Genomic DNA, 288,358 nt, shown 5'->3' on the forward strand with positions numbered 1-288,358 from the left:
ACATATATACAGGTGCTGTGGGGAGGGGAAGGAGGTAAGGCGGGGAGGATGGGGAGTGGAAGGAGGGGGCTCAGTCTGGGAAGGCCTCCTGGAGGAGGTGAGCTCTCAGTAGGGCTTTGAAGGGACCTCAGTTCCCTCATCTGTAAACTGGGGATGAAGACTGGGAGCCCCCCCATGTGACCACCTGATCACCTTGGAACCTCCCCAGCGCTTAGAACAGTGTACATAGTAAGCGCTTAATAAATGCCATTTTTTAAAAAAGTCACCACTTCTCTGGGCCTCAGTGACCTCGTCTGTAAAATGGGGATGAAGACTGGGAGCCCCCTGTGGGGCTACCTAATTACCTTATAACCTCCCCAGCGCTTAGAACAGTGTACATAATAAGCGCTTAAAAATTGCCATTTTTTTAAAAAAGTCACCACTTCTCTGGGCCTCAGTGACCTCATCTGTAAAATGGGGATGAAGACTGGGAGGCCCCCCGTGGGACTACCTAATTACCTTATAACCTCCCCAGCACTTAGAACAGTGTACATAGTAAGCGCTTAATAAATGTCATTTAAAAGAAAGTCACCACTTCTCTGGGCCTCAGTGACCTCATCTGTAAAATGGGGATGAAGACTGGGAGCCCCCTGTGGGGCTACCTAATTACCTTATAACCCCCCCAGCGCTTTGAACAGTGTACATAGTAAGCGCTTAATAAATGCCATTTTTTAAAAAAGTCACCACTTCTCTGGGCCTCAGTGACCTCATCTGTAAAATGGGGATGAAGACTGGGAGCCCCCCGTGGGACTACCTGATTACCTTGTAACCTCCCCAGCGCTTAGAACAGTGTACAGAGTAAGCGATTAATAAATGCCATTTTTTAAAAAAATCACCACTTCTCTGGGCCTCAGTGACCTCATCTGTAAAATGGGGATGGAGACTGGGGGACTGTGTCCCTGTGGGACTACCTGATTACCTTGGAACCTCCCAAGCGCTTAGAGCAGTGTACATAGTAAGAGCTTAATAAATATTATTATTATTATTATTATCATTATTATTATTTTATTGTTATAGGAGGGCCTCCGCCTGTCGCGGCGCAAGTGCGCAGGCGCGCCGCCGCCTCAGCCCGCGCGTCGCGCGCCAACTGGGCCTGCCAACTGCGCCTGCGCGCGGGCCGAGCAGGCCGCCCCCAGCGGCGCCACAGCGCCCCCAGCTGGGCCTCCAGCGCGCGGTTTCGCGCCTCCCTCCGGCGCGCCTGCGCAGGAGCTCGGCCGACCCACCGTCAGGGCCCCAGCCCCCAGGTAATAGTAATAATAATAGTAATAATGATAATAATAATAATAATAACAGCATTTATTAAGCGCTTACTACGTGTAAAACACTGTTGTAAGCGCTGGGGAGGTTCCAAGCTGCTTTGGAGTCAGAGTTCATGGCTTCAAATCCCGGCTCCGCCGCTTGTCAGCTGTGTGACTTTGGGCCAGTCACTTCACTCCTCTGGGCCTCAGTGACCTCATCTGGAAAATGGGGGTGAAGACTGGGAGCCCCCGCCGTGGGACAACCTGATTCATTCATTCAACCTTGAGTCTGAATTCAGACTCAGACTTTTAGACTGTGAGCCCACTGTTGGGTAGGGACTGTCTCTATATGTTGCCAATTTGTACCTCCCAAGCGCTTAGTACAGTGCTCTGCACACAGTAAGCGCTCAATAAATACGATTGATGATGATTGATGATGAATTCAAAGGCCCTACTGAGAGCTCACCTCCTCCAGGAGGCCTTCCCAGACTGAGCCCCCTCCTTCCTCTCCCCCTTCCCCCCCTCTCCATCCCCCTCGCCTTCAATGGATGAATGAATGCTCTGCACACAGTAAGCGCTCAATAAATACGATTGAGTGAATGAATGAATGCTCTGCACATAGTAAGCGCTCAATAAAAATGGTTGAGTGAATGAATGAATGCTCTGCACACAGTAAGCGCTCAATAAATACAGTTGAGTGAATGAATGAATGCTCTGCACACAGTAAGCGCTCAATAAATACGGTTGAGTGAATGGATGAATGAATGCTCTGCACACAGTGAGCGCTCAATAAAAACGATTGAGTGAATGAATGAATGCTGTGCACAAAGTAAGCGCTCAATAAATACGATTGAGTGAGTGAATGAATGTTGCCAACTTGGACTCAATCACTACGATGGAATGAATCGTAGAAGCAGAATCAGAGAAGCAACAGGGCTCAATGGAAAGAGCACAGGCTTTGGAGTCAGAGGTCATGGGTTCAGATCCCGGCTTTGCCAAGTGTCAGCTGTGTGACTTTGGGCAAGTTACTTCACTACTCTGGGCCTCAGTTCCCTCATCTGTAAAATGGGGATGAAGACTGGGACACCCCCACCTCCCGTGGGACAACCTGATCACCTTGTAACCTCCCCAGCGCTTAGAACAGTGCTTTGCACATAGTAAGCGCTCAATAAATGCCATTGTTATAATAATATATTATATTATAATATAATGTATAATTATAATATAATATTAAAATATAATAATAATAATAACTGTGAACCCACTGTTGGGTAGGGACTGTCTCTATATGTTGCCAACTTGTACTTCCCAAGCACTTGGTACAGTGCTCTGCACACAGTAAGCGCTCAATAAATACAATTGATTGATTGATTAATTAATCAATCAATTGACTGATTAATTGATTGTTTGATTCCCCTCTCCATCCCCCATCTTACCTCCTTCCCTTCCCCACAGCACCTGTATATATGTATATATGTTTGTACATATTTATTACTCTATTTATTTATTCATTTTACTTGTACATATCTATTCTATTTATTTTATTTTGTTAGTATGTTTGGTTTTGTTCTGTCTCCCCCTTTTAGACTGTGAGCCCACTGTTGGGTAGGGACTGTCTCTAGATGTTGCCAACTTGTACTTCCCAAGCGCTTAGTACAGTGCTCTGCACACAGTCAGGGCTCAATAAATACGATCGATTGATTGATTGTCCAAATCTATTCTATTTATTTTATTTTGTCAGTATGTTTGGTTTTGTTCTCTGTCTCCCCCTTTTAGACCGTGAGCCCACTGTTGGGTAGGGACTGTCTCTAGATGTTGCCAACTTGGACTTCCCAAGCGCTTAGTCCAGTGCTCTGCACACAGTCAGTGCTCAATAAATACGATTGATTGATGTATCATGTATATAATATATTATTATATATTATATTATTATGTCATAATATAATATAATATAACATAAAATAATATAATAAAATATAAAATATAATATAATGTAAAATATATAAAAATATAATAATAATAACTGTGAACCCACTGTTGGGTAGGGACTGTCTCTAGATGTTGCCAACTTGGACTTCCCAAGTGCTTAGTCCAGTGCTGTGCACACAGTCAGTGCTCAATAAATACGATTGATTGATTGATGTATCATATATATAATATATTATTATATATTATATTATTATGTTTTAATATAATATAATATAACATAATACATGCTCATAAGATAATATTAAAATATAATAATAATAATAATAACTGTGAACTCACTGTTGGGTATGGACTGTCTCTAGATGTTGCCAACTTGGACTTCCCAAGCGCTTAGTCCAGTGCTCTGCACACAGTCAGCGCTCAATAAATACGATTGATTGATTGATGTATCATCTATATAATATATTATTATATATTATATTATTATGTTTTAATATAATATAATTGTCATAATATAATATAATATAAAGCACAATATAATATACTATAATGTAATATTATATTATATTAATATTAAGATAATATTATATTATCTTAAAACATAATAATATATAATATAATAATATAATTATAATAATAATATAATATAATAATAATATAATATAATAATATATTAAGATAATATAATTATGGCATAATATAATATAATATAATATAATATAATATAATATAATATAATATAATAATATAATATAATAATATTAAAATATACTACTACTACTACTACTACTACTACTACTACTACTACTAATAATAATAAACTGTGAACACACTGTTGGGTAGGGACTGTCTCTATATGTTGCCAACTGGTACTTTCCAAGCGCTTAGTCCAGTGCTCTGCACACAGTAAGCACTCAATAAATACGATTGATTGATTGATTATTATTATTATTATTATTATTATTATTGTGAATGAATGAATGAATGCGGGGCAGGACAAAGAGGCGCCTGGGGGCGGGAGCGTGGCGACAGGCTCCTGTCCCGCAACTTAGGGGTGGAGGGAAAAGTCGGAGCGGCGCCCGAGGCGAAGACAAGCGCCCGCGCCGGGGACAAGAGGGCGGCCGCTCTGCGGCGCTGTTGAGCACGGGAATTTCGCCTGGTCCCTAGGCTCGGCTCGGTGGGCGGGGCCTAGGGAGGGAGGGGGCGTGGCCTGTGGGAGGAGGGCGAAGCGGATTGGCGGACGGGGCGCGGGGAGGGGCGCTGATTGGTGGGAGGGGAAGGGGGCGTGGCCGGCGGGGCCGGGGATGGGGCGGGAGGCAGCGCTGCGGCAGTTGCGCGCTGGCGTCGCTGGGGAGCGGAGGGAGCGGTGAGTGCGCCACGCATTCATTCATTCATTCTTCATTCATTCAATCAATCGTATTTATTGAGCGCTTACTGTGTGCAGAGCACTGTACTAAGCGCTTGGGAAGTCCAAGTTGGAAAGCCCCCTCCTGCCTGCTCCTTCTCCCCCTACCCTGGGACCCCCCCCCCTTCCTCTTCATCCCCCTCCATTCCTTTCATTCATCCGTCGTACTTATAATAATAATAATAATAATGATGGCATTTATTAAGCGCTTACTATGTGCAAAGCACCGTTCTAAGCGCTGGGGAGGTTGCAAGGTCATCAGGACGTCCCACGGGGGGGGGGGGGGCTCACAGTATTAATCCCCATTTGACAGATGAGGGAACTGAGGCACAGAGAAGCGAAGTGACTTTTTTTTTTCATAATGGCATTTATTAAGCGCTTACTATGTGCAAAGCACTGTTCTGAGCGCTGGGGAGGTTACAAGGTGATCAGGTTGTCCCACGTGGGGCTCACAGTCTCAATCCCCATTTTACAGATGAGGGAACTGAGGCCCAGAGAAGTGAAGTGACTTGCCCAAAGTCACACAGCTAGCAGTTGGCGGAGCCGGGGTTTGAACCCATGACCTGTGACTCCAAAGCCCGGGCTCTTCTCCACTGAGCCACGCTGCTTCTCCAAGTCACCCAGCTGACAAGTGGCGGAGCCGGGATTTGAACCCATGACCTCTGACTCCAAAGCCCGGGCTCTTTTCACTGAGCCGCGCTGCTTTATTGAGCGCTTACTGTGTGCAGAGCACTGGACTGAGCGCTTGGGAAGTTCATTCATTCATTCAATCGTATATATTGAGCGCTTACTATGTGCAGAGCACTGGACTAAGCGCTTGGGAAGTCCAAGTTGGCAACATCTAGAGACGGTCCCTACCCGACAGTGGGCTCACAGTCTAGAAGGGGGAGAAGTCCAAGATCATTCATTCATTCAGTCGTACTTACTGAGCGCTTACTGTGTGCAGAGCACTGGACTAAGCGCTTGGGAAGTACAAGTTGGCAACATATAGAGATGGTCCCTACCCAACAGTGGGCTCACAGTCTAGAAGGGGGAGACAGAGAACAAAACTTATTAACAAAATAAAATAAGTAGAATAGATATGTACAAGATATGTATGTGTACTACTACTACTACTACTACTACTACTAATAATAATGATGGCACTTATTAAGCACCTACTATGTGCAAAGCACTGTCCATTCATTCATCCATTCATTCAATCGTATTTATTGAGCGCTTACTGTGTGCAGAGCACTGGACTGAGCGCTTGGGAAGTCCAAGTTGGCAACACATAGAGACAGTCCCTACCCAACAGTGGGCTCACAGTCTAGAAGGGGGAGACAGAGAACAAAACATAGTAACGAAAAGCACTGGGGGAGACACAAGGTGATCAGGCTGTCCCATGGGGGGCCCACAGTATTAATCCCCATTTTACAGATGAGGGAACTGAGGCACAGAGAAGTTAAGTGACTTGCCCCAAGTCACCCAGCTGACAAGTGATGGAGCCGAGATTTGAACCCATGACCTCTGACACCAAAGCCTGTGCTCTTTCCACTGAGCCACGCTGCTTCTCTTACTGTGTGCAGAACACTGTACTAAGCGCTTGGGAAGTCCAAGTTGGCAACATATAGAGACGGTCCCTACCCAACAGTGGGCTCACAGTTTCGAAGACTGGCACTTGTCACCCGGGTGACTTTGGGCAAGTCTGGGCCTCAGTGACCTCATCTGTCAAATGGGGATGAAGACTGTACTTGTACATGTTTCTTATTATATTTATTTTATTTTGTTAATACGTTTTGTTTTGTTGTCTGTCTCCCCCTTCTAGACTGTGAGCCCGCTGTAGGGGAGGGACCGTCTCCATATGTTGCCAACTTGTACTTCCCAAGCGCTTAGTACAGTGCTGTGCACACAGTAAGCGCTCAATAAATACAATTGAATTAATGAATGAAGGTCATGGGTTCAAATCCCGGCTCCGCCACTTGTCACCCGGGTGACTTTGGGCAAGTCTGGGCCTCAGTGACCTCATCTGTCAAATGGGGATTAAGACGGTTTGTTTTACTTGTACGTATTTACTATTCTATTTATTTTATTTTGTTAATATGTTTGGTTTTGTTGTCTGTCTCCCCCTTCTAGACTGCGAGCCCGCTGTTGGGTAGGGACCGTCTCTATATGTTGCCAACTTGTACTTCCCAAGCGCTTAGTACAGTGCTCTGCACACAGTAAGCGCTCAATAAATATGATTGAATGAATGGATGAATGAACTGGGAGCCCCCTGTGGGACAATCTGATCACCTTGTATCCTCCCCAGCGCTTAGAATGGTGCTTTGCACATAGTAAGCGCTTAACAAATGCCATCATCATCATCACTTCTCTGGGCCTCAGTGACCTCATCTGTCAAATGGGGATTAATAATAATAATGGCATTTGTTAAGCACTTACTGTGTGCAAAGCGCTGTTCTAAGCGCTGTTGGGGGGGGACACAGGGTGATCAGGTTGTCCCACGTGGGGCTCAGCCTTCATCCCCACTTTACAGATGAGGTCACTGAGGCTCAGAGAAGTTAAGTGACTTGCCCAAGGTCACACAGCAGATATGTGCCCACAGCACCTGTATATATGTTTGTACATATTTATTACTCTATTTATTTATTTGTACATATCTATTCTATTTATTTTATTTTGTTAATACCTTTGGTTTTGTTCTCTGTCTCCCCCTTTTAGACTGTGAGCCCACTGTTGGGTAGGGAGTGTCTCTCTGTGTTGCCAACTTGTACTTCCCAAGCGCTTAGTACAGTGCTCTGCACACAGTAAGCGCTCAATAAATACGATTGATGATGATGATGATGTGGCAGAGCCATGACCTCTGACTCCCAAGCCCGGGCTCGTTCCACTGAGCCACGCTGCTGTGAGCCCCACGTGGGACAGCCTGATTACCCTGTATCTACCCCAGCGCTTAGAAGAGTGCTTGGCACATAGTAAGCGCTTAACAAATGCCATCATTATTATTATTATTATCTTCTGGTCAGCGAGGCCTCGTCTTCGCCCAGTTCACTCCTTCCCCGATGGCAGGGGGACGGGAACCCACAGGTCCCATCTGGGACAGGGAAACAGGACATTTATTCTCTGGGCACGGATGGGATGGGCCCCTCAACCCCCCGTAAGGTATTTTGGCAGTTAGCAAGTTAAAATTTACGCAGGAATTGGCAACTCTATCCATTTCCTGCGAGCTCCGGGTTGCATTACCCTAGCTTCCTTTCCTTCTCCAGAAAGGACAGCCCGTGACTTTGTTGTTGTCGTTGTCGACTTCTGCGGTTCTGCCTCAAGCACTTAGCACGGTGCTCTGCACACAGTAAGTGCTCAATAAATACGATTGAATGAATGATACAGACGTCACGATAGTCGTCAGATGGCCGTTTATTCCCCTCCTCTCTCCCTCCCCGGACCTCCAGAACCTGTGAAGGTTGAGGAAGAGAGGCGTAGGTGATTATAATGATGCAACTGCCTTGGCATCATCCCAGGCACAGATCCTCTCCGTCCACACCGGCTTCTAGCTTTGAAACAGTAGGAGGTAGAGGTGAATCAATTGATCAGTCGTATTTATTGAGCGCTTTCTGTGTGCAGAGCACTGTACTAAGCGCTTGGGAAGTACAAGTTGGCAACATATAGAGACAGTCCCTACCCAACAGTGGGCCCACAGTCTAAACTAACCTTATCGCTGTGCTTTTGTTGAACAGTTTCGGCCGGCTTGATGTTTGCAAGTGTCTTTCTTTACGAGACTGAAATTCTCATAATTGCTAGGTCTCGGTCCCCATTGCAGAAGTTGGGCCACATTTACTTCACACCGTCCCTGGACTCATTGTGTATTTCAGGGCAGCCGAAGCCAGTGTTGCTAATGTAGAAGAGAACGTGTTGAAACAGTAGGACTAATGCACGGTGGGAACTTCAAAAGATGTTAATTATAGCTTTATTATGATAGGTTTTTAAGTAGTGCACTGAAGCCTGGCCCCGCAACGAGGTATCAGCCTGGAATTAAGTTTTACAACAGTGGCTGCCATCATCCAGGCACAGGAGCAATTATTTCATTACATTTTGACAGTCATCGTCAGTGTTAGGGGTTTCTGCCACGAAACCACAGACTCTCAAGCGCACCTTTTTTTCCATTTCAGGATTCGGTTGCTGTTTAAAAATTACTTTTGACCCGAATGTTGCCCAGAGGTTTTTAAGGGTGCGAATGGGCGTGTGTTGAATGGTAAAAAGTACCCAGAAGCCTGGTAAAACACAGCAGTCGGCTTGTTCGTGGCAGCTAGTCATCTTGAGGCATCAGTCACAGTGGAGTTTGTGTTTCCTAAGAAACCACGGTGGGCTGTTCCTAAATTCCCATCTATTCTCAATGCCACCAACCTTCTGATCTCACTCCTGTCCCAGTTCTCCCCCTAAGGGGTATACTCATTGGACAGTACATTGAACCTTGTCAGCCCAGGTTAGCTTATAATATGATCTGTCTTATGAACTCTGCACCAACGAGAGATCACACTGGAGAGATAAGTAGTCACGGTTCATCCTTGAGAAGGTTCTTTAGGAAAAGGTTGGATCAGAAAGACACATTCTTCATTAGAAAACAAAGGCAAAGTCCACACCCAACAGTCTTCCAGGGTCTGGCAGTCTTTAAAAACAGGTGGATCTATCGGTTGAAATCCTCCTGAGTTAAGTAATGATCGAAAGCTCCAAATTTGAAGCGGTCGTGGGATTCCTGTGAGAAACAGACTCAGCCGCAGAGTTGCTAGCGAATGGGTCTCAAAGCGCAACTGCCGTCTTTTTAAACTCGCTCGGCGGAAACCCGAGAGACTGAACAGCCTTGCAGAGAGAGCTACTCTTTCATCGCTCCTAAGTGGCCGCTCTGAAACTGGGGAGGTTTGCCAGGGTGAGAGATAAGAAACCTGCCCGAGCAAGGTCTGGCTTGGGAGCAGAAGATTGAGGTACCGGCGACGGAAATCTGATGCCCTTCCTCAGCAGTGAGCCTCCCTGCTATTGACAGTGTCCTAAATTGCAGATGCTTAAGATAATAGGTTTTTAAGTCGTGCTTCTGGCCCAGTTTATGTACGCTTTGCATTGACAGCCTCCTCTAGCTCTGTTGTCATCAGCGTGGACGATGATTCTCAGCACCTGTGGGCAGAGTCGTCTTTCTCTTCTAGGGGTTACAAAGAGGGTACTTGGATCACTTGGGCTTGTAGTAGCACAGTGATGGAGACGTTTTGGAAGCGCCTATAAAATGTCTAGGCCCTGTATTTGGTTTAGACGAAGGTTTTTTGTTTTGTCTTTAGTCTTAATTGAAGACTTGACCCAGTCAGTCTTGTGCATTGCAAACATGTCAGAAGCAGGGAAGGTTCACGCGTTGGGCAAATTTTCAAATACGTAAATCATGACTAGGCATGAAAAAGTAGAGAAATATGTGAATGTGGATCTCTTTGGGGTCCTACAGCTATGAGAAACCTGCTGGAGGAGAGAACAGTGAGTGGGGAGGGAAAGTTCAGAGTTCATTCATGGCCGCACCTTAACATTTTGAAGATTTGAAAGCTATTTCTCCTAAAGTTTAGCTGTCAAGTTTAAATACTATAATAATTTTGCAAGTCAAGGGTTTTTCAAGAGGTAAAAGCGTCTCTTGGAAGTACCTCAGAGTAGTGAAGGGGGAACAGTCGCTATGATAGCGACTAGATTAGACTGTGTTAGATTAGAAACTCACTGAGGTCAAGGATCTTGTTATTTGCATCTTTTGGATGATTCTCCAAGGGCCTCCTCTGTAATTTCTAGACTGTAAGCTCGCTCTGGGCAGGGAACATGCTCACTGAATCTGTTGTACTCTCCCAAGCACTTAGAATAATGCTCTGCACATAGTAAGTGCTCCATAAATATAACTGATTGATTAATTAGTACACACTTACACTCCCAAGACTACTCGATATTGCTACTGCTTCTTGCCTGACTAGGGCAGAACTCCAGGGAGCCCAGCAAAAAACCAGAGTGGCAGCATCTGGAGCAGGTGAGTTGAGGAACCGTCCCCTGTTTCTGCCCTGGCTGCCTTTGCTTTATACCTTGGCAATGCCTTTGGAGAGAGGGAGGGAGGGAGAGGGGGAGAGAGAGGGAAAAAAAAGAGAGAAAGCCTGACCCTGGGTGGGCATTGGAGGCTGGGACGGCTGCTTGTGACCGAAGCGTACTTCAGGGGAAGCCATGAGACCAGAGGGTTCCGTTTTGAATAATCTGAACCAACTGGGTTTAGAAAAGTAGGGCATGGACATATTGTACAAATTTTAAGTCAATAAAGAACAGTTTTAGTCTTCTTGGGCACTTGACTCAATTTCTAGTTGTGGCATTATTTTAGCGTGTATTATGATCCACAAATGTCCCTCATCCCAGTTGTAATAATTCTACTGTAGATGTGACAGCTTTAATTCATTCATTCAATCGTATTTATTGAGCGCTTACTGTGTGCGGAGCACTGTACTAAGCGCCTGGGAAGTACAAGTTGGCAACATATAGGGACGGTCCCTACCCAACGACAGGCTCACAGTCTATTCTTTAACGCCCATAAGTATGTGCATTGTTGCCTCTCCGCCATCTTCAATGCCTTATTAAAGTCCTATCTCCCTCAATAAATTTTCCCTAACTTAATATTTCCCCATTCTATTCTCCCTCCCTTCTGCATCTCCGATGCATTTGTGTCTGTACCCCTTAAGCACTTTGATACTCACTCCACCTTCACCCCACAGCGTTTATGTACGTATCCTTATACTCTGCAGATTCGCCCATCTATAATTTATTTGACCTTCTGTCTCCTCCACTAGATTGTAACTCTTTCGGGTGGAATCGTGTATTCCAACTTGCGTTGTACTCTCCCAAGTGCTTAGTACAGTGCCCTGCACACAGTAAGCACTCAATAAACACCACTGATTGATGATAATTAGACACAGCGTGAGAAGTGGAGCAATTGTAAAGAATTGTATATTTGCAGCATTTGAGGGGCCATTATAGTGTGACAGTCATTTCTTTTGTTTTCTGTTACTGTCTCTCCCGACTTTAGTCAAAAAGGGTGAAAACCACAAAAACAAGAATGAACTGGGCAGGACAGGGCTGAATTGATCAAATGACCAGCTCAGCTCCTGTGGGAAGAAGGAACACAGTAATTCCACCCCCCCGCTGCCTCGCCTGGGGCAAAATAGAAATGAAGTACACGTCCGGCCTGCTAACATAAAGTACTTGAGTCATTTTTGAAAAAGTTTATTGTACTGAGTGAAAGCCAAAGAATATGGTTGCAACTGCACATAATTAGTTCTATTGTGCACCTCTGTAGCTTGGATAGGCCTTGCGTGTCATTATGAAAGAACTGTTGTACTACTCATAGTTTCTAGTTCTGGGCCCTATTATTGAACTTGATTTCTTTTCTTTGAGCTATCATTTATGTATATCAATGGCTGAGAATGCGTAAGCCTTACCTAAAGGCTCCCAGGGGGAAAATAATGGCAGATTTTGGGTGGCATGTTGGGGCTGATAATACCTGACTCATTAGGGGTGGCTCAATGGAAAGAGCACAGTCTTGGGAGTCAGAGGTCATGGGTTCAAATCCCAGCTCTACCAATTGTCAGCTGTGTGGCTTTGGACAAGTGACTTCACTTCTCTGTGCCCCAGTTCCCTCATCTGTAAAATGGGGATTAATACTGCAAGCCCCATGTGGGACAACGTGATCACTTGTATCCTCCCCAGTGCTTTGCACATAGTAAGCGCTTAAAAAGTGCCATCATTATTATAAAGAGGACGGAATGCTTTGTTCTTTTTGTGGCATTTTAGTATCAATCGATCAATCAATCGTATTTATTGAGCGCTTACTGTGTGCAGAGCACTGTACTAAGCGCTTGGGAAGTACAAGTTGGCAACATATAGAGACAGTCCATACCCAACAGTGGGCTCACAGTCAAGCAACCCATGGTAATAAATCAATCAGTCATATTTATTGAGTGCTTACTGTGTGCAGAGCACTGTACTAAGCGCTTGGGAAGTCCAAGTTGGCAACATCTAGAGACAGTCCCTACCCAACAGTGGGCTCACAGTCTAAAAGGGGGAGGCAGAGAACAAAACCAAACATACTTACAAAATAAAATGAATAGACTAGATATGTGCAAGTAAAATAAATAAATTATTTATTTTATTTATGGTATTAGGAAGACCTAATTAGATGCTGCTCTGAGTAGGCCTCCATATCTGTGGCACCTTGACTTCTCCTGGATAAACTAGAATGGCAGGGTTTCAGGAGCCTGCTTTGGGCCACAGGCTTGTTGGGCGGGATCTGAGCTGGCTAATCATGGGCTAATCATGATCCTTTCAGGATCAGGGCAGTTCTGGACATTCCCTCTCCCTGGCCCACCGATGGCCTCCAAGTGTGGGACCCCAGGATTTTGAAAAGGTTTATTGTATTGAGTGAAAGCCAAAGAATATGGTTGCAACTGCACACAATTCTGTTGTGCACCTTCCTAGCTTGGATGGTCCTTTCTGGGATTCTTCCAGCCCATTTGAAACCTGTATATATGTATATGTGTTTGTACATATTTATTACTCTATTTATTTATTTTATTTGTACATATCTATTCTATTTTATTTTGTTAGTATGTTTGGCTTTGTTCTCTGTCTCCCCCTTTTAGACTGTGAGCCCACTGTTGGGTAGGGACCGTCTCTATATGTTGCCAATTTGTACTTCCCAAGCGCTTAGTCCAGTGCTCTGCACATAGTAAGCGCTCAATAAATACGATTGATGATGATGATGATGGTGGCTTTCCCATATTGGCCCAGCCCTGGGGGAGAGGAGGTGTTCCTTGAATGGGGAGCTAGTCTGTCTCTGGCCAGGGTGCCCCTGGCTTCCAAGTAGTCCCTTATCCCGAAAACCCATCCCTGACACTGCCGTCACAGGCCAGTGCGGTGGCTCAGAAGCTGGTTGAATCCTCTCCTCCTGGGAATCCGTAGTGGCAGAGTAGTTAAATGAAATGTCATCTCGGCATTTCATCACGTTTCCAACTGGGGAGAATGCTGTCTTTATCTTCCTCCAAGCATGCTGTTGCCACTGGACCTTTGTCCTGACCTGGGAATGACGTTGCTTACGTTAATAATAGCCTGGGTCTTTTGATACTCCCGGAAGTCCATTTGATTGATTGGCGTGGAAGTTTATCTGATTGACATTAGACGTGCTATCCCCCCAGTCTGTCTGAACTCTGGAGAGTTATCCCAAGGTCACCCCACCCCGACCTTTGATTGTAATGGGGTGCAGGGAGGGAGATAGGCTCCCAAGTCTTTGATAAGTGAGTGAACCCATGTTGAGTGCCCAAAGCAGGCCTAAAAATGAGACTAACAGTTCAAGCTCCAGAAATGTTGGTCCTGTTGGCGTAGCTCGGGTTTTCTTCAAAATTCGGTTTTCCCCTTTCAAATTAAGGCAAAACCCAGAATTCTCTATAGGCGTGTGTTTCTGAAACTAACCAGCACCATCGAGGTTCTGCCGATTATCCTATTGCTAAACATGTCTGAAGTGCCCGGTTAGAGTGCATCTGTTCAATGTAATGTCATTGGCAGGATTACACAACCTTTTCTGTGACGCTTTAGAACTGTAGGGACAGGCAGAAGAGTTAAAAAACAAAGATTGCCAGTCATCTGTTGCAACTTCAGACTAGTTAAGTGCATGTTGACTCTTCAAATGGAACAAGGAATTGCCAAGGCAACAGGTCCAGAGTTTCTCATTCGGCAAGATCTCCCCTCAACTATGTTGTTTTTCTTGAGAGAACAAGAAGCCTTTTGTTCCGTGGCTTGATGTTGAAATATTCACAAAATAGTATCAGTCCTTTGATTAATCAAGTCTAGAATCTTATGCTTCACTGTTCATAAGTATCACTAAGAAAAATATTCTAAAGCACTAGAAGATTGGGCAATACATTTGCATTTCCAAGACTACGTGATCCGAATTTTTGATCTGGCCAGTGAGAAAATGCCAGGTGCAAAGATCTTCTGCTCCAGTCACCCTCAGCTGACTGTGATGTGTAAACACAGTGTAAGTTGGAGCAAGTGAAAACTTTACTGTGCATGAACAGTGAAATAAAACCTTGCAGTACAACAAGCAGAGATCAGCTGACTGTCTAAAAAGAAGCTGTCTAAGGGTTAGAAATAACGCAAGCAGTTCAGCTGAGTTTAAACATTTCCCTTCTCCGGAAATATTGAAGCACCCCAGTTCAACTTTCAGTACCAGAAACTCTTTTTTGAGGCATTTTCCCCCCCTCAAGTAAACATTTATTTTTAAAAATGTTTCTTTCTCCTCTTTCTTTGTTAATTTATATTAGACTGGTGTGGTTTGAGCAGAGGCCAGCCAGCCATGGTCTTCCAAATGCCTGCTTCCCGTCATGTATGTTTTTCTTCCCTGGCAGCCTGCTCCAGGGAAGATGTGTGCTTAAGGCCATGGGGATTCGTGCAGCTGCCGAAGCATAGCCACATTGACTCTCTGAGGGTGGCAGTGATGATGACCGCGTGAAAAAATTGTTCATCGTCCCTCTAAAAAGTTTAGCCACTCGTTTTTCGTGGAATAGGGCTGAATGCATTTAGGCTAATTTTTTTTCAATTGCGCTTAATTTGGGGGCATTATTTTCAGGTATGTCTAAAACCCCCTTCTCAAAAAAACAACTCGAGAAATGACAAATGTTTGTATCCGATTGCCACCTGGTAGCATTTTTGACTTAAAAGCAATCATTGCCCCATCAGCCGTGAATGCTTTGAAAAATGTGCACCGTATCTCATTCACAGCGCTAGGTGTTAAATACTTTGCCCGTTACCCCCGTGCATCTGTGTTTCGTGTCATTGAACTGAAATGTTTTCGACTTGGTTCCAAGTGAGTTACTGGTGATGCTTGGCCTGAAATAGAAGTTTCAGGGGGACCCTTTCCTCGTTTTGAAGAGCTGTTGCCAAGGTTACAGTCCACCAGCATCATACTTTCTCTGTAGAGGTCGTTCAGAACAGATTCAAAGATGAGTTGTTCCCAGGGTCGGGGGAAGGACACTAGCCGTTCATGTAATCAGTGAGGTATCACGTAGAGAGTCCTTGGTTCAGTTATGGAAGCGCTATAACTGGTAGCTCATGGTCTGACTAGACTGTAAGCTCCCTGTGGGTAGGGAATGTGTCTACCGACTCTGGTGTATTGTACTCTCCCAAGCGCTTAGTACAGTACTGTGCTCGCGGTAAGTGCTCAGTAAATATGATTGACCACCTGTCGCTCCAATCAATCGTATTTATTGAGCGCTTACTGTGTGTAGAGCACTGTACTAAGCGCTTGGGAAGTACAAGTTGGCAACCTATAGAGATGGTCCCTACCCGACAGTGGGCTCACAGTCTAGAAGGGGGAGACAGAGAACAAAACCAAACATATTAACAAAATAAAATAGATATGTACAAGTAAGATAAAGAAATAGAGTAATAAAGCTATAGGAGCTATCTAGGCTACTCTTTGAGGGGCAGGAAGACAATCGAGAAGCAGCGTGGCCTAGGAGAAGGAGCATGCGTCTGGGAGTCAAAAGGACCTGGGTTCGAATCCCAGCTCCACCGCTTGGCTGTTAAGGGACCCTGGGCAGGTCACTTAACATCTCTGTGCCTCAGTTACCTCATATGACTTTGAGCCCTGTGTGGGATATGGACGGCATCCAACCTGATGATCTTGTACCTTCCCCAGGACTTAGGACATTGCCTGCCTCGTAGTAAGTGCTTAACAAATACCATTAAAAAAAAATCAATTAGAGGTATTTATTGAGCACATACTGGGTGTGGAGCACTATACTGCATGCTTTTATTACTACTATTATTAAGTGCTTTTGAGTCATATCCAATTCATAGTGACTCCACGGATATACTTTCCCCAGAACATTTTGTCTGTCACGAAAGCAGCGTGGCTCAGTGGAAAGAGCACGGGCTTTGGAGTCAGAGGTCATGGGTTCAAATCCTGGCTCTGTGTGACTTTGGGCAAATCACTTAACTTCCCTGGGCCTCAGTTCCCTCATCTGTAAAATGGGGATGAAGACTGTGAGCTCCACATGGGACAACCTGATTACCTTGTGTCTACCCCAGCGCTTAGAACAGTGCTTGGCACATAGTAAGCGCTTAACAAATACCAACATTAGTATTATTCTGCCCTCTGCCATAATCCGCAACCTTTCTAATGGTTCTTCCATTATCATTGTTATGGTCTTTATCCATCTAGCTGTTGGTCTGCCTCTTCCACGTTTTCCCTGGACTTTGCCTAGCATTAGTGTTTTCTCCAGATAATTAGCCCTCCTGATTGTGTCCAAAATATGCTGATCCAAGTCGAGTCATTTGGCCTTCCTAAGACCACTTTGGTTTAATTTGCTCTATAATTCATTTGTTTGTCTTTCGGGCAGTCCATGATATCCGCAAAAATCTTCTCCAACACCACATTTCAAAAGAATCGATGTTCTTTCTTTCCTGTTTTTTCACTGTCCAGCTTTCAGATCCGTACATTTGTTTAAGATCGTACAATACAACGGAGTTGGTAGATGTCATCTCTGCCCACAGCGATCTTGCTGTATTCAGAGAAACAGTAGAATCTGGTGTGATATCATCAGGGTTTCAACAGAATGTGATTGAAATTTAGGCCCCTCCACCTTCTACTCCTTGAAAATCACAGGGATTCCCTTCCAAGATGTTACATTTTTATGTTCATTGCTCGTCCCTTCCCCTTTCCCGCATCCCATAGGAAGCTATTGCTCTCCCCTGGGAGCTAGCAAAAGTTTTTATTAATTGAATTGTTCCTGCAGTCAGAGCAGCACTGGAGGCCAGAAGACATTGACTATTTCTTGCTGCCGTTAGTAACAGTCAGAGAAAGTCAGGCCAGACAGATAAAGCTAAGAAATCGTGTCTGGTCTGATTATCTTGTGTCTATCCCAGTGCTTAGCACAGTGCTTGGTGCTTCTTCCTCCCATTAGAAGCAGTCAAAGTCACACCAAATAAAGCTAAGGAACTGTCTCTGGTCAGATTATGCCTATATATCTATAATTCTGTATATTTCTATTGATGCCTGTTTACTTGTTTTGATGTCTGTCTCCCCCTTTCTAGACTGTAAGCCCATTGTGGGCAGGGATTTTCTCTCTATTGCTGAATTGTACTTTCCAAGCGCTTAGTACAGTGTTCTGCACACAGTAAGTGCTCAATAAATACGATTGAATGAATGATCTTGTGTCTACCACAGCGCTTAGTCTAGTGCATGGCACAAAGCGTGCATTTAACAGGCACCACAGTCTTAATCCCCATTTTACAGATGAGGTAACTGAGGCCCGGAGAAGTTAAGTGACACGCCCAAGGTCGCCTAGCAGAAAAGTGGCAGAGCCTGGATTAGAACCTGTACTGTTGCCACTTGGCCAGGTTGGGTGCAAGGAGATCAGTGAGGAGGCTAAACTAGTAATCTAATTGGGAGATGAAAAGAGCCTGAACCAGGTGGGGGTTTGGATGGAAATGGTATTTACTGAGCACTTAATGGAATGCCGAGCACTGTACTAAGAACTTGGGAGAGCACAGTATAGTATTCCAGTGTCTACTGTATGCAGAACACTGTACGAAGAATTTGGGAGATTACAGCGGAGGTAAAAGGCAATCCCTGACCCTGAGGAGATTGCTGGTCTAACGGGAGAAACCCACAAAATAATTTACAGACTGGAGGAAAAAGAGAATGGAAACGGGTGGGAGAATAAACAAGTGCCTGAATAGCAAGTACATAAATTGATATGTAAAGTGCCATGGTCAGGGCAAAAATGCTGAGATTAAGGTTGGGCGATGTCATCAGGGAAGGCCTCCACAAGGAGGAGGGATTTCAGGAGGACTTTGAAGCCGGGGAGCGTTGTGCCTTGTTACCTCATCTGTAAAATGGGGATTAAGACTGTGAGCCCCATGTGGGACAGGGACTGATTAGCTTGTATCTACCCCAGTGCTTAGTACAGTGCCTGGCACATAGGGAGTGCTTAACAAATACCGCAGTTATTATTACTCCTTCAAAGACTCTTGAATTCCCGGACTTACCTTCCTGGGTTGTGGCTTTATCTTCACATACAAAGGTCAACCATATATGTACGAGAGAAAAGCTTGGACCTTGGGGTATTAATAATAATTGTGGTTTTTCTTATGAACTTTCTATGTGCTAAGGACTGTACTACAGTGGCTCAGTGGAAAGAGCATGGGCTTTGGAGTCAGAGGTCATGGGTTCAAATCCCGGCTCTGCCAACTGTCAGCTGTGTGACGTTGGGCAAGTCACTTCACTTCTCTGGGCCTCGGTTCCCTCGTGTAAAATGGGGAATAAGATTGTGAGCCCCACATGGGACAACCTGATCACCTTGTATCCCCCCCAACGCTTAGAACAATGCTTTGCACATAGTAAGCACTTAACAAATACCATCATTATTATTATTATTACTAAGGTCTGGGGTAGATGCAAGATAATTAGTTCCCATATGGGGCTCACAGTAGGACGGAAAACAGATTTTTGAATCCCCATTTTGCAGATGAGAGAACTGAGGCACAGAGAAGTTAAATGACTTACCCAAGGTCACACAGCAGAGCCAGGATTTAGGACCCAGTCCTCTGACTCCCAGGCTCTGTTGCTCTTTCCACTAGGCCACGCTGCCTCTCAGTGGAAAGAGCACGGGCTTGGGAATCGGAGGTCGTGGGTTCTAATCCCGGCTCTACTACTTATCAGCAGTATGACTCTGGACAAGTCACTTAACGTCTCTGTGCCTCAGTTACCTCATCTGTAAAATGGGAATAATGACTGTGAGCCCCACGTGGGACACCCTGATTACCTTGTATCTAGAACAGTGCTTTGCATATTATAAGTGCTTAACAAATACCATCATTATTCCAGCACTTAGAACAGTGCTTTGCACATAGTAAGCTCTTAATAAAAACCATTATTATTATTATTCATTCATTCAGTTGTATTTATTGAGCACTTACTGCGTGCAGAGCACTGTACTAAGCTCTTGGGAAGTACAACTTGGCAACATATAGAGATGGTCCCTACCCAGCAACGGGCTTACAGTCTAGAAGGGGGAGACAGGCAACAAAACAAAACACGTGGACAGGTGTCAAGCCGTCAGAACAAATAGAATTAAAGCTAATGCACCTCATTAACAAAATAAATAGAATAGTAAATATGTGCAAGTAAAATAGAGTAATAAATCTGCACAAACATATATATATATATACAGGTGCTGTGGGGAGGGGAAGGAGGTAGGGCCGGGGGGGTGGGGGGGAGGAGGAGAGGAAAAAGGGGGCTTAGTCTGGGAAGGCCTCCTGAAGGAGGTGAGCTCTCAGTAGTATTATTATTAGTAAGTAGATCCCTAGTGCTTGAGAGATAATCGAAATGGTCAACCATCACCATTTCTGCCCTTCTAAGAAGAGTGGCTAGTTGAGCTCTGTTTTTTTTTAACAATGCAGCTGTCCTAGCCCACGATTGTCTGAGCTTGGGGCAGGCCGAAAGTTTAACATCTCCAGCAGTCCCCTAGATTTTAAGCCCTTTTAGGAAGCCCCCTTCTCTCTCCGGAGACTAGTCCTCAGTTCTTTTTTTTTTTCTTCTCCTTTTTTCGCTTTTCTAGGTTACGAAAAATCCGCAACCTTAAGATTCCAGCCTCCTATTTTCTGCTGAGTCGACTCATTTACCCACCGACTTGTAAAACTGCAAATCCATTGTTATTTGAGATTTTACTGTGTTCATTTCAGTTTGCCGCTCATCCCCATCCTCCAGTTTCAGTTGCTCGGCTTCCTGTTGCAACAGAACTATTGTGGCTCATAACTTCCTTTTTCAGGGTAGATAAAGCAACTCCCCTTTGTAGCGACTCTGGAGAAGTACGTCGGACATTTAGGCCTGAAACCTGTTATACAATCAAAAGCCCCTGAGATTTTTCCGTTTCAGTTGTTTACTGAAGGTGAGACTCTATAGGCTAGATACATTTTATACACGGAAACAAAGCCTTTTATTATCCTAGGGGATGAATCAATTTTGTATTAGTCACTTGTTTGGTCGTATAAAACAGAATTATAATTAAGCCTGTGAATATAAGTAGGTTGGCAAATGTTATTTGTAACCCCTTCCGTCCCTTTGTGTGAAACTCAGTTGCATTAGGTACGCCGGTTAGAGGAGTTCAATGGATTTAGTAAGAAGTTTAAAATCCCTGAAATTAAAATTAATTTGGCCTTCCCTAATTCACCTGAACCCAAGACCCAAGCCTCTTTGGAATCTGAAGAAGACTTCAATTTCTTTTTCTGAAGATGTGCCCGGCAAAGGGGATGAAGTTCATATGTACCCCACACTCCTGCTGGGGACTACTTCCCATGGGAGAATTCAGCCCATCCTGCAAGACCTCAACTAGGGTGGCCACTGCCAAGTCTTGTGACTACCGGTCTCGGAGACGTATGCGGCATCAGATAGCAGTGACACTGTATGGGCCGTTTTGCAGAAATCGATCCGAGCCTACGCCAATGTAAAGAATTTGTCCTGGGGGCCCCCTGGACTCCCCACTTGTTTCAGGGCCTTTGTGGGTTCTAGCGATTTTCTGGAGCCACGTCTGAGCCACATAACTCAATGGCAGGAACCGAAATATAGGGAGCTTCGGCCGTTGTATTGGGTAGAAAGATGTCCAGTGACCTGTCCATACCGAGTAGGGGACAGATCAGCTGAAAACTGGACTGTCAAATAAACCAGATAGAAGACTATCCTAATTTCAATTCTTTGGTGAATTGAAATTGAAAACTAAGGGGGAAGCAAGGGTGCTGAGGCTCATCTGAGGTCACTTGAACTTGGCCACACTTTGTGGGAAGGCCCAGCCTGCCCTGAAACTTGGGTTCCTTACACCAGGACCTGCAGGCAGAGCCAGAAGTGCTAAGTCTAAGCTTTCTGGAGCTAGAGGGACAGGCCTAAGGGCAGGGGTCAGCAGGAACACAGGCCATGGGGAAAATGAGCACTGTTTGTTCCTTGGCATTCTTCTTGAATGTACATGATTTTCCTCCACTTAACTCTTCCCGTTTCATAGTTCTCTTAACCCAGGATAATTTTGGGGCCTTGATCTCATCTGTCTTGCTGACGTCCCTTTGCTCACATCCTCCCTGTAGCCTGGAACTCCCTCCCTCTTTGTGCCTATCTTCAAAGCCATGCTAAAACCACACCTCCTCTAAAAGAGCTTCCCTTATTTATCCTTCATTTTTCTACCTATTGGCCTCCCTTCTGTGTCATCTATGCACTGGGGTTTGTGCTCCTTAGGCACTTGGATTTTCGCCTCACCCCAACCCTCAAGGACTTTGATACTCACCCCACCCCAGCCTACATCCTAATTCTCTGCCATTTCCCCATCTGTAGTTTATTTTAATGTCTGCCTCCCCCACTTCACTGTAAGCTCCTCCAGGGCAGGAATCCTGTCTGCTGACACTTAGCACTTAGTACAGTGCTCTGCAAACAATAAGCACTCAATCATCAACATCAATCGTATTTATTGAGCGCTTACTATGTCCCGTTTACTATGTCCATAATCAATAAACACCGTTGATTGATTATGGAAGAGCCCAGTTTTGGCCAGAGATCCAGAGTCCAGCTTCACCCATCCCAGTCCACCGAGCAAGAGATTCCCGGCCTTCCTTGGTCTTTTCCCTAGCCAGTCCAAGGCCAGCCCCCTAAAAGGTGTTGCTTCATGACAGAGCCACCACGACCATCTTTGGAGCTACTTCTATTTCAACTCTAGAGACTTGCCAAAAAAGGCAAGCAAATTAAGCAGAGTTTTTTTTCCTAATATAATTTTGGCTTATCAAACCACCTTATCAAGGCAGGCCCATGGTTTCTGATATAAACTTCAAAAATATAAACCACCCCCCCATTGAATTCAAATCCTCTGAAGCAGTGCTAGATAAAGTTTCATCTTCTAAGTTTTGATGACTTTTTGTCCCATTGAATTCAAATCCTCCGAAGCAGTGCTAGATAAAGTTTCATCTTCTAAGCTTTGTCAACTTTTTGTTTGCACTTCGAAAGGGATTTAATTTTACAGTGTACTTTTTTGGCGGGTAGGGGAGAGACGCTGAAAGTGGAACAAGGAATTACTTTGAAGTCTTCTTACTGGAAAATCAAATGGTTTTAAAATAAGGCTGCAGATTAAAAAATCAGTTTTTTATAGTAGACCATAAATTGTTTTAGGACATTGCCAGATATTTGCGCTAGCATTTAGACATTCTTTATATACTTTGCTTTTTGAGAGGCTGATTAAATTCCACTGGAGAAATGTTTCTGATTGGATTTCAGAAAAAAAAAGAATGAAAAAATAAGATTAGGATGCTTTGTAATTGTCTCCTAAAGCTTGTATTAAAGACTTGAAACAAATGGAAATAGGAGTTGAACTTCAAATCACCCAAGCAGCAAAATATAATTAAACCAGAATTCAATGTCTTATTCATTTTCATTTTTTTCTAATACTCAGTGTTATTTGAGTTTTCCTGCATTACAAAGGCTCATCTGCAATGAAATTCATAATTACATTTCCTAGTAAAATGATATTTCTGGAACTGTTTTTGGTTTGAGATGGGGGAAATTTTTGGTTTTGGTGAAATCAGTCATTTAGAGGATGCACGGCACAGTGGATAGAACACAGGCCTGGAAGGTCATGGGTTCTAATTCTGACTCAGCCACTTGTCTGCTGTGTGACCTGAGGCAAGTCACTTCTTCTCTCTGCCTGTTACCTCATCTGGAAAATGGGGATTGAGACTGTGGGCCCCACATGGGACAGGGACTGTGTCCAACTTGATTTGCTTGTATTCACCCCAGTGCTTAGTACATTGCCTGGCACATACATACTAAGTTTTTAACAAATGCCATCATCATCAGGATGAAGTTCTAGGGGAGACCTGCTTGGCCAGAGTAGTTGTAGCTCAGTCAATGGTGGTTGGTGGTGATTGTGACTGTGTAGTTCTCCTTCACCGTTGAAGCGGTAGCTTAGCTCTGCTCACCAGAAATATTCAGGAATACCCCCTGTCTTTGTGTCCTTTTTTTTTTCCATCCAACGGAAAAGCTCCCACAATTTTTTTTAGTGACATGGATCAGACCGGCAAATACCAGTTCCGTCTCCTAGAATTCCACTTCTCAACCAGGATGTTTAGAAGTCTTGATTCCTGAAAAGTTGTGCTTGACTTTATTTAAAATGTTGTCTTAAGTAGCCAGATGTGTTCCTAGGCCAAGAATCTGGTACACTCAGGTTGGAGGAGAGTTATGCATACAATGTTGTTTGCTGCTCTCGAAATCGGGGACGGTAATGGAAACATGAATCAGAGTAGCCTTAGCAAAGGCACTATTTCTGTAAATCGTTCTGGTATGTTTCTGAAGTCTCCGTGCAAGTTTTTCATATTTAAGGCTATTTACAGATGATAACCTCAAAATAGAATTGTAACTAAAGAACAGAGCATTGCATTACAGGTACTTACAATTAAGAATCTCAGCTGCCCAACTAGTTAGTTGTGTATCCTGGTTACTTACAAATGCATAGGATGCTTTAGTCCATCTCTCTTTATAGTCTGTAGTTTTTAACATGTGTTGTATTTATAGACAAATTGGAAGCAAGTTGTGTTTATCATTCACAAATCTACTCCTAGTTTGTCTTCCCAATGTGGAAGAGTTAAAGCTGCCTTTAATGAGCTCCATGTATAGTCTCCCATATTTTCAAGGGAATAAGATTTTAGGTTTATGGGATTGTTTGGAACAAAGCTGTCTCAAAGAAAAATTCGGTGGTGATTTTTTTTTTTTGGTGTGAGTGTGTGTGTGTTAACACTACGCCTTGCAGTTCCACAGAGCTGTATTTATATGTTCAAAGTATGGAAAAATTTAGTTCATAAACTAAGGGTTAATGCAGGTTAATGTCATGCGTACAGAATTCTCAGTAGGTTGCCTTATCTTTTGATTTGAAATGAGTAATTGTCAACATGTGGTTTTATACGTTGTTTTGGTATCTCAGCCTTAAAAACTTGAAACCTAGATTAACTTTAACCTCCAAAACGTTTTTCAGGATGTCTAGCAAATCATTACCTGTATGAAAGTGTTGCCACATTTACTTCCACAGTTGGCACACTTTTTTTGCGTAATTCTTGTAAATTTAAAACAGAAGTGGGCCTATTTCACTGTATTATATAATAATTAAGTCTAACAATAAAGACAGGAAAAGAAGGAAGATGAAATGAGGATGGGAAAGGGAGAGGAAGGTAAGAGGGCACTGAGATTAGGTCTCTTATTTCTACTGCGCTTTTGCCACAGTAGCCACTCAGTGAATTATGGCAATCCCCTTATTCCCTTCTCTTTCTACCGCAGAGCGGATGGTAGTACTTCATTCTCCTCTAGAAGTACTCCTCTTCCTATGCTCCTCCTCTTCCTATGCTTGCACCACTATTTCAGCTTGCAATGATGTGGCACAAGAAATAATCTTTTATTTCCGCGTCGAAAATCAGGTGGGAAAGCAATGCGGTGGAGGCAGTTATAGGAGTAAATATGGCATTTCCTGCAGATGCATTTGCTACGGACAATTCCCCAGGCACCCTTAATCAGCTATTGTTGAACAGTTATACGGCTCTCTTGTCAGGGTATTTTAAACTAATTATATCCTTCTCCTTGCCTTTCCCAGAATTTGAGGGTGCATTAGCAAAACCTAAGGATGACGACTTCTTGGAGTGATCGGTTACAGAATGCAGCCGATATGCCTGCTAATATGGACAGACATGCCCTGAAAAAGTATCGTCGGGAAGCCTATCACCGGTGAGTCTGTGGACAGGGGTTGAGAAGGAAGGGTTCTGCTGCTTTAAAAAAACAAAAACACTTCAACACGATCATTAAAATCTTAAAGCCTTAAAGTCTTTCCAGCTGATGCCTCAGGCATCTTATCCAGTGTGCCTAGTCCTTTTTATGTTGCAGGGTATCTTTTCCATTGGCTCCACCTGAAAGTTAGAATACCTGCCTCTCTCTTTGTAAACACTTGAAGTAGAAATGATTTCCTTCTTCCCAGGGAGCAGAGACAAGAACAATTTCATTTATAGCTTTCTTCTCCCTCATCATGAGAGAGCTATAATTGGAGGTGGGAGGTGCATTTTGGGGTCTGTTTTCATAAGGACTATATAGAATGAGAAGGCTTTGAGTTCTGCCATCAGCTTTCCCATCCCTTTGCTCCGGTCCCAGAGGTAGAAGGGTGGAAGGTGATCAGGGACAACAATGAGGTGCATGGACTCAAAGAAAGCCACCCACTGTTCTCCAGTCGCTGTCGGTCCACCTCTGATCTAGGCCTTTGTGTCCTCTGTAGTTGTCACAAAGCCACACCACTTTAGGCAGGGGTAGATGATTAATTTTTAAGTGGAGAAAAATGAGCCTATTTCCAGCGAGGTGGCGTGTCGTGAGTACGTCTTGGTAAAACGTGGATTAAAAATGAGTGTTAAAACCCGTAAAGTTACTATAGCTTAATAAGCATTTTCAATTAAAATCTGCCGTAATTGAAGCAGTGTGGCTTAGTGGATAGAGCTTGGGCCTTGGGAGTCAGAGGACCTGGGTTCTAATGCCGGCTCCACCACATGTCTGCTGTATGACCTTGGGCAAGTCACTTAACTTCTCTGTACCTCAGTTGTCTCATCTGTAAAACGGGGACAAGAGTGTGAGCCCCATGTGGGGCAGGGACTGTGTCCCAACTGATTAACTTGTATCTACCCCAGTACTTAGAACAGTGCTCGGTGCATAGTAAGCACTTAACAAGTACCGTAATAATAATATTTTTAAAAATAAGGGCGCTTTCGAAATTACTAATCCTAGCGAATGAGATGTGGTTTAACAGATTCAAGATTCTTTCAATTATCTGGCTGAGGCGGACTAGAAAACCAAAAAGGGGCAAATGGAAAAATTCCAGACCACGCTGCATCTATGTTGTGTACCCCGTCCTATCCGGCTCTCCCTATCACACCCCCATCCAACTCCTCGTAGTTTCATGTTTTTGACTCGTATCTTTCAGACAGCAGGGGAAGGGAGGGGAGGGAAGAGTTTGTCTAGGGTGACACCACCCATGGCGTAGTGCAGTTGTTTTGCTTAGTGATATTTTCCTTTGTGTCACACCCACCTTCCTTTTTCCTCTTCTCCACCCTTGCCAGTCTACTCTTTTCTCTGACTTCCTTGAACCCATAGCTGCCCCTGGATTAATGAGAGCCCTGACTCTTTCCTTTTGCTTCTTTTAAGAATTTCTGCCTGAAAATGGGAGGTAGGTAGGTACCCTAGTGAACTGAAGGTAAATGGAGTTTGCCCGGGGTGCCAACCTGCTCAGGTACCTTAATTTGGATTTACAAAGTAATACAGAGATGAATGGCAGATGTTGCTGTGCAGAGGACGTTTACCACGTTTGGGGGTGTTGGCTCATTCTTCATCATTTGTTCCTTTGGCATCTGTCAGAGCATTTTGGCTATTAAGTGTTGGAATGGGACCCCGCAAAGAAAAAAAACTGGTAAGCGTCAAGTTTTCTGATTTGTTTTTTTGCCTTTCGGTGCCTTAATGGGCTCGTGACTCAGGCAGGGTGGTGTTTCCCAAGAGGCGTAATTCAGGTTAGGCATCTTTAATTCTTTAAATAGTTAAGGCACGGGTGGGCGGAACACCAGGAAAACTCGCGGGCTGTGACATGTAAAAACAAGACCAGATGAGCATTGAGGTAGATACGGTACATTCTATTACGTGGGATGATAATTAGTTGGCTTTATGACCCAGGGGCACGGTGAGGACTCATATGGATGAGCACCGTTTAGAGGTGAACAAAGGGTGAGAAAATCCACTCGTAAATACCCAGAACTACTATCACAAAATTCCAAATAGTCATCCTCATCAGTCGTATTTATTGAATGCGGAGCACTGTCCTAAGCGCATGGGAGAGTATCTATCAATCAGTCGATCGTATTGAGGACTCACCGTGTGCAGAGCACTGTACAGAGTGCTTGGGAGAGTACAATATAAGCCCACAGTGAGCTTAAAGTCTAGAGGGGGGAGACGGTCATTATTTATTTTGATTTTTTTAATGGTATTTGTTAAGCACTTACTGTGTGCCAGGAACTGTTCTAAGCACCGGGGAGGATACAAGATAATCAGGTTGGACATAGTCTCTGTCCCACAGGGGCTCAAATCTTAATCCCCATTTTACAGGTGAGGTAACTGAGGCACAGAGAAGAGGCCTGTCCAGTATCACACAGCAGGCAAGAGGTGGAGTGGGATTAGAACCCAGGTCCTTCTGAATCGCAGGCCCATGCTCTGTACAGCAGACCACACTGTTTTTCATGTTTATTAATATAATTGAATATAATTAATATTAATATAATTAATATAATTAAATTATGGCTAAGTAAATAAGTGCTCTGGGGATGGAGTCGGGGGGGATTAAAGGGAGCAAATCAGGGTGACGCAGAAGGGAGTGGGAAAGGAGGAAATGAGAACTTAATCAGGGAAGTACAGTACAACAGAGTTGGCAGGCACATTCCCTTCCCACGACCAGTTTATTCAGTCAGTCGTATTTATTGAGCACTTGCTGTGTGCAGAGCACTGTACTATAAGAGCTTGGAAAGTACAGTTTGGCAACAGAGACAATCCCTACCCAGTATCGGGTTCACAGTCTAGAAAGGGGAGACAGACAACAAAACAAGTAGACAGGCATCAAGAGCATCAAAATTGAACGGGTTACAATAGTCCTAAGGGATTTTGATATATTAGGCATAGACTTCAGGCTTATTGACATCCTTATTCTAGTCAACTCTAAAGAAGGCCATTTTAGAGTTGATTTGTGGGTGTGAATTTTCCAAGGGAGCGATTGATAGTCCTGTAGAATGTCAGTCAAAACAGCTTCATTCTCTGTGACTTTTGAAGGGCAGTGTCATTTATTTCCAAAAGGTCGAAGTCATGGTATTGGACGCAATTCACTGTTTTAAGGACTTAGAAAAGCACAACAAACAGAAGCGACACAGTCCCTGCCCACTGTTTGCACTCAAATAGGGGAGACAAAAATAAAAATATTTACAAATAGTGATGTTTATTCTGCCAAAGATTCCTTGGCTGGCGGGAGGAGGGAGGGGAGGAGAGTGTTACATACCCCACTGGACTGAGGTCAAATGGAGTTCTCTAGGTTTTAAACTCTTCAGATATCTTAATTTTAGATTTACCGAAGACTATTCAGGGAATGAGAGTTGGTGTTTCGTAGCAGATGTTTTGTGAAATTTGCTATTGGTTGCTCATTTTTCAATAGGTCATCTATTCCCGTAATATGAGGTGAGGCTCAAGTTCATGGTGGTTCCGGGCAATCTCTCAAAAGGACTCAAGGGTGGCCTTAGAAGTCCTAATTAGGAAATCTACTTGGGCACGGTCTGTGAGGCTAAAATCAGAAATATATGCAGATGTATTTATATCGTCCTTTTATTTTAAAACGGCACAATATTTGGAGATTATCAATGACAGTGAGCTATGATAGTCCTCTAAATTAGCTGACAGCTAAAGGTATTACACATTTGATAAGCCCTACTGAAGGCTCACCTCTTCCAAGAGGCCTTCCCAGACTAAGCTCCCCTTTTCCTCAGCTCACCTCGACTCGCTCCCTTTGTCCTTCCCCCCTCCCCGCCTCAAAGCAATTATATATATATGTATATATATGCATATATATATATATATGTATATGCCTATAATTATTTTACTTGTTTACTTATTTTGATGTCTGTCTCCCCCCTTCTAGACTGTAAGCCCGGTGTGGGCAGGGATTGTCTCTATCGCTGAACTGTACTTTCCAAGCACTCAGTACAGTGCCCTGCATACAGTAAGTACTCAATAAATACGATCGAATGAATGAATGCTTTAGACTTCACATGTTTCAGTTAAATTTACTTACTGTGTGCAGAACACTGTACTGAATGAATATTTGGGAGAGTTCTCCAAGTAGAGAAGCAGCGTGGCTCAGTGGAAAGAGCAAGGGCTTTGGAGTCAGAGGTCATGGGTTTGAATCCCGGCTCTGCCAATTGTCAGCTGTGTGACTTTGGGCAAGTCACTTCACTTCTCTGGGCCTCAGTTACCTCATCTGTCAAATGGGGATTAAGATTGTGAGCCCCCCGTGGGACAACCTGATCACCTGGTAATCTCCCCAACGCTTAGAACAGTGCTTTGCACATAGTAAGCACTTAAGAAATGCCATTATTATTATTATTATTACTATTATTACAAGGTAACACAGTTGGTAGACATTCCCTGCCCACAAGGAGCTTATGTCTAGTGGGTAAGGATTAAATTTTTCATCATTATAAAAAAATGTCATTTTGACACTGGAGTAACTGGTGATGTGAAAGCTTGATGAGACACTGCAAGGGTCTGCTTTGCCAAAAGGAGACGTCAGAATTTTTAAAATTATTTTTTAAACAATAATTGTTGATATAATCATATAAAGAATCTGCCCAAGGGCTCTCCTGTATAATTTTTATTGTATCAAGTGAGTCTCCAAATCAATACTTTGATTCCACCTTCAGGACTACAGGTGAATCAAATTTATAGAAACTAAATTGATAATTTACTGGATTTTTGTATTCAGAGTTCGTGTTAAGTTCATCAGGGTCTAATGACTGTGTGATGTGAGGTAAACAGTCTATAAGCTGTTGAGTACTAGTCATTCATTCATTCAATCGTATTTATTGAGCGCTTACTGTGTGCAGAGCACTGTACTAAGGGCTTGGGAAGTACAAGTTGGCAACATATAGAGATGGTCCCTACCCAACAGTGGGCTCACAGTCTAGAAGGGGGAGACAGAGAACAAAACAAAACATATTAACAAAATAAAATAAATAGAATAAATATATACAAATAAAATAAATAAATAGAGTAATAAATACGTATAAACATATATACATATATACAGGTGCTGTGGGGAGGGGAGAGATTTAGGTATCATAAGAGATGCCTAAAAATTAGCACGTTAAATGAAATAAATCTCGCTTCTGACTGATGTCATCAGGAAGAAGATACTGCTTTTCTCCCGGTCAGTTCCGGCCTTGAAATCTGTAAATGTGGAAATGAAATTGACGTGTCATTATTAAGAAATTGTCCTTCCGTGTGGCAAGTATGTCTCCGCCTCTTACCTGATGCCTGATGAGTTTTCTGGATTGGAATAATCACTAGGCCAAACCCACTTCAGGAATATGTTTTGTTAAATGGGCAGGAAGGAGGCTGAACTCTTCAGGTGCTCGGTTGTCAGCTCGGGAGGCAAGTAGACAGGACTCCTCTTTTAGAGTCCGCCAAATCAGAGATTGCAGTGTAGGTGAAGCCCAAGAATGAAGAAAGGTGCCTTTTCATCCACTGTCAACACTGACTGTGCCCAGGAATCCGAAACCAGGTATTTAGTTTTCACTTCGTAACTAATGGTGGTGGTTGACTGGGATAGCCATGTCCCCATATTTCCGCTGGTGTTGGGGGTTGGCGTTAACTTTGGCATCTCTTCTAGCTGAAGTTTTCCATGAGGACTCCATCTTCAGTACACAGGTTTTTACTTATTAGATTAAGGTTCCTTTTACCTGTTTTAACAGTTTTAATGATTAGAACTCAAAACGTGCCATTTAGATGCCTCCAAAACATTCAGTTCTGGAAATCCAATTCCGGGCCAAAGAGAGTTTAGGCCCTGGTGGTCATGGAGTTGTTTGGGAAGCAGCTAGCACAACTGGAAGTCCTATGCAGCTTCTTTAGCTAGAAGTACAGTAAACATGTTCAAGGTCAAAAGCTGGAGCTATGAATTTGAACATGTGGGGATAAAGCCAGATATTTTGTATGTTTCCTGCAAAGTGCCCTTTGTTTGGCAGTGAGAAAGAATCCCAGGTAACCATGGTTCTTAAGTACAGTATGTATATTTAGCTCAAGTTCAAAGAACAGAAAGGCAGATTAATGGGCCCAACAGCCAAATTTTTTTTTTAAGAATTGAAGTCTTCAGTTTTGTAATTATGGCTCTCATATTAGCATTAATAAGTGGATGTTATTTTGGATAGAATCTACACATTAGCCGGGCAGCTTCTTTTTGCTTAACGGAATGAGAAGTTTTTAATAGTAAGACTGGCAATTGAGCATGGCTCCTGTAAAAGCTTGTTGGGTTCAAAAGCAACAAAGATACGGGTCTTAGTTAAGTATGCCAAGAAAATAAATGGTTGCTTAATAAATATTTTTAAGTTAAGTGTTGGTGGAATATGATATGCCAAATTAACTTGGGTTAACAGGAGTCAGGAGAGCTCTCTGATGTTAGGTGTTTTTCTTTATGTATTTTTATCGCTTATAAAAGCCTTCCATAATTTTAGAGGCACCCAAAGGTGGGAATGCCAAACTCTAAACAAAAATCATTTTGTCTTCTTTCTCTCCCCTTCTAAAAAAGCCCTGTCAACACTCTGAAGTAATTTCACAGTGTACCAACATTTTTGAGAATGTCCTTTGCTGTAACATTGTTTCATAATGTTGCACATTGCCAAATTGACGTCTACAAATTACTACAGATTTTTAGGCCGGCCTCGACATCCCCCATGCCCTTACCAAGGGGTGCCACACCAAGCAGCTACCTCGCAAGCCAGTTTCTGGCCATGCCTTGGACGCCGCTGCTACTTGCCCCGTGTTGCAGGGGTTTTGTGCCGTTTCTCTTCCAACAAAGTAGCCCCTTATAAATCCGTACTTGGCCCCGGCACCACTGACGTCACTGGAAGGGTAACACCTGGAGTGGCTCAGCGGAGGCTGGAGAATGGGATGCGTGGCTCTAAAAGCAGCATGGAACCCCAGAGTGGACCGACAAGGGACAGGTAGAGCCATCAGTGTGATCTGGCATCCTGGACCTTTTTTTAATTTTTTTTTTGGCATTGTTATGGCACTTACTATGTGCCAGGCATTGCACTGGGGTAGATACAAGATAGGTTGGACCCAGTCCATGTCCCCTATGGGGCTCTCGGTCTTAATCCCGATTTTACAGATGAGGTAATCGAGGTTCAGATAAGTTAAGTGACTTATCCAAGGTGAAACAGCATACAAGGGGCAGAGCCAGGATTAGAAACCAGGTCCTTATGGCTCCGAGACCTTTGCTCTACCCACTCCGCTTCTCTTGGCAGTAAGATAGGTTGGTGGCTACCCTAACCTACCCAATTAAAATTAATGAACTATATATGCCTTAGAACATTCTTTAACTTTGGTGGAAGCTGTCATCCAGTGTTATTGAGTGTGTATTCTCATTCATTCATTCAATCATATTTATTGAGCGCTTACTGTGTGCAGAGTACTGTACTAAGCTCTTGGGAAGTACAAATCGGCAGCATATAGAGACGGTCCCTACCCAACAACGGGTTCACAGTCTAGAAGGGGGAGACAGACAGCAAAACAAAACAAGGAGATAGGTGTCAATACCATCAGAATAAATAGAATTATAGCTATGCACACATCATTAATAAAATAGTAATAAATATGTACAAAGAAAATAGAGTAATAAATATGTACAAATATATACAAATGTTGTGGGGAGGGGGGAGGGCGGGGGGCAATGTGGGGGAGGAGGAAGAGAGGAAAAACCGGGGGAGAGCACTGTACTAAGCACTTGATTAACACATGCTTTATGGTTTAAACTTGGGTTGGTCTTTAAAGAAAGCCCCAACTGTCTATTGTCAGGGGAATACCTGAAAAACTGGGCTGAAATACACTTTTTCACAGGTGGGCATTTTGTGTTCAACTTGGAGTGGAGTTGCACTCATATGCGGTCTGATGTTGGGAAGTTTCTACTTTGGTACCTGAAGTTTGACACCTAAAATGGCCGAAGCTTTTTTCCCCCCACAGACTAGTATTTAATAATTATCACACATGTAGGTCTAGAAGCAGAGGTGGATTATAAGGTCCTTTGGTCTTTGTCCCTCCTTTTTCTCCCCTCCCTTTTTTCCTCCCCCTATCCTCCTCCCACCTTCAGTGAAGGCTCAGTTCTGATCAGAAGAGATCATTGGATCTCAAAACAAAACACGAAATGAAAGGTGTCAGATCGAAGGTCTTGTTCAACTCACCAATCTGTAGCATGTTTCATCTCAGTGAACCCCAGGGGGGTTTTCAAATCACGTGGGCTCTGCAGTCTGTCGACTCCAGGGTGGGGACCTGACTGTAGGGCAGACCAACAGTGCAAACGTTACTACTCTACCCATGGCACTTTTGAGGGGATGCTGTCTTCTCCTGGAAAAATAAAATCCATAATTTTTCATCATCATCAATCGTATTTATTGAGCGCTTGCTATGTGCAGAGCACTGTACTAAGCGCTTGGGAAGTACAAATTGGCAACATATAGAGACAGTCCCTACCCAACAGTGGGCTCACAGTCTAATTTTCATTCACTCCAGGGGCCAGCATGAAGCAAAATCCAAGAAACTTCATTTGAAACCTTAAAAATGAAGAAGGGAATCAAATATTTGGTTTCAGGGAATAATTTCAAACCTGGCTTTTAGATTCCAGTGTTCTCTCTTCCTCAAAGTGGTTTAAGTTCATCCATTCACTCGATAGTATTTATTGAGCACTTACTGTGTGCAAAGCACTATGCTAAGCCTTTGGGAAAGTACAGTACAACTATAGACACATTCCTTGCCCACAATGAGCTCACAGTACAGAGTGGGAGAAGTGCCTCGCTGTCCCAGAAGACTATCTACATATAAAGATTATCTCCTGGGGAAATTTAAATGTATTAGAAAAAAGGAGCAAAACTCATTTTGGTAAATTTTTGGGTCTTATGTCTTAATTGAAAATCTTTGGACCTGAACATGCTGGAGGATTAAGTTAAGCTTTGGGTGTTTATTTAAAAAAACAAATGGACAAACAAACAATTTTGGAGGTATCTCAACTTTATGACACTCTGGAAATGTGATTTGTTAAATCAATCAATCTTATTTGTTGAGCGCTTACTGTGTGCAGAGCACTGTACTAAGCACTTGGGAAGTACAGGTTGGCAACATATAGAGACAGTCCCTACCCAACAGTGGGCTCACAGTCTAGAAGGGGGAGACAGAGAACAAAACCAAACATATTAACAAAATAAAATAAATAGAATAGATATTTACAAGGAAAATAAATAAATAAATGCTAACCAGATGAGTGTAAGGGGCTAATGCACCTCCCAAAATGCCCAACATTCCCCGAAGGAACAGCTTCCCAGCAAGGATCTGCCCTTTTTATGTTTAATGAGAATTTAGTGACCTCCCCCCCCAAGTTCTAGCTGCTTGTTTTGAACAGTCTAGTCATAATCCAAGTAGCACATTCATTTCCATGGCAACACAGGTCGTGATGCCACAAGCCCAGGCCCAGCATGGGAAGACATGGGAACTTGGTCTTCCACAGGAATACAGGGCAGGGACATACGGTGAAAACATCTCTTTCCAGCCTGTTTCGGCATGAGACCGCTTCTTTAGGCCGCGTTCCCATTCTCATTATGTATGGAACCTGGTTTGAAGTCAGTGGGAGTCCTGCACGTGCAGGCGTGGTAGGGTATGAGATTTGGGCCCCAAAGTCCATTTCCTGAAGCAAACTATGTAGCTAGAGGTTAGGCTTGCAGGCAAAGCTGATCAAAAACATATGGAATGGATTGACTATATTTTCTTTTTAAAATTAATTTGCTAAAAAAACATCAGATTTTTACAGAATGGTTCGCATACTGTGATTTGGAAAAAAGCAGATTTTACTGGGAAGGTAAATATCTTGAGTTTCACGTTTCCTGTTGCCTGCAGGACATCTCCATCCATATGGATGTCCTGCTGGTACCCCAAGATGAATATATCAATTTGAACCCCGCATTTTCTCTCCCCAGTCTTCTCTCCCATCTAATTTTTCCAATATGGTTGATAACGGTGCCTCCTCCCTCCTATTGAAGCCTGTCTTCTTGCTATATTATTGTTGACTCATTACTCTTGTTCACCTCTCACATCCATACTGTTGCTAAATCCTGTTGGTTTTTCCCCTCCATGACATTTCCCAGATCTGCTTCTTCCTCCCCACCCAAACGCTCACCGCCACGGTCCAGACATTTGTCGTAATGCAGCTTGACTATTGTCGTTAGCTCCTCGTCGGCCTCTCTGCTCCAGTGTACACATCACGCTGCTGTTTGGATGATCTTTTGAAAGCATCACTCCACCCAGGTCTCTCCTCTTCTCAAACACCTCCAATCATTACCCATTCATCTCCAAATCAAAAGACCCTCTTGACCATTAGCTTTAAAACACTCCATCAGTTAGAAGCAGCGTGGCCTAGTAGCAAGAGTACGGGCTTGGGAGTCTGAGGAGGATGTGGGCTCTGAGCCCAGCTCTACCACGAGTCTGCCGTGTGACCTTGGGCAAGTCACTTAACTTCTCTGAGCGTGTTACCTCATCTGTAAAATGGGGCTCAAGACTGTGAGCTCCTTGTGGGACAGGGACTGTGTCCAACTTAACTACCTTGTATCTACCCAAGTACTTAGTACAGCGCTTGGCACATAGTAAGCGCTTAACCAATACCATGATGATGCTAGTGATTATTCCTCTTGCTATTCATTTGCTTTTCCTTCCATATCCCAGCTTGCACTCTCCTTCCCTCCCAGTTTCACCTCACGGTGCCTCATTCTCTTCTCTCCCACCTCTGACCCCTGGCCCTTGCCTCTCCTGTATTTTTATGTTTGTCCTCCACTGATAGATGGTGAGCTCCTTTTGGGCAGGGAACATATCACTTCTTTATTCTCCTCTTTCCCAGAATAGTGCACCACACCAAGAGGATGCTCAGTAAATGCTGCTATTACTCCTTGTCCCTTCAAGGCTGCCAGAAAACTGCTCTCCCCATTTTCAGAGACCTTCTGAAATCCCCTCCCACTCCAGAGGCATTTCCCAATTAATTTTTCTTCTCCCCTGGTCACATCCTTTCCACTCTTACAGTAGCACTTTAATACCCACAGCCTCTCACCACACTTTGCACAAATCAATCAATCAATTTTTCGTTACTGAGCACCTTCTATATGGCGAGCACTGTCCTCGGGGAAGGTACAATATGACACGGTTGGTAGGCGTCATCCCTGCCCGCAGCGATATCCATTCACATCCTCCTTTATCCCTTTTGTAAATTGCTTTATGTCTACCTCCCACTATAGGTTGTTAATTCCATGTGGGCAGAAATTGTCACCTTCTTTCACTGAACTCTCTTAATACAGTGCTCTGAACTCGGGCTCTTAATAAATGTGATTGATTGAAATGCTTTTTAAGATATTTAAATGCTTCAGTTATTTTCTAAAAGACTTAAAATTCAATTTTTAATGAACTCATAACTTTTAAAAGATATTTATCTTGATTTTATTTCAAAGCTCTACCAGAAAGAGTTGTTTGTTGGGGGGTTTTTTGTTGTTGTTTTTTTCAATCTAGGGGGCCTAGGTATTCGATTTTTGATTAAGTCCCACCTTAGTTGTGTAATGCCCGTGAGTTGTGTTGGTCATAATGCGAATGTTTATTTTATGGGAGCTGCATAGTGTGTCAGATGTGGGGTGAAACCCACTTCAAATATATTTTAGCATGTAGACATTTCTAATTTGGGGGAAATGAAGAGTTCTCCTTTCCTATAAAGCAGAATTTCTCAGTTAGTCTGGTACAAGGCTTGTAAGCCAGATGTTTTCCCCAAAAGCAATTCCTGAAATCGGTAAAGAAAATGACACATCTTTCCTGCAGTGCAGAAACCAGATTCCTCCTAGAACTTGACCTGCACGTAGTGTAAAATTCTTCCCTGTACCCTCTGCCTTAATATCACTTACTTTTTTAGTTGTCTTGTTAAGGAAATGTTTACCTAAATGCCTTCAGTTACCGTTATGGTAAGTTAACAAACTGTTTTTTCCTAAAGCTAAAAAATGCAGTGCAGGCTGTATCTGGGGCATTCTGCTCCCGCAACAGGCGCATTGTTGGATTACTGTCGGAGGGCCTGTTAGGGGATAATTTGCTTTTTCTGTGCGTTTGCCAGTAAGGAGTCCTGACTCATATGGGAACCTGCAGTTTAGTTTGTCTTCCTCAAACAGGGACGTCTCTCTTGGGTTTGAACGTCAGTCTCCTGCTCTTCCACCTCTCTCCAGCTGCTTCTGCAGCTCTTTTATAGACGTTTGAAGCTCATGATATTGGGAGCCCAGATAGTGCCTGGTTGCGGGGTGGGGGCACGAGGGTGGTCAGGCTCGGTGCCAAAATTTGTGGGACTCCCAGGGCCTGAGTTTTGTGGGCTGTAACAAATGAGCTACAGTTCTCAAGGGGATCTGAGCGCTTTGTGGATCCAAGGCTCTGATCCAGGGGAAGTAAATCTTGGAAGATGTCTACAGAAGGGTAAGCAAGTTGGTTTGCTTTATCCCCTTTTCTTTCTAATGAAGCCAAGAGGTACCCTAATTATCCAAATGGGAGAGGTACTTATGTAATCCTCAATTCTGAGGCACATGATGTTTGAAGGAAACTCAGGTTGTTAGTGTGTTTGTTCCTTCCCTGCCATTTTGAAAGAAAACGTTGAAGAAGGAGAGGCAGGAGTTGAGAGACCCACCCACTCCACAATTTTGTTCGGGTTCCAAAGCCAAGGGCATAAATATTTGAAGTAGGCATGGTGAGACCTCCTTTGGTTTTAACAGTTGCAGTATCACTTGGAAAATTTGCTACTGAATGAAAAAGATGGAGTGGACGACTCTGAGCGTGTACAGTTTTTGATTCCTTCTGGAAACTTCAAACTAGGTGTGTGTAGTGGAAGCTGGAATTCCAGTTCCTTTTGTAGAGGAATAGAAAGTATTTCTGGTGGTCTTAACACTTTTTGGGGGGGTTATGTGTCTAAATATTGTTGAGTATTCCGTATTTCTATTCTGTAAAGATGCTAATTAAAAGTAGCATGGATATACCTCTGTGTCTTGTTGGTTTTGCATCATTTTCTGCTGTCAGATTTACCCAGACCTGGTTAGCCAGGCTGTACCTTGCAGTTAATTTGTCTGGGCAGGTGGTCCTCTATTCCTTTTTATCTAAAAGTAAAAAGATTTAGAGGTGGGCTCTATGATTTTTTTAAATTTTAGTCCTGAATATAAGAGGCTTCAGAATGGTTCAATATTTTGCTTTTAGTTCTGTTTTAATAATTAATAGATCATGATCAATGTTCATTCTCTGAAATCCTAAACCTGGGCAGATTTGTTAATGAACATATTAACAAATAACATTGTTAAATCTGATTCGGGATGCCAGAGAATGCTCCTGTTTAATGTTAGGAGTATTTTATATTATTTTTGCATCTCCCCTAACAAACCTAGGAGTGATTTTTGAAGGGTTTTTGAATGCCTGTTCATATTGGTTTGTGATTTCTGTCTGTGGGTGGGCTTATGCATTTAATTAACAGACCTAATTTTAAAATCTGTTTATCGAAGTTGGTGGCTTACCCAGTGCACTTAGTGGGGCCAAGTTAAATTGTTACATATGCTTAAGGATAGTTATATTTGTCCTATAGTGCAAATACTAGGAAGAAAAATATTTGTGGGGTAGAGAACAAAGTCAATTTTGTTCGGGGTGGAGGTTGGAGAGGAGGAGGAAGAATCTAACTTTTTTGCCCACTTAGGGAAGGAAGGAGGTAACCCAAAAACTGCAGGCTTAATTGAAAGAGATGTTTACATATTGTGTGCGATCCCATGGATGAAGGGGTAACTTTTTGTTTCAGGATTTTGAACAACTTCACAAATTCATTCATTCATTCATTCAATCGTATTTATTGAGCGCTTACTGTGTGCAGAGCACTGTACTAAGCGCTTGGGAAGTAGAAGTTGGCAACATATAGAGACGGTCCCTACCTTAATAGAAGTGGTAGTTTCTGGTTTGGGGATCCAAAGTCCGACTTGAAATGATTTATAGTTGGGTTTGGACTTTGGTGTTTTGCTTCATTTTAAACCTGATTTTTAGGGCCCCAAATCACTTACAAAATTAAGACCACCCTAGAAAAAAAAATTCATTAAAATCTTACATTCATTTTGGCCCCGCGCATCTTAAGTAAAGCTGAAGTTGATTTCTGAACCATCACAATTCTCACCCAATTGACTGAAGTAAATGTATCATATTCATACGCTGAGGACCAGCAACTGCACTGTTAATAGAATCAATGTTTCTTCGAGAAAATTCATCTTGAAGTGTGGTATCTTTTAGAAAGACAACATAAATATGTTTTAGAGGAATTCTTTCCTCGTCCTCCAGTAAAATGTCTGGAGTTTCCGTGGCTCACTGGCTCCCATTGGACTCTGTGATCAGTTCTTGATTGTCGTGAGTGCTTAGGTCCCTTCCTGTATTGTACAGATGGATGTGCCGCAGCTGCATCTTGAATTGCATATGGACAATTGTGGAGTGAGGTCAGCTTTTGGTCTCCATTCCTTTCTTTTGCCATCAGCTAATAACTTTCGCATTTTGGGGTAAGAGAACTGTTGGTTTGACATCAGCCCATCTTCCGAATATAAGATATATTGAGAAGCAGCAGGGCCTAGTGGAAAGAGCCTCGACTTGGGAGTCAGAGGACCTGGGTTCTAATCCTGGTTCTGCCACTTGGCCGCTGTGTGACCCTGGGCAAGTCACTTCACTACTCTGTGTCTGTTCCTCATCTGTAAAATGGGAATTAAGACTATGAGCCCCATGTGGGACAGGGACTGTCCAATTCAGTTATCTCTACTGCTTGGTACAATGCCTGCCACATAGTAAGCACTTAACAACTATCACAATTATCGTTCAAGCTTTACGTAGCTATCACGACTTGAAATCTTAAAAGGATATTTTTTAATGTTAATCGGGAGCTAGCATCTTTTCAAGTCAGGGCAGCGAAAATGAGATTCCCCTCTAGCCACCCCACCTCAGACTGTTGTCTCTAATCTATTAAGATAAAATTTGGCTTTGATCAGCATCCAAACCGGAGATCTTTTGGAAAAGTCAAGAGCTTTAGGAAACTGAATCAGCTATTTAGAGGTCAATGCTCTTTGTTAGGGATTAGTCTCCTAGAGTTGTTTGGTGGTGTTATTTTACTAGAGATGCTCTCTTTAAGATAACACATAAAATGCATTTCATGACTATTTCCCTTTGGTGGCATTATTTTATTCCAGGTAAGCTTTTTCGGAGAGCAGAAAAATCGGTTTCATGTATCCATTTGCCTTATTGTCCCCTTTGATGCCTTTCTGCACCAGCTTGTCCTGGTCAAAGTCCTACTTAGGTAGTTATGTTCATTCATTCAGTCGTATTTATTGAGCCATTACAGTGTGCAGAACACTATACTAAGTGCTTGGGAGAGTATAGTACAATAATAAACAGACACATTCCTTGCCCACAACTAAATTTACAGTCTGGGGGTGGGAGACAGACATTAACATAAATAAATAAATTACAGATATGTGCCCAACTGCTATGAGGCTGGGGGAGGGATGGGGGGGATGAACGAAGGGAGCAAGTAAGGTGACCCAGATGGGAGTGGGAGAAGAGGAAAGCCGGGGCCGGGGGGAGGTTTAGTCAGGGAAGGCCTCTTGGAGGAGATGTGCCCTCAATAAGACTTTGAAAAGGTGGAAGAGAGTAATGTTCTGGTGGCCTACTTTTAAAAGTACAGTTTCGAGTGAAATCATGAAGAACGTGCTGCATTTTAGAAATTGACCGCACAAACTTCACCTCCCGACCCCTGCTCCTAAAAAGGAGGCAAGAGCTTAGACAGGGAGAAATGGAGCAGGTCAGACACTGAAGAAATTTCTGTTTGGATGTAGGATGATTTGTAAGAATTGGATATTTGAAGTAAGAAACAGAAGTAATAATAATAATGATGGTATTTGTTAAGTGCTTACTATGTGCCAAGCACTGTTCTAAGTACTGGGTTTGGTTCCTCTTTCACTTCCAACACTTGACCGTTCAAGTCACCTAATGTCCTCTCCCATTCCTCAGTTTATGTCTTTGAAAATTAGAGATAATGACAATATTTGTGACTTAAAAAGACTCCATGAAGATTCCTTAAAATGTGCCTTGAATTCCTTGGTGGTGATGAGGGGGGAGGTTCTACACAAATGAATAGTATTGTTAGTAACATTAAACATATTTTCCCCTTCGCTTTCCTCTTCTTTTTTTCTTCTCTCTCAAATAAGCAGGATATAGACAAATAGAATTTTTTGATGACCCAGGCCGTCATTTTGAATAAAACAAAAATTGGAAACGTGTCATGCTGTTAACATGTTAATGTACTGTGATGTTTTCATGCAATATGGAGAATGCTGAGGTAGCTTAGTATGGCTGCTGCATAATAATGACGGTATTAAGCGCTTACTAGGTGCAAAGCACTGTTCTAAGCGCTGGGGAGGTTACAAGGTGATCAGGTTGGCCCACAGGGGGCTCACAGTCTTAATCCCCATTTTACAGATGAGGTAACTGAGGCCCAGGGAAGTTAAGTGACTTGCCCAAAATCACACAGCTGACAAGTGGCGGAGCTGGGATTTGATCCCGTGACCTCTGACTCCAAAGCCTGTGCTCTTTCCACTGAGCCACGCTGCTGTATATCTCCTGGGTTTAATTCCCTTGAAAAAAATTTTAAAGCAAATGTATAACATCTGTTGACTGGAACGTATGAAATGTAGGATAGTTGTTCAACTTTAGTCTACTGAAAAAAAGTCATCATTTTGATAGCTTGGTCCTGAACCCTTGCATTGTCCATTCGGGAAGATAGTGTATTTTTCTGCAAGTAATATAGCACTTTCAATAATTAGAAGTTTATTGCCTGCATGTGACATATTTGTTCTCTCAATGTCTTAACAGTACTTCCTAGCAAAGGAGCAGACCCATAACATTCCTTTAGACTGCGAGGTCTCAGGAATTTTCTTGGAAAATTCTGACGTGAGGGCCAAAAAAATGAACTTCAGATCATTTGCTCTCCCCTCTCCTCTCCATTCTAACTTCATATTGCCATCCCTCCCCGTTCCCTAGTAACCTGACATGAAGGTTGAAACTCCTGGTTTGTCATTCGAAAAGTTGGGTCATTCTGTTTATTCGTATATTATTCTCTAAATTCACCCTTGCCCAAATCCTTCAGCTGCTACAGTGAAGGTTTTTTTTTTTTTAACTTTTAGTCTTATTTGTTATTGCATCTTTCATTGGGCTGATTGCCAGGAAACTATGACTCCTGGGACAGAAGGGGAGGGGTTAGGAGTAAAGTACACCATTGCCAAAGAAATTCTATTCCAAATGGATTTGTGTGGAGCACAGTGATATCCAGTGACGAGTTAAATTAGCCACAGAGGTGTTTTCTCTAACGCTGCCCTGCCGCAGAAGATAGGCGCAATCGAGCAGCCTGGTTTAGACCGAACAGTTCACTGAAGTTCGATCAAAACCCAGCGGAGCTGTCTAACTTCTCCGTGCAGTATTTTTTAAGGAACTTGGAAATGTGACTTTAAAACTTGAGTCAGACAACTTCAGTCTTTGCAAGAGGACGACTAGTGACAGATGAGGTAATGCTTTTGGGAATAATGAGTTTGATCTTGGCACTCTGAAGCATTTGCTCCTTAAATTTCATACGTAATGAATTGCAGGCTAATGTTCCTTATAGGAAAGAATTTCTTGTCTCCTATTTTATAAATAGGCCGTGTGGATGGTCTCGTTCCCTTTTGTAGTTGATGCTTACATTACTTTGGGCACCAGTTGGTTCTCCAACCTGCAGTGCCTCATTGTACTGGAATATGACGTTCAAGAGAGCTGCTGTACCATCTTCTTCTTGGGATCGGTGTGTATGTGTATGGTGCATTACTGCATTCAAGCATTTGTAGCACCTCTGCGGGTCTAAACGCTTCACAGGGACTTCTTTGTAAGTACTCAGTATCCCGTGAATTCCTGAATCTGAGCTCTGACATAGAACTAGGATTCTTTGACTAAGATCATTTGGATTTTCAAGTTCACCTCCGTGAATTACAGAAGCTGGTCTATTCGCTTCAGCAGAACAGAGACTGCTTAAATCCAAGTTACTCAGTTATCCAAAAAGCAAGCATCAGAGTACATGCCAGCAAGAGACTAAATCAGAACAGCTTAGTAAATGTGTATCCATCAGCAGGAAAGTAGCTTGTTGACCATTGGGGCCAAGGGTCTTTTGGATTCCTCATGTGGGTGTGGTTGGTGGTCCTTTTGTTTCAAATGCCGCGTGAAGCGGGAGCCGACATTTGCTGTGATGAAATGGGCATTTCTGAAGCACCTACTGTCTTGGGATGTCTCCTGGTAAAGCAGAGGAATTGGTTCAAATCAAGGTGTGAGTCGTCTTGAATTTGGTTAGTGTAGTTTGGTTCCCTTGCTCTTACATCTGCGGGTTTTGGATGCCTTAGCTGGGGTGTATGTGGTGTGTGTATTTGTGTGTTTTTGATAGGTGTTTTCCTGTGGCAAAGTCTTTCGGGACACTGCCTTGGGGTCACGCTCTCGAGGCGAGGGGTGATCGGGAAGGCATAAGTGTATTCCTTTCTCTCTCTCTCTCTCTCTCTCTCTCTCTCTCTCTCTCTCCATTTCTTAGAGATGGGAGCAAAAATAGCACTCTCCTCTTTAGATTTAACAGCCGCTCCTGTGGGGAATAAGGGCTCATCACGAATAATAATAATAATAATGATGGCATTTGTTAAGCGCTTATTATGTTCGAAGCACTGTTCTAAGCGCTGGTGGGGGGGTACAAGGTGATTAGTTTGTCCCACGTGGGTCTCGCAGTCTTAATCCCCGTTTTACAGATGAGGGAACAGAGAAGTGAAGTGACTTACCCAAAGTCACACAGCTGACAAGTGGCCGAGCCGGGATTAGAACCCATGACCTCTGACTCCCAAGCCCGGGCTCTTTCCACTGAGCTTCTGGAATAAGAAGCTGTCCTGATTGAGGGGAGGGTGCTGCCTCTCCGTTTGCCACCGGTGAGATCCAGATGCATCTTCTACATTGTACGGGATGCAGCAACAGAAGTACCAGCGGCCTCAGTATCACAAAGAGGAAGACACATGTGGAGAAGGACGGGGTGGAGGAGTCAATCACAGTGGTGGAACCAGAAGGTTGAAAACCTTGGAACAATCACTCTTAAAGCTCTGTGGTTTAATCTTATAATGAAGACGGCACCAGCAACAGACTTGCTGGTTTTGCCTCAACTAGCTTTCCTTTACCCTCAGTTTTTCAGTAAGGTAGTGCTACTTTTGGCGGCGTGCTGGGCTAGGGACTTGTGTCCTGTTTCTAGGAGATTCCGGATTTCCTTGCTGGGATGCAAGTGTATCTGCAATCTTAAATGGCCCAGGCCAGGCCACAAGCGATCCCAACCAGGTCTGAGTCAGGCTTAGAAACGGGGAGACCCTGCAAGCCAGTTTGTGTTTTCTCTGTTTTGGAGAGTTGAAAAACTCTTTCGTCATTTTATTGCTTCAAGCATCCCCCGACCCCGCACCCCCCTGCCTCCTGCCAGACTCTTCTACGAGGAGAAGAGGTTCCTTCAACTCCCGTCCTGGCACTCGTTGCCTGCCGTGATCTCCTAATATTTTAGGCATGTCAGCTGTTTAGGCTCAGATGATGGATTTGGTCCAGTTGGCCCCTCAGCCTGGGTAGAAGAATCTTAATGCTTTAGTGCTGAGAATTCAGAGTTTCAAGGGTCAGGACTTGCTGCTTTGTGTCTGATGCCTCTTGTTTGTACATCAAGGTCCCAAGGGAATTTAAGCGTTTGGGATTAGGGAATACTAGCAGCAGGATTGCTCATTAGAGCCGGCTGAATGAGATTTCATGAGCCAAAGGAGTCATGAAGTGTCACATCTCCATAGAGAGTTAGGGAGAGGCCGCAGCCTTGGAAGGACTGGAGCCTTTGGCTTTTCTCTGGAGAATTATTCAGGCCATTTATTTGCTAGCGAGGTTAATCTCCCGAAGAAGGATAATGACTTTTTAGTCCCTTGGTTTCTTTCAGCCTGTTCTCCTCCATCTTCTAGTGTGGGAAAGAGCCCCTCCCCAAACCAGTTTCCTTTAGGATCTTGCTCCAGTGAGTTAACTGTTGTATAGCTTGAATTTTGTGAATATTCTCAACATTCCTGAGAAGAGGAGCATCATGGCTTCTTCAGTTCACAGAGGCACAGATAATTCGGCCAGCCAAAAAGACCGGTATTTAACAGCAATGTTGATTGGAGTTTGAGTATATGCAGGTTATGTTCTCCAACTTGAATTTAAAGAATTTAAATTCCAGGACCTTCACATGCCTACATGCTATTTGTGTCGGTGCTCTGAGGTGGGCTGTAATAGGTTATGGTGGTGATAATTTAACACAGGGATAGTTCAAAATTTACTCACTTCTTCCATTGCCCTTTCACTTGGCAATCTAGATCAACAGGAGGAGGCTTAGAGTACAGAGAGTCAAAGCCTTAACTCAGTACTCTCCTCCTTCAAAAATGGCCACGAGGCTAGAAGATGTGCAGGAATTTGTTTTGGGGTGTGGTGGGGTGCACTTTGGGAAAGGCAGCACCTGCCAGGGAGGGGAGGCAATGTGGTATAGTGAAAGAGTGCCGGTGTGGAAACCCATTGATCTTGGTTCGAGCCTGCGCTCTGCTCCCAGCCTGCTGTGTGACCTTAGGCAAGTCACTTAACCTCTCTGTCTCAATTTCTTCAACTGCATAATGGGGGAAATAATGCTCGCTTTTCTACCGACCTCACAGCTGCGAGAGCAAAAATGAGATGAGTAATGTGAGAGCGCTTGGGAAATTAAAGTGCGTGCCTTTTAAACAACGTTTCAGGGTCTCCGGAGCGTAGGCAGTAGCGCAAATCCTTCTTCATAATGGACCTTGGGGTTGGGTGGGAGAGAATCTGCTGTGTGATCCTGAGGTATCTTCCCAGGCAGAAGTTGTTTCTTATGTTTAATTAAAAATTTGTAAATTGTGTTACTCAGTGTTTCTATGTTTGTCCACTCCCATAGATTGTTCGTGCCTTGAGGGCAGGTCTCTGTCTAATTTTCTCCGTACCATTCTCTAAGCATCCAGCTCAGTGTTCCATGCAAAGGAGTTGCTCAGGAATCTATCGTATTTATTGAGCACCTACCATGTGCAGAGCAGTGTACTAAGCGTTTGGGAGAGTACAACAAGAGTTGGTAGACATATTCCTTGCCCACAACAGGCTTGCAGTCTAGAAGGGGGAGGCAGTCAGGATTATAAATAAACTATGGCTACGTGGGGAAATACTTTGATCAAGAAGGACCAGTTTGCAGTAGGATGGTTGGTTTTCTCTCGTCCTTCAGAGTTGCCAAGGCAGGCCGAGGAGCCCAGAAATTAACATGTCTTAGGGTTTGTGTTTGGGAAGAAAAGGGAAGTCTATTCACTAATGCCACGGGACACGACTGATTGAATCTGGATGCATCAAACTCTCCATTTATTTTCAGGGACTGTAAAGTCCTTGAGAGCAGGAATCATGTCTACACTATTGCACTCTCCCAAGTGCTTAGTACAGTGCTCTGCTTGGAGTAAGTGCTCAGTAAATACTGTCGATTGCTCCTTGTGGGTAGGAATCCGTCCACCAACTCTGTTGAATTGTACATTCCCAAGCACGTGGTACAGTGTGCTGCACACAGTAGGTACTCATTAAATTTTTTTGGTTGATTGATTGCTTATTTGCTTCACTCTGTAAAAAAAAGAACTGGACCCTCCGCTTCTCTGCCGCGAACCTCCTCACTGTACCTCGTTCTCACCTGTCCCGCCGTCGACCCCCGGCCCACGTCCTTCCCCCTTGGCCTGGAATGCTCTCCCTCCACAAATCCGCCAAGCAACTCTCTTCCTCCCTTCAAAGCCCTACTGAGAGCTCACCTCCTCCAGGAGGCCTTTCCAAAGTATAAACTAGAGAGTAGTAGGGCAGATGAGCAGATCTGTAGGAAGGAGAAAACTGATAGAGAGGCTGAAGGCCAATGATCAGTGGTTTCCGCTCGAGGCCGTAAAAATATGAAGTCACTGGTCTGTATGGCAAAAGAGTCTCCACAATTCCTTACAGAGCTATTTTTTTCAAAGGATGAAGGAGGGTCCAGAAGTAGAAAAATTCTTTAATGAAGTAAGGAAAGAAAATGGAAAATTAGAAATTGAAATCCGTGGTAAAAGAACCACCAGAAATGAAGGAAGAAGAGGTTGCATAGGAATGAAAGTCTACTCTTCTTGTAAAGACTTGTACTTACCAAGTGCTTAGTACAGTGCTCTGCACACAGTAAGCGCTCAATAAATACGATTGAATGAATTTCCAGACTGAGCCCTCTTTTTCCTCTCCTCTTCCCCATCCCCCCTGCCCTACCTCCTTCCCCTCCCCACAGTATATATATTTGTGCAGATTTATTACTCTGTTTTACTTGTACATATTTACTATTCTATTTATTTTGTTAATGATGTGCATATGGCTTTAATTCTATTTGTTTTGACACCTGTCTACATGTTTTGTTCTGTTGTCTGTCTCCCCCTTCTAGCCTGTGAGCCCGTTGCTGGGTAGGGACCGTCTCTATATGTTGCCAACTTGTACTTCCCAAGCATTTAGTACAGTGCTCTGCACACAGTAAGCGCTCAATAAGTGCAATTGAATGAATGAATGAATAGTTGGTCATATTTCCTTAAAGGGCAGATTGGGAAAGTGAGCATTTTTTTAATGGTATTCAAGTGCTTACTACGTGCCAGGCACTGTACTAAGCATCAGGGTAGTTACAAACATTTCTGTACCCCAAAAAACCTTTGGTGCAGATCTAAGTGACGTAGGCCTTGTTCCTTATCTTCCTCTAGGGTGTTTGTGAATCGGAGTTTAGCCATGGAGAAGATAAAATGCTTTGGTTTTGATATGGATTACACTCTTGCTGGTGAGTATCTTTTATATTTTTTATTCCCTTATTGCTTGGTAACTTGAAAGAGGACTTTTGACAATAACTTAGCTGGCTCACAAGACTGTGAGCTCCACGTGGAACAACCTTGATTACCTTGTATCCCCCCCACCAGCACTTAGAACAGTGCTTGGCACATAGCGCTTAACAAATACCAACATTATTATAATTATTATTATTATAATTATTAGTAGTAGTAGTGGAGGGAGCATGGATCGCGGGGTTCTAACCCCGGCTCTGCCACTTTCCTGCTGTGTGACCATAGGGATGTCACTAACTTATGTGTGTCTCAATTTCCTTATCTGTAAAATGGAAATTAACTACCTGTTCCCTCTCCTACTTAGATTGTGAACCCCCAGTGGGACAGGGACTTTGACTGAATTATCTCATATCTGCCCCACGCTTAGCATTGTGCTTTATGCTTAGTACGTGCTTAAATGCCACTGTTATCGTTAATAATAATGTCCTTACAATTTTGTAAAATTCTTTTAGCAGTTATGAGTGGAAATATTGACATTTATCCTAAAAATGAGATATTCCTCTGGACCGTAAGCTTGATGTGGGTGGGGGACGTGTCTGCCAACTCTGTTTTGTGATAGTCTCCCACGCTCCTAGTATAATGCTCTGCACGTAGTAAGCACTCAATAAATACCAGTGATTGATATGAGAAGCTAACAGATAACTAATCTTTTCATGGCGGTGAATGCTGTCATGTTTTATATGAGTGATTTCTAATGTTTTGTGGGAGGCTCTGTGATGTAGCAGAAGGACCCTGGAAGTGAAGAGAGCTCGGTGTTCTAGTTCCAGCTCTGGGGGCTTCGCCCAGACCCGAAATCCTCAGCTTGGTCTGAGTCTGCACAGGCCCCCGTTTAGCTGACCAAGCTGAACCGCAGAGCAGAGCCGAGCTTTTTTCCTGGTCCATTTCAGCCGACATTCCACTGCTCCACCGGGAGGCCCGGGCCTCTATTCCGGGTTGGCTTGGCTGTGAACAACTCCAAAATGTCGCTCTGCCGCAACTATCCCAGCCGTTGGAGGGCTAAGTGAGGGCAGGACGCAGGGTTTCCAGTCCCGTCATACCTAGTCGGGATCGCTTTTGACCTGGCCTGTGCCATGGAAGAACACAGATATAGTTGCATCACAGCAAGGAAGTCCAGAACACACAGGAACAGAACCCAAATCCCACCAAACTAATTTGATGCTTCGCGGAAATGGATTGTTCCTCTCCTCCTCCCTGCCTCTTCTTGTAGTCTGTTTAGATTTCCTCATTTCTTTCCCCCCCCGTGAATTCCAAACTCTCCTGCAATTTCCTAATTGCAAGCGGAGGCTGGTGGAAGTTCACAGAAGCCCGAGGCCGGTCTGATTCTCCAAAGTCAGGCCTGTCTGCAGAGGAAGCATCGGCGAAGGCCTTCCTTTGCCTGTCAGAATTCCAACCCTGCTATTAATCAATCAATCATACTTATTGAGCACTTACTGTGTGCTGAGCACTGTACTAAGCGCTTGGGAAGTACAAGTCGGCAACATATAGAGACAGTCCCTACCCAACAGTGGGCTCACAGTCTAGAAGGAGAGGAATAGCAAGAAACTGGAGTTCCTTGCACAGTGTGAACACATTAAGATTGCCCTTTGCCATGCTGATGTTTGCTGTTTCTAAATCTTTTGTGTCCGGGGCTTCTCGAAGCCTTCAGCAACGGACCTGTAGAAACTGCTAAGAAATCCAGATGTCCCTGTTGTGGCAGGACCGGTTGGAGATCACCATAATATCACAGAACTTTAGTTTGGTGTGAAGCCAAATGCCCCAGGTTTACCAGACTCTGTCCATCCTTCTCCCAAAAGAGGCGTTGACCTCCCTTTTTCAGTTTTCTTCTTTTTGTCATGCATATATTGTTGTATAGCATACACCTGAGGAGGAGAATTTGGTGACCGTATTAAGCCTAGTGTTGTCAAAGGACATTATTTTTGATGATTATTATTAGAATTAGGACCCTTGGAAAAGGTGTATGGCCAAAGGAGTTGAAAAAAATCGGTGCTTTTGAATCCAGTGTCATAGCGGAATAGGCAGCTTGTTAATAATTCTGGTTTAATCACTGAAATTAAGAAATATCGACTAGTTAATGGAACAAGTCACCATTTTCCTATCCCCACCACCCTCCAACCCAGCCTCTGATTATTAATGATAAAGTTTCATTTTGTTTCAGAAGAGTGAAGTAACCAACAGAGTTTTTCCCTTACGGCTTTGAGTTCCTAGTCTCATATGCCAGCGTTAGTGAAAGGAGAAAAGCAATTTCAAAACTCTTAAGGTTTGTTCCCAGCTCAATGATACCTTTTTTTTTAAAATCTGAGAAAAGGAAGGGGCCGCACTTATTAAAGGTACAATGCTGTATATAAAAGATATGAAATTTAGGCTTTTAATTTCATAGTTTATGGTAGTCTATAACAGTTTGAAGAGGAAAATTGCAGAATTACATAGTGGGGAAATTCCCAGGTGCAGGCAGTTAATGTGCTTAGCCCAGAGATGGTAAGTCCCAGCGGCAAAGAACTCAGAGGCGGGAGCTTTGAGTTTTCACATCAAAGCCAATGCCTTTCAAACATCAGTATCGCTCCTCTTCAGTACCTGTGTCCCCAGTATGAGTCAGTATTTTAAAGTGCATCAGAGACAAATTACGACCTTGGTGGTAGGCCACATGTAGAACAGAGTGATTTGCCACATTGTTATTAATTTCCTCTGTTCTTTTCCCTTTTTCTTAAAGAATATGCATGCGCACACACACACAAATTTGGACCCCAAACTACCTACATTATAAAGACCACAACTTAAATACCCCAAAGTTGAGGGCCATGTAACATTTATTACTCGGGATTTTAGCCAGTGCATTAAAAAGCTATTTTCAAAGTTGACCACTTGACAAAACTGGGACTGGAGCCCAATCTTCCAATTAGTCCAACCCGCGGGGCTAGGTTTCTTCTTGTTTCAACCCAAAAAACAAGAGAGGCCTCCGTGACCAGCCTGTAAAGGAAGTCCCTTCCATTCCCAGCTTTCCTTTTATGTAAGAGATCCTGACAGAAGAGAGTTCTGACTATTATCTTCAGTAACCTCACTGGATATCTAAGTAAGTCTGTTCTCTGGAGATTTATAGCCATAGAGGAATAACGGGGTAAAATATCCCCCTGCATTTCCCTTATTTTTTCATTTATTGTTGAATTTTTTTTTAAATTCGATACGGATCATTTTTCCTGAAGGCAGTTAAGTGCTTTTTTTTAGCAAGGAGCCTCATCAACTGACTTCTGTGTTCAGGAGGAATTAATAGTTATAACCTTTTGAATTTATGTGAACAAATTCCAGGTGTGGGCATCAACTGTAGAGAGAAGTTTCTCTCTCTGCTTATCCTGAGAACTTTCTCTTGAAACTTCAGTGGACCATCCCTCTTTATGATGTGGTGGGATTTGGTGAGCGGTGATGCAGTGTTTGCCCTGTCCAGGGTCTGACAGCAGCCGAGTGCCCATCGTCCTCCTAAGGGAGAAGGGGAGAGGCTTCCGAGGGCTTGGTACCCTGTTCCTTTTGTCACTGCCCTTTTAGCCAGATTTCCTGGTAAATTCATAGCTTCTGCCTTAGGAACTAATTTCTTCGTTTTGGTCTGGAGCGTAGGTGGTTCTCCCCTGACCCAGGGCCATTTTCATGTGCTTTCTCCAGCACAGCTCTGCTTCACACCATCCCCTCCCCTTCCAGTTCATACTCCCGACTGGAAGGCAGGGCATGAGGTCCTGGGGGAATTACTTCTTCCCTATCATTATTTGCCAGCATTAGGGCAGTGACTGTAAGTTCACTGTGGGCAGGAAATGGGTCTGTTATATTGTACTCTCCCAAGCGCACAGTACCATAATCAAATCAAATCGCAGTAAGTGCTCAGTAAATACAGTTGGTTGGTGGTGGAAATTCTCCAACCTCAGGCTAGGAGTCATCCCAGGAGTTATATATGTATATGTATATATGTTTGTACATATTTATTACTCTATTTATTTTACTTGTACATATGTATTCTATTTATTTTATTTTGTTAATATGTTTGGTTTTGTTCTCTGTCTCCCCCTTCTAGACTGTGAGCCCACTGTTGGGTAGGGACTGTCTCTATATGTTGCCAACTTGTACTTCCCAAGCGCTTAGTACAGTGCTCTGCACACAGTAAGCGCTCAATAAATGCGATTGATTGATTGATTGATTGAGTTGCCGTTTTCCGGTGATAGGGCTTGGGCAGCACACACACACAGACACACACACAATAATGAGCCGCTTCACCGACTGAATTCCGTGCTAAGGCCAGAAAATGAGCCTGGAGAAAACTGAAGTGCCTGCTTACCACTGCAGGTACTAATTGGTAATGTTGAGCGAGAAGTTGTCCCCGAAATACTTTACCCTCTTTTTTAAAAAAAAAATGGTATTGTTAAGTGCTTACTATGTGCCATGCCTTCCCACCCAGTGATTAGACTCAAATATGAATGATTGCCTACAATTTATTTGCTCTATTGTTTTAAGAAGGTGCTGTACGTGTACAATTTTTTTCTTGTTTCTTTTATACCGGTACTAAAGGATAGTAAAAATAACTAGTTTGCTGAGTATGTATTACTGTCGGCCCCCTGGTGTATACTTACAATGAAAAACTAATTGAGAATTGACACCTGCTTGATTTGCGTTTTTGGAGTGCATTTTTAATTTTCGGTAGTTGATAGCCAACCACATACTGCTTCCAAGCATTGTTATGCGTTCTGCTATTTAAAGCTTTGCAATGTACCTAGACATCTGTCACTGTTTCAACGGATAAATTCTCTTCTGATGAAGCAAATGACACAGTCAGAGAACTTATGTCACCAGCACATCATAATAAATCACCTTCTGACAAACCGCTAATCTGCAGAAAGTGGTTTCTTTAAGAAGCTGAATATTCGCCAACAGCTGTTGAGAGAGTGAGAACAAATCTATTTGTCCAAGGTGATTTAACCTCATGCTTCCAGAGGGCCCCAGGGGTAGTAAGTGACATCTTTCTAGCCAAAGCTTTGACCACACATCACCCTCTGGTAATAGGCTAAAACCTTTGCATCCAGCTCCCCATCTTGCGGGGGGCCTGGCTAGCAACGGTAAAAATGTGAGCTGGTTAGATTCTCATTTTATATTTCAAAAAACAGCCTGCCTTTGGTCAGCTATTTGTTTTTTAAGGATTGCTGTCTAGCATGAACTTCCCTGAGTAGTCATTTCATCTTTCTGCTTAGCTCTTTCCGGAAGAGATAAGCCCGTATTTTGGCCTCACAGCCGGTTTCCATAGAAATGAAGTAATGCCTCTAGTGCGGGATTAGTATTCGTGGAATCAAACTGGAGCAAGGAAGAGGTCCATGGTTAAATGCAGAACTTTCCATTCTGTCAAAGAAACTCTGACCAGGTGCAGGGAGATGACTTATCTCCTTCGATGAAAAAGAAAGCACTCAAAAATTGTTTCAGTTGAAAGAAAATCCAATGCTATGCTCTGCATCCATTCATTCAGTAAATCGTATTTGAGTGCTTTACTATGTGCAGAGCTCTGAACTAAGCGCTCGGAAGAGTTCAATTCAACAATAAACAGGCATATTCCCTGCCCACAGCAGGCTTACAGTCTGCACACAATAACTGGAGAAATACCATTGACTGACTGACTTTGTTGCCTGGATCAGAGTAAATACCATAGGGAATCAGCCTTATAGTTATTTCATATACATTTATAATAATAAATGTGGTATTTGTTAAGTGTTTATTTTGCATCAAGCACTGTACTAAGTGCTGGGGTCACAAGATCATCACTTCCCACATGGGGCTCACTGTCAAGTAGGAAGGAGAACAGGTCTTGAATCCCCGTTTTTCAGGTGAGGGAACTAAGAAAAGTGAAATGACTTGTCCAAGGTCACACAACAAGAAAGTGATGGAGCTGGGGGTTCTAACCTAGGTCTTCTGACTCCCAGGGCTGTGCTCTTTCCATTAAGCTACATTGCTTCTCAAGCCAACGCTGCTTCTCTGAGACGTTCAAAGCCTTTTGGATAACATCCTTAAGAGCCTGAGAGGACTAGGGGAGGGAAGCAAGAAAGCTGTGTGACTTTGGGCAAGTCACTTAACTTCTCTGTGCCTCAGTTCCCTCATCTGTAAAATGGGGATTAAGGCTGTGAGCCCCACATGGGACAACCTGATCACCTTGTTTCCTCCCCAGCGCTTAGAGCAGTGCTTTCCACATAGTAAGCGCTTAACAAATACCAAAATTATTAGTATTACTATTATTAATTATTAAAAATCAGGGCAGAAGGATCAAGGCCAGTGGCTAGTGGAAGGGCACATGAGTGTCAGATCCAAGAGTCCTCCTGTTCCCCCAGGATTGGCCGCTCTGGCTAGTGCTGCTTGGCCTCCCTCACATGAGCTGCCCTCACAAACCTTGCTTAACTATTGTTTGACTTGGCAAAAGTCACTTGGCCTTTAAATAAACATTTTTCCACATGGTGAGCTAACTTGGAGGCTTGGACCCTGAGATAACGTGTCTGTTGTCCAGTTTAAATCCTAACTAAAAATGGCCACATCAAAGACTCTTCCATAAATCACAGGGAAGAAGGGGATCTAAGGAAGGATTGTGGCACACTCAGTGCCCTGTAGGTATCTGAAGTGCACCGAAGAACTTTACAGTCACAGATAAACTCATTTGGGGGCAGAATCCATCTCTGTGCCCAGGCATCTCCTGCTGCTTAAAGAAGGTCAGGGATTGAGGTATAATAATGTTGGTATTTGTTAGGTGCTTACTATGTGCCAAGCACTGAGTTGCTCTGAGTTCAGTAACAAGCTGGTGAAGTGAACTCATGGCAATCAGAGATCAGGCCGTTGATAGATAAAAATGCATGCATTCCACTATAAGAAGAAAATGGACACAATCCGTTAAAAATATTCAACATGCCTCTCCCTCCTTAACTTTGCGATTCAGTTATTAACATAAAGAAGAAATTTGGAACTATTTTCATTAAAAGAAAAACATTGACCCCATGTTTGAGCAAAGAAACTTGATGAAACCATGATTTAAAAACCAGTCAAAAATGCCTCAATCAGTCATATTTACTGAGTGTTTACTGTGTGCAGAGCACTGTTCTAACAGCTCGAGGGAGTACAGTACAACAGAGTTGGTTGACATGTTCCCTGCCCACAAGAAACCTACAGTCTAGAGGGGATACAGACATTAATATAAATAAATTACAGCTATATGGGGCTGAGGAAGGGGTGGGAAAAAATGGTGCAAATCCAAGTGCGAGGGCGAAGACTAGGGAAGAAATAGTGGTGCAGTGCTTGCTAAAATGTTTTAGAAGCCAACTTCTTGTGCTCTTCTCCCTCTTGCAACCCCCTGCCCGCCCCCCATGTCCTCTCCCCTCCCATCCTAGCATCCGTCCCTAACTGATCATTGTCATTTATCCCTCCACGACTGATAAAGCTGAAATGCCCATGGTCCAATTTGAAACTACCCTGAGTGGCCAACAGAATGATTTTGAAATGCAAACCTTGAAACCGGTTTCTAGTTTCTGTTGTTTTGGAGTCGTCCTGCTAGGCACAGCCTTCATGTTTTGAGATGCACTGAATGAGGTGACTTATGATTTCTTTCAGTGTTCTTGACTTTTCTAAGTCATTATCTGGTGATAATTGATCTTAGTGTTATTGGGCCTATTTAGAGGATCAACTCAAGTGAATGATGTAATTCTGGAGATTAAATTGCTCACTCAGGTATACTCTTCATATTCTCAATATTTTCCGGTTTTGCTGGCCTGAACTTATGGTGAGGAGGGGCCTTTCATTTCATTAAGCTTCTTAGTAAATCAGAGAAATAAATATGCCATAATGTAGGAGAAACCTGATGCATTTATCTGACTGGCTTTGACATTGGGACTTCAGAAAAAAATTGGGTGGGTGTGGTTAAAATATTTCACAGCAGCACTTCAGTGTGAAACTTGTTACAAGTTTCTGCTGAATGAAAGGTTGCTCTGGTCTCTTATGGCTTTATAAAATATGGTATCTGCTGCCTGGCAGTAGTTTGGGTCTCTGAGGGGGATATGCTGTTCGTATGTGAAGGAAGGAAGGGGATCTTTTTGTGTCTAAATTATACAGGCAACCAAGCGGTACCAAAAATATGGACAGCCATTGTGGAAAACCAAGATGGGTAATCTGTCCCAGACTTTCTAAACGAAAGGCCAGACTTACAGGAACAAGAGACTTTAAGAAAAATTAGACAAAACAACTACTTAAAGGCAAACCGGCACATGCAACCCAGTTGAAAACCTTAACCCCTAAACTCTCCAGCCACAAAGGTGGAAAGGGCCATCCAGTTAAATGTGTGTATTCGAGCTTCTCCCTCCTGGTGTGTTTTCAGCTGCTTTGCTCTCCAGACTCTGCTCCTGCTCTCCCACATGCCTCCAATTAATCCTCCTACTCTTGTCCTTTGATAATGCATCTTACATCATCCCTGTAGTCTCTTCTAAATCCCGTGCCATATTCGCTTCTTGTTCTTAGAGCATCAATTCCTCTGTTCCTATTGATCCTTTTCAGATTTCAGGGTGGTTGTTTTTTCATGCTTTCTTAGACTCCTGGAGGCTTCACAACTGACTGAACATGATCTTTGATCCTTTGGAGGTGAATTCCCCAGGCACCTGGGATTGGATTGATATATATCTCTAGAATCCCACCCCATCTCTCCCCATGGGTTGGGAATGATACGTACCATATGGGACTGCCTTTCTCATTCTTCCGCTAAACAGCTGTGACTTTGGGTCTAAAAATAAATCCTTTGGGGTGTAGACCTCTTTTAATGATATGCTGTCTCAGAACATGTTTCTTCCCTGTTTCTAAATGTCTTGACTCCTTGCATCATTTCAGTATACTGATTAAGGACTTCAATACCTTTTATTCAGTACTTTTTAGGGTGTTTAATTCTAAGAGACGGGTGTGTTCAGATACCCTTTATATCTCTGGTCATCTTTCAATTCTGACAGTTGGGTACATCTTTGACTTTGCAAAGTAAAACAACCTGCTTTAAATATAGAGCAGTGCAAATTTCCTTTATACCTCAGCTCCAAGATAGAGAAGGCAATAACCAGAATATTCCAGTTTCCTGCTTTGCTGTTCAGCCTCCCAAGTACAAGCCCCACATTCTTGTTCCCTGAAAGTAAAAGACAAGTAGTGTATTGTCCATTGATTTGGGATCATTTTAGTTCCTCTGGGGTCTCTTTCCCACTCCGAGGACACAGCTTTTTGAACACTTGGCTATGCCCACACCGGAGGAGATGGGTCTCGGCAAAACTGGCTCTGTTCATTTTTCACTGGTCAAATCTGGCTACCGGATTTCCAAATGCATCTTCTTTGATAATTTCTTTCCTCTATGCTTCCCAAAAACTTGAAAAAGAGTTTGGCAGCGGCCTGCCATCTAAGTGTGCCCCAACTAAACTTCGGTGGATAGGAGGCAGGGGAAATTAACTGGTGATTCGTTTTTGGAACTGGATTTCTTTTTGCTGGAGCAGAGAGATGACCAGATGAAATGAGGGTATTCTACCTTGCCCTGATATCAATTTCCACAGTCTTTGTTTTCCTAAATTAAATCTTTCTTACAGTCTCTAGGCTAGAGCCAAGCTAGCCTGTGAAAGAAAATGTCCCTTTGTATCCTCATCCTGGCAAAATCCTAAAAATGCAGGGTGAGCCTGAGAAGACTGATGAGATTTTGCCTTCTATTTCTGGGCAATCTGCCTTGCCATTCCAGGCCCCGGCTTGGCATGTGCCCCAGATTCAAGGTGCATGGACAGAAAGAGGCACCTACATTTTCTCTTCCCATCCTGAATTTTGGAAACAATGATAAGGCCAACTCAGATGATCTCAGACCGAGTCTGGTGGGCATTTGGGCAGCAGCCGTTGCTGCTCCAGAATCACACCACCTCCGGGTGGTCCTTCGCTGAGCCAGCCCGTCGCAACCGTTTTAAAACCAGCTTGGTTTTTTGTGTTTTTGTTTTTTAACAGGAGAGCCAGTGTAACTCCTTCAAGACTGGAGTGACACTCTGCACCTGCATCTGCCTCATGTGAGTTAAAGCTTTGGCAGGAGCACTGGGCATAGGCTGGAACCTCTGAGGAGGGTTTTCTTTCCATTTTCACGAAGGCTTTGAAATTGCTCCAGAATGTCTTGGTAGCAAAGGTAAAAACAAACAAAAACTAGATGAAAAAGCACAAGAGCTTCAGACATCCCCCTTCGGTTTCCCGCTCACACCGTCGTGGCTTCCGGGCCGAATCAGGTCCCTCACGAGCCGGGGTTCAACAGAACCCAGGGCTTTCCCTTCCACGATGCCCCTAGTCGAATATCCAAATAATTTTGTTTCCCTCCATATCCTAGCATAAAGGCTACCTTTCAACACCATCACCGGCTTCAGTTTTCAAAGCTTTGGCTGTTCTCTTTATAGAGTAGTTAAGTAACCAGAGAGCCCTGCGTGCTGCCCCGGTGGCTGAGGTATTTCATCTGTTTTGGAACCCAGGCCTTTAAAATAACTCCCCTCTTTGTCTTTGGGTCATGGGCCCACTTGGGAAGCCTGGAGGATCCTGTTAAAAGAAAAACCAATAGCCAAGATAAAATGGTTAGGTCCCCCCAGCCCCTTGCATTTTGGGTTTTGAGGTACAAAGCCCGCGTTGACGGTTGTGCTTTAGGCCCTGCCTCGTTCGTTTGCCTCAGCCGTGCGTGGGAGCAGTTGAAATCAGAGACCCCACAGCTGTGCCGGAGACAGGCCGTTCCACAGCCTGAGCAGAACAAGCCTTGAATTGGTAGCATTCACCGTGACCTATACTTGCGAAAGGCCGTCTTTGCTGTGATCGGGATGGGAGGACTCGAACAAGAGTTTGTTGGCGGGGGGCGGGTTTCTGCTGAACTGCCGAAAGAGTGCTTGTTTTCCATTGGCAAATTCCTGCAGATGTGACAGTAGTGCCCCTCTTCATCCAACAGTGTAAGAGGGGGAAAAAAGCCAGACCCTTTCTGGCGGAGACAAGGTATTTTCAGCATCTCGGTTCTCCCTGCGCTGTGTATTTTTTTTTAAGAAGAGGCCCAGTAAATGGGGTGATCGGGTTACCGAAATGACGGTCTGTAGAGCTTATGAGAAAATGTCAATAGCCCGTAGCTCATTCTGGTTAATATAGAGCTAGCTGCATCGTGGGGTGTTGTCAGAATGGAACTTGAACTCTAAATCTATTCCCACCGGTGACTAAAGGCGAGTTTATTTTGGACAATGTCAGGGTAATCGGAGAGAAATGTGTTTCCACCACCAAGAATCTGATCCGGCATCTCCACTGTAGAACCTTGCAGGCCTGGACTCCAGGCCTCAGTCTGACCCGATAAAAAAAAAAAAAGGCTAGGTGGGTTCGGACCAGCGAACAGTAAGCCCACGCGCCCTTCCTTCTTCCTCTTCCTCATTTTCCGCAGAGCTCTTTAGTGATCTGGCTGAAGGACCAGAGTGATGGAGAACCAGGTCCCAATCAGGTGATGCGGTTGGGTTCTTCTGCATAGAGGCCAGGCGTTGAATGTCTCGTGGGCGCTGAGGTTTATATATCCCTGTTAGGACTCTGGATTCCAGTAATCCAGGGACATCTATGTGTTTAGTCTTCCCCACTCTGCACTCCTTCCCAACCTCCAACCCCCTGGTCACCAGCCTCAGCTGGGTCTTGGATCCAACCTCTCTCTAATGCAGAACAAATCTTCCCCTTTTCTGCTTGCTGCATGTGCGGTTTCGGTCTTTACTTTTGATATGAGGAATTTTAAATTTAAAAAAAAAAATTTTTTTTTTAAATTAAAATTTTTTTTTTAATTTTAAATTTAAATCTTCACTTTTGATATGAGGAATTTTAAATCAATCGCTTCCTTTCTCCCAGCGTTCCTGTGAAACATTTTTGAGGCAGTAGAAGCAGCCTGGCCTAGTGGAAAAAGCACGGACCTGGGCATCAGAGGACCCGGGTTCTAATCCCGGCTCTGCCACTTGTCTGCTGTGTGATCTTGGGCAAGTCACTTAACTTCTCCGGGCCTCAGTTTACCTCATCTGTAAAATGGGGATTAAAGTTATGAGCCCCTTGTGGGACGTGGATTTGTCCAATCTGCTTATCTTGTATCTACCCCAGCACCTAGTGCAGTGCCCAGCATGTAATAAGTGCTTAGAATACCATAAAAAATAGAAGCGCCATTTTATATAAGCACTGGGTATTTCCTAATTTATTAGACAACCTCCCTCAGGACATCTTCTAGGCAATTAAGGATCTGAAAATGAGCCCGTTCTTCATCTAAATGGTGGGGGTTTGTTGTCTTATGGGCCCTGGGCCCAGGATTTGAGTAAAATGAGTGGTGATTTGATTTTATTCCTGAATTTTTTAGTTCTTGAGAATTTCTCTTGCTCCGGATTGCCTCCCACTAGCTTACAATTTGGGTCAGATAGCCATACGGAGAGGGACCAACCATTATATACGTGGGCGATGGAGGTGGGCAAAGTGGACCATGTGTTTATTTTCCTTGGGATTCTATAAACAATCCATTAGTGGTATTTTGTGGGTGCCTGCTGTGTATAGAGGACTGTACTAAGCACTTGGGAAAGTCTAATAGATGTGATCCCTACCCACAAGGAGCTAGGCAGTGACGGACGTTAAAGGAAATTACAGATAGGAGAAATGGTAGGGTATAAGGATGTGTACATTAGGGTGGCGGGAACTCCAGGGAGGCCATTGGACGTACCTGGAACAGGTTTGGAAGGGGCAAGCTAACTCTGGGTCCAAATCCTCATGCCCCTTGCCCCCTAGGAGCACGGTCTATGCAGCTCAGCATGTCCTGGTTTTGTTTCAGTGCCCCAGGAGCTGGGGCCAAGGATCCCACAGGTCCAGCCTGAGCACACACTAAGGCTGCCCACAGGCAGCTCCTTCAGCTTTCAGCATTTGTGGGCTTGGCTTCTCCCGCGTACCTCCCAAACTCTCTAAACACCCATCAGTCAGTGGGATCTGTTGAGTGCGACTTTGTGCAGAGCACTGGGCTGAGCATTTGGGAGAGCACAGTGTAACAGGGACCTATCAAAGGGGTGTCTCACCAGGTTAAAAAAATATATGAATTGCAATGAAATAACCTATTAGAAGGCAGTGAAGTATTTGGTTGGGGGGGAAGGGAGTAAGTGGCCATCGAGAGGACCCCAGTGTTCATTCAATCGTATTTATTGAGCTCTACTGTGCGCAGCACACTAAACATTGGTCAGGATGTTAAGGGGATGTGCTGCTGCTCTCAGGCAGTGTGCAGCATAGTCAGTCAGTTGTATTTATTGAGCTCTTGGGAGAATACAATACAACAATAAACAGACACATTCCCTGCCCACAGTGTGCTTACGGCCTAGAGGGCGAGCTTAGTCGAGCCGTTGTCATGAGGTGGGACTAAAGGGAGAGCTTTCTTTCAAGTCCTTTAGGACTGAAAATGATTTCTTTGATACTGCCATCAGCACCAATTGTTCCGATTTAGGTTTTCCCCAACTTCGACATGCCACCATTTTTCCCGGGCCGAAAATCAGTCCGTGCTGCATTGGATGCGGTGATTTCATGTCCAGTAATGGTTCAGTTTATAACTTGGTAGTCGTACCCAGACTCCATACAAATAAGAGTACCGACTCTTAGACACCGTCTAATAAGGCCCGGTTAAACAAATCCAGTTCGGAGAAAGCCAATTTCTAGGCAAACTGGTTTGGATAACCAACTACAGTGATAATGGTTTTTAAATGTATTTTACACGTCTGATCATTTTATCATCAATCGTATTTATTGAGCGCTTACTATGTGCAGATCACTGTACTATGTGGATTGCCGATCGAAAAAGGCTTTAACTTGCCAAATGCAAAGGACAGGCTGATAGGATCAGACTGTAAAACAGATGTGAGGGAAGTTTAAAGTCTGTTAAAATGATCTGGTTTCAACTGAGGAACTCCTAAATAATGCACAAAAAGGTTCCCTCAGTCTTATGAGGACTATTGTTTTCAGTGTGATTCTAGGGGAGAGGGAGAAGAGAAGCTAAGTAAAGTCGATGTTCGCAGTAAGTTTCTCTAATGTAAAGAGCTGAGCTGAATGTCTGCTGCAATTCCACATTTACTAACCGAATTCCTTCCACCCAGTAAATATTAAATCAGTGGAAGGTGGGGTGGAAGAAGAAAAATGATGAACTCGGAGAAGGATTATAGTGAGAGAGGAGCCAGTAATTTTAATTTGCCTTGTGCTTTCTTCAGTGTTGACTAATCAAAAACTCTTCTCTTGCAGTGTATAAATCCCCCGAATATGAATCTCTTGGCTTCGACCTGACCGTTGAAAGATTGGTTTCTATCGGCTATCCTCAGGAGCTGCTCAGTTTTGTCTATGATCCTGCTTTCCCTACCAGGTAACCCAAGATGGAATTTTGGTGGGGTTTTCCTATTAATTTGACAGTTTTACAGCCCCGAAAGAAAAGTATCTTTTTTTCCTTTTTGCAATGTTGACTGTGTCTTACCATGGGATTTGCAGGTTTCCAACTAAAATATTCTCTCTGTCATGTAATAATAATAATTGTGGTATTTGTTAAATGCTTACTCTGTGCTAAGCACTGTCCTAAGCCCTGGACTAGATACAAGATAATTTGATCGACTCAGCCCGTTTCCCACATAGGGTTCACAGTCTTAATCCCCATTTTACAGATGAGGTAACTGAGGTCCAGAGAAATTAAAGTGACTCGCCCAGGGTCACGCAGCAGACTTGTGGCAGAGGCGGGATTAGAACCCATGCCCTCTGACTCACAAGCCATGAAACTTAAAATTAAATGAAACCTAAAAGGGTTTCATTTAATTTCTGTCTCCAAATGGAGAAATAAACTTACTAGACAAATACAAATTCAGTGCAAAAAGAAGGAAACAAACTGAAAGCAAACCGAGCCATGTTTGGGGCAGCAGATGGAAAGAGCTTATTCTGAACGGATGAAAGACTCAAGTATGACAGTCTGCTGGAAACAGGTTTGGTGTCCAGTGGTCAGAAGGGCCACCTCATTCATGATAGTAAATCAGTTAATGGTATTGATTGAATGCTTACTGTGTGCAGAGCACTGTACTAAGTATTTGAGTGTACAATACAGAACACTGTGGTAAGGTATTGGTGATGATGATGGTAAAATATTGCAGGCCTAGCGGAAAAAGTTCAGGCCTCGGACTCGGAGGACCTGGGTTTAGGTCCCAGGTCTACCATTTCTTTGCTGTGTGACCTTTACTGCTTTGTGCCTCAGTTTCCTCATCTGTAAAATAGGGATTCAGTACCTGTTCTCCCTCTTCCTTTGACTACAAGCTCCAGGTGGATTACAGGGAATGTGTCCGACCTGACTATATCTTGTATCTGCCCCAGTGCTTAGTACAGCGCTTGATACATAGCGGCGCTTAACAAAAACCACAATTATTATTCATTCACTTGTATTTATTGAGCGCTTACTGTGTGCACAGCCCTGTACTAAATGCTTGCTAAATGTTCCTCTCCATCCCCCCATCTTACCTCCTTCCCTTCCCCACAGCACCTGTATATATGTATATATGTGTGTACATATTTATTACTCTATTTATTTATTTATTTATTTCGCTTGTACATATCTATTCTATTTATTTTATTTTGTTAGTATGTTTGGTTTTGTTCTCTGTCTCCCCCTTTTAGACTGTGAGCCCACTGTTGGGTAGGGACTGTCTCTATATGTTGCCAATTTGTACTTCCCAAGCGCTTAGTACAGTGCTCTGCACATAGTAAGCGCTCAATAGATACGATTGATGATGATGATGATGATGCTTGGGATTGTACAGTGTAATAGACTTTACAGTCTAGAGGGGGAGAAAGACATTAATATAAATAAGTATTGGATATATACATAAGGTCTGTGGGTTTGCTAAAGGATGCAAATCCAAGTATCGTTATTATCATTATTATTATTGGTCTGATGGTACAAATCCTTTTTGGGTGCTGTGGAATCAAATCTGAAGATTCTGGCTACCCAGTCTTTTTTTTTTTAAACTGGGCTTCTTTCAGGTTTAGATGTAACTGAGTTTCTTTTGACAGCTGTCCTATTTTAATACCCCTATGCCATGGGATGGGGGGCATTGATGGTCTGTGACGTTGTGAGTAGGTCTCATTTTTCCTCTCTCTGTCATTTAAAGTCTTCATTGCCTTCATTTTTATTTAGGGGGCTGGTGTTTGACACACTGTATGGAAACCTGTTGAAAGTCGACGCATATGGAAACCTGTTGGTCTGTGCACACGGATTTAACTTCATACGAGGGTAAGTCCTAAAGCCCTAATGTTAGTTCTGTCATCTTTAGAGAGCCAGTCAAGAATGGAGCAACGTGTACGTGACATCACTTACAACCAATTGTTCTTTTGACTTCCGTGGGCTTGGCCCTGAGGCCCCGGGTTCATCACTCGTATTATACCTCCTCAAGCACCGGGACCACGTTCAGCAAAAAGTAGGTGCCCAGGCTAACTTCCTGATCAGAATAGGTGCTCAAAGATACCACTGATTATTCCTCTGGGCAAAATATAACATAGAACGAAGCAGAACATCTGTTCTCAATTCATTTCCCAGGAATGATAATTAGGGAATTCAGCTGCCATTGAGAGTAAATTTTGCGTGTTTAATTTTGTATCTTGGTTAACGATCCAGTTTGTGTTTGAAGACACCACCTTAAATTGACAGTAAACAAGGAGTATTTTTGCCCATCTTCTAAAGCATCCATTCATTCATTCAGTCGTATATGTTGAGCGCTTACCGTGTGCAGAGCACTGTACTAAGCACTTGGGAAGTACAAGTTGGCACAGAGATGTTTTGACATTATGCAGTAGTGCGATGTAGGAGGATTGTTAGTAGGGTACCAGACTGTAAACTCATTGTGGGCAGGGAATACGCCTGTTAAATTGTAATATTGTACTCTCCCAACTGCTTAGCACAGTGCTCTGCACACAGTAAGCACTCAATAAATATGATTGGACTGATTGACCTTTTGAGAGCAGTCTGATGTGTTTTGTTTTTGATGACGTTTCCACATTCTATTGTGCGTGGCAATGATTTGGTTCTGCAGTGGACTCACCGTCTAGAAATCAATAGCATTTCGAAGTTTACGGAGCATTCCCTCAGATTTGAAGCAGATTTAGCTTACAGATGGGCTAGTATTTGAATTACGTTAGCTTTGCTTTTGGGAGAACAGTGTTGTCTAGAGGGAGGGTAACTGGATTTGGACTCAGGAACCCTGAATTCTAGTGCCGCTAACTATGACTCCCTAGGAAACAACCAAGTCCCTTGGTGCTTGAGCCTTCTCTCTCTGTAAAATGGCAACAGTAACTCCTCCCTGCTGTCCTGAGAAAATGCACCGTGAAGTGCTTTGGACTGGTAAGAGGAAAGGTGGGGTTGGGGATTTTTCTGGATTTATTCCGTAAAAGAGATTTAAGTAGTGTCTTCTTGTCACCCGACCTACAGAAGTCCTTGAGTTTTCAGTGATTCGTTTTTCTTAAAAAGCAGTGTACGAGTTGGTGACTGCCGTGGGTTTCAAGGGCCTCCATGCAAATGGCCTTTTTGACTCTGCCTGCACATACTCCCGGATAGAAGCCTCTAAAAGGAGCCCCCAAATAACTATTTTATGTGCCTTGGCAGAGCACGAGAGACACTAAAAGGAACCCCAAAATAACTATTTTGTGTGCCTTGGCAGGGCACGAGGGACCTTTAAAGGGTCAGCAGTTGTGCCAGTAGGCAAAAGCCAAGGGAAATGCTAGGCAGCATTAGGAAGAGGATAGCAAATGAACCAAAACAAAAATGTAGTTCAGTCGTTATTTGCCAACACCTGGAACCCTGTGGCTATTTCTGTTCACCGCATCACGCCGGAGCTGAAGAAGGATAGTAGAAAAGGGCATCGGGTGTGGAACTGTTTCTGCCTGACGCCCGTCTGTAAAGACAAGGATTCTTCAGTTTGGAAAGATGCAGGGTGAGTGGGGACGTGGTGGAAGTTTACAAAAATCACGAAGGTGGTCCTAGTGGATAGAGCACAGGTCTGGGTTCTTTTCCTGTCTCTGCTGTGTGACTTTGGTCAAGTCACCTAACTTCTCTGTGCATCACTTACTTCATCTGTGAAATGGAGATTAAGACCGTGAGCCCTACGTGGAACAGGGATTGTGTTCAACCTGACTAAATTGTATCTACCCCAGCATTTAGTACAGTGCCTGGGACGTGGTAAGCACTTAACAAATGCCATAAAAAAAAAAGGTTGAGGCCAGAGTAAACCTAGAATTGTTCACCAGATCCCAAGGAGTCACCCATTGCAGCTTGAAGGTTTAAATCAAAAGATTGAAGAAGCTTTCACACACAGAGCGTGGTAAGACAGGAAATTTGCTTCCCCAGAAAATCGTGCAGGCAGAAAAGACCAGGAAATTCAAGGAGGAGTTGGATAAATTTGTGGATAAGATGCCTCTAATAGAGTATTAGAGGGGAAAAGTCAAAGTGCTAAGCAGGTCCGTTCCCTGGTCATGCAGTCGGATGTCTGTTACCACTGCCGAAGACAGTATTCCGGGATGGGTTAAGCATTGATCTAGCACAGAACAACTGGGTTTATTTGCTTATTATTTTATTTTATTTTAATGACTCTCTCCCCCTGTAGATTGTGAACTCCTTGTAGGCAGGGAATGTGTCTACAAACTCTGTTGTACTGTGCTCACCCATTTGCTTAGTACAGTGCTCTGCACACAATAAGTGCTGGATAAATGCCATTGATTTTAATTTAATCTGGAATTCATGTGAATTCAATGCAGCTGTTTGGTCTCATACACATTGGGTCGGCTTTTCTCCTTTATCCTCTGAGAATTCCCTTGAGATGGTTTTCCAGGCTCTTGGCTCCTCCCCATTCATAGTGCACACACCCATTTCTCCTACTACACAAGAGTTTACTTTCTTCAGAAGGAACCTCGTGATAAGGAAGACTCACCCTGTTCCAATTTTCCATACCGTGTCCAACTCCATGCCCCAGCTCCCTTCTGAACCACATCACGCTGTGCCTGGACGGATGCACGTTGTCAGAAAAACATTCCTTGAGCCTGACATCTGATTTTAGCCCAAACGCATAATGGAGACATTTTGTTCTAGCAGAACTGGGGGTGTGGTAGTGAAAACGCTACAGAGGTTGCCCAAATGCTCTCAAAGGTGTACTTTGAGAAAATCGTGCAGGCAGAAAAGACCAGGAAATTCAAGGAGGAGTTGGATAAATTTGTGGACAAGATGCCTCTAATAGAGTATTAGAGGGGAAAGGTCTATCAATCAATCAATCAATAGATATAATAAAAAATAAATAAATAAATAAATTCGATTGAATGAATGAATGAATAAAATAGTAACATTTTGTCTCCAGGTGTTGGAAACATATTAGGGAGGCAGTGTCCACAGTTTTCTATCTCTTGTCCCCCCACCTAAACTTCTTGAATCTGGCATTTCTCAGGTAGGAGTTGGCCCTCTTATTGTGTGGTTGGGGAGAACAAGATATTGGTAATGTTCTCTTACGAGGATTTCAGAAACATAAAGGTTTTTTAACATGTAGTGCCCATATGTGGCCCAAGAGACCGTAACTTAGAACTGATGCCGTACTGTAGCTTCATAACCCAACAGGTAGTGGCCGTAGAAGCCACTGATCAATCAATCAGTGGTATTTACTGAGCGCTTACTGTGGTGCAGAGCCCTCTACTAAGCACTTGGGAGAGTACAATTAACAGAGTTGGTAGACACTTCCCTTGCTACAGGTCTTTGCTGCCCCTATTAACCAGCTATTTTTCAGAATTCTTACTAGGCTTATAGGTGTGTCTTCTGTCAGAAACCTTCACCACTGATCGCATAGCCTCAGCTGGCCTTCATTCCTGCAAAATGCCAGAGCTGGGGCCAGAATCCAGGTGGTCTGATTCCCAGAGTTATGCCGAAGCCATCAGCCTTCCGTGTTACGCAAGGGGAAAATGTGGAAAGGTGCAAACACCACTGTAGGTGCTTCCAGATATATCAATTTGGGGCTGTGTCATTCACTCTACTCTTACTATGGAAATCTGAGCATTGTTGGACATAGTGTTAATGCAGCTGAAGTATCTGGTGTCAGAGACTTCAATTCCAACTGTTGCACTGTCTGGAATCAGACTCAAAGGAGTTTGTGATGTCAGAATGGAGTCTGATATATATTTTAAAAAAAAGGCATTGCCACCGAAACTGTTTCAGAGAAGCTGGTGAAGTTTTTCTACTTAGTTTCAGTTGAAATAAATATGAAATGTATTTATGATATATTAAATAAATAACAGATATGAGAGAAATGTTAAAGACTAGATAGACAATAAACTGCCTAATTTGGCTTCCAGAACTACTTCAGTTTTTCATGCAGCATCAATAAGGACTCGGGAGGAATTGAATAATTGTAACAGAAAATATAAAAGTGCTTAGTACAGTGCTCTGCACACAGTAAGCGCTCAATAAATACGGTTGAATGAATGAATGAATAAAGTAGTAACATTTTGTCTCTGGGTGTTGGAAACATATTAGGGAGGCGGTGTCCACAGAATAAAAAGAATTTTGGGTAAACTGGATTATATCCCCATTTTTGTCAGTTGGTAAGGGATACTGACCTGAGAAACCAAACTTCACTAAATTGTGGTTTCATACGTTATCACTTCTAGGACATCCACAAATCTTTAATAATAATAATTATCATTATTATTACGGTACTTGTTAAGTGCTTGCTATGTGCCAAGCACTGTTCTAAACACTGGACTAGATACAAGTTAATCAGGTTGGACAAAGTCCTTGTTCCACATGGGGCTCCCAGTCTTAATTCCCATTTTATGGATGAGGTAACTAAGGCACAGAGAAGTTAAGTGATTTGCCCAAGGTCACACAGCAGAGAAGAGGCAGAGTTGGGATTAGAACACAGGTCCTTCGGACTCGTAGGCCCATGCTTTATACATTATCACGCTGCTCCTGTAATTTTTTCTTTTTGGTTCTGGCATTCCAACAATCAGATATTCTGTGGCTGAAAATGTTTCTAAAAAATAGGAACAAGGAAAAGTGACTTCGGACTTCATGAATAAAATTCGGTGCTCTGGAGACAGGCTACTACTGTGTGTGGTTTCAAGATTAGCTTTGCTGCTTGGAACAAATAGGTGCCTTCTGATTGAGTGGGACAGTCACTCACATCACAGAGGCCCGTACACAGTCCTCATCACAAACCAGTAGAGAAGGGGGGGGCCAGGGGAGCTAGGTTTTTCTGAGAGGAAATCTTCTTTCCATAGAAGACCCATAAGAATGAAAATGGATTTCAATTCCCAAATTGGGTTTGGGCCCCCCTGTAGCGTCCAACCCAGAATACCAAATATTTTCACTGAGGGTTCTTGAGCACAAATATGGACAAGGATCGCAGTTATTTTGATTCACTCTGGAGAGAGCGGCTGCATTTTTCCCCATCTTGGGCGGGAGGGGGGAAGTATATTTTTGCTACAGCCCCACCAAACTACTTCCATGCCAAGGCATATTCTGGCAAATCGGCCCATGTTATTTCAGTGCTTGTTTGTTTTCTCTCAGGCCAGAAACCCGGGAGCAGTACCCAAACAAATTTATTCAGCGAGATGACACCGATCGTTTTTACATTCTAAACACCCTGTTCAACCTACCAGGTAGGCTTCTGCTCAGATTCCATTCCCTGGCACGTTGCCTCATTCTCCTGCGCATCTCCATGCCCCGCTAGCGAGCTCAAGCATTTGAATCTCATCTTGTACTCGCTCCCTAACCGAATGTTTGCTCTTCACTTTTAGAGACCTACCTCTTGGCCTGCCTGGTAGACTTTTTTACTCACTGTGACAGGTACACCAGGTATGCTCTCTGGTTTCTCTCCGTTGACTTTTCTAATTGACGTCCAGGGTTTCCGAGGACTGGCCATTGTAGGTTTTCTCTGCTTTTCTGAAGCTAATGTAGTGCTAGTGAAAGATGCCAGATTGCCCGCCTGAGAGATGGGACGGCACCAGCAGCTCCTTGCAGGCTTTCGCCTACCACGGGGCTCCCTCTCCTTGCCAGTGTGCTGCAGTCATGTTCGGAAGGGACCACTTCTATTTGGCTTCTCCCGGGAATGAAGACGGCCAGCAGAGGTGCTAATTGTGCCAACCGAGTGGGAGGTTTGTGTGATGTGGTTATCCGTCTGAGCCGAATTGCACTGAAACCCCCAACTCGTTTCAAACCAGCTACCCGACAGCCAGCCGGTGGCGGGAATTTGCTCTCATTCCCAGGGGGGGCAAGATTTGAGCCAGAACCCAGCACTGCTCCCCCCCTGTGCCGAGAAGTAGAAGAAAAAAGAAACTTTTTCCATCCTCGTAGCGCTCTTGGCCAGGGTGGGCTGTGCCATTTCATTACCCAGCTAGTCAACTGCAAACTCCCTAAGCCATTGCGAGGTCAGGAAGGAAGCAACGCTTCGCGGGGCTGAGTTCTTATCGGTGGTGGGCAGGAGGGTGGCAGTGAACAAGGGGACCGGGCCAGAGGCGCATCAGTGAAAGGAGCCTAGGAAAAGTGGAGATTATCAGTTTTCAAAGCCCCAGATGTCTGTAATGGTACCCAGGCTTGAGGTTGAGAGTCCTTTTCCTCAAAGGGCCAAATGAATGTTTCTGACATGTCTGGAAAAATTTGGTGTTCGTAGTGCCCTCCTTAACCCACTTCTCCGGTTGGCCTGTTGATGAAAATAACGAGTGCTGTTGAATTTTGGTGGTCGGTTAATCAGTGGTATTTATTGAGCGCCTACAGTGTGCAGAGCACTTTAGAGAGCGCTTGGGAAGGACGTATTAGGGAGAACTGTTTTCAAGTTTTCAACAGCCTTTAGCTGCATGACATTTCAACCTTTGGGTCTCCCCAGACTGAACTGTGACATGTATTTCGCTTAAGTCTTCTTCGTGCTCCCTGTCACATCTCTTTCCGTTTCCAACAGCTGTGACACCGGCTTCAAAGATGGTGACCTCTTTATGTCCTTCCGGAGTATGTTCCAGGACGTGCGAGATGCTGTTGATTGGGTTCACTACAAGGTATCTTTGGCAGTCCCTCTTATCCCTTCCGGGAGACAAACTTCAGGCCTCAAGAGGCCAACAAAGCAGAATTCTTTTCTTGTGTAAAGACCTGGATTTGCCATCCGTTGTCCCCACAGTAAACTGCGTTTTTTTCAGAATGGCTTAACCTCAAATCTGGAAATGTGCTTTCCCTAGTGTCTACTGTTATCTCAGTTTTCCTTGCAATTGCTTTCCAAGGAGGGTGGGTTTGGGATTCTGACTTGCTCTTAAAAAAGTTATTCCCCCCCTACACTTCTGTTGGTGAATTTGGTACATTAATGGGGAACAAGGGGCTTCCTTGGGTTTCCTGCCATGAAGCAAGTTTAGAAAGGAATATGCAATTTGCATTTGTCACAGACTACTTCTTTGGATAAAGTGTGATGTGCATTTTGATTTCCTGGTAAAGTAGAAATAAAGGTGAATGTTATTTTATAAGGGAAGTGGGGTTTGGGGGGTTTTTTTTGTAATTCTTGCAGTGTCTGGCTTCTAAATAATTATGGTATTTAAGTGTTTCCTCTGCGTTGAGCACAGTTCTAAGTGCTGGCGTCGATTCAAGTTATTCAAGTTTCCCGTCCTTCATGGGGCTCACAGTCTAAGTACTGGTCTCCCTTCCCTGTGGTTCAGCTACTTTCCTGGCTTGTAAATGCCTAAACTATCAATTTGGGGTGGTTGGTGGAAGAACCTTTCCTCAGAAATCCCACTCTTAATAAGGAGTTATATATAGCCATACTCTCAGTCTTCCTACTGTTTCTCTTTCAGGGATCCCTCAAGGAAAAGACAGTTGAGAATCTGGAGAAATACGTGGTGAAAGACGTAAGTGCAAACCTAATTAGCAGTACTGTGCAGCGTCATGCAATTACCATAAACCCCCTTTTAGACTGTGAGCCCACTGTTGGGTAGGGAATGTCTCTATATGTTGCCAACTTGGACTTCCCAAGCACTTAGTTCAGTGCTTTGCACACAGTAAGTGCTCAATAAATACGATTAATTGATTGATTGATAAACCAACAAGCAGGAGGATCGCTCTCCTTGAATGAGAAGGTCCTGAGCCAGCCAGTTAGAATGCAGTAACCAGGGAAAAAGGTTTCTTAGTCTTAGCTGTAAAAATTCATGCGGTACAGTATTTATACCGAGAGTCTCCAAACTTATTGTACACTTGAGAAAGGAAAATCAGTCACCATTTGCTTTCTCAGCATCAGCTGCTGCGCATGAATGGAAGACTGTCATTAAACTTGACCCGTTATCCAAGTGATAATGTTTCCGATCGTCGCTCTTCCCTGCAGGGAAAGCTGCCCTTGCTGCTGAGCCGAATGAAGGAAGTCGGAAAGGTGTTTCTCGCCACAAACAGTGACTACAAATACACTGATGTAAGTGCTGCCTGGACTGTCGGTCGGCCTGTGTGTTCACAGAAGGAAGGTAGACGTCATAAGTGTGTTGTGAGAATTGTGAAAGTAGATAGTGGTCATTTGGTTTTCCCTAAGTCCCAAAAGCAGCTGCTAACTTGGAGAAGCAGCGTGGCCTACTGGAAAGAGCGTGGGCCTGGGAATCAGAGGACCAGGGTTCGAATCCCAGCTCGGCCATTTGTCAGCTGGGTGACCTTGAGTAAGTCACTTCTTTGTGCTTCGGTTCATTCAGCTGCAAAATGGGGGATTCAGAACCTGTTCTCCCTCCTACTGTGTCTACCCCAGCGTTCGGTATCACGCTTGACAGAGTGAGCGCTTAACAAACACTCCAATCATTATTACCGAGAGGGCAGCTTGTTGCCTTTTCACTTGAAGAGGAGAAGGGAATGGTATAGATTAAGGTCAGGTTTTGTGCCAGACCACCCTGAAATTTGAAGTTTGGTTGGAGAAACGCTAGGCAGTGGCTCTGTCTGTTCAAAATCTGTCCGAGTTGATGTGGATGGATTCTTCAACACCGACTGTGGAGCCCCGCAGAGCTATTCACTTTCCAGGTTTAAGGGAGGGTCTTTTAAGCCCTCTCCCACAGAACTTGTTTGAGATTCTAGATCTGGATGTGATTCAGTGAGGTTTAGCCCATTAAGGCCTCCACACAGACTCTAGCTTCAAATTCCCTTCTTCTCTAGGGAATTTCTGACTAACAGGAAGACTCTTTTTAGGATTCTGATGGCCACTTTCCAATCCCTCCCCTTTCACCCTTATGATGGGCCTTTAGATACCAGTGACTTAGACATTTAGTACTGTGGAATGCATTTTCCCTTATTACCCAATTTTGGTTCTATCCACAGCCACCACTGTATTCACCAACCGTTTTTTGCAAGCCAGTAGTGGTGATGTTTGCATACAGAGCCTACTAATAATAATCGGGGTATTTGTTAAGCTCTTACTATGTACCAGGCACTGTACTAAGCACTGGGATGCATACAAGCAAATCAGGTTGGACACAGCCCCTGCCCCATATAGGGCTCACAGTCTCAATCCCCGTTTTATAGATGAGGTAACTGAAGCCCAGCGAGGTGATATGACTCGCCCAAGGTCACACAGCAGATAAGTAGCAGAGCGAGGATTAGAACCCACGACCTTCCAACTCCCAGGCCTGTGCTCTATCTGTTAGGCCATGCTGCTTCCCCAGAAATACATCATATGACTTTGAAAAAAGATCGTATGACCTGTCTTTTGTTGTTTTTTTTTTCTCTTTCCCAGAAAATTATGACTTATTTGTTCGATTTCCCACACGGCCCCAAGGTACAGTATATGACTTCTATTCACTGCTGCTAAAATTAATGACTTGCTTTTCCCCAGATTTGGAAGTAAAGCAGGGGGATAGCCAGGCTTCTCCCTGGGCCCAGTCTGGCCCAACCCGAGAAAGGCATTGGATCTAAGAAGATCCTTTCATCTGAGTCTGAGCCCTGAGTCCCACAGCAACCCTGGTGCCAGACTGACACTGGCACCAGTATTAAGATAGATATTAAAGTGGTATTAAAGCTGGTATCTGAAACCCAAACCTGGACATCACTTCCAAATAAAACTGGAGACGTTTTATGGAGGACAGAATCCCCTTTCAAGTGAAGGGGACATTAGATCTGTTGACAGAAATGAGGAAATTTCCCATGGTATATTGAAACTGCTTAATTGTTTCTGGGATCTGCCTCCCGACACACTGCTCAGCCGCTGAGTTTCAGGCCGGGAAGCATTTGGCATTCATACTTAGCACAGGACACCTCATGCCTGACATTTATCTGGACTTAGTTTTAAAAAAAATTCAGGCCCGAGTGTTGATTAGGTGGACATTCCTAATCTTTCAAACCACTCTGCCTAGGCCTAGAGAGAAATGCCTCGGCCCTTCCCCTATGTCACGGTAGGGGTGAATCAGTAATTTACTGGCTTTCCATTCACAGTCTAGCTTGGGAGAGTGACAACTTGGTACGCCCTGTTCTCCTATAGCGTGTGTTTTCATTGCCCAACTTGGATCTAACACGATGGAAAAATCAGGGAGCGTGCTTCCCACAGCACGAGTCTGTTCCGATATAACCCAATCCACAAGTTGGTGTGGGGGTGATTCAGCGTAGGAAGAAATGGTTGTGCACCTATGCACCCGTTCCTGACATGGGTCAAGCTGCTTAATACTGTGCTCTGCACGCAGAGCTAAGTAAATACTACTGATGAAGGAAGAAGTGACTGCTTGATTTCCTTGCCTCTGCTTCAGCTTTACAGGCCTGTACCTGATAGGCCTTGGCCCTTCTCGGTGATTTTGCAACTTAATATTTAATACAGTAAAATAAGGGTGGAAGCATTCCAGTAGCGGTAGAGACCGTAATGTAGAATTTAGTCTCGCTAAAGTCAGTCCTGGTGGTGTCTTTTAGACTGTGAGCCCACTGTTGGGTAGGGACTGTCTCTATATGTTGCCAACTTGTACTTCCCAAGCACTTAGTACAGTGCTCTGCACACACAGTAAGCGCTCAATAAATACGATTGATGATGATGATTGGCTGTTTAGACCCAAAAATTTCCAGTGATTCGATGATTACTCTTCAGTGAGTTTCCCCTCAGCTGAGGTTCTCTGATGTCACAACTTCTGCAATCTTGATGTCCCTGGGTCGTCACCCCCACCCCAAACTGCTGCTAACCGCAGTGATGGGTGCTGGATTCAGATTGCGTGCAAGGCGAGCTGCAGCTTCTGGGTCCCAGGGGTGCTTTGTTTCTCCAATACAGCGGCCAGAATTTTCCACCGCATCTGTTCATTCTAATGTTATTTTGCCTTCCCAAGTCAACCCTGCAGTTCTGCCTCCCACAGACACATTTCTGCAGTTGTTTGTGTCCTGTTCTAAACCACTGGGGACTGGGATAGCAATCAATCAATCAATCAATCGTATTTATTGAGCGCTTACTGTGTGCAGAGCACTGTACTAAGCGCTTGGGCAGTACAAGTTGGCAACATATAGAGACAGTCCCTACCCAACAGTGGGCTCACAGTCTAGAAGGGGGAGCACTGAGAGATTGGTCAGACCCTCTCCTTAGGGGCCCTAATTCAGGTGGAGCACTTTCCAATTGCTCTGAGAGAGCAATGTGGACGACTGTGCTCGCCCCCCACCCCGCTCCCCCACCGCCTGTTGGTTCAAGGGCTCCAGGTTTCAACAGATGCCATTTTGGGTTCACTTGTTGGTTTTTCTTCCTCCGCCAGCCGGGGAGCCTGCATCGCCCGTGGCAGTCCTATTTCGACTTGATCCTAGTGGACGCAAGGAAACCACTCTTCTTTGGGGAAGGCACGGTACTGCGACAGGTAGACACTGTAAGTGGGAAAGGCCGTGAATCCAATGACAAAAGCTCTACCATCCAAAGGAATGCCCTGTCAGAGGAATCTGGGAGATTTCTTAAATCCAGCTCTGCGTGCCCAGAGGGGAGACTTGCCATCAGGTGGGCTGACTGACTAGGCATGCAGGCAGAAGTGTTTGGATTGGGAGAATAAAGATGGTTGAGACAGGTACCTGGAGAGGAGACTGAGGGATTTGGTAGACCGTGTTCCCTGCCCTCTACATGTAAGTCTACCAACTCTGTTGAATTGTACTCTCCCAAGTCCCTTAGTACAGTGCCCCATACACAGTGCTCAGTAAATGCCATTGATGATGATGATGATGGGGAATCAGAGTGACTTCCATTCATCACTGTCGTGTCTTACCTCTTTCTGCAGAAAACAGGAAAATTAAAAATTGGCACCTATACAGGCCCCCTGCAGCATGGCATAGTCTACTCGGGAGGTAAGTCACAAGTTTGTCCTGTTAGTCTTTGCAAAGAGCATAAACGGAAATTTCGGACTCCTGAACTCAAGTTTCCTGTCCCTCGCTTGAGGTCCACTGACCTTCCCCTCCCCTCCGGCCCCACGTTTCCCCTGTGATCCGTTGCTCCTGCTGCTGCAGCACATTTCTGGAAGAGCTCCCGAGTCCGGGCCAACTTCTCATTAAAAAAGTCACCTAGACTATGGACCCAGTCCTCTCTTCTGCTCCACACCGCAGCTCCGCCTCTCTCGCCCATAGTCCCCGTCAATTATTCCAGACCTTTAACTGCCTTCCTCTTCGTCCCCCCTGTGACCCTTCATTGCCCCGCCGATTCTTCTACTGGTAAAATAGAAACCATCAGGTGGAAACTTCCCTAAGTGGCTCCCCAGTGCTCTCCTATCCCTTCATTCATGTTGGTTCAGCCTTGCCAACCTTTTCTCCACTTTATTTCCTGGCTCTTCTCTTTTTCTCTCCACTCAAATGACCCTGATCTCTCTCTCTCTCTTCCCCTGCACCCAGCTGCAGTCTACACTACCCTCTGTTTCCATCTTTCTAAAATATTTTTTGGCCCAAATCTCTCCACTCCTCAAAAACCTCCAAGGCTACCCATTTCCCTGATGTCCCTCAAGGCTCAATTCTAAGCCCGCTTCTATTCTCCATCTACCTCCACTCCCTTGGAGAACTTATTTGCTTCAACGGCTTCCCAAAATCTACCTCTCCAGCCCCGACCTCTCTCCTTCTCTGCAGTCCCCCATTTCCTCCTGCCTTCAGAACATTTCTGCTTGGACGTCCAGCCGACACCTCAAACTTCACGTGCCCAAAACAGATCTCCTCTTCCCACCTTCTCTGATCTTCACTATTTTCCCTGAGCCTTTCCTGTCACTATAGACGATACCACCATCCTCCCCATCTCAAAAGTCCATAACCTTGGCATTATCTTCAACTTATCTCTTTCAACTGTCACACTGTCTGTCCCCAACTCTGTCAATTCCAACTTCACATCTCTAGACTACACTTAAGGGCCCTACGCCCGCGGTGATCTGACCCGTTTGCTCCCTGGTGGGTGCGTTTGCGGCTGTTAATGCAATCACAGGTTTGACGTGTGAAGCACATTATATTTTAATCCAAATTGTTCTTTCCTTACATTTCCGTCCCTCCTCAGGTTCATCCGATACCATCTGTGACCTTCTGGGTGCCAAAGGCAAGGATATATTGTATATCGGAGACCACATTTTCGGCGATATCTTAAAATCTAAGAAAAGGCAGGGCTGGAGAACCTTCCTGGTGATCCCTGAACTTGCCCAGGAGCTGCATGTCTGGACTGACAAAAGCTGTAAGGAGCAATTGCTCAGATTTCATTTTTCCTCCTTTTCACGGGTCTTGTTAGTGCCCCTCCGGGATCGATGCGGAGCTAGTCCCCTATTCCAGGATGACCCTGGGTGCCGTGCTGCATTTCAGAGTGGACCCTGCTGTTTCTGCCTCCTCTTCCTGTTCGACAAACTAGCAGCTAAGCTATTAGCAGCGTGGGTTTGTGTCCAGAGGGAGGCAGGGGAAATAGAGGGCAGGTGGGGAGGAGGTGAAGAAAAGAGCAGTTCTGATTATGGAATATGTCCTGCTTTCAAGCTCAGATTCCAACCCAACTCTCCCCCTTGTTCCTTCTCAGTCCTCACCTGCCATGCCTCCTGTAGCCAGCCGCTAGCCCAGGATCTCTTTGAGTCCGGGACTATGGCACTGACAGTAAACTATCTAAATACATCCTTTCCTCATGGGAGTCGCTGGCCCCTTTGAGGCAGGCCAGGTGAGAGGAGGTGATCATTTTCTCCACACCATGGGAGGGGAGGTGAAGGCGGTTGCCTGTCTGGCAGACAGATGCACTCCTGAGCCAGCCCTCCCAGGTGGTGGCATTGCCTTTCCCTGGGCATTCATTCCCCTCGGGGAAAGGACCAATCAATCAATCAATCAATTGTATTGAGCGCTTACTGGTGCAGAGCACTGTACTAAGCGCTTGGGAAGTCCCAGAGAGGAGAGCTTATGTCGTCACCTTTCCCTGGGCATGTTATTTTCCAGCTGGACTGCCATGCCATTCCGAATCGGTCAAATTTAAGAAACCAAGTTGATCGCCTTTAAATTTTCACTCGTGCTCTATGTCCAGGCTGGTGCGGGGGGTGAGTGGAAGGGGGGGGGACAGTGGCCTAGGCACCCCCAACCATGGTGGACTGGTGTGGGGGTTGTTGTCTGCCCAGGGCCCCAATTTTGGGGGGGGCTGCCAATTTGAGGGAGAAGTTGGGTGGAACCGCAAGAAGTCATTGGCCTCGGAGGACTGTATTAGCTCCAGTTTCACCCACGTACAGCAGGAAGGATGAAATCCAATGGGGTGTCTGCTACCCATTGAAACTAAACTCGGAGGAATTAGAGTGAGCTTTGCAAAGAGGGGTAGTGCCCTCTGGCTCCTTCCGGCAGGGTGAGTGGGCCATTTCGTCCCCTTGCCCCGCCACACTGGCTTCAGACCAGTGCTCTTTGGGATAGCCGCTGGAGCTCCAAGGCCTCTCACTTTTCCATTCTTAACCCTATCCATTTTTCTCTTGGCTTTTCCAACACATTCTCAGCCCTTTTTGAAGAGCTCCAGAGCCTGGACATCTTCTTGGCAGAACTGTACAAGTGAGTCCCAGGGGTTTGTTTGGGGAAGGTTGTTTTGGGGCGACAATATCCATTCATTCATTCAATCGTATTTATTGAGTGCTTACTATGTGCAGAGCACTGTACTAAGCGCCTGGGAAGTACAAGTTGGCTGTCCTTTAGCCCTAAACCCCACGAAGCTCCTGGGCTGTGGGGGGGGGGGGGTGAGGCTAGGGGCAAAGCTACTGACCGAGACGCCGTGCAGGAAGGAAAAGCCCAGAAATGGGAATAACCGGGCCCTGCCCCACAAACCAGGGGTTCAATCCATGTTAGCCAGTCTCTACCCCAGGAGCCTGAGACTTCTCCCCCACCCCAAAGCAGCGTGGCTCAGTGGAAAGAGCCCGGGCTTTGGAGTCAGAGGTCGTGGGTTCGAATCCCGGCTCCACCAATTGTCAGCTGTGTGACTTTGGGCAAGTCACTTCTCTGTGCCTCATTCGCCTCATCTGCAAAATGGGGATTAAGACTGTGAGCCCCACGCGGGACAACCTGATCACCTTGTAACCTCCCCAGCGCTTAGAACAGTGCCCTGCACCTAGTAAGCGCTTAATAAATGTCATCATCACCAGAGTGCGAGAACAGCGGGGCCAGGAGGGGAGGAGTGCCAGGGCCTTTCATCTGGCTTTCCTTTGGCTCCCAGGCATTTGGACAGCAGCAGCAACGAACGGCCCGACATCAGTTCCATCCAGAGGCGCATTAAGGTATAGTTCCCGCGGTGCTGAGTTTGAGAGGGAAAGGTTGTAAAGCCCGGTTTCGACACTTGACATTTCTAAGGAGTTTTTGGTTTATTTTTAATAGTCCAAGGGATTGATGGCTAATCTTGCAGCAGCACAGCGTATCTCCTCCTGTCTCCTCCCATCTTTAGAAAGTGACGCACGACATGGACATGTGCTACGGGATGATGGGAAGCCTGTTCCGTAGCGGGTCCCGCCAGACGCTTTTTGCCAGTCAGGTGATGCGCTACGCAGACCTCTACGCGGCCTCGTTCATCAACCTCCTCTACTACCCCTTCAGCTACCTCTTCAGGGCTGCCCACGTCCTGGTAAGTCCTTAGTCATTCGCAACTTTTGGTCACGCTAAATGCCGGGGCAGAGCCAGGAAAATTAGGTAAAGATAAGGTCTTTGGCTCCCAATACTAATAACAGTAATAATAGTGGTACTTCTTAAGCGCTTACTATATGCCAAGCGCTGTTCTAAGCGCTCTGAGGTGGAAAGGGCAGAGGCTTCTAATGAGCAGAACAGACTACAATGAGAGCGAGCTACAACTTTTAATGGTGACCCTTTTTTGCCGGGTGGAATTTTTAAGTTAATAGTCCGGCGGGGTAATTCTTAGATCCCTCTCAAAGGGGCTGGGAATTTATTTTATTTTGTTAGTCTGGTTTTGTTCTCTGTCTCCCCCTTCGAGACTGTGAGCCCACTGTTGGGTAGGGACTGTCTCTATGTGTTGCCGACTTGTACTTCCCAAGCGCTTAGTACAGTGCTGTGCACACAGTCAGCGCTCAATAAATACGATTGATTGATTGATTGATTGGCTCAGAGCTCCGGCCTCCTTCAAGGTCCTGTTTTCCCTTCGGACACGCTGGCTCTCATTGGCAGCGTGGCTCGGTGGAAAGAGCACAGGCTTTGGAGTCAGAGGTCGTGGGTTCAAATCCCGGCCCCACCAACTGTCAGCTGTGTGACTTTGGGCAAGTCACTTAACTTCTCTGGGCCTCAGTTACCTCATCTGTAAAATAGGGTTTAAGACTGTGAGCCCCCTGTGGGATAACCTGATCACCTTGTACCCTCTCCGGAGCTTAGAACAGTGCTTTGCACATAGTAAGCGCTTAACAAATACCATCGTTATTATTATTATTATTATTGGCCAACTGAGGAAAACCACCAAGCCTGAGGAGGGGTGGTACAGTGCACATCCGACCCAGAATGGTGGTCATTGGGAAATTCCCCAGGCCTGGAGGCGCAGACAGTGGGCTCCTCGCCGAGGCTACTTGCGAAAGTAGTCTGCGGCAAGGCAATATGGACATTTTCTCTGTGCGTTTCGGGTAAAACGCACCGAGGCCCTTCCGACAACAGCGGCAGCGCGGTGTCGGACCCGACAACAACCGCCGCCTTGTAGGAAAACTGTAAAGGAGGACCTGAGTTCCGATTCTGACTCTGCCACTCGTCTGCTGTGCGACTGTGGGCAAGTCACTTCACTTCTCTGAACTTCAGTTCCCGCATCTGTGAAACGGGTATTAAGACTGTAACCAACATGATCTGCTGGTCTCCAGCCCACCACTTAGCACAGGGAGAAGCAGCGTGGCACGGGCTTTGGAGTCAGAGGTCATGGGTTCAAATCCCGGCTCCACCATGTTTGCTGTGTGACCTCGGGCAAGTCACTTAACTTCTCTGAGCCTCAGTTGCCTCATCTGTAAAATGGGGATTAAGACTGTGAGCCCCACATGGGACAACCTGATCACTTTGTATAATAATAATAATAATGGCATTTATTAAGCGCTTACTATGTGCAAAGCACTGTTCTAAGCGCTGGGGAGGTTACAAGGTGATCAGGTTGTCCCATGTGGGGCTCACAGTCTTAATCCCCATTTTCCAGAAGAGGTAACTGAGGCACAGAGAAGTTAAGTGACTTGCCCAAGTCACACAGCTGACGATTGGCAGCTGTATTTGTATCCCCCCCCCCCAAGCGCTTAGAACAGTGCTTTGCACATAGTAAGCGCTTAACAAATGCCGACATTACACGGTGCCTGCAACATAGTAAGCACGTAACAGATGTTATTGAGGAGACGCATCGGTGAGGTGCGGCTGGGGCTCCTCAGCTGAAGGTTCTTCCTCAGTGGCGCCCGTGGCAGGGGAGGGGAGGGTTGAGGGCCGCCTGCGAGTCCGTGCCCCTCTCCCTTTGCGATTTAGATGCCTCACGAGTCAACAGTGGAGCACACGCACGTCGACATCAATGAGATGGAATCGCCCCTGGCCACCCGCAACCGCTCGTCGGTGGATTTTAAGGACACCGACTATAAACGGCACCAGTTGACCCGCTCTATCAGTGAGATTAAACCTCCCAACCTCTTCGCCCTGGCGCCCCAGGAAATCACACACTGCCACGATGAAGATGATGACGAGGAGGAGGAAGAGGAGGAGGAGTAAGGAACAAGCGCTCTGAAGCACATCTTCCACTTGACCCGATCTGGCCGTGCGGAGGAGAGAAGGGAGGATCCCTGTTTGGGGAAGGGGGTGGGGAGGGTGACTCCGGGAGAGGCCCGCTGGCAAAATTGGGAAAGATTGTAATCCAAGATCCTCCTTTTAGTTGTATCTAACTGCCTGTTTTGTAGATGGTTCCCACATGCAATGGAGGCTGCAAGGGAAGAAACTGAGGCTGAAGTCAGAGTGAACTAGTGGCATGCAGGGGGGGGGCCAGCGCTCTGGCCTCCTGTCCTCGGTTTGTACGTTGGGGGCTGCACTGCAGGGGGGCAGAGAAGGAAGGGAGGGAGACTGTCAGAAAAGGCTCTAGCTGACATTTTGTCCTTCCCCCCAGCACTGTGTTTCGATAAGGAAAACTTATTTTTCTAGGATTCGGTTTGCTCTTACCCTTTCCCTGTCTTAGATGACAGGTAAGGCCCGCTGCTCTGTCAGATGGGGAGAGCCGAGGCATTCGGCTTGAACTTTTAGCCCCAACAGAAAGCTGCGGGGATCTGCAGGCGCCATACTGCAAGAGCCCCCTCTGTCTCGCTTTCACACTTGCCAGCAGCGGTTTACTCCGTCTCAAAGGAAACGTGATTTCCATTTCTGTGGTCCAGTCCCCGCGGAGTTCCACTATTCCAAAAGATGGGGGAGAGGGGCGGAGGAGAGGAACAAACTATAGCGGTTACAGTTGGGAAGTGGGGAAAGAACTTTGGCCCAAAAAGAAAATTTGATCCACACCAAGAAGGAACGACTGGAGTCAACATCCTTGGCTTTCCAATGCGTGCTCCCTCCGTCCCTTCCTCTCTCTCTCTCCAAAACACGAGAGCCTAGCTCTGAAAACTGAGCGCTGCATGCTAGGGACCTGGGTTCCACAGGCCCAAGATCATCAATCGTATTTATTGAGCGCTTACTGTGTGCAGAGCACTGTACTAAGCGCTTAATCAGCGTTCAAGTGTAGGGCACCATCAGTTAGGCTGAAAATATCCAAGTGGTTTTGTAATCTGAGTATTTGGCCAGCGGGCAGCCGTGGGGCATCTTCTACCTGGGGACGTGTCCGATCCTAACCTGGAGTGGTGTAGCGAAACTTGTCAGTGATGCCATTGTGTTAAACAGAGGGTAGACAGTCTTTTCGTTTTACTCTATTGCATTTCTTTTTTTTCCATTTTAGTATTATTGAAGCGTCAGCAGGAGATGGGAATGGTGGGTTAGCAGCTCTGTATGTCAATAAAATGTAATCTTTCTAGTAAAGGGCGGCTCAGCCTTCCTTGTTAAATAGTTTACATCAACTCTGACCCTCTTCGTGCCAGCCAACTTGTTACGCTCAGGGTACTTCCTCCTCCATCCCTACACCTCCTCAAGTGGGACAGAACCACCCTTCTCCTACACTAATGAACATCTTGAATTTATTCCAAAGACGGGGAGGAGACAGATTTCATTCTAATGTGCCGTCTGTGTCCAACAGCTGCTGTGAACCACTGTTTTTAAAAACAGGGGTTAGGGTGAGACCAAGAGGAACTCTTTTGCTGAGGCTCCTTCTTTTTAGTGGCTTGTCCTCTGTGACCCCCCCCAGAAAGTCGCAGATATTAAATATTATTATTAGAATAATAATGATAATTAGATAACAAATATCATCAGTGTTAGTAGAAGGTGCTTGTCCTTGGAACTGTTTGAGTTACACAGAAATGCCAAGAGCAAGCTAAAATAATCTCATTTGTGCCATCATAGACAGGTTAGTGCTAAGGTATATAAAGGGGAAGAGAAGTGGTACTACGACCTGAATCAAGTCCTTAAATGAACTGAACAAGGTTAGGAGCCCATTTGTGGAAACTACAGCCAGTTTACTCATGGGTCAACTAAAAATAGTTGACCCATGTTCAGGTACTTTCAGATCAGGGGTACCTGTGAGGGTTTTTTTTCCCCCCCTTAATAGACTAGAGGGAAAGACAGAATTTAAAAAAATTCTCAAATAGTCCTTCACTGACTTACTTATAGGACAGCAACCCAATTCAGAATTTGAAGGGAGAAAAGCGGTGCGAGTAGCCCAGAAAGTAAGCAGCTTTTGTATAGGTTAGAGTTCAAGTCCCTGATGGAAGGAGGAGGAGAAAGTTGGGATCTATCTTATCTCGCCACTTGGAAAGAAAACATTAATAAGATTTGGAACTCCTTGGGGAGCAGCGAGGGTGCCCCCAGAACCAGAAATAATCGGGGTATTTGTTAAGCACTTACTCTGAGCTGGGGTAATCAGTTCGGTCCACGAGCGGCAGACAGCTCTCCAACTTCACTTCCCCTTCAACAGCCCGAGGTGTTTCCTGATTCTGATCTTCCCTGATTCCGCTCTTCCCTCGCAGATGGGACTGGTAATAATAGTGGCATTTGTTAAGCGCTTACTATGTGCCATGCCCTGTTCACTGCTTGGGGACGAACGGTGCGAAAACATACGCTAAACCGGGGAGTCGGGAGTGGGGTGGGAGCGTATAATCGTAACGAACTGACTTGGAAATCAAACTCCCGAGGAAAACCAGGCAGCAGGAGCATTCGTCTTGCCGTCCAACCGTGGATGGTGGCAGAACATTAGAACAACTGCATCTATGCAGTCAGCAGGAGCGACTTTGCTCAGCATTTAATCTGGGCGCCAGAAAAAGGTCTGCAAGTAAAGGACACAGCAAGTTCTCCAAGCACTTTCCCCCATTTTTGGCCGTTACAGTTAACTAACTTGGAGTTTAAAGACCCACCTACCTTCGTATGTCAAGTCCCCGTTCAGAGGCTGTGAAAACAATAAATCTACTTCAAGAATCTGTGCACACTTTTCAGAGAGGGGCTTAAGAGTAAAAAAAAAGTGACTTCATCTCACCCCCAGCATAATACCGGGTTGAGGATGACCGGTGTTCTCCAAAGTCGTCAAATTTCTTGGACCAAAACCCACCTTGTGCAGAACTGTGAGCCCCGATTCTCTTACACTTCTATCCCCAGAGCTCAAGAGCGGTTACTTTGCCTCGGGCTCTTCATTACCCTCCCAAGCTGGCAGGAGAAAGCAAGAACAGATTAGAAGAAAGGTCCTCAAAACGGTGGGAGAGGGGGAAATGATCAAACGGTACAAAGAAAGCAAAAGAGTTTATTAGCCATTCAATATAATTCAACTTTTTTTTTCAGCTTTAATTAGGAATCATCTCTTTAATAAAGTCATCGCCTTTCAAAAAGTATAAAATGACAGTTTCCAGAAACCAGTCCAGGCCGTAAAAAGTCAGTCTGTTTACTCCAGTCACTTTCTCCACAAGAACCTCTCGATTGAGTTTGATACCATCAAATATAAATGCTGAGAGTGGGGGGGACAAGGAGCGCGTTTGAGATGCCGAACAGAAGCCCAAAGGAGCACTTTCCCAATGAAGCGTAAAAACCGACAACTTTATGTGGTCGCGCGTGTGCAAAGCGAAAAATCACAGGTCACAGTTTAAGCCAACTGAGTCTTTCCTTGACTTCCCTTGAGACAGTTCCTGAGTCAAGCTGGAAACTAGGCAAATTTGGGAAGTGGGAAAGCACTAGCCAAGACGACAGAGAGGGAGAGTCCGGCTGAGGGAAACGAACGCTTCCCATTCTAACTTCCAACACGAAGGCAGGCCTTGGTTAGGCGGGGAGGGTGCGTTAAGACGGTTTGACTTTCCGTCATTCGGCAGGAGTCCCAGAGGGTTAGGAGGGCTGCTGCCCTTCCCCTTTCCCGGGACGGCAATCACCTCCCGGGAAGCAGAGCTTTTGACCCAAGCGGGGGCTCGGCCCGGACCGTGCGACGGGAAAGAGGAAACGAACTGGATCCCCGACGCGGAGTTGGGGCAGGGAGCTGAAACAGACCCCGGCGATACCTCTTCCTCTCTCTCTCTCGCCGAGGGCCGGCTCTCCGCTAAATAAAAGCGGCCGGTCGGCGGTCTTCAACGGAGAACCGGGACGAATGCGAGTGAACTGCAGCTCAGGACGGATGCGAGTGAACTGCAGCTCAGGCAGATGCACGCGACACGGGGGTTAAATAAATAAAACGGCAAGAGAGGCGTCCAAGCGAAGGAAGGCCTGCCTCTCGAGAAGGGCCAGAAAACCAAAGAGCTGCAGCCCAAGGGTGTGAACAGCTCGGGGTACCTGAAAGTCTGGTCAGGTCAACCTCTAGCCGCCTTCTATCCCACTGACAGAGGAGCGGGGAAGGGGGAAAAAGGAAGGTCGGACAGACGTGAGCCGAGGGGGTGACGAAGACTACGGAAGACGCGTAGACACGGGAGAGTTTCTGCTGTAAAGGAGAACAGACTTTGCTCCGCCTTCCATCTGCCGACCGTACTCGACCCCTCGCTGCTTTTAATTCCCCAAGTGGGGTTCCAGGGACGTCCCCCCAACCTGGGCTCCGGTCCCCACCGCCGGCCAAGCTTTACGATCGGCAGGGATCGGAGGTCGCAACCACACACCCCCCGTCAGCCCGCACAGGGTGGGAGAAAAGGGCCGGTCGCCTCTTGGAGGGGGGCCGCTCTCCGCGAAGGGCAGAACCGCTGAGTTTCGGGGGGGCCGATCAAGACACTCCGCAGGAGAGGAGCCGGGGAGGGGCGGCTAATTACTGACCTGCAAGAGGAACTCACCCCAAGTCCAATCGGTCCGGTCAACAAGCCAAGTCTGCTCCCTCCGGCCCAGAGCCGGGGGAAACCGGGGCAGGGTCGAGAAGCAGCTGGGGTTTTAAGAGTTAAGCCCAGCCGTGCAGATGGTTAAGTGGGCCGGGGGGCCGGGAGGTGAGAATGAGCAGCGTAATACAAACGGAGGTGGAACAGAAAAACCACGGCAGCTGGAAGACTGAACAGAAAAATCATCATTTATCTAAAAAGAATAATAGAAACAAAAAAAAAAAAACCTTTTAACCAATCACAAAATATACAGATAAATCAGGTACAAAATAAATAAAAGAGATTGCAAATCTACATCATTTATATTATAAAATGCGTTCATTACGACAGCTCGTGAAATGTGTACACTTTCCATCCGTTTCACTTGTGCTTCTTCGGGTTTATGTACATAGTTCGGAATTCCGGGTTTGGAACGCTGCGGCGGGGAAATACCAATGTACAATATGATACAACTGGCGAAGACCGAAGAGGATGGAAAGTAAGCCGGACGGTGGGAATTCTTTCTGGATGGAAGGGCGGGCTGTAGGCTGCTGCTCCGGTCCAGCATGGATATCTCCAAGGTGAGTCGGGGAGCACGGGCATTAAAAATAAAAGGCGTAAGACCAGTTCAGGAAGCAGAGGAGCGGTCAGTCGGTTTACACGGCCCAAAGGCAGCTCTTACCACGGTCGAGCGGCGACTTTACATATAGATGGGGGAAAAGGAGAGGGCACGTTCCCCCGCCCCACCTCACGGATCAGGCCCGTCATCATCATCAATCGTATTTATTGAGCGCTTACTACGTGCAGAGCACTGTACTAAGCGCTTGGGAAGTACAAATTGGCACCAAACAGGGCCACCCAGGGTTTCAGGCCACCCAGAAACAGGGCGGCCAAGCCTGGCCACACCAGGGCCTCACCAGGTTTGGTGGTTGGAGCTCGGGCTGGCTACCGGAGCCCTGAAAACTCTCTGCAACCGGGCTTTGGGATTTCAGAACGAGAGGAGGCTCTTCCAGCTTCCTGGCAAAGCCGGAGCCACACTTCCATCTGAGCGGCTTGCCGGAGAAGGCTCTCCCGTCGCCAGCACCTTTTCCCAGCCACCTTGAATTTTCCCTACAAGTCCCTCCACAAAGCAACGGGCTCCAACCCCCTTCCAGCTGCTCTGGAAACAGAGAGGCCTCTCCTTGCTCACTAAGGGAGAATCTGGAAGTCCTCCCTCAAAGTCCCCGCTCATTAGGAGAGATCCTCACTTCAGCCACCCTCCCGCAGGCCGTCCCTCTCCGCCACCCCCTACGTCCCCCAAATCTAGGCCGCCAACACAGCTTCTCATCACGGTTTTGACATTTCAAGGCAGCAAAACGCTGGCAGCCCCTGGTCCACTTACGGACTCCGGACCCGAGGGGAAGGGGGAAGCTGGGACAGTGAAAATCCTTCTCCTCCAAAGCCTTAAAATAACCTTTCCTTCCCCGTGGAAACATCGAACCCTTACATATTCATGGTTCAACAGGCTGAAGAACCCCAGGTTCTCTTACGCTGACCGAGTGCTGGGTGACGTGAGACGAGACGTATTTACAGGATAATAAATAATAACATAAAATAACAGGTGAGGGAGTTACACGATTCAGGCATGAAGTGAAACCAGCACGGTGACGACAATCCAGGAAGCGCATATCAAGGAATAGAAGGTTCGGCTCCCTCGGGGAAGCCCCAGGGCCACCCTCTCCCCACCCAAGATACTGCAGGGAAAGGACAGGACGGAACATGGGCTGGAGAGTTTAAAATCTCCAGGTGAGTTTAATCACGATAATGGAAGAGGATAATCATCTATCACTCTGAGGAAAGCGAATTTGGTCTTTGCCAACCCATAGGGCAAGAGGCTACTTTTCCACCACCTAAGAGAAGTCAAGCCTTAACCTTAACCCTGGCACTGACCACTGCTAATCACCTGCTTTGCCTAGTGACAAGTTCTCCAGTTTGGGTCTGCAAAACCTACACTTTGGGAGAAACAACCCCTGCCACTCGCATGTCTTACAAACAAACCCATTTGCGCATCTTCTCTCCTTCTTCCTCCTCCCCAGACACCTTGGATGTCCCGTTGGCATTCCTCGAGTTGGAAAGAATGGGGCCTCGAGGTGGAACCCAGATTAAAGGAACGTGAATCTGGTCCCAGAGCGTGAAGGTACCAATGACTGGGGGGATCATGAAATCATTCATCTTTACTACTGGGAACAGTAAGAGTGCTGAGTTGGACCCGTGAGTCCATTCAACTACACAGAAACTCGGATGTGTCGTGCCTCTGATGCATATAAAGTCTCTCAATCTATCCGCTTTGGGCGGGAAGGCTGGTTTCCATTCCAGGCCTGTAACGCTGGGCCTCAATCTCCAGCCCAGGACATCCAAAAATGAATATAGGTGAAGTCTTTAGGACTCACTGCCTGCCCGCAATTCTGCTGAGCCAAACGCTCTGGAGATCACAAGTACGAAGATCCCGGGATCCGTTCCCTAAGAGCCGGCAGTCCCATCCCCATCTCCTGCCTTGCTCTCTTTTACGGATTTGCCAACTGCTAGTCCTCGCAACCAATCCATTCCAATATACCGGCCTCCTCGAGGGTTCTCTGGGAAACATTCGGGAAGGTGGGGATGGAAGAAATGCTAAAGTGGAGGGGGTGGGGGAAAGGAGGAAGAAGGGTCCAAACAAACGGGCAACTTAAATAGAAAATAACCAACCCCCAACTAAATGAGGCGGGTCCACCGTTCTCCCAGCATGGAGGCGACACCAAACACCCGAGTAAACTGCAACAATAAGATGCAGGGGAAGGTGGTGGATTAATCCAAAGGAGGAGAGGGACGGGAAATGCCGGGGCCAGGGCGAAAGCTCGAGCGTTTCTTTGTGAGGGCAACCCGGTCGAGGCTGGCCTGGCTCCCTCAGCAGCGGGACAGAGACACCCCTCCCAGTTAGTCCGACGTCAACTTACAAATCACCTTGCACAAATAGGACGGAAAATTATTTGACATCATTAAGAGAGATACACCCTGAGGTACACAGAATCCACTAATCAGTATATAAAGCCTTCGTGTTCAAAACAAACAAAAAAACCTCAAAAAACACAAAAAGAAAAAAAAAAAAACCCTCTCTCGACTCCGGAAAACCTGTATTTGTTTTGCTTCACCAAATTGGACTACTACTTCCGTTGTCCAAATCAGAGTCTCTTCACTCTGGCCTCCAAAATCACCAGCGATTGGAATATTTGAAAAACCACCTACTCGCAGATGCAAATTCCTGGGCATCCGGGCCTGTTTCAAGCCCTGGAAGGGGTCGCTGATTAAACTTTCCTAGAAAAGGCGACTATCCCACCCAGAGGTTAGCAAGTTCTGGTTCATCTTGGGTTGTCAACCTTCCTCCTCCTCAGGCTCCAAGCTCCTGCTCAGCTGAAGCCCCCCAGAAACAACAGCCCAGCCGGGCATTCATCCTCTCACCGTTCACCCAGGAGCCTTTTGATGGGAAGGTGGATTAGTCGGTCAATCAGATTCAGATTCCCCGGGGCAAAAAAAAACAAATACCAAGTTTGCTGAGAGAAATACTCGGAAGATTCGCTCCCAAGCAGGGTCTCGGTGCAATTTATCATCTCCAGACCAGCACCATACAAGTTGGGACGGAGAACCACTCTCTCCTCGTACCTCAAAAACGGCAAAGTCACAGTACCAACATCCCGATGGCAACCCAGGAGCCTATTTTCCAATCCAGAGATTTGACGAAGGTCAAAATGCATTTACAGGTGCGGCGCTTTGAGACCGTTGAAGGCCCTCGTTCCCTTCAAAAAAACTTCACGTGAATGCCGGTAGCAGAAATGCTGGTTCTCTCCCCACAGCACTCTTGCGTCAGACATTGTCCCCTGACTTTAGTACTAAGCTGAACACCGATCGTAGGCAGTAGCAACCTTGCCCACAAATCCAAACCACATTCGGGGAGAAAACTGAACTCTGAAGAATCCTCCACTTCCGAGGAATAAACAATGCACCCGGTTTCACGAAAAGTCGGAAATTCGAAGTGGGCCTTGCCTCCCGAAAACTTGGGCAAGGCTGTGGGTGAGTGAAGAACCAGAACACAATCTGGACTCGAAATTTCGATAGTCACCAAGAGGGATGAGAGTCTCGATCTGGAAAGAGTGAGTCCCAGCAATTATTCGGGATCAGAGAGAGCAAGGGCACTTTGTCCAAGTTTGGAACGACACTGGGGGCCCCCGTTGGTACTTTTCACTCCCTCTTGACCTCTGACAACGGTGTGATAGACAATTAATCAGTCGATCAATGGTATTTATTGAGCACTATGTGCAGAGCACTGAACTAAGCACTTGGGAGAGGACAATACAGCAGAAATAGCAAACACATTTCCTGCCCTTAACAAGCTTCCAGTCTAGAGGATTAGGGGGCCGTTCGATTAGTGGATCACTGGGACTAAACCCTTCCAGATTTCAGTGGCAAAAGCTCCAAGTAGGTTTGAAATAGTAAAAGTTTCTTGTTCAAGAGATTTTCCCCGCGAGCTCACCTTTCAGGAGAGCAAAAACCCACCGAGCTATTAATGGGGCCTCAGGTCAGCGGTACTGATCAGAAGCTCAAGTGAATAGGAGTTTAGTACGGCACTACAAAGTTTAGTACAATGCTCTGCACACAGTAAGGGCTTAATAAATATTATTACTCCTACTGGGAGGATTCCTGGCTCTCGCCTGAGGGCCAAGTCTTTCACCAAGATGCAGCCTAGGTATGACTCAGTTTGGTCTATTTTAAGAAGGAGAAAACAAATGAGTTGCAAAAATACATGAGATTATCTCTCTCCCGAGACTGCTGGGCTGTGAGTCTGGGGTGGGTGGGTGGGAGACGGATGACAACAACCCGGGACTTTATTTTGTGGCTGCCATCGCTGGTGTCTTTACAAGACAACTCTCCAGAGGCCATATCATGGAACTGAACACAAATTCCCTGGCAGAATGTAGTTCTCACCTTCCTGCCTCCTTTAACCCAAAACCAAGAGTGGTACCTACGGTCTGCTTCCCTCTCCTGTTTGGGGAGTTTGGTACCCACGATTCTGCCCTCCAGGGATTCTGTTTTATGAGGCTCAGTACTTTCGCTCAGGGCTGGGGCCCAGATAAAACGGAGACCTCGATCGGGAGGTCTCTGATAGGAGTTGGGAAGTGCCTCACATTCACCTCCCTGATGATGGTCTTGGGAAGCCAGGAAGGGAGCACTCGGCTTCCCAACTTGCGGCCGATGGCTCTGGGGCCTCAGGATCGACTCCTTCAGGGCTGCTGCCACCCTCACAGAGGCCAACGCCAGCGAGGTGGTGCTTCGGGGGAGCTGCAGGGGAAATAATACTGCAAGATCCTGGCCTCCTTGGAGCAAAGGGAAGCCCCAGGGCTCCACGAACAAAACTGGGGCAAAAAGGAAAATGACAGCTTCAAGTTGACTAACGCGGAGGTGGGTCTGAACATCCGATTGCCCCCCACCGCTATGCGTCCTAGTCCATGGAGTGGACCTGGGCCGAGTTCATCAATGGACCACTGAACCATCTCCACTGCAGAGATGCCCCCTGGGAGGCGAAAAAGTCAAAAGGGGACACCTTTGCTTAGGTGTTGCTCACGTAACAGAGATACACCTTTCAACTGAGAGCAAAATAAATTCTCCCAAAGGCCGGGACCTCCATCTCGTCCTCCCTCCCCGGCTCGGCCCACGGAGCCTGTGACAGACTGGGAGCTGCAACTAGAATATTGCACTCTCTCAGAAACCACCCATCGGGCCTGGCATCAAAGCAATAATCGGGGAAATGGTATCAGCAGAATGGACAGGTGTCCTTTCCTGGAGCATGAAGGTGGGGTGGGGGGGAGGGAGAAGGAGAAGGAGAAGTGGGGGAAGAGAGAGAGAGAGAAGAATGAGAGAGAAAGAAAAACAAGAGGGAGAGAGAGAGGATGGAGGAGCTGATCGTGGGAGCCAGAGCTGGAATGAGGTCGAAGCCCACGGGGCAATGCTACATGATCTGCTAGTGTCCATTTGGAACACGGACCCACGTCACAATCAACTTTTATCTCGAAACATTAATACTGCCATCACAAATCACACTGCCTTTAAGATAGCACTCAAAAGGAGAATAAGCTGAGGATTCAGTCATCCAAAAATGCACGCTGGCTAGATTCTACTACCCGACATGGAGTTTGGCTTGAAGAGAAGACAAAATTAAGACCCAGGCAATTCCCTGCAAGCACGTTCTGCTTCTGGCCTCCTGGTTGGGAGCGAGCTATCTTGTGGCCGGTGGGGGATCAGTGGGGGGCCAGGGCGAGGGTCGTCTCTTTGGTCATCAGGCCAAAGAGGATGGGGAGCAGTGGAAGGTGTCAGACAGCGATCTTTAATCGGGCCGCCAGCAGGGAGAGGGGAATGTAACACTGGAGACCTCCCTGGATCTTGAAACCTTGGAACGCCAAAGATCGGATGGCTGCCGGTAGGCACGGGGCACTGGACGTTACTTTCGGAATTTTTTTTTTTTTTTGGGCCTATATATCCCACCCGGGCCACAGGAGAGGAGTCTTTTGGGGACAGGTGCCGCCCCTCCCGAGCCCACCCCGTGACACGTTTCGTCAGCCGTCCTTGGGGCGTCCGGTCAGGCCTACGTCCAGGCCAGGCGCAAGGCCCGGGTTTGGCAGTTAGACCCGTGGGAGGGAGGATGTGGAGCCCAGGTCCCTGAAAGGAGCAGTGGGCGGAAAGAGAAGAGGAAAGCCCTTTTGGGAAATCCCACCACCGGCCCGAGGGCCGAGTTGCAAAGGGAAATCTCTTTAAAGAGCCCAGGGCGGTTTCAGCGAGGAAGGGAGCAGGGTTCTAGGCCGTATAATCTTTCTACTTCAAAGCCACAGAGGGGATTTCCTTTTGGCATCATCTTAGCAGCATCTGGAGTCGACAACATTCGAGGATGAAGGGAGAGGGGAGGGGACGAACAGAATCGTAGCCCACCAGACTATTCAGAGCTTCGGTGAGGATGGGGAGAGGATGGGGGGCTTCGCTTTGGAGACTCCGTCCTCTGGTGAACACGCATACTGACCAAGGTGGGGAGAGGGGCTGGATTTCACCTGAGATCTCCACAACGCCAACGCGGGCCCCGCTGTTCTGGGGTCACCTGGTGCGTTGCTCTGGTAAATGTGACTGCTCCCCCCTCCCCACTTCCCCCCCCGCCCTGGTTGAAAATGCAGTAAAGCTCGCTTGGCTGAGGAAATAATACTTTAGTGTGAGAGCCAAGGAACGTTCCCCACCGAAATTCCCATCTTCCTTTAGGGCACGAGGTTCCGGAGCCACTCGACGTCTCCTCCCCGGGCCCACGGTCCGATATGGGGATGCCGGGAACCCAGGTTTTCTTGGCTTTTGCTCGGACGAGGCGCGGGCCCAAGCCAGTGTTAGTGGCAGAGAGGGCCCGGAAAGGCTGGGGGGAAAAAACCTGGAAGGAGAAGTCCACTGTAAGCGGGCGGTGGGGGTGGAGGGAAGCGGGGATCCATTCCCCATGGTATAGTGGCCGAGCTTGGGAGGAAGGGCAGCAACTTAAAATGCCGCCGGATGTTTCTGAAAAACCTGATCGCTTGAAAAAAAAAAATAAATTGCAATGATCGGAGCTTCCTCATGCATAATTAGGAAGGAGGCCAGCAAACGAGGATGAAAGCTGCAGCTGAGAAAATGACCCGATCCCCCTTCCGTCAGGAGGACATTCACCGTTTCCACCATCTCGCCTTCCGCTTCCCGGGAGTCTGTCTCAGTCATCTCCCCAACCCGCTTCCACCCCGTCGCATCTCTTCCGCTTTCGCTCCCCAAAAGGGCACGCAGTCTCTGGTCTCGGGATGCCGCAGAACGCAGTCCGGCACCCAAGTCCTTACTGATGGGGAGTTGCGGTCGGAGGGGAGGCGCGCGGAGACGGTGGGGTGGCCGTGGGCGGGTGAGGGAGAAGAGAGGGCGGGAGGGAGGACGTGGGGCCCAGGTGGTTTTAGATGGCGCCTTCACTGTGCAGACTGTGATTGGCCGCTTTGTGAGTGACGCAGTTCTGTTCATTGAGCAGGTTTGCCGTCTCGTCCGGCAAGCCGTCATGCAGCTCCGTGAGAGTCAGTTCGATTTTTGTGTTTTCGCTGTCCGACGACTGCGGGGTTTTGTCCATCCGGGAAGCCATCAGGGCATTTTGGTACTGCTGTCTGGTGATCTGAGGCCAACACATAAGAAGGGACAGACCCCCCCCACCCCCCGAGCCCCCAAAAGGCAATGAAAACTCTCCTCCCTTCAGCTCTCCGCTTCTCTCCAGAATGGATCATTTAGCCCACGCCTACCCCACTCCGAGGGCCGGGCTCTAGTCTCCCCATAGTGGTTCCCACCCTGCCACTTGCTGTTCGTCTGAGGGGTGGGAGGCATAATAATGCTAAGCGCTTACTACGGGCAAAGCACTGTTCTAAGCGCTGGGGAAGTTACAAGGTGATGAGGTTGCCCCACGGGGGGCTCACAGTCTTAATCCCCATTTTCCAGAGGAGGGAACTGAGGCCCAGAGAAGTGACGTGGCTTGCCCAAAGTCACACAGCTGACAGTCGGCAGAGCCGGGATCCGAACCCATGACCTCTGACTCCAAAGCCCGGGCTCTTTCCACTGAGCCACGCTGCTTCCCCTTTTTAGACTGTGAGCCCACTGTTGGGTAGGGACTGTATATGTTGCCAACTTGTACTTCCCAAGTGCTTAGTACAGTGCTCTGCACAAAGTAAGCGCTCAATAAATATGATTGATTGATTGATTGATTGACTGATTGTTTCCCCGGGCACTAAGATTCAAGGCAGCGTCGGGGTGCCGGGGCCACAACAATCAGGCTTCCTCGGCCCGACCGGCGGTCGTCACGGGACAGGCCTCGGCCTCCACGCGGCCAACGGGACGTCTGTGTGCTAACTTATGTTCTGTCTGCTGAAGCGGGACAGAACACTAGGCCACGGGCTCTGCTTTCATCATCAATCGTATTTATTGAGCGCTTACTGTGTGCAGAGCACTGTACTAAGCGCTTTGGAAGTACAAATTGGTACGTTTTGTACATTGGGAAGTACAAATTGCTTTCCAACCCGTAACATACACCAGTTGAAGGTGACGGGTGAACGGTTTTAGAGGCTTCTCTGGAACATACACGGAGACCCCGTTCGACTCCTAGTTCAAAAACCCGACACCGCAATGCAAAGCCAGAGAACTACGGTCAACTGGATAGCCGTCATTCGTCGAAAACAGGGAACGGCCCAGAATTGGGTTCGGTTAAAAGCCCTTCCCTGTCTGGGTTATCGCTCTACTTATCGTTAGCAGAGAATTCTGAGCGGACCAGTGGAGGATCTGCACCTGAGACTTCACCTACCTTGACAAACTGAATGTCTGAGAGGGCTCTCACTGAGTAGTCCGGGATGTACACTTGGAGGAAAGAAGAATTGAGCTGGTTGTTACTGCTCCCCAGTGTCGGGGTCACCGCATCAATCCTGTCGCTGCGATTCAGAGAGTCCGAATGGTTCAAGCCACAGGGACGGGGAGGGGACTTGTTTTCCACTATAAAAAGGAGGAAAAGCAGACGACTGTAAAACTAATTGTGGCAACAGATGACAAGGTAATTAGATTTTCGGAAACATAACCAATCGTACATCTGACTACTGAGTCCCTTTTGTCATCGCGGGAGGGATTCACCAATGGGAACGTGGGGGACTGAAAAGCAGAATGAACTGAATTTCCCATCCCTTCAGTGAGTTAGTGCATTTGCTAGTTTTAGTTTTTAATTTATATTAATTAGATACCAATAATCCTAAATCTCCAATAGCCGAGATAGTTTGTAACACGACTCCCTGTTGGGCTTGGGTCACCTGAGGGCAGCAATTGTGTCCCCACACGTCAATGTTGAGCTTGAAATAAGTCACTAAACAAAAACAATGAGTTCTCCATTTTAAATGCCTGATGCACTTCAACTGAGCATACACAACTGCTAGTTACTGGGAGTCACCATCAGGAAACTACAATAGGGCAAATCACTAATCTTGTCACATCTGGTGCTGTAGAGTTTTGTGGACCAAGGCAAGAGTGGAAAAAGACTTTTTTTTTTAAAAAAAAGTATTTGTTAAGTGCTTACTACGTGTCAGGCACTGTACTAGGGGCTGGGGTAGATAAAAGATAAACAGGGTTTATCAGGGGACATTCCCTGTCCCACATAGGGCTCACGGTCTAAATCCCCATTTTACAAATGAGGTAACTGCGGCACAGAGAAGTGAAGTGACTTGCCCTAAGTCACACAGCAGACAAGTGGAGGAACCAGGGCGAGAACCCAGGTCCTCTGACTCCCGGGCCTGTGCTCTTTCCACTACGTCACGCTGCTTCTTTCCTGCTGGCTTTCCACACGGCCTCAAGCCAAGAAAAACAAACATCCATCCTGTCTAAATAATAATAATAATGGCATTTATTAAGCGCTTACTATGTGCAAAGCACTGTTCTAAGCGCTGGGGAGGTTACAAGGTGATCAGGTTGTCCCACGTGAGGCTCACAGTCTTAATCCCCATTTTACAGATGAGGTCATTTAGGCTCAGAGAAATGGAGTGACTTGCCCAAGGTCACACAGCAGACATGTGGTGGAGTCGGGATTCGAACCCATGACCTCTGACTCCAGAGCCCGTGCTCTTTCCACTGAGCCATGCTGCTTCTCTAAATGTTGCTTCTAAATGTTATAACGGCACTGCATAAGGAGGGTGCCTGATAAATGCGGTCACTGATGATGGTGATGAGAATGATGATGCTCGTACCAAGCCTGCCCTTCAACAACAAAGCACTTTGGCCATTTCACAACATGGAAGCAGCTCACACATGGGCTCTGCACACAGTAAGCGCTCAATAAATACGATTGATTGATTGATTTTCCAGAATTATTTGTCTGACCCAGACAATGATCACAGGGGATATACACCCAGCTCCAGGCAATCTCTCAAAGAAGAGCCCTAATGGGTTTCCCCGGGCGGTAAAGCAGGGTCGCCCTTCCACGTTCTACCAAACCCCGCTCCTGCAGCGTTATTTCACCCTCACGCATCGACCAGAGTTTGTTGTACCAGAAACACATAGTTACACTGTGTGCCTTGGGTAGAAAGAGGAGAGCAGAATCAGGAGATCTTCCGACAGCACGTGTCTATCGGGACGCAGGGTGATGGGGCATCAGAAGGAACGGTCGGGGGCCCGTGGTACAGGGATAGAAGTGGAGTGAGTTTTCCTTACTGTGGGATTCTGCCAGTGCAGCCCCAGATTCAAGGGGGGCTAAGGTATATATCTGAGGCATCAGTTAATAATAATAATAATAATGATGGCATTTGTTAAGCACTTACTATGTGCAAAGCACTGTTCTAAGCGCTGGGGGGGGGGGGATACAAGGTGATCAAGTTGTCCCACATGGGGCTCGCAGTCTTAATCCCCATCTTACAGACGAGGTAACTGAGGTTCAGAGAAGTTCAGTGACTTGCCCAAGGTCACACAGCAGACATATGGCAGAGCCGGGATTCGAACCCATGACCTCTGACTCCAAAGCCCGTGCTCTTTCCACTGAGCCACGCTGCTTCAGTTCTCACCTCTACCGTGGATAGAGGCCTGGCTAATCCTGATATTAAGCTCTGATTCGGGCAAGCTCCCCCCCCCGAAACTGTCCTCAGCACCTGCTCTTATAATCCTTCCTACTGGCTCATGCTTAACACTTGCTGGGAAGAGCAGAAGCTTTGAGAAGCTTTTCTTGCTAGCAGAAGAAGAGGCGCATATCTCCCGAAAGCAGATTTATCCTTAGACGTTTTTCATTTCACCAGAGCAAAAAAAGAAAAAAAAAAAAAAGATTCAATTTTTTCTACATGCTATTAAGGTTACTGGGATGGTGAGATGACCTGGAGAGCCTCCCTGTCATTTATGCCAGTGTCTGTCTCCCCTGCTAGACTGTAAACTCCCTGAGGGCAGGGATCATTTCTGCTAAATCTAATTTTACTCCTCCCAAAATTTAGTACTGCTTTACCCAAGTAGGCATTCAAAGAATAGAACTGACTGACACTGACCGGGAGATTTACAAAAGCCAACTCCTCAAGATTACTGCCTTCCATTCTTGTTTGGATAATCAAAACAATATAATCATAATAATTGTGGTACTTCTTAAGCACTTAAGTGCCAAGCATTGTACAAATCAGGTTCCATATGGGGCTCATATTCTAAGTAGGAGAGAGAAGAGGTATTGAAATTTGCAGATGAGGGAACTGAGTCACAGAGAAGCTGACTTGCCCAAGGTGCCAGAGTAGGTAAATGGCAGAGCCAGGATTAGAACCCAGGTTCTCTGACTCCAAGGGCCCTGGATCTTTCCACTAGGCCTCACTGCTTCCCAATCCACTGTCCCTGAACATTCCCATCACTTAGAACAGTGCCTGGCACATAGTAAGCACTTAACAAATGCCATTATTATTATTATTATTTCCAAAGGACCCAAGTGATATAACGTGAAGCAAATCTACCCCTGAATTTCCTTCACCAATGTTTTACGTTGAACTAGAATCCTGCCTCAAAACCTCAAGCTGACACAAGGGCGCAATCGAGCTGTGAAAATACAATTTGGATTTTAGGTCTACTGACATGGAACATTTCTTACGCTCAGACTAGTGCAGAATACGGAGCTCTCCACCCACGGACACTAATAATTACTGGCGATTGCCTTAACACACATTAAAATGCTGAAAAATTTAGGGTGTCTGGCAGGTTTGTGAGAGGACCCGATGGAAGCTACTATTTAGCTGGAGGAATCCTTTTCTCGTACATCAGAACACCACATCTGTTTAATACAACAGCTGTTCAAATCAATCAAGCCCCTATGTATTTACGGGGCATATATTCTGGGCAAAGCACCATACCTGATGCTCGGAAGAGCAAAACAGGGTTAGTAACAATAATAATAATAATGATTGCATTTCTTAAGCGCTTACTATGAGCAAAGCACTGTTCTAAACGCTGTGGAGGTTGCAAGGTGAGCAGGTTGTCCCACAGGGGGCTCACAGTCTTAGTCCCCATTCTACAGATGAGGTAACTGAGGCCCAAAGAAGTTAAGTGACTTGCCCAAAGTCACACAGCTGACAATTGGCGGAGATGGGATTTGAACCCATGACCTCTGACTCCAAAGCCCGGGCTCTGGCCACCGCAGTAGACAGGATCCCTGCCCTGAAGAAGCTCACCATCGAGCTGCGGGGAGACAGGAGCTAAAATAAATTACCAGTAGAAGGAATCAACTTAACAGAAAGACAGGTGCAAAAGTGCCACACAGTCGCTCACACACAGAACTCGTTATTTTTATTTTTAGGAAACTGATCCTGAAAATGTGAGGTGATGTTGACTTAAAACAGGAGAAAGGGAGAAGGGCTAAGGGCCCTCCAAGGTCCCCAGAAAGATCTGTCCAGTATTATGGGGGTCTCTGATGAGATTGCCTCAGGGCAGGATTTTCCATTCTACATAGCTCCCTTCCCAAGGATTCCCCCAATGAGACTCCCAACCATTTGAGTTAAAATATCCAAGTCTTCTTTTATTTTGGAGCACAGTATTTCTGTTCCTTTAGCTAAGCAACGAACATTCCAGAAAAGCACCATTATTTGTTGCCATACCTACTCCTGGCACTCCATATTTTAAGTGATATCTCCTCTTTCCTGCCCCCACCGTTTCACTTTGGAGCTTAAAAAAATACGGGGGAAAATGCCTGGTGTTTATTCCGTGAATAATCTGTAGATGCCCAATTTAATTCAAAGTGAAAAGAGAAGACCCTGTATTGGAACTAGTGGGGCATAACAGATAATAAAAAACGCCAGAGAACCACAGAGGCCAACCACATCATTTTAATTAAAGAAAGATTAAAACGTTCCCCCACCCACCCTTTTTAGCAGCTGGAGACTTTACGCAGGCGTTAAAAAAAGAAAGTCCCCTGCAGGGCAAGAACCGGCCGTTTGTTAGGAATGTGCCGCACACTAATTTCAGAACTGAGAGCGAATTGCAAGAAAAATGGGGGCGGGGAGACCTTGGAAAATGCAAGGGACCCTGGACATATGACTTCTTGATGACAAAAAGACGTCCACGATTTGTTCTGCTCATTTGAAAAGCTAAGACTGTGAGGTGAAACTGCAGACATCCAGGAGGCAACTTTCTGAGACGGAGCCCGTTTTTTTCCACCCAATTCAGTTAACCTTCTCAGCAACTGATTTCCTCTTTTCCCCCTTGGCTGAAGGAGTGATTTTTAAGGGGTTTGGAAAAGTTAACTGTTCGGTAAATATGCTTAGGTTTGCGGTACGTAAGGCTACTGCAGAACTGTACATTTTGTTCTGCTTCTGAAGCCAAGCCCAGTCGGACTCCATCTCGCAACCCTCCCTGTGCTGCCTGAGAAACCAAATGAAGTCTGAAGGCCCCGTTTCAGACAAAACGTGCTTTCTGATGAAATAATATTGTCTCATCACAATCGTGTCTCTCCCCCCTCCCACCCTCTAAAGACCACTCCCCTCCTCTCTTCCACCGGGGCTCCCAAACCTAATGATTTAACTTAGGTCACCTACCCGGCGGCACAGTTCTTTTCCCAGATAGCTCATTAGTAAGTCAACGGGTCTTCTACATTTTACTGCTCCCAAGCATCTAGTTCAGTGCTCTGCACACAGTGGGCACCCAATTAATACTGGTGAGGGTGATGGCGATGAAGATGAAGATGATTGGTGACGCTCAGACTGGCACAGTTTGCAACTGACTGTTTTAGGGGGTGAAACTGGTCGCAAGCACCACGAAAAGGAAGGCATGCGAAATTACCTGGAGAACCTGCGGCTAACAACTCTGTTCTGCTGACAACAAAGGTACGAGACAGGGACAGAGGAACTGGAAAAGGGAGAGAGAAAAAGGATGAGACCATATCAGGGACACAAGAGGAGGCGGATTTTTGTAGTCCAAAGAAAAGCAGCCACCTGCTCTTCATTCGGAAGGCAAAGGGAGGGGTCCACTAAGTCAAAATTAATAAACTGCTCTCTAGAAAGAGGGAGGAGGGAAATCAGGAGGGGAAATACCACTCTTGCTCCTCGTTACTAACTCAGGAATCTCGTAAGTCTTTCAGGGCAGAATCCAGCCTCACACTTCAAAACGTGCCGTTCTGAAGGATTAAAAACCTTCACACAAATCATGGTGTTGGGAGGTAACTCGGTCAAACGGGAGACTGTCAAGAGGAAATGTCTCAGGCCATGGCGGGAGGTCCTTTAACCGGGGAATTGCAAAACGGAAATTGGCCCCAAAGCTTCGCTGCCTTCAAGCTCTAATTTGATTTTCCGTTATGAGTTTGTTAAAATTCCACCTTGTTTGTTTTTTTAACCCCCAAAGGGCTACTGGGTCGTAACAGTTATCACGGCAGTACAGTAGGACAGCCCCAAATAATTTCAAGTGTGCCTCAGCCATAAAGCCTTACAATAACTGCCCTGGTACACTTTAAAGTCCCCATTAGTAATCTGTCCTTGGTAAAATGGAATCGGTTCGACCTTTGCTTTTGTGTTAAGCATCTTTTCTTTGGACCTCTTTCACTTAATGGGTCATTAGCCCCCCTTTTCCTCAGCTCCCCCTTCCCTCCCCATCTCCCCAACTCACTCCCTTTGCTCTAACCCTTCTCCCCACCCCTCAGCACGTGGGTATATGTACATATCTATAATTCTATCTATATTGATGCTATTGATGCCTGTTTACTTGTTTTGATGTCTGTCTCCCCCCTTCTAGACTGCAAGCCCACTGTGGGCAGGGATTGTCTAACTGTCTACACTACACACTAATTGTCTACAATTCAGCATTGTCTAATGCTGAATTGTACTTTCCAAGCGTTTAGTACAGTGCTCTGCACACAGTAAGCGCTCAATAAATGGGATTGAATGAAAGAATTGAATAAAGCCATTTTCCAACTTGAACCCTCACAGTATAACTGATCATTCAAGCTAAAGCATCAAATTCCCTGCTTATCCAATGTTTTCACACCCTGCTCTGAAAAAGAAAAATGGTCACACAAGTAAACTTTTGAAATTTCTCCTTTCCTGCACAGTTTCCTGGTTTCAGTACGAACTACATTAATGTTTTTGATTTCAAGGGTCATGAAAATCATTACTATCTCCAAGTGGATGGTGTTTCCCCTGATTTGCTTGATTTTGTTTTCTATGCAAATTCATAAAGCTGAATCCATTCATTTGGGCTTATTTAGGTGGAATGTATATATGCAGGGAATTAAAGAAAGTAATCTTTAGGTAAAGATGAAAGTCAGAAAGAATTAACAATGTCTTTAGGACACCAGAGGCTGAGAATTGAAGGGCATCTGAGATTCATGAGTTTCCAACAGGAACACATTTCCACTGATCAGATGAATAATGTCAGTAATACTTTAGATAAAAAATGGCTTCTTCCTAAGAGCTCAAAGGAACTGCACATTTCATTTTCTCCTCAAATCACCACCACAATGGATTAACTGTTACCTCCACTTCACAGACTGAGAAACTGATACAGTGAACCAAGATAGGTAGCTCGCTCAGGGATTGCCATTTAGGCAGCGGCAGGCAGGCCTTCAACTTCCTAGCCAAGGCCTTTTTTCATAAAACTGGGCTAGACAAAGGGGGCTCTGAGCAGACTCTAGTACTGCAATGAGTTGGAAGTGAATAATAATAATAATAATTATAATGACATTTGTTAAGTGCTTACTATGGCAAGGCACTGTTCTAAGCGCAGAGGGGGATACAAGGTGATCAGGTTGTCCCAAGTGGGGCTACACAGCCTTAATCACCATTTTACAGATGAGGTAACTGAGGCTCAGAGAAGTGACTTGCCCAAGGTCACACAGCAGACATGTGGCGGAGCCGGGATTCGAACCCATGACCTCTGACTTCAAAGCCTGTGCTCTTTCCACTGACCCACACTGCTTCTCTGAAGAGAACAGAAAGCCGCCAAGGGGGACTTAGGTTCCTCCTATTATGCCGTGGGTGAAAAAGGGGTTTGGAGGCTTAATTTCAGGTGGCGCATCACACTTCCGATAGTCATCTGGTTGGTTAAAACTGCCTTTTTCCTCTAACAACCGGAAACACGTCGACGGTTTGTGAGTAAGGCAACACTAGAACTGTTCCCAAAGTTGGTGATTGGGTCACATTGTTTTTGGGGGTTTTGAGGGGGGTGTTTTTCGGCCAAGGAAACTCGACTTGGAACCATTAAGGCTCTCCATCTGAGAAAGTCCCGGCTCAGAAATCCCATCCCCGTTGAATAAGCAGCGCGGCTCCATGGAAAGAGCACGGGCTTGGGAGTCAGAGGCTGTGGGTTCAAATCCCAGCTCCACCGACTGTCGGCTGGGCGACCTTGGGAAAGTCGCTTAACTTCTCTGGGCCTCAGTTCCCTCATCTGTAAAATGGGGATTAAGACCGTGAGGCCCACGTGGGACAACCTGATCATTTTGTATCCCCCTCCAGCGCTTAGAACAGTGCTTGGCACATAGCAAGTGCTTAACAAATGCCATTATTATTATTACTATTATTAATAATATTAATATTAATAATAAGCTTTTGGGTCTTGACCGCTAGGTGTCACTACAGCCCAGGAGTTTAGACAGCAGGCATCTGCAGCCCTCCCCAGTGATATGCACATAGCAAGCTATTATTATTATTATTATTATTAATAATAATAGTAATAATAAGCTTTTGGGTCTTGACTGCTAGGTGTCACTACAGCACAGGAGTTTAGACAGCAGGCATCTGTGGCCCTCCCCAGTGCTATCGGATGTCAAAGTGCTGCCACTCAACATGGAAGGGAGTAACCCAACGGTTCGGTAATTCCGGGCAGGGTTATTTTGGGCATAAAATCCACAAACTGGCAAGCACAAGGCAGCTAATCAAGGTCAGTGAGTTAGCACCAAAGGGGAGGGCTGGGAGGCGAGGAAGTCTTAGTTCAAAATCCGATCAGTCACTGAACAGACCAGATGGGAAGTGGGCTGTTCCCTAACTACACATTCTGGACATGAGAAGGAAGGGCACTGCTGCTGGAGATGTTATCCTCTCTCCAGTTCCCTTCGCGTCCTGCTGGATTCAAATTTAAAACAGGAGTGGGAAACGCTTTCGGTAAAACTGGAAGGAAAAGTCAACATACCTGGAGACGCTGTGAGGGCCATCACCCCATAGTATGAAAAAGCACTAGCTTCAAACTTCATACCTTCTTTCCCAGCCTCTACTTCCACTTTCCCCTAGTGAGAAAATCAGAAAGGAGTACTTGGATTTTGCTTGCAGCCAAGGACATTCAAAACAACATTTACCCTGGAGATGTCCAAACTCCTCAGTAAAAATTCTTCCTCCTCAACAGGTTATATTTTCCTTCCCAACAGTTGAACCTGAAATTTCCACCAAAATCCCCTTAACAAAATGCTTGACACTTAGTATTTTCCCTCTTAACAAGGGAAGGGGTTAAGTGATTAAAGAAAGAAAACGAGATTTGCCGAACGGGTAGTTCCGTCATCCCCACACATGTTCAGGAGAGGAGTGGAGGGTCCATTTCTTGGCCTGCTCCCTAGGGCTTTCCACTGGTTTATGGTTCAACTTGGGCAGACCATAAAACCCACTCATGTCTTATCTTACCTATCTTTACAAAAGGTATCAAATTCCCAATTTTCCACTGTGTGTTGGAACTTTAAATACCACTAAGCAACGGAACTGCTTCTTGGAATCTGGGAATCAGTGTAAGTTTGCATGCCTTTCCCATCCAGTTTCCCTTTCCTGCTTCTTCAAAAGGCAGAAGTCCCACTTGCTCCCCAAAACCTTTCCTAGCTGAGGGAAGCCACCCCCTGCCACCTGTCCCACTCCCTTTTCTTTTGTTCCATTTGCTTCACATACCAGGATCACTTAACTCTGCCCATGATCACTCCTGCCTTGATTTCATTCATCCGTTCAAGTGTTTAGCTCTGCACTAGCATTGTCTCTTTATTTTCCCCCCAGTCCCTGTGAATGTGGGTGTCAACTTTTCATTTTGTGCAAGAGGGCAAACAGCCGGGGAGAAGAGGAACAAAAACTAGGGGGATGGGGCTAATTGAGGTTGGGCTATTCTTTTCTAAGGTCGGGGAAAGCCAGAGTTCTTAGTCCGGTTCAGCTGGCCATCCCCTGTGACAGAAAAACATCACCACCAGCAAAGCACAACCAAGACAAGGCTTAAAAGAAATCAGGCTGCAGGAAAGAAAGAAAAACAAAAAGTAAAGCAGGGCCCCGTAACCGGTTCAGTGCTCCTTTGCCCTATTCCAGCTCCGTGTCCATTACAGGCATATCTTGATTAGAAGGCTAACGAAGCGTGGGGTAGTGGCTACAGTTTTGCAGTTCTGATAGGATTTTATAACCTAGCCACAATGCTTTATAAGCCAACAAGAAAGTCCTACTCCAAGGAAGGCCCCCAAGTTAATCATCCCCAATTTGTACCCAAGTTTATTAATCTTTGTTTCCAACTCAAATGCTCCCCAAGTGAAGGTGCTTGAACTTCCCTCATTTAGGACACGCCGATCGAAATCACATGGAAAGAGCACGGGACTGGGAGTCAGGAGACCCGAAGCCTAGGGTCTGGCTCCGCCACTTGGCTGCTGGGTGACTGTGAGCAAATTAACCTCCCTGTGCCTCAGTTTCCTCATCTGTAAAACAGAGATAAAATACCTGTTCTCCCCCGACTCGGAATGTGAGACCAAGGTAGGAAAGGGACTATGTCCCGTCTGATTATCTTGTATCTACTCTAGTGCTTGTCTGCTACCTTAGCACCTAGGAGGCATTTAATAAATTCCACCCCCGTTATTCTATCCTTTCCAGATTGTACTCTTGGCTTTGGCCTTTATCTTAAACCCAGCATCCCTTCTGAGATGAGGAGACACGGCCTGTTCGGAACTAGCACAGGGTTACCATTCTCCACGGCACGGAGCTCACCTCAGCAATGGGACCCGTGATGATGAACACTCTACTCTTTCTTGCCTCCTTCAGCAGGCTCCCTGTTTATTATGGTACTTGTTCAGCACTTACTATGTGTTAAGCACTCTTCTAAGTGCCGGGCAGATTCAAGCTGATCAGGTTGGCCGAGCTCCCTGTCCCACATGGGGCTGAAAGCCTTCGTAGGAGGGCGGAGGACTTAATCCCCATTTTACAGATGCAGAAACTGAGGCACACACAGAAGTGAAGTGTCTTGCCCTTAGTCCTAGGTCTTCTGACTCCTAGGCTTCTGCTCTTTCCACTAGGTCACTCTGCTTCCGTTTAACGTGAGAGCCATGTGGCTATGGTCTGGTACCTTCTAAGATGAACACCAGTGTTTTGCTTTGGTTTCCCACTTCTCAGCATTTCTAGAGGGAGAGGCTTTCTTCCACACAGACCCAAGAAAGTCTATCATTGTTGACAGGGGTATTTATTGAGCGCTACTGAGTGCGGAGCACTGTACTAAGAACTTGGAGGAGTACAATACAACAAAGTTGGTTAACCTGTCCCCCACCCACAGTGAGTTTACAGTTTACAGGGGGAGATAGATGCTGATATAATTTACAAAATATTTACAGATATATAGATACGGCGAAACAGCGTGGCTCTGTGGAAAGAGCCCAGGCTTGGGAGTCAGAGGTCATGGGTTCTAATCCCAGCTCCGCCACTTGTCTGCTGTGCGACTTTGGGCAAGTCACTTCATTTCTCCGTGCCTCAGTTACCTCATCTGTAAAATGGGGACTAAGACTGTGAGCCCCAGGTGGGACAACCTAATCACTTCGTATCCCCCCCAGCGCTTAGAACAGTGCTTCACACATAGTAAGCGCTTAACAAATATCATTATTATTATTACATAAGTGCGGCAGGGCTGAGGCGATTACCAAATGCCCAAAGGTGACAGATCCAAGTGCACTGATGAAACAGAGGGGAGAGGGAAAAGAGGACTTAATCGGGGAAGGCCTCTTGGAAGAGATTTGCTTTTTAATAAGGCTTTGAAGTTGGGGAGAGTGGTGGTCTGGTGCGTCTAAGGAGGAATCTGCTGATTTCCAGATAGGCAGGGGGATATCTCACACACTCAGTACACCACTCCTGCCCATGGAACCTATGCAGATGCTGCTTGCTTGTGTGTCTGTCTCTCCCCTTCCCTGTCTCTCTCTGTCTCTCTCCTTTCCCCTCTACAACCCCCTCTCTCAGCTAGGAAGTGATGCCCAGATTCAGGGGCCCCTTTCCTTGGTGGGGAGAGGTAGGGCTCGGGGTGTGACCCAGGCTCGTCCAAATTGGCAACATTCACTTTTTTTTTCTCATGGTATTTGTTAAGCACTCACTGTGGGTTGCTGGGGTAGATCTGAGCTAATCGGGTTGGATACAGTTCACGTCCCATTGTCTTAAACAGTGCTCGGCACATAATAAGCGCTTGACAAATACCATCATTTTTATTATTATTATTATTATTATCATTAATCTCCATTTTACAGACGATACAACTGAGGCCCCAAGAAGTGACGTGACTTGCCCAAGGTCACATAGCCGGCAAGTAGCAGAGCTGAGATTAGAACCCAAGTCCTTCTGACTCTTGAACCCGTGCTCTGCCCACCAGGCCACGCTGCTTCTCAAGTCCAGAAGAACTCCACGATCCACCAGGTTCACTTTCAACAAGGAAAGCTGCCCCCTGGAAGATGCAGAATTTACTGGTTTCTTGCTTCTACAGCCCCCTCTTTCCCAAAGTCACTTGTTTTTGGGTACCCCAGCAGGAAACAATAATAATAATAATAATAACAATAATAATATTGGCATTTATTAAGCGCTTACTATGTGCCAAGCACTGTTCTAAGCGCTGGGGAGGTTACAAGGTGATCCCCTTCTTACCTCCTTCCCTTCCCCACAGCACCTGTATATATGTATATATGTTTGTACAGATTTATTACTCTATTTATTTTACTTGTACATAGCTATTCTATTTATTTTATTTTGTTAGTACGTTCGGTTTTGTTCTCCGTCTCCCCCTTTTAGACTGTGAGCCCACTGCTGGGTAGGGACCGTCTCTATATGTTGCCAATTTGTACTTCCCAAGCGCTTAGTACAGTGCTCTGCACGTAGTAAGCGCTCAATAAATACGATTGATGATGATATGTTTGTACATATTTATTACTCTATATATTTTACTTGTACATATCTATCCTATTTATTTTGTTAGTACGTTTGGTTTTGTTCTCCGTCTCCCCCTTTTAGACTGTGAGCCCACTGCTGGGTAGGGACTGTCTCTATATGTTGCCAATTTGTACTTCCCAAGCGCTTAGTACAGTGCTCTGCACATAGTAAGCGCTCAATAAATACGATTGATGATGATGATGATGAAACCACCCTTACGATGGCTAGCCCTCCCCAGGGGGGCAATCTCTGGAGGCTCCTTGGAGTGGCGACTCTGTTTCGAACGACTATATTTCAAACTGCTGGTAAAACATTCCCCATGGGGCAGCTGCATGCTCGGCTTTAGTATTATTTGAGAATCATGGTTATTGTAGTTGGGTTATTTTTCCTATGAGAAACAACAGCAGTGTGCGGGAATCTCCCTAAATTATCTTCAGAAAATGCTAAACCTAAGGTTTGCCAAGCCTTTTGATCATGTGCATCTAGCTTTATTTCTGTTTATTGTGATGATTTGACACCTGTCCACATGTTTTGTTTTGTTGTCTGTCTCCCCCTTCTAGACTGTGAGCCCGTTGTTGGATAGGGGCCGTCTCTATATGTTGCCAACTTGTACTTCCCAAGCGCTTAGTACAGTGCTCTGCACACAGTACGCGCTCAATAAATACGATCGAATGAATGAATGAATCCCGACTCCCTCTCCAGCTTCTTGAATAATCTTTCATTATTCTTAGCTTTAGTGTCCCTTGCAAACTGCACTTCAAAATTTCCTGTTTGGCCGACCCAATTCTCTGTTTATTTATGGATTTTCCCAAGCTTTCTCAATTTCATTAAGGATGGCTTCCCTCCCAACCCACTAAAGAACTGGTTTATATATTACTAATGTTGACCGGTTCAGATCCTTCTTCCTGCATCAGGACCTATCACTGTTTCCGATGATGACGATCAGGATAAAGTTCAGCATAATAATAATAATAATGATAGCATTTATTAAGCGCTTACTTTGTGCAAATCACTGTTCTAAGCGCTGGGGAGGTTACAAAGTGATGAGGTTGTCCCACGGGGGGCTCACAGTCTTCATCCCCATTTTACAGATGAGGGAACTGAGGCCCAGAGAAGCTAAGTGACTTGCCCAAAGTCACACAGCTGACAAGTGGCGGAGCCGGGATTTGAACCCATGACCTCTGACTCCAAAGCCCGGGCTCTTTCCACTGAGCCACCCTGCTTCTCTTACTGTGCTCCTTGAGAATTCTGGGTCTACTTGTTCTAGGAACTAGTTATTTTATCAAAAAATAATCTGCACTTCTCATACTGATACTACTTCTACTCCCTCATCTGGCTGAAAGCTCCAGGTGGGACAGGGACTGCGTCTGACCTGATTAACTTGTGTGTATCCCAAGACTTAGAACAGTTCTTGACGAATAGTAAACCACACAATAATAATAATAATAATAATAATTGATTTCAAAGGGATTCTATTTCCTCTAATTTCTACTATTTTAAGGAGTGGGAAATGGATCATTTTGACCTTTCTGAATCTAAAAGCATGTGACTCTACATCTACACACAAAAAAGATTTTCTAAGCAGGATTATGCAAGGGAGCAGAGAGTAACGGATGAGAGAGGAATATTAAATGAGAAATGAAGAACTTATAAATAATCAATTCAGCTGACCTGTAAAATGAGAACGAAGTAGTCTACGGGTTTGTTTCGCTGGTAGAGGTAGTACTCCGGGGCTTTCTTGTTCTTCTCGTCATACTTGAGCTCCTGGATGACATTGGGATGCTTTAGCAGCCTTAGAAGGATCTTCTCGGACATCTGGGATGGGCTAAATGCTTCTACTTCTACAGACACAAACACAACTCGACATTACACTTCACATGATGGGCAGAAGTGAAGTGAAGGCTGGAAAGGCTTGGATAAGAAAGACACACGGATGCAAATGATACATTGTCCTCCAACACGATTTCTGCCTGCCTGGTGGTCCACTGGTGCAGATCGCCTGAGAGAATCGGAAAATACTGAATTCTCGCATTCGTTTGCACTTCATTCTTTCTTCCCAACCTGGAGCAGTAACGTAATTTCCAAGTTTCCCAAATTACCTGTTTACTTAGAGGAGAGTAATGCCAGGCTCCCTGATAGCCGCCCCCGGCCCGTCCCCCCAATCAGCCATAGGCCAGGCTGCTGATAATGGTCCAAACAGGGAGCACGGGAAGAGTCAGAGGGTAGTATGGGATTAACGCCTCCGATACACGTATGTAACTTGGAACCACATTTTCACGAGTCACCATTTGGCCTAATGGTAAACTAGAAACGAAAGCTCATAGATTCATATGAAAATAAAGTTAAGGCTAAATTCCGATATGCACTTAAGATGCCTTTTTTTCATACCACAACAAATTTGATGGCTGGAAAGCTGTGAATATTTTTTAATAGTATCTGTAATACGCTTACTGTATGCCAGGCACTATATTAAGCGCTGGGGTAGATACAAGCTGGTCAGGCTGAACACAGTCAATGTCCCACATGGGGCTCCCAGTCTTCATCCCCATTTTACAGATGAGGTAACTGAGGTGCAGAGTAGTGAAGTGACTTGCCCAAGGTCACACGGCAGACAAGCAGCAGAGCCAGAATTAGAACCCAGGTCCTCTGACTCCCAGGACCGAGTTCTCCCAACTAGGCCACGCAGCTTCTCAACTGAACAAAATGAACCGCACGATTGCCCTAGCAGAACCGAACTCAAGTAGGATTCTGTGGCCACTTTAAAATCGATTCCTAGATGACAACAAACCGGTGTAAGAATTAGCAAAGGGAGAAATAGATAAGTTAGTCAAAGCAGTTTGGGTTTTGGTTTTTGGGTTGTGTTTGTTTCACAGACCAAAACCAGAGTAAGCAAAACCATTTCAAAGCTGAAAATGTAAAGCCCACTACCACTTCTTTCTTTCCACAATTCTTGGTTTTAAATTAAACGTGTCAACTGTCGAAAGGTGCTGTATTGACCGTCCTGGAGATGGAAGTCTTCTTGTTAGCCACGGGACAGGTCAGGATTTCCTTAGCATTCCCCTTTCCCAACTAGTCCATCCTTCATCTAAAACGGACCGCTTCTTGGAAGTAAGGATGATTTATTTCTTCGACTCTTCGCGGACTGTCAGCTCTATGGGGGGCTCGGGTCACGCAGGCACGTGCCTCTTGGAAATGAACCCCAATCACCCGGCCGACTGCAAAAAGCTTGAAAGTAGTCAAATTTAAAATCTTTGAGAGTCCCGTTGGCACTTGAATTCACATGAGTCAAACTGTTCATTTTGAAGCCAACCACCGCTGAGACTGGCTCCGGCTGCTCTCTGACCTTGAAGGGCTTTCGGGCTTGGGCCCCGGGAGGACGATCGCTCGCAGAATAAGCATGAGCTCTAATCGCCTATTGAGAACTCACCGCAAGCAACCGCCCTCTTCTCTGTGAGTCAGTAAGGCACCTGGGAACAATGTTACTTCGCCGCCGAGTTCCAAAAGCTCTTCTCAGACAAGCCGACAGACAGGAGACCGATTAGTCAACGGTCTGCTTTCCCAGACCGGTTGAGACTCATTTCTCACTACGTCGTCCCCCGCTTCCACGGGTCTGTTCTAGGAGGGGCGTATCCGCTAGCAGTTTAACCTCGCATACTGTACACATGCAGTGTGGCACTAACATTCATCCTTACCTTTCAGACCAATTTAAAGTTACTGGTCCACCCCTGGTATATGTCTCAGAGGGTTCATGCCGACACTGAACATAGGAGAGGAGAGAATTTAAAAAGAAAAAAACAAAAAACAAACACAAAAGTGGCATTATTTGTCACCCCATTTCCCAACCTCCGCCCCCAACCCACCCCTGTCAATGTCCACTGAGAAACAGGCTGCTGAGTTGTTCGTGATTTCAAACTGTGATAAGCCGCACTTGCCTGTTGCTAGGAAACGGTGCATTGCCAGGAGAAGCTGTGGTGATATTTTAACCTTCATCTCGCTGTCTGTCTGCTTGAAGGCAGAAAAATCTTGTTTCCTCTCCCGATGGGCTACTTTCTTTTTAGTCCTATTATCGGCTAGGAGAAGGGATGGGGAAAAAATGGGGGTAGGGGGAAAAGTTTAATCCCATTAGGTTAAGGTGTTTTGGGTTGTTGTTTTTCTATTAAAAAAAATAGCATTTGTATTTTGGTTTTTTTTTTAAATGGTATTTGTTAAGCGCTTACTATTTTGCCAGGCACTGTACTAACTGCTGGAGTAAATACAAGCTAATCAGGTTGGACACAGTCCTTGTCCCACATGGGGCTCACGGTCTTCATCCCCATTTTACGAATGAGGTAACTGGGGTGCAGAGAAGTTGAGTGACTTGCCCGAGGTCGCAAAAGAGACAAGTGGAAGAGCCGGGATGAGAACCCAGGTCCTTCTGACTCCCAGAGCGTGCTCTATCCACTAGGCCAGGCTACTACTTTTTTTCATGAGTTTTCACGAGTGAGGCTTTGTGGAAAAAAGCTAATAACAAATCAGAAGGGAAAGGCAACAAAATTCCTCTCTCGGTTCCTGTACCTTTATTACATCATGACTGTATTCCAATCCACAATAAATACAGAGCTCTATTTGGCCATTCATCTATTTTCCTAGACCACTTACGGAAATCCCTGTAGTAAATTTACCTCTGGCACCAACAGGCAAATTGGGTAATAAACTTGTAAACAACACAGAAATGAACTACTTAACACTGTTCCCATGATTTATTCGTTTTGGAACCCCCTTGGGCTAGTTACAGCTATTAGGAGAAAAATACTAATTTTCATTCTCTGCCACAAAATAAACACTCACATGCACCCACAGAAATGTTTCAACTCAGAGAATTAGGGTTTAAGAAATGCAGGCACAGTAAGTAGAGACTTCCTGCCTTCAGGTATTCTCTCTTGAAACCAAATGGATTAAGTCACACCAACCACAGGGGGCTGGGGGGACCCTTGACCATTCAATCAATCGTATTTATTGAGCGCTTACTGTATGCAGGGCACTGTACTAAGCGTTTCGGAAAGTACAACACAATACTATAACAGATGCAATGTGCTGCGTACGAATTCACAACAAACGGTAGTGACAAGCAGAGGGAGAAGGAAGGAGGCAGACAAGGCTGGGCCTCTCCTCCTCTTCTCCTTCTTCACTAACAACTACAGCTGTGCCTGCCATGATCACATCAGTGGCTACAATGTCCTCTTTTGGGGTCATACCTGCATAAGCTCTTTCCAAGTAGCCGAAACTACGTATTTCCAGCCATGCCAGAAATTCCCATCCACTTAAGGCTCCAGCCGGGGCTGGTACGGGGAAAGAAACTTTTGGAGCCACCAAAGCTTCTGACCAGGTTACAACGACGGCGGCCCTGGGTAATCAGTCCTGTTCTGGGTTGGGCCTCCACCACTTTGGCCCAGTAGCCCAGACAGCAACCAGACCAGTTTAATAATAGTTTATTAATAATAATAATGGTATTTGTTAAGCACTTACTACGTGCACAGCACTGTTCTAAGCGCTGGGGGGGTGATGCAAGGTGATCAGGTTGTCCCACTTGTGGCTCACAGACTCAATCTCCATTTTACAGAAGAGGTAACTGAGGCCCAGAGAAGTGACTTGCCCAAAGTCACACAGCTGACCAGCGGCGGAGCCGGGATTCGAACCCTTGATCTCTGACTCCCAAGCCCGGGCTCTTGCCACTGAGCCACGCTGCTTCTGTTTAACCAAGGTTGACATCGGCAGAACCACCATAACCCAGGCAAAAGTCACAACAGGGGCCTCAGTAACCCTCGTCTGCATTGGGCCTTGACACCACTAGGTAAAAGTGGCAGCAATAAATATTGCCTTTTCTTACGATAATGGTATTTATTATGGCATTCTTGTGGTATTTGTATAGTGCTTACTATGTGCCAGGCACTGTACTAAGCGCAGGGGTAGATACGAGCTAATCAGGTTGGGCACAGTCCATGTCCCACATGGGGCTCACAGTCTTAATCCCCATTTTAAGATGAGGTAACTGAGTCCCAGAGAACTATGTGCCAAACACTGTGCTAAGTGCTGAGGTGAACCCAAGAAATCAGAGGGGGTGCAGTCTCTGAGCCTCATGGGGTCCACAGTCTAAGGTAGAAGTAGCGTGGCCTAGTCAAAAGAGCACAGGCCTGGGAGCAAGAGGACCTGGGTTCTAACCCTGGCTATGTCAAGTGCTTACTGTGTGACCTTGGGCAAGTCACAACTTCTTCCCTGTGACTCGGTTTCCTCAACTGTAAAATGGGGATTCAATACCTGTGCGCCCTCCTACTTAAGTCTGTGAGCCCCAAGCAGGACAGAGACTATGTCTGACCTAACTGACCTGTACCTACTTCAGTGCTTAGAACAGTGGCAGACACATAGTAAGTGCTCACCAAGTTCCATAAAACAAAACAAAAAAATAGGAGGGAGGGAAGGAGAGATTTTACCCCTAACTGTACGAATGAAGAAACTGAGGATCAGAAAAGGAAGTGACTTGCCTAAGATCACCAATAGGCAAGCAACACGACTGGTGCTGGCATCCGAGTCTCCCAACTCCCAAACCTGTGCTCTTTACACTATCAATCATCATCATCAATCGTATTTATTGAGCGCTGTGTGCAGAGCACAGTTCTAAGTGCTTGGGAAGTACAAGTTGGCAACATACAGAAACAGTCCCTACCGAACAGTGGGCTCACAGTCTAAAAGGGGGAGACAGGGAACAAAACCAAACATACTAACAAAATAAAAGAAATAGAATAGATATGTACAGGTAAAATAGAGTAATAAATATGTACAAACATATATACAGGTGCTGTGGGGAAGGGAAGGAGGTAAGATGGGGGGATGGAGAGGGGGATGAGGGGGAGAGGAAGGAATGGGCTCAGATCTGGGAAGGCCTCCTGGAGGAGGTGAGCTCTCAGTAGGGCCTTGAAGGAAGGAAGAGAGCTAGCTTGGCGGATGGGCAGAGGGAGGGCATTCCAGGCCCGGGGGATGATGTGGGCCGGGGGTCGATGGCGGGACAGGCGAGAACGAGGCACGGTGAGGAGATTAGCCGCGAAGGAGCGGAGGGTGCGGACTGGGCTGGAGAAGGAGAGAAGGGAGGTGAGGTAGGAGGGGGTGAGGTGATGGACAGCCTTGAAGCCCAGGGTGAGGAGTTTCTGCCTGATGCGCAGATTGATTGGTAGCCACTGGAGATTTTTGAGGAGGGGAGTAACATGCTCAGAGCATTTCTGGACAACAGCATCCAGGCAGCAGCATGAAGTATGGATTGAAGTGGGGAGAGACACGAGGATGGGAGATCAGAGAGAAGGCTGATGCAGAAGTTCAGACGGGATAGGATGAGAGCTTGAACAAGCAGGGTAGTGGTATGGATGGGGAGGAAAAGGCGGATCTTGGCAATGTTGCGGAGCTGAGACCGGCAGGTTTTGGTGACACTAGGCCTCACTACCTCTCTGTCACTTCTTTTTGCCCTTTTCCCACTTCTCTTACCACCCTTCCTCCTTTGCCCTTTTCCTCCACTTCCCTTTACCCCTTCCTCTCTCCTTTGTTCTCTTCTTTCTTTTCCTACTCCTCCCCTACACCCCCGCCCTCTAACCCCACCCTCTTTTTCTGGCCCTGTTCCATAGATGCCCCACCCCTATCCCACAGGAGTGGACTAGATTTCTCATCATCCATAACAATGTCTTCAAAGATACATCGTAAGACTATTCCTGGACACTAGCAGCTGTGACCGAAAATTCCTATTTCTGCCAAACGAGATGAATGTCTACGGAACTATAAGCTTCCTTTTACTTTGCTAAGGGATCATATTACTTGGATACTTGAGCCCACTGTTGGGTAGGGACTGTCTCTATATGTTGCCAATTTGTACTTCCCAAGCGCTTAGTACAGTGCTCTGCACATAGTGAGCGCTCAATAAATACGATTGATGATGATGATACTATTTGGAAAACAGCTTCTTGTGGGCAGGGAATGTGTCTGTTTATTGCTCAACAAGTTCCATAAAACAAAACAAAAAAATAGGAGGGAGGGAAGGAGAGATTTTACCCCTAACTAACGAATGAAGAAACTGAGGCTCTCAGTTGTACTCTCCCAAGCGCTCGGTACAGTGCTCTGCAAACAGTAAGCACTCAATAAATTCGACTGAATGAGCTAATGTGCATATGTGGGGATGTCTGTCCTAAAACTTTCCTCTTACTAGGAAAAAAAGTGTGTATTATTGGGGGGACGTTGTAGAGCAGGAGGGTCAAACTGCAGTTTGCGAGGCCCCGGAAGGTCCTCATTCATTCATTCGATCGTATTTATTGACAGCTTACTGTGTGCAGAGCACTGTACTAAGCGCTTGGGAAGTACAAGTTGGCAACATATAGAAACAGTCCCTACCCAACAACGGGCTCACAGTCTTTCTCTTGTGGTGAAAACCCTGGTGACATGGGCCTTGTGGCCGGCTTTTCACCCAGGTCAGGCTGCAGCGGGCCACTGTTTGAGGCCTGTCAGCTCAAACGGTCCTAGGCCGGGGACCCCCAACAAGGAGTACCTTGTTCCAAATCTCTTTTAATTGAGGCAGTCCTAACTCCTATGCATTGATGAATGAAAGCCATTTCATGGGATTTTGACTTATGTCTGGCATGATTGTCTCTTCTTGGGATTTTCGTGTTGGGTTTTTTATTCAAATTAGAAGAAAAAAAGCAAAAAAAAAAAAAAGAAAAACTGGGTTCAGACAAAGGCTCAGTTTCCAAGTACCTTCCCTCATCTATGTCACCTGAATGAGTCAGATCCTCAACTTCTCTATCAAAAGAGCAAACGCACTTGAAACGCGTCAATGTGAATGAATATAATACATGGGCACATGGAGTACAGATATTTATATATACTTCACTTAAAAGGAAGTGAGCAATTGTAAGAGGCAAGATTAAAAGAAGGTAAATATGCGCTTTCTTCACTACCTGGAAAGTCCGAACACTACCTGAATTAGTCTAATCCTCTAAATCCCAGTTAGTGCTCCTAATGGAATCCATGAAAATAGAGTGTTATTAATGTACGACTACACTGAAAGCTCCTTGAGAACAGGGATCACGACCACTCCTTCTGTTGGACTTTCCCAAGCACTTAGTGCAGCACAGTAAGCGTTCAATAAATACCACTGATTGCTAAATGGACTATATTTTCCCAAAGGAAAGATCATGTACAGTTGATTAGCATGCACCCAAGATTCAAAACATTAACTAAAACAATACAGAAGTATTAAAAATCAGGGATTGAAAAAGCACAATATTTTAAATGAATAAATGATAAGGTAAATAGGTACTAACAAAACTTTTTAATTTGATTTTGAGTTGGGTGTGTGCCTACTTAAAAGCAGTACTTCATTTCCAAAGTGCTACCTTTCACATTCCAGTCAACAAAAAGGCACTTTGTCCTACTGTCGATGCTGAATAGGTGCCAGTACCGCATTTTCATTTGAGATGGGCTAATAGCTAGAAGGTAGAGGAAGGGAAATGGTTAGGCAGTGCTGTTGGATCACAGCAGCATTAGCTCCAAGCGAGTGCTTTTTCATGGCAGTGTTATTGAATTTTAAATCGATCCAGCAGTGCAGTGTATTGAGCTCTTCCTGTGTGCAGAGCACTGTACTAGGTGCTTGGGAGAGCACAGTACAACAGAGTTGGTAGAACCCACTCCCTGCCCACAAAGAGCTTAAAGCTGGCAATCTTCCTGATACTCTCGATTATTGCCACGTACGTGCTCTAGACGGCTGCTGGGCTTAGCCCTGAACTTTTGTTACCTTTCAAGTATAGTACATCATGACCTCAAAGCAAATCTCAAATAATAGTAGCTTTCTTTAGCAAAGCAACGTGACTTTATAACCTGCTTGCAGCAACCAAGTGGCTTGTAGAGCATGGTTAGATGTGGCAACCATCTTGCAAACAACAACAGAATTTAAGATACACCATTAGAATTTAAGTTTGGCGGTAAAATTCTATGTTCAAAAGTATCTAGACTCGGGTGAGCAACAAATTAATGTGGGCAAAGCTTTTGGGGAGGTCAATTTCTACACAGATTAACAAATAAATATCTAAAATCATATTTTTAATGGCATGGTTGCTATTTGATAATAATAATATTAATGTTGGTCTTTGTTAAGCGTTTATTATGTGCCAAGCACTGTTTTAAGCACTGGGGTAGATACGAGGTTTTCAGGGTGTCCCACATGGGGCTCACAGTCTTAATTCCCATTTTACAGATGAGGTAACTGAGGTACAGAGAATGACTTGCCCAAGGTCACATGGCTGACAAGTGGCAGAGGCGGGATTAGAACCCACAACCTCTGACTCCCAAGCCCGTGCTCTTTCCATAAGCCACGCTGCTTCATTGGTTGAGTACGTTAATTATATTGTGCTTTTTAATCACTTTATATTTTGGGAACACATTAATGCCCTTTACATTATTTCCTGCAGCAAACTATACTTTCCTTAGTGTTCTTTCGCTTAACCTGCTTTATTTCATGAAACTACTAAAGTGTGCAAACTAGGTTTTTTTAAGTAAGCACCAACAAGGAGGTGGTCATTTTTAGGGTGATGAAAGGGCATATGCAATAACTGGATGGAATGAAAGGGAAAAAAAAAAACAAAGGCAACTCTAACCTTTACCAGATTTTTTTTTGTTTTGGGGGAATTTTTGAAGAAGTGGGAATATGGATCCCAGAGATTCCTTCACAGCATCAGACTATCATTTTCCAATCAAAGCTCTCTCTTCTCACCATGAGATGGTGAATAGTTCACTCAATCAATGGTACCTATTGAGCATTTACTGTGTGCAGAGCACAGTGCTAAGCACTTGGGGAAATACAATGCAGAAGAGTTGGGAGATGTGATTCCTGCTCACAAGGAGCTTGGGGAAACAGAAAAGATACGGTAGGGACCAACCTGGAAATTAAAAAATAGTCTGAATGAAAACCTTCCTGGAGGTGCAAAATGAAAATTTAGACTCCATCTGTCCAGTCCTAATGGATCGAAGTGCCTAGTTCAGTGTTTTGCTTGGGAAGCAGAGTGGCCAGTGGAAAGAGCACGGGAGTCAGAGTACTTGGGTTCTAATCTGGTTCTGCCACTTGCTTAATATGTGTGACCTTGGGCAAGTCCCCTCGCTTCCTCTGGGCCTCGGATTCTTCATCTGGAAAGTGGGGATTAAATTCTATCAATAAATAAAATTGACTGATAACTCCCTCCTACTTGGATTGTGACCTCCATGTGAGGCAGAGACTGTGTTCAACCCCATTATCTTGTAACCACCACAGTGCTTAGTACAGTGCTTGTGCTTATTATTATTAATTATTATTTCCACTCTCTGGGCACTCAAATACTTGTTGGCGGCAACGATACTCAATCCACCTTGGCGATATCAAGTGAACTGTTTTGGCTATGACAAGGTAGTTTCTTGGTGTTATTAAGGTCCAGACGATGGAAATCAGGATCTTGGGGGCCATTATGCTACTCCAGAAATTGTCTGGGATGGGAAGTCCCCGAGTAACGAGAATTTACTTCCACCTCTGATTCACCTTCAGAAAGGCCCCATCGGATCATCGAGGACGCTAACGACCAGGTAAAAGGAGACTGAACGCTCATTGTGAGCAGGGAACATGTCTCCCAACCCAACTCAGTTATACTGCACTCTACCAAGCGCATAGCACAGTGTTCTACAAACAGTAAGCGCTCAATAAATACCATTAATCGACTGATTGATATACCAGTGGAATTTTTCTTCTGACCTGGAGTGGTTAAGGGTTGTTTTTGAACAGTCTACAGTTACATTTTACAGACTGTGGAATGGAGAAATAAAGCAACCCTGATACCGAAGAGCTGAAAGAGCAATTCTAGTGGTAGTTAGTAAGGAAAATAGTCTACTCACTGTACAGATCTGTTTCATCTAGTATCTCGGACTTGATGATTTCTTCAATCACATCTTCTAGAGTGACGATTCCCAGAACTTCATAAAATGGATCCCCTTCTCCCTCATTGTTTACCCGCTGCACTATTGCCAGGTGAGATTTACCTTCAAAAAAGGAAAAAGTAATACAGTTTTTAAAAAGGAAACTAAATTTACCTTTTATCAGAGATATTCATTTCTGTAGGAAACGACATTTTCATAATGAAACACACGGACCACATTATCAGTCCAAGAAAGTAGAGGCATTCTGCATTCTCAAGTGGAATGGGTGCTCTCAAATGCAAACATCCATGCAATCCGTCCACAGAGAGCAAGACGAAAAGGTCAAGAGCCATCTTCTACAGAAGTGACCATTTCATCCAAGTTGTCTCTTTCTCAGTGAGTTCAACTGTTGTCACTCATGTCTCTCAACAGACCAGATGCACAGAAATTCTCTTCTACCACCAATTCTTCTACCAGTCTGATAAATCCAGCTCCTTAAATAACCCCAAACACTCTTACTGGCATCTTCCCATAAAGCACGATAGAACACATCTCTGAAATATGGTGCAGGTTAGTTTTACAGCTACTTTTATCAAGGAAAAACAAAGTCTCTCCCCCTTCAAATGTGTATTAAAACTACAGGTTCAGTGAGTTCCACCCCCCACCAACTTAAAAATTTTCAGAGACCCAAGACTTGTTGATCTCACTGCAGATGAAATTAGGCTGGATAATATAGATTTCATTCCTTTGCTGCCTGCACTCTTCTCAATCTTGAGCCCCCAAATTTGCCTCAGCATCCCTTAGACATTACCAAAATAGTTGGGTTTTTTTGGCTTAAACCCCTTTACAGACATTAATGGCTGGAAGCTTAAAAGTTCAGATTATTAGACTAACAGGCATCTGAACAATTTCCATCCCAGACCCACTTCATGCTCAAAGAATGAAAATATTTTGAACAAATTAGACTAGGGAGGGAAACTTATCAACAATTGATATAAACACTGCATCAGGTCAAGTCAATTCAGTGCGGTAAATTTTTCACATCTGTTTTCCCAGGGACCCAACATAAGCAGTTAAAAAATTCTTGGTGAATGCTGTCTATCGAAAGTTGAATTCTTTTGCTATTCCCAGCTTGTGATCATTTAAAAGGAATTTTCCAAAGCAAGGTCTAATATTAGACTCAAAATGAAGTTTCCATTCCACTGAGGCGATATTCTCACCAAAGTAACTACCACATAATCTGATTGTCTTGGAGCTATTCGTTTAAATGCAGATGGACATACTTTAAATACCAACTCCGGAGACCAATGGATCTCACTCTGAAGGGGCCATACTATATGTGGACTTATTAATATGAGTCCAACTTTGAAGAGTGAAGTTATTAGAGATCTTGGCACAACCTTCAAAAGCCTTTTCCTTCATTTTCTTTCCTTACCCCCTTCCAATTCACTAGCTTCCTTGGCTTCGAAAGGTAAATTCTTCTGGTACCTGTACGATTCCCGGTAAGACGTCTTGCTTTCCCAATCTTTCCTTTTCCCTGATCACAGTGAAAGAGGTACTCTTCCTATTCACAAATTATTTCTGAGATGGTCAATGCACTATAGACTTGGCTCTCTTTAGAAGTGTCCTGCTAGCAACTCTATGTACTGACCAAACAAGGCACGTGGAATGACATGCAAAGGAAATGTAAAAGAGGTTTAGAAGGTAGTGGGGTCAGTTTTCTGTCCTGAGAGTAAAACCACTGCTGACCAACATCTTTCTTGATATAAATGTCTGTAAATATGGGCAAGGTAACTCGAGATCTCCAGTCAGTCAGCATCAACAACATTTTTGTAACCACTAGCTTGGCTACTGCTTTGCACTAAACATTAGAGGAGATTATTGTAGACAGAAAAGGCAAGGTCAGTCAATAGCTCATATTGAACGCTCCCTGCATGCAAAGCACTTGGTTAGGCTTTCTGGGCAAACCGGACGAACGGAAATATACATCCAAAGAGAAGAAAACAAAAAAGTGGCAGAAGTCTCTGAATGCACTGTTCTGCTCAAGTTATAAAAACGCTCCAAGAACCTGGAAATCCATGTTGTCCGGAGACTCGTATAAAGCAAAGTGTATGTTCTATACCTCTTCAGGGTCTCCAGGTGTAAGGATTGGAAGTTTTATGAGGCTGATCTAGATGAGTGGCTGAGGGAGCTGAGTGAGCGTTTCAGCAGGTCAGCTTGAAAAAACCCAAAGGGATCCTAGAGGCCTCTCCTGAGGCTAGATTCTAGCGATAGTTGCCATTAAAATTGAAAATGAAAGGTGTGAGCACTTCCCAAACTCCTCCTCACCTCCCCAGCTCCTTCACCCTTCTCAATTATCTCTTAAAAGGAGGTGGCTTCCCTGCTTTCAAAAATTTACCCCTTCTTTCACCTTCTAACTCATCCCTTCTTTCTAAAATGACTTGTGTGCACTTCTTCACTCAACTGCCACCTTCGACTGCTCACTCTGATGACTCCTTTCCCCTCTGCCTTCAGACATGCCCTCATCTCCTCGATGCTAAGGAGAAAAACAAAAACTCAACTGTCTGGATCCCACCACCCAGCTATTACCGCATTCCCCTTCTCCCAGTCCTGCCCAAACACCTCCATCCACTCCACTTCCTCTACTCCACTTCCTCTAGTCCAATTCCCTTCTTGACCCTTGACCCTCTATAATGTTCTTTACCCTCTTCACTCCAATGGACTGCTCTCTCCAAAGTCACCTCTTTCTTGCCAAATCTGATGGACTCCATCCTGTCCTAATCCTTCTCCTTCTCTCCCCTACTTCTGATGCTGTCTTGTCTTATGCTGAGTCGTTTCCGACCCACAGCGACACCACGGACACATCTCACCTGGAACGCCCTGCTCTCCATCTGCAATTGTTCTGGTAGTGTATTCATAGAGTTTTCTTGGTAAAATATGTAAGTGGTTTACCATTGCCGCCTCCTGAGCAATAAATTTGAGTCTCCACCCTTGACTCTCTTCCGTGCCGTTGCTGCCCAGCATAGGTGAGTTTTGACTTGTAGCAGATTGCCTTCCATTTGCTAGCCACTGCCCAAACTAGGAATGGAATGGGTAGGCCTCCGCTTGACTCTCCCTCCCATAGCCGAGACTGGTAGAGTACTGGAAACTCTCCAGGTGCGACCCTGAGAGGGGTTTTGATGCTGTGGACCATGCCTATTCCTGGAAACACTACCTATGGCTTTTCTGAGAGTTCTCTCCTGGCCCTCCACCCTTCTCAGCCTTTTCATTGGCTCTTCCTCTACCTCCCATCCTCTAATTGCGTGTTTTACAGTCCTGTTCTGGCTCCTTTTTTCTTCTTGAGTTGGTCTCCCCTCCAGGAGTTTGTCCACTCCCAGCTTCACCTTCCACTTCACTAGCCCTAACTTTGCTCCTTCTTTGAATTTTTTCCTGCCTTCAGAACATCTCCATTTGGATGTCATGCTGGCACCTCAAACTCGATATGTTCAGAAATGGAACTCAGCTTTTCACCCAAACCCTCTCCACCTAACTTTCCCAACACAATTGACAACACTGCCATCTTCCCCATGGCTCAGGTCACCTTGGCAATATTCCTGACTCCTCTCTCTTTCAGCCCCCAAATTCAGTCTGTTGCCAAATCCTGTCAGTTCTTTCTCCAGAATCTTCCAGAAACTGCCCCTTCTTCTCCACCCAAACATCCACCACACTGGTCTGGAAACTTGTCAAATGCCAGCCTGACAGCTATTTCCATTCTGGGCTCTCCCTTCTCCAATCCGTACCTGACTTTCTTGCCTGATTCATTTTTTTAAACATCATTCTCCTCTTCTCTAAAACCTCCAATGGTTGACCATACTCACAAACAGAAAAACACGTGGCAACCGAATTTAAGTCACTTAATCAGCTTTCTCCCTTTTTCTTTTCCAATATCTTCTCCCACTAAACCCTAGTTCGCACTCTTTGTTCTTCTCAAGCCAACCTGTTCACTCTTTCTTTTCCTCATCTCTCCTGCTGCTGACCACCTTGCTCTTGACCTTTCCTCCTGTGCATCCTGCAGACCAGCGATCTCCCCATCTCCAAAGCCCTTCTGAAATCACATATCCTCCAGGAGGTCTTCCCCAATTAATTTATAATCTCACTTTATAATTCCGCAACTCCCACGTCAGCACTTTCGTACCACCTAATTACCAGGAGGCCTTCCCTAATTAATATATAATCTCCTCACTTTATAGCGCCCAACTCCCATGTCAGCACTTTCACCCCACCAAATTAAATACTCACAATCCCCCGAGCACTTAGGCACATACCTTAAATATACTCTGTTACCTCCTTTGATCTCTAATTTACTTGTGGGTGTGCCTCCCCATGACTACTGATTCCATCGACCTCTTCCAAGTGTTTAGCACAGTCCTCTGCACACAGTAGGTCTACTGATTGATGAAAGTGGAAGTGTGCTTCCCATACCTGCAAGCACCTCAGAGTTTGGTCCTAAAGTTTTGCTTATAACTTAGGTGAGAATGATTCTTTAGCACCGACTGATATTAACAAAAAATAGCAGAAATTTTTAGAGGGAACTCACTGGGGCTGATCCAGGTGACATAGTACAACATAAATGACCTCTAAGGGGAAAACATTTTAACGCAAATTAAGCTCGTGAATTTCCTATAAGAAATCTGCCCTTCAGTAAAATTGGGTTAAATTGTCCTCACTTTAGATTTCAGTCAGCCTAGTTTGAAATGAGCCACACAACTTGTGCCCAGTGAATTCCATACTACTCCCTCTCCCTTCCTTGTCACTCTTGCACTTGAATCTATATCATTTATTCATCATCATCAATCGTATTTATTGAGCGCTTACTATGTGCAGAGCACTGTACTAAGCGCTTTCCCACCCTCAGCCTCACGGCATCCCACCCTCAGCCTCACGGCACATATACGTATCCATAATTTCTTTTCATGTCTGTTTCCCCCTCTTAAAAAAAATAACAATGGTATTTGTTAAGTGCTTACTACGGGCCAGGCACTGTTCTAAGCGCTGAGGTAGGTACAAGATAATCGGGTTGGACACAGTCCCGTCGGACACAGTCTTCACCCCCATTTTACAGATGAGGGAACTGAGGCACAGAAAAGCACAGTGACTTGCCCAAGGTCACACAGCAGACAAGTGGAGGAGCTGGGATGAGAACCCATGACCTTCTGACTGTCAGGCCCGTGCTCTATCATCATCATCATCATCATCAATTGTATTTATTGAGCGCTTACTGTGTGCAGAGCACAGTACTAAGCGCTTGGGAAGTACAAGTTGGCAACATATAGAGACAGTCCCTACCCACCAGTGGGCTCACAGTCTATCCACTAAGGCCATGCTGCTTCTCATCTGTAAAATGGGGATTAAGATTGTGAGCCCCCGTGGGACCACCTGATCACCTTGTAACCTCCCCAGCGCTTAGAACAGTGCTTTGCACATAGTGCTTAATAAATGCCATCATTATTATTATTACAGTAAGCTCCTTTTGGGCAGGGAAAGTGTTTACCAACTCTGCTATACTGTACTCACCCAAGTGCTTAGTACCATGCTGTACACACGGTAAGTGCTCAATAAATCCAACTGATTGAGGTAACTGCCTTTTTCTGTTGATTGACAACCTGGATTTGCGTCTACAACATCTCCTCCCACTGATTCTGTCTACAGCCCTGCTCCATGCTCCAGACTGGGAGTGCTCTTGCTTCCCCCAGCAGGACCTGTTCTCCAGGGTTCCCGATGGCCACGTTTCCAAGACCCCCAAGGCCCTGCCCCCCCGGGACACAGACCTGCACCACGTATGGGGATGAGGTCTTGTGTCCTGCCCAATTTCCTTGTATCCTCCCCAGCTCTTGGTACCGTGTCTGACTCATACTAAGTGCTTAACAAATGCCATTATTGTTATCATTATTATTATTGAGACTTTTTCCACACACCCCACCAGCCCAATTGCAGTCTTGAAACCATCGGCAAATCAATCGGGATCTCTTGTTGTCATCTTTCCCTACCTTTCTCCTTTAATTATAGAGGTGGGGCATGGGGGAGGTGCATGACTGCGCATGTCTGTATGCTCTAAAAATATTCCTATTCACTACGTGCCATGAAATCCATCAACATTAGATGCTTAAAATACGCCCATTTACATAACATAAAAAAATTGGACATAATTCTACAGTGATTATATAAAACAGAACGGAACTGTATGGCAGTAATTATACACAACAAATGGAGAGAAACACTTCAAAAAGCTAAAAAGACCTCAAGATTATATTACTGTTAAGTATTGAGCTTAAGAATGGGAACATCTATTCATAGAACGGAATCAGTGTATGTGCTCAGGCAAATGACCGGAAATCTCAATAAATAATTCTCAAGTTATTGAAATAAAAAAATAAGATCTCAAGAATAGCCTACTGCAAAGTGTTTTAAGATCCTCAATGAAGTCTACAAAAATATAAAATATCATCAAGCAAGCATTACTAGACTACCAGTTTAGAAAACCAGTCAAAATACTTCAGACAGGTAAAATGCCAACTGCTAAGCAAAGCAGCAAACAGAAACTTTGGTCAGAAGGAGATCTGAGGAGAAAATGCTTGCTGTTTTTCATTGGGATTATTGACACAAACTTTAAGAACAAAAAAAAAATGCAAAGTTAGTTATGACCACTTCCAGGCTATTTAAATTTTTTTCTATTTTTCACTTACCTCTAGTTCAAGTTTTATAACAAATATAAGCTACATTATAAATCATTATCAAAAAGTTTTTATTCAGAGAAATAAACTTCTTAAATTGCATTGAATGTTGAAATTAATTTCGCTCCTCATATTTCTTTATAAGCATCCTGGCTACTAAACTCTATGAACAAACTTGTGAATAAACTACTATTGGAAGGATAATTTAAAACATTTTTCTTAATGAGTTATTGTTGAAGCCCAGGTTTTTTTTTTAAAAAAAGGTATTTTTTAAAAGTCTCAGCAAAGTGTGGTTTAGAGAAGCCTTTCTAGCTGTTGACTAGATGCAAGCTTGTATTCAACTCTTTGTGCTCTGCAAATAGGAAGTGCTCAATAAATAAGAATTGAATGAACTCTTTCATAATTGACCAATTGCCAATAATTCAGTCCCTCCAGAGACAAGAACCATGTCTAATTCGCACCTCTGTATCCTTTCCCAGAGCTTAGTACAGTGCTCTGCACACTGTAAGCACTTAAAAGGTACTTATTCATGACTTATTGGAAAGAGCACGGGCTGGGAGACAGGAGACCTGGGATCTAGCACTGCCATTGGCCTCCTGTATGATCTTGGGCAAGTCGCTCAGCATCTCCGGCCTCAGCTTTCTCATCTGTAAAATGGGGATAAAATTAGATTGCGACCCTGTGTAGGTGGCCAGGAACTACGTCTGATCTGATAGTCTTGTATTTACCTCAGTGCTTACCACAGAGTAAGTGCTTCATAAGTGCCACACTTACGGTTACAATTATCTAACCGCATCTATTTTCTCTCAACATATACTGCATGACAACCAGCACAGTTATGTGGGCTGTGTCAATGACCCAAAATATAGTTTTTGAGGAGAATAGTGAGTTCTGGCCATTTTCACTTTGGGGTTCAGTCATGTGACTTCACACATTTGGGAAAATTAATGAGACAAATATGAGGGTAAATCAGAACCCAGAGTGATTCCACAGTCCAACTCTGAATACACAGAAATGTCACCAAATTTCAAAAAGGCAACCCAATAATGGCCATGGATGGAGCTTAGTACAGTGCTCTGCACACAGTAAGTGCTCAATAAATACGATTGATGATGGAGGGCAAAAAGGATGACGAAAGTAGGTAACGAAGAACTGTGTCACTGGGCTCTCTTCCTCATCCTACTTTCAACATTGAATATTTCTGTAAATTACATATTTGCTTTGTCAGGACCTCATGAGCCACCTCTACATTATTTGGCAAGACAGGATTAACGAAAATGCTGGAAGAAGTCATTTTATCAGCACTGAAACAATACTCATTGCAACTCAGTTTCATTACATGGGACAAGCGAGAAGAAGGGACTGAAAACAGCATAGCCAAGCAGTTTCTTGGGAGGAAATGGAAAAGACTCATTTGGGAAAGTAAGGAGGGCAAAACCAACATTTAAAATACGGGGGGCCACGGTCACAATCAGTCAGTGTACTACCTGCAACAGACAAACTAGCTGGGCACGTGGTAATCAAAGAGCGGGCTCGCTCTCCCTGAGTGAGTGGGAAGACTGTGATACCAATAAGCAGGTTTGAAAGCAAAAGTAGGTGCTTGAAGGTGGTAAACACAATGGAGCATCAAAGGATCGTCTCTATAACACATCACATGGAATGGACTCTCAGAGGGGTATAAATCTTTTCTGCTACACTTCCATCTATATCATCATCACTGAATATGAAGAATAGTTCTATGTATATTAGGTTTTTGGCATTTCCTAAAGAACTCTTACAAACAAGCAGACCTTCCACCTCAATATTGGGGTGGGATATTGAGGAACATGATGGTAAATGGGAAAACGGGTTTGGGGGTGAAAGAAAGTAGCCAGTTAATATATCCCTTTGGGAAATGTTCTGCCCTTTTTCGTTTCACAATACAAGAGAGTAAACAAAGGGCAAAAAAAGGTCGTACGCTCTGTACAGGAACACTGAAAAGAACAGGGGAAAAACATCCTTATTTATTGTGTCCAAAGCACCTGAATAGGGTCTGTGGGCAACCTTCTTCCTAGTCTTCTTGGTCCCAGACCTAAAACTATACACAGTCCTAGGCTGCTATTCTTAAAAGGGCCAAACAGGCCAACCAGACTCTCCTAAAAGGAAATGTATTGCAAGTTCACGTCAGGGGCTATCATTTGGCTATTTCTAGCTAGCAGCTAAAAAAAAAAAAGCTACTGCACAAAAGCAGCTATTTTACCTTACCATCTCACAAGGACCATGTACATTTTTTCCGATTGCATTTTCCCACCCTAAAATACACTAGGAAATGTGAGATGGACCTTTAAATAGGCCTATAAAAACAATACATGTTGTATATATAGAAACAGTTACTGTATACAGACATCTCTGGCTTCAGTTTATAAATAATTCTGTTCTGGGAGACAAAAGACCCCTCTTACCAAAAGTTTGTTTTTTTTCCAAATATATCACCAAATAGAAAATTTGATGAAATCCTAACAACTTAAGCACCCTTAGGAGGCCAAGAGCAATACTTTCCCAGACAATTTTTATGTGAGCTATATCAAAGCCCTAATTATGCACAGAATTCTGATTTCAAGTCAATGGGACTTTTTCCACACCTATGACAGGGCACAACACAACTGTAGTGAGAAAACAGAATCATTCCTGTTTAAGAGACTCAGGAAAGCCTTGGGGAGTCGTAGAGGAGGACAAAGTGAGAGTAAAAGGGGACGTGGTCGGAGAGTTAGGTTAGGGACTTACAGGGGAAAATGCTGTAGGAAAACCTATGGGAGACTTACCCAAGGAGAGCTTGTCTCTCCCAAGCCCTTCCCATTTCTTTTGTTGAGACAGGCAGACTCTGATTCTTCTGCTACTCCTATGGGGAATGGCTGGATGTGCCCACTAACTAGTCCAACACCCAACACATGTCATAATTTCTAATCATCAAACAACATGTTTGGAGCAGTAATAGAACAGGCAGGGAATGACTGAAGTTTGTGATGGAAAATACCTCATTAATAATAATAATAATATTATGGTAATTGTTAAGCGCTATGTGCCAAGCACTGCTCTAAGCACTGGGGTAGATACAAGGTAATCAGGTTTGCATTGAAGGAACAATTTAAGATTGTTTCAGAAGCATTTTATAGCTCTCAGAAGATCTGTGATGGTCTTGGCCTTACAGGCACCCAAAGAGAAAGAATTGCCAAATGACCAAGGCCTTTCCTCTCTGCACATGCAGTCACAGCATCCACAGAAAAGGAGCAGCAGAATCATCCCCTGGGCATTTTGATCCTTTCCAAGTCCATGTCCCACATGGGGCTCACAATCCCCATTTTACGAATGAGGTAACTGAGGCATGCAGAAGTTAAGTGACTTGCCCAAGGTCATGCAGAAGACAAATGGCAGAGCCAGAATTAGAACCCAGATCCTCTGACACCACTCCCTAGGCCTATACTCTTTCCACTAGGCCATGTTGCTTCTCTAGTTCCAATGTCGAGCCCCATGGCTAGACCTTCACCAAGAAGCCTTCACGGGCTCGCCTCCTCAGACATCCCCGTTTGGAGAACTGGGATTATACTGCAAGTCTCCTGATGCCCAAAGATATGTACTTGCCAATGGACCAACAGCAGGGTGATTTAGTAAGTACATTCAGATAAATATATATCACCTTCTTCTGACTGCATTCTATTCAGCATTGGTAGAGTCCATGCATTATGGATATACTTTTCATACTTTAAGATACATTCAATTTCCTAAAGTTCCCCAAAGGAAGAGAAGCTTCATTTTACAAATATGGAAGCTAGTGACTTGCTTTTCAGCCCAAGGCTTCCAAGTCCCAGATACAGTGGGCCACCCACTAATCACGGCCTAGTGGAAAGAGTCCAAGCCTGGGAATCAGGGGATCTGAGTTCTAATCCCAGCTCGGCCACTTACCTGCTGCTTAATTTCTCCAGACTCTATTTCCTCAGCTGTAAAATGGCGATTATGTACCTTTTCTCCGTTCCCCTTAGACTGAGTCCCATGTGGGACAGACGTTGCATCCGAACCAATTATCTTGCATCCACCCCCAGTGCTTAGTATAGAGTTTGGCACTTGTCATATCCTGCCTTGACTTGCTGTGTTTAGGAAAGCACAACACAACAGAGTTTGTATGCACATTCCCTGCCCACAAGCATACAGTCTAGAGGGAAACCAAATAATATGGTTATGCAATAACTCAGAAGTCCTAGCTCAAGATGTGTATTACCCTTTCACAAGTTAAACACTCTCCCTCATTCAAAAAGGGCACTGAGAACGGCTTTAATAAAATTGTACTGGAGGGTCTGAGACCAGCATGATAATGGATCTTAAGGCAAACAGCCTTCGATTCACAGGCCAGCAGGCTTTGGGGCTCTGTAAAGGTAGTGTGTTACATTTCTGTAAGAGACAGAGAAACACAAAGAGAGAGATATTCTTCATGTTCAGAAGATGGTGACAGTAGGCAGCTGTGTTCAACAATAAAAACTGCCTCTTCCCCCTGGAATGCACTTAAAAATGTTTACACTTTTACTAATCCCTTGTCCAAAGGAGGTGAGCAGTGCATTTCTAATTAGCAATTGTAAGACTTTGCCCTATGGTTCAAAGGCTCAGTTGACAGTGAGATTATACTCTTGAATGTGACTGCCACTGACAGAAAAATCTCATACGCCCGCATTCTTTGCCCACGAAAGTACAGGCCAGGCATACCCTGGGTTACAAGTAACACACAATATAATCATCCTGAGGATTCAATATAGTTTTGTACCTTATCCCAAACCTATGCCCAACGAAACCCGAAGAACTAGCAGAGAGCTACAGATAATCAATCCATCAATGGTATTTACTGTGTGCTTACTATGTGCAGAGTACTATACTAAGCACTTAGGAGAGTACAGTACAACAGAGTTGGCATACATGTTCCTTGCCCATGGTAGCTTACAGTCTAGAGGGGAAGACAGATATTACGGTAAATTACAGATATGTACATAAGTGCCATGGGGCTGAGCGTAGGATGAATAACAAGTGCTTAAAAAGGAAAGAACCAAGTGCATAGGTGATGGAGAAGGGAAAGGGAGAAGGGGAAAAGAGGGCTTAATTAGGAAAGCCCTCATGGAGGAGATGCGATTTTAATAAGGATTTGAAGGTAGGGAGAGTGGTGGCCTGTTGCTTAAGGAGAGGGAGGGAGTTCCAAACCAGAGGATGTGGGAAAGGATTCGGAGGCAAGAGAGATGAGTTCAAGGTAGAGTAAGTAGGTTGGCATTGGGGGAGTGAAGTGTGCGGGCCAGATTGTAGTAGGAGATTAGCGAGGTAAAGCGAGCTGACTGAGGGCTTTAAAACTCATGAGGAGGTGGATGAGCAACCACTGAGGGTTCTTGAGGTGTGGGGAGACGAGGACTGGATTTTTTTTCTTTAGAAAAATCACCTGGGGAACAGAGAGAAGCATGGATTGGAGTAGGGAGAGACAGGAAAGTCAGTGAGGAGGCTGATGCAGTAGTCAAGGTGGGACATAGTAAGGGCTTAGATGGACATGGAAACAGTTTAGGGGGAGAGGAAATGCAGATATTAGTTTTGTCATGAAGATCAAACTGACAGGATTTGGTGACAGACTGAATATGTGGGTTGAAGGAGCATGATGAGTTCAGCAGCCAGTCAACTGTATTTACTGAGCATTTACTGTGTGCGGAGAACTGTACTAAATACTTGGGAGAGTACAATACAACAGAGTTGGTAGATATGTTCCCTACCCACAATGAGCTAACAGTCTAGAGGGGGAGACAGATATTAATATAAATGTGGATGTGGGCATCTTCTCCACATTTCCCTAAGCCCAACTTTCCTTTTCTCCCCCCTCCCCTGGCCCCTTTATTCATCCTCCATCCCAGCCTCAGAACACTTATAATAATAATAATGGTATTCGTTAAGTGCTTACTATGTGAAAAGCACTGTTCTAAGCGCTGGGGAGGTTACAAGGTGATCAGGTTGTCCCACGAGGGCGCTCACAGTTTTAATCCCCACTTTACAGATGAGGCAACTGAGACACAGAGAAGTTAAGTGACTTGCCCAAAGTCACACAGCTGACAGTTGGCGGAGTTGGGATTTGAACCCATGACGTCTGACTCCAAAGCCCATGCTCTTTCCACTGAGCCAACCTGCTTATGTACATATCTGTAATTTACTGATTTATATGAACGTCTGTCTCCCCCTCAAGACTATAAGCTCGTCATAGGCAGGGAATATGTCTGTTTATTGTTATATTGTATTCTCCCAAGGGCTTAGTGCGGTGCTCTGCGCGCAGTAATAGCTCAGTAAATACAACTGAATGAACATACGTGCTGTGGAGATGAGGGAGGGGTGAATAAAGGGTGCAAATCCAAATGCAAGGGAGACACAGAAGGGAGTGGGAGAAGTGGAAAGGAGGGCTTAGTCGGGGAAGGCTTCTTGGAGGAAATGCGCTTTTGGAGAGTGACCGTCTGTTGGATATGAAGAGGGAGGGAGTTCCAGGCCAGAGGCAGGATGTGGGCGGCGAAGATGATCCACAACGCAGTCCTCTAGGTCTTTCTGCCCCGTATACCCTCAAGGAAAGGTAATGGCTAAGATGTTAATATTACAATAACTACAGTTTGAAATCTCAACAGGAGAGTAGGCATTGTAATACAGAACAGATAGCATAACTATGTGGGAACTATGACAAAGTTCCTGAAAAACATGGCGAGGAAGAAGACTTGCATTGTACTGCTCACACTTTCACCGGTGTCAAATGCATAAGCTCTCAAATTGCATTTTCCACAACCACACTGCATTCCAACCAGACAGATCTTTGTTATAGGAAGTGTTCCCTAATTTCTCATTAGTGTTCTACCCAAACCACGAATTGAGAATATGTGTTCGTTCAATCGTATTTACTGAGCACTTACTGTGTAATGGCAGATCTGATGGCATGCGGGAACACTCAGTGTGAAGAATACTTTGGAGAACATAAAAAAAAAAATCACGCATTGATCTCCAGAATGTAGTTTATGAAAATCACACAAGAATTCAAAGCCCGGAGGGCAAGAAACACATTCACTAACAAAGAAAAACTAGAATAAATGTTATTAAAAAGAGAAGCGGTACGGCCATTTATTTGTCTCAGTACACCCAAGTTATTTTCTCTAAGAGTAGAACATCTAACTAGAGATGGGTCCTTTAGGATCCCGGCTCCAATATTAGACTTCTGTGGAGAAAACAACAGATCAACTTACATTCCCACCCCATCATTAATTCTCTTCACTCAAGTTCTTAACTGCCAGATAGGTTAGCCAGAAGCTGAGTGGAGGCAATTAATAGGAAACTTCAGTCATAATAGTGACTTGCTTAATGGCCCCTCCAAATGATTTGTGAGAAAGTCTCATGAACCCTGTGCAAAGCAAGTGCAGAATTTTTTCCATCCATCCCAGTGTATTTAAAGATTTGGATTTTTCCATCTTTTTTTGGTACTGTTTTCTTATAAATAGTGAGGCATGTAGGGCATTGCCTCTTCATCTTTTTTGGTGGTCTATAACATCTTACACACACTGGAATGTTTTTCCAGTAGATGATGTGATGGGAAACATGTCTAAGACAAAAGAGGAGAGACCACGAGATCTCAGTGAGGCTGGAAAGATGGAAAGCTTCTAAATCTCTCCCAAGAGGCAGGTGTCTTTTCTAGAAATCCAGAGTTTTATTTTGGAAACCAATGCATCTATTTCTGTAATGTCCTTCAGACTTTTAGTCTTCATAGGGATGATAGATGAGGATTGACTACAATGGTTAAGAATGATAAAAGCTCAACCCATCCAATAAAAATAGGAGATTTTCCAAAGCCTATGGATATTTCTGTGGCTAAATCCCTGTATTGCTGAACTAGTTTTATGGTTTGCTGATGGCTCCCAGGGTTTCAGCTTTAATCTAGGGATCGATAATCAAGTTAGCATTTTGTTCAGAGGCCCAAATTTCTAGATTTCAACAATCCAAGTTTCCCAGTTCCCCATCTGCTTCCTTCACTCCATGACATACACAGTCATTCCTCTCCAAGTCAGTGAGAGAGAGATTCCTCACGGGATACTTCTTTTTGGGTCTGTGTACTTCAGGATGAAAAAGATCTACTCCATTAGCAAGAGCTTGCCAAGAGTAAATTGGCAGTACCCAAGATTTCTGGGACGTACCAGGGACATTGACTGGCATACCTGGTGTACAGCTACTCTGCTCAATTACAGCCCCGTATGGTGGCAAGCCCCACTCATTAGGACAACGGTTCAATCAATGGGATTTGAGTGCTTACTGTGTGCAGAGCACTGTACAAAGTGCTTGGGAGAGTAGGATGTAATACAAGTGGTAGACACAGTCCCTACCCACAGGGAGCTTACAGTCTTGAAGGTTCCTGCTTAGAAAGGGACAATGAAGAAGAGCTGAAAGGGACCAAATAAATGAAAATGGTGGGAGCGAGGAAATGGTGTCTTGGACCACAGGGACTGTGGAGAAGTCAGCTCCATGGGCTCACCTGTTGGGAGGGAGGGCTTCCCTGGTCATTGGGCTAGCCAGTCCCCAAAGCTATTTCTGTAATGTCCTTCAGACTTTTAGTCTTCATAGGGATGATAGATGAGGATTGACTACAATGGTTAAGAATGATAAAAGCTTAACCCATCCAATAAAAATAGGAGATTTTTCAAAGCCTATGGATATTTCTGGAAGGTAGGTTTTTCTGTTTGTCACCCGTCCTGGTAGGAGCCAGGCTGGTCACCACAGTTAGAACGTCTCTGAAAAGGGAGATCCCCAGAGACCACCACCCTCCCTGACTCACAAAAGCCCATAAACTTGGCATCATCCTCGACTCATCTCTCCCATTCAACCTGCAACCAAATCCCGTCAGTTCTACCTACGCACCATCTCTAGAATCCGCCCCTTCCCCTTCATCTATTGTGCTGCCACGCTGACATTTATATCCTGCCTTAACTACTGCATCAGTCTCATCTCCTGTCTCTCCCCACTCCAGTCTATACTACACTTTGCTGCCTGTATCTTTAAAACAAAATATCCAGCCCATATCTACCCATTTCTCAAAAACCTCCCATGTTTGACCATCTCACTCCCACATCAAGGTCCCCGAAAGTGACAGCATAGTCAGGTGTTAATTCTAGCATATTTGTTTTGGTCATGAATGTATAAGAATGTGGTTCATTGATTCAGTTGATTTGAAGCAGCTCGGCCTAGTGGATAGAGCATGGGCCTGGGGAGTCGGAAAGACTTGGGCTCCAATCCGAACTCTGCCACTTGTTTGCGATGCGACTTTGGGCAAGTCACTTCACTTCTCTGGGCCTCCGTTTCCTCATCTGTAAAATGGGGATTAAGACTGTGGGCCCCATGTGGGACACGGACTGTATCCAACCTGATTACCATGTACCTACCCCTGAGTTTATAACAATGCCTTGCACACAGTAATCGCTTAATGAATACTATTTTAAAAAACCCCCAAACTGTCCATTCCTGTCAGTTTCTTCCTCACGGTGAGGCCATTAAAAGTTCACCCAGTTCTTAACCACTTTGAGAGAGAAACACATTTTAAAATGTGCGACAAGTACCTCCAACGTCAATTACCTGGGAGGCTTTGTGCAAAGGCATGCTAAGTGTGCATGCTCCTGTGAGTGGATGTGCATTAGGGATGTGAATATAGCCATGACACCCAGGATTTCAGCAACAGCACATCACCAATTCAGTAATTCTCCTGCAGAAACAAATCCAGAAAACCCCAAAAACCCCGGGGCTGTCCTCCCCTTCATGGAAGTGGTTACATCTCCTGGATCTAAGAGAGAGGTGGGCTCTTTATTATTTTCTCGTGGTATTTATTTATTTTACTTGTACATATCCTATTTATTTTATTTTGTTAATACATTTTGTTTTCTTCTCTGTCTCCCCTTCCTTGATTGTGAGCCCACCCACTGTTGGGTAGGGACCGTCTCTATATGTTGCCAACTTGTACTTCCCAAGCGCTTAGTACAGTGCTCTGCACACAGTAAGCGCTCAATAAATACGATTGATTGATTGATTGGGGGGGGGGGGAACGGACTAAAGCCTACTTTCTAAACTGATAAAAACATTTAGATGTTTTTAAAGTGAAAACACTTGCAATGCTTTTCAATAGAGAAAGGAGAGCCCTCACAGAACCCATTATGAATACCGTGTAGTTCCAGTGCCCACTGTATTTCCAGAGAACAATGATCTAAACTAATCAAAGCAGTGGCTCATTTGAATAGCTGAAAGTTCAGGAAATGAATGAGTGGGCACATACCTGTCAGTCAAACGGGTTGAAAGAAAATCCCTCTTGCCTACTGAACTGCGAAGAACCTGCCCCTTCCCCATTTGATGCAGACAACAGGTTGCTTTGACTGATGTTCAATTAAATCAGTTTTCTACTTTACTGACGGTGAGGTCTATCTACCTGGGAACCTTTACAGTAGGGCATGTGGCAAATTTTGTCAAAATGCCCACATCAACTGAAAGGACACGTTTATATAAATTAGCTCCAAATTAAAATGGAAGCAGTGTGCCTAGTGGATACAGCACAGCCCTGGGAGCCAGAAGGGCCTAGGTTCTAACCCGCTTGACGTCTGGGTGATCCTGAGCAAGTCTCAACTTCTCTGTGCCTCAGTTATCTCATTTGCAAAATGGGGATTGACTGTGTACCTCAAGTGGGACATGGGCTGTTTCCAACCTAATCAGCATGTATCTACCCTTAGCGCTTAGTACAGTGCCTGCCACAAAGTGCTTAAAGACCATTTTTTTTTAAAAATGGAATAAAGAGCATTTATTCAGTGTCCATGGAAAATGTGGGCAACAACCTCATTGCCTTCACTCTCCCTCAATCATCATCATCATCAATTGTATTTATTGAGCGCTTACTGTGTGCAGAGCACTGTACTAAGCACTTGGGAAGTACAAATTGGCAACATATAGAGACAGTCCCTACCCAACAGTGGGCTCCCAGTCTAAAAGGGGGAGACAGAGAACAAAACCATACTAAGAAAATAAAATAGAATAGATATGTACAAGTAAAATAGAGTAATAAATATGTACAAACATATATACATATATACAGGTGCTGTGGGGAAGGGAAGGAGGTAAGATGGGGGGATGGAGAGGGGGACGAGGGGGAGAGAAAGGAAGGGGCTCAGTCTGGGAAGGCCTCCTGGAGGAGGTGAGCTCTCAGTAGGGCAAAGCACTGTCCTAAGCGCTGGTGGTGGGAGTGAGGAAATGGTGTCTTGGACCACAGGGACTGTGGAGAAGTCGGCTCCATGGGCTCATGTGTTGGGAGGGAGGGCTTCCCTGCTCATTCAGTCGTATTTATTGAGTGCTTACTGTGTGCAACGCACTGTACTAAGCACTTGGGAGAGTACAATAAAACAGTAGACACATTCCCTGGCCACAACAGGCTGTTCCCCAGGGAACCACTGAGTTCCTGAAGACATTCCCTCACCTCAGCCTCCCACTTCACCCACTCACTCTGGCTATACAGCTGGTTCATAGCTGGAACCTGACACTTTGGACTTCACATAACTCAACCGACAACCCCAAGTTTCTGGTCAACTCAAGGCCCCAGGCCCAAGAACCCTGCGGGTTGTGTTGTTCACTGGTCAACACAAGCCCCAAGCTCAAGAATCCTGAGATTATGTTACACCCCTTTGGGAGTTAAAATGGTATATGTTAACTTCAGTTTCTACACTAGTTATAATCCTCAACTGGTGAAATGCCCGAGGACCACTCCTCCAACATATTTTAGGGTTTTTTTTATGGTATTTAGTGCTTACTATGTGTCAGGCACTAAACTAAGCAGGTGAGCCACATGGGGCTCTCAGTCTTAAGTAGGAGGGAGTAGGATTTAACCACTATCATCCAGATGAGGAAACTGAGGCAAAGAAACACATTCACTAACAAAGAAAAACTAGAATAAATGTTATTAAAAAGAGAAGCGGTACGGCCATTTATTTGTCTCAGTACACCCAAGTTATTTTCTCTAAGAGTAGAACATCTAACTAGAGATGGGTCCTTTTGGATCCCTGCTCCAATATTAGACTTCTGTGGAGAAAACAACAGATCAACTTACATTCCCACCCCATCATTAATTCTCTTCACTCAAGTTCTTAACTGCCAGATAGGTTAGCCAGCAGCTGAGTGGAGGCAATTAATAGGAAACTTCAGTCATAATAGTGACTTGCTTAATGGCCCCTCCAAATGATTTGTGAGAAAATCTCATGAACCCTGTGCAAAGCAAGTGCAGAATTTTTTCCATCCATCCCAGTGTATTTAAAGATTTGGACTAAACTAAGCACTGGGGTAGATATAAGATAAGCAGATGAGCCACATGGGGCTCTCAGTCTTAAGTAGGAGGGAGTAGGATTTAACCACTATCATCCAGATGAGGAAACTGAGGCAAAGAAAAGTGAAGTAACTTGCCCAAGGTCACACAGCAGACATTCCACTGGAGGCCATGCTGCTTCCCTTCTGTTGACAGCTTTGAATTGGAGAATTTTAATTTGCTTTTCTTCTAAAATTATATTTTTAGAGTTCGATGGGTCGGTCCTCCACAAAAAAGGGATGGGGCAATTTAGGGCTATTTTAAGGTCTGTATACACATATTAGGAGCATAGGAAATAAATAAGACCAGGGCTATGATGTAATGGGATAACGCTTGACTCAAGTAGATGGGTAGTGGCTGTTAAATATAGAAAGGCACAGAAAAACAGGAGATGGTTTTATTTTTGTGCCAATATCATGGGTTGATTAAAGAAGGCCAGAAAGAAGAGACTGTTTAAGCTAAAGTGTCAGGAGAAAAGAAGGGCAACATTATGGTAAGAGATTATGATCTAAATCCAAACCAGGAAGCACAGCTAGGTAAGGACTTCCTTGGTCAGCTCACCAAAGTGGTTTGGGGTCAAGATCTATTGGAAATTACTAGAGAAACAATTCATTAGACCACAGATCATAATTAGCAATGGTATTGAGCGCTTGGTATGTGCAGAGCACTGTACTAAGCATTTGGGAGAGCACAATATAGAGTTGGAAGACTGTGAGCCTGTTGTTGGGTAGGGACCATCTCTATTTTCTGTCAACCTGTACTTCCCAAGATCTTAGTACAGTGCTCTGCACACAGTAAGCGCTCAATAAATACGATTGAATGAATGAATTAATGAATGTTCCCTGCTTACAATGAGGGTGGAGTCTCCACAGGCTTTTGGGTTGCATTGGGGACAACTTTCTAAAGCAGAAACTAGATGAATCTACTCAGGTAAATGCCCTACAGTAATGCAAGATCCTATAAACTGAGGATTTATAGATGGTTAGAAGCTGTGGTGAAAGTAATAAAATGATAACATTCAAGATTTTAAGGGGTTGGCAGGGGAGTCAGGAAAATAAAATTAATATTAGGGAAACAAATTTGAAAGACTTAGGTTGTTAGGAGGATGGACACAATATACAGAAAACCTAAGACAGCCAAGAACTTGAAAGCTGAACGTCAAGTTGAATGTTGACTGTTGTTTAAAAAAAATTTTTTTTTTTCAGTAAATTCAGAAACTATACATACCAATGTGTAGGAAGGCTAAGGAAAGAAACAAAATGCTAAATTAGGTTAAACCCAGACCCCTGCAGAGACTGGAAAGGTAAATAGGAAAGTGACAAAAAGAGAAATTAGGCCAAACCACAAAAAAAATATAAGGAAATATCACAGACAAAATGAGTAGTTAAATCTGGAAAGGAGATACAACTAGCACCAGAATATAATGTACCCCTGAAAAAAAAACAACCAAAAAAACCCTGCTTCCAATTATATGACTCCAAAGAGGAGAAACAGGGAATAACGTCACTCATCAATGAGAGAAAAGTGATAACTAATGTCTTTAAAAACAGGAGCCTCTACTTGCCCGCCAGCTCTGTTGTACTGAACTCTCCCAAGCACTTAGCGCAGTGCTCTGCACATCAATATCCAAGTTCCATCAATACTACTGATGATTTATTTTTTTATTTCACTTATAAAATTAATCAAATGTGAATGCCTGATTCGCTTGAGAAGGAAAGCTCGCAAGTCCAACTAATGCAATGAAACAATTTACTTTTTTTAAAACTAGATTTAATAATCAGGGATCAACTGCATGCATTGTAAAAAGTATTTAGGGATTTGGTTAACTTTACACCAAAGACACTAGCTATTATCTCTGAGAGTAAGAACAAGCCTGGTAATTACAAAAGAGTCAGCTGGAAACAACCCAGAACAAACCATGTGACAAAGTGACAGACCTTGTAGAAAAATGGAAAAGCAATAGAAGAAAACTTTGGTGATGCTTTTGATTCTGCCCCAGATGATATTACCACTGACCTGCTAGCTAAGTTTCGACCTGACTAAAGAATTTTCAGAAGAGTTGTGCTCAAGAAGAAAAACAAGATCGTATTAGGATCTATCAACCAGAGTAAAAAGAGGGGTTGAGAAGTTCCTTATCTACTCGCAAATTGTCTCCAATGAATGATTCCCCCTTCCACCCCTGAGTTTTGAGGAAATAAAATATAGTTTTTGTAAGCAGAGACAGCAACACAGGCACGGGCAAGAGGACGACGGGGGTCAGAATGCCACAGAAATAGGTTCGGGCTGCAAAGTTTTCTCTTTCGAAATGTGCCCTCGCCAGGATAGAAAGAAGCGGAAGGGGGTGGGGTGGTACGATAATTTCTTGAATGTCTATTTCCTGCAGCACTTGGAAGACAGCAATAGACAATCAATAGCATTGATCGAAAACTTATTGTGTACAGAGTGCTGTACGAAGCATCCGGGAAAGTATAATTCAATAGAGTTGGAAGATACAATCCTTGCCCACAAGGATCTCAGTCTAGAGTGGGAGAGAGACATGAAAACAGATTATGGCTAGGGGAAATGCCCTTTTACTTTTCTCTTCCTTCTCCCCCCCTTTTCCTTCTTTTTTCCTCCTCCTCCCCTTACTGCAAGACCTAATTCCCTCCTAATAGCCCCGGGTTCCCAAAATGATGGTAAAAGAGCGGGCAATTATGTGAGGAAATACGGTATTCCTTCTATACTTCGCTGTGAGGAAAGGTTAAAGAAATTGGTTTTGTTTTTTCAGGCAAGGGAAGAGAAAGCTAAGGAATGAATTAATAACAGTCTTCCCATATGAGGGATGCTGGCCAGCTGCTCCCCATGTCTGCACTGGGTGGAACAAGAAGTACTTAAAGCAGAAGAGATTTCAGTAGGGTGTAAAAGGAGAAATTCATTCTTTATTATCAGGGCCATAACACTATACAGGCCACCAAGAGAGGTTGTGAAGCTTGGAAAAAGAAAAGACATCCAGGATGGCTGAGTGATTTACTTGCCTGGAAGCAAGGAGTTGCCAGATGATTTCTCAAGGTCCTTTCGGGCTCTATTATTCTATGACTCTGCAATACTTAGAGGCCACTGTTTTGACAGCTTGATTATCTGAAAATGTTGACACTAACAGAATTCACCTGAAGGTATATTCCACTATTACTCCAAATATGTAATTGCATCCATCTCCATTATTCCTCTACAAATTGCCCTGCAGCTAAAAAAAAACAAACCACCACCAACCTCTTTTCCTGTTCACTTTAATAAATCACTTCATCATCATCATCATCAATCGTATTTATTGAGCGCTTACTGTGTGCAGAGCACTGTACTAAGCGCTTGGGAAGTACAAGTTGGCAACTTCACAAACACTGTCCTAAATGGCATAAAGAGCCTAAAGCTCCTGTTAGGAAATATTAGCAAAACCATAATTTTGAATGAAGCAGCTCTCAGAATTTTAGAGAATTCTTTTCCTTAAACGTTACTAAACGCATGAAATCCTTCGACTTCGGAGAAATATATAATTACTTTTACTTCTTCAATAACTGGACCTCTCAACCCATGCAATACGGAATGACCTTTTCTGTTTCCATTGCTCGTGCGATTTTCCAGCAGTTTAATCTCATTTGTGGTAATTACTCAACGTGGAGTTTGGAGATGGAAAATGTTACTTACTAGTTGTTCCATTTACAGCATCTAGATCTGCCCTGCTTGCATCTGGCTGTTTTTTTTTTTTTCCTTGGGTAAAAGGGTTTGTCACCCTGAACCCCTATTTTCTCCGGCTTTTGTGCAGTCACACACTACTGACTACACATTTGCCTTTTCCAGTGACCTTTCGACTGTAATGCCACTCCAGGTTCACGGGGTTTGCCTATTTACCCTTTCTTCACAAATGAACGCGTCTGTGGGTAAGCTGACAAACACCTCACCACCCACAGCAGGTCTATTCTGTAAAGAACGGATTTCTCATTTTATACATATCTTCATTTTCGAGGAGTATGACAGAATTTGTTCAGAATTTGATCTTCTCTACATGCTCTCCTGTTTTCTTTTCCTTACTGGAGCAGGGTTATGTTAATGTGTTCATGGACCATGGCAAAGTGTAAACTTTAGGGCTTCCCTTGTTTATTCTTGCTTTAAAAAGCAGGGGTTCCCAGGAACAAGGATTTGGGAACAGAGTGGGAAGTAAATTACTTTCAATGTCCTCAGCATCCTCTACTTGGGACATGTTGTTGAGCCACTCTCAGTCCTTTTTGAAAAATGATGGGGGCAGGAAGTTGCCTCCTCTGTCCCCTATAGTCCCTCTACCACCAATTCCATACTGGTTCTGCCCCCTATAGTCAGTGCTATCCCTACATCACTAATTCCATACTACTAATGATGGTATTTGTTAAGCGCTTACTATATGCCATGCACTGTTCTAAGCGCTGGGGTAGATACAGGGTAATCGGGTTGTCCCACGTGGGGCTCACGGTCTTAATCCCCATTTTACAGATAACAGGCACAGAGAAGTGAAGTGACTTGCCCAAAGTCACACAGCTGACAAGTGGCAGAGCCGGGATTAGAACCCATGACCTCTGACTCCCAAGCCCAGGCTCTTTCCATTAAGCCACGCTGCTTCTCAATAATAATAACGTTGGTATTCATTAAGCGCTTACTATGTGCCAAGCACTGGGATAGATCCAAGGTAATCAGATTGTCCCACGTGGGGCTCACAGTCTTCATCCCCATTTTACAGACGAGGGAACTGAGGCCCAGGGAAGGTAAGTGACACAGCGGATAAGCAGCGGAGTCGGCATTCGAACACATGACCTCAAGTTAAGTGACACAGCGGATAAGCAGCGGGGTTGGGATTCGAACCCATGACCTCTGACTCCCAAGCCTGGGCTCTTGCCACTAAGCCGTGCTGTTTCCCATACTAGCAGTTTTCAAGTCAACAGTAGGACCATTCTACAGTGAACTCGGGGTAGAGGATAGAGCCCAGGATTGGGAGTTAGAAGGACCTGGTTTCTAATCTCGACTCCACCAACTTGTCTGCCCTGTGACTTTGGGCAAGTCACCTTCTTTCGATGGGCCTCAGTTACCTCATCTGTAACACGGGGCTTACGATTCTGAGACCGATGTGGGACAGGGACTGTGTCCAATCTGATTAGTTTGTATCTACCCCAGCGCTTAGTACAGTGGCGGACAAATAATACGCACTTCCTGAACACTACTGAAAAAACAAGCCACAAAACAGTCCATTTTCATCCAAAGGTCAAAGCAGCCTGAAAAGACAAACTTAGAGAAGAATGGCTGGGTTCAGTCACTTGTCTTAGCAGTTCCAGGACAAGGTCCACAAATAGATGATTTAATCCCATGTTATATTAACAACTCACCTCCCTTCTCTCCTTCTCCAACCCAGCCCACACAATCCGCTCCTCTGCCGCCGCTCACCTCCTCACTGGGCCTCATTCTTGCCCGTCCCGCCGTCGACCCCCGGCCCACATCCTCCCCCTGGCCTGGAATGCCCTCCCTCCACACATCCACCAAAATAGCTCTCTTCCTCCCTTTAAAGCCCTACTGAGAGCTCACCTCCTCCAGGAGGCCTTCCCAGACTGAGCCCCCTCCTTCCTCTCCTCCTCCCCATCCCCCCGCCCTACCTCCTTCCCCTCCCCACATCACTTGTATATATATATTTGTACATATTACTCTATTTTACTTGTACATATTTACTATTCTCTTTTGTTAATGATGTGCATCTAGGTTTAATTCTATTTGTTCTGATGACTTTGACACCTGTCTACATGTTTTGTTTTGTTGTGTCTCCCCCTTCCAGACTGTGAGCCCGTTGTTGGGTAGGGACCATCTCTATCTGTTGCCGACTTGTACTTCCCAAGCGCTTAGTACAGTGCTCTGCACACAGTAAGCACTCAATACGATTGAATGAATGAATGAATTCTCTGCCTCAGCCTCCTCATCCGTAAAACGGAGATAAAATCTTTATTTTCCCTCTCTCAGATTCTGAGCTCTTCTTCAACAAGACAGAGGAGATGCGACAGGACTTCAAAGATGTCACCATTATTTCCATAAGAAGACGGGTGAAAGATGAGATTGTGGGAATTATTGAGACATCTCATTAATGCCCACGTCTGGCAAGATCCTCACAGGTGTACTTTTTAAGCAACCACCGAAGAATATCACTCACTAAATGCTCCCAGAATCACAGTCGGTTTCAGATCACCACTTGGTACAGCAAGAAGTGATTCTAGTGGAACATCAGACACAAGGAGATGCACAGATTTCAGAGAGTCTATGAAAGTATTTGACACCATTAGAAGATCCGGACTGTGGAAACTGCCTAATAAATTGAGCTTTCCTGAAAAACTCATTAGGATTCCGAGACTACTGCAAGATGGGATGGAGAAGCAGCATGGCCTAGTGGATAGAAGACAAGCTTGGGCGTCAGAAGGACCTGGGTCCTAATCCCCAGCTCCACCACTTAACTGTGTAACTCAGACAAGTCAATTAACTTCTCGGTGCCTCAGTTACCTCATCTGTAAAATGGGGATTAAGACTGTGAGCCCCATGTGAGACAAGGGCTGTAGTCCAACCTGATTAGCTTGTAGCCATCCTAGAGCTTAGTACCGTCCCTGGCACACTGTAAGCACTCAAATACCATTACAAATAAACAAAAAAAGTTACCGTGCCTCAGTTACCTTATTTGTAAAATGAGAATTAAGACTGTGAGCCCCATATGAGACACAGATTGTGCCTAATGTGATTATCTTGTATCTACCCCAGCATTTAGTACAGTGTCTGGAATATAGTAGGTGCTTAAATTTGACAAAAAAAACCCATGGCTAACATGTCAGAGATGGGTGTTCGGTTTATCCATTCCCCACTGCCAACAATGAGGCACAGCAGAAATGTGTGATGGGGTCTGGTCCTGATCAATTTATTCTATTCTTGGAGGACACAGAAAGAGACCCGGATGCAAATATTCGAACACGCTGCCGCTCCTCTGGGGAACTCTTTCGACTCAACAGGCTCTGAGCACCACCCAAAGTCCTAGGGACAGCCCTGCAAGAATTACTATCCTCAGATGACTGCACCTGAGAGGTACACGCCTAAGAAGAAATGCAAATTATTGTAAACCACTTCATGAAATCAACCAGGTGCAAAATGCTGACCATACGTTTAAACAGAACTAAGGTAATGGATGAGACTGCCCAAAGAAGCCATACTCACGTCCAAAAACCTATGCTGGCCACACAGAGCCAAAAGTAGTTATAAAATTAGGTTACTCAGGGAACACACTGACTAATGATGCAGTGGTAGAAAAGAAAGTAGAAAACTGAATCAATGGCCAGCACATTCTTTGGGACAGTATCAAACAGAGTTTGGGGACAGCCTGGTAGGGACTGTCTTTATATGTTGCCAACTTGTACTTCCCAAGCGCGTGGTACAGTGCTTTGCACACAGTAAGCGCTCAATAAATACGAATGAATGAACTGAATCCAGATCAAACTAAAGACCTTCAGAGCCGAAGCTCTGCAGATGCAAGAACTGGATTGTCTCCAGACCCTACATCCGAATCCTTGAGCAGTGCCCTCAATTTCACTTACAGGCCAGGTTCAACATCAGACAGCAAAGTCCTAGAACCCAGTCAGTCCCTTGTCACTGAAGTCATGCTCAGCTTAATGGGATATTGAAGAGAATGACTGACACTATGCTAGATGACTGACACTATGATAGCCAAACAGCGGAAATTGGGAATAGAAAGCAAGAAGCGCCGAGGTGGCATTTGAAGGGCACAATAAAATAAATCCTTGCTCAATGCCGCACCTCGGCACTTAAGGACAGAGCAACGTGCCACCCTACAACCAAGAAAGGGAGGCTTTTTTTAAGTAGAAGCTTCCTAAGGATTGTCACACAAGGAGGTAAAAGCAAAAATAGTACAAGGGGCGATAAACGAACACGACAGCACAACCAAAGAGAGCATTATCGTGGGCAGAATGTGGTCGGGCCAGTAGGTTCACATTAGCCTTTTCAGCCCCACGCCCACAGAGAGGGGAATGTTATCATTGGTAACATCTTCTTTAAACATGAAGGGTAACTATGCGTGGGAGAACACATTACAAGACAAAATATACACACAGTTCTATAACATTTTTGTCGGTTATCCACGTATCATCATCCCAGTGTTCAACCCTTGTCCCAGCTATTCCACTGAATAAATCTTTCAATAACCTTTCTATCTTGGTCCACAGAAATCTCAAATGTGGAGCTTGCACTTTTCCCCCCCCTCTGTCCAAGTCTATTCCATGGTCAAAACTCTCTCACTGGAATGAAATATTTCCAGATGTGCAACCAAATGGGTTTTCTTTTTTGTTTAGTTGCATTTAGTTCCACTTATAGTTCAATACCTAGTCTCCCTCCTACTTTGACGGTGGGCCCTGGGTGGAGCAGGAGCTGTGTCTGACCTGCATACACTGTATCTCCCCTTGAGGGTGGCACATTAGCCCTTGACAACTATTACAATTATTGCTACTTCAGCCTAAATAAGTGGATTTCAAAAGTTAAATAATAAGTTACCTATAATATACTTGCAAATTTTTAAAATTTAACCTCTTCCATTTTCATTCCAATATGAAAACCAGGCAGAGAGGAAAGTCATTTTGAGGTCAAAGTTTTAGAAAGTGCGCTGCTGCCTAATTTTTACCGACTCAGAACTGCTTTGGAAACACAATTATTAATGCTTGAACCACCCCTCCAGGGGAAACTTCTAAATGAATCACTTCTCAGGATTTCATCAGAACTGCTCAGTTAATTAACAGACATGGAAAAGGATCTAATGAGGCCTTGAACTGATTTCAGGAAGGAGAGGAATCGGTTTTGAAAGTTTCCAGTAGAGACAGTTGGCCTGTTCAAAGCATTGCTATTGAAATATAAATCACAAATGTATTAGCTATTAGATTGTAATCTGCATTAAAGGCCCACTGAAATTTAAGCCTATTAAAAATCTTTTTTATGTACAGCAAAACGAGTCACACTGCCAACTCTCTAAATCACATTTATGTTTAAGGGACCATCAAGAGTCTTTTTAACGGATTTTGCTTAAACAGAGCAAGTTCAAGCCAAGCCTCAATGGCCGATGGAAAAATGAAAAGATCCTCTCCGAAGAGCTCTGAAGCAAACTCAGGACACTTGGACTGGAAAGGTCTTGGGAAAGGATCATGATGATGAAAATGATGGGAGCCTCGTGTCGAGAACGGCGGACAGACCTCAGTCCTGAGACTCTGGCGTCCAGTAACTGGGTGAAGGACCAGATTATGTTGCACGGTTTATGCAGAGATATGAACTCTGGGCATCATCATCATCATCAATCGTATTTATTGAGCGCTTACTATGTGCAGAGCACTGTACTAAGCGCTTGGGAAGTACAAATTGGCAACATATAGAGACAGTCCCTACCCAACAGTGGGCTCACAGTCTAAAAGGGGGAGACAGAGAACAAAACCAAACATACTAACAAAATAAAATAAATAGAATAGATATGTACAAGTAAAATAAATAAATAGAGTAATAAATATGTACAAACATATATACATCTATACAGGTGCTGTGGGGAAGGGAAGGAGGTAAGATGGGGGGATGGAGAGGGGGACGAGGGGAAGAGGAAGGAAGAGGCTCAGTCTGGGAAGGCCTCCTGGAGGAGGTGAGCTCTCAGCAGGGCATGTTCTCACTGGGGCACAATGTGAGCAAATAGGCGGGCGGGCAGGAGAGTAGCACCTAATCACGTACCTGTAGTTTTGGGGGGTTTTGCCCCTCCTTGCAGTATCCATAATAATAATGATATTAATTGTGGTATACTTGTACTTCCCAAGCCAATCCTTTCTCCAGTACAGACCCCAAATGCTTTGTAAAGATTGGAAAAAGAAAAAAAGACCTTCCCCTCTGGAACGAATGATATAGAACCATGAGTTTGGGATTTTTTCCTCCTCTCTTGGACCCAGAATAAAAAAGGATCCTTTCATTCTCCCCAAACTCTTTCTGGGAGTGGGGGTGGGGGTGTCAAACAACTCTTCTTTTGCTCTCTTTCCTCTCTCCTGACAATACATGCCCAAGCCTCAGAAGAGCTGCAACCACCTCTTCAGCTCCTTCCAACTGTCAGGGAGGGCCAGGTAACAAACCAGGAGGTGCAGTACACTACTCTTGTGACTAAAGCTTGAAGGAAACTCTGGCTTCAGTTAGTCAATGGTATTTATTGAGGGCTTATTGCGTGCACAGCACTGTACCAAGCACTTGGGAGAGTACAATAGATCAGTCCCCATCGATGTCCATAAGGGAGCTTAGAGTCTAGAGGGGGATAGGGACATTAAAAAAAAATTACAGATAGGGGAAATGGGAGATAATGGAAATAAGTGGCTGTGGCGCTTGGATCTGCATGCCTTAAGTTGTTGAGGTCCCTCACTCTCCAAGTGCATAGGCGACATAGGGAAATGAGGGCCTATTCAAGAAAGGACTCTTGGAGAAAGTATGATTTTCGTAAGGATTTGCATATGGAGAGTAGTGGTCTGTCAGATATGATGGGGGAGGAAGTTCCAAGTCAGAGGGAAAACATGGGCAGGGGGTCGGCAGAGAGAGAGAGACTAGACTGGGGTACAGTGAGTAGGTTGGTGAAAGAGGAGCAAAGTGTGTGGGTGGTTTATCTTGGGTACTAGGAGTTCTGAAATTTGTGGTCTTAGAAGCTGAATCGAATGCTTGATTAGCAACTAGGTGACATCCACTTTTCCCTTAGCTTGTTAAGCATTGCTTTTTTTGTTTTCAATGATCAGTTACAAAAATATACCTGGAATCAACCTATTCAGAAAGGTTAATGTAGATGAGCTGGGAAAATTAACTTAGATGGGTTTAAATTCCTCTGCTAAACCTAGCAACGGTTAAACTTATTATAGTTTAGAGCGAAGTGTTCAGATTAGTTAAATGTGTGGTGAATTTAAAAAGTTTACAGCTTTGACTACTTTTCTGTCTCTCATCCCATCAATCAACAGCATCTGATTGAGTGCTTACTAAGTGCTTGGGAGTATACAACAGAGTTAGCAGACATGTGCCCTTTCCACATGTGGATGACTTCAGTGGTCAGCTGGGCAGATAGCAAAAGAAGCTAGTACTTCTTTATTTAAGAGCTGTGGTCACGGCTGGGCTATCTTGATCCCACAGGCTGGACGAATTCCTGTGACGCAAGGCCATTGGGTGAAGCTTTCAGAGGTTGGGGTGAGGGAGAGAACATTCGATTAGTGTTATTTATGAATTATTGACTGTCTTAAGGAAAGGCTACCACCAAAGGGAAAAAGAAACAATTTCTGATAGTTCTGTACCCACCAGTGCTGGAAATGTGCAAGAAGCTCAGATCCCCCAGACTCCTGGGCAAATTCTCAACTGCCCTCTGCTGAGGAACATAAAATAACACTAACTTGATTTTATATGGTACACTTCACCTAAGGTACTCTCCCTTTAAATCACTTTTGTCCTAACAACATCCCTATGAAGTAAGGGAAGGCGGGTATCATCATTTTGACAACAGGAAAACTGAGGCATGAAGACGTTGGAGCATTTTGCCCCAAGTCAATCGATCAGTTCAAGCTAAGACACCAGGTTCTCCAACTCCCAGACCGGTACTCTTTCCACTTCACCGAGTCGCCTCTCGGCATGATGCCCGATATCTTGCTGGGGTCCTAAGTGCCACCCCAATAACCCGGTCACGTGGTGCTCAAACAGCATGGCCTAGTGAAAAGAGCATGATGGGCTTGGGAGTCAGAGGATCTGGGCTCTAATCGACTGTCGTGAGACCTATGGCAAGTCACTTAGCTACTTTGTACCTCAGTTTCCCCATCTATAAAATGAGGATTCAAAATTATCCTCCCTCATACTCCCTCACCATGAGCCCCAGGTGAAATAGAGACTGATTAGCTTGTATCTACCCCCGTGCGTAGAACGGTGTTTGAGATATAGTAAGTGCCTAACAAATGCCATAGCCATCATCACCCTGACCGCGTCTGGCCCAGTTTATTAGGCCAGATTATTCTAAAGAGGAAATGGAGGGAACACCCTATCAAAGCAGCACTCCTATCCACACCTGTTTCAGTCAAGGAGCTAGGTTAACCACAGGTTTTAACCCTCCTATCCACTGTCTCCTCCATTCTTCCCTCTCCTCGACAACCAACACACACATCTCCACGTACCCCAGTGGACTTCCAAGGTTCAAGATTATGGGCCAATATCACCCAAGTAACGCTCCTTTTATGAAAACAGGCAAAGCATTCCTCTGCTGAACAAGGAGCAACGCAAACAACTTTAAACTCTGCTGCATATTAAAAGCTACCCTTCGGGGCACGAAAATTAGCCGACAAGTATTTTTCTTGCTCAGTAAATACATTCGGCCCTGAGTTAATACCTGTGCACGAGAGGGCTGTAAATGAGGAATCAGAATACCACAGGAACGGAATAATGTTCCCGAGCAGTTACACTACAACTAGCTGATATCAAAAGAAGTGGAAACTATCTTGAAAGTATCGGGTGTTCTATCAATTATGCATGCTAAAGCAGTTTGCCAAGCCAGTCTCATTTCTTTTCTATTTGCTGAATCTTGAGGAACCACAGTCGCCACTTGCTGACCGTACACAAGCACTTTACAAACCATCAGCGGCAAAGATGTTTTTGCCATGGGGGTTGTTGAGGACAATACCTCCGCCCCCCGACCCCCCATTCCCACCCCACATTTTGGGGCTGGACTCCCAGACATACTCATCACAAGGCTCTGACCAGAACTGAGAGTTTCTAGCAGGGTGGCAGGCCCCCACAAATGGCTTTGGGGGCTTACTAAGCTCTTCAAAACCTGTCCCTTCTCAACCTTCATCCCCACTGCAAATTCCTAATCCCCTTCCTCCCTTTCAAACTCAGAATGTGCAACTAGGTCTATTCGCTCCTTGCCTTCCTATTTGTCTTGGCATTAAAGAAATTCTGGCTCCTTTTGGCAAACAGATTAAGCTAGGACAGAGTTTCTCAAACTGGGAGTCATAATTCTCATTGGGTTTGCAGGAAAATCCCTAAGGGGTCAAAGGAGCTGAGCTGGGGAACATAATCTCCTGTTGTCAACAAATCAGGAAGGCCTTCCTTTCTTTCTACCCATTATTTGCTCCCCTTCACTCCACCCACAGAACCCCTACTCCTTATCTCATCTGATTCATTTACTTTATCACCTGCCTTCCCCTCATCAATCAATCAATGGCATTTATTAAGGGCTCACTATGGGCAGATCACTCTACTAAGCACTTGGGAAGCTACAATGCAATAGAGTTGGTAGACTCCATAATCTCTACAGTCCATCTACATCTGATGTTATTCTCTCCCTGCCCTAAATCAAACTTAAAATCTCAAAAGTGATTGAAGCCATTTCATAAACTCTGCTTCTCCTAGTACCTTTTAATAAAGTTTTCCTGGCCATTTTTTATAGCTTAATTCCATGTATTCAATGGCAACTGCATATCATCCTTATGTTTCCTTAGCTTAGGGAATTGGGTAAATGGACTGTTTAAGGTAAAGGCAGGGAAAGGTTTGTAGAAATGTAGGGGTTTTATGTTTATGTTTAAGTCAATTCACAAAATTAATCAGATGAGAGATTTCTTTGGAGATTCTGTGGAAGTGAAAGGCTTACTATTGTAAACACTATACCATAGGAAGGTTCGTTCACAGTAAAATGATTGTTTAATTTTTTGCAGCGTTACCTGAAGTGTGAATAGCAACTCCAAAGTTCTCAGTCTTTGAATATTAACGACCAAGTCAATTCATCCACTACTGTTAAAACACGTGTTTTCACTGGCCAATTTGGATCGAACCCAAAGGATGAATTGAGCAATGTTCTTCTTGCAAAATGAGTCTGTTCGGAGGCATCACAATTCACAACTACATTTGCTGTAGGATGATACAGTTGTGCATATGGGTGGTGCGCACTGGTCAAAGTGGGATGCTGCTAAACCTGCCCTGCCTCTGCTTCAATTTGACTACTGTACCGTGCTTAACTTGGCTGTTATTTAATAAAGTACCAGTAAATGGTCAAGGGGCAAAGCAGTCAGTGAGTGCCCAGATCCCAGATTCAGGTTCTGATCCCGGCTCCGTCACTTCTCTGCTGTGTAACCTTCGGCTAGTCATTTCACGTCTCTGGGCAATGCAGGCAATTCCCTTGTCTTCTAAATAATAATAATAATTACGGCATTTGTTAAATGCTTACTATGTGCTGGGCACTGTACTAAGCGCTGGGGTAGATACAAGCAAATCGGGTCGGATGCAGTCCCCGTCCCACGTGGGGCTCACGGTTTCAATCCCCACTTTACAGATGAGGGTACTGAGGCCCAGAGAAGTAGTGACTTGCCCAAGGTCTCACAGCAGACAAGTGGCGGAGCCGGGATTAGAACCCATAACCTTGTGACTCCCAAGGCCGTGCTCTATCCACTATGCCATACTGAGATACTCTGAGACCCATGTGGGATGGGGACCGGGTCCAATCTGACTGGCTTTTATCTACCCCACCACTTAGAACCCTGCCTGGCACTTAGTAGGTTCTGAACAAATACCACATAAAACACAAAAAAACCCAATAACTTCAGTCATGATGTCATCTAACCCTCTACTCCTTGAATCAATAGATGACATCACACCTTTCCCATGTGGTTCTTCAAGAACCCAAATCTCATTGTACAGAACTCTTTGGTTTGTTAAAAAGTAATTAAGCACAGCCACACTAATCAAGATCGTTATTTTTTTTTTAGATCTGGCTATTTTAAATGGCATTATCCTCAACAGTACTATAGGTGGCCTTACTGATTGATAAAATTGGATAATGGAATTTTTGTAGTGTAACCAAGGATGGGGAAAAAAGAAAACAGCAAATATTGATACAGAAAGACAAATAATTTCAGGGAGTTGCCTTATGTACTCTTTCACAGGAGCATGGAATTATCTCCCTTTTCACTTCCTCTTCAGTCCCACCCTTTCTCCAGCCCTTAAAACCTGCTCCTACTTACTGGAGATGGGGGTGTGGGGTGCAGATCCCACCAGGAAACCTGCACCAGGCCAAGTTTCGACTAGCTTCATCTCCTCTCCAAAACCCCAAATTCTGCATGCCCTGCCCAACCAAGACTCCAAAGCAGAGTCTGCTCTGTCCCTGAGTAAAGGCTTTGTGAAAATGGAAGAAGTGCTTACAATGTGCCCAGCTCTGCCCTAAGTGCTGAGATAGATAAGAGATAATCAAGTTGGACACATCCCTATTTCTCGTGGGGCTCACAGTCTAAGTAGGAGGGAGGACAGGTATTGAATCCCCATTTTCGAGATGAGTTAATTGAGGTTCCAAGAAGTTAAGTGACTTGCCCGAAGTCACAAGTGGTGGAGCCGGAATCAGAACCCAAGTCCTCTGACTTCCAGGCTGGTGGTTTTTCCACTAGGCCGACCTGTTTCTCCAGTGGCATTTATTGAACCCTTACTGTGAGTAAAGCACTGTACTAAGTGATTGGGATAGAGTACAATACAGTTGGGAGATACTAGAATGTAAACTCATTGTGGGCAGGAAACAGGCCTACCAACTCTATGGTATTGTCCTCTCCCAAGAGCTTAGTACAGTACTCTGTACAATCAATACCATTGACTGTTCCCTGTCCTCAAGGAGTTTACACTACAGTGGGAGAGACCAATATTAAAATACCAAGAGAGAGGATCAAAAACAGAGTCAGTCGGGGCCCGGGTGGGGAAAAATCCAATACCACAGCAAAGGGAGTGTCAATCACGCACGGATATTTTTCCACTCACCCCTCCTTACACCAATAGGATCTCATCAACTATGAAGAACAGCTATAGACCTTTATCATTGAATAAGCTTCTACTTTGTGCAGGGTACTTCACTGGGCTAGACGGGAAAGACTGCAAAGCATAACACTAGGCCCCTGCCCTTGAGAAGTTTACAATCTCTTGGGAAAGACAAGCACATAAAAACGGCCAAATATACAAAAGTTAAACAACACAACTTTATCTGCAATGGACAAATCAGTAAAAGCAGAAAGCTCAAAGAGGATTAGGGCGAAGAAACTTAAGATTTCACCAGAGGCCAAAGTCTTCAATTGACCTCCTCCACGGTGAAACCTACCAGTCTGAATGCAGTCTCTTGTAGAGTGTTTATAATTTTCCACTTGTGGTTTATATATATAGTATATATTTTATATCAATTTTGCCTTCATCCACTCTATCTGGGCCATCCCCCCCCATTAGACTGTAAGCTCTTTAAGGGCAGAGATCACCTGTGAGCCTGAGGCCAGAAGCAGTTAGAGTTGATTATCAATCAATAGTATTTATTGAACGCTTGCTGTACTAAATGCTTGCAAGAGTACAATAGAATTAGCAGACACATTCCCTGCCCATAACAATTATGAAGTACAAAGAATAGGTTAGCTGGAGAGGAACAAAGAGTGTGAGTTGGGATGGAGAAGGTGAACCAAGTAGGTAAGTCAGAGGGAAAGAATTGATTTTATATCTTAAATCCAATGGCATGGAGCTTCTTCTGCTTGATAGTGAGAGGAATGGGCAGCCACTGGAAATCTGGGAGGAGTGCAGAGACTTGTGCAGCAGGCATTTTAAAAATAACACAATTTCTTTATGCCTCAGTTCCCTCATCTGTAAAATGGGGATAAAGACTGTGATCCCCATGTGGAACATGGTCTGTGTCCAACATGATTAGCCTGCACCTACTCCAGTGCTTAAAACAGTGCCTGCTATAAGTGCTTAAATGCCATTAAAATAAAAAATGAAGCATGGACTGGAGAGGCTGGGAAATCAGTAAAGGAGACTGATGTAGGGGTCAAGCTGGGCTACGACAGTGCCCAGGTCATTGTGGGGGAGAGTTATTTGGTTGGAGAGGAAAGAGTGGATATTAAATTCATGGAAGAAAAAAACTGCAGGATTTGATTACAGTTTGAATATGGTAGTAAAAAGAGAGGGAAGAGTCATGAACAATGCAAAGGTTTAGGACTAAGAGACGGAAGCATTTGTATATTTGTTTATATATCAAATTTACTCACATAATTGCCTCCACCACAAATTTCACCACCCTGATTAGTGGGAAGGAAATAAAAGATTCTTTTTTGTACCACATCACTGCAAACAGCAATAGTGGCTCGTCTAATAGTGGCACACGTAATAATAATAAAAGCGGCACGCTCAGGGGTATGAAGGGGAGAAAGGTCTGAATGCTTAAAAAACACAGCAGAGACAAACACCAGGGAAAGAGGAGTTTTTTCTTTGAAGCGAGAGAGCTCTGGGAGAAGGAGGGAAAGGGAAGGGTGGGTAATTCATGAGCGCCTATTGAATGCAGCACTTGGCAAAACACAATAGAATACACCAATGTAGACTAGTGCCCTCTTACTATTCTCTTCCTTCTCCCCTCCTCATTTCTTCCTCCAGTTTTCTCTCCAGCTTCCCTTTTGGCTAAACATAATTCTGATGGCCTGGGTTAGTAGCCCCACCTCTGCTTTTGCATTGCAAAAATTAGGCAAAAACGTGGGTCAATTAAGTGAATAAATACATTTATTTGTAATAATGACGATAATAATGTTGGTATTTGTTAAGCGCTTATTCTGTGCCAAGCACTGCTCTAAGCGCTGGGGAAGATACAAGGTATTCGGGTTGTCCCAGGCTCACGGACTTAATTCCCATTTTACAGACGAGGGAGCTGAAGCAGAAAAGTGAAGTGACTTGCCCAAAGTCACACAGCCGGGATTAGAACCCACGACCTCCGACTCCCAAGCCCGGGCTCTTTCCACTAAGCCACGCTGCTGCTATTTTATCTTGATGATCTTATACATATTTTGATCTTTGTACATATTTATTACTTTATTTATTTATTTTATTTATTTATTTATTTATTTGTACATATCTATTCTATTTACTTTATTTTGTTAGTATGTTTGGTTTTGTTCTCTGTCTCCCCCTTTTAGACTGTGAGCCCAATGTTGGGTAGGGACTGTCTCTATATGTTGCCAATTTGTACTTCCCAAGCGCTTAGTAGAGTGCTCTGCACATAGTAAGCGCTCAATGAATATGATTGATTGATTGATTATACTACAAACTGCTACTTCCTTATTCTTCCTCATGCTCTACTTGTAAATCATAGTTTTCCCCATTTTTAAGCAATTAGATGACAGGGAATATGTCTCTTGCAATCCCCCAAGCACTTACTACATTGTTTAGTTCTCAACAGTGTCCCGAATGAGCTGCAGAAAAGTAGTGGCAGTATTTATTGAGTGTCCGCTTGGTATAATGTACAGTGCTAAACCGCTGAGAAGTGCAGAATAACGGCGTGACACATTCTCTGCCGATGAGTTCACACTTTAACACGGGAGACAAACATTAAACGGGGCATAAACACTCATTTACAGAAGGAAGGGTAAAATACGTAAAGAAAGTTAAGAGACTGGAAGTATCAGTGGCCAGGCAGAGGACAAGGTTTAGAGAAGTAACTGTAAGGGCAAAGGGGCAGTTTACAAACTACTGCTCTCCACTGTGATTTATTTAGTGTGCATTTATTTAGTAAATACAATTTAATAATTTAATAATAAATTTATTTATTTATTTAATATGTATTTAGTTCTTAGGCTTTATGTCTAAGTTTGTTTTACATGGAAAAGGACTGCCAGAACTTCCCCAGTAGAATTGCTTGGTGACTGCAACCAGCCATCCATCAGTTGTATTTCTTGAGCTCTTACTGTGTGCAGAGTCCTGTACTACGTGTTTGGGAGAGTACGGTATAAACACAGTTGGCCGACAAGTTCCCTACCTACAATGAGCTTTCAGTCTATGTGCTGGAAAGTGTGCCTTCACACATTACTACCAATCAATCATATTTATTGAGCGCTTACTGTGTGCAGAGCACTGTACTAAGTGCTTGGGAAGTACAAGTTGGCAACATATTGAGACAGTCCCTACCCAACAGTGGGCTCACAGTCTAAAAGACTCTTTGCTACTTTACTACTCTTTTTCATTTTGGTTTGTGCCCTCTTCAAGGCCAGAGATCGGGCCTGAATTCATTTTCACATAATCACCCCAGCAGTCGGTCTAGTGCAAGCCCTTAATAGATTTTTAGCAGTCATAAGACCACCAATGAATGGCAGCATGTATTCCTGTCAACTAGCAAGCCCTCTTATCCAAAGTGACACCTTCTCCACTACAGGCTTACCAATTCTCCAAGTATCCACTTGCAAGGCTCCCGGGGTACTCTGCTCTCAACGTGAGGCAATTACAAACAGGTTTCAATGGAATTTTAGTCACTTGCCTTTTCTTGCCTCAATCCTACCACTTCACTCCTCTGGCACACATCACACCGCACTAAATGCCAACTTCTCACCAGGCCCGCTAAAGAACTATTTAAACAATATTGTTCGAAACAATTACACTCAAGCTTGAAAATGCCATTATACAAGTTTGCAATTGCTCAAGATCAGTCACCCACCTTATGTTCTAAACCATTAAATTAGGACTTCCTCTCCCCACCCACCCTGGAAACTACCAATAGACTTGTAGTAATGCTGCCAGTGGAAACAATAAAATCTCAAAGTCTTCTACTGAAGTGTTAGCAAGCAGTTGTTCAAATTTCCCACGTGGCAGTATTTCTAGGTTCATTCCATCTCCGGCGATTCGGAGAAGATTCCAACAACTTAAGAATAAGATGCATTCAGGATGCAGTGGGGGAGAGAATGAAAATCTCAACCTGAAGTTTATAAATTCGCGCTCATGTAATGGTCCCTTTTTTTTTTTCTTAAAGAGGAAAATGAGGAAATTTAAGGGAGAAAAATCCTCTAAGGAAAAAAATGCTGTACTTAACAAGCTTAAAATGAAAATAACAGGTAAAATGTGACGTGATCAATATTTGATGATCACGTATACTGAAAATAAACTCCTAGTGATGAAAGCCTGTTCCATTTCATTCATTCAATCGTATTTACTGAGTGCTTACTGTGTGCAGAGCACTATACTAAGCGATTGGGAAGTACAAGTTGGCAACATATAGAGATGGTCCCTACCCAACAGTGGGCTCACAGTCTAGAAGGGGGAGACAGACAACAAAACAAAACATATTAACAAAATAAAATAAACAGAATAAATATGTACAAGTAAAATAAATAGAGTAATAAATATGTACAAACATATATACATATATACAGGTGCTGTGGGGAGGGGAAGGAGGTAAGGCGGGGGGGTTGTCACAGTTGTCACAGGAAAGTAGGATGGCTTTCGTTAGCAGAAGAATGAAAGGAAGGTCAGACCAATGACTTACCTAATATAACATTTGGTTTCTAACAATTGCACCAAGGAATCTTGAAGGAACAATGTTATCACTGCCCTCCTTGGAATACAACTGCCTGCATAGTAATGTACCTGACATACTAGACTGTAAGCTCATTGTGGGCAGGGAATGTGTCTGTTTATTGTTGTACTTGTTTCCCAAGTGCTTAGTACAGCACTTCGCACACAGCAAGCACTCAAATTCATTCATTCAGTCATATTTACTAAGCCCTGTACTAAGCACTTGGGAGAGTACTATACAACAACAAACAGACACATTCCCTGCCCACAACGAGCTTACAGTCTAGAGTGGGGGAGACGGACAGCAATACAGATAAATAAATTACAGATACGTACGTCAGTAATAAATACGACTGACTGATATTTCAACCAGTCAATTGTATCTGAGAGCCTGCGCTCGGCACTTGGGAATAAAACACAAGCCCTACCCTTAAGGAGTTTTATACATTAGCGGGAGAGACAATCACAAAAATAATTTACAGGTAGGCAGCAGAAGGAAAAAAGGACAAGGAGATAAGGGAGTGTTTAACAGGGTATGTCGACATTATTGTAGTTTTTAAAATGGCATTTATTAAGCACTTTCTATGTGCAAAAGCACTGGGCTAAGGGCTTTCTAAAAGATAAGGCTGCAAAACTGACCTTGGTTTAGTTTAAGCACGTCCCTTCCCCAATTTGGGAAGTATTTTGACTGACTTGAATAAAGTGGTTAAGACCCATTTCAAATTTGTAAGGCTAATGGAAAATCTATTTAGCATAGATAATGGCATTTCTGAGAGTTAGCTCAAAGTGCTTTTTGGTTACTAGGATATGAAAGGTAACATTTTGAAAGGTACTGTACTTACAAACTGACATCTAAAAAGACATTCAAAATCTTTCACATTGTTACATATTTGCACTGCCATTTGATCATGTGAATATATTATTTTTAATACCTCTTTTCACCTGTTTTTGGATCTTGGAACTGCAATAATGCACTTGATATTTTTTCTATGGGAAACTATATTTTGTCAGGCACTCCTTCTTTCACTTAACATGTCTGTAATGGAACCATTTAAGAGTACTAACCGGGGTATAGCAATACAAGTTTTCCGGGTAGACACTTCTTTTGCCTTTTAGCCAAAATCTTAAAGGGGAAAAAAATGAACACATAATACATTATTTTTTGCCCCAAAAAGATTCCATGCAAAGAAGCATTAGATTATTAGATATTGAATTCGGTATTAAAGATTTGAAAGGATTCAATCCGTAAAGTTTCCAAATCCCTTGAACTTGACTGTATTGTACTCTCCCAAGCACTTTGTACAGTGCTTTGGTAATAGTAAGCACTCAAATGCCACTGATTGATCAATCAGAATTGGATTTATTAATAATAATAATAATGGTATTTGTTAAGCGCTTAGTATGTGCACAGCACTGTTCTAAGCGCTGGAGAGATACAAGGTGATCAAGTTGTCCCATGTGGGGCTCACAGTCTTAATCCCCACTTTACAGATGAGGGAAATGAGGCACAGAGAAGTTAAGAGACTTGCCCAAAGTCACACAGCTGACAAGTGGCGGAGCCGGGATTTGAACCCATGACCTCTGACTCCAAAGCCCGTGCTCTTTCCACTGAGCCACGCTTTAAGGCACTTGGTTTGCTTGCTATAGTTCAGCACTTAAGAGGTAAAATGAGCCTGTCAGCTCCCTAATGATTAAGTATATAATAATAATAACAATAATGATGCCATTTATTAAGCGCTTACTATGTGCAAAGCACTGTAACTCCACTTTCCAGCTTCTCTGGCTCCTCTTTACACTCCAACACCAGTTGCTAGGCATTATTCCCATCATTCCCGCTGCCCCATTACCATTTGAAGGGATCTTTAGACTAAATATACAGTGTAATTTAGGCTTGAATTAACCTAGAGTTCGGGGTAATAAATTCTACTTTACCAATTCCACACAATAAAGGGGTGCCAAAAACGTAAAAAAAAGTCAGACAGAAACAGAAAGCAAGAAAAAAGGAAACACTGCACATGTATCCATGACACAAGGATGCATATAGAGTTACAACATCCTACTTCTTATCTATGCACTTGGATCTGTGAATTTTGGACATTTGCTATGTCACCCCCAACCCCACAGTACTTATGTACACATCTTTAAATTATATAGTATAAATTACTTATTCATATTCATGTCTGTCTCCCCCTCTAGACAGTAAGCTTTTTATGTGTCTGCTAATTCTGTTGTAGAGTACTCTCCCAAGCACTTAGAATATTGCTTTGCACGTAGTAAGCACTCGATAAATACCACTGGTTGATTAACTGATTATCTGACACCATTCTCAACAGCTAGGTCTCTAGTTCCTAGTGAGCCCGAAAAATTGGATAAACCATTCCTTAATTCTAGCTCTATTTTCTAGAACAACAGATTTCCCAACCCGAAACAGGTTGTTGTTTTCTTATGTAAGACCTTGTTTCCCAGGCAACATGAATCAGTATCTCAGGCATGAAATTAATACCACAAGTGCCCTCTCTGTCAGTGCAGCAAAATGTTTTTAACACGGAAGAATGATGTATATCCAAAGCACCAGATCTTTAATCTTGTCAAACAACCTTAGAATAGGCACGTCATGCTATAATAAAACTCAGGAAGAAAATAGACTTAAAAAAAAAAAAAGGCCAGGCCAAACACAGCCTATACCAAATTACTGCATATTCACATTTACTATTTCCAACCTTTCCTGTCTTGCCCACATTTCAGAAAAACGAGAGAAGCAGCATGGTCTAGTGGATGGAATATGTACCTTGGAGTCAGAAGAAACTGGGTTCTAATCCCAGCTCTGCCACTTGTCAACTGGGTGACTTTGGGCTGGTCACAACTTCTCTGTGTCTCAGTTACCTCATTTGTAAAATGGGGATAAAGCTAGCTTAATTAGCTTAGTTCAGTGCTTGACACTTAGTAAGTGCTTAACAAATATCATTAAAAAAAAAAATCCTTCCAATCCCATTTAGGATTTGCTGCGGCCTCCAAAACTCAGTCCAGGGCTGAGCAGTCAAAGAACCCCATTAAAAAATATCGGAAAAGGAAATGAGCAATCCAGCGGGTACTCTTTTCCTTAGTCCGCACCAATTAAGCACCACTCATGTTGCTAATAGTGACTTTAGCTTTCTCCCTCCCACCCCCACCGGTTTGGGGCGGTGGGAACTGGAAAGAGGTAGAGAGGTTGATACCCACCTCCAGTTCTACCAAAAGTATCTTGTTCCTCTGCAACACAAACATTCCACCCGAGCTCATGAACATCAAACATTAAAAAAAAATACCAAAATGTAAAAGCCCATTCACAGTTAGTTGACTGTAATAAAGTCTGGCACACTCCCCAACTTTCTGAAATGTAGTAGAGCTAAACAGGCGGGAAGCTGGCTGCCAACCACATGAGTCTTTTGCTGAAGGGCAGGGTGGGGACGGCCACCACAATTTTTACTAGAGGCCATTAAATAAAATAAGGGCATTTGAAAAATTCACCTTCCTATGGAGACCATTTTATCTCATTGATCTGCTTAGATTAGAGATAATCAAGTGGCCTTTCACATTCATACTCTTGCTCTCTGTTATCACTACGTCCTGACAACCACAGCCCGGGCTGGCCCAACTCCACTCCAGGTTTCTAGGCACAGGGTTGATTGGGAATGGTTCCCAAGGTCATTGCATGAAAAGAAAAAAGAAAAAAACATGCCAAGAACTTGGTGGGGGCTCCCTGGATTACCTTTCCAAAATTAACTTACAGATGAGAAGTCCAACGACGCAAGTAGAAGAAAAGGGCATACTGTAAATTGTTTCTGCCCTCATCTATTTAATCCAGATAAAATTACCAAGATCAGCAGAAACCTCGGATTATAAGAAATGGAGGATCTCAAAATTTAAATTTACTTCTGAGAGCTAGGGAAGGAGATGGAAAAGTCGTTACCCCTCTCTCCCTCTTCCCCACCACAAAACAGAAGACGAATCAAATGCAGCCATTGTACTGAGGTTACCCAGAACCTATCCTTATATTTTAGAAAGAATATTTTATATTCTTAAATATTACCTATATTTTAGAAAGAAGATGAGGACCAACCAAAAGAAATATTGAAGAATACCGGGAAGGAGTGTGGCCTAGCGGAAAGAACACAAGACTGGGATCAGAATTAGGGTCTAATGCCAGTTCTGAACTTGCCAGCTGTTTGACTTCGGGCAGGTCACTTAATTTGTCTCTGCCCCAGTTTCCTCATCTGTAAAATGGGGACTAAGTACTGTGAACCCTGGGAGGACAGGGATTGTGTTTGATCTGATTCTACTGTATCAACCCAGGATTTAGCACAATGCTTGGCACATAGTAAATCCTCACCAAATGCCACATTCTTAATATTGGGGGGAATTAGTCTTCCTCACATTATCACCATTTTAGTTGCATCCCTTTTGATAAAAGGAGGATTGTGCTTGGCATTCTTCCAGTGCTAAAGAGAAAAATGCACCTTTCCTAGAGTCACAGGAGCAAAATAATTCTTAATAAAGAAAATCAATGGTATTATATCAATGGTATTTATTGAGCATTTGCTGTGTGCAGAACACTGTTCTAAGCATTAGGGAGAGTACAGCTGAGTTGGTAGTCACATTTCCCTGCCCACAAAGATTGAGAATACCTTGTAAAACATGCTTGCTTTCTCTCCCTCTACAATTTATGGCCCCATCTGATGCTTATTTTCTGATGTTCCAAATTTGGTAGTTGTAAGTGTGGAATATATATCAAGCAGTATATACCACGTATATACCAAGCAGTGCTTCAATGCGAAAGTGCTCTGCTACTCTTCTCCGGGACAGTAGGAGCCCTTAACTCTGCTTCTTCCTCTCCTGTTCCTACCTGCTTCTAACCCTGTACTCTACCGTGGTTTGGCCAGTTAGGGTCCAGTGCTCAGTTCTGCTCTACCAGTTATTTATTCAATTTGGTTTTGTAACCAGATAGAGCACAAAAATTTAACAGCACATAACTGTACATCCCGTTCGTTCCGTCCAGGTCTCCCCACACCTCATGGGGCTCAGCAGCTCTTTCAGTTCCTACAACTTTCCAGGACAGGATCCTGCAGGATAAGTCTGAAAAGAGACCTTTACAACCTAAGACCCATATTGCTTCAGTTTGAAACAGGTCTGAGTCTGCATTATCAGTGCATGACTAGTTACTTTGTAACTAGATCCAGAGACAAGCTCTTCAAAACCCAAGCCCCCTTCCCCCTCACCAAAAATATATCCAGTTACACTAAAGCTTTATTGCAGGAAAACACACAAACACACACACGGCAAAACTTATACTTCGAAAATCCATTCGATTTTCACCCATCAGTACTGATATAAAAAATAGCCATTTCAAGTCCAAAAAAAAATAAACCACAAATACTCCATCTTCTCAGAATGGCTAATCAGGATTCATTAGCCCTGCTTTGATTGACTATCCACATTAGACAAAACAGAATGGCTACTCTTACTGACTCTGAGGCAAGCCTAAAAAATAAAAATGACAAAGGGAGGTATTTTGGCAAAACTGCCCCCCCAAAAATAACAGCTGAAGTCAACTAAAACACAAGCTACTCATTCAGGGATGAGTAATATAACCTTGACTAGAAAGGCCCATAGGAAAACAGGATCTGACTTCTCCAGCGGCTTCTCAAGACGGCTAGAGTTAGATAAAAGTTCCCTTGCTCATCTTAACTAAAATGTACAGAAGCTACCCAGTGGCATTAAGACTGTTCTGCTTATTCCCGCTGCTTGCCCACAGAACAAAAATGTGCAGAATTATCATTAGACACATTAAGATCTCAGCAGGACATGAGGAAGTCAAAAGAAAGAATTTTTCAACCCTGCCCCAGCTACAAACCCTCTCCTTTGAAAAGCAAACCCACTTTTAGTGATCCTAGGTCTTTCGGTGTATTTCTATTTCACTTTCATCCTGAAGAGTCAAATAATTGAATATTATAAAAAATACCTTGCTTCATCATTGAAAATGGAGGGATTTTTACATTCCATGGTGACCGTTAGTCACCTTGGATGTTGCTACTAGAAAAGGGTGTTGGGTTCTAAGTGAATCTCTCCCACATTTAAGTTCACTGCAGTAAGGAAAATAGCCTCTGAGTTGAAAAAGAATTGTGCAAGTGAAGGCTATCAACTTGCTGGCCAATGGTTTCTACAGTTTATTCCCGAAGTGAGCAAGCTTCACTGAATTTGAACACCCAGTTTTCAAAAGGGCAAGGAGGGAGGTTCCTAGTCTGCCCCCAAAAGGGAGGAAACTGCTCACTTTAGAAGTATCAAAACTCACTGGTTCATTTTATCTCTTGATAACTGTCTACTTTCCTTCCATGTCCCACCTAGGCAATACCCCTTTCCTTCCTTTTCAACCATGGGGGACACATTCCACTTGAATTAGCATTAGAAAATGTTTGAAATAGGGCAAGGAGGTAGGTTCCCAGTCTGCCCCCAAAAAGGGAGGAAACTGCTCACTTTAGAAGTATCAAAACTCACTGGTTCATTCTTGATAACTGTCTCCTTTCCTTCCATGTCCCACCTAGGCAATACCCCTTTCCTCCCTTTTCAACCTTGGGGGACACATTCCACTTGAATTAGCATTAGAAAATGTTTGAAAAACAGCAAACCAGCCCAGAACAAAGCCTCATCCTCCTATTTCTCAGGTACAGTAAGTGCTTCGACGTGAAAGTGCTCTTCTACTCTTCTCCGGGACAGTAGGAGCCCTTAACTCTGCTTCTTCCTCTCCTGTTCCTACCTCCTTCTACCCTGTATTCTATCGTGGTTTGGCCAGTTAGGGTCCAGTGCTCAGTTCTGCTCTAACAGAGTTATTTATTCAACTTGGTTTTGTAACCAGATAGAGCACAAAAATTTAACAGCACATCCCATTCGTTCCGTCCAGGTCTCCCCACACACCTCATGAATGTCCAATAGCTGCCATCCACCTCTGTAACAGAGGCTACCTACTGTGGGCTTCAAAGCACTCAATCAGCTCACCCCACCTTACCTCACACCTCGCTGATCTCCTACTACAGCCCGGCCCACGCAGTTCTTTCCTCTAGAGCTGGCTTACTCCATGTGCCCCGATTTCCTCTATCTCGCTGACCCCTTTCCCACAACCTCCCCCTCCATCTATTCATTCATTCATTTAATGGTATTTATTGAACGCTTACTGTGTCAGAGCACTGGACTAAGCACTTGGGAAGTGCAAGTCGGCAACAGAGAGAGACGGTCCCTACCCAACAACGGGCTCACAGTCTAGAAGGGGGGAGACAGACAACAAAACAAAACATGTAGACAGGTGTCAAAACCGTCAGAACAAATGGAATTAAGGCTATCCACCACTCTCTCCACGGCTCACAGTCTAGAAGGGGGAGACAGACAACAAAACATGTAGACAGGTGTCAAAATCGTCAGAACAAATGGAATTAAGGCTATCCACCACTCTCTCCACCTTCAAAGAATTAAGGTCACATCTCCTCCAAGAGGTCGTCCCGGATTAAGTCCTCCTTTCCCCTGCTCGCTCTCCCTTCCCAATCCCACAGGACATACAGTCATATCTTTAAATTATATACTATAAATTACTTATTCATATTAATGTCTGTCTCCCCCCTAGACTGTAAGCTCATTATGGGCAGGGAACATGTCTCCTAATTCCGCTGTACTGTACTCTCCCAAGCGCTTACTACAGTGCTCTGTACACAGTAGGTGCTCAATAAGTCCCACTGATTGACGATGCTTCCAAAATTCTGAAGGACGATTTGGTAAGCCTCGATCCCATGGTGGTAGAACTGACAGTTAAACTACAAGGGGCCACAGGGCAGGAGTTGGGGTGGGGGGAAAAGAATGGTTTCAAAGGGGAAATTCCAGGGGACAAATTCTATAGAGGTTGGAGGGACACGGAATTCAAAGTGCCGCGCACATGAGCGGGGCATGTTGCGCACGTGAATGGTGTGTGGCAGTTACGTGATCGGGGTGCCACGCATGTGATTGGGGTGTGGTGGTTACATGAACAGGGCACGTCGCGCACGTGATCGGGGCGTGCCGCGCACATGATAAGCCTGGCCCCGTTACACGGGAGACTCAGTTTACTTACAACTTGTCCTGGATGACATATGGAGCCTGCCTTCGGAGATATTAAACATTTTAGAAATTTTCATTGTAAAAATCTCACCGGGGGGAGGCTTCCTAATTAAGTAGAACGAGAGGGTGGGAAAGAAAACATGTTTTGAAAGGAAATAAAAAAATGTCAACTACTCAGGTTGTTTTGAAAATAACTGAGGCGAACAATCCAGACTGATCTGGGTTTCTCATGGCCTACACAGTGGGCTGGCACAATGAAGGGGTTTTGTCCAGTTTTCGCAGAAAGGAAAAAACAATTTCCCCACCTTGTCAGAAAACACAGTTAGTGGAATCCAGTATTGTTCTGTCTAAAACAGTAGCTATATTTCTTAAAAGAACGATGACAAGGTTATCATACAATGAAAAGTGGACATTAATATTGTGCGCTTGTTTTGTCAAACAATAACCCCACTGCAGTAACCCTGTTTCATAAACTATTTGCTTTTCTTGCTGCCACACACTCTTATGAAGCCCCACTATTAGCCACACCAAAAAAACTTCATTGAAAAAGAGTCTGCAGGCTTTCAGATACTACTGAATTAACTATCAAAAGACTTAGTAATAATAATGGCATTTATTAAGCACTTACTATGTGCAAAGCACGGTTCTAAGCTCTGGGGAGGTTACAAGGTGATCAGGTTGTCCCACGGTGGGGCTCACAGTCTTAATCCCCATTTTACAGATGAGGTAACTGAGGCACAGAGAAGTTGTGACTTGCCCAAAATCACAAAGCTGACAACTGGTGGAGCTGGGATTTGAACCCATGACCTCCGACTCCAAAGCCCGTGCTCTTGGTTGGGAAGTTAAGTACTACCTTAGGAAAAACTGTCCGCTCCTTGTGGGCAGGGATCATGGCTACCAACTCTCTTGTATTGTTTTCTCCCATGTGCTTAGTACAGTGCTCTGCACAGAGTAAGCGCTCAATAAGTACCACTGATTGATTAATTAAGTATAGATTTCAGAAAGCTTGGTGGGGCAAATGTGACCGTTTATTGTTATATTGTACTCTCCCAAGTGCCTAGTACAGTGCTCTGCATAGAGTAAGCACTCAATAAATATGACTGCATGAATGATTGGTTGAAGAGTACCAGTACCAGTGCTCTCCCCCTTTTAGACTGTGAGCCCACTGTTGGGTAGGGACTGTCTCTATATGTTGCCAACTTGTACTTCCCAAGCGCTTAATACAGTGCTCTGCACACAGTAAGCGCTCAATAAATTCGATTGATTGATTAATTGATTGATTGGAGGTGTGGAGGGGGGGGGATGGCACTCCCATTCCTGAAAAGAGGCTCTTGCTCTTGGCTTCCCCATAGAAAACCCAAGATTGGGTTTGGCAAAAGCAATAGTGAGTCCAGGCAGTAGCTGGAGATCATTAGTCAACAGAGATCGAGCATCAGTACCAGGAACACTACCGTTACGAAAAACGGTGGGGGGGGGGAAAGTAGCCAACCAGCACAACAAGCCACTGGCACAAGCCTGAGTAAGTCAGATGAGGGAGAAGTGGTGGACAGTGAAAGCTGATGACAGCAAAGTTCCAGCTCAAGGGCAGCAACAATTTTTTTCCCCAAAGATTTTGTGCAGTTTATGCACCAGAGTCCAGGAACGCTCATCTTATCCAAGACTGGATAAGCCTCTTCCGAAAAGACCAAAGAACCTGGAATGATTGGACGGAAGCAAAATGGCCCTAGAGGCGTGGCACGGAATATGGACATATCCCTGAGGATCGGGAAGAATGAAAAAGCAGCAAGGCCAAAGCACCCAAATGAGGGAAGGGATGACGCCAAAGTGGGTGGGGATACAGATCACTGTCCCCATCCAGCAACTAAAAAGGATCAGAGGGACAGATGTACAATCAGGAAAGAAGTGGCCAGATGTCTTTTTTTAATGATATTTGTTAAGCACTTACTATGTGCCAGGCATTGTACTAAGCACTGGGGTAGATACTAGCCCGTGCCCTAGGCCAGTCTGCTTCTTCTTATGACACTGTTTCTCTGGCAACTCAGATCCACACCCAGTTGACAGTGGAATATCCCTCCTTCCTTACTGGTCACACATGAACTAGGCAAGTAGACAGCCCAGACGATCGGTCACCTGATCTTTGATGAGGCAGAAGAAAGATTTGGAAACACCTGGGAAACCCAAGGAGCCCGATTTAAGAATGAACTGCTCACCCTGAAGGGGAGAAGGGGCTAGAAAAGGTATATTTTAAGCAAAACTCAAAAGGGGTTTGCTACTGGACTGGGCCTGGTGAACTTTAATCTTACGGTATAGTCACAGACAGAAACCAATCATATGCAAATCAATACATAGTATTTATTGAGCACTTAATGCGTGCACAGCGCCGTACTATGTGCTTGGGAGAGTACAATAAAACCAAGTTGGTAGAATGCTGCCTGCTCACAAGTTTACAGCCTAGAGGGGGGAGCAGATATTAATATAAATTATGGCTATGTTCATTCCAGTGCTTAGAACAGTGCTTGGCACATAGTAAGCACTTAATAAATGCCACTGTTATAATTATTATTATTATAAATGCTGTGGGGCTGAGGAAGTACAAATCCAAGTGTAAGGGTGATGCAGAAGGGCGTGGGAGAAGAAGAAATGAGGGCCTAGTCGGGGAAGCCTTCTTGGAGGAGATGTGCCATCAATACAGTTTTGAAAGTGGGGAGCGTGATAGTCTGTTAGATACAAAGAGGCAGGATGCGGGTGAGAGACTGGCACAAAATGGATGAGATCAAGGTACAGTGAGTGGGTTGGCATCAGAGGAGCAAAGTGTGTCAGCTGGGTTGTGGCAGGAGAGCAGCGAGGTAACACAAGAAGGGGCAAGGTGATTTAGTGCTTTAAAGCCGACGGTAAAGCCGATTCTGGAAGCATCTGGTTGTAGATGGGAGTGTTGATTAGGCATTTGTCTTTATTCATTCAGTCGTATTTATTGAGCGCTTACTGTGTGCACAGCACTGGACTAAGCGCTTGGGAAGTACAAGTTGGCAACATATAGAGACGGTCCCTACCCAACAGTCTAGAAATAATAGTATTTGTTAAGTGCTTACTATGTGCAAAGCACTGTTCTAAGCGCTGGGGGGGATACAAGGTGATCAGGTTGTCCCACGTGGGGCTCAAAATCTTAATCCTTATTTTACAGATGAGGTAACTGAGGCCCAGAGAAGCGAAGTGACTCGCCCAAAGTCACCCAGCTGACAATTGGCAGAGCCGGGACTTGAACCCCTGACCTCTGACTCCAAAGCCCATATAGCCACACGCACCCCCATGAGTAGGCTGTACTTTCCCAAGCGCTTAATACAGAGCATTGATCTATGCATATTTATTTAGATGGACAGAGAGAGGGGCAGGGAGGGAGAGGGAGCAGAGGGAGAGATTGTGTGTCTAGAAAAGAGGGAGAAGAGAAAGCAAAGAATTGTTTACATTACATCCATTCAATCGTAGTTATTGAGCGCTTACTGTGTGCAGAGCACTGTACTAAGCGCTTGGGAAGTACAAGTTGGCGACATATAGAGACGGTCCCTACCCAACAACGGGCGCACAGTCTTTCTTCTAACTGGTTTCATCCCAGAGTTATTGTGCAACTCAAAGCAGAGACGAGGCTGAAAACATTTTTCTAAACACTACTTTTCAGTAACAACGTAAGCCCTGAAGATCTAACGCAAAGCTGCACAGTCATATCTGCAGAAGTGCATATTCTTGGCTATAGTTGTTTTCTGGCCCCTGATTCATAATTAATACCCCCGATGAAAACACTTCTGTCTGAAAGCCCCAAAGCCACAACAGCCTAATTACTAAAAAAAACTCTAAAATATTGGATAAGCAGGGGGAATGTCACTAGGCACAGCAAATAGTCCAATGGTGAATAAACTTGGATTCTTTGAGATGCTTTCCTAGCAGTGACAGCTTTTCCTCTCCCCTTTTATAAGTCTTCAAGAACCTGCCTCATAGGAAAGCAGCCAAAAAAAAAAAATCTTCAAGTATTTAGCAAATGAAGGGCAGTTTTGTCTTCAAAAGAATTTTCATGATGTACTAGTTTATATTTTTTTTTTTTAGCATTTTGAACGGATGGGGCAAATTCTAAATGAAGACCCACAACTGCTCGATGGCCCGGATAAAGAGAGAGACAGTTTTTAACAGGTTAGAATTGGCCAGGTTCCATTGTAACAGATATTGAGTCACAATTAGTTTTTATTAAGAGACGTGGTAAGAGACCATCATCGTTTTAGTTATACTGACCAAATCAGGGGTTAAATTCCAGTGGGGGTAATTACATTCTATTTAAATTTCCCTGTGGTTCTAAACTGATTACTGACCACCTTGCTCTCCTTACCTAGGGCATTATATTTCAAGAGTTCCGGTAATACTGAAAGAGAAATCAAAGTAAAACTTAAGCTACCCTTAAACTGTCTAAGGGTTCCCTCAGGCAGACTGAGAAAAGACTAAAAGAACTACAAAGTCTGGCCAAATTTTAAAGCCCTAAAGGGCGAAGGGCAGGCTGAGGGGAGAAGGAAGATGAGAGAATCACTCGTTTCTTCCAAAACGTGTGTTTTCTCTGAGCACTTTGGAGCATTTTTGTGCAGTACGCTGTACTAAATGCTTAGAAAAGAACATTGTATTAGCATTGGTAGATACAATCCCTGTCCACAAGGAGCTTTCAGTCTGTTATAAGGGATTCAGGAATTCAGGATTCAGGAATCCTTTATAGGGATCGTCTGAAAGCCTAGTGGACAGAACAAAGGCCTAGAAGTCAGCAGGACCTGGCTTCTCATTCCGGCTCCTCCACTTGTCCGCTGTGTGAGCTTAGGCAAGTCACTTCTCAGTGTCTCAATTCCCTCTTCTGGAAAATGGGAATTAAGACTGTGAGCCCCATGTGGGACAGGGACTGTGGCCAACCTGATTAGCTTGTATCTACCTCAGTGCTTGACATACAGTAAGCTCTTAACGAATACCATCATTATCATCTTCATTTTTCTTACCACACGCATCTACCTAGATAGACGGCGACATGCCGTCAGAAGAAATGGTCCTGGTGTCCGTCAAGGAGCACCTTCAACAAAGCAAGATTTCCTTAACTCCTCTCCTTCACCACCCTCCAACCTTAAGAAAACTGACCTTCAGGGGAGAGGAAATTCAGGGAGCTTATTATAATTAATCTTCAGTAAACCTGTTGCTACCCTCTCAGGGTCGCACCTGGAGAGTTTCCAGTCCTCTACCGGCCTCGACTATGGGAGGAAGAGTCAAACAGAGGCCTACCCACTCCATCTGGGGCAGTGGCTAGCAAGCGGAAGACAATCTGCTACAAATCAAGACCCCCCTGTGCTGGGCAGCAGCAGCACACAAGAGAATCGAGGGTGGAGATTCAGGTTTAACGTGCGGAAGGAGGCAACGGTAAACCACTTCTGTATTTTTACCAAAGAAACTCTACCAGAACGATTGCAGATGGAGGATGGGTGTTCTGGGAGAGGTGTGTGATGTGTCCATAGTGTTGCTATGGGTCAGAGACGACTCGACAGCGTAAGACAAGACAAAAAACCTGTCGCTATTTTTCCCCCCAACTCAAATACCTGATTTACTAACTTGCCAGGTGCTTAGTACAGTGCTCTGCACACAGTAAGCGCTCAATAAATACGATTGAATGATTTAATTTACTAAATCTCCCCGCTTCGCAACTCCCCTTCTCAAATCCCAGGTTATTCCATACTTCTCTCCTTTAGCCTCTGCATTAGATACTGCTGGTTGTATTATATCTGTCCCAGTGCTGGCACAGTGTCTGGCACAGAGTGAGCATTTTCTACACTAAATACTGTAGTTGTGAATTCCTGAAGCCTTTATCATAACATAGACTGAAAGCTCCTTGTGGGCAGAGACTGTGACTACCAATGCTAATTTAGTGTTCTTTCCCAAGCGCTTAGCAGAGTGCTCTGTGCACAGTGAGTATGCAGAAAATATCACTGAAGGATTGAGAGAATAGATTTTTCTACTCCCTGATGTCCTATGGACAATTAAACTGACTACGTATTTCAGAGGAAGACCTTTAAAAGAATCCCTTTCAAAGCTTCCTAAAAGATTTTTATTGGAAGTCAGCCTAATACCATAATGGCTACTAGATTAAGGCAATGACCAGAAACTCAAATTCAAACCATCATAATCCTTTGTTACTAATCTGCTTCGTGTCTAGTGAAAAGTGATTATGAAATCTTTGGCAAGATGTTTGATACGTCCCTCTTCAGATAAAAGTCTCTTGGCTTTCCTGAAGTAGTGATGGTGTCTCTTGACTTTACATATAAGTTATCCATGCCTTTTTTAAAAGGCTACTACTTCAACAGTAGCTAGCTATGGAGTGGTAAATATTGTTTAAACAGTAGGCTGAAGCAATCAACCACACTGAAATGAAAGCACTATACTAAGCACTTGGATAACTGAGTGGGCAGACGTGTTCCCAGCCCACAAGGAGCTTTCAGGCTAGAGGGAAAGATAGGTATTTAAATAAATTACAAATATGGACACAAGTGACGGGGACTGAGGGTGGAGGTGAATATCGAACGCTTAACAGGTACAGATCCAAATGCAAGGGTGATGGAGACGGAGAAGAGGAAATAAGGGTTCAGTCGGGGACAGCATCTGGGAGGAGATGTGATTTCAAAGCAATTCTTTGCTTGAACGTGAAAGTATTTGTTAAGCAGGAAATCTCTGCTGATGTGAATCTTAGCCTACTTCCTTGCTAAGGCGAATCCAAATCACGATCCTAAAACAAACTGACCAGGCCCTGCTCTTGATCTTCAATCTCCCTCGCCTCTTCGCCCATCAGCCTCACCGGTCACCAGCAAAAATCGCCCTCTCTCACTTTTCCGGGAGAGGCCATACATAGGAAATTGCATATACATAGGAAAACCTGCACCGACAGTTTAGAATATGATCAGCCTTGGTTAGAAATAATAATAATAATGGCATTTGTTAAGTGCTTACTCTGTGCAAAGCACTGTTCTAAGCGCTGGGGAGGATACAAGGTGATTAGGTTGTCCCACATGGGGTTCACAGTCTTTAGCCCCATTTTCCAGATGAGGTAACTAAGGCACAGAGAAGTGAAGTGACTTGCCCAAGGTCACACAGCTGACAAGCGGCGGAGCCGGGATTAGAACCCACGACCTCTGACTCCCGAGCCTGGGCTCTTTCCACTGAGCCATGCTGCTTCCCCTAAGGAAAATAATATTTCCCTTGCCTTGCCTATATAAATAGGACATTCTGGGTCACAGTAACAACAACGAATTCACCTTAGGCGCAGAGGTGAACAGAAGAGACTCTATTTTTCCACTCAGTTCAAGAATTTAGAGGTGCGGTTTTGGTGAGTATCAACATTAAAACAGCTCCTCCTCCCCCATGAACAAATGCAATGAATGTCGATGAAAGAACGAGTGGGCATTATCCCTGCACTTTTTCATAGAAGGAGTAACAACAAAAAAAAGTCACAAGGCCAAGCCCACCAACACTGTTCATTCATTCATTCAACTGTATTTATTGAGCGCTTACTGTGTGCAGAGCACTGTCTAAGCGCTTGGGAAGTACAAGTTGGCAACACTGTTGAAACAGACAGGCTTGGGGCTGCTTCTCTACATTTTATTTTCAAAAATGTTGTTTCAGAATCTTCCCTTCCAAATGCATACTACTTAACTAGAATGGCAACTACGGCATTTTCAGCTAAAAAGAAGAGTCTTCCTTACCCGGTCATTTGTTGTCTGAGACTCAGCTCCACCAGTTTAGGGCAGACCCCAGGCGGCTGGCAGGAAATAGAACGCTAGCAAACTTTAGAGCCCTCAACTCATAATAATAATAATAATAATAATAATGTTGGCATTTGTTAAGCACTTACTATGTGCAAAGCACTGTTCTAAGTGCTTGGGGGGATACAAAGTGATCAGGTTGTCCCACGTGGGGCTCACAGTCTTACCCCCCGTTTTACAGATGAGGTAACTGGGGCTCAGAGAAGTTAAGTGCCTTGCCCAAGGTTACACAGCAGACATGTGGCGGAGCTGGGATTCGAACCCATGACCTCTGACTCCAAAGCTCGTGCTCTTTCCATCCTAATCATCCTAGGATGCCCCAGCCAGACACATTCCAAGATAGTGATCTAGAAAGGGAAGACTGTCAGCTTGCTGATGGAAGGAAACTGGTCTACCAACTCTGTTGTACTGTACTCTCCCCAAGCACTTAGTACAGTGCTCTGCACACAAAAAGTGCTCACTAAATACCACTGGGGTACTGAAAGAGTAACTGGGTGTGGTACCGCTCTGAAAGTTAATGGCAAGGTAGGGTATCAGTACTGTGTGGAGTTGACAAAAAAAGTTACACGGGCAAGGAAAATATTATTTTCTAACCCAAACATATTTCTACAGGAGCAGCAGAAGAGTGGGAATCCAAATTCCAAGGAGAGTAGTAAAAAGAAAATCCAAGAAGCCTCTGACTAGGGAAAAAAAGGGAGGGGAAAGGGGGGATGGAGGGAGAGAGAATGAGCATACTATGTTGCCCTAGCATCTTCACATTCACACCTTTTCAACATTTAGTCAATAGGAACCACAAACTTTGTCATTCTTCTTAGTGCCTTGCCACTGAAGAGATGAAAGCACTTGATTAAAAACAACCATGATTTTCAGCATCCTTAGTCTGCTAGAAAAGGGCAGTCAGTGAGACCCTCTTAAAACATTTGAACTAATGAAATGGAGGAGAAGCAGCTTGGCTCAGTGGAAAGAGCCCGGGCTTTGGAGTCAGAGGTCAGGGGTTCAAATCCCGGCTCTGCCACTTGTCAGCTGGGTGACTTTGCGCAAGTCACTTCACTTCTCTGGGCCTCAGTTCCCTCGTCTGGAAAATAGGGATTAAGACTGTGAGCCCCACGTGGGACAACCTGATCACCTTGTAAACTCCCCAGCGCTTAGAACAGTGCTTTGCACATAGTAAGAGCTTAATAAATGCCATCATCATCATCATCAAGTCTTCGTCTCCCTCAAAGAAACTTTGAGGCCGGAGGGGAGAGGAGGGAGTGGGAGCGTACGCACGCGTGAGCGAAGCAGGCCAGCCAAAGCCGGGGACCAGGCCGTGCAGAGCTCTGTCCTAAGGAGGGGGAAAGTATCACAGCACCTCCCTCAAGTCCAGAGCAGTGTGGCTCAGGCTGCCACTGCCTTCCCAGAGAGCTCCAGCAAAAGCTTCCACGAGAAGCAGCATGGCTCAATGGAAAGAGCACGGGCTCTGGAGTCACAGGTCACGTGTTCAAATCTCAGCTCCACCAATTGTCAGCTGTGTGACTCTGGGCAAGTCACTTAACTTCTCTGGGCCTCAGACACCTTATCTGTAAAATGGGGATTAAGACTGTGAGGCCCCCCGTGGGATGACCTGATCACCTTGTAACATCCCCAGTGCTTAGAACAGTGCTTTGCACATAGTAAGCACTTAATAAATGCCATTATTATTATTATTATTATGTAAAGGAGGGGAAGCCACAACCAAGTGATGCCACACTGGGCCCGGAGGGAAGACAGGAGCCGAGGTGAACCCCCAATCTCGGTCGCAGGAGGTCTGTTTCTCGGCCCTAAATTGCCCCCACAATCCCCGAGCCCCGGGGTAGTGGCTGCCTCCACCCTGAGTCTCCTCTTCCCTCCTTGAGTCTTTGCCGCTGTCTACCGCTGTCTATCCCTGCTGATGCCTCCTTTCCCACCTTTTCCGTTTCTCATCCCTGAAAGGGACACAGCACGGGCCTGGGAGCCAAAAGGACTTGTCCGACTTGGGCAAATCACTTCACTTCTCCGTACCTCAGTGACCTCATCTGTAAAATGGGGATTAAGACGGTGAACCCCGGGTGGGACAGGGACTGTGTCCAACCTGATTAACTTGTATCTACCCCAGCACTTAGAACAGTGCTTGGTACATAGGAAGTGTTCGTTATCACCCATCCCACAGTGATCAGCTCATCTTATTCCAAGACCACCAATGTCGGGACTTTGTGACATCACCATGCCCAGACCCTAAAATACTCCAGTCGGGTCTGTGAATCACTTTTTAGTTTTAGAGATGTACTACAGAAGCTATTACAGTAAAGTTATTTCTACTACCTCATTGACCCTAGAAAGCAATATCTATCCCAGGAAGGCAGTTTGTAGATTATCCTGCAAATGCTGAGAACCAGCACTAATGGATTTAAATAGGAGGAAATTTTTACAGATGAAGGAAGTGATATGTCATGGAAATACAAAAAGGCTATATTTATTGCTCACCGCTAAATCGGAAGAGAGTCTTTTACCAAAGCTTTGCGAGAAAATGGAGGCTTCTCTTCATTTTACAAAGCACAGCACTCAAGAGGAAAGCAACACATGAATTAGCTACAAAAAAGGTTTCTCCTAACCAAGCGCATGGATTGAAGAATTAGCACAGTGCACTTAAAAATGTACACAAACAGAACTTATGGTTTAAGAACAATTTACCTCTGACTTCTAAAACATAGTTTTTCCACTTCTCCATTTGTTTCTGCCAGTTACTTAGGAATAACACAAGAGCAGCATAATCAATTTTCTAAATCATGACCCTTGTCAAATGCAGAATGGAATTTAATCCTTCCAAAGCGACTCAAGAGTTACAACACGAAGAGGCACAGTAACGACAGATAAAAAGTACTTCAAAAACCATATAAAACAGAATATAAAAAAACAAAGCCACTATGATGAAATTGGTTACTCTGATAAGTAATGTGGAAATTTTATTATTGATGTTTGGGGAAAGCTACAAATACTCAATATTAACCAGAATGAACTGATTATGCACTGAGACAGAACAAGATACCAGCCACAAGGTAAATGATTTGCCACCCGTGTTCTCATTAAGAGTCTTCGGATGGCTAAAACCCAAAATGGCAAATAGGGGAGGATGTGCTCCATACACTGCCACGAGGATTTTCTTGGCTACTTCTCACACCACTTCCAGGAAGTCCTCCACAAAGCGTCCTTATGTTTCACAAGGTTTACATTGTTTCAGCTTTACAACCTAGCAGTTTTCATTTTTGAATACTACCTCCAAGGGCATGAATGGCGGGGAGGGAGAGACTGACACACAGGGGCCATGTGGGAATGGGGGAATCTTCAAAACCATGCAAGAAGAAAGCCTAAAGAGAGTGGGATGGGAGCTAAGACGAGGTTCCCTGATTGCCACAGAGGACTAAATACCTTTGACTGATTTTTACCTTTGACAAAGAAGTCAGATATGCTGTCACAGAACCTCTCTGACTCTGCAGAAAATAAGGCTATATGGCTATATTAATCATCATCATCAATCGTATTTATTGAGCGCTTACTATGTGCAGAGCACTGTACTAAGCGCTTGGGAAGTACAAATTGGCAACACACAGAAACAGTCCCTACCCAACAGTGGGCTCACAGTCTAAAAGGGGGAGACAGAGAACAAAACCAAACATACTAACAAAATAAAATAAATAGGATAGATATGCACAAGTAAAATAGAGTAATAAATATGTTCAAACATATATACATATATACAGGTATACAGGTAATATACAGGTAATCATCTGCAATTGACTGTGCACACAATTCTGGGTCATTTGGGTAAAAGAAGGATATCCAATCTAGGTTCAGTTCATTGTGGGCAGGGACATGTCTACTGACTCTATGTTGTACCTTCCCAAGCGCTTAGTACAGTGCTCTGCCCACAGTAAGAGCTCAATAAATATGACTGATTAATACCCCACCTAAGACACTGTTTCTGTGAGAAAATTTCTTCTGACTTACTATATTTAGACCTAAAATGCCGTTTTCAGGAACCCAATGTATGTTACAGGGACGGACTGCCTGTACTTTATTCTGAGAACGGTCTACCTGAACAAATTGATCACTCTCCTTTTTTTGAAAAAAAAAATGGTATTTTTTAAGTGCTTACTATGTACTAAGGTCTGAGGTAGATACAAGATAATCAGGTTGGACATGTCCTCGTCCCACATAGGGCTCACAGTCTTAGTCTCCATTTTACAAATGAGTAACTGACGCATAGAGAAGTGATTTGCCCAAGGTCACACGGCAGACAAGTGGTGGGGCCGGGATTAGAATCCAAGTCCTCTGACTCCCATGCTCTTTTCCTTCTTGAATACATAATTGTGATTCAATATTAAAGAGCAGCATGAAAAATGTTTCCTTCTTTGATTAGCACCTTGAAACACCAAACATTTCCAACATGCTCAATTAGCTGACATTCTGTGCGTTTTAATGACCTTGCATTACCTATTAATAAAGATTGCAATTTACCTCTCTGGAGTCTATGGTCAACAAAATTAGGGTGGTTACAGGCTTTTATTTTTGAAAAATGAAGGTAGGAAAAGACTACGAGCAATATGACTTAAGGTAAAATTTTCAGGTAAAGTTTTAAAAAGCAGAATAAGGTCATTTTAATAGGTCCAAAATTAGTCATTTTTACAGGTTCATTCAAGTCGGTAAGCTCCCTCTAGACTGTATGCTCCTTTGGGGCAGGAAACGTCTACCAAACCCATTATATTGTACTCTCCTAAGTGCTTAAGTACAGTGCTCTGCACACAGTAAACACTCAAATATGATTAATTAATGAAAACAAATGCAAAAATTAGGATCACTAAATCAGTGAGGCACACGAGCTACTCTAAAATGGCTTATATTCACTGTTTCTCTCTTACTAAGAAAATCCAAATTGATGTTCCTGATTAGTGAGTTAAAAAACCAGACTTCTGGAGGACCAAAATGGATCCTAGATATCACATATTGATATATGTGATCAATAGTAAATACCCAGGGGGGTCTTGCCAAGGGGATTTTGCGGCTACCTAGTGACTGAACTGAGTCCTCCCCTAGTTGCCCCAATCAAATCTATCAATCAATCAATGGCATATGCAGAGCACTGTACTAATCACTTGGGAGAGTACAATACAACGCAGTCTGTAGACATGTTCCCTGCCCAGAACGAGTTTACAGTTTAGAGGGGGATTAATCAATTGAGTACCTGCATGTAGGAGGGTAAAACAGACGAAGACGACATAGCCTGTGTCCTCATGAAGCTTACAATCTATTGAGGAAGTGCGGGGGGGCAGACAAATCATTAGTTAGGAGGGAGTAGCAAATGGAGAAATAGGTATGTGGGCGAATAAGGGCTTAAATAGTGTAAGTCTACACGTACCAAAGTGTTACATGAAGGGCTGTTAGGAGCTTAAGTGTGGTGGTTGTGCAACACTGTGGAGAGGTAGTTGGAAGGATATGATTTGGGGAGACAAAAAATTCACTGGGAAAAGCTTTCAGAAGAGCTTGAGAATGCGAGCTGTGATATGGTAGATTTGAAGGAGGAGGGAGTTCCAAACAGGAGAAAAAATGTGAGAACGGGGTCAAGGACCAGATAATGGATGTGCTTGGAAGGGTGCTGCCAAAGTACCTGGGCTACTCCCCAAGTGGTCTTACTAAAACAAGTGTTCGACGAGACCCTTAGACCAGGAGATGCAGCCCTTCCTGCCAAAAGTGTTACCGCCTTTTTCACACGTGTTCAATTGTGTGCCACCGCTTATAAACAGCTTTTGTTGAGACTGTTATTGGTATCTTAAGATCTTGCTCATTTTTAAAAGGTTGTTTTCTTTTAAGTTGACAGCAGAATAATGTAGCCCATTATTGTCTTTACTGACCATTAATTGGAGTGGCCTGTCGACATTGGTGGGATCAAAAACTGAAACATTTAAAGTTCAGATACACGTAGAAGGCAGAGGGAAAGTCTGGCTTAGAAAGAATAAAATTAATGTATTGGGCTTTTATTTCTCCACGGCACTTTCACACCAATTATCGCTGTTTAGCCTCATAACATCCTTGTGAAGTAGGGAGAGGCTGGCATTATTATCCCATTTTACACGTGAGAAAACTGAGGCCCAGAAAGGTTAGGTACCCAAGTTCAATCATAGGTATTTATTGAAAGCTTTCTAAGTGCAGAATGCTGTGCTAGAGCCTCAGGAGAGTAGAATACAAAAGAATTAGCAGAAACGTTCCCTTCGCACAGCAGAACAGAACCGGGATTCAGAACCTGAGGGATCAGGGATCCCAGCCCCATGCTCTTCCCCCTACACTGTGCTTCTTCCTGAGGGAACCGCAAAAAACTTAGGAAAAAAGCCAAGCTAAATTCCTCCCTGAAACGACAACGTCACAAAAGCAATGTTAGGCTTGATGGGAAAATTTAAAAAGTTTACCCTTGGCCTAGAAGTTTACACCTAAAATAACACGAAGGCAACTTAGTTTTGAATGACAAACAAAAATTAGAGAACCACGGGGACTAAATCAAGACCGAGCAACAATTACGAGGGAAAAGATAAATTTAAGACAACACTTTTTCCCCCCTAGGAATGTCCCAGATAATTAAGATGATAATGTGAGGAATGTGAAGAGCTGCCACCAGAAAGAATTAAGCTTTAGTCTTAAAAATAATAATTGTAATCCCTAAAGGTAGAGGGGGAAAAAGAAAAAAAAATCACTTAGAAAAGCCTAAAAAAGGGGGGTGTTAAAAGTAGAAAAAAGGCTGAAACTCATTATGTTTTCAAAATATCTGGCTACAACTTTGCTTTCCCTTAATCTATATCTATGCCATATGCTCCTCAGGAATCAACGCAGCTAAAAAAAAAAGACTTCTACAATAATAGCCCAAATCAATCAGCTTTGTATCAAAATTAGTTCCTATCATCAGGTTCTAATTAAGAATAACAGACCGAGCAGATGGAGAACTGCTTTAATGTTCGTGCTAAGTTGATCCCACTCTGGTGCAAACAGAAAAATTGTTTAGACAAGCCAACTGAACAAACACGATATTAGATGTCTGAAGGAAAGTCATTCTCACAAAGAGGCTTCTTTCCACTAGATGGCTATCTGAACCTTAACAGAGGGATTTAGTCAAAGTCAAAGGCCTTTAAAGCACTGTACATTCCAGCTAGGTCAAGGATAGAATTCATCATGGGGGCGGGGAGAAAGAAAAGCACAAACAGTGGTTTTCAATAGGAAACAGAGTCAGTCTCAGCAAAGAAAGTTGAGTTTTTTGTTTTGTTTTGTTTTTTTAGGGTAGATCCAAAAGAACCCTTCCTCACCTCAACATTATACACTTGGCACAACAGATCTACGAAGGGAGGGCAGGGAGGTGAAAGTTCTTGGCTCTACCGAGTCTGTTACAGTGCTCTCTCCCAAACGCTTAGTATAGTTAACCAGTGTTATTTACTCAGTGCTTACTGGGTGCAGAGCACTGTACTAGTGCTTGGGACAAGAGAGTTGGCAAACACAATCCCTGCCCTCAGTGACCTCACAGCTAAAGTGTCTCAACCTAAACATCAAGGGTCTCAGCCTAAAACAAATTATGCTTTGAGGCGACACTTTCACCCACTAATAAAGGGGACAGTTGAAAGCGAGGAGGGTTTTTATTTGTTTTTTTCTTTGGTATTTGTTAAACACTTACCGTGTGTCAAACACTGTTCTAAGTGCTGGGGTAAATACAAGTTAATTAGGTTAGACACAATCCCTGTTCTATTAAGGCTCACAGCCTAAGTAGTTGGGAGGACAAGAGAACTGAGGCATGGAGAAGTCAAGTGACTTGTCCAAGGTAATGCAGCAAATAATTGGCAGAGCCAGGATTAGAACCTAGGTCCTCTGACTCCCAAGCCTGTGTTCTAACCACTAGGCCGGGATGATTCTCAAATTTTAAAGATATACCCATATATTTGTTTGGTATTTGTTAAACACTTACTGTGTATCAAACACTATTCTAGTACTGGGGTAAATACAAGTTAATTAGGTTAGACACAGTCCCTGTTCCATTAAGGCTCACAGCCTAAGTAGTTGGGAGGACAAGAGAACTGAGGCATGGAGAAGTCAAGTGACTTGTCCAAGGTAATGCAGCAAATAATTGGCAGAGCCTGGATTAGAACCTAGGTCCTCAGACTCCCAAGCCACTAGGCCAGGCTGCTTCTCAAATTTTAAAGATATACCCACATGCGTAAATATTGTCTAACAATAGCATTACTAAATCTTATCTGTGTTCAAAGCACAGATCACCAACAATGGTAATCAATCAACGCTGTTTATTTACTGGCATGAGAACAAGACCCAAATTTATTAAGCCCACCATAAGCTTGAACGACTTACATTAACTTTCAGAGAACCTTAGGTATCTGCTCACAGACATGTTGTGAGGCAGCATGGCCTAGTGGACAGAGTCCGGGCCTGGGAATCAGAAGGTCCTGGGTTCTAATCCCGGCTCCGCTACTTGCCTGCTGTCTGACCTTGGCCAAGTCACATCTTCATCGTGGGCAGGGACTATGTCTGCTGGTTGTTGCATTGTACCTCTCAAGCACTTAGTACAGTGCTCTACATACTCCTCCGTGCCTCAGGTAGCTCATCTGGAAAATGGGATTCACATAGGCACTGTGGCAAGTACTATGGTCCTGGGCTGCTTGTCCCTGCCCCAAATTATAAATTTTAGACTGTGAGCCCACTGCTGGGTAAGGACTGTCTCTACATGTTGCCAACTTGTACTTCCCAAGCGCTTAGTACAGTGCTCTGCACACAGTAAGCGCTCAATAAATACGATTGATGATGATGATGATGATGATGGGATTTAGATTGTGAGCCCCATGTGGGACATGGACTGGGCCCAACCTATTTAGCTTTTACCTATTCCAGCGCTTAGGACAGTGCATGACACATAGTAAACACTTAAATACCATTAGAAAAGGTTCCTTTATAAAAAAGAAAAAGAGAAAAGGCTGCCCTACCAGCAGTTACCTGAATGGACACTCCATATCCTTTCTTCCAGGTTCCTACAGAGGTACACATCCCAACCAAGACGACATATTTATTAGAGAGAAAAAATTATGAAAACACTAACCGCAAGCAAAGGGGCAGCAGGTGGGTGCGATCGTGTGTCAATAATAATAATGGCATTTATTAAGCGCATACTATGTGCAAAGCACTGAGGGTGTCAAGTCCACACACCCTCACAGAACCCACATCCTAAGACCTAAATTTCTCCAAAGATTGGGACAGCAATACGTTATATAAAACAAAGTCAATTCCCCAGTTACCTGAGGAATATGCAGGTGAGAACGAGGTTACCGGTTCTGTAAACCAGATACTAACAATGTCCCTCGGCCAGAGACTGCCACTAAAAGGTAATTCCTCAGGAATGCCTCGGCTACCTGCTCCAACCCCACAGCACTTATGCACGTATCTTTCAATGATAAATTATTTATTCTTATTAATGGTCTCCCTTCTCCTCTAGACTAAAAACTCGTTTTGGGCAGGGAATGTGTCTGCTGATTCTGCTGTTCTGTACTCTCCCAACTGCTTAATAGAGCTCTCTGCCCAGAATAAGCACTCAAAAAATACCACTGATTGGTTGAATGTCACATAATCAGTCAATCAGTGGTATTATAGAGTGCTTACTGTGTGCAGAGCACTGTACTAAACACTTGGGAAAACTATCATGCAGTTGCTGGAAACAATCCCTGCCCACAACGACAGAATCACACAGCTGCTCTGCAAATCGCTCTCATTAGGCCATTCATAAGGGAAACTGTCATGACTGAAATGGGATCTTGATGAGTTTATCCTTAATCCCTACTAACAGAATACACTAGCTGTACACATTCTACTTCATTCAGTCATATTTATTGAGCGCTTACTGTGTGCCCAGCACTGTACTAAGCGCTTGGGAAGTACAAGTCAGAAACATATAGTGATGGTCCCTACCCAACAACGTACTTGGTTAAAGTGCATTTAGAAAATAGCCCTTCCAAAGCCTGGCCTGATTTCTTTCAAGATTTCAGGGGGAAGCAAAAGAAGTGGAGAACAATTTTCTGATTTAGATGGAAATTAGAGCGACCATGAGTAACAACCATGGGTGCATGCAAAATATTTTGTCCTTGAAATGTATGATGAGGTCAGTTACCAAAGCTTGCATTTTGCTGACTTGGGCAGAGGCGACAGCCAGGCAAATATCAGATATCGGAAACAGTTTTCCAGGTGAGAAGCTTTAAGCCACAGCCGGGCACAGGTTCAAATGGTGGCTTGGTTGTGTTAAAACAGATTTAATGTCTCATGGGAAGAAAGGAAGGAAGGAGAGGAAAGAGAGTGAGGAGTAAGGAAGGGAGGAAGGTAAAGAGGGAGGAGTCAGTACAGTGAAATGATCAAGGACAGCCCCCCCAACACACACACATTCATTCAATCGTATTTATTGAGCGCTTACTGTGTGCAGAGCACTGTACTAAGCGCTTGGGAAGTACAAGTCAGCAACACATAGAGACGGTCCCTACCCAACAACGGGCTCACAGTCTAGAAGGGGGAGACAGACAACAAAACAAAACATGTAGACAGGTGACAAAACATGTAGACAGGTGAATGTTTCCTTGCTGGTTACCATGTAAAACTCACTTTTGGAAACACTTTTTCAAAATGCTCATAATCTACGACGGTTATTTCAAGGCAGAAAGAGTTGTACAACACGGACACCAAAACTTACTGCACACATACATACAGATATTTCAAAGGAGAAAGAGTTCTACAACCCGGACACCAAAACTTACTGCACACATACATACAGATATTTCAAAGGAGAAAGAGTTCTACAACACGGACACCAAAACTTACTGCACACATACATACAGATATACGTGCATAGAATACTTTTTTCATTCATCCATTCAATCGTATTTATTGAGCATGTAGTAGTAACAATACTAATAATAGTACTCCTTGAGGGCTTACTATGTGTCAAGGACTCTACTAAAAGCTGGGACAGATATAAAATTGTACTTTCCAAGCACTTAGTACAGTGCTCCGCACACCGTAAGCGCTCAATACAATTGAATGAATGAATATAAGATAATCAAGTCGGACACAGTCCCTATCCCACATGGGGCTAACAGTATAAGAGGGAAAACGGGTAGATTATCCCCATTTTACAGATGAGGAGACACAGGGAAGTGCCAAGGCCCCCCAACAAGCAAGTGGCAGAGGAGAACCCAGGTCTCCAAGGCCCTTTCTCCTTCCACTAGGCCACACCGCATCCCCTTTAATCTGCTAGCATTCATACGAGAGCAGTGGATGGGGCAGAACCTCCTGATGTGAAGTGAACCCTTTCCTGCGTCCAATACAGTGCGGGAGTGGCAAGAAGACAAATATGCCCGACTCAAGACTTCAGACATGCTCAGCGTCCACCCACAAGTCTTAATTAACGAAGAGTTCCCTCCCTGTAAGCCCCAGGAGTCTTTCCCGGACTCAAAGTCCAGGAGTCCAATAAAACGAGGGCTGTGTTCTTGAAGAAAGAACACCCTATGCCGATGCCTGACCATTTCTTCTTAGGACAAATCTAAGCTTAGAACAGTGCTTAGTGTTCAGCGCTTAGAACAGTGCTTGGCACATAGTAAGCGCTTTACAAATACCATTATTATCATTATAAACCTACTTTGTGAGGTCTGGCTACTCTGATTTTTCCATAGGTCAATGTTTCTATGATTGTTTCCCCTCATTAAAGGGTTGCCTTTAACCTTTAATTAAACCTTTGCGCTCAGGAAACGTGTCTCGTTTAGCTGTGTCATCATCAGTGCTATTTCATTCAGAGCTATTCAGTGGGCCCTTGGGAGAGGACAACAGAAGTTGGTAGACTCATTCCCTGCCCGTGAGTTCACAGTTTGTACACTTGCAAACATTTATTACATTACATTACACCCGTGGATTTGCAATAAATGCTATTACTACTATTACTACTTCTACTAGTGTCAAGTTGCGGATGTTGTTTTCCTCAAAACAGAATGGTGTTGTGGGAAGAACATTCCTCAATCTTTTCACTGTGATATATCCAAATCATATAATGAGGCACATGTTTTAGCAAAACTGGGTCTGCGGTTTAAAAACCAAAATCCTGGTTAGGGGAGCAAATTGGGAACGATGGTGAAGGGGCAGGGACTGTCTCCAAGCCCATTATCTTATATCTATCCCAGCGCTTAATACAATGTCTGGCACACAATATGTGTTTAATACCACAATTACTATTATTATTTGTAGAGCACTGCACTTGCTTTAGAGAATAATAATAATAATAATAATAATAATAATAATAATGATGGTATTTGTCAAGCACTTATTATATGCCAAGCACTGACAATACAACAGAATTGGTAGGCATGATCCCTGCCCTCAAGAAGGGGAGAAAGACATTAAAACAAATTACCGATAGGGGAAATGGCAGAGAAGAAAGATACTGACATAAGTGCTGTGGGGTGAATATTAAGTGCTTAATAATAATAATAATGATGGTATTTGTTAAGTGCTTGCTATGTGCCAAGCACTGTTCTAAGCGCCGGGGTCGATACAAGGTAATCAGGTTGTCCCACATGGGGCTCCCAGTCTTAATCCCCATTTTACAGATGAGGTAACTGAGTCACAGAGAAGTTAAGTGACTTGCCCAAAGTCACAGAGCCGACAAGTGGCATAAGCAGGATTAGGACCCATGATCTCTGATTTCCAAGCCCACGCTCTTTCCACTAAGCCAAGCTGGTACTTAGGTGACACAGAGGAGAAGGCGGTTGGGGGACATGAAGGCTTGGAAGGCCTTTTGGAGGAGGAGGGATTTTCGCAGGGTTTTGAGGGAGGGGAGAGTGACGGTTTGCCGGATCTGAACGTGGAAGGAATTCCAGATGTGGGCACATCTCCAAAGTGGCCTTCCCTAAGCCCTCATGTCCCCAACTCCCTTCTGCATCACGCTTGTACTCGGATTTGTACCCTGTACTCACCCCACCCTCGGCAATTACGTACATATCCGTCATTTATTTTACTGTCTGCCTCCCTCTTGAGACTGTAACCTCCTCGCGGGCAGGAAACGTAACAATTCTTATACTGAACTCTCCCACCCGCGCAGTACAGTGCTCTGCTGACAGTAAGCACTCAATAAATACCATTGATGGATTATGCAAGAGACCGGTGCCTAGGCAGATGACACAGAAGCACAGTGAGTAGGATGGCTTTTCTGATACTATTAAGCCAACCCTATTTCTCCCCAAAAGACAGAGATAGATTTCTAATCAGCTCCACTTGTCCACTTCAACCTACTTAAGACTTTCAAGCAGAAAGTGAAAAAATGACTATTAAACTCTACAGAAGACTGAATCTTTACAGCTTTGGGAAGCTATAAAAGGGATTATAGCACCTAAGGAAAGTGATTAAAATGTATGTGCCAGAGGATTAGAAAACACGTGATTGGGGACTTTATGGAAGCACTTTAAGTAACTATAAAGGTGCTTACAATGAGTCACCAAGTAGGAAAAGGAAGTCAGCACTTTCAGTGTCTCCTACTTCACAGCTGACATAGTATTCATGGACGCAGATGCCCCCCATTTTAGTGGAGAACTAACCGAAGGCACAGTGACATTCTGTCATTTCACAGTAATGGTAATTATGGTATTAAGCATTGTGCCAAATATTGTACTAAGCACTGGGGTAATCAGATCGGCCACAGTCCCTGTCCCACATTGGGTTCACAGTCTAAGGAGGATGGAGAACAGGTATTGAGTCACCATTTCACAGGAGAGGAAATGGAGGCACAGAGAAGTGGCTTACTCAAGGTCAAAGAGCAGGCAAGTAGTAGAGCTGGGATTAGAACCCAGGTCCTCTGATTCCCTGGCCTGGAAACTTTCCACTAGGCCAAGGTAGTATATCAGAGTGGCTTGTCCTTTTTATCCAGCATATTTCAAAACTCAATTTGATTTTTACTTCGAGGGGACAGAGATGCCCATGAGAGAGTGTGTCGATCTCTTTACCTGCTGAAAGTCAAGTACTGACTAGGCCTAGGAGCCACAGTGTCCTGATGGGGAGGGAGTGTGTGGTACAGAACGCACTTAACAGCCATGAGAGAAAGAAAGGGCCTTGACTGCCACGCATTTGGTGATGCTCTACGTTTTCTGGAAGAGATGATCCATATCTCTAACCAAATAACAGGCAAGATTTGGGCCCTGGGGAGTCAGATACGCATGAGGCCTAACTCACTAGAAACACCCTAATGCTTATCTCTGAGGAAAAGAGTTCAAAAACCCTCCCCAGATCCAACTTCTGGCAAAGAGATTTAGTAGGGTCAGGGCTTCAAAACAGAGCTAAGCGTGTTCTCCCAAATGCTTAGTACAGTGCTCTGCGCATAGTGGGTGCTCAATAAATACCACTGACTGATTCATATGACACATTCTACAAAAGCCCCACTCCCCGCTCTACATCATCAAGGGCAAAGCCACTCTGATGTGGCCAAAAGAAGTTGGAATGAGCTGAGAGCAGTCCATGACCCTGAGATCCACCCAGTCTATTGGCCGGGATAGGCTAGACATAAAAATGAATAAAACTTGAGATTGGTTTGAAGAGTTATCAAGGCAGTGGTGGAGACAGACATTAATATAAGTAAATCAATTACAGATATGTACAATAAGAGCTGTGAGGCTGAAGGAGGGGTGATTAAAGGGTGCAAATACAAGTGCCAAGGCGGTGGAGAAAATGATCTGCCAAGGCTATACAATACAGCAGATGAGGAAAACTGCAGTTTCTCCGCCATCTCCTAATTCTCCTTTTTGAGGAGAGATTCATCTTTATTCATTCATTCAATCATATTTATTGAGCGCTTACTGTGTGCAGAGCACTGTACTAAGCGCTTGGGAAGTACAAGTTGGCAACATATAGAGATGGTCCCTATGCTATGCCAATCGCTCTTGGAGTGGCTGGTTCACCTGAAGACATCTCTAGACTGTAAGCTCGTTACGGGCAGGGCACACGTCCACCAACCCTGCCGCATTGTACTCTCCTCAGTGCTCAGTACCGGGTTCCGCACACAGTAAACGCTCACTTGACTGATCTGAAGGAGTCCAGTCAATTTGGTGGAGTGTTCAGACAAGGGGAAGGTGAGAAAGAAAATGAAAGAGGCCCCCCAGAAAGCAGCTGGTCTTTTGCCTCCCTGCTCCAGATGGAAGAGTTCTGGGCTGTGGCTTTTGCAGGTCAGGAGTCTTATGAAAAGCCTTCCACGAGGAGAAAACAAAACAAAACAGTGGATGCTGCTAGTTTAGGGAGATAACCCAGCTTAACTTAAAAACCAACAGAGGCCTAAGGCCAGGATTTTAAAGTCTCTTCTGCCTAATGACCATTCTTCCAAACTATGGGACGCTAAACATTTTACTTTCATGTACATCCACACACTTTACATGAAGACGGAGGCCTATGAAATCTGTCTTTGTGTAAACCCATTACCTCAGGGAGACCACGCTACTGCTTGGGACAGCAATTTGAGGCAATTGGCAACTTCCTCGCCCAACCAGCTGCTGAACCTAAAGGTTCCTGCAATTCTTGGAATTCCAAACCTAGGAAGTCCCGGGTGGGTGGCAGCAAATAACCTGAAGACTGTCGGTACCACCACTCAGGAGTTATTTCCCGACAGGGTGGCGAAGGTGAAGCCATCCTCCTTTATCCTGGAATAGAGGTGATCGCCACAGGGCATGTGGCGTTCGGTACCGGGGAGCTGGAGAGGTTTGGGGCTGAAAATCCCTTGAGCTGTACCTCAGTCAGCCCCAAGTGGAGCAGGGTGCGGGGGCATCTTTGCCCAACTCTACCCCACCCCTTAACAGCAGTTTCCGCAAGCCCTCTGCATATGCTTCATGTCTGGCCTCTTGAGGATGGATTGCAATACATTACAAAGTGGGCACTGTCCTCCCCCCGCCCTCCCCCCAAAGTGACCCTGGGTCTTGGTTAGGTCCTGCTCAGTCCAGGTCCACATTTCTGGACCAAATGAGGCTCTGTAAGACTCTACCGTCCACTTCCACCGTCCTCCACTCTCCAAAATCATCATCATCATCAATCGTATTTATTGAGCGCTTACTATGTGCAGAGCACTGTACTAAGCGCTTGGGAAGTACAAATTGGCAACATATAGAGACAGTCCCTACCCAACAGTGGGCTCGCAGTCTAAAAGGGGGAGACAGAGAACAAAACCAAACATACTAACAAAATAAAATAAATAGGATAGATATGTACAAGTAAAATAAATAAATAAATGAGTAATAAATATGTACAAACATATATACATATATACAGGTGCTGTGGGGAAGGGAAGGAGGTAAGATGGGGGGGTGGAGAGGGGGACGAAGGGGAGAGGAAGGAAGGGGCTCAGTCTGGGAAGGCCTCCTGGAGGAGGTGAGCTCTCAGCAGGGCCTTGAAGGGAGGAAGAGAGCTAGCTTGGCGGATGGGCAGAGGGAGGGCATTCCAGGCCCGGGGGATGACGTGGGCCGGGGGTCGATGGCGGGACAGGTGAGAACGAGGTACGGTGAGGAGATTAGCGGTGGAGGAGCGGAGGGTGCGGGCTGGGCTGTAGAAGGAGAGAAGGGAGGTGAGGTAGGAGGGGGCGAGGTGATGGACAGCCTTGAAGCCCAGGGTGGTCCACCACCAGGGTGGTCCGAAATGTTCTCTCTGGTCCCCCTTTCTTCCCCTTTTGTCTCCTCATCTTCTCTTTCACTTGTTTTCTTCCCATGACGACTTGGGTTTGGCGGTTTTCTTATTCTACCTTCCTGATGGGAAAGCTTTCTCTCCTTTTACTGTCTTCTCTTTCCTCTCTCCTCAATTTATCTCTGTTGCGTTTTCTGCAGCCTCTTTCCTGTCCCAGTGGTGTTAATCCATCCCTTTCTTCCTTTGAGGGCCTGGGAGTGTTACACATACACACACACCCCACCCATCACAAACCCATTCTCTGCTCCGCTCCGGAGCAGAGCTGGCACGATCCCGAGGTCTCAAGTTTCTGGAAGCATGTAGGGAGTCGGGGAGGGGGAGATCTGAGCGAACAGCCTGTCCCGTGCAACCCCGCCTAGTCGGGTAATGCAACAAACCCCATTTCCCAGTAAGCCCGGGATTTAGTTGAGAGAAAAGGGCAATCCTGGAACATAAAATCAGTGAATGGTATTTAATAAGCACTTACTGTGTGCAGGACACTGTACTAAGCTTTTGGGGGAGGAAACTGCCAACTGCCTCAATAGAACAGGGTTGAGAGGCACAATTGCTGTCCATAAGGTGCTTATAGCCTATGGCCGGGGGAGACAGACAAATTACAGAGAGTGAAAATAATACATTAAAACACATAAGTGCCAAGGGGCTGAAATGAGCATCAAAGTGCTTAAGAGGTACACAGGCAAGCACAGAGGTGATGCAGAAGGAAGAGTCGGGTGGGAAATGAGAACCACTTAATAAATGCCATTGGTGAACTTGAGGAAGGCCTCTCAGAGGAGATATGATTTGTCTCCTGTGTGACTCTGGGCAAGTCACTTAACTTCTTCGGGCCACAGTTACCTCATCTGTAAAATGGGGGTTAAGACTGCGAGCCCCATGTGGAACCGGGACTGTGTCCAACCTTAATTGGACTGTGTCCAACCTGTATATATGTTTGTACATATTACTCTATTTATTTATTTATTTTACTTGTACATATCTGTTCTATTTATTTTATTTTGTTAGTATGTTTGGTTTTGTTCTCTGTCTCCCCCTTTTAGACTGTGAGCCCACTGTTGGGTAGGGACTGTCTCTATATGTTGCCAACTTGTACTTCCCAAGCGCTTAGAACAGTGCTCTGCACACAGTAAGCGCTCAATAAATATGATTGATTGATTAGTTTGGACATGGTCCCTGTCCCCTTGGGCTCAGAGTCTAAATAGAAGGGAGAACAGGTACTATACATCTTCACTGTGCAGCCTAGCCTAATGGATACAGCATAGGCCCGGAAGTCAAAAGGACCTGGGTTCTAATTCTGGCTCTGCCATTTGTCTGCTGCTTTACTTTGGGCATGTTACTTCACTTCTCTGTGCCTCAGTTACCTCATCTGTAAAATGGGGATTAAGAGTGTGAGCCCCAAGTGGGACAGGGACTGTGTCCAACCAATTTGCTTGTGTTCCCCCTCAGCCCTTAGTACAGTGCCTGGCACATAGTAAACGCTTAACAAATACCACAATTTTTTCTAATCCCAGCTGCGCCACTTGTCTGCTAAATGCTTGGGTAAGGCATTTAACTTGTCTGTGCCTCTGTTACCTCATCTGTAAAATGGGGATTAAGACTGGGAGCCCTACATGGGACAGGGACTGTGTCCAACCTGTTTAGCCAGTATCTACCCCAGCACTTAGTCCAGTATCTGGCACATAGTAATCAATCGTATTTATTGAGCGCTTACTGTGTGCAGAGCACTGTACTAAGCGCTTAAGAATTTAATACCAAAAAAAACCCAAAAAAAACTCAGGCACAGAGACGTTGAGTGACTTGCCCATGGTCACAAAGCAGGGAAGTGGCACAGCCCAGATAAGAACCCATGTCCTCTGACGCCCAGGCCTGTGTCATTTTTATTAGGCCACACCAAAACCACCACAAAATTTAACCAAGGCTACCGCATAAGCTTCAGGTGGCTTTGGCCAGTGGCAATCTAAGCAGCTAAGAAATGAAAGGACCTTTGAATATCCCTGGGTGTTTGCCCTCCCCTACTGCAATTTCACAATTATCAGCTGCCACCCCCCAAAAAAATTCTAATGCATAACAAACTACATGTCAACGTGAACAGAGAGTGGCCCTGCTGTAACTGAGATTTCCGGTAAATTACAAGATTAACAAATCCAAATTAAACTGGGTGGACCAATGTAACGATACTGGGGTTTTACATAATGGACTCAACCCTGCTGAAGATTAATTTAGGCAAGAAGATGATCTAATGTTAATCATTTCTACAGAGACATGCCTGAAACATTCCTTCTCACCACAGAATTCAAGTGACCTTTACAGTGGGAGAAATGTACTGTTGCTTTCTGGTTCTTTAACGTTTGGGAATTAAAGTATATATATTATATAATAGAGAGAGAGAGAGATGCAGCGTGGCTCAATGGAAAGAGCACAGGCTTGGGAGTCAGAGGTCATGGGTTCAAATGCTGGCTCCACCAATCGTCAGCTGTGTGACTTTGGGCAAGTCACTTAGCTTCTCTGTGCCTCAGTTACCTCATCTAGGGATTAAGACTGTGAGCCCCACGTGGGACAACCTGATTACCATGTATTTACCCCAGCATTTAGAACAGTGCTTTGCATATAAGTGCTTAACAAATGCCATCATTATTATACATATATATGTGTGTATATATATATGTGTGTGTATAGATACACACACATACACACACACACATATACATATAAATAATCACTGATAATAATAAATAATAATAATAAATAAATAATCACTGAGCCTTTCCTTCCTTCTTTGTATCTCAAGATGACCTCAGGGAACACAGTCTTCAATCAGCCCCTTGTTACCATGACCACAGAGGGACAAATGGATAAACTGAGGCTGGGTTCACTACCATAAAGGTCAGAGGACACCTGCGACCTCTCTTTCACAGCAGCGTAAAACACTAAACTACCAGAAAAAAGGAGCCTGCTGTTGACTGAGACTGGGGTTCAACCGGAGAGCAGTTGAACTTTCAGAAATGACAAGAGGACGACAATCCAAGACTGTCGACTCAAGGCCACAGTTCTTAAAAGAATAGTTTAGGTGACCGACACTAAGAGACCCCACACAAAGCTACCGAAGAGAATAAATGGTACTGCAAGGGAAAAAGGTGGAAGACACACACCCACAAATCTTCGGGTTTCTCTCCTACGTCACATCCCTGAACTGATGAAAAATACAACTGATATCTAGAGCTAAGAGACATGTTAACTCTAACTACTGGAGCTCCCCTAGATCAGTCTTGGCTCCAAGATTGACAGGCACCATACCGACCGCACCGCCTTGATCCAACTAATCAGGGTGAATGCAGTTGAAGCCTTTATTTCAAAGTGTCTCAGGAATGCCTCTACATGGTGCCAGATGCAAGTCCTGGATGCTTCCATCTTCAAAGAAACAGAGGGCAAAACGCAGGAAGTTTGAAGCTGCCCGGTGAAAATGTAAATGTACTTTAAAGGTAACCTTCAACTCCACTCTTCCGAATTCCTTAAACAGTTTTTTAAATGCATAGAATTACTTGAAGTAGGGTCAAAGTCAGCCACTGAAACTGGCACGGGTTAATGCCTAATATTGGACGCCCAAGGGCTCCAGCTAACTTTCCGATTATATATTTTCAAAAACAACGCTGGCGACTCTCCTGGTTTTTGTGATTTATATAACAGTTTTCCCTACATCCTAAAATACATGGGAGTCATTCTACGCCTCCATTTTTAATTCTATGCTTTCTCCTTTCGATTTTAATCTATAAGTGACCAATAAGATTATGCCACCATCGAGTCTTGATTTTTTTTTTTACAGCATCCATGAAAGGGAGGCAAAAGGACAGCTAATTCTTCATGGAGATTCAGGGTGTGTGGAGGTCATTTGGGTCCTATCTGAACCACGGGATTTAGCATCCAAAACACCAGGCCTTGGCAATAAGCGGAGGTGACAGTCACCGCTAAAAACTCGAGGTCCTGCAACATGACTGAAGGTCAGAAAGAAGGCAGATTCACACTGAGCAACACCTTCAAAACAAACCCAGGAAAATCCACAAGACGGATAGTAGGCGGTACACTTCATAAAACACACACACACTGTGCTGTTACTCCAAGGAAGAGAGAAAAGAAAATTTAAAAAAAAAAAAACGCTTTCTTAGAAGGAACACATTTTATAAAGTCATTCCATTTTACCATGTAGCAGCATTTACTGAGCATTCACTTGTTGCAGAATACTGTACTAGATACTTTGGAAAGTACAAAATGATGAAATAGAACATTCCATGCCTAAAGAGAAGTTATACTCCATTGGGGGAGACCAGCATAAAAATACATACAACTAAAGCAATCGGAAAAAACAGATTGCATAGAGTTCTCTAATAGGGTGGAAAGTTCTTCAGGGCCAGAGTTGGAAGAAGGAATGATACTGCTCGGGGTGCCGGTAAATTAATGGGGAAAGCTTGCTAGTAGAGGTAAGACTTTTAGGAGGGATTTGAATGGGGACAGGGGAGAGCTGTCTGACACGGGGAAACCTGTAATGGAGAAATGTTACTACTCCAATTATGGTGAATTTGAGATTCTTTGTGACAAGGTTTGGATTCGGGAAACTCAAGGAATGACAGGCAGCGTTTCATCTTTGCATCGGTAGTAAATTGAAAGGTACCATTCCAGCTACCAATCGAATTTAGTGAGCGCTTACGGTGTGCAGAGCGCTGTACCGAGCTCTTGGGAGAACACAACTATTCCTCCAAGAAACAAATCAACTCATTCTAGGATGTTCACCGACGGCTCCGTTCCAGTTTTCAGGACCGGAGGCTGCGTGGTTTGCTCGGCACCCTCATACTTCCTCATCCCGGTCAGCCATCCTCTTGGCTGGGGGCACAAAGGGTAGTGAGTGACTAGACAGGCAGGGGTGAAGGTTATCACGAAGTTCATCAGTTCGACGTTGATTTTGAAAGGCAGAATTAAAAATGGTCAACTTTGGGGCTAAATTTCATCTACTGATAAAGGTAGATTGTGAACTCATTACCTCCAATACTTGCGGCTTTGGAGAGCTAAAATAAAAAAAAAAACAAAAAACCTCCAAATCAATGGTAATTGGGTGCTTACTGTGTACAGAGAACTGTACTGAGCACTTGGGAGAATACACTCCCAAGGGAAACAATTGAATTATCTCTTGATATTAAGGATTAGTTATCAGGATTGCAAGAGACGGGGGCTAATTAATGTTCTTTACACCCCAAAATAAGTAAGCCTTACTGAAAATTCCTATGAAACCTACATTTCTGATTTAGGGGAAGTGAGGTGAGGTCTACGTAATTTCAATAATACGGAACTACAATAAATACCTAAGGCATTTAACACTGATTTGCTTTTAATATTTATTCCGTCCAGAAAGAGCGACACGCCTTTGCAGATAATATTAACTGGTATTGCGGTCTTTCCGGTCAAGAAATTCAAGTTTAATTTGGGGGGGAAAAAAAATTAAAAAAAAAAAACCCAACAACCACATCGCTATTTATTTTCTGAAAGGCTCAATGCCCTTTCAGATTAGTATTCAAAACATCTTTGGAGTGACAGGTTCAGAGGCCTGATACGGAAAGAGGTATGGCGAGGTTACACCGTCACCTAAACTTTAGTCATGTAGCATTATCCTGAATCAGTAGCAGAGCCTGCCAAGAACTCAGGCCTTCCCATCTCCAGTCTTAGGCTGCAGTCTTCTGACGATAGGACCCCTCTGGCCGTCTCCGGAGAGGAATAATAATAATAATAATGATGATGGCATTTATTAAGCGCTTACTATGTGCAAGGCACTGTTCTAAGCGCTGTGGAGGTTACAAGGTGATCAGGTTGTCCCATGGGGGGCTCACAGTCTTAATCTCCATTTTCCAGATGAGGGAACTGAATGCTTCTGAAACACAAGAGTCTGTTATCTAGAGGAGCTGTGTCTCCTATTGGATAGAGCACGATCCTGGAGGACCTGCCTTCTAATCCCAGCTCTGCCTTTTGTTCTGCTGTGTGACCTTGGGCAAGTCAATTCATTTCTCTGGGCCTCATCTGCCGACCGGGGATTAAGACGGTGAGCCCCACGTGGATCAGGGACCAGGTCCAACCCCATTTGCTTACCATCACCCCAGGGCCCAGCACCCAGTGAGCCCTTAATATGATCCTTATTATTACTATTATTAAAAGCTACGCAAATTGGAATAGGCGAGACGGAGGACCAAGGTGAGATGCCGCAGAGGTGGGGAAGCCTTCAATCGCTTTGGCAGAAAACCCAGTGGGAATCTCCTGGGCCTGAGCTACGAATACAACTGCCCAGAGCAAAAGGAACGCCGACTTATACTCCCACATCCCCAATTCAGCCTTCCTAATCCCCCACACAGGAAATTGCAGGAAAGTAAATAAACTGCATAAGATCAGAAAAGCAAATATTATTTGGAAGCACGGGAGTTTCGGTGGAAACCAGGCCTGGTACTTTTCATCCGGTGTTACCAAAGTGTTCTCTATCCGGCACCCACCTCTCCTTCCAATCTACATCTGAGTCTAGTAGCCGAATGGGTTTTCAACAGATCCAGAGGTTCTGTATCAGCTTGGATAGGTTTACCTGACCAAAGACTATCTTTACGAAGCGTGTCTAAATTGTCCTGACGTCAAGGTCACAGGGAAAATCCAAAGCAATCTCAGACTTAAAGAAAATATTTACCTTTCCAGCGATTTACCCTGCTGAGATCCTTAACCCTTACGTTACTAGATGTACTTCCACTCCCACAGAAACATGGACTTGTATCGAATTACCAACCACGCACACAGAAAAAGTGCCACAAAAGCCTCCTGTATTGAGGCTAAATTTGCTCTCTGGAGATCAACCGTCATTTAAACACCAAATTCTCAAACATGCAAACCTGGAAAAAACAGAGCCAAACTGTCAAATCCAGGCAGATTATACACGTGGCACATATCAAGGACCTGGGGTAAAAATAAACACACTGCACGTTTGCCTCCATTTTTATAGGAGAACAGTATCTCTTCAATCAGGACCAGGTTACTCTTTACACCTGCACTCAGCACCTGAAAAAGAGGCAGAGCTTCAAACGAGCCATTCCCCAACAGGTCCACAGCAGATGTAAGAGATAGGAGAATGTAACAGTTGCAGGTTTCGGAGACGAACAACGATAGGTTACTAATTCTTTAGGTTTGCCATTAATCTGAAGGAAACCATCCAAAAGGTTCAAGTGTTTAAAGTTTTTAAACGGTGCAAAAGAAGATAAATACACGATCAAGGACAGCAAACGGGGGCTGGGGGGCGGAAAGCGTCCGTGGCATTTTCACATGTTATTCTCTGAATCACAAAACAAAGACAACTGCCTAGAGCGTACCTATAGGGGCCAGGGATTGTAAAGAACGGTTGCAAAAACAGACCGACCAAGACCAGAACTTAAACTCAGGTCCCTTAAATCTACAACCGCGATGGATACGAAACCAAGATTGAGAAACCAGCACAAGTTGGAAAAGCTGCTCATACTTAGTGTACCGGTCCTACAGCACATTTTCAAGACAAATTCTTGCTGCTTTGGCAGGCGAGAACTAGAAATAGAACGCTTTGGATTTAGAGTCACACATGCTGAGATAAGACGGGGGGAAAAAAAACAGCAAGACAGGACACCAACTGTTTTGCTCAGTATCAGAGAGACACAGTTCTTTTAAAACCCTATTTGTCAACATAAAAAAAAAAAAGAGACACGTGTAAAGTTATACTTTGGTAAAGACTTTCTTTCCACACGACAGTTCAGGCATTCCTGCAGCATCGCAAAGCTAATCACTTGAATTTTGTTAAGTAACAAGGCTCTGTCCTTACAGCTATTCAGATTTTTCCCCTATAAAATTCCTCAACTGGGTCGATTCTGAATCTCGGTCTTACACTGGCTTAAGATTTGTTTTTGTTTTGTTTTGTTTTTACAGGGGGCAGATTAAAGAGACTCATTTTACATTTCACCATCTTTTTTTTTTCTGTCGTCCATCACTGCTCCCTACTGTCCCATCTACCCAGGTGAAGAAAACCGAATCCTAAATTGTGCAAACGAACAAATGGGTGAAGAAGCTGATGAGAAAAGGAAGCCTCGGCCCGAAGATAGCCAAGAACTCGGGTCCTCTGACTGACGCAACGTATTAAGAAACCGCTGAGACACCTAACCTCTTTCCTCGATACGTCTCCTATTGCCCGAGATGCCTAATTCACTCTCAAAATGGTAAATGTGATGATTTAGGACCACGTTTTAAGCCTTGGTCCTAAAACTTCTAAGACTTGAGAGTCCCCATTTGCCCCTAAATCTCCTCCCCTACGCGAGGGAGGACTCGTTTCTCATTTCACCTTGAACGGCTTGGTGTAAAACAAACAAAAAAAGACCCTGAAAATTAAACAAGGTCACACAAAAACATCGGGTTGAGATGCAGACTTTCAACCCAGAAGGTGCTTAAACGCTTCCATTTAAAAGTCCTTCCGTCAGTTTGCCTCAGCTTCTCGCCTGCCCCTGAATGTGCTACATTAGACTCGCCCGTTTCGATTTCTGCACATCGTTTCACGTCAAGTGTTTGGTCTCCTCCGGGAAGATTTACATCGGCCGGACCGCCTCTCTCTCTCGTGGGGGTAAGCTCTGTTTTATTACGCTGAATAACTGACCCGACTTCTTGGTAGGGTACTAAAGTCAGGCTCCAAGCCAGAGCCTATAAAGGATCAGTGAAAAGGAACAAAATATTTTCCACCGGTTTTAGACAAACAGCTCAAGATGGTCAGCGGCCGAAGCTTCCAAATACCGCCTGGGGCTACAGTGGGATATTTGGAAGGAGTTCCTCCCATGAAGGAAGTGAAATTACAGTTGGAGGAAAGCTTTAGCAGAGGTCATCTTATTAGATAAGAGAGTTGAGTAGTTAGGCCAACATTTTATGCCGGGGGGGAGTGAGGGTTATGAGGAACCGATGGAGATCAACAACTTAAGAAAAAGAACGCTCCAGAAAGGTAAAAACAAGGGAGCCCCAGGAAGACTATATAATCCCCAAATATAAGCAGCGTCTCCAAGTATCGAGAGGAACCTTTGCAAAATAAAAAGTCTCACTGGCTCAGCTGAATGAAGGAGGTTCTTGTGCTCTGAAATAAGTCCAGAAGAGGACACCGGTAAAACCCTCCAAAGGGCTTCAACTACGGAATACGGACCGCGTCCAAGTAAGCCTTTAACGGCCAACGTCGCTCTCCTCTTCCATCCAGACAATAAAAAGGTCACTATCAACAGCGAAGCAAGGTCTGTTCTATCATCGCAGGCTACACCAGGAAGGGAGAACTCAGAGGGGGGTCTACTGCAGAGCCCTCTAAGCCTGCTACTCTAAAGAGAGCCCAGTTCAACCAGGAATTTAGGGTATCGGATGGCCTATCAATAGGCTTGATGGTCATAAGCGCTTAGTACAGTGCTCTGCACACAGTAAGCGCTCAATAAATACGACTGATTGATTGATAAGCAGTGAACCACCCACTAGGAGAGAACTGGTCATTTGGGTTCGTGGGATCCAGGCCACCATCACCAATACCTACTACATTATCGCTATAGGGTAGTCATCCTTGGATTTAAATAGGCAAGAACTAAGCATCATCCCCTGTTCCACGTGCCGTAATATTAAAAAATAAAATAAAATCCCAGAGATCGGGCTAAACACTGCAGGACAGCATGACTCCGATGTGTGTGTGTGGGGGGGGGGGGGGGGGGGGAGGGTGTCTTTAAGAGAAGAGGACGAAAAGAAAAAAGCATAATTGGTGGGTAAATGAGAATCTTGCCAGCATCAACCCGATTACATAACTTGGGACCTCTGCACCAAAAATGCCGAAACGTTTCCCCTTCCAGGAGTCAAATACGGTGAACGGTAACGGAACCGCGCCTGACGGCTCGGTATGCCCATTCTACCACACAGATATTAATAAAAGGGTTTTTCCGGGGGCGGGGGGGGGGGGGGGGGGGGGAGACGACAGAAGGTGACATTGTGGGATCGACGTTTTGCCTCGACTCGCGGGTCTCCTTTGCAAATCCTACTGGCTGCTTCCTAGCCATTTAAGTCAACTGACAAGACAATTCGGCAGAACTATAATCCTGGTAAAATCTTAACCCGTCTTCCCAGATTACCGCTAATGTCTGACTTTGGTTTAAAAAAGCTGGGGGGGGGGGGGGGGGTCCCCCTTTAGCTAAGGCACGTCCAGTCTAGGTGACTGACCTTCTCTGTCGAACTTTGATCGCATCCCTCCCGGGGAACGGTGGGGACGGGAGCTAGGAAAATGCAAAAAGCCCTGTGCAAGGGGCTTTTTTTTTTTCCTTTTTTTAATGGCATCTGTTAAGCGTGTCGGGCCCTGTACTACAGCTCCACCTTCCAAAGGCCTTCCGACACCACGGACGTTTTCTGAGCCGGGGAGAGGGGGACCGAAGCCCGGTCCCAAGGTGTGGGGTGGTCGGAGGAGGAGAAGGGGGACGATTTCCCGGGAGACCGAGTCCCCCCCAAGGGAGGCCCCTTTCGGAATGGGCCTCCAGTCCAGAAAAGATTTTTCTTCTTTTTCAAAGCCGGAGGCCACACACACACACACACACACACACACACACACACACACACACAGAGGCAACCCACCCCTTACCAAAGAAGGGGCGCGGGAGAGGGGCACCGATGCCCGCCTCGGCGCTTCCCGTTTTCCGACCCCCTCCCTCCTTCTGCCACCGGGCAGGAGGCGAGGAGGAGGGGAGAGAGGGGAGGGGAAGGGGGGAGAGGGGAGAGAGAAAGAGGCAGAGGGGGGGTCCGGCCGCCCCCACCTTTCTTGAACTCCTCCAGCATGGCGTCCAGCTTGGTGTCGTTGAAGACGAAGTGGAGGGGGTGGTTGTAGAACTTGGTGATGGTCTTGAGCGGGGTGGAGTCGTCGGGGTCGACGAAGGCCAGGTCCTTGACGAAGAGGAGGTCGACGATGTTGGAGCGCTCCCCTTCGAAGACGGGGATGCGCGTGTAGCCGCTCTCCATGATCTCGGACATGGTGTTGAAGTCCAGGATGGCCTCGCCCGTGATCATGAAGCAGTCCCGCAGCGGGGTCATGACGTCCTCCACGGTCTTGGTGCGCAGCTCCAGGGCCCCCTGGATGATGTTGAGCTCCTCCTTGACCAGGTCGTTGTAGGGGTCGGTGACGCGCAGCATCTCCAGCAGCTTCTCGCGGTTGTACACGGTGCCGATCTCCTGGCCCAGGACGCAGTCCAGCAGCTTGCTGACCGGGTAGGAGGCGGGGAAGGTCATCATCATGAAGAACTTGGTGAGGAAGATGGTGTTGGCCCCGACGGCCAGGCCGTGGCGGGAGCAGATGGCCTGGGGCACGATCTCGCCGAAGATGACGATGCCGATGGTGGAGGCCACCACGGCCACCAGGCCGGAGCCGGCGATGTCGTCCAGCAGGATGGTGAGGGTGGTGTTGACCAGCACGTTGCCCAGCAGCAGGGAGCAGAGCAGGTAGTTGCCCTGGCGCCGGACGGGCTCGATGCGCTTGGCGTAGTTCCTCTCCTTCTCCGTGCCGCAGTTCTGCACGATGCGCAGCTCCATGGGGTCCAGGGCCATGAGGCCCAGGTTGAGCCCGCTGAACATGCCGGACAGGCAGAGCAGCAGCGAGATGAAGATGACCTGCAGCCAGAAGGGCAGCAGGAACTTCTTCTCCTCGCCCACGATCATCCTGGTGTCCTCGCCGTCGTGGTAGATCCAGGTGGTCTCGGCCCAGGGGGGCGGCGGGGGGGCTCCGGGGGGACCCCCCCCCCCCACCACCACCCCCACCGCCCCCGACGCCCCCGGGGGTGGACAGGGACGTGCACAGGTAGTAGGACTTGCTCTTCTCCGTCTTCCTCAGGGGCTTGATCTCGATCTCGATGATGCCCGACGTGCGCCGGTTGAGCACGATGTGGGGCCGGATGATGATGTCCGACGTGCGGATGCCGCAGCGCTGGGGCTCGCCCCGCCGCGGGGACGGCGGGGGCGGCGCCGGCGTGGGCGGCGGCTCCCCGGCTTGCTGCTGCTGCTGCTGCTGCTGCCGCTGCTGCCGGCCGTGCTCCGTGAAGGCGATGCGCGACCAGGTCTCGTTGTTGATGTTCTGCCCGTAGACCCGCAGCTTGACCCGGGTCCGCTCGCTCACCCGCAGCGCGCCCCCCTCCATGAACGACACGTCGTCGGTGTCCTCCAGCCGCAGCCCGATGATCACCGTCTCCTCCGCCTCGCCCGCCGCCGCCGCCGCCGCCGCCGCCGCCGCCCCCAGCAACAGCAGCCCCAGCAACGGTAGCCCCGGCAACGGCGGCGGCGGCCGCGGCGGCCGCGGAGGGACCACGCCAGCCCCGCGGCGGCGGCGGCGGCGGCCGCCGCGCGCCGCCATCTTCCAAGCGGGCAGAGCGGCGCCGGCCGGGCCGCCCGCCATCTTTACTCCGGGCGCGCCGCCCGCCTCAGCCAATCAGGAGCCGGCGGCCCCATCCTCGCCCGGACCGCCACTGGACCGGCCGGACCCCGCCGCCCCAGCCCCTAAGCCTGCAGGGAGGGAGGGAGGGCCAGGCGCGCGCCCGCCCGCGTGCCCGCGCGCCCCGGGGGCGGGGCCTCCGGCGGCCAATGGCGAGCCTCGCCGGCTCTGCCCACGGGAAAGCGCGTGACTCTTGTGTACGGCCGCCGCCGAGGGGGCGGGCCGAGCCCCGCCGGCCAATCGGAGGCCCGCTACGCCCCCCCCGAGGGGGCGGGCCCATCCCCGACGGCCAATCGGAGGCCGGATACGCCCCCCGAGGGGGGGCCGAGCCCCGGCGGCCAATCGGAGGCCCGCTACGGCCCCCGACGGAGCGGGCCGATCCCCGACGGCCAATCGGAGGACCGCTATGCCCCCCGAGGGGGCGGGCAGAGCCCCTGCAGCCAATCGGAGGCCGGATACGCACCCCGAGAGGGGGCCGGGCCCCGGCAGCCAATCGGAGGCCCGCCACGCCCCCAGAGGGGGCGGGCCTATCCCCGACAGCCAATCGAAGAACCGCTACGCCCCCCGAGGGGGCGGGCAGAGCCCCTGCAGCCAATCGGAGGCCGGATACGCCCCCCGAGAGGGGGCCGAGCCCCGGCAGCCAATCGGAGGCCCGCCACACCCCCATAGGGGGCGGGCCTAGCCCCGGCAGCCACTCGGAGGCCCCCTACGCCCCCCGAGGGGGCAGGCTGAGCCCCGGCAGCCAATCGAAGACCCGCTACGCCCCCCTGGGGGGGGTGGGCCGAGCCCAGGCAGCCAATCGAAGACACGCTACGCCCCCTAGGGGGCGGGCCGAGCCCCGGCAGCCAATCGAAGACCCGCTACGCCCCCCGAGAGGGCGGGCCTATCCCAGACAGCCAATCGAAGATGAGCTACGCCCCCGAGGGGGCGGGCATATCCCCGTCAGCCAATAGGAGGCCCGCTACGCCCCCTAGGGGGCGGGGCCTCCTCGAACCAGCCAATGAGGAGCGAGGCTACCTCAGCGCGCCCGCGCCCCCCCTCCCCGGGGGTTTGGTAGGCCGCGGTGTCGCGTGCCGCTCGCCTGGCCTCACTCATTCATTCATTCAATCAATCAATCAATCGTATTTATTGAGCGCTTACTATGTGCAGAGCACTGTGCTAAGCGCTTGGGAAGTACAAGTTGGCAACATCTAGAGACAGTCCCTACCCAACAGGGGGCTCACAGTCTAAAAGGGGGAGACAGGGAACAAAACCAAACATACTAACAAAATGAAATAAAGAGAATAGATATTCATTCATTCAATCATATTTATTGGACGCTTACTGTGTGCAGAGCACTGGACTAAGCGCTTGGGAAGTCCAAGTTGGCGACATCTAGAGACAGGCCCTACCCAACAGCGGGCTCACAGTCTAAAAGGGGGAGACACAGAACAAAACCAAACATACTAACAAAATAAAATAAATAGAATAGATATGTACAAGCAAAATAGAGTAATAAGTATGTCAATCGCTTAGTCCAGTGCTCTGCACACAGTAAGCGCTCAATAAATATGATTGAATGAATGAATGAATCAGGTTGTCCCATGGGGGGGCTCACAGTCTTAATATGTTTTGTTCTGCTGTCTACCTGTATATATATATTTGTATGTATTACTCTATATGTCACCAACTTGGACTTCCCAAGCGCTTAGTCCAGTGCTCTGCACACAGTAAGCGCTCAATAAATACGATTGAATGAATGAATCAGGTTGTCCCATGGGGGGGCTCACCATCTTAATATGTTATTTATTGAGCGCTTACTGTGTGCAGAGCACTGGGCTAAGCGCTTGGGAAGTCCAAGTTGGCAACATATACAGTCCCTACCCAACAGTCTCACAGTCTAGAAGGGACTGTGTAGTCGTATTTATTGAGCGCTTACTGTGTGCAGAGCACTGTACTAAGCGCTTGGGAGGTACAAGTTGGCAACATATAGAGACAGTCCCTACCCAACAGTCTCACAGTCTAGAAGGGACTGTGTAGTCGTATTTATTGAGCGCTTACTGTGTGCAGAGCACTGTACTAAGCGCTTGGGAGGTACAAGTTGGCAACATATAGAGACAGTCCCTACCCAACAGTCTCACAGTCTAGAAGGGACTGTGTAGTCGTATTTATTGAGCGCTTACTGTGTGCAGAGCACTGTACTAAGCGCTTGGGAGGTGCAAGTTGGCAACATATAGAGACAGTCCCTACCCAACAGTCTCACAGTCTAGAAGGGACTGTGTAGTCGTATTTATTGAGCGCTTACTGTGTGCAGAGCACTGTCCCCGCGCTTAGAACAGTGCTTTGCACATAGTAAGCGCTTAATAAATGCCATCATCATTATTATTATTATTATTACCATTACTAAGCACTTGAGAAGTCCAAGTTGGCAACAAATAGAGATGGTCCCTACCCAACAGCGGGCTCACAGTCTAGAAGGGGGAGACAGAGAACAAAACCAAACATATTAACAAAATAAAATAAATAGAATAAATATGTACAAATAGAGTAATAAGTATGTACAAACATATATACAGGTAGACAGCAAAACATATTAAGACAGTGAGCCCCCACATGGGACAACTTCATTCAATCGTATTTATTGAGCGCTTACTGTGTGCAGAGCACTGGACTAAGCGCTTGGGAAGTCCAAGTTGGCAACAGATAGAGACGGTCCCTACCCAACAGCGGGCTCACAGTCTAGAAGGGGGAGACAGACAACAAAACCAAACATATTAACAAAATAAAATAAATATGTACAAATAGAGTAATAAATACGTACAAACATGTATACAGGTAGACAGCAAAACAAAACATATTAAGACTGTGAGGCCCCCCATGGGACAACCTAATTCATTCATTCAATCGTATTTATTGAGCGCTTACTGTGTGCAGAGCACTGGACTAAGCGCTTGGGAAGTCCAAGTTGGCAACAGAGATGGTCCCTACCCAGCAGCGGGCTCACAGTCTAGAAGGGGGAGACAGACAACAAAACAAAACATATTAATAAAATAAAATATGTACAAATAGAGTAATAGATACATACAAACATATATACAGGTAGACAGCAAAACAAAACATATTAAGACTGTGAGCTCCCCCCCATGTGACAACCTAATTCATTCATTCATTCAATCGTATTTATTGAGCGCTTACTGTGTGCAGAGCACTGGACTAAGCGCTTGGGAAGTCCAATTTGGCAACAGATGATAGAGACGGTCCCTACCCAACAGCAGGCTAACAGTCTAGAAGGGGGAAGACAGACAACAAAACATATTAACAAAATAAAATAAATAGAATAAACACGTACAAGTAAATACGTACAAACGTATATACAGATGCTGTGGGGAGGGGAAGGAGGTAAGGCGGGGGGCATGGGGAAGGGGAGGAAGGGGGCTCAGTCTGGGAAGGCCTCCGTCTTCCAGGCTTGTGCTTTTTCCAATAGCTACGCTGCTCCTCCTGGTTCAGCACTATCTTCCCGGGAATTCTTTCCAGACCGCCTTTTATTCCTAGCTTCTCGGGGTGATGACTGGATTTTTTTGGCTTCGACCTACGCTCGCCCGCCACCGGCATGAGGCAAACAACCCAGGCCTCCCGAGAGCCCCGGATGCTAAGTAGCCCACTAGGAACGGTGTGGCCACGGCCAGAAAGGGCCACGGTTGCCCGGGGGGGGGAAAGAGTTTGCCCCCTAATAGCAGCGTGGCTCGGTGGAAAGAGCCTCAATAAATACGACTGAATGAATGAATGAAGAGTCAGAGGTCATGGGTGTCACCCAAGGTGTGACACAACCTCGGTGCCATCCTCGACTCCGCTCTCTTTTTCCCCCCTCACGTCCAACCCGTCACCAAAACCTGCCGGTCTGACCTCCGCAACGTGGCCAAGATCCGCCCTTTTCCTTGCCATCCAAACCGCTACCTTTGCGGGTTCAATCTCTCCTCCTTTATTTTGTTAGTATGCTTGGTTTTTGTCCTCTGTCTCCCCCTTCTAGACTGTGAGCCCGCTGTCGGGTAGGGACCGTCTCTATGTGTCACCGACTTGTACTTCCCAAGCGCTTAGTCCAGTGCTCTGCACATAGTAAGCGCTCAATAAATACGATTGATTGGATGACTGCATCAGCCTGCTCTCTCATTTTATTAATAAGTTTTGTTTTGTTGTCTGTCTCCCCCTTCTAGACTGTGAGCCCACTGTTGGGTAGGGACCGTCTCTATCTGTTGCCAACTTGGACTTCCCAAGCGCTTAGTACAGTGCTCTGCACACAGTAAGCGCTCAATAAATACGATTGAATGAATAGATCAGGTTGTCCCACGGGGGGCTCACAGTCTTAATATGTTTTGTTTTGCTGTCTACCTGCAGATATGTTTGTATGTATTTATTACTCTATTTGTACATATTTATTTTATTTTATTTTATTAATATGTTTTGTTTTGTTGTCTGTCTCCCCCTTCTAGACTGTGAGCCCGCTGTTGGGTAGGGACCGTCTCTATCTGTTGCCAACTTGGACTTACCAAGTGCTTAGTAATGATAATAATAATAATAATAATGATGGCATTTATTAAGCGCTTACTATGTGCAAAGCGCTGTTCTAAGCGCGGGGACAGTGCTCTACACACAGTAAGTGCTCAATAAATACGGCTACACGGTTCCTTCTAGACTGTAAGCCCACTGTTGGGTAGGGACTGTCTCTATATGTCACCAACTTGGACTTCCCAAGTGCTTAGTACAGTGCTCTGCACACAGTAAGCGCTCAATAAATACGACTACACAGTCCCTTCCAGACTGGATGAGCCCCCTCCTTCCTCTCCTCCTCCCCATCCCCCCCCGCCCTACCTCCTTCCCCTCCCCACATCACTTGTATATATATTTGTACATATTACTCTATTTCACTTGTACATATTTACTATTCTCTTTTGTTAATGATGTGCATCTAGGTTTAATTCTATTTGTTCTGACTATTTTGACACTGGTCTACATGTTTTGTTGTCTGTCTCCCCCTTCTAGACTGTGAGCCCGTTGTTGGGTAGAGACTGTCTCTCTCTGTTGCCGACTTGTACTTCCCAAGCGCTTAGTCCAGTGCTCTGCACACAGTAAGCGCTCAATAAACACGATTGAATGAATAACAATAATAGTAATGGCATTTATTAAGCGCTTACTACATGCAAAGTATTGTTCTAAGCACTGGGGGGCGGGGGGAGATACAAGGTGATCAGGCTGTCCCACGTGGGGCTCACAGTCTTCATCCCCATTTCCCAGATGAGGTGACAGGCCCAGAGAAGTTAAGCGATTTGCCCAAAGTCATCCGCCTGATAAGCGGTGGAGTGGGGATTTGAACCCACGACCTCTGGTTGTGAAGCAGTGGGGCTCAGTGGAAAGAAGCCGGGCTTGGGAGTCGGAGGTCGTGGGTTCTAATCCCGGCTCCGCCACATGTCGGCTGGGTGACCTTGGGCAAGTCACTTCTCTGAGCCTCAGCTCCCTCCTTCTAGACTGCGAGCCCACTGTTGGGTAGGGACCGTCTCTACCTGTTGCCAACTTGGACTTCCCAGGCGCTTAGTACAGTGCTCTGCACACAGTAAGCGCTCAATAAATACGATTGAATGGGTGAAAGTAAAATGGGGATGAAGACTGGGAGCCCCACGTGGGACAACCCGATCAATCAATCATACTTATTGAGCGCTTACTGTGTGCAAAGCACTGTACTAAGCGCTTGGGAAGTACAAGTTGGCAACATCTAGAGACCGTCCCTACCCAACAGTGGGCTCACAGTCTAAAAAGGGGAGACAGAGAACAAAACCATACTATTGTTTGGTTGTACAAACATTGTACAATAATAATAATAATAATGGCATTTATTAAGCGCTTACTATGTGCAAAGCACTGTTCTAAGCGCTGGGGAGGTTACAAGGTAATCAGGTTGTCCCACGGGGGGCTCACAGTCTTAATCCTCATTTTACAGATGAGGGAACTGAGGCACAGAGAAGTGAAGCAACTCGCCCAAAGTCACACAGCTGACAGTTGGCTCTTTCCACTGAGCTACGCCGCTTCTCATATGTTTGTACAAAATTGTACAAACATACAATTCACCTTGTATTCCCCCCTAGTGCTTAGAACGGTGCTTGGCACATAGTAAGCGCTTAATAAATGCCATCACTATTATTATTATTATTATTATTATTATTATTATTATTATTATTAGCGTGGGCGAGGCCGGGCCCCAAACGTCCTCTTGCGATACGGCAGCGCCCCCTGCCGACAGTTCGGGCGAACCGCCAGTCGCTGAAAAGTCCCCTAAACGGGCGGTGGCATTTATTAAATACTCATTTACTAAATAAATGGCATTTATTAAGCGCTTACTATGAGCGAAGCACTGTTCTAAACGCTGGGGAGGTTCCAAGGTGATCAGGTTGTCCCACGGGGGTGGGGGGGGGTTGCACAGTCTTCATCCCCATTTTCCAGAGGAGGGAACTGAGGCCCAGAGAAGTGAAGTGACCGGCCCAAAGTCCCACAGCTGACAACTGGGGGAGCCGGGATTTGAACCCATGACCTGGGACTCCAAAGCCCGGGCTCTTTCCAGTGCGCCAGGCGCTTTTTCTAGACTGTGAGCCCACTGTTCATCATCATCATCATCAATCGTATTTATTGAGCGCTTACTGTGCGCAGAGCACTGGACAAAGCGCTTGGGAAGTGCAAGTTGGCAACATATAGAGACAGTCCCTACCCAACAGGGGGCTCACTGTTGATGTATATATGTGTGTATATATATATGTTTGTACATATTTATTTCTCTATTTATTTATTTATTTTACTTGTACATATCTATTCTATTTTATTTTGTTAGTATGTTTGGTTTTGTTCTCTGTCTCCCCCTTTTAGACTGTGAGCCCACTGTTGGGTAAGGACTGTCTCTAGATGTTGCCAATTTGTACTTCCCAAGCGCTCAGTCCAGTGCTCTGCACATAGTAAGCGCTCAATAAATACGATTGATGATGATGATGATGAGGTTCAAATCCCCGTTCCACCACTTGTCAGCTGTGTGACTTTGGACAAATTACTTGATTTCTCTGTGCCTCAGTTCTCTCATCTGTAAAATGGGGATCAAGTCTGTGAGCCCCACGTGGGACAACCTAATCACTTGGTATCCTCCCCAGCGCTTAGAACAGTGCTTGGCACATAGTAAGCGCTTAATAAATGCCATTATTATTATTATTATTATATGTTGCCAGCTTGTACTCCCCAAGCGCTCAGTACAGCGCTCTGCACACAGTAAGCGCTCAATAAATACGATGGATTGATTAGGAGGGCGACCCTCACCCTGACTGGGAGGGCCAGCGCCTGTTCTAGACTGAGCCCACTGTCGGGTAGGGACCGTCTCTAGATGTTGCCAACTTGGACTTCCCAAGCGCTTAGTATAGTGCTCTGCACACAGTAAGCGCTCAATAAATACGATTGAATGAATGAATGAAGGTTCCTTGCCCTCCCTACGGGAGGCTCATCCGAGTGAAACTTGGAACTTGATCAAGGTCTTGCCAAAGGCCTCCCCAGAAGCAGCGTGGCTCAGTGGCAAGATCCCGGGCTGGGGATTCAAAGGTCGTGGGTTCGAATCCCAGCTCCACCACTGGTCAGCTGGGGGACTTTGGGCAAGTCACTTCACTTCTCTGGGCCCCAGTGACCTCATCCATAATGGGGATGTAGACTGGGAGCCCCACATGGGACAACCATGAGCCCCTTCTTTCCTCTCCCCCTCGTCCCCCTCTCCATCCCCCCAGCACCTGTATATATGTTTGTACATATTTATTACTCTATTTATTTATTTTACTTGTACATATCTATTCTATTTATTTTATTTTGTTAGTATGTTTGGTTTTGTTCTCTGTCTCCCCCTTTTAGACTGTGAGCCCACTGTTGGGTAGGGACTGTCTCTATATGTTGCCAATTTGTACTTCCCAAGCGCTTAGTACAGTGCTCTGCACACAGTAAGCGCTCAATAAATACGATTGATGATGATGATGACAACCTGATTGCCTTGTATCTACCCCAGCGCTTAGAACAGTGTTTGACACATAGTAAACGCTTAACAAAGACCATATTATCAGTCCTTTAGACTGTGAGCCCACTGTTGGGCAGGGACTGTCTCTATATGTTGCCAACTTGTACTTCCCAAGCGCTTAGTACAGTGCTCTGCACACAGTAAGTGCTCAATAAATATGATTGATTGATTGATTGATTGATATTATTGAAGCAGCGTGGCTCAGTGGAAAGAGCCCGGGCTTGGAAGTGAGAGGTCATGGGTTCGAATGCCACTCCACCACTTGTCAGCTGTGTGACCTTGGGCAAGCCACTTCACTTCTCTGTGCCTCATCTGTAAAATGGGGATTAAGACTGTGAGCCCCACGTGGGACAACCTGATCACCTTGTATCTCCCCCACCCCCAGCGCTTAGAACAGTGCGTCGCACATAATAAGCGCTTAACAAATACCATCATTATTATTATTATTTAGGAGAAGCAGCATGGCTTAGTGGGAAGAGCCCAGGTTTGGGAATCAGAGGTCGTGGGCTCTAATCCCGACTCTGCCACTTGTCTGCCCTCTGACTATGCCTCAGTTATCTCATCTGTAACGTGGGGATTAAGACTGTGAGTCCCACGTGGGATAACCTCATTACCTTGTATCTACCCCAGCGCTTAGAACAGTGTTTGGTACATAGTAAGCACTTAATACCATCGTTATTATTATTATTTATGGGGCCCTTACTATGCACAGAGCACTGAACTAAGCGCTTGTGAGAATGCCACACGACAGACTTTGAAGAGGCGTTCCCTGCCCACGAGCTGACAACCTACATCTCCTGTGCTCTCTATTTTATGTTGTTAAAAAAAAACAACGATGGCATTTATTAAGCGCTTACTATGTGCAAAGCACTGTACTAAGTGCTGGGGAGGCCCCCCAGCCCTCCCCATTCCCCCCGCCTTACCTCCTTCCCCTCCCAACAGCACCTGTCTATATGTATATATGTTTGTACCCATTTATTTATTTTACTTGTACATATTTATTCATTTATTTTATGTTGTTTAAAAAAAGATGGCATTTATTAAGTGCTTACTATGTGCAAAGCACTGAACTAAGCGCTGGGGAGGCCCCCCTGCCTTACCTCCTTCTCCTCCCCACAGCACTTGTCTATATGTATATACGTTTGTACGTATTTATTACTCTATTTTACTTGTACATATTTATTATATTTATTTTATGTTGTTAAAAAACGATGCCATTTATTAAGCGCTTACTATGTGCAAAGCACTGTACTAAGCGCTGGGGAGGTCCCCCCCAGCCCTCCCCATCCCCCCCCGCCTTACCTCCTTCCCCTCCCCACAGCACCTGTCTATATGTATATGTTTGTACATATTTATTACTCTATTTATTTGTTTTACTTGTACATAATTATTCTATTTATTTTATTTGGTTAAAAAAAGATGGCATTTATTAAGCGCTTACTATGTGCAAAGCACTGTACTAAGCGCTGGGGAGGCCCCCCAGCCCTCTCCATCCTCCCCGCCTTACCTCCTTCCTCTCCCCACAGCACCTGTCTATATGTATATATATTTGTACATATTTATTACTCTATTTTACTTGTACATATTTATTCTATTTATTTTATTTTGCTAAGAAAAGATGGCATTTATTGAGCGCTTACTATGTTCAAGGCACTGTACTAAGTGCTGGGGAGGTTACAAGGTGATCAGGTTGTCCCATGGGGGGGCTCACAGTCTTAATATGTTTTGGTTTGCCGTCTACCTGTATATATGTATATATGTTTGTACGTATTTATTACTGTATTTACTTTATTTGTACATATTTATTCTATTTTATTTTGTTAATATGTTTTGTTTTGTTGTCTGTCTCCCCCTTCTAGACTGTGAGCCTGCTGTTGGGTAGGGACCATCTCTATATGTTGCCGACTTGTACTTCTCAAGCGCTTAGTCCAGTGCTCTGCACACAGTAAGCGCTCAATAAATACGATTGAATGAATGAATCAGGTCCCATGGGGGGGCTCACAGTCTTAATATGTTTTGTTTTGCTGTCTACCTGTATATATGTTTGTACGTATTTATTACTCTATTTGTACATATTTATTCTATTTATTTTATTTTGTTAATATGTTTTGTTGTCTGTCTCCCCCTTCTAGAACGTGAGCCCACTGTTGGGTAGGGACCGTCTCTATATGTTGCCGACTTGGACTTCCCAAGCGCTTAGTACAGTGCTCTGCACACAGTAAGGGCTCAATAAATACGATTGAATGAATGAATTCCTAGCCCAATTTCCATCTCCAAAGAAGTTTCCTCGTCAAAAGGAGCAAACTATAAAATGCAAACCGCCCACGTCTTTAGACTTTCAGATCTGATTATCTTTTATCTACTTATCTTCCCCTAGCACAGTATCTGGCTCACAGAGAGTGATCTAGGTTCATTGTCACCACTTTGAAATCATGAACTTTAGCACTTTCTCTAAACACACGTTCTCCTCCACGTTACTACTAGCTTGTTGGTATCTGGAGTTCAACATCATGGGGCCTTGCATCCAAAAATCAGAATTCCTCTTTATCACCAACTGTCACCTGTTCCTCTACATCTCGTTGCAATATTGGAAACAGGTGGGCCATTTAGATTCGGTAACCAAGCTTTCGGATTAGGAACTGGACTGAAAGCCCGGTGTGGGCAGGGATTGTCGCTCTTTATTGCTGAATTGCACTTTCCAAGTGCTTAGTACAGTGCTCTGCACACAGTAAACACCCAATAAATACGATGGAATGAATGAATTAATACGGAGGGGGAGGTACCCTAATATTATGAGTCTGGAGAATTGAATTCCAACTACAACCAGCTCTCATTCAGTGAAAAGGAAGTGACGACGTCAGAAAATAGATTAGCATTTTCAAAATCTGGGCACTGAGAATAAAATTACCAAATTGCAAGGATTTGGACTTGAAACAATTTAGTCTAGGAATTTCTACATAAATTCTCTACCAACAAGTAGCAGATAGAGGCTGAAGGTACAGTATTTTGAATGTGTGTTTCTAGCAACCACTTTATGTCAGAAGATGAAAACCCAAACGTAACAGGTTTCCTTCAAGTAATCTGTACTGCGCTTTCAATCTGCTCAGAAGGTTGAAGTTTAGTTTTTACGTGTGATAGTGTGACCTCGAGCAAATGTATTTAATTTTGATAACGCCAAGTTTTAAGTACTGTTCATTGAAACACAACACTACTCCCTCCACCATCTAAAGTAATGCAAATACCTCCAGGAAAGGTGAGGAACATGGGGTCTTTGATTTACTCTTTAATGAACTCACAAACTTTTACACTTTCACTTAGGAAGTGCACCAGACCCAAGTGCTATAAAAATGCTTTAGTTTTTTTTTTTTTAAATTGCATTTGAATATGCCAGTACAGATATGTCCAAAACAATTAGGCTTTTTCTTAAATCCCCACTTGAGAAAGTTATTACTCGTTTAAAGACCCTCAGAACTACAGCAGGGTCAAACTTAACTGCTTTATCTGAAGAAGAAAAACGGGAGAGAAACAAATACAACGAACTTAGTCCCAGCCCCTGAACCTATCTGGCCCTTGGACTAAATCAGTCCTGCCTGAAATACAAGATTTATCCGAAAGAGTGGGGGGTTGTTGGTTTAAACATACAACTAATTTGGCTACAATATACATTATTCAAGCTACTTAAAAAACCGAAGTAGTACAAACCTTTTCAAGAGTTTTCGGTATGTTTTGTCTCATTTTTCACCACTTTCTCTTCGTGGAGTAGGAAGTCACGGTCACTCATTCCTTGACATTTTCCTGCTGGCCCTTAAGGAAAATTCCCCAGTTAACACAGCTCCCTTAACTCCTGTGCTTTCAGTCAGAAACCACCTTCTCAAGTCAACCCACTAAAACAGCCTCTCGTCCTTCTTTTTCTGTTCATACTTGCTTGCTCTGACTCTCTTCTCAAACACACCCTCTGGGTATGCTTTCTTCTGTCTCTCCCTATCCGACTTGGCCATCTTTTTTCCTCCTAAAAGAAGTTCTGAGGCTTCTATGTCTTAATTAGAGAAAACTTATGAGAGAGCAGAGTACATCTCCAATCTTTCTGACCATGGTCTACAACATTCCTCCCCACACACATGTTCCTTTCCCTAGACTTAATTCTCAGTGACTGCAAACGGTTTGTACTGATTAATATGCAACACCTGGCTCTCAAACTGCTCTTTCCAACCGCCGCTGAACCTTCCGGAGCCACCTGACATCACGATTCCATTCCCTTCCCCATCACGGCTACTAAAGTGGAGCCAGCTGTACCAGCAATGAGCCTTTCTGCCCCAAAACTTTGAGCTGGTTACTCCGTTCACCTTTTTTTACTAAAATATAGCCACTTAACGTAACCACGGCTTGGGTTTATAGTAAAAACTTTACAGAGTAAGTATGAAGTATAAACGATGCAGTCATTTAGTTTGAGCAGAGAAATTTTGGGAATAGAAGGCCTTCCCAGACTGAGCCCCTTCTTTCCTCTCCCCCTCGTCCCCCTCTCCATCCCCCCGTCTTACCTCCTTCCCTTCCCCACAGCACCTGTATATATGTATATATGGTTGTACATATTTATTACTCTATTTATTTATTTATTTTACTTGTACATTTCTATCCTACTTATTTTATTTTGTTGGTATGTTTGGTTCTGTTCTCTGTCTCCCCCTTTTAGACTGTGAGCCCACTGTTGGGTAGGGACTGTCTCTATGTGATGCCAATTTGTACTTCCCAAGCGCTTAGTACAGTGCTCTGCACATAGTAAGCACTCAATAAATATGATTGATTGATTGATTGATTGACCCGAGAACGTAAGAATTTGAAACTGAAAATCTGGCACCGTTGAAAGGATCCTTCTCGGCCCTTCACTCCTCTCCTTGGCCTGTCACCTGTATTTATTATAACCATCACACAGAAGCTATGTCAACAGTGCTGTTACTTTTCTTTCACTCCCAACTGTCATTCCCAAGGGACCATTCTAATTCATTGGTGGTATGTGTTAAGCGCTTCCTTTGTGCTTGAGAAAGTATAGTAGACATGATCCATCCCAACAAGGAGCTTATAGTCCAGCATGCTGACCACTGGCAATGAAAGTTCACGTGTTTGCCTCCCCAGGGTTTGATTTTCCATTAGTAGTATTCTTGATGAGAAGCAGCGTGGTTCAGTAGAAAGAGCACAGGCTTTGGAGTCAGAGGTCATGGGTTCAAATCCCAGCTCTGCCAATGATCAAAAGCTGTGTGACTTTGGGCAAGTCACTTCTCTGTGCCTCAGTTAACTCATCTGTAAAATAGAGATGAAGACTGTGAGCTCCCCACGGGGCAACCTGATCACCTTGTAACCTCCCCGGCGCTTAAAACAGTGCTTTGCCCATAATAAGGGCTTAATAAATGCCATTATTACTATTATTATTATTATTATTCTTGTGATAGCTGGGATCACAGAATGTAATGACCAAATTATTGAAGATTTACTACCTTGACTCTCTGCAGCTGAGTCCAACAAAATTTAGAAAAATGCACTAGAACAATGCGTAGGGGAGGAGCTAAGACTCACTCGTTCTCAATGAAGGCAATAAGTTCAAAGCAATAACCACTTCAAAAACATGCACCGGTGATATAAAATGGGTCTATTACAGAGATAGAGATCAATCCCAAATAACGTGACTTTGATAAGTGTGAAATACATTACCTGGACAAAGTCAACAAGGAACAAGTAGGGAGAAGAAAAGTAACTAACAACTTTGCCTTTCCACCAAATCATAAAATGCCAGGACTATTTACTGGTGATCCGTTTTGTCCCACAAAATCTCGGGACTTTATAAGCAATAAAAGTGAATCACTTTCCCAATGCCACGGTAGCCAGAGTGGGCAGGAGAAGACCAAGGGAAAGAAGGAAGTTGATTGGTAGGAGCAAGGCTTTGGGAAAGGGAACAGTGTTAGGGAATGACGCAGGGGAGAGAGCCACATTGGCAAATAGACTCGATTTGTCTGGGCCTCAGAGTGTCAAGGGGAGTCACCACAAAAATCAATCAATCGTATTTATTGAGCGCTTTCTGTGAGCAGAGCACCGTACTTAGTAAGCCTTTGGGAGAGTACAACACAACAATATAACAGAAACGTTCCCTGCCCACAATGAGCTTACAGTCTAGACGAGGAACGGAGCCAAAGGGAAGGGCCAGGATGATAGAGAAATGAAAAGTCTAATGGAAAGAGCACATACCTGGGAGTCAGAGGATCTGGGCTCTAATCCCGGTTCTCCCAACCGCCAGCTGGGTGACCTTGGGCAAGTCACTTCACTTCTCTGCACCTCAGTTTCCCTAATTCTAAAATGGGGATTAAATGCCTATTCTCCCTCCCACTTGGACTATGAGCCCCAAGCATGACATGGACTGTGTCCAGCCTGATTAACTTGTATCCACCCCAGCGCTTAGTACAGTGCTTGGCACATAGTAAGTGCTTAACAAAAACTATTTAAAAAAAATCCAATAGCCCAAATAAGGCAGAGGGTACTTATGGACTATGTGTGAGTCAGACTTAGAGGCTGATCTATCTGCCAATTAATCCCATTACCTTTACCGGCACAATTAAAGATTAACAAACCACGAGAAATGAATCCTTCTGAAAACAACATTCCATCTTGTGATGCATATTATTTGGATGGGAACATCCATGGGTTACTATTTCCATTCATTCATTCAGTCAGTCATATTTATTGAGCCCTTACTGTGTGCAGAGCGCTGGACTAAGCACTTGGGAAGTACAAGTCGGCAACATATAGAGACGGGCCCTACCCAACAACGGGCTCACAGTCTAGAAGGGGGAGACAGACAACCAGACAAAACATGTATACCCCAGCAGGGTAGCTTATCTTTATGGTTGGCAGCACTACCCTATTTAAATCAAAATGAAAACACATCCCTCACGTCACTCTTGTCAGCAGACTCATTTGGCATTGAGAGGAAGTCATCAAAAATTCACCGAGAGGCCTGGAAGCCAAGCAGGTTCTTTCCACACCTGCTGTTCAAATGCTTCATCTTCTTCCACTTGACATTTTGGGGTTTGGCTTTCCTGGAGGATGCTCATTTAACATTCATAAAAGGGGATATTGTGAGAGAGGCCTCTTAGCCCCAGGATGGAGAAGAGAAGCAACCCAGACCTTTTCACCTGACACAATTAGGGTGAAAACTATATGCCACATTACCATAAACAACAACTACCATTTTATTCTCCCTGCAAGTGCCCTCTGCATGTTCTAGCTTGGTATTGCTTTTAATGAATAAAATATTGAAGAAACAAAATGAATGCCTGAAAAATAAGGACTTGACTCTGGCACTATAGTTATTTGGCTTCCGCTATAATCTCAGGAATTAAAGGAAAGCAGACTCGTACAGCCATTCGGTTTGCATCATGGAAGTTCGCGTGTGGTTCGACGTTCCCTAGGAAGGTTTTGAAGTTCAAATTCCAGTTTGGCTGAATTTGGAAAAGAGGTAACAGTATTAAGGGGGTGAACTCTACACCGGTTTGAGTTGGAGAGCAGAAGGAAAAAAGGGAAGCTGTAATTATCTCCTCCTTTTAGACTGTGAGCCCACTGTTGGGTAGGGACTGTCTCTATATGTTACCAACTTGTACTTCCCAAGCGCTTACTTAGTACAGTGCTCTGCACACAGTAAGAGCTCAATAAATATGATTGATTGATTGATTTGTGGAGGGAAGCAGCACGTCTTAGTGGAAACAACACGGGCCTGGGAGTTGGAGGACCTGGGTTCTAATCCCAGCTCCGCCACTTGTCTACTGTGTGATCTGCTGTTCAGTGAGAAGTCGCTGAACTTCTCTGTGCCTCAGTTACCTCACCTGTAAAATGGGGATTAAGACTGTAAGCCCCATGTGGGACATGAACTGCGTCCAACCTGATTAGCTTGCATCCATCCCAGTGCCTAAAACAGTGCCATAGTAAGCGCTTAACAGATACCATTACATTTTCTTTTAAAAAGTGAGAAGCAGAGCGGGCTAGTGAGAGCTAGACTGAAAATCCGTAGCGTGTAGTTTGTATTTAAATCTGCCGCTGACTTACTGTGTGGTCTTAACTGCCACTCTCTAGCTTGTAAATTTGTGATGGGCAGAGAATGTGCCTACCAACTCTGTTAAATTGTACTCTGCAAAAAGGAAGCACTCAATGACTGATTGATTGATTAAGCAAGTTGCTTAACATCTCTGAGTCTCAGTCCTTCTTCTCCCTGCACTTCCCTGAAAAGGTGTTCCCAACCATAGCCCTTCATTTGGAGCAGCTGATTTTCCTCTCCCCTTGGAGGATCCTGCCAGAGGATGACCCGGCTATGTAAAGGGATGGGAGATTGAATTCCTGATGGGAATGAGGTTGGAGGGAGCGGTCTGTCCAAGACAAGCAATCCTCAGCGGGGAGAGACTGTCCTGAACTTCTATGCCCGGAATACCGAGTTATCGTCAGTGGGAGTTGTGATCGCAAGCACTGCAGGCTCAGCAAGAAATGGGGCCTGGAATGAAATTATTATAGAGAAGCAGCGTGGCTCAGTGGAAAGAGCCTGGGCTTGGGAACCTGGTCATGGGTTCTAATCCTTTCTCTGCCACTTTTCTGCTGTGTGACTTTGGGCAAGTCACTTCACTTCTCTGGGCCTCAGTTACCTCATCTGTCAATGGGGATTAAAAATGTGAGCCCCATGTGGGACAACCTGATCACCTTGTATCCCCCCCGGCGCTTAGAACAGTGCTTCGCACATAGTAAGTGCTTAACAAATGTCATCATTATTAGTATTAGTAGTAGTAGGATTATTAACGTAATACCATTACACCTCGTTATTTGAAAAGAGGCTATTTACCATCAGGCAGTGTTTTGAATGAGCTTCCACCTTGGTTGGATCAGGCCCTGATTTACATCAGCTCTCGGGGTCTGACAGCAGCAGGAAAACTAAAGGCATCTGTATGGAGTCGAGGGGATCCCAGGAGATCACAGAAGAGAGGGCCGGAGTTTTGAAGGAACAACTATAAAAACAACAACTTAATTGGCTTTCCCTCCATCAGCCTGCTGGGGACCAATCACTCAATTAATCAATCAGTCGTATTTGTGGAGGGTTTACTGTGTGCAGAGCACTGTACTAGGATCTTAGGGGAGTAAAATATAGCCGAGTGGGTAGACACGTTCCCTGCCCTAAAGGAGTTGGCAGTCTAGAAGGGGAGAGAAACGTTAAAATAAATTATCGATATTTACGAAAGTGTTGTGGGGCTGTGGGTGGGGTGAAAAAAGGGTACAAATCCTAGTGCGATGGTGACCCAGAAGGGAGAGGGAATAGGGGAAATGAGGGCTTAATCAGGGAAGACCTCATGGAGGAGCTGTGATTTCAATAAGGCTTTGAAGGTGGGGAAAGTGAGAGTGGAAAATGAAGGGGGAGCTTGAAAGGGTCTTTCAGGCCAGGCCACTGGAGGTAAAACACTGAACCGGGAAGGAAGGGTAAATGAGGAACTTAAATTCTAACAGAGGAACAGTGGAAAACAGTGGAAAACCCTAATCAATCAATAGTATTCATTGTACTTCCCAAGCGTTTGTACTTCCCAAGCGCTTTTGTACTTCCCAAGCACTTAGTACAGTGCTCTGCACACAGTAAGTGCTCAATAAATACGATTGATTGATTGATTGAGCACTACTGTGAGAAAGGCACTGTACTAGCCACTTGGTACGGGAAACTCAGTAGACATGATCCCTGCTTTCAAGGAACTTATAATCTAATGGGGGAGACAGACACTAAAAGAAATTACAGCTAAGAGGAAGAAGGAAAAGGAGATATGTACATGTGTTAGGGCTTAATAGGGTGTAATAATAATAATAATGGCATTTATTAAGCACTTACTATGTGCAAAGCACTGTTCTAAGTGCTGGTGAGGTTACAAGGTGATCAAGTTGTCCCACGGGGGGCTCACAGTCCTCATCCCCATTTTCCAGATGAGGGAACTGAGACCCAGAGAAGTGAAGTGACTTACCCAAAGTCACCCAGCTGACAATTGGCAGAGCTGGGATTTGAACCCATGAACTCTGACTCCAAAGCCCGGGCTCTTTCCACCGAGCCGCAAAAGATCTGTATATGAAATGAACCTAATTTAGGGCTTAGGTGCCGTGGAAGCACTGAAGTGGGAGGATGTACCTGGAGGGGTTAAAAGCTTAACAAAGAAGAAATACATAAAGAATTAAATAATACCTCAAATCAGAAATCATATCTCTTCCAAGAAGCATTCCCTAATTCCTCTCCCTGCCCGCTCATCTATCATCCCTTCTACATCACCTCTGCAAATGGATCTGCACCCCCTAAGCACTTTGATACTTTGAACCCCACCCCGTTCACCTCCTCCAAGAGGCCTTCCCAGACTGAGCCCCTTCCTTCCTCTCCCCCTCGTCCCCCTCTCCATCCCCCCATCTTACCTCCTTCCCTTCCCCACAGCACCTGTATATATGTATATATGTTTGTACATATTTATTACTCTATTTATTTATTTATTTTACTTGTACATATCTATTCTATTTATTTTATTTTGTTAGTATGTTTGGTTTTGTTCTCTGTCTCCCCCTTTTAGACTGTGAGCCCACTGTTGGGTAGGGACTGTCTCTATATGTTGCCAATTTGTACTTCCCAAGCGCTTAGTACAGTGCTCTGCACATAGTAAGCGCTCAATAAATACGATTGATTGATTGATTGATTGATACTACCCCCACCCCAGCCCCCCCGGCATTTACGCAGATACCGTTATACCCTGTCGGTTCCCCTCTCAGAAATTATTTTTTACTTCATCATCATCACTAGTATTTATAGATTGTTTACTGTACGCAGAGCACTGAACTAAGCGTTACAATCTAGAAGGGGAGCTCACAGTTTCTTCTCCCCCACTGGATGATAAACTCCTTGAGGGCAGGAACTACGTCTACCAACTCTACTGTGCTGTCCTCAAGGACCAGCGGAGCGTCCTGCGCATAGTAAGCACTCAGTAAATACCTCTGAATGACTGCTTCGTTAAAACATAGAAAACGGGTGTTAGCCCAACAGGAGCAACATAACAATTCAATGGGCACAATTATTCATTCATTCATTCAATCGTATTCATTGAGCGCTTACTGTGTGCAGAGCCCTGTACTAATCAATCAATCGTATTTATTGAGCGCTTACTGTGTGCAGAGCACTGTACTAAGCGCTTGGGAAGTCCAAGTTGGCAACATATAGAGACGGTCCCTACCCAACAGTGGGCTCACAGTCTCGAAGGGGGAGACAGAGAACAAAACAAAACATAATAACAGAATAAAATAAATAGAGAGTTGAAAGGGTGTTCTCTATCATCAACTCAGTAACTAAATGCCAGACTTGGCTAGGGGATAATAATAATAATAATAATGATGGTATTTGTTAAGTGCTTACTATGTGCAAAGCACTGTAAGCGCTGGGTAGGTTTATTACTCTATTACTCTATTTATTTATTATTACTCTATTTTATTTGTACATATTTAATCTATTTATTTTATTTTGTTAATATGTTTTGTTTTGTTCTCTGTCTCCCCCTTCTAGACTGTGAGCCCGCTGTTGGGTAGGGACCGTCTATATGTTGCCAACTTGTACTTCCCAAGCGCTTAGTACAGTGCTCTGCACACAGTAAGCGCTCAATAAATACGATTGAATGAATAAGGTGATCAGGTTGTCCCACGGGGGGCTCACGGTTTTAATCCCAATTTTACAGATGAGGTAACTGAGGCACAGAGAAGTTAAGTGACTTGCCCAAAGTCACACAGCTGACAGTTGGTGGAGCCGGGATTTGAACCCACAGCTCACCTAGTGCCGCTATGCCACTTGAGAAGCAGCGTGGCTCGAGAAGCAGCGTGGCTCAGTGGAAAGAGCCCGGGCTTTGGAGTCAGAGGTCATGGGTTCGAATCCCGGTTCCGCCACTTGTCCGCTGTGTGACTTTGGGCAAGTCACTTCACTTCTCTGGGCCTCAGTTCCCTCATCTGTAAAATGGGGATGAAGACTGTGAGCCCACGTGGGACAACCTGATCATCTTGTATTCCCCCCCAGCGCTTAGAACAGTGCTGCACACATAGTAAGCGCTTAATAAATGCCATTATTATTATTAATTACCATGCACGCCTACTTCCAGCACTGATTCTCCACATCTTGCCCTGGCTCGGTCTCAGAATCTACCCACAAAACGGCCACCCACTGCTACGTGTTGGCAAATGTGAAAACTTTTGGAAGGGTGGCACCAATTCAATTTTCATTTCAATTTCATAGCAATTTTTTGATTATCATCAATGGTATTTTTTGAGGACTTCCTGTTTGCAGGTCACCGTACTGAGCGCTTGGGAGATTAATACCACAGAGTTAGTAGATATGTTCCCTGCCCACTACAAGCTTACAGTGTACCCTACAATTAGGCAAAACACCACTACCTAAACCAAAGTTGGGAGGACAGGATAAAGCAAAAACCTGCATAAAGTGCAGGAGATAGAGGTACAGGCCATAAAGAGATAAAAATAAAATTATACACACAATTTTCATAAGTGCTAGATATTCATAATAATAATAACTGTGGTATTTATTAAGCACTTGCTATGTCCCAGGGACTAAACTAGGTACTGGGGTATACACAAGATAATCGGGCTGGACACAATCCCTGTCCCACATTTGGTTCACAGTCTTAACCCCCTTTAAACAGATGAGGAAACTGAGGCACAGAGAAGTTAAGTGACTTGCCCCAGGTCACACAGCAGACAAGTGGCAGAGCTAGCATTAATCAATCAATCAATCGTATTTATTGAGTGCTTACTGCGTGCACAGCACTGTACTAAGCGCTTGGGAAGTCCAAGTGGGCAACATCTAGAGACAGTCCCTACCCAACAGTGGGCTCACAGTCTAAAAGGGGGAGACAGAGAACAAAACCAAACATATCAACAAAATAAAATAAATAGACTAGAACCCAGGTCCTCCGTGACATCCAGTCCCATGCTCTTTCCATTAGGCCACACCGCTTCAAGTGCCAGGTGAGACTCAGTTGGGCTTAATCCGGGAACTCGAAAGGTTTTCCGTCAAATTCGGAAGGGAAAGATATCATTTGGTGGGGAGTAGTGGGGGAAGAGTATTCCAGATGGGAGGACTGGAATGTGCCCTGGGTTGGGCAAGGAGAATAGTGGGAGAGGGGAGCGATTTTGAAAGAGGAAACCAGTTGGTGGAGGGTTTTGAGGCCTAAAGTCGGCCGTTGTGTGTATCCCTATCTATTCTATTTTATTTTGTTAGTTTGGTTTTGTTCTCTGTCTCCCCCTTCTAGACTGTGAGCCCACTGTTGGGTAGGGACTGTCTCTATATGTTGCCAGCTTGTACTTCCCAGCGCTTAGTACAGTGCTCTGCACACAGTAAGCGCTCAATAAATACGATTGATTGATTGATTGATTGACCACGGAGGACTTCTGGAGCTGAGCCACTCCCGCTCCGTGCCTTCATGCCTCTTTCCAAGCTAGGACATTCGAATTCCCAGCTTTACGGGATGGGATTAGTGAGGTCATTTTTATTGTTTCCGCATTTCCTCGTCATCGTCAGAGGAAAGGTCAAGAATCCACAGGAGGAGAAGGGTGAACGGCTGCTTTGACTCGGAGCGGTGGCCTTTTCAAATATGCACAGCTGAGGGAGAGCCCTGCCCAGGACATAGGACGCCGCTGCATTGCCCCCACAGAGGGGAGGTTTTAAAAGCCTCTGCGGGCTTCCATGACTTTTTCATCAAGCCCCTTGCATGGTCCAAATGAAATAACAAAATATCTGTCTTTGAAGGAGCAGTCAATTAGAGAAAGCCAGCCCTAAACTCCTCTGAACAACCCAGGGTCCAAGAACCGGCTGAGGGCATTTGCCTTATTATTACAAATATTTTAACTCACTGATATGCAATGGGTTCTTTAACAAGCACTTACAATCAATCAATCGTATTTATTGAGCGCTTACTGGGTGCAGAGCACCGTACTAAGCGCTTAACAAGTGCTTTAACAAGCACTTACACCCTGCATTTCACATTTTATACAATATGGTATATATTAGATTACACATTATAACAGCTATACTGTGGCCTGGTGGAAAGAGCCCAGGCCTGCGAGACAAAGGACCTAGGTTCTAATCCCAGCTCTGCCACGTGTGTGCTGCGTGACCTTGGGCAAGTCACTTCACTTCTCGGCGCCTCAGTTCCCTCATCTGGAAAATGGGGATTAAATGTAGCGGATAGAGCACAGGCCTGGGACTCAGAAGGTCATGGGTTCTAATCCCAGCTCCACCACTTGTCTACTGGGTGACCTTGGGCAAGTCACTTCACTGGGCCTCAATTACTTCATCTGTGAAATGAGGATTGAGACTGTGAGCCCCAACTAGGACAGGGACTGCGTCCAACACGATTTGCTTGTATCCACCCCAGTGCTTAGTACCAGTGCCTGGTACATACTATGCGCTTAACAAATACCACCGTGATTATTATTACTGTTATTATTATTATTATTACTCTCTCCTGCCTAGACTGTAAGCCCCATGTGGGACAGAGGCTGTGTCCAACCTAATTAACTCGTAATTACCTCAGAGCTTACTAAACACATAGCAAGCACTTTAACAAGTACCATCATTATTCTGTAAGAAAGTAGAATCTGGGCACATTACCTGGCCTACAATTTTACTGGGTGATTTAAGCAAGACCAAGAGAAGGACATCACTCCACTGTGCTTTCACACAGTAGGTTGTGAGAAAAGCAGCTTGGTCTAGTGGATAGAGCTGGGAGTCAGAAGGATCGTGGTTTTAATGCTGACTCCGCCACTTGTCTGCTGGTGTGACCTTTGGCAAACCACTTATCTTCTCTGTGATTCAGTTCCCTCCTCTGTAAAATGGGGAGTAAGACTGTGAGCTCCATGCGGGACAGGGACGGTGTCCAACCTGACAAGCTTGTATCTACCCCAGTGCTTAGTACAGTGCTCAATAATCAACCGTATTCATTGAGTGCTTGTTATGTGAGGAGCACTGTACCAAGCACTTGAGAGAGTACTATACAACGTAATAAACAGGCACGTTCCCTGCCCACAACACACTTACAGTCTAGAGACTGTAATAGTACCATTGATTGCCTTCCAACACGCTCAATTCTTCCTCGTTCTCAAAGTGACCCCCACAGTCCCTCCAACTATTGGCTTATCTCCCCTCTCCCACCCCTACCCAAGCTCCAATCTTGTGATTTTGTCCTCTGTAAAATAACCTTCGAGCTCATTGTTAAATCACTCGGAGAATCACAGAGCTGGAAGGAATCTCATTTTTCCCACTTCCTCCTCCTGGTAAGTGAACTCCTAACGCAAGTTGGTCCAAATTGGGAGCTAGCCAACGGGGAGCGGAGAAAAAGCCCAACCTCCAGGCTGCTCCGCAGATTATCTTCTTGAAAGATCGCTCGGTCTACATCTCTCCTCTAAAGCCTGATCTGGCTTCCTGCGTCCTTCACCTCAAACCAAAACTCCTCACCCTCACCTTTCGAGGCTCGCCACCAACTCATCCCACTTCACCTTTCTGTTCTCTTCCCCCATTATTCCCCAACTTGCTGTCTCCATTCTTCCCCCGAAGCTAACCTCGCTGCCCCTTGCTGTTACCACCTTCGCTCACGCTGCTCCTTCAATCAATCAATCGCATTTATTGAGCGCTTACTGTGTGCAGAGCACTGTACTAAGCGCTTGGGAAGTACAAGTTGGCAACATATAAAGACAGTCCCTACCCAACAGTGGGCTCACAGTCTAAAAGGGGGAGACAGAGAACAAAACCAAACATGCTAGATATGTACAAATAAAATGAATAAATAAATAAATCGAGTAATAAATATGTACAAACATATATACATGTATACAGGTGCTGTGGGGAAGAGGAGGAGGTAAGATGGGGGGGACGGAGAGGGGGACGAGGGGGAGAGGAAGGAAGGGGCTCAGTCAGGGAAGGCCTCCTGGAGGAGGGTAATAATAATGGCATTTGTTAAACACTATGTGCAAAGCACTGGGGGCGGGGGGGGGATACAGGTGATCAGGTTGTCCCACCTGGGGCTCCCAGTCTTCATCCCCATTTTACAGATGAGGTAACTGAGGCTCAGAGAAGTTAAGTGACTTGCCCAAGATCACACAGCAGATGTGGTAGAGGTGGGATTAGAACCCAGGACCTCTGACTCCCAAGCCCCTGCGCTTTCCTCTGAGCCACGCTCCTTCGGCCAGGAACGCTCTCCCAAATCCAAACAGACCACCGCTCCCCCCATATCCTAAGCCGTCCTGAAAACACTACCTCTTCCAACACGTCTTATCCCCAAATCATGGAAGAAGCGTGGTTTAGCAGAAAAAGCACCGATTTTCAGTAAGCGCTGTCTTGGGCTCAAAGGTGAACAACGACATATATATGTATATATGTCTGTACATATTTATTACTCTATTTATTTATTTATTTTACTTGTACATATCTATTCTATTTATTTTATTTTGTTAGTATGTTTGGTTTTGTTCTCTGTCTCCCCCTTTTAGACTGCGATCCCACTGTTGGGTAGGGACTTTCTCTATATGTTGTCAGCTTGTACTTCCCAAGCGCTTAGTACAGTGCTCTGCACACAGTAAGCGCTCAATAAATACGATTGATTGATTGATTGACATCAACTGTTCCAAACATTTCCAGAACGCGGTGCCCTAGAATTTAATTTCTCTGCCTTCACTGGGGTAAATTCATGACCTCAATGAGAGTTTCAGTTCCATTTCTCCCCACCAGATGACACCAAAATTTTTATAATTTAAGAAAAATCGCCAGACTTGTTAACTGTGTGTCTTTTTACTACAATTAAACCTCCAAAAACAATTCATCGATCTGTTTTCAATCAATCAATCAATCTATCAATGCTATCTGCAGAGCACTGAATTAAACGCTTGGGAGAATATAACATAACAGAATTAGCAGACACGTTCCATGCCCTTAGCAAGCTTACGGAAACTAAAATGACGCAGCTTTTGGCAACTCGTATTTTGGCACTAATTGGGTCCCGGAAATGCAGTTAACATGGCCTGGTCTTCTCCCCACCACTTTCGGACTGGGAAATTCAGACAACTAGCCGCACTTTTTAGAACCTCCGCATGCCTTGGAAGCAGTAGAGCACGCTGGCTTGGTTTTCAGTTGTTCGACTAACTTGAACGGATCAGTGATAATTTCCTAGGGAAAGGAAGACAAAAACAAATTTAGGAGGAAAGGTCAGATGAAGGAAATTTTAATAACAAAACTGTTTCTATTTCCATTGGCTTTAGGTCTCTTGCCACAAGAGGAAAGGTGATTTTCCCAATTCTGAGCCAAATTCCCCATGTTTGATTGAGTTGACCTTATTCTTTAAGCTCAGAGTCGACTACCATCTTCCTAGCTGAAATCCCATCAAGAGCTTTTCAAATATGTTCCTTAAAGGGCCATATGAATTACAGGTTTTCATCCCAAAATGACCTCTGTAGTGAATCTCCCAAAACAGTAATATTCTGATTGTGGACAGTAAAGATTTTCAATTGTTGGTGACTTCCATCCATCTGCAACCTATCAAATCAAGTCATGGAATAAAACCCCATCCGCATCAGAACCATCTGACTTCTAACTGCTGCACAACCTTTAAATGATACTGGGCAGTAAAATGACCTCGGTGGCCGTGGAGAATGCTCTTAAGTCCACCAATGGATAGAAACCATAACGACGATAATGGAAGAAACGTTAGCAAGGTTACGGGTTATGGCAGAAGATAGGACGTCCTGGAGAAAATGGAATCCATAGAGACGCGATGAATCGGAAACGACCCGACGGCATCGGATAATGATAACTCTTCAAGCCAAAGACCAACCCAACTGAGCAGGTACAGAAATTTCCTCCAAGCAGATGCGGCTGTATAAGTGAGGAGGGAAACCAAATAAAGGATATCCCACTACAATTTCCACCCCTTTCCCCGCATGCACGTCCATGGCCCCTTAGGCACCTCTACTTCCACACCAACCGTCTCTGGTGCTTTCTTTTTTTTTAGATCAAGACATGCTCAAAATAGACAGCAGAGGAGATGGATGTGATGCAGCCACACACACACACACCTCTCCCCGCCTCCACCCACCCCTAGCTTGTGAGGGGCCCCTTGTTTGAGATCGATTGTTTCCATTTTAATTGACACCACTGCTCCAGGGGCAAAATTTCCCAATCCCTGATATACCAGTGCCAACTTTTCACTGTACATGTCGGGGAAGGAAGAGCTCACAGGCCAGAAAGCCATCATCCCGGGCCTCTTCAGCCCTGAAGGAAAACTCTCAGGTCCCGTCAGGAGCCCAGGATGAGCGAGGTTGGAGGCCCCCAGAAGCCCTGTAGAAGTACAGCCTGTGACCCGGAGACCCAGGACATCCTGAGGATAATGAACCTTCAATTAGCATCAGTTACATTTTCATTTGAACAAGACTGAATGAATGAATTAATCAACTTCTAACCCAAATCCCTGAAAATGACATTTGCCCACAGCTAGCAAATTATTGCTAATCCTTCCACATAAGGAAAAATTGGGGGCAAGACTGCAGTGAAGTGGAAAAATTAGTTCATGCTTTCTTCCTTTGTAAGGCCCATGTTTTAAAGACTATGGGAAGCAATATGGCCTAGTGGATAGAGCATGAGCTTGGGAGTCAGAGGTCGTGGGTTCTAATCCCGGCTCCGCCACTTGTCTGCTGTGTGACTTGGGCAACTCACTTCACTTCTCTGTGCCTCAGTTATCTGTAAAATGGGGATTAAGACTGTGAGCCCCATGTGGGACGTGGACTGTGTCCAACCTCATTTGCTTGTACCTATCCCAGTGCTTAGTACAATGGGTGGCACACAGTAAGCGCTTAACAAATACCATTTAAAAATACTCTGCTTTGAAAAATTGATATGCCTTATACCAAACCCTGAGATTTATTCTCGGGGAATGAGGCACATATATTTTCAATGGCTTCTCTTCGCTGATTCATCATTTCTTCTTCCCAGAGCAGAGCCCCTGAAGCAAGGTCAGAGGCTCTGTAATTCTGGGTTTATTTTATTCAGCACACATTTCCTATGTATGTAAACAACATTCTCACCATTCACTCGCAAACCAACAACACAATTAAGCTAAAGAAGAACAAGAGAGGGAGTTTTCTTCTTTTATAAAGCAGGATGAGAAAAAGCAGGCAAGATAAACACAACCCACCCTGAAGGATAAAAAGTCAGGTGATTCATTGATCCAGAGAGGAGAGATATATTTTTAGAGATAGAGGCCACCAATGAAACACAGTCCGCCTCTCTGTGGGAATCAAGGCACAGGTGGCGTGACTGAGGATGAAGTCCAGGAGAGCAACTGGTAAACAGCCATAGCCTAAATAACAAAGTCTTTTCAGAGATCCCAAACCCGATTATTGAAAAGACGACAAACTATCCTTCCAAAGGAGATGGTGGGAGAGGAAAGCGGTTCTTCTTTCCCACGTGAGGCACGGAGAAATCCTATCGTTATTAATATTATCATCACAATCATTATTGCATCCAACTGCTTACTGTGTCAAGCACTTAGTTCTAAGCATTGGAATAGATACAAGAAAATCTGGATGGATGCAGTCCCTGTTCCACACGAGGCTCACAGTCTAAGAAGAAGGCAGGTATTTAATCCCCATTTTACAGTCGAGGAAACTGAGGCACAGAGACATCAAGGGACTTGCCCAAGGTCACCCAGCAAGGAATTGGCAGAGCTGGGATTAGAACGAGGTCGTCTGGCACCCAGGCCGGGGCTCTTTCCATGAAACCACGCTGCTTCAATGACATAAATGGTTAGAGACCATCCTGACCACACTCTTCTCCTTGAAAAGGCAACAGAGAGAAAGGATTTTGCAAGAGCCTGGGCAAAATTCACTTCAGGCACGCAGCATTTTGGGTCATCAGAGTCCTGTGACAAGGCACCTAACTCCTCCCTGCCCTTGCCCACATCTGAACTCCCACATCCACCCCTTCCCTGTCAATCAATCAATCAATTGTATTTATTGAGCGCTTACTGTGTGCAGAGCACTGTACTAAGCGCTTAGGAAGTACAAGTTGGCAACATAGAGAGACGGTCCCTACCTAACAACGGGCTCACAGTCTAGAAGGGGGAGAAAGACAACAAAACAAAACACGTGGACAGGTGTCAAGTCAACAAAATAAATAGAAAGAGAGCTAGATGCACATCATTGACAAAATAGAATAGTAAATGTGTACAAGTAAAATAGAGTAATAAATCTGTACAAACATATATACAGATAATTTCCTTCCTTAAGAATGAGCACTGTCCAGGAATGTATTTCTGTGTCATAAGTGACCTTGAAAGGGGGCAGGGTCTGAGGTTCGACAGAAGACGGCTCAGGAAAGTTGTCTTGTGTTTTCCCCATCAGAACCCAATATCCCAGTATCAAGAATGTAAATTCAGTGCGGGCCGAGGACGCTAATCCAGTTGGATTGCGGTTCGTCCAAGTGCTTAGTTCCGTGCTCTGCACGGAGTCAGTGCTCAATAAACGCCACTGATTGACTGAGTGGAAGAGATCACCTGGTAAGAAAACCAGAATTGCCCCCATGGTCCCCTGCACCCAACTTGCTTCTTTTTTATAAAAATCTTCAATTTTATTTTTTTTTTAACATCAGCATGGCTCTGGTTTGCAGCCTGGTTTGCAGATCCCACCTTCTGGGACCGCCAAAGCCAGGGAGACAGGCCCAGGCTGGGACAGCTCTTACTATGTACTGAGCACCGTACTGAGCGCTCAAGGAGAGCAGAACTAGTAGACACGATCCCTGACCCTAAAACACTGGGACAGGGGCAGGGTGGAGGGGAAGACAGGTGGCCGTGGTCTTCTCCCAGATTTCCTCTGCCTCCACCCCGGAGAGGTAAATGGAGGGACCCCGAGCAAGACAGCACAATCAAAGTTGCTGTGATTTTGGGATCTGCAAAGAGATCGGGTCAAGGTGGGGAGGTGGCCCAGTGGGACCATCTGCTATTTGGCGACGGGGAGGTGGGTATGAAAAGAGTGGAACTGTATCCTGCACCCGTCCAGGAGGGAGGGCTCTGATGGGGAGGGGAGGGTTTAAAGAGCCAAAGTACAGGAGCGGCCGGGATGAGGCACCTGGGGCACAGAGAAATAATAATAATGATGGTATTTGTTAAGCGCTTACTATGTGCAAAGCACTGTTCTAAGTTCTGGGGAGGTTCCAAGGTGATCAGGTTGTCCCACGGGGGGCTCGCAGTTTTAATCCCCGTTTTACAGATGAGGGAAGTGAGGCCCAGAGAAGTGAAGTGACTTGCCCAAAGTCACACAGCTGACAGCTGGCAGAGCTGGGATTTGAACCCATGACCTTTGACTCCAAAGCCCGGGCTCTTTCCACTGAGCCACGAGAAGTGACTTGCTCAAGGTCACACAGCGGAAACGCGGTGGGGCCGGGATTTAGAACAACCCAGATCCTTCTGAATCCCAGGCCCGGGATCTGCCCCTCTCCCTCCAGCCCGAGCTGGAGGTTCAAATCCCAGCCCTGCCAACTGTCAGCTGTGTGACTTTGGGCAAGTCACTTCACTTCTCTGGGCCTCAGTTACTTTGGACCAGCATCACAAGGCCACTGTTAGAGTCCGCTCTCCTCAGGGCTGGGGAATCGAACAGGGACGGTCAGGAAATCCCTGTCAAACCGCCCATTTTGCCCACCTCCAGAACCAGCTCGGGTGCTGCGGGGAAGCTTTCATTAAAGAATGAGGGTGCGGCTGAGAGTCCCCCCAGCTCAGAGGGAACAAGTCTGAGACTGTAGAGAAGCTTGGCACCTGCATAACCAACTTGGAGGTGATTACTTCAACAACTTGGAAGGCTCTGCATCCGATCCTTTTAATAAGAAAGCTCTCGCTGCTTGCCCTCCAGTGAAGTTCCCACAGTCCCTGTCCCAAGCAGCCCCCCACTGATTACCCCACTGCGGCGGCAAGAAATAAACATGCCAGCCTCTTCTTCAGTTCGAGGGTTTATCTTACAGGTCTTCCATTTAACAGATAAGAACATTCTCCCCGAAAGTACAAGGTTACATTTCTAGGACACACAGCTGCTTTGCTTTTTATCGATTCTCAGAATCAATCTTTTCCCATTTCAGGGACTAGGAGGTGAGATCTAAAGGCAAGAACACATCTGCCGTTAAGCAGACTGGCAGAAAAGGGTTTTTCTGTAACATCAGTGTGTTGTGTTTCAGGCGGTATCTGAGGTCAGACCCCCCTTGAGTAAAGATGTCAAGCACACCCTGATCCAATGTCTACCAAGCAAAGGAGACCAAACTAGAGGCATGAAATGACATTCTACCCAGCCAAGGAGCCCTCAAGTCACCTTTCTGGCCAACAGCTTAAAAAAAATGGCATTTGTTAAGCACTTACTATGTGTCAGGCACTGTACTAAGCGCGGGGATCAGCACTTAGCAAGTTAATCAGGTTGGGCAGAGTCCCTGTCCCACATGAGGCTCACAGTCTTAATCCCCATTATACAGATGAGGTACCTGAGGCCCAGAGAAGTTAAGCAACTTGCTTAAGATCACACAGCAGACAAGCGGCGGAACCGGGATTTAGAACTCACGTCCTTCTGACTCTTAGGCCCGTGCCCTATCCATAGGCCGTGCCGTTTCTTGTGTTCTCTCCAAGCCCCACTCTGCCAAGTTGAAGAAATGAGGAAAATGAATCTTTCTATTGAACCGATGTGCTCCTGTCAGTGCTCAGGGCCGATCTCTCCAGAAACTAGTATTGCATGATGAGAGCCAAGGAAATAACATTCTTCACTATCAGGGTCATGGACTTCATGCAGGTTCTGTTTATGTCCACTGGAGAGTTAGCCAAAACCTCCAAAGGTTTCTAAATGCCAGTTTCAGGTCTGGGAAATGGGTTCGGGGGTGAGGAGGAGAAGAGTGGGACGAAGTTTAAGAGGGTCAGGAATCACCACTAACAACAAAATCCACAAGTAGTAGTGAGAAGCAACGTGGCCTAATGGATAGAGAACGGGTCTGGAAATCGGAAGGACCTGGGTTCTAATCTAGCTCTGCCACCTGTCTGCTGTGTGACCTTGGGCAGGTCACTTAAGTTCTCCAAGCCTCAGTTACCTCATCTGTAAAATGAGGATTAAGACTGTGAGCCCAGTGTGGGACACGGACTGTGTCCAACCTGATTAGCTTGTACCTTCCCAAGAGCTTAGTACGGTGCCTGACACATAGTAAGTGCGTGTAACAAATACCATTTTTTTTAAAAAAGGGACTGATTCCCTGAGACAGAGAAGTCAAGAATAAAATGGAGAACAAAGTAAATTACACTTTTGATGCTACAGAAAGTTTCCAACTTTTCTACGCTTTTCTCAGGGCTGAGAGACACGGCTAAAATGCATCACGGGAAAGTGATAAGATTTGTTAGCTAGAAGACATTCATCTCTTGAGTTTTCCCCAGTAATAAATTCCCCTGCTTGAATAGAATTTAAAAGACAAAACAGAGAAAGAGTGCTGAGTAGGCATCGGAAAAAAAGAGCAAATGGAGAAAAGGTTCAGGGATTCTGTATCAGGGGAAATAAAAGCACAATGAGTTTTCCTATAGTATGGAGGGGCTGCACTTTCGAAGAACCCTGCATTTGGAAAACTTGTATTTGGGCACCATCCCCGTGTCCGATGTCGTACGCCTATGCACGACCACTTCTGACTCCATGTAGCCTTCTATTTGCAGAGCACTGCACTGTTGGAAGGGAGTTCCCTACCTCCGCGGTCACGTTTTATCCACAACACGGACTCAAAACCCCCGGTACGGCAGAACTGACTGCACAAGCAATGGCAAGAAAGCAATGGCAAAGGAAGTGACAGAAAAAACCTCTTGAGACTGAAAAATGAAGGAATGGAAAAGGAGCGAATAAAATAGCCGTGAAGTAGCGTGGCCTAGGGGAAAGAGCATGGGCCTAAGAGTCAGAGGACCTGGGTTCTAATCCCGCCTCTGTCACTTGTCTAATTATACCCTCCCAAGCACGATCTTGTATCTACTCCAGTGCTTATAGCACAGTTTCTGGCACACAGTGAGTGCTGAACAAATACCATAAAATTAAAAAAAAAAAGACATAGCCAACCAAAAGCCCACAAAGGGGGTTGTTTAGCACTCAGAGACATCTACAACAGCTGCTCTCTGGATAAAGACTCAAGAGAAAACCAGACCTCCAGTGAGAAGAGCACCATTAAGAGGCACATTACATTCTCTAGACCGTGAGCTCATCTTAGTACAGTGCTCTACACACAGTAAGCGCTCAATAAATACGACTGATTGATTGATTGATCTATAGACTGTGAGCTCCTTGTGGTGAGGGAATGTGCCTATTGGTTGTTGTATTGTACTCTCCCAAATGCTTAGTACAGTGCTTTGCACACAGTAAGTGCTCAAAAAATACAACTGAATGAATGAATTCTCGGGTATTGCATTCTCCCAAGCACTTAGTGCAATGGTCTGCGCTCAGTAAATCACTGATTGATTGATTGATTCTCAATTATACCGTTGGACTTCCAGTTCAACAAACATAGTAACTGACTGTGGGATGTCCAGTTAGTTTTCACGTGAGATGCAGCGAAGAAAAACTGCAGCCAGATAATTAAGAGTTCACTGCACTGTCCCAACAGGAACTCAGATCTCTAGGCCCAAGGCATAAGGAAAGGAAGCTACAAGAGACAGATCATTTGACGAAAATAAACACACGATTTCACTGCTCTAATATCATACCAATTCCTGCCTTCGGATGTTCCTCACCATGGTTTTAGCGAGAGGAGTTGGTTAGTCTAGATCAACATAAGCAATTCCATGACAGGCTGTTCCTCCTGGCACACAGGTTTTCTGAAAAATGATCCAGGCAGCAGAGTGAAAAACGGACTGCCGTGCGGAGAGACGGGAGGAAGAGAGGTCAGTGAGGAGGCGATGAAGTAGGTAAGGCAGGATAGGAGAAGGAGCATGGCTCAGTGGAAAGAGCCCAGGCTTTGGAGTCAGAGGTCATGGGTTCAAATCCCAGCTCCGCCAATTGTCAGCTGTGTGACTTTGATTCACTTCTCTGTGCCTCAGTGACCTCATCTGTAAAATGGGGATTAAAACTGTGAGCCCCCCGTGGGACAACCTGATCACCTTGTAACCTCCCCAGCGCTTAGAACAGTGGTTTGCACATAATAAGCACTCAATAAATGCCATTATTATTATTATTATTACAAGCGCTTGGATCCGTGCGGAAGCAGTTTGGATGGAGAGGAAGGGATGGAGTCTACAGACACGGTGAAGGCAAAACTAACAGAGACAGATTGAATGTGCAGGTTGAGAGCGAGACGAGTCAAGGATAATTCCAAGCTTTGGAATTCCAAGTGGTGGTGTTTGTCTACAGTGATGGGAAAGTCAGGTGGAGGACTGGGTGGGAAGATGAGGTGTTCTATTTTGGAAATGTGTAGGCTGGTGAAGAGAAACTGTGTCTTTGCATGTGACAGCTGCCACTGCCGGACAAACCTTCGGTTCCAAACGAGAGCAGCCCCCAGGAGTTGGCAACTTCTCTCCGACAGGTCGGATCAGAAACGACTCGGCAAACCTGGAATTCTGCAGGATAGCTGCCGTCACTTCGTCCACTTCAACAACTTCACCTTCCTGGACAACAGAAAAGAAATGTCAGGTGCTCTGAGATGATACCAACTTAACCTCAACAGGGGAAGAGATGCCAGAAATCTGCCAGATCCCTATAGCAGCCAAATAAAAATGCTTGAACGTCCTCAGAGGTATTATGCCATTTCCTGGTGGGCCCACTGAGATGAGGTGTCCCTTGACCTGGGTTCCTTCCCATCAGCGCTTAGAACAGTGCTTTGCACAGAGTAAGCGCTTAATAAATGCCATCATTATTATCCCCAGAAGTCCTGGTCCCATGGAGGAAAGCGCTTTTTTTAATGGTATTTGTTAAGCACTTACTATGCGGCAGTCTCGAAACTGTATGCACGTTACGGGCAGGGAACCCGTCTGCTAATTTTGATATACTGTACTCTCCCAAACACTTAGTACAGTGTTCTGCACAAAGCAAGCACCCAATAAATACTATTGGTTGATTGATTGATTGCCAGGCACTGTACAAACAAGCTAATCAGGTTGGACAAGCTAATCACCTGTATATATATATCACCTGTATATACGTATATATGTTTGTACATATTTATTACTCTTTATTTATTTATTTTACTTGTACATATGTATTCTATTTATTTTATTTTGTTAGTATGTTTGGTTTTGTTCTCTGTCTCCCCTTTTTAGACTGTGAGCCCACTGCTGGGTAGGGACTGTCTCTATATGTTGCCAAGTTGTACTTCCCAAGCGCTTAGTACAGTGCTTTGCACACAGTAAGCACTCAATAAATATGATTGATGATGATGACGACAGTCACTGTCCCACATAGGGCTCACAGTCCCCATTTTAAAGATGAGGTAACTGAGACACATAGAAGTGATTAGCTGAAAGTCACACAGCAGGTAAGTGGAGGAGCCGGGATTAGAACCCAGGTCCTTCTAACCCCCAGGCCCGTGCTCTATCCACTAGGGCACACTGCTTCTCAGATAAGCTGTCTGGGAGCCTTTTCCCATTCCCTTGGCCATTCCTATAGCCGAGTACAAAGAAAATCACATGTTGCAGACTACCACCTCCCCATATCCACGCATTATGAGGGAATCAACTTCAGGACTGCACCCTTTCCTCCTCCAGCTGCCATCTGGGAGAAGATCATGCCCCCTCACGTGTGGGCAATACTAGGAAAATTAGGCCAGTACCTCAGATCTCACCTATCCTTGAAGGTCCCAGCTGTTTCCTGCCCCTCTCCCCCACCACCTGGGAGAAGATCAAATCCCAAAACCATCAACAGCACCCTTGTCTTCACCTCCATGTGTCACTACTGTGCACTAACTAGATGCGACACTCTATTAAGCACTGGGGAGGCTGGAAAAGTAAAAAAGAGGCAGTCCCTGGACCTCAGAAAGCTTGTAACATAAAAGGAGACAGTGGGCAGAGGAGTTTAGAAGTCGGGAAGTTTCAGAGTTCAGCAGGAGGCAGACTTTCATCTCCTGCAATCAGAGGTGAGTGGGGGGAGGAGGGAGAGCCTTGTCCTGGGGTCCCCCTTCACTCTGCAGACCCGATAACCCTGGTGGGCAGGAGCTCCCCGGATGGCTCCGAGGCCTGGATCCAGCAGACATCTTCAATCAATCAATCAATCAACCAATCAAATGGCATTTATTGAGCGCTTACTGTGTGCAGAGCACTGTACTAAGCGCTTGGGAAATACAAGCTGGCAACATATAGAGACAGTCCCTACCCAACAGTGGGCTCACAGTCTAAAAGGGGGAGACAGAGAACAAAATCAAACATACTAACAAAATAAAATAAATAGAATAGATATGTACAAGTAAAATAAATAGAGTAATAAATATGTACAAACATATATACAGGTGCTGTGGGGAAGGGAAGGAGGTAAGATGAGGGGGATGGAGAGGGGGCCGAGGAGGAGAGGAAGGAAGGGGCTCAGTCTGGGAAGGCCTCCTGGAGGAGGTGAGCTCTCAGTAGAGCCTTGAAGGGAGGAAGAGAGCTAGCTTACTTAGTACAGTGCTCTGAACACAGTAAGTGCTCAGTAAATATGAATGACTGACTGGCTGACTTTTTCTTTTTAGACTGCTCTCATGTTGTTCATATAAACATTTTTCAGTATTTTTCTCAAATTCATTCTTTTTCATGCTATTTCATGCTACCTAGACTTTAAGTTTCTTGAGGGCAAGGCTCCAGCCTCCCAGAGTTGTCTTCATATTTTCCTCAGTGTCTGATAAAGCAATCTGCTCATAAACAGTGCATTTAATTTACGACAGTGAAAGGGATAGTGAGAACGAGAACGATGAAGTGCACGACAAGCTTTCCCTCTAGACTGCAAGCTCCTTATGGGCAGGAAGCATGTCTGTCTACTCTGCTGGACTGTACTCTCCCAAGCACTTTAATACAATAAATATGATTGATTCATTGATCAAGGGTCCTGTGGCAGCATCACCAACCTGCCACCAGACTGGACCCGTCTAAGAGAAAACATCCAACCTGATTTTCCTGGGAAAAACATGAGCTTTCAAAGAAAGTTAGGATAATGGCTAGAGATCTTGAAAAGCAGTGATTTTAAAAAATGGTGAAAAAACCAACAACAGGCCAAAGGTTACAAGCAAAATCCTCCTGAGATGGTATTATATTTCTCAGGTCCCTGTATCTGACAGAGACCAAGGAGAAACTGATTTGCTGAAATTTTATGAAGTTGTAACGCATAACAGCCCAACCCAAACGAGACTGTGGATGGCACAATGCAACGAGCTACTATTTAGCAAAGCATTTCATCACCACCAAATGAGAAAACTATTTCTGAGGGACCCTGGTGAGGGGCAACAGGTAGGAAATAAGATACAAGATCCCCAGAAGATATTGGAAGGTCAATGCTATGGAACACAGCAGAACAAGAGACACTGAGTCAGGAAACAAGGACTCAGTAGTCTGTTCTCATCGGATACTAACCTGCCAAGCCAACATCTGTGTTCTTTCAGGGCCCCTCGGTCCCAGAGAGCAGAACCGGACAATATTTACAGAGCACTGGGACCACACCCCAGAATCAGGAAAAATACCAATCCCTTCTCCTTTGTGGAATAATATACCACTCAATCCATCGATGGTATTTACTGAGCACTTACCTTGTGCAGAGCACCGTACTAAGTCCTTGGGAGAGTACAATACAACAGAGTTGGTAGATACATTCCCTGCCCACAAGGAGCTTACAGTCCAGAGGGGGAGACAGACAATAATTATAAATGAATAAATTCCATACAGCATTAGAGACAGCTGACATGTCAGATACTCTTAACACTGACTTTAATAAACACTTAATTCTACGTTAGTTTCATTTACTTCTGTGCTCGTCTTTCTCCATAATTCAAAGTCTACAAAGGACTTCTGAAGGAAAGTCGTAACCAAGCAGGAATGAAGAAAATTAGAAAGCCTGTTGGTGGCCATGGGGAGAGAAGTGTCTTCTGTGTGACCTTGGATGAATCATTTAACTTCCCTGTGCCTCGGTGACCTTAACTGTGAGATGGGAATTAATACTGTGAGCCCATATGGGACATGGGCTGCGTACAACCTGATTATCTTGTACCTATGCCAGGGCTTAGCGTAGGTGGCTGAAATGTAGGTTCCCTTTCCTCTTCTCCCACTCTCTTCGGCGTCCCCCTGACTTGCTCTTTTGTTCTCCCCCACCTCCCAGCCCCTCAGCCCTGATGTACATATTTGTAATTTATTTATTTATATTAGTGTCTGTCTCCTCCCTCTAGACTGCAAGCTCACTGTGGGCAGGGAATGTGTCTGTTTATTGTTGTTTTGTACTCTCCCAAGTGCTCCATCTGGATGTCCGCCCGCCACCTAAAGCTCAACATGTCGAAGACTGAGCTCCTTGTCTTCCCTCCCAAACCTTGTCCTCTCCCTGACTTTCCCATCTCTGTTGACGGCACTACCATCCTTCCCGTCTCACAAGCCCGCAACCTTGGTGTCATCCTCGACTCCGCTCTCTCATTCACCCCTCACATCCAAGCCGTCACCAAAACCTGCCGGTCTCAGCTCCGCAACATTGCCAAGATCCGCCCTTTCCTCTCCATCCAAACCGCTACCCTGCTAATTCAAGCTCTCATCCTATCCCGTCTGGACTACTGCACTAGCCTTCTCTCTGATCTCCCATCCTCGTGTCTCTCTCCACTTCAATCCATACTTCATGCTGCTGCCCGGATTATCTTTGTCCAGAAACGCTCTGGACATATCACTCCCCTCCTCAAAAACCTCCAATGGCTACCGATCAATCTGCGCATCAGGCAGAAACTCCTCACCCTGGGCTTCAAGGCTCTCCATCACCTCGCCCCCTCCTACCTCACCTCCCTTCTCTCCTTCTACTGCCCAGCCCGCACCCTCCGCTCCTCCACCACTAATCTCCTCACTGTACCTCGCTCTCGCCTGTCCCGCCATCGACCCCCGGCCCACGTCATCCCCCGGGCCTGGAATGCCCTCCCTCTGCCCATCCGCCAAGCTAGCTCTCTTCCTCCCTTCAAGGCCCTGCTGAGAGCTCACCTCCTCCAGGAGGCCTTCCCAGATTGAGCCCCTTCTTTCCTCTCCCCCTCGTCCCCCTCTCCATCCCCCCGCCTTACCGCCTTCCCCTCCCCACAGCACCTGTATATATGTATATATGGTTGTACATATTTATTACTCTGTTTATTTATTTATTTATTTATTTTACTTGTACATTTCTATCCTACTTATTTTATTTTGTTGGTATGTTTGGTTCTGTTCTCTGTCTCCCCCTTTTAGACTGTGAGCCCACTATCGGGTAGGGACTGTCTCTATGTGATGCCAATTTGTACTTCCCAAGCGCTTAGTACAGTGCTCTGCACATAGTAAGCGCTCAATAAATACGATTGATTGATTGATTGATTGATTAGTACAGTGCTCTGCACACAGTAAGCGCTCAATAAATATGATTGAGTGAACATAGTAAATGCTTAACAAATACCATTTAAAAATACCATTAAAACCAAAAGCAGGCTATAGTATTAATACACGGTAGCTCAACTGGTACCTTAAATGTGAAATTAGCATCAAACACCAGTTCCTTCTCAAATCCGGTGATTCCTCCATTGTAAATAACTTCACATCTATCGACGGGGCCTTTCTCAAGAAGCTTGAAGAGACGGAAATTTGCAGAAACAAACTGATAGTTACCTGAGAGCAAAACACAATATTATCCTAAGTAGATAATAATGAGGAGGAGTAGGAAGACAAAGGAGAGGATATGGAGGAGAAGGAGAAAGAGAAGAATTGTGGTATTTGGTAAGTGCTATGTGCCAAGCACTATAATAAGTGCCCGGTTAAAAACAAGATAAATCACGTCAGAGACAGTGCCTGTCCCACATGGGGCTCAAACCAGTTCTAAATGGGGGTAAGAGGGGAATAGACATTTCATCCCCTTTTCATAGATGAAGGAACTGAGGCACAGGGAAGTTGAGTAACTTGCCGAAGGTCACAAAAGGCAAGCGGTAGAGTTGGGATTAGAACCCATGTCACGGTGACACCCAAGCCCTTGCGCTTTCCTTTAGGCCACTGCTTGTGGCTCATTTTTAGCATGGCCCATTGCTTGCATGTGGTAAAGAGAAATGTCTGAAGAGTACCAGCATTCGTATTTCTCCACCGTGGATTCTTCAACTGCCTGTTCGTACTGGTTGTACTCCCATTGAATAGCTTGATTATACAACTAAGAAAGAGTTCTCCGGTTCTCTTGCCCTGAGCACCTAGCCCTCCTTCCTCTCGCCCTCGTCCCCCTCTCCATCCCCACCGTCTACCTCCTTCCCTTCCAGACAGCTCCTGTATATATGTATATATGTTTGTACACATTTATTACTCTATTTATTTTACTTGTACATATCTATTCTATTTATTTTATTTTGTTATGTTTGGTTTTGTTCTCTGTCTCCCCCTTCTAGACTGTGAGCCCACTGTTGGGTAGGGACTGTCTCTGTGTGTTGCCAACTTGTGCTTCCCAAGCGCTTAGTACAGTGCTCTGCACACAGTAAGAGCTCAATAAATATGATTGATTGATTGATTGATAGCCTTCTCCACCATCACCCTCCCCATCACCAGCCCCCTACAACTAACTACTCCTTAGGTTGATCATTCCCAACCCACCTGGAAAGATCCTGGGCTCGTACTACACAATACAAACATGCACAGTGGGGTCCAAAACTCCTTACCATTGACTTTAAATCCCTCCTTGACCCCTCCTACCTCAGCTTGCGGCTCACACACTTCCCTCCTCTAACGTTAGCCTTCTCCCCATACCTCGATTTCATCTACGTCACCGCCAACCTTGACCTCTCCCTCACGTCCTGCCTCTGGTGTGGAACGCCCTCCCTCCCTCCCCGGGGGACAACCTGATCACCTTGTAACCTCCCCAGCACTTAGAACAGTGCTTTGCACGTAGTAAGCGCTTAATAAATGCCATTATTATTATTATCCCCTTGCTCACACCCTTCCTCCTGCCTGGAACTCCATTCCCTTGTAAATCCACCAGATTAAAGCACTCTCCCCATCTTCAAAGCCCTTCTGAAATTGGGAGAGACCTTCCCCAGTCGAGCTCCACCTTCCCAACGCAGCCTATCAATCAGTCCTATCTACTGGGCGCTTCCTGGGTGCAAAGCACTGCACTAAGTGCTGTGGAGGGTACGATATAACACTATAACAGTTGGTAGACACATTCCCTGCCCACCACGAGGTTACATCTCTCACCCTTGAGGAGCCGAGATGGAAAGCCACATCATTTTCTGTTTAAACCAGCTGCTGTTTTCTTACCAACAACTTTCTCCAGTTCCTTGTTCTGGATGGCTACGGGGAAGGCAGAAACCAAGCGCGGAGGGCAGAATCCAATCTCTTGGGCAATCGCGAAGAGATCCTTCCAAAACAGAGCTCCTCCGATACATTCACCTAAAATAATCATCAAATCAGAAATTCAGTTATAAATTCCGGAAAAGTCTCCTTGGGACACCTGGGTCTTCAAAACAAGCAAGCATGGATCCTCCCAATAGAACTTAGCCCAGGCCCTCCAGGGTTTGGAGTACAATTCACAGAAATTAGAGGCTGCTGTCTCTCCAAAGAGGAGTATATCCTGAGCCAATGCCCCCTTAATTCCAAACACCCGGGGGTCTGAGTCTTCCAAATCAAATTCTGCCTTTCACCTCAATAGTTAGAAAGTCCAGGCCACCTGAGCAGTGCTTTACTCTGTCTTAAAAGAATAAAAGAGGGGAAGAAAGAAAAAGGGTCTTTTCTATAGAATGCTTTTACAGTTATTATCCAGAAGAAAAAAAGAAGATTTTGTTTTGTGGCTTTTTGGTGTCGGTTAAACTTTATTTTCTTATTTTTTTAAAAAAACCCAACATACCCCATAAAACTCTGTGGGACCTAATTTCCTCAGGCAAGTCAAGGCTGGCGTAGACGTCACTGAAATACAGTTCTCCACCGGGCTGAAACAGAGCAACGCATGAGAAGTGGCCAAAAGCTAAAGGTTACATCAGTTCCAGATAGGAAAGAAAAGCAGAAGGTGGGGGGAGAAACAACTAGAACAAACACAATCACACAGCAGTGCTTCATATTGTCTGTCACAAGCACATACCCAGCAGTGCTTCATCTTATCTGTCGCAAACCGATTTCATTCAGTTTTCTGGGAGATTGCTGAACATGTCTGCATAGGCAGGCAGCTGGAAGCATCTTTGGCCCAGGTTAATCCCAGGGAAAGATCGAATGGTCGCAAAATTGCTAAAAGAGTGTTCCGGGAGAAGAAAAGGTGAGCAAGGGGTCATAGGGAGGAGAGGCGGGTTCGAAAGTCCAAGAACAGTCTGGCTTCACAGGGCTCTCAGGCCACCTCTATCCCACCACTGGAGGAAGGAGGAGTTTGAATACGATTGATTGATTGATTGATTGAAAAAAGACAGTGTTTCTCGGACAATATTGTTTCTGATGAAAGTGACATGGAGACAGGTTAAGTCACATGCCCCCCCAAAGCGATCACATTTTGCGGAGCTCAAAATGGCTTCCATGGAGGAGTGCTATTAGCGGCTTTCCTTTCCACTTATTTTTTTTTATGGTATTTATTAAGCTCTGACTATGTGCCAGGCACTGTACTAAGTGCTGGGGTAGATCAGGTTGGACACAGTCCATGTCCTTCCTGGGGCTCACAGTCTTCATCCCCGTTTTCCAGCAGAGGGAACTGAGGCACAGAGAAGTTAGGTGACTTGCCCAAATTCACACAGCAGACAGAGTAGTAGCGTGGCTCAGTGGAAAGAGCCCGGGCTTTGGAGTCAGGGGTCACGGGTTTGAATCCCGGCTCCGCCAATTGTCAGCTGTGTTACTTTGGGCAAGTCACTTCACTTCTCTGGGCCTCAGTTCCCTCATCTGTAAAATGGGGATTAAGACTGTGAGCCCCACGTGGGACTTGCCCAAAGTCACACAGTTGACAAATGGCAAGTGACAGGTTGATAAGTGACAAGATATCTGATCTGATTATCCTTAACCCCCATCAGTATAATAATAATAATAGTAACAATGATGATATTTAAGTTCTTATTATGTGCCAAGCACTGTTCTAAGGGCTGGGGAAGTTACAAGGTGATCAGGTTGTCCCACGGGGGGCTCACAGTCTTAATCCCCATTTTACAGAGGAGGTAACTGAGGCCCAGAGAAGTTAAGTGACTTGCCCAAAGTCACACAGCTGACAATTGGCAGAGCCGGGGTTTGAACCCAAGACCTTTGAATCCAAAACCCGGGCTCTTTCCACAGAGCCATGCTGGGATTAAGACTGTGAGTCTCACGTGGAACAACCGGATCACCTTGCATCTACCCCAGTGCTTAGAACAGTGCTTGGAACATAATAAGAACTTTAAATATCATCAATGTTACTATTATTATTATTATTATTATACTGATGGGGGTTGAGGATAATCAGAAAAGATATTTTGTCACTTATCAACCTGTCACTTGCCACTTGTCAACTGTGTGACTTTGGGCAAGTCACTTCACTTCTCTGGGCCTCAGTTACCTCGTCTGTAAAATGGGGATTAAGACTGTGAGCCCCATGTGGGACAATCTAATAATCTTGTATCTAACCCAGTGCTTAGAACAGTGCTCGGCACGTAATAAGCACTTAACAAATACCATCATTATCATTATTATTATTATTATGTAGTCCTTATCCCACATGGGGCTCAAAATCCAAGAGGTAAGGAGAACAGTTATTTCATCCTTATTTTAGAGGAGGAAACTAAAGAACAGAGAGGTTAAGCAACTCTCCCACAGTCACACAGCAGACGAGAAGCAGAGCTGGGATCAGAAGGTGAGTCATCAGAAAAGAAGAGTTTAATCACAAGGGGCCGGAGAAGGCCTCGCATAATCCTCCTTTACCTTTAGCACTCGATAGGCCTCCTGTAGCACCTGCCGTTTATTTGGCACAAGATTGATGACACAATTCGAACTTGAAAAGAATAAGAAAAGGTTTTCAACATTCCCAAGAAGAATTCGAAGTAAACCGAGAATCCTGCCAACACATTCAAGTTCCCCTACAAATTCAAGTTCCTTTCGAAAAAGAAAAGCCTTGAGATTATGGGGTTGCGAGATGTACTTTCTGAATTAGATGCTTTCAAATATCAAATAAGGTTCAGTTGATTTGAATTGAGAGAAAATTACATGCAGTTCTTCTTTTCTTTTTACTCCCCAGTTGAGGCAACAGTCAGGTTGAATTTTAGGGAAGCGCCAAGATCTAGTGGAAAGAACATGGTATGGAAGTAATTGTAAAATGCCTGTTCTCCCTCCTACTTAGACCGTGAGCCCCATGTGGAATCTGATTACCTTGTCTCTACCCCAGCGTATCAATCAATCAATCAATCATATTTATTGAGTGCTTACTGTGTGCAGAGCACTGTACTAAGCGCTTGGGAAGTCCAAGTTGGCAACATATAGAGACAGTCCCTACCCAACAGTGGGCTCACAGTCTAAAAGACAGCATATAGCACAGTGCTTGGAACAAAGTAATAATTACCGCAATTATTAGGGCCAGGTGTTGATTTTGCAGAATGTTTCTTCGATCAGAAAACAGTTCTGAGTTTAATCCAGCTGTTTTATTATTATTATTATTATTTTTAAATGGTGTTTGTTAAGTGCTTACTATGTACCAGGCGCTGGAGCTAATCAGGTTGGACACAGTCCCTGTCCCACATGGGGCTCACAGTCTTAATCCCCATTTTGCAGATGAGGTTACTGAGACACAGAGAAGTGAAGCGACTTGTCCAAGGTCACACAGCAAAGTGCCAGGGCCGGAATTAGAAGCCAGGTTCACTTGAGTTCCAGGCACGGGCTCTATCCACCAGGCCTATCCACTGTTTCCTATGTGCCTATTGTGGGAGAGAGACAATTCAATCATAGCAGATGTAGTCTGTCCCACATGGAGGCTCACAGCCTAGGGGAGAGGTTTAACCAATCTTTAATCCCCATTTAAAGATGAGGAAACTGAGGGTAAGAGAAGTTAAGTGTGCCCAGAGTCACCCAGCAGGCTAGTGGCAGAGCTGGGATTAGAACCCAGGTCCCCTGATGCCCAGTCTCTGTTCACATAGTGTCAAGCCTCCTACAATAACAATAATAATAATAATAATGTCATTTGTTAAGCGCTTACTATGTGCAGAGCACTGTTCTAAGCGCTGGGGGGATAAAAGGTGATCAAGTTGTCCCACGTGGGGCTCACAGTCTTAATCCCCATTTTACAGATGAGGTAACTGAGGCTCGGAGAAGTTAAGTGACTTGTCCAAGGTCACACAGCAGACATGGGGCGGAGTCGGAATTCGAACCCATGACCTCTGACTCCAAAGCCCGTCCTCTTTCCACTGAGCCAATGTTGAAATTGAGCCAGCTCTCCGGCACTTTTCCCTGAGATTTTTGGGACTGTGCTCCGGACACTAGAAAGAGCCAGTTCAACTCGCTAAGAAATGGATACGGTCATAGCAGTGGGAGCAGATACCTACACAATAATATCGTAACTCTCATCTTTGATACCAGCCTCTCCCAGCTTTTCTATGTAGCCATGAATGAAGTTGACATTAGGTGTCTGGAAGCCAAATTTTTTCATGTGATAATCAACGTACTTCTTGGCCACTTCAACCTAAGGGAAGAGAAGCACGAAACCAAATTAAAACACAAAGGGAAGACTATATTGCATTTTTCCCCAAACCCATCCTAATGGAGGCCTAGGGAAACAGTGCGGTCTACTGGGCAGAGCACAGGCCTGAGAGTCAGAAGGACGAGCTAATTCCAACTCTGCCACTTGTTTGCTGTACGACCTCGGACAAATCGCTTAACTTCTCTGTGCCTAAGTCACCTCATCCATCAAATGGAGATTAAGACTGTGCGCCCCACGTAGAGCGTGGACTGTGTCCCGCCCGATGAGCTTGTATCTACCCCAGCCCTCAGTACAGTGCCTGGCACATAATAAGTGCTTAACAAATACCATAAAAAAGTCACAACTTCTCCGTGCCTCAGTTCTCTCACCTGCAGAACGGGGATTCAATATCTGCCCTCCCTTCTACTTAGGCTGTGAGCTCCATGGGGGACCTGATTATCTTCTATTTACCCCAGCGCTGTGCTTGGCACGGAGTAAAGCACTGAACACAGTTCAATACCACGGTTATCATTATTATTATTATTATTACTAGAGCACCTTGGGACTGACAGAGAGGAGTCGGCTATTTCGCACACGCAGGCCAGCTCTGCAGGGTCAAGTCTCGCTGCGTGCCATGAAGCCTTGGAAAGGGCAGATGACTCCCTTTTTTCTACCAAGGTCCCCAAGAAACTAGTGGCATTTTCCTACAGAGGTCAAGGCCCTGACCTTGAAATCTGTGTCAGTGACGTCCAAGGGTTCAGGTTCACGGGGAAATCCGGTTTCCGGCCATTAACAACCACTCTCAGAGCCCTTGAAAATGTCAGGGGATGTCACGGGAAGCCGCACCGGGCCTCTGCTGGCCTCTCTCCAGCTCCTGTTCCTCCCTGAAGCTCCCTGGGTCAACTCTCTCAGGGGTTCTCAGCTGTTTGCTCCTTCGGGGAGACTCCGGGAGGGGCAAACTCCCGATGAAAGTTCGGGAGTCAATGCTAAGAGAAATATCGGGGCCCCCCCAATGTCTTCCCAAGACTTCTTTGAGAAAACGCAAAGGTAGAAGTCTGGGCCGTGGCTGAACATCATCCCCAAATCTGAGCTTTCACCAAACCAGAAATAAAACCATCACCTCACCTGGGCCTTGGTCATGTCTACTCCAGTCACATGCCCCTTCTCACCGACCAGCTGACTGAGCACATAGCAATCCTGGCCACTTCCACTTCCCAGATCCAAAATCCTGCGGTTCTCCAGGAACTCAGGACACACTAGGCCACAGCCATAAAACCTGTGAGACGGAAAATGTCCCAGGGAATGTGGAGCGCGGCTGGAATTTCAATCAGGGGTGGGAGGAAGGGAAGTAGGGTAGGATACAAGGTGGGAGGAAGGGAGCTCTTTCTGTATGCAGAGCACTATACTAATACTAAAACAATAATAATAATTGTATTTGTTAAGTTCTTATATGTGCCAGGCACTATACTAAGCATGGAGGTAGATACGAAGTTAGCGGGTTGGACACAGCCCTGTCCCACGTGGGGCTCACAGTCTCGATCCCCATTATACAGATGAGGTAACGGAGGCACAGTGAAGTGACTTGTCCAAGGTCACACAGCAGACAAGTGGCAGGGCCAGGATTAGAACCCAGGTAATAATAATAATAATGATAGCATTTATTAAGCGCTTACTATGTGCAAAGCACTGTTGGTACTTCTGACTCCCGGGCCTGTATTCCATCCACTAGGCCACGCCGCTTCTCAACACAACGCATGACACAATAGAGTCGGTAGATACGTCCCCTGCCCACAAAGAGCTTACAGTCTATAGGGGGGAGACGGACAGTAAAATAAATTATGAACGTGTACGTTAGCATAGTGGGGTTGAGGGTGCGGTAACAATCAAGCGCTTAAAGGGTACCGATCCAAGTGCAAGGAAGATGCAGAAGGGAGAGGGAGTAGGGGAAATGAGGGGTTCGTTGGGGAAGGCCTTTTTGAGGAGATGTGGGTCTCACGAGGCTTTGAAGGTGGGAAGAGTGGTGATCTGGTGGATGTGGAGGGGGAAAAAGTTCCAGGACAGAGACAGGACATGGATACGGGCAAGGGATCAGCGGTGAGGTAGATGAGATTGAGGTACAGTGAGGAGGGTGATGTGGGAGGTGAGAAACCCGCAGGCTGGGCTCTAGAAAGAAATCAGCGAGGTCAAATAGGAGGGAGTAAGCCAATTAATTTAAAGCCGATGATGAGAAATTTCTGTTTTTATGCTGGAGGTGGATGGGCAGCCATTGGAGGTTTTTATGAGGAACAGAGAGGTGTGAACTGAATTTTTTTTTTAGAAAAATAATCTGGGCAACAACAGTGTGGAGTGTAAGGACTGAAGCGGAGAGAGACAGAAAGCGAGAAGGTCAGCAAGGAAGTCGTTGCAGTAGTAATGGCCGTATGTGATATGTGCTCGAATCAGGGTAGTAGCAGTTTGAACGGAGAGGAAAGGGTGGATTTCAGTGATGCTTTGAAGGTAGCACAGTCAGGAATTCAGGCCAGATTGAATAGGGGGGGTTGAATGAGAGAGATGAGTTGAGGATGATGCTAAAAATATGGGCTTGTAAGCCAGGGAGACTAGTGGTGTTGTGTACAGTGATGGGAAAGGCAAGGGGAAGACACTGTTGGAGGGGTGGCGGGGAGGGATGAGGAGCTCTGTTTTGGCTGTGTTAAGTCTGAGGTGTCAGCATGACCTAATAATAATAATAATGGCATTTGTTAAGCGCTTACTACGTGCAAAGCACTGTTCTAAGCGAAGACATCCAAGTAGAGATGTCCCGGAGGCAGGAAGAAATGCAAGACTGCAGAGAAGGAGAGCGACCAGGGCTGGAGAGAGCGACTGGGGGATCGTCCACCTACAGATGGTTAACTGAAGCTGTGGGAGTGAATGAGCTCTCCAAGGGAGAAGCAGCGTGGCTCAGTGGAAAGAGCCCGGGCTTCGGAGTCAAAGGTCATGGGTTCAAATCCCGGCTCAGCCCACTGTCAGCCGTGTGACTTTGGGCAAGTCACTTCACTTCTCTGGGCCTCATCTGTAAAATGGCGATTAAACTGTTAGCTCCCCCCACCACCACCCCGTGGGGCAACCTGATCACCTTGTAACCTCCCCAGCGCTTAGAACAGTGCTTTGCACATAGTAAGCGCTTAATAAAAGCCATCATTATTATTATTCTCTGTGCCTCAGTTACCTCATCTGTAAAATGGGGATTAAACTGTGAGCCCCCCGCCGTGGGACAACTTAATCACCTTGTAACCTCCCCAGCGCTTAGAACAGTGCTTTGCACATAGTAAGCACTTAATAAATGCTATCATTATTATTATTCTCTGTGCCTCAGTTACTTCATCTGTAAAATGGGGATTAAACTCTGAGCACCCCCGTGGGGCAACCTGATCACCTTCTAACCTCCCCAGCGCTTAGAACAGTGCTTTGCACATAGTAAGCGCTTAATAAATGCCATCATTATTATTATTCTCTGTGCCTCAGTTCCCTCATCTGTAAAATGGGGATTAAACTCTGAGCCCTCCCTTGGGGCAACCTGATCACCTTGTAACCTCCCCAGCGCTTAGAACAGTGCTTTGCACATAGTAAGCGCTTAATAAATGCCATCATTATTATTATTATTCTCTCTGCCTCAGTTACCTCATCTGTAAAATGGGGATTAAACTCTGAGCCCCCCCGCCGTGGGACAACCTAATCACCTTGTAACCTCCCCAGCACTTAGAACAGTGCTTTGCACATAGTAAGCGCTTAATAAATGCCATCATTATTATTATTCTCTCTGCCTCAGTTACCTCATCTGTAAAATGGGGATTAAACTGTGAGCCCCCCCACCGTGGGACAACCTGATCACCTTGTAACCTCCCCAGAGCTTAGAACAGTGCTTTGAACATCGTAAGCTCTTAAAAAAGTCATTATTATTATTAAGGGAAGGTGGGAGGGAGGGAGAAAGGGAGAACAGGAGGGCAGGAAGGAGGACAGAAGGGCAGGAAGAAGGAAGGGAGGTGCTTAGTACGGTGTCCTGCCCACAGTAAGTACTTCACAAATAGCACTGATTGATTGAGGGAGGACAGGAGGACAGGAAGAAGGAAGGGAGGTGCTTAGTACGGTGTCCTGCCCACAGTAAAATAGCACAGATTGATTGAGGGAAGACAGGAGGGCAGGGAGGAGGACAGAAGGGCAGGAAGAAGGAAGGGAGGTGCTTAGTACGGTGTCCTGCCCACAGTAAGTACTCCACAAATAGCACGGATTGATTGAGGGAGGACAGGAGGGCAGGAAGAAGGAAGGGAGGTGCTTAGTATGGTGTCCTGCCCACAGTAAGTACTCCACAAATAGCACGGTTTGATTGAGGGAGGACAGGAGGGCAGGAAGAAGGAAGGGAGGTGCTTAGTACGGTGTCCTGCCCACAGTAAGTACTCCACAAATAGCACGGATTGATTGAGGGAGGACAGGAGGGCAGGAAGAAGGAAGGGGGGTGCTTAGTACGGTGTCCTGCCCACAGTAAATACTCCACAAATAGCAGGGATTGATTGAGGGAGGACAGGAGGGCAGGAAGAAAGAAGGGAGATGCTTAGTACGGTGTCCTGCCCACAGTAGGTATTCCACAAATAGCACGGATTGATTGAGGGAGGACACGAGGTCAGGAAGAAGGAAGGGAGGTGCTTAGTAAGGTGTCCTGCCCACAGTAAATACTCCACAAATAGCAGGGATTGATTGAGGGAGGACAGGAGGGCAGGGAGGAAGAAGTGGGGAGAGGGAAGGAGGGCTAGGAGGGGACTGGTTGTGGGGGTGGCGTCTACCTGTCCCGCACGTCGTGATGGACGGCCTGCAGGGCCTCAAGGAGGACTGGGGGCAGGGGGCTCGGGCCGGCCTGGCACACGGACGTCTGCAGGGCGGCGGAGCCCCCCAGGCCTGGCCCGTAGTACTCCTGCAAAGTGGAAACAAGACACCCCTGACCCCTTCTAGACTGTGAGCCCAATGTTGGGTAGGAACCGTCTCTAGATGTTGCCTACTTGCACTTCCCAAGCGCTTAGTCCAGTGTTCTGCACACAGTAAGCGCTCAATAAATACGATTGAATGAATAAATGACCCTCTTCCTCCCTTCAAAGCCCTACTGAGCCCTTCTAGACTGTAAGCCCGCTGTTGGGTAGGGACCGTCTCTAGATGTTGCCAACTTGGACTTCCCAAGCGCTTAGTCCAGTGCTCTGCACACAGTAAGCGCTCAATAAATACGACTGAATGAATAAATGACCCTTTCCTCCCTTCAAAGCCCTGCTGAGCCCTTCTAGACTGTGAGCCCGCTGTTGGGTAGGGACCGTCTCTAGATGTTGCCAACTTGGACTTCCCAAGCGCTTAGTCCAGTGCTCTGCACACAGTAAGCGCTCAATAAATACGACTGAATGAATAAATGACCCTCTTCCTCCCTTCAAAGCCCTGCTGAGCCCTTCTAGACTGTGAGCCCGCTGTTGGGGAGGGACCGTCTCTAGATGTTGCCAACTTGGACTTCCCAAGCGCTTAGTCCAGTGCTCTGCACACAGTAAACACTCAATACATGTATATATGTATATATGTTTGTACGTATTTATTACTCTATTTTATTTGTACATACTTATTCTATTTATTTTATTTTGTTAATATGCTTTGTTTTGTTCTCTGTCTCCCCCTTCTAGACTGTGAGCCCGCTGTTGGGTAGGGACCATCTCTAGGTGTTGCCAACTTGGACTTCCCAAGTCCAGTGCTCTGCACACAGTAAGCGCTCAATAAATACGATTGAATGAATGAATGAATAAATACGATTGAATTCATTCATTCATTCATTCAATTGTATTTACTGAGCACTTACTGTGTGCAGAGCACTATACTAAGCACTTGGGAAGTACAAGCTGGCAACATTTAGAGACGGTCCCTACCCAACAGCGGGCTCACAGTCTAGAAGGGGGAGACGGACAACAAAACAAAACATATAAACCAAATAAAGTAAATATAATAAATATGTACAAGTAAAATAAATATTTGACCCTCTTCCTCCCTTCAAAGCCCTACTGAGCCCTTCTAGACTGTGAGCCCGCTGTTGGGTAGGGACCGTCTCTAGATGTTGCCAACTTGCACTTCCCAAGCACTTAGTCCAGTGCTCTGCACACAGTAAGCGCTCAATAAATGTATATATGTTTGTACGTATTTATTACTCTATTTATTTGTACATATTTATTCTATTTATTTTATTTTGTTAATATGTTTTGTTTTGTTCTCTGTCCCGTCCCCCACTTCTAGACTGTGAGCCCGCTGTTGGGTAGGGATCGTCTCTAGATGTTGCCAACTTGCACTTCCCAAGCACTTAGTCCAGTGCGCTGCACAAAGTAAGCGCTCAATAAATGTATATATGTTTGTACGTATTTATTACTCTATTTGTACATATTTATTCTATTTATTTTATTTTTTTAATATGTTTTGTTGTCTGTCTCCCCCTTCTAGACTGTGAGCCCGCCGTTGAGTAGGGACCGTCTCTATACGTTGCCAACTTGTACTTCCCAAGTCCAGTGCTCTGCACACAGTAAGCGCTCAATAAATACGATTGAATGAATGAATGAATAAATACGATTGAATGAATGAATGACCCTCTTCCTCCCTTCAAAGCCCTACTGAGCCCTTCTAGACTGTGAGCCCGCTGTTGGGGAGGGATGTTGCCAACTTGGACTTCCCAGGCGCTTAGTCCAGTGCTCTGCACACGGTAAGCGCTCAGTAAATACGACTGAATGAATGAATGCAGCCCCGCACTCCCTGCAACCTGCAGCTCCGCAGCCCCGCACCCCCTGCAACCTGCAGCTCCGCAGCCCCGCACCCCCTGCAGCCTCTCACTCTCTGCAGCCTGCCACTCCCTGCGGCCTGCAGCCTCTCCCTCTCCGCAGCCCCTGCGGTCTGCAATCAATCAATCGTATTTATTGAGCTATTACTGTGTGCAGAGCACTGGACTAAGCGCTTGGGAAGTCCAAGTCGGCAACATATAGAGACAGTCCCTACCCAACAGCGGGCTCACAGTCTAGAAGGGGGAGACAGAGAACAAAACCCAACATACTAACAAAATAAAATAAATAGAATAGATAGGTACAATAAGATAGATAAATAAATAGAGTAATAAATACGTACAAACATATATACAGGTGCTGTGGGGAAGGGAAGGAGGTAAGATGGGGGGATGGAGAGGGGGAGAGGAAGGAAGGGGCTGGTCCCTGCAGCCCGGCCCCCATGCAACCTGGAGTCCCGCCCTGTCTGTCACCTGCACGTTGCTCCAGATCTCCTGTCCGCAGGCTCCGTCCACTATTTGGGAAAACAGGGAAGAGAAAGGGGGTGATTCCCGGTTGAGAAGCAGGGGGACAGAGGAGCCCGGGCCCGCCACACTTACTGCTGCTCCCGGCTCCTTTTTCTGACCCCTGACCCCGCCTCCTCCAAGGGCCACCTCCATTCATTCATTCATGCAACCGTATTTATTCATCCATTGCATTCATTCAATCGTATTTATTGACGGTCCCTACCAATCAATCAATCAATCGTATTTATTGAACGCTTACTGTGTGCTGAGCACTGGACTAAGCGCTTGGGAAGTCCAAGTTGGCAACATATAGAGACGGTCCCTACCCAGCAGCGGGCTTACGGCCTAGAAGGGGGAGACAGGCAACAAAACAAAACGTATTCACAAAATAAATAGAATAAATATGTACAAATAAATAGAATAATAAATACGTACAAACATATATGCATTTATTGAGCGATTACTGTGTGCAGAGCACTGGACTAAGCGCTTGGGAAGTGCAAGTCGGCAACATATAGACAGTCCCTACCCAACAGCGGGCTCACAATCTAGAAGGGGGAGACAGACAACAAAACAAACCGTATTCACAAAAGAAAATAAATAGAATAAATATGTACAAATAAAATAAATAGAGTAATAAGTACGTACAAACATATATCAGTCAGTCAATCGTATTTATTGAGCGCTTACTGTGTGCACAGCACTGGACTAAGCGCTTGGGAAGTCCAAGTTGGCAACATCTAGAGACGGTCCCTACCCAACAGTGGGCTCACGGTCTAGAAGGGGGAGACAGGCAACAAAACAAAACGTATTCACAAAATAAGTAGAATAAATATGTACAAATAAAATAGAGTAATAAGTACGTACAAACATATATCAATCAATCAGTCGTATTTATTGAGCGCTTACTGTGTGCACAGCACTGGACTAAGCGCTTGGGAAGCACAACTTGGCAACAATGGGCTCACAGTCTAGAAGGGGGAGAGAGGCAACAAAACAAAACGTATTCACAAAATAAATAGAATAAATATGTATAAATAAAATAGAGTAATAAGTGCATACAAACATATATCAATCAATCAATCGTATTTATTGAGCGCTTACTGTGTGCACAGCACTGGACTAAGCGCTTGGGAAGCACAACTTGGCAACAACGGGCTCACAGTCTAGAAGGGGGAGACAGACAACAAAGCAAAACTTGGAGACGGGTGCCAAAATAGTCAGAACAAATAGAATTACATTTGTAATTCTATTCCCCTCACCTCGTCCCCCTCTCCATCCCCCCCACCGTCTTACCTCCTTCCCTTCCCCACAGCACCTGTATATATGTATGTACATATTTATTACTCTATTTATTTTACTTATACATATCTATTCTATTTATTTTATTTTGTTAATATGTTTGGTTTTGTTCTCTGTCTCCCCCTTCTAGACTGTGAGCCCACTGTTGGGTAGGGACTGTCTCTAGATGTTGCCAACTTGGACTTCCCAAGCGCTTAGTACAGTGCTCTGCACACAGTAAGCACTCAATAAATACGATTGATTGATTGATATATGTTTGCACGTACTTATTACTCTATTTTATTTGTACATATTTATTCTATTTTATTTTGTTAATACGTTTGTTTTGTTGTCTGTCTCCCCCTTTCCCCTCACCTCGTCCCCCTCTCCATCCCCCCCACACCGTCTTACCTCCTTCCCTTCCCCACAGCACCTGTATAGATGTATGTACATATTTATTACTCTATTTTACTTGTACATATCTATTCTATTTATTTTATTTTGTTAATATGCTTGGTTTGTTCTTTGTCTCCCCCTTCTAGACTGTGAGCCCACTGTTGGGTAGGGACTGTCTCTAGATGTTGCCAACTTGGACTTCCCAAGCGCTTAGTACAGTGCTCTGCACACAGTAAGCACTCAATAAATACGATTGATTGATTGATATATGTTTGCACGTACTTATTACTCTATTTTATTTGTACATATTTATTCTATTTATTTTATTTTGTTAATACGTTTTGTTGTCTGTCTCCCTTTACCCTCACCTCGTCCCCCTCTCCATCCCCCCAGTCTTACTTCCTTCCCTTCCCCACAGCACCTGTATATATGTATGTACATATTTATTACTCTATTTATTTTACTTATACATATCTATTCTATTTTATTTTGTTAATATGTTTGGTTTTGTTCTCTGTCTCCCCCTTCTAGACTGTGAGCCCACTGTTGGGTAGGGACTGTCTCTGTATGTTGCCAACTTGTACTTCCCAAGCGCTTAGTACAGTGCTCTGCACACAGTAAGCACTCAATAAATACGATTGATTGATTGATTTTATTTGTACATATTTATTCTATTTATTTTATTTTGTTAATACGTTTTGTTTTGTCTGTCTCCCCCTTTCCCCTCACCTCGTCCCCCTCTCCATCCCCTCGTCTTACCTCCTTCCCTTCCCCACAGCACCTGTATATATTTATTACTCTATTCATTTATTTTACTTGTACATATCTATTCTATTTATTTTATTTTGTTAATATGTTTGGTTTTTTTCTCTGTCTCCCCCTTCTAGACTGTAAGCCCACTGTTGGGTAGGGACTGTATATGTTGTCAACTTGTACTTCCCAAGCGCACACAGTAAGCGCTCAATAAATACGATTGATTGATTATGTTTGTACGTACTTATTATTCTTTATTTTATTTGTACATATTTATTCTATTTATTTTATTTTGTTAATACGTTTTGTTTTGTTGTCTGTCTCCCCTTCTAGATTGTAAGCCCGCTGTTGGGTAGGGACCGTCTCTATATGTTGCCAACTTGGACTTCCCAAGCGCACACAGTAAGCGCTCAATAAATACGATTGATCGATTGATATATGTTTGTACGTACTTATTACTCTTTATTTTATTTGTACATATTTATTCTATTTATTTTATTTTGTTAATACGTTTTGTTTTGTTGTCTGTCTCCCCCTTCTAGACTGTGAGCCCGCTGTTGGGTAGGGACCGTCTCTAGATGTTGCCAACTTGGACTTCCCAAGCGCTTAGTACAGTGCTCTGCACAGAGTAAGCCCTCAATAAATACGATTGAAGGAATGAATGAGTGAATTACAGCTCTATGCGCAGCATTAACAAAATAAATAGAATAGTAAATATGTACATGTAAAATAAAGAGTAATAAATCTGTGCAAATATATATACAAGTGCTGTGGGGAGGGGAAGGAGGTAGGGCAGAGGGGATGGGGAGGAGGAGAGGAAAAAGGGGGCTCAATCTGGGAAGGCCTCCTGGAGGAGGTGAGCTCTCAGTAGGGATTTGAGAGGAGGAAGAGAGCTAGCTGTGGCCAACCTGTACTTCCCAAGCGCTTAGTACAGTGCTCTGCACACAGTAAGCGCTCAATAAATACGATTGATTGATTGATTAGCTTGGCGGATGCACTGCTACTAGCTCTCCCCCCCACGCCACCGCTCATCGCTAATAATAATAATAATAATGTTGGCATTTGTTAACCGTTTACTATGTGCCAAACACTGTTCTAAGCGCTGGGGGAGATACCAGGTCACCAGGTTTGTCCCACGCAGGGCTCACAGTGGCTCAGTGTTAACAGCCCCGGGCTTTGGAGTCAGAGGTCATGGGTTCTAATCCCGGCTCCGCCACCGGTCAGCTGGGTGACTTTGGTTAAGTCACTTCACTTCTCTGGGCCTCAGTGACCTCATCTGTAAAATGGGGATGAAGACTGTGAGCCCCCAGTGGGACAACCTCATCACCTTGTAACCTCCCCAGTGCTTAGAACAGTGCTTTGCACAGAGTAAGCGCTTAACAAATGCCATCATTATTATTGCTATTCACCCCCATTTTACAGATGAGGTCACTGAGGCACAGAGAATTCAAGTGACTTGCCCAAGGTCACACAGTTGACAAGTGGCAGAGCCAGGATTAGAATAATAATAATAATAATAATAATAATGGCATTAAGCGCTTACTATGTGCAAAGCACTGTTCTAAGCACTGGGGAGGTTACAAGGTGATCAGGTTGTCCCACAGGGAGCTCACAGTCTTAATCCCCATTTTCCAGATGAAGTAACTGAGGCACAGAGAATAATAATAATAATAATGACGGCATTTGTTAAGCACTTACTATGTGCAAAGCACTGTTCTAAGCGCTGGGGAGGTTACAAGGTGATCAGGTTGTCCCACAGTCTTCATCCCCATTTGACAGATGAGGGAAATGAGGCACAGAGAAGTGAAGTGACTTGCCCAAGGTCACACAGCTGACAATTGGCAGAGCCAGGATTTGAACCCATGACCTCTGACTCCCAAGCCCGGGCTCTTTCCACTAAGCCATGCTGCTGTCCTGCTGCTTGTTAAGCGCTGTGTGTCAGGTACTGTCAGGCGCTTAGAACAGTGCTTGGAGCATAATAAGCGCTTAACAAGCACTTAGTACAGTGCTCTGCACACAGTAAGCGCTCAATAAATACTATTGATTGATTGATTGATTAACAAATACCATCATCATCGTTACTAAGCGCTGGGGTGGATGCAGGCAAATCGGGTTGGACACGGTCCCTGTCCCACGCGGGGCTCACAGCCTCCACCCCCATTTTACAGGTGAGGAAACCGAGGCACAGGGAAGTGAAATGACCTGCCCCCAGGTCACCCAGCAGAGTAGCGGCAGAGCCGAGGTCGGAATCTGTGGGCAGGGATTGTCTCTGTTGCTCAGTTGTACGTCCCAAGCGCATAGTACAGTGCTCTTAGTAAGCGCTCAATAAGTACGACTGAATGAATGATTGAATCCACGACCTTCTGATTCCTAGGCCCGTGCTCCATCCGTTCCACCGTGCAGCTTAGTGTTGGTGTTGCTATTGATATTATTGCTCTGCACACAGTAAGCGCTCAATAAACACGATTGAATGAATATTATTATTAACGGTAATCTGCTCAGTGTTTACTACGCGCCAGGCACTGTAATAATAATAATAATAATGATGGCATTTATTAAGTGCTTACTATGTGCAAAGCACTGTTCTAAGCGCTGGGGAGGTTACAAGGTGCTCAGGTTGTCCCACGGGGGGGCTCCCGGTCTTAATCCCCATTTTACAGATGAGGGAACTGAGGCACAGAGAAGCGAAGCGACTTGCCCAAAGTCACACAGCTTACGCTCGGCAGAGCCAGGATTCGAACCCATGACTCCTGACTCCAAAGCCCGGGCTCTCTCCGCTTCCCTACTAAGCGCTGGGGTAGCTAGGAGATCGTCGCATTGGTCAGAGTCCGTGTCCCGCGTGGGGCTCACCATCTTCACCCTCACTTTCCGGATCCCTGGGCGAGTCGCTCGGCTTCTCCATGCCTCAGTTCCCTCATCTGCCACTTAGACTGGGAGCCCCTCGTGAGACCCGATGAATCGCGTTTCTTCCCCAGCGTTTAGTATGGTGCTTGGCATATAGTAAGCGCTGAGATATCACAAGTATTATTACTCTATTTTACTTGTACATATCTATTCTATTTATTTTATTTTGTTAGTGTGTTTGGTTTTGTTCTCTGTCTCCCCCTTTTAGACTGTGAGCCCACTGTTGGGTAGGGACTGTCTCTAGATGTTGCCAATTTGTACTTCCCAAGCACTCAGTACAGTGCTCTGCACATAGTAAGCGCTCAATAAATACGATTGATGATGATGATTATGAACACGAGCTCAGATCCAACACCAATCAATCAATCAATCGTATTTATTGAGCGCTTACTATGTGCAGAGCACTGTACTAAGCGCTTGGGAAGTACAAATTGGCAACACATAGAGACAGTCCCTACCCAACAGTGGGCTCACAGTCTAAAAGTCTAAAAACACCAATGCTTTTACTCCACGCTGTAGACAAAGTTGGCCCTCGAAGGCTTCGGGGCTTGGGAGAGGGAGAGACGGCAGCCCGAAAGAGGCCTTCTTGGCTTTCAGGTCGGTGGGAAGGTCACGGCGGACGTCGGACTCTGAACTGCGAGGAGCCCCAAACTCTGCTCCTCTAGCCGCAGTGCTCCTCTTGCTGTATATGTCGCTGCGCTTAATAATAATAATAATAATGTTGGCATTTGTTAAGCGTTTACTCTGTGCAAAGCACTGTTCTAAGCGCTCGGGGGGGATGCAAAGTGAGCAGGTTGTCCCACGTGGGGCTCACAGTCTTAATCTTCATTTTACAGATGAGGTAACTGAGGCTCAGAGAAGTTAAGTGACTTGCCCAAGGTCACACAGCAGACATGGGGCGGAGCCGGGATTCGAACCCATGACCTCTGACTCCAAAGCCCGGGCTCTTTCCACTGAGCCACGCTGCTTCTCTATGCACTTGTGTTTTTATTGTTTCTTCCTTACGTCTGTTCCCTCCCCTTATTCTTAGATTGGGAGCCCCTTGAAGGCCGGAGACCAAGTCTACTTTTCGACTATTATTTTCCCTGCACTTAGTACCGTGTTCTGCACAAAGAACTCAGTAACTACCATTTCTTCTTCTACTACTACTACTACCGCCATTTGGACTGCAGGTTGAAGGAGCTCAGAGACTTTGTGTAGACTGAAGAAACAGATGCTCAATTAAATACAACGGAGTGCTGTCCGCTGCGCTTTCTTTAGTTTCAAAGAGGATACTGCTGTTTTCCAGCCAACTTCTTCCCACCCTCCGAGCCAACCGAAAACACAGTGGGGATGAGGACAAAGCGAGCATGAGAACCAACCGGTCCCATTTCTCAATCCAAGGCGAGTGTCCAAGTTATGGAAACAAAACAGGAATAACGGCTTACCACTGACCTAAGCAAACCGTGGCCAAGGTGAAAGATGAAGGTGGCTTCTAAGCCTAGCATTGCCACTTCCCTCCTGTGTGACCCTGGCCAAGTCGCCTAACTTCTCTGTGCCTCAGTTACCTGGGGGTGCAATACTTGTTGTCCCTCCCATTTCAACTGTGAGCCCTCTGTGATATCCAACCTGGTTATCTTGTACCACCCCTGTGCTTACCAAAGTGCTAATGAATACCACTGTTATTATATTATTATATTTGGTAAGCGCTGGCTGTGTGTCAATGTCTGCCCTAAGCACTGGGGTAGATACAAGTTAATTATTTATTCTATTTATTTTATTTTGTTAATATGTTTTGTTGTGTTGTCTGCCTCCCCCCTCTAGGCTGTGAGCCCGCTGTTGGGTGGGGACCGTCTCTAGATGTTGCCGACTTGGATTTCCCAAGCGCTTAGTCCAGTGCTCTGCACACAGTAAGCGCTCAAGAAATACGATTGAATGAATCAATCAATCAATCAATCAATCGTATTTATTGAGCGCTTACTATGTGCAGAGCACTGTACTAAGCGCTTGGGAAGTACAAATTGGCATCACATAGAGACAGTCCCTACCCAACAGTGGGCTCACAGTCTAAAAGGGGGAGACAGAGAACAGAACCAAACATACCAACAAAATAAAATAAGTAGGATAGAAATGTACAAGTAAAATAAATAAATGAATGAATTAGGTTGGACGTGGTCCTTGTCCTACACAGGACTCACAGTCTAAGCAAGAGGGAGAACAGGTAGTGAATCCCCATTTTACCGTTGCCGAAACTGAGGCACAAAGAAGTTAAACGACTTGCCCAAGGTCGCACAGCAGATAGTTGGCAGAGCCTGGATTAGCACCCAGGCCCTCTGACTCCAAGGCCTGTGCTCTTCCCACTGAGCCACGCGACTTCGATTGTGATCGTTATTATTATTGACAATAATGATAATAATCTGGTACACGCTCAAGGTTTTTACTATGCAGGGTCCTTCTGCACAAAGCCATCACTTACTGAGAACTACAGGAAAGCAGGAAAGGGAATTTACGGCCACGGGATTTGGCAACTATGTGATGGACGATTGGTGTGCTGATGACCTACAGCATTGCAAAAGGAATCCAAGGCCACTTAATCAAGACATGGAAGAGCAAAGAAACTGTAGGAATGTAGGTCAAGGCAGGAGGTTACAGCTGCCAGCAGGATATAATGCGCCAAACTCTCATTTTAGCAGTTATAAAAATTAGTAATTAAATTATAAATATCATTCGGGACCAAGACAGAATGCCAAAACTACGAATACTTGGAAACTTACACAACTTCTACCTAAAACAACGGCTAATCCTCTTCAACGGAAAAGCTTTCTCACAGACCCCTAATCAGTTCTATTATCTTGCTGGGTAGGATTTCCATGTAAACCCAAAGAACCCCAACTTGATTTCCTAATTGGACAATATAGCTTGCCGTGAAGGGTTGGATTCTGGCACTCTTTAAAAAAAGGCAAAAAAGATCAATTTGGGAGAGAAGATCGTACATGGAGATTCCTCTAAACTCTGCTTTAATTAAAAAAAAAAAACAGGTCTGGTGGACTTGTACTGTACTCTCTGAAGCGCTTAGTACAGTGCTCTACATATAGTAAGCGCTCGACAGATACCAGTGACTGACTAATTAAGAAGTCTGCTTCAGCGAAACAAATTAAAGCGCTGCTGCGGCCGAGTTTAGACCGACGTGTTTTGTTTCTCTTGAAGTTAGGAGCGCATCCACAGAGACCACCCTGGCATCTGCCATCGTGCCGGAGCTTATCAAGGCTCAGTGTTAAAACTCATCTGCTACAGTGGGAGGTGGAAAGGGATGGTCCCTGAGGCTCCAGAGTCGGGAATTTCCCTATCAGCTTGGAAGTGCCCAAGAGTGGCTGCCATTTCATTTCAGCAGGTGGTTCAGCTGATCCTGTAGATTGGACGATTGCTCCACGCTGAAAATGAAGGAGAGAAAAAGTTTCAGCGGGAATGAGTCCGCAACTACTTCTATTAGCTTCTGCGCGTCTTCGATCGGGCGCGTGCCGGCCTTTTAGACTGTGAGCCCAATGCTGGGTAGGGACTGTCTCTATATGTTGCCAATTTGTACTTCCCAAGCGCTTAGTACGGTGCTCTGCACATAGTAAGCGCTCAATAAATATGATTGATTGATTAGGGGGCGGGAGGACGAGAGGGGCCGTTCCCCTCGCGGAATCGGGACGGCGGGGGTGAAGCCATTAGCTCTGCCGGTGTTTGGTGGACTGGAAATTGGGCAGCCAAAGTGGTGGGGCACCTTCTACGGGCTCACCGGCTCGATAGACTGGGGTACCCAGGGGTCTAGCCGGATGGGGCCGCGGGGAGGTCAGCCCTGCCAAGGCCCCGGGCCTGCGCAAGAAGTCTCCCTTCCGTCCAGGAGAATAGAGAAATCAATCAATCAATCAAATTTATTGAGCACTTACTGTGTGCAGAGCACTGTACTAAGCGCTTGGGAAGTACAAGTCGGCAACACATAGAGACAGTCCCTACCCAACAGCGGGCTCACAGTCTAGAAGCAAAGCAAGAGCCCGGGCTTTGGAGTCAGAGGTCACGGGTTCAAATCCCGGCTCTGCCGTCTGTCAGCTGTGTGACTTTGGGCGGGTCACTTCACTTTTCTGTGCCTCAGTTACCTCATCTGTAAAATGGGGGTGAAAACCGGGAGCCCCCCTGGGACAACCCGATCACCTTGTAACCTCCCCGGCGCTCAGAACAGCGCTTTGCACATGGTAAGCGCTTAACAAATACTATCATCATCATCATCACTAGACCGTGCTGCTTCCCTGACCTGGTTACCGGGCCACAGCCCGGCCTGGGCCCTCGCCCAACTCCAGCTGCAACCCAGACGGGATACCTGCCTGGCATTCCCGGCTGCCGCAAAGGGATGGGCTTCCCAGGTCCTGCCCGCTCCGGCCACGGCCAGAACAAACCTCCTGGCAGGGGAGCTAAGTCCCTTCCCTGCCAGTCTCAGACACGTCTGGGTCTCCCCTCAGCCAGCCGGGAACGTGCCTGAGTCCTTTTCCTGCCAACCAATCAATCCATCAAGCGGATCTGTCGATCACTTACTCGGTGTAATAATAATAATAATAATTTTGGCATCTGTTAAGCGCTTACTATGTGCAAAGCACTGTGTGCAGAGCGCTTGGGAGAGTACAAAAGAGCACGCGCCCTGACCTAGTGGAGCTTACAATCTATGGAGGGTCAACAGACGCTGAAATAAATTACAGGTAGGTGGGAACAAGAGAATATAAAACTACATACATAGATTACGCCTGGACCATTCCGCACCCCCTCTGTCCAGTCCCCCCCAACAGTCTCATTTTGGCCCCACCCGGCCATCTGGAAGCCCAGCCCCATGGAAGCTCGGCGGGGAAATCACACGGATTGATTGTCAATGAAACGTCGGCCTCAGTGCCTTCAATGGACCCTCCTCTCCCACCACGCTCCCCGCGAATGCTTGGAAGATGAATGACTTCCAGCCAACAGCGTGATAAAACAGCAGTGATGTAGCGGAGTGGTACTTACTTCTTCTGAATGGCTTCTTGCCTAAGATCAAAATGGAGGGGTGGGGGGCGGGGGGGTGGGACAGGGACAGAGAGATAGGGGAAGCAGGAAAAAAAATTGGAAAAGTTAGACGGGCTACTTAAAAATCATGTGAAGGTAGAATCCATCAATCTTTAAAATCCAAATTAAATCTAGCAAAGGAAAACTATAATCGCGCTTCCTCCACATCACTGGAACATGGACTGCCATGCAGGACCATTTGAAAAAACATTCCCAAAACGGCCAAAATCATTCTTCCTTTAAAATATTCCACACAGCATAGTCCTACACCACGTTCCCTTCCTTCCTCTCCCCCTCGCCCCCCTCTCCATCCCCCCCATCTTACCTCCTTCCCCTCCCCACAGCACCTGTATATATGTATATATGTTTGTACATATTTGTTACTCTATTTATTTATTTATTTTACTTGTACATATCTGTTCTATTTATTTTATTTTGTTAGTATGTTTGGTTTTGTTCTCTGTCTCCCCCTTTTAGACTGTGAGCCCACTGTTGGGCAGGGACTGTCTCTATAGGTTGCCAACTTGGACTTCCCAAGCGCTTAGTACAGTGCTCTGCACACAGTAAGCGCTCAATAAATACGATTGATGATGATGATGATGTTCCCCAGGCGGTGCAAGAGGAATGAGAAGCAGATGAGGTATAACGTGGGGAGCCCCAAAATGGAAGCATAAGATTCCCCACCCCCAGAGCAGGTCCCAGTCTTCTAAAACACTTACTGGTACTGGAGATGAGTTGTTATAATTGCCATTTTCCTTAAACTCTATAAAAAGAAAAAAAAAAAAACCATCACCAAATGAACATTCACTGTACCAATCCCACTTGTTGCCCCACCACTGCACGCCAGGCTGGGGATGAAAGCTCCATCCCATCCTGCCTTCCCACGCCCCGGCGGGAAACAGAGAAACCCTTACAAAATGAGGCCTCCACAAAACCCCAAATTTCTGTTCCTTTACCCACAGCACCCTACTGAGTTTGTTTATATTTTGTGTCTTTATGTTGTGTTATAATGCCTGAAAATTCCGGATATGTCTGTTTCCATTCCCCCCGACCTGTATGCTTAGATTGTGAACCTCCCGAAGGACAGGGACCATGTCTAATTCCCACCTACCTGTGGATGCTTCCCAAGCACTTAGTCCAGTGCACTGCACACAGTAAGCGCTCAATAAATACAACTGAATGAATATGCCCTCCCAGCACTCAGAATAGCGTTCTACACGCTCAGAGCGGCGCTTTAATAAATACTATTACAAGAAGCAGCGTGGCTCAATGGAAAGAGCACGGGCTTGGAAGTCGGAGTTCATGGGTTCAAATCCCGGCTCTGCCAATTGTCAGCTGGGTGACCTTGGAAAAGTCACTTCACTTCTCTGGGCCTCAGTGACCTCATCTGTAAAATGGGGATGAAGACTGTGAGCCCCATGAGGGACAGCCTGATCACCTTATATCCTCCCCAGTGCTTTGCACATAGTAAGTGCTTAATAAATGCCATTATTATTATTATTATTATTATTATTAAAAGGAAAATGTTCCTTACATCTTCCGAGTGCAAGATGGCATCCTCCTGCAAGACCATATTTCGAGCCGCCTGACCCAGCAGCTGAAAGACCAAAGTGAAAAGGGTCACCAGCGCAATTTCCCAGATTTCCCGTAATTGTCCTCTTACAGCTGTGGCTTCCACCATCGGCCCCCTCCCCGATTCCCACTCCATATGGAATGGAGGATAATGCTCCATTTGTTGCTGTTGAGGTGGCCCTGCTGAGAGCTCACCTCCTCCAGGAGGCCTTCCCAGACTGAGCCCCTTCCTTCCTCTCCCCCTCGTCCCCCTCTCCATCCCCCCCATCTTACCTCCTTCCCTTCCCCACAGCACCTGTATAGATGTTTGAACATATTTATTACTCTATTTATTTATTTATTTATTTAATTTGTACCTATCTATTCTATTTATTTTATTTTGTTAGTCTGTTTGGTTTTGTTCTCTGTCTCCCCCTTTTAGACTGGGAGCCCACTGTTGGGTAGGGACTGTCTCTATGTGTTGCCAACCTGTACTTCCCAAGCGCTTAGTACAGTGCTCTGCACACAGTAAGCGCTCAATAAATACGATTGATGATGGTGATGATGAATGAATGAATGAATGAATGAATCAAGGCCCTGCTGAGAGCTCACCTCCTCCAGGAGGCCTTCCCAGACTGAGCCCCTTCCTTCCTCTCCCCCTCGCCCCCCTCTCCATCCCCCCATCTTACCTCCTTCCCTTCCCCACAGCACCTGTATAGATGTTTGTACATATTTATTACTCTATTTATTTATTTATTTATTTTACTTGTACCTATCTATTCTATTTATTTTATTTTGTTAGCATGTTTGGTTTTGTTCTCTGTCTCCCCCTTTTAGACTGGGAGCCCACTGCTGGGTAGGTACCATCTCTAGATGTTGCCAATTTGTACTTCCCAAGCGCTTAGTACAGTGCTCTGCACATAGTAAGCGCTCAATAAATACGATTGATGATGATGATGATGATGAATGAATGAATGAATGAATCAAGGCCCTGCTGAGAGCTCACCTCCTCCAGGAGGCCTTCCCAGACTGAGCCCCTTCCTTCCTCTCCCCCTCGTCCCCCTCTCCATCCCCCCCCATCTTACCTCCTTCCCTTCCCCACATCACCTGTATATATGTTTGTACATATTTATTACTCTATTTATTTATTGAATTTGTACATATCTATTCTATTTATTTTATTTTGTTAGTATGATTGGTTTTGTTCTCTGTCTCCCCCCTTTTAGACTGTGAGCCCACTGTTGGGTAGGGACCGTCTCTAGATGTTGCCAACTTGGACTTCCCAAGCGCTTAGTCCAGTGCTCTGCACACAGTAAGCGCTCAATAAATACGATTGATGATGATGATGATTCTATTTATTTTATTTTGTTAGTATGTCTGGTTTTGTTCTCTGTCTCCCCCTTTTAGACTGGGAGCCCACTGTTGGGTAGGGAAGATGTTGCCAGCTTGTACTTCCCAAGCGCTTAGTACAGTGCTCTGCACACAGTAAGCGCTCAATAAATACGACTGATGATGATGAATGAATGAATGCACGCGCCCTTCGTGGGGGGAATGACGTCACCGGGACCACATTTCCCGCCATGCACCACTCCGCCGGCGCGCGCGCGCGCCCCCTCCCGTTCCTCAGGCGGAGGACTACAAGTCCCAGCATGCTTTGCCCGGCGCCGCCATCGCGGCCGCTCCCCCCGGCCCGCCGTCAGGCTCGCACCTCGGAGCTCCGGGAGCCCTTCAGCACCTGCTTGGTGAGGGCGATGACGTCGGTGCCGCAGGCGTTCACCTTGTCGGTCAGCAGCCCCTTCACGGACTGGCCGAAGCGAGCCTGCGCATCCGGCGTCGGCGCCCCCGCCGCCATCGCTCCCGGCTTCCTCTCCGGGACGACGGCGAGCCGCCGGGGACAATTCGAAGCGGACTGCGGACGGGGAGGGGGCGCGCATGCGCCGGAGAGCCGGACCCCCCCCCCCCCCAGTCATTCATTCATTCACTCAATCGTCCTTATGGAGCGCTTACTGGGTGCAGGGACTGGACTAAGCGCTCAATAAAAAAAAATTGATTATCATCATCATCAATCGTATTTATTGAGCACTTACTGTGTACAGAGCACTGTACTAAGCGCTTGGGAAGTCCAAGTTGGCAACATCTAGAGACGGGCCTTACCCAACAGTGGGCTCACAGTCAAGGCTCACCTCCTCCAGGAGGCCTTCCCAGACTGAGCCCCTTCCTTCCTCTCCCCCTCGCCCCCCTCTCCACCCCCCCATCTTACCTCCTTCCCATCCCCACAGCGCCTGTATAGATGTTTGTACATATTTATTACTCTATTTATGTATTTTACTTGTCCATATCTATTCTATTTATTTTATTTTGTTAGTATGTTTGGTTTTGTCTCCCCCTTTTAGACTGTGAGCCCGTTGTTGGGTAGGGACTGTCTCTATATGTTGCCAATTTGTACTGCCCGAGCGCTTAGTCCAGTGCTCTATACACAGTAAGCGCTCAATAAATACGATTGATGATGATGATAATCAATTAATCAATCGTTTTTATTGAGCGCTTACTGGGTGCAGGGCACTGGACTAAGCGCTCGGGAAGTCCAGGTTGGCAACATCTAGAGACAGGCCCTACCCAACAGTGGGCTCACAGTCCAATCAATCAATCAATCAATCAGTCGTATTTATTGAGCGCTTACTGCGTGCAGAGCACTGGACTAAGCGCTCGGGAAGTCCAAGTTGGCAACATCTAGAGACGGGCCCTACCCAACAGTGGGCTCACTGTCTAATCAATCAATCAATCGTATTTATTGAGTGCTTACTGCGTGCAGAGCACTGGACTAAGCGCTCGGGAAGTCCAAGTTGGCAACATCTAGAGACGGGCCCTACCCAACAGTGGGTTCACAGTCTAATCAATCAATCAATCATTTTTATTGAGCGCTTACTGTGTGCAGAGCACTGGACTAAGTGCTTGGGAAGTCCAAGTTGGCAACATCTAGAGACGGGCCCTACCCAACAGTGGGCTCACAGTCTAAAAGGGGGAGACAGAGAACAAAGCCAAACATACTAACAAAATAAAATAAATAGAATAGATGTGTACAAGTAAAATAAATAGAGTAATAAATATGTACAAACATATATACATATATACAGGTGCTGTGGGGAAGGGAAGGAGGTAAGATGGGGGGGATGGAGAGGGGGGCGAGGGGGGAGAGGAAGGAGGGGGCTCAGTGTGGGAAGGCCTCCTGGAGGAGGTGAGCTCTCAGCAGGGCCTTGAAGGGAGGAAGAGAGCCAGCCTGGCAGACGTGGGGACATGGAAAGTACGATTCGGCGACAGAGACGGTCCCTACCCAACAGCGGGCTCACAGTCTAGAAGGGGGAGACAGACGGCAAAACAAAACAAGTAGACAGGCGTCAATGCTGTCAAAATAGGTAAATGGAATTACAGATCTATACACATCATTAATAAAATAAAGAGTAATAAGTATGTACAAAGATACACAAGTGCTGTGGGGAGGGGGAGGGGGTAGGGATTATAAGAATAATATTGATGGTATTTGTTAAGCACTTACTATGTGCCAAGCACTGTTCTAAGCGCTGGGGGAGATACAAGGTGATCAGGTTGTCCCACGTGGGGCTCCCGGTCTTAATCCCCATTTTACAGATGAGGGAACTGAGACACGGAGAAGTCTTGCCCAAAGTCACACAGCAGACAAGTGGCGGAGGCGGGATGAGAACCCACGACCCCTGACTCCCAAGCCCGGGCTCTTTCCACTGAGCCCTGCTGCTTCTCAAAAATCCTTTCAAAGAATAAAATATAAAAAGCAGTGTCCATCTGCCACCTGTGCAGGGATCCCTCCTTCATCGTTTTCAGGGCTAACGCCCGACCAGGAAAGGCTGTAGGAAGGCCAAGAAGCAGGTTCCTGACTGAGCCTTACACCACCAGCCCTGAATCATCATCATCATCATCATCAATCGTATTTATTGAGCGCTTACTGTGTGCAGAGCACTGGACTAAGCGCTTGGGAAGTACAAGTTGGCAACAAATAGAGACAGTCCAGGTCTCCGCAAAGACAGGCAACCACTTCTGCGCCGTGGGACTCAATAATAATAATAATCATAACGGTATTTGCTAAGCGCTTACTTTGTGCCAAGCACCGTTCTAAGCGAGTCAAGGCAGAGACGGGCTGGCCATTCACAAATACCAGTCGTAAAGTTGTCCTCTGCCAATCGTCACCAGGCAAGGGACAGGCGACCTGAAAAAGTGATTGTCCAGTATCATCATCATCAATCGTATTTATTGAGCGCTTACTATGTGCAGAGCACTGTACTAAGCGCTTGGGAAGTACAAATTGGCAACATATAGAGACAGTCCCTACCCAACAGTGGGCTCACAGTCTAAAAGGGGGAGACAGAGAACAAAACCAAACAGACTAACAAAATAAAATAAATAGAATAGATATGTGCAAATAAATTAAATAAATAGAGTAATAAATATGTACAAACATCTATACAGGTGCTGTGGGGAAGGGAAGGAGGTAAGATGGGGGGATGGAGAGGGGGACGAGGGGGAGAGGAAGGAAGGGGCTCAGTCTGGGAAGGCCTCCTGGAGGAGGTGAGCTCTCAGCAGGGCCTTGAAGGGAGGAAGAGAGCTAGCTTGGCGGATGGGTATAAAACGAGACCTGTGAGAGTTGAGGATGTCCTCTTTAATATCTTTCCTCAGGGTTCAACATCACTTACTTTTTCTTCCACTAGCTCACCGTGGACTGATCATCACTGAGTTCCCCCCCCACCCCACCCAAACCTTCCTTAAGGCTTTACTTTTCCTTCTTCCAAACCTGTTTCCCATCATAGACCCATCACTCATTAATGGACAAAAAAACCCCAACCCCTTGAATCTGCAGATATTTCCAGCCTGCCCACCTTCCTATGGTAACAAATTCCACGTGCTTTGCTTTCTGCTCTATTACTTTTTGAATGTTATTTGTTACTCGCTTACTATGTGCCAGACACTGGCCTAAGCGCTGGGGTAGTTGCTTAATCAGTCCATGGCCCACCTGGGGCTCACAGTATCAACCCCCATTTTCCAGATCATGTAACTGAGGCACAAAGGAGAGAAGTGACTTGCCCAAGATTGCACAGTAGACACGTGACGGAGCTAGGGTTAAGACCCAGGTCCTTAGGACTCCCAGGCCCGGATGCTATCCACTAGACAACACTGCTGGAGCCAAGGCCAAGGCCGCTTCCCCGGAATGGGGCCGCCAGCCTTTCTGACGAAGGGTGGGACAGCATCTCAAGAAACCCCGATTTCATCACCACCGGCAGGCTGGCAGCCCGCCCAAGGAGCACCAACCCCAGCCGGGCACCTCAATCAATCAATCAATCAATCAATCATATTTATTGAGCGCTTACTGTGTGCAGAGCACTGTACTAAGTGCTTGGGAAGTACAACATGGCAACATATAGAGACAGTCCCTACCCAACAGTGGGCTCACAGTCTAAAATACATCTATTTTTATACTCCCTTCCTCCTCTCTGATATATATTGTAGCATTTATCTCTCTCTCTCCCTAGATTGTAAGCTCCTTAAGGGCAGGGATCATGTCCACTAATTCTACTGTACTCTCCCCCCGACCCCGCAAAAAAAATTGTGGTATTTGTTAAGCACTTACTATGTGCTAGGCACTGGGGTGGATACAAGCAAATCGGGTTGGATGCTCTCCTTGTCCCACGTGGGGCTCACAGTCTTAATCGCTATTTTACAGATGAGGTAACTGAGGCACAGAAAATAATGATAATAATAACAATTATGGTATTTGTTAAGGGCTTACTACATACATGCATTCATTCAATCGGATTTATTGAGCGCTTACTGTGCGCAGAGCACTGTACTAAGCACTTGGGAAGTACAAATCGGCAACATATAGAGATGGTCCCTACCCAACAACGGGCTCACAGCCTAGAAGGGGGAGACAGACAACAAAGCAAAACACGTAGACAGGTGTCCAAATCGTCAGAACAAATAGAATTAATGCTATATATATTATTATATATTGTTGGCATTTGTTAAGCGCTTACTATGTGCAAAGCACTGTTCTAAGCACTGGGGTAGATACAAGGTAATCAGGTTGTCCCACGTGGGACTCACAGTCTTCATTCCCATTTTACAGATGAGGGAACTGAGGCCCAGAGAAGTTAAGTGACTTGCCCAAAGTCGCACAGCTGACAAGCGGCAGAGCCGGGATTTGAACCCACGACCTCTGACTCCTTCCACTGAGCCACGCTGCTTCCCACGCTGCTGCTATATGCACACACTACATGCCAAGCACTGTTCTAAAGGCTGGGGTACATACAGAGTAATCAGGTTGTCCCACGAAGGGCTCGCAGTCTTAATCCCCATTTTACAGATGAGGCAACTGAGGCCCAGAGAAGTTAAGTGGCTTGCCCAAGGTCACACAGCAGACAAGCGGTGGAGCCGGGATTAGAACCCACATCCTCTAACTCCCAAGCCCGCGCTCTTGCTAGTAGGCCACGCTGCTTCTCTAAAGTGAAGTGACTTGTCCAAGGCCACCCGGCAGACAAGTAGCGGAGCCGGGATTAGAACCCATGGCCTTCTGCCCCCCAGGCCGGTGCTCTATCCACTATGCCAGGCTGTTTCCCCGAGCGGGTAGAACAGAGCTCTGCAAACAGTAGGGGTTGGGGATGTGATTTACTGATCTTTTACCCCCTTTTAGACTGTGAGCCCACTGTTGGGTAGGGACTGTCTCTATATGTTGCCAACTTGTACTTCCCAAGCGCTTAGGACAGTGCTCTGCACACAGTAAGCGCTCAATAAATACGATTGATGATGATGATGATGATCTCCTCATTGCACAGATGGAGACATCTACGCACAGGGTACAGTAGCTTGCCCAAGGTTGCCCGGCAGTTCTGCGACAAACTGGGGACTAAAACCCCAGGTCCCCTGACTCTCTCTCCTCCAAGCCCTCCTGAGCTCACAGCCTGAGCACCAAATCTCACCGTTGGGGCCTCTCATTCATTCAGTCAGTCGTATTTATTGAGCGCTTACTGTGTGCAGAGCACTGTACTAAGCGCTTGGGAAGTGCAACTTGGCAACGTGTAGAGACGGTCCCCACCCAACAACGGGCTCACAGCCTAGAAGGGAGAGACAGACAACGAAACATGTAGACAGGTGTCAAGTCGTCTCCCCTGGCAAGCTGCCATCCAGCCCCAGGGGAAGAAGAAGAAGAAGAAGAAGAAGAAGAAAAGAAGAAGAAGAAGAAGAGAAGAAGAAGAAAAGAAGAAGAAAAGAAGAAGAAGAAGAAGAAGAAGAAGAAGAAGAAGAAGAAAAGAAGAAGTAGAAGAAGAGAAGAAGAAGAAAAGAAGAAGAAGAAGGAGAAGAAGAAGAAGAAAAGAAGGAGAAGAAGAAGAAGAAGAAGAAGAAGAAGAAGAAGAAAAGAAGAAGTAGAAGAAGAGAAGAAGAAGAAAAGAAGAAGAAGAAGGAGAAGAAGAAGAAGAAAAGAAGGAGAAGAAGACGAAGAAGAAGAAGAAGAAGAAAAAGAAGAAAAGAAGAAGAAAAGAAGAAGGAAAGAAGAGGAAGAAGAAGAAGAAGGAAAAAAGAAGAAGAAGAAGAAGAAAAGAAGAAGAAGAAAAGAAGAAGAAGAAAAGAAGAAGAAGGAAAGAAGAAGAAGGAAAGAAGGAAAGAAGGAAAGAAGAAGAAGAAGAAGAAGAAGAAAAGAAGAAGGGAAGAAGAAGAAGAAGAAGAAGAAGAAGAAGAAGAAGAAGAAGAAGAAGAAGAAGAAGAAAAGAAGAAAGAAAGAAGGGAAGAAGAAGAAGAAGAAGAAGAAGAAAAGAAGAAGGAAAGAAGGAAAGAAGGGAAGAAGAAGAAGAAGAAGAAGAAGAAGAAGAAGAAGAAGAAGAAGAAGAAGAAGAAGGAGAAGAAGAAGAAAAGAAGGAGAAGAAGGAGAAGAAGAAAAAGAAGAAAAGAAGAAGAAAAGAAGAAGAAAAGAAGAAGGAAAGAAGAGGAAGAAGAAGAAGGAAAAAAGAAGAAGAAGAAGAAGAAAAGAAAAAGAAGAAGAAGGAAAGAAGAAGAAGGAAAGAAGGAAAGAAGAAGAAGAAGAAGAAGAAGAAGAAGAAGAAGAAGAAGAAGAAGAAGAAGAAGAAGAAGGAAAGAAGGAAAGAAGAAGAAGAAGAAGAAGAAGAAGAAGAAGAAGAAGAAAAGAAGAAAGAAAGAAGGGAAGAAGAAGAAGAAGAAGAAGAAGAAGAAGAAGAAGAAGAAGAAGAAGAAGAAGAAGAAGAAGAAGAAGGAAAGAAGGAAAGCGGGGAAGAAGAAGAAGAAGAAGAAGAAGGAGAAGAAGAAGAAGAAGAAGAAAAGAAGGAGAAGAAGGAGAAGAAGAAGAAGAAGAAGAAAAAGAAGAAAAGAAGAAGAAAAGAAGAAGAAAAGAAGAAGAAAAGAAGAAGGAAAGAAGAGGAAGAAGAATAAGAAGGAAAAAAGAAGAAGAAGAAGAAGAAGAAAAGAAAAAGAAGAAGAAGGAAAGAAGAAGAAGGAAAGAAGGAAAGAAGAAGAAGAAGAAGAAGAAGAAGAAGAAGAAGAAGAAGAAGAAGAAGAAGAAGAAGAAAAGAAGAAGGGAAGAAGAAGAAGAAGAAGAAGAAGAAGAAGAAGAAGAAGAAGAAGAAGAAGAAAAGAAGAAGAAGGAAAGAAGGGAAGAAGAAGAAGAAGAAAAGAAGAAGAAGAAGAAGAAGAAGAAGAAGAAGAAGAAGAAGAAGAAGAAGAAGAAGAAGAATTATGGCATTTATTAAGCGCTTACTATGTGCAGAGCACTGTTCTAAGCACTGGGGAGGTTACAAGGCAATCAGGTTGTCCCACGGGGGGCTCACAGTCTTAATCCCCATTTTCCAGATGAGGTAACTGAGGCCCAGAGAAGTGAAGTGACTTGCCCAAAGCCACACAGCTGACAAGTGGCAGACCCGGGATTTGAACCCATGACCTCGGACTCCAAAACCTGCGCTCTTTCCACTGAGCCACGCCTGCTTCTGCTTAGTACAGTGCTCTGCACCCAGTAAGCGCTCAATTGATACCGTTAATTGATTCAGAGGGACCTGGGTGCTAATCCCGGTTCCTCCTCCTGTCTGTCGGGTGAGCTTGGGCGAGTCTCTTCACTTCTCTGTACCTCAGTCACCTCACCTTTAAAATGAGGATGAGCCTCATCTGGGACAGGGACTGTGTCCAACTCGATCAGCTTGAATCTACCTCAGTGCTTAGGCCAGTGCTTGGCACACAGCAAGCAGTTAACAAATACCATAAAACCCTACTGAGAGCTCACCTCCTCCAGGAGGCCTTCCCAGACTGAACCCCCTCCTTCTTCTCCCCCACTTCATCCCCCCGCCTTACCTCCTTCCCTTCCCCACAGCACCTGTATATATATATATATATATATATATAAATAGACAGAGGAATAAATACGTACAAACATATATATATATATATATATGTTTGTACGTATTTATTCCTCTGTCTATTTATTTATTTTACTTGTACATATCTATTCTATTTATTTTATTTTGTTAATACGTTTTGCTTTGTTCTCTGTCTCCCCCTTCTAGACTGTGAGCCCACTGTTGGGTAGGGACCGTCTCCAGATGTTGCCAACTTGTACTTCCCAAGCCCTTAGTCCAGTGCTCTGCACACAGTAAGCACTCAGTAAATACGATTGATTGATTGATTGATTGATTGTACATATCTATTCTATTTATTTTATTTTGTTAATACGTTTTGTTCTCCGTCTCGCCCTTCTAGACTGTGAGCCCACTGTTGGGTAGGGACGGTCTCCAGATGTTGCCAACTTGTACTTTCTAAGTGCTTAGTACAGTGCTCTGCACGCAGTAAGCGCTCAGTAAATACGATTGATTGATTGATTGATAAGAGTGGAAAGGGTTGGAGGGAAAGGAGTGGCGTCGAGGGACCGAAGGCGCTCCCCCTCCGCCCCGAAGCGATGCCGGCTTGGGAGCGCCAGCCTGGCTTCGCCCGGGACCTTGATCGCGAAAGCGATTGCCACCGTCTCCTCTCCCCAGCTCGGGGAGCATCCGCCGGGCCCCACGGACTCCATCCCCTCCCTCCGCTTCCCTGGATCGGGACGACACAGGCCTGGCCCCACTCCAGGATGTGGGCCCACCTGCCTCCCCCTTCTCCCCACACCCCATCGTCCTCAGACTTGGCCACCCTTCAGTGACGCAAGTGATAACACAAAGTCAAGGTCATGCCGGGGGAAGGCCTTAAAAGGGCTCCGGCGGCTGTGCTGGGGGCTCCGAGCTTCCCGCCCGCTCCCATCCTTCCCTCCAGCTATGCCGGCCCTGCTCGCGGTCCTGCTGCTCCTGCTGCCTCTCCTGCTCGTCTTCTCCAGGCGGAAGCCGGCGGGCAGGAAGTACCCCCGGGGCCTCCCTTCCCTGCCCATCATCGGGAGCCTGCTGTCCTTCTACAACTCGGACACGCCGCACCTGACCTTTCGAGACCTCCAGAAGAAATACGGCAGCACCTTCTCCTTGTGGTTGGGCTCCCAGTACGCCGTGGTCATCAACCATCACTCCCTGGCCAAGGAGGTCCTCTTGAAGAAGGGCAAGGACTTCGCCGGGCGTCCTTCTCTGGTAAGCAGCAGGCACGGTGCCCTCCGTCCGGCGGAAACAGTAGTACTAATAACCGTGGCTTTGGTTAAGCGCTATGTGCCAAGCACTTTACTGAGTGCCGGGATCGATACGAGATCATCGGGTCGCGCCACGGGGCTCAGAGCCTAAGTAGGAGGGAGGACGGGCAATCGAATTCTCATTTTGCAGATGAGGGAACTGAGGCACGGAGAAGTGATGTGACTGGTCTAAGGTCGCACGGCAGGTAAGTGGCGGAGCTGGGATTATTATTTTGGCCTTTTAAGTGCTTACTGTGTGCCAGGTGTTGTTCTAAGTGTTTACACAGTCCTCATCCCACATGGAGCGCCCAGTCTTAATCCCCGTTTTACAGAGCGGGTAACTGAGGCATGAGAAGTTAAGTGCCTTGCCCAAGGTCATACAGCCGATTTGGGGCCGAGCGGAGATTAGAACCCAGGTCCCCTGGCTCTCAGACTCGTGGTCTTTCCAGTAGGCTATGGGGGGCCTGGAGGTGGTGGGGAGGGACACCTTGGGCTCCCTCCCAGGAGGGTTCTGGCCCCCCCCCAGACCTTGGCCCCCCAGCTCTTCTGGGGGACAGGACTCCCCAGAAAGGCAGCCCTCTCACCTGTCCAGACCACAGTCGGAAATATAATAATAATAATAACGATGGCATTTATTAAGCGCTTACTACGTGCAAAGCACTGTTCTAAGCGCTGGGGGGGGATACAAGGTGACCAGGATGCCCCACTTGGGGCTCACAGTCTTAATCCCCATTTTACGGATGAGGTAACAGGCACAGAGAAGTTAAGTGGCTTGCCCAAGGTCACACAGCTGACAAATGGCAGAGGCGGAATTCGAACCCATGACCTCTGACTCCCAAGCCCGGGCTCTTTCCACTGAGCCACGCTGCTTCCCCTAAATACGCCGGGCAGGCGGTGCTCAGAGGGGAGGAATAGGGGAGGGGGACGGGGGAAGGATGGAAGGGCGGAGAAGGAGAGGAGACAGGGAGAAGGCAGTCCATCTTTGCTTGGTTTAGCATTTTCCCAGATGCTCCCACTCTCATCATCATCATCATCAATCGTATTTATTGAGCGCTTACTGTGTGCAGAGCACTGTACTAAGCGCTTGGGAAGTACAAATTGGCAACGTATAGAGACAGTCCCTACCCAACAGTGGGCTCACAGTCTAAAAGGGGGAGACGGAGAGCAAAACCAAACATACTAACAAAATAAAATAAATAGAATAGATACGTACAAGTAAAATAAATAGAGTAATAAATATGTACAAACATATATACATATATACAGGTGCTGTGGGGAAGGGAAGGAGGTAAGATGGGGGGATGGAGAGGGGGGCGAGGGGGAGAGGAAGGAAGGGGCTCGGTCAAGTAATAAATATGTACAAACATATATACATATATACAGGTCCTGTGGGGAAGGGAAGGAGGTAAGATGGGGGGATGGAGAGGGGGGCGAGGGGGAGAGGAAGGAAGGGGCTCAGTGTGGGAAGGCCTCCTGGAGGAGGTGAGCTCTCAGTAGGACTTTCAAGGGAGGAAGAGAGCTAGCTTGGCGGATGGGCAGAGGGAGGGCATTCCAGGCCCGGGGGAGGACGTGGGCCGGGGGTCGATGGCGGGACAGGCGAGAACGAGGTACGGTGAGGCATACTCTCCCCTTCATCTGTAAGTCTCTACCAGTGCATCCTCCCATCGCCAACCCGTGCTCTTCCACGGAGGGGGCCCCAGTTGCTCCCCAGTGGTACCACCACCACCTCCTGCCAACGAAACAGGGGCCTGGACTCTTGAGCCCACTGTTGGGTAGGGACCGTCTCTACATGTTGCCAACTTGTACTTCCCAAACGCTGAGTCCAGTGCTCTGCACACAGTAAGCGCTCAATAAATGCGATTGATTGATTGATTGGTGGCCACGGACAGCCCTCTGTGCCCAGTATCAGACCAGAAGCCCGGCCACTGCCCGGACGCACTGTATGGCGGGGAAGGAGAGGGGAGTTACCCAGTGGGTTCCACCTCATGGCCTCTGGTGGGTTCGCCTGTGGCCTCCTTTGCCGCCCTCCTACCCCAGCTGGGATGCCTTGGCTGTTTGGGGCAGACCCCTCGCCCCTCCCACACAAAGACCCTCACTCTCCACCCAGTCGGGAGGTAGGGCGCGGCCTTGTGCCCAGGGCTGGGGGGGATCCGAGTGATGGGTCAGTGTGGCAGGAGGCAGCGGGTCTGGAGGGAAGCAGCGTGGCTCAGTGGAAAGAACCCGGGCTTTGGAGTCAGAGGTCATGGGTTCGAATCCCGGCTCCGCCACCTGTCTGCTGTGTGACCTTGGGCAAGTCACTTCACTTCTCTGAGCCTCAGTTACCTCATCTGTAAAATGGGGATTATGACTGTGAGCCCCACGTGGGACAACCCGATCACCTTGTATCCCCCCGGGGCTTAGAACAGTGCTTTGCACATAGTAAGCGCTTAACAAGCGCCATTATTATTATTTGGAGTCAGAGGTCATGGGTTCAAAACCCGGCTCCGCCGCCTGCCAGCTGTGTGACTTTGGGCAAGTCACTTCACTTCTCTGGACCTCAGTTACCTCATCTGTAAAATGGGGATTATGACTGTGAGCCCCACGTGGGACAACCCGATCACCTTGTATCCCCCCAGGGCTTAGAACAGTGCTTTGCACATAGTAAGCGCTTAACAAGTGTCATTATTATTATTTGGAGTCAGAGGTCATGGGTTCAAAACCCGACTCCGCCGCTTGCCAGCTGTGTGACTTTGGGCAAGTCACTTCACTTCTCTGGACCTCAGTTACCTCATCTGTAAAATGGGGATGAAGACTGGGAGCCCCCCGTGGGACAACCTGATCACCTTGTAACCTCCCCAGCGCTTAGAACAGTGCTTTGCACATAGTAAGCACTTAATAAATACCACCATCATCATCATCAAGTGGGGGAGGCAGGGGGAGGCAGGAAGAGCTGGAGGGGATTCATTCATTCATTCAGTCGTATTTATCGAGCGCCTACTGTGTGCAGAGCACTGTACTAAGCGCTTGGGAAGGACAAGTTGGCAACATCTAGAGACGGTCCCTACCCAACAGCGGGCTCACAGTCTAGAAGGGGGAGACAGGCAACGAAACAAAACCTATTGGGGAGAGGCCTGAAGAAAGACAGCATTTCTTAGCCCTAGCATCATTCACTCATTCATTCAATCGTATTTATTGAGCGCTTACTGTGTGCAGAGCACTGTACTAAGCGCTTGGGCAGTACAAGGTGGCAACATATAGAGACAGTCCCTACCCAACAGTGGGCTCAACTGTGAGCCCCGAGGGACAACCTGATCACCTTGTATCCCCCCCACGCTTAGAACAGTGCTTTGCACTTAGTAAGTGCTTAACAAATGCCGTCGTTATTATTATTATTATGTACTTACCTTTTCCCCCAGTGGGCAGCTCGGACACTCCCTGCCGCTCTCCCTCCCCAACCCACACTTGGTTAACCAGGACAACAGTTCATTTGCCCTACTGAGTGCTCACCTCCTCCAGGAGGCCTTCCCAGACTGAGCCCCTTCCTTCCTCTCCCCCTCGTCCCCCTCTCCATCCCCCCCATCTTACCTCCTTCCCTTCCCCACAGCACCTGTATAGATGTATATATGTTTGTACATATTTATTACTCTATTTATTTTACTTGTCCATATCTATTCTATTTATTTTATTTTGGTAGTACGTTTGGTTTTGTTCTCTGTCTCCCCCTTTTAGACTGTGAGCCCGCTGTTGGGTAGGGACTGTCTCTAGATGTTGCCAATTTGTACTTCCCAAGCGCTTAGTACAGTGCTCTGCACATAGTAAGCGCTCAATAAATACGATTGATGATGATGATGAACATCTAGAGACAGTCCCTACCCAACAGTGGGCTCACAGTCTTAAGACTGTGAGCCCCGAGGGACAACCTGATCACCTTGTATCCCCCCCACGCTTAGAACAGTGCTTTGCACTTAGTAAGCGCTTAACAAATGCCATCGTTATTATTATTATTATTATTATTATTATTATTATTATTATTATTATTATTATTATTATTATGTACTTACCTGTTCCCCCAGTGGGCAGCTTGGACGCTCCCTGCCGCTCTCCCTCCCCAACCCACACTTGGTTAACCAGGACAACAGTTCATTTGCCCCCCTTTCCTCCGCAGTTGCCCGGACGGCAAGGGTTTGGGCCCCAGTGGGAGGAAAGCGCTGATGGCGGTGTGCTGCTTTGATTGTACAAATCAAACACATAGGACACAGCCCCTGTCCCAGGGAGAACAACTGAATCCCCATTGTACAGGTGGGGTAACTGAGGCACAGAGAATGATAATAATTCTGGTACTTAGTACAGTGCTCTGCGCACAGTAAGCGCTCAATAAATATGATTGAATGAATGAATCCCCCCCGCCCTACCTCCTTCCCCTCCCCACAGCACCTGTATATATGTTTGTACCGATTGATTCCTCTATTTTGCTCGTACATATTTACTATTCTATTTATTTTGCTAGTACATTTGGTTTTGTTCTCTGTCTCCCCCTTTTAGACTGTGAGCCCACTGTTGGGTAGGGACTGTCTCTATGTGTTGCCAATTTGTACTTCCCAAGCGCTTAGTACAGTGCTCTGCACATAGTAAGCGCTCAATAAATACGATTGATTGATTGATTGATTGATTTTATTTTGTTAATATGTTTTGTTTTGTTGTCCGTCTCCCCCCTCTAGACTGTGAGCCCGCTGTTGGGTAGGGACCGTCTCTAGATGTTGCCAACTTGTACTTCCCAAGCGCTTAGTCCAGTGCTCTGCACATAGTAAGCGCTCAATAAATACGATTGAATGAATGAATGAATGGTTAGGAGCTCCCTGAGGAGAGAGGAAAGGGAAATGCCCCCGGCCCCTCCCCTCCCTCTCCACCCCAACTCCTCTGGCCTGAGTTTAGGTAGCTACATCATCTCTCGTACAACACCTCTCCCCAGGGCTTAGAACAGTGCTTCGCACATAGCAAGCACTTAACAAATGCCATTATCATCATCATCATCATCATCATCAATCGTATTTATTGAGCGCTTACTATGTGCAGAGCACCGTACTAAGCGCTTGGGAAGTACAAATTGGCAACATCTAGAGACCGTCCCTACCCAACAGCGGGCTCACAGTCTAAAAGGGGGAGACAGAGAACAAAACCAAACATACTAACAAAATAAAATAAATAGAATAGATATGTACAAATAAAATAAAGAAATAAATAGAGTGAAAAATTATTACTATTATTATCTCTCACATAGAGCAAATGGCGGAAGGGGGATTAGAACCCGGATCCTCTGACGCTCAGGCCCTCTTTCCCCGAAGCTAAGGGGCTCCTCCGCCTTGCGAGTCAGTGGGAGTGGGGGAGTGAAGCTCCCTCTGAAGAAGGCAGAGGAGCAGGTTCTGTGAGGCTGGAGGGTGACGCTGTCCCCCCCCACCGTGATCTGTGTTCGAGTTCCGGCTCCACCACCTGTCTGCTGTGTGACCTTGGGCAAGTCACTTAACTAACTCCCAGACTGAGCCCCTTCCCTCCTCTCCCCCTCGTCCCCCTCTCCATCCCCCCATCTTACCTCCTTCCCTTCCCCACAGCACCTGTATATATGTATATATGGTTGTACATATTTATTACTCTGTTTATTTATTTATTTATTTCTTTTACTTGTACATTTCTATCCTATTTATTTTATTTTGTTGGTATGTTTGGTTCTGTTCTCTGTCTCCCCCTTTTAGACTGTGAGCCCACTGTTGGGTAGGGACTGTCTCTATGTGTTGCCAATTTGTACTTCCCAAGCGCTTAGTACAGTGCTCTGCACATAGTAAGCGCTCAATAAATACGATTGACTGATTGATTGATTGATTCTCGGAGCCTCAGTTACCTCACCTGTAAAATGGGGATGATGAACGCGAGCCCCACGTGGGACAACCTGATCGCCTTGTACCCCCAGCGCTTAGAACAGTGCTTTGCACATAGTAAGCGCTTAACAAATGCCATTATTATTATTATTATTATTATTATTATTATTATTATTATCTGCAGGTGACCACCAACATCCTTTCCCTGGACGGCAAAGACATCGCCTTCAGCAACACCACCCACCTCTGGAAGCAGCAGCGCAAACTGGTGCTGTCGGCCTTCACCTTGTTCAAGGACGGATCCCTGCAGCTGGAGAAGATCAGTGAGTGGGCAGGGAGGGCAGGGGGTGGGGAGGGAATCAATCCATCGTATTTATTGAGCGCTTACTATGTGCAGAGCACTGTACTAAGCGCTTCATAATAGCGATGGCGTCTGTTAAGCGCTTACTATGTGCAAAGCACCGTTCTAAGCGCTGGAGGGGATACAAGGTGATCAAGTTGTCCCACGTGGGGCTCACAGTCCTAATCCCCATTTTTACAGATTAGGTGACTGAGGCTTACCTCAATTACCTCATCTGTAAAATGGGGATTAATGATGACGGTATTTGTTAAGCACTTACTATGTGCAAATCAATCAATCAGTCAATCAATCAATCGTATTTATTGAGCGCAAATCAGTGCAAAGCACTGATTAAGAATGTGAGCCCCTGTGGGACAACCTGATCACCTTGTTACCTCCCCAGCGCTTAGAACAGTGCTTTGCACATAGTAAGTGCTTAATAAATGCCAGTATTTATTTTCTCCCCCTTTTAGACTGTGAGCCCAATGTTGGGTAGGGACTGTCTCTATATGTTGCCAATTTGTACTTCCCAAGCGCTTAGTACAGTGCTCTGCACATAGTAAGCGCTCAATAAATATGATTGATTGATTGATTGAGGCTCAGAGAAGTTAAGTGACTTCCCCAGGGTCATACAGCAGACTTGTGGTGGAGCCGGATTCGAACCCATGACCTCGGACTCCAAAGCCCGTGCTCTTTCCACTGAGCCACGCTGCTTCTCAGGGAAGGAAGGAAGAGGGTGGGCACAGAGGGGAGCCTTCATAGGTCTAGAGCCTGAGAAAGGAGGGTGGGGTGGGGGGCTGTCAAAGCCCTCAGGGTCTTATATGTTGCCAGCTTGTACTTCCCATGCGCTTAGTAATAATAATAATAATAATAATAATAATAATAATAATAATAATAACAACGCTTGGGGGATACAAAGTGATCAGATTGTCCCATGTGGGGCTCACAGTCCTAATCCCCATTTTTACAGATTAGGTGACTGAGGCTCAGAGAAGTTCAGGGACTTCCCCAGGGTCACACAGCAGACTTGTGGTGGAGCCGGGATTCGAACCCATGACCTCGGACTCCAAAGCCCGTGCTCTTTCCACTGAGCCACGCTGCTTCTCAGGGAAGGAAGGAAGGGGGTGGGCCCAGAGGGGAGCCTTCATAGGTCTAGAGCCTGAGAAAGGAGG

At 45.3% G+C, this 288,358-nt stretch overlaps 5 protein-coding genes and 1 non-coding gene across 11 annotated transcripts in view; 2 read left to right on the forward strand and 4 right to left on the reverse strand.

The window, feature by feature from the left end:
• Nucleotides 1-4,556: 4,556 nt before the first annotated feature.
• On the forward strand, nucleotides 4,557-83,995 carry NT5C2 (5'-nucleotidase, cytosolic II). Of its 4 annotated transcripts, none has more exons than XM_038757695.1 (18): nucleotides 4,557-4,572; nucleotides 25,302-25,432; nucleotides 48,397-48,494; nucleotides 62,839-62,956; nucleotides 64,763-64,858; nucleotides 70,163-70,254; nucleotides 70,393-70,450; nucleotides 71,550-71,643; nucleotides 72,424-72,477; nucleotides 72,948-73,031; nucleotides 74,328-74,369; nucleotides 76,306-76,413; nucleotides 76,813-76,879; nucleotides 78,060-78,230; nucleotides 79,504-79,555; nucleotides 80,211-80,271; nucleotides 80,436-80,612; nucleotides 82,475-83,995. In XM_038757695.1, the coding sequence occupies exons 2-18, from the start codon at nucleotides 25,332-25,334 to the stop codon at nucleotides 82,709-82,711; spliced, it is 1,710 nt and encodes a 569-aa protein (XP_038613623.1). In that variant the 5' UTR covers nucleotides 4,557-4,572; nucleotides 25,302-25,331; the 3' UTR covers nucleotides 82,712-83,995. The 4 variants fall into 4 exon arrangements, with proteins under 4 accessions (XP_038613623.1, XP_038613624.1, XP_038613625.1 ...); XM_038757696.1 differs by having other exon boundaries at nucleotides 48,421-48,494; XM_038757697.1 differs by lacking the exons at nucleotides 4,557-4,572; nucleotides 25,302-25,432 and adding an exon at nucleotides 37,980-38,008 and having other exon boundaries at nucleotides 48,421-48,494.
• A 1,848-nt stretch (nucleotides 83,996-85,843) lies between these two features.
• CNNM2 (cyclin and CBS domain divalent metal cation transport mediator 2) lies at nucleotides 85,844-206,191 on the reverse strand. The gene is given in 10 exon segments (XM_038758623.1): nucleotides 85,844-95,587; nucleotides 96,761-96,945; nucleotides 102,220-102,285; nucleotides 105,556-105,649; nucleotides 111,216-111,385; nucleotides 113,477-113,614; nucleotides 121,467-121,610; nucleotides 204,514-205,523; nucleotides 205,525-206,138; nucleotides 206,180-206,191. Coding segments are annotated over 10 exon segments (2,643 nt in total). The 3' UTR covers nucleotides 85,844-95,377.
• Nucleotides 124,524-124,661, reverse strand: LOC119938934. The gene has a single exon (XR_005454619.1). It is a non-coding gene; the product is annotated as a small nucleolar RNA SNORA7 (small nucleolar RNA).
• Nucleotides 206,192-231,090: 24,899 nt separating the features above from the next.
• Nucleotides 231,091-258,559, reverse strand: AS3MT (arsenite methyltransferase). Its single transcript, XM_038758624.1, has 10 exons — nucleotides 258,374-258,559; nucleotides 255,900-256,027; nucleotides 252,211-252,361; nucleotides 250,952-251,088; nucleotides 249,342-249,411; nucleotides 247,327-247,408; nucleotides 246,741-246,872; nucleotides 244,975-245,117; nucleotides 239,820-239,954; nucleotides 231,091-231,481 (listed from the first exon to the last, which is right to left on the reverse strand). Exons 1-10 carry the CDS (start codon nucleotides 258,557-258,559, stop codon nucleotides 231,380-231,382), a joined length of 1,266 nt encoding a protein of 421 aa, XP_038614552.1. The 3' UTR covers nucleotides 231,091-231,379.
• A 7,583-nt stretch (nucleotides 258,560-266,142) lies between these two features.
• On the reverse strand, nucleotides 266,143-272,217 carry BORCS7 (BLOC-1 related complex subunit 7). 3 transcript variants are annotated; one of them, XM_038758023.1, is made up of 5 exons: nucleotides 272,076-272,217; nucleotides 270,324-270,386; nucleotides 269,509-269,552; nucleotides 268,751-268,771; nucleotides 266,143-267,150 (listed from the first exon to the last, which is right to left on the reverse strand). In XM_038758023.1, the coding sequence occupies exons 1-5, from the start codon at nucleotides 272,190-272,192 to the stop codon at nucleotides 267,099-267,101; spliced, it is 297 nt and encodes a 98-aa protein (XP_038613951.1). In that variant the 5' UTR covers nucleotides 272,193-272,217; the 3' UTR covers nucleotides 266,143-267,098. The 3 variants fall into 3 exon arrangements, with proteins under 3 accessions (XP_038613951.1, XP_038613950.1, XP_038613952.1); XM_038758022.1 differs by having other exon boundaries at nucleotides 272,049-272,217; XM_038758024.1 differs by lacking the exon at nucleotides 270,324-270,386 and having other exon boundaries at nucleotides 272,049-272,217.
• An 8,445-nt stretch (nucleotides 272,218-280,662) lies between these two features.
• The window catches only part of LOC119938334 (steroid 17-alpha-hydroxylase/17,20 lyase), a 21,357-nt gene continuing 13,661 nt past the window's right edge, over nucleotides 280,663-288,358 (forward strand). Inside the window, exons 1-2 of the mRNA XM_038758128.1 lie at nucleotides 280,663-280,962; nucleotides 287,031-287,169. Of these exons, the coding sequence (XP_038614056.1) occupies nucleotides 280,663-280,962; nucleotides 287,031-287,169 (439 nt within the window). The remainder of the gene's footprint in view (nucleotides 280,963-287,030; nucleotides 287,170-288,358) is intronic.

Source organism: Tachyglossus aculeatus, chromosome 16 (assembly GCF_015852505.1).
Source record: "Tachyglossus aculeatus isolate mTacAcu1 chromosome 16, mTacAcu1.pri, whole genome shotgun sequence".
NCBI classification, from domain to species: domain Eukaryota; kingdom Metazoa; phylum Chordata; class Mammalia; order Monotremata; family Tachyglossidae; genus Tachyglossus; species Tachyglossus aculeatus.

Bases quoted from the DNA above. Each gene is read 5' to 3' on its own strand.
- NT5C2 (XM_038757695.1), top strand. From the start codon at position 25,332: ATGACGACTTCTTGGAGTGATCGGTTACAGAATGCAGCCGATATGCCT. The intron at 64,859-70,162 runs GTAAGTCCTAAA...GTTTTCTCTCAG, and splicing joins GGATTTAACTTCATACGAGG to GCCAGAAACCCGGGAGCAGT. The intron at 79,556-80,210 runs GTGAGTCCCAGG...TTTGGCTCCCAG, and splicing joins TTCTTGGCAGAACTGTACAA to GCATTTGGACAGCAGCAGCA.
- AS3MT (XM_038758624.1), bottom strand. From the start codon at position 258,559: ATGGAGGTGGCCCTTGGAGGAGGCGGGGTCAGGGGTCAGAAAAAGGAG. The intron at 239,955-244,974 runs GTACCAGTTGAG...TCTGTTGTCCAG, and splicing joins ATGCTAATTTCACATTTAAG to GAAGGTGAAGTTGTTGAAGT. The intron at 231,482-239,819 runs GTTTGTCCGGCA...TCCTTTCCCTAG, and splicing joins GCTCTCGTTTGGAACCGAAG to GAAATTATCACTGATCCGTT.
- BORCS7 (XM_038758022.1), bottom strand. From the start codon at position 272,192: ATGGCGGCGGGGGCGCCGACGCCGGATGCGCAGGCTCGCTTCGGCCAG. The intron at 270,387-272,048 runs GTGCGAGCCTGA...TTGGTCTTTCAG, and splicing joins AGGGCTCCCGGAGCTCCGAG to CTGCTGGGTCAGGCGGCTCG. The intron at 268,772-269,508 runs GTAAGTGTTTTA...TTTTGATCTTAG, and splicing joins ACAACTCATCTCCAGTACCA to GCAAGAAGCCATTCAGAAGA.